The 288358-nt window shown below is 41.6% G+C and overlaps 5 protein-coding genes across 6 annotated transcripts; all 5 read right to left on the reverse strand.

Annotated features, from left to right (window-relative positions):
• Window positions 1–13514: 13514 nt before the first annotated feature.
• Window positions 13515–108360, reverse strand: LOC308087699 (arf-GAP with coiled-coil, ANK repeat and PH domain-containing protein 2-like). 2 transcript variants are annotated; one of them, XM_080431772.1, is made up of 23 exons: window positions 107969–108360; window positions 86507–86564; window positions 77375–77494; window positions 76393–76446; window positions 70576–70634; window positions 66591–66774; window positions 60020–60064; window positions 59821–59916; window positions 48072–48146; window positions 37420–37532; window positions 34870–34921; window positions 33192–33292; window positions 32075–32180; window positions 30589–30794; window positions 29601–29670; window positions 29096–29190; window positions 28240–28442; window positions 25969–26061; window positions 24996–25231; window positions 24498–24607; window positions 22398–22508; window positions 21654–21715; window positions 13515–15888 (listed from the first exon to the last, which is right to left on the reverse strand). In XM_080431772.1, exons 1-23 carry the CDS (start codon window positions 108019–108021, stop codon window positions 15785–15787), a joined length of 2406 nt encoding a protein of 801 aa, XP_080287898.1. In that variant the 5' UTR covers window positions 108022–108360; the 3' UTR covers window positions 13515–15784. The 2 variants fall into 2 exon arrangements, with proteins under 2 accessions (XP_080287898.1, XP_080287897.1); XM_080431771.1 differs by having other exon boundaries at window positions 30589–30797.
• Window positions 108361–111241: 2881 nt separating this feature from the next.
• ppp1r2 (protein phosphatase 1, regulatory (inhibitor) subunit 2) lies at window positions 111242–145861 on the reverse strand. The gene is made up of 6 exons (XM_080431912.1): window positions 145430–145861; window positions 129678–129785; window positions 128484–128567; window positions 120728–120828; window positions 117066–117272; window positions 111242–116427 (listed from the first exon to the last, which is right to left on the reverse strand). The coding sequence occupies exons 1-6, from the start codon at window positions 145585–145587 to the stop codon at window positions 116408–116410; spliced, it is 678 nt and encodes a 225-aa protein (XP_080288038.1). The 5' UTR covers window positions 145588–145861; the 3' UTR covers window positions 111242–116407.
• A 3276-nt stretch (window positions 145862–149137) lies between these two features.
• Window positions 149138–165469, reverse strand: LOC308086940 (protein ANKUB1-like; the record flags this gene model as incomplete). The annotated part of the gene is made up of 6 exons (XM_080430583.1): window positions 149138–149228; window positions 149400–150341; window positions 150503–150617; window positions 163135–163351; window positions 164881–165024; window positions 165380–165469. The coding sequence occupies 6 exons, from the start codon at window positions 165467–165469 to the stop codon at window positions 149138–149140; spliced, it is 1599 nt and encodes a 532-aa protein (XP_080286709.1).
• Window positions 153128–155581, reverse strand: LOC308086367 (dynamin-2-like; the record flags this gene model as incomplete). The annotated part of the gene is made up of 1 exon (XM_080429888.1): window positions 153128–155581. One exon carries the CDS (start codon window positions 155579–155581, stop codon window positions 153128–153130), a length of 2454 nt encoding a protein of 817 aa, XP_080286014.1.
• LOC308086368 (dynamin-2-like) lies at window positions 159239–161833 on the reverse strand (the record flags this gene model as incomplete). The annotated part of the gene is made up of 1 exon (XM_080429889.1): window positions 159239–161833. One exon carries the CDS (start codon window positions 161831–161833, stop codon window positions 159239–159241), a length of 2595 nt encoding a protein of 864 aa, XP_080286015.1.
• Window positions 165470–288358: the final 122889 nt, after the last annotated feature.

Genomic DNA, 288358 nt, shown 5'->3' on the forward strand with positions numbered 1-288358 from the left:
GCAGAACACAGGGGTGCACCATCAGTAGAGACATTGTTGCCTCCACCTGTTTGAGCGCACCAGGAAGCACGCCCAGTTCCCAGTCGGTTGCCACAAGCGTTGTGTGTTTACCCGACCCTGGCTTGCCCCCATGGCCAACGTTTGGTGTGTGTTGACAGACGCCTGGACCCTTTGAGTCCAGATAGGACAACCTGTGTCAAAACACAGTCTAAGAGTTATATAATACTCCCTGTGGTCGCTGGCACCCCCCAAGAGCAGCTGCACAGTGAAATTCTCAGTGTTAATTGAACTCTGAGTATAACAGTGGACACATTTTACCCGACAAGGGTAAATTAACACTGAGGATTTTACTCTGTGGGCTAGAGATGTGTCAAGTCTAGACACTGCCTTTATTCCCCCAAGCGGCACTTCATCGATTATCACCTTCTCCAAGTCTCTCAGCTCTGCTCTTGGTTTCCATGACTAATAGAACTATATTGAAGGCTTTTTGGCATGGAAACTAAGGGGTCCAGTATTATTGTCTGGTCTTTGTTTGTTTTTCCCTTTTGGGCAGCAGCGTGACCTAGAATCTGAGAGTATCTACTGTAAAGGAAAGGTCACGTTCAATCCCCACTGCAGCTAAATATGTGTCCACCATCGGCCACTTGTCCCTTCAAAAGGCCTTTGAGAAGGACACATGCCGAAACCTGTCATCACACATTGTAATTTACTTTTGACTTACACGGAGGGGCATGTAAAGTGCCTAGTAAGAAGTGCCTATAGCACTGTAGCCAATTCTTTATATTTTAAACGTAAGAAAAAGCACGCACACACCAGACGATTCAGTCAAGCGCAAGACCACACACGAAATTATTTCAGGGAGTTGAGATCCTACACTGATCAAACGTGACTTCAGAGCAAAACAATATTTCTTCTTATGGAAGAAATATCTTTTGTATAACAAAAACAAATGCGTTGAATTTCACTTGTGACTCACCCCAAAATTATGTCAGTTCATCACTTTGTCTACTTTCACTGTGCTGGACCGCATGCTACATCTCCTGTGCACAACTAATCTTTTAGACGTAGTTTAAAATATGTATCTACATACACTTACTTCCACTCACTTCACAGAGAGATAAGAAACGGGTCACTTTCATTTTAAAACTAGGATTGTTTAAAGGGATATTTCATTAAAAAAAAGTTTTTAAGTTGCTTGATTCAGTATTTAGATATTTGATATTGATTTTATCAGACACGCCCCCCTTCCTATACAAACCCATTGTAACTGGTTCTGGTGACTGATATATTGTCCTTCTAATACGTGAGGAGACCGTGTTTTTTCAATTTTCAACTTTTTTCATTTATAAAAAAAAAAAAAAAGAAATTGAAAAAAAAAAACTACATAAAAAAATTATATAAAATAAATGAAAAAAGTAATCAAAAAAACACGGCCCCCTCACGTATTAGGAGGGCAGGATGACTCACCAGAACCAAGGACGGGTGTTTTTGATGAATCTAACATGTTAAAAATTGAGTTTGAAGTTACAATGGGTTTGTATAGGAAAGGGGCGTGTCTGATACATTTTATATCAAATATCTAAATACTTTTTCAAGCAACTTAAAAACATTTTCAAGCAACTTGAATGATGTCAACATGAATGATGATTATATGAAAGATGGACTTCACTTGATCAGCTAACAGGGAAAACCACCAGACATGTGGCAGGCTCTACCTGCAGGTCCCTCTCTAAACCCTGTGTCCAGTGGTGGAAAAAGTACTCAAATGTTTTACTTCAGTAAAAGTATCAATACCATCATGTAGAAATACACTGTTACAAGTAAATGTCCAGTATTCAAAATTTACTTGAGTAAAAGTACAAAAGTATTGGCATCAAAATATACTTAAAGTACCAAAAGTAAAAGTACTCATTAGCAGAATGTCCCATTTTGCAAGTTTCCAAATGTATAAAATCCTTTGAAAATAGGCGATCTACAAGCTCACAGATTGTGAGCTTGTAGATCGGCTATTTTTTATAGAAAAGAAAAAAATGACCATTACTGCATCAAAAGTAATCAACAAACTAAACAAAAGCAGATCTACAAGCTCACAACGCCTCACGTTGCGAGGCGTTGTGAGCTTGTAGATCTGCTATTTTTACAAAATGTATCTGTGGAAAACGAGTCAAACTAAATGTAATGCCTCAACTCCAACATTCCAAGTGCTTGTCAGTCCCCAGTTCAAATATGATTATTTTGGGGGGTCATGGCCTGAAAAGGTTGCGAACCACTGGAATAGACAACGTTGCTCAGCTAATACCAACTAAGCCACTACAACCTACCCTTTTGGGGTAGCAGAGTGGCTACAATAACGTCTCCCCCGGCCAGGGGGGATTCCTCTTTAGGCTAGCTAGTGGGTAAGATGTTTGGCTCCCGCCTCCCTTTACACGCGGGAGACCCAGGTTCGAATCCTGGGCGTTACATTTGCATGGGGGGTAAAAATAAAGACCATGGCTTGACTGTAAATTAACTTGATCCAGTCATGCAGTCATATATCTGGCTGAAGGTAAAGGACTATCCTAGGGGTCAGAGAACAGCTGCAGTCCAGACCTGACAATGGTGGTATAGTTAGTGATGGAGCAGCAGGCACATTTTCCCCTTACCTGGGGTGACCCACTGGAAAGACTAACCACTGGCTGCTCAGCGGAGTGTGGAGCACATGCAGGCCTCTGGGGAGCCCTTAACTCAGTCTACTCTGTAAAACAAAAAGAAAGGGGTGAAAAAATGAGGAGAGGCTGCAAGTCCAGCCCATTCTGGGAACCCAGACCAGAGACATAAACTAAATGCCAGAGAGCTGGAGGAGGAGGAGGTGGTGGATTGGAGGAGGTCGTACATGGTACAACACGTTACTACACGTCGTCTACCCCCACCCGCTGCTTTTCCCCCCTTTCCTTATCCGTTAAAAGAGTGTGGTGTGGGATCTTGTGGTGTGAAAGAATGCTCATAACACTGCGCCTATTCATCCTGTCGCTCCATTCATCATCAGCATTTAGAGAATACAGGCAGGACTGTTTGGATTCCCCGCGCAGGGCCGTTCCAAAACATGAAACCCTAGCCAGGCTGCTCCAGCGGAAGCATTAGCGCTGTTAGCAAGCCGACTGTTAAATGCTCTGCTGGGCCTGTGGCCTCAATCACTCAGACTATATAATGCATACTGTATAATGAACTTTTATATCCAGGCCTACACCCGTTTCTCTTTTATGCATAATGGTGAATTTTAAGGTGTGTATTGTTGGTTCCAGAGGGGTAGGCTACTGTGTTGGCAGAAACGACACCCAAAATAATATAGCCTACATGTAAAGCCTACCTGTACTGAATGACAGAGTCAGTCGACCTGTATACACTAGAGACGAGTCCCCTTTAGTATGTGGGTTAAAGTCCCACATGTTTATGATTATGCAATACTCTTTCACAATATACCTGTGACATACTAGCATCATGGCTTGGGGATGTACTTTTACATCAAGCTGCCTCACACTGCAGAAACAGGAGAAAGGCACCTGACCTATGGGTCACCGGGGGCCTATTACACGAAAGGAGTAGTTAATATAGTTAATTAAATAAGCCTGGATTTAAGTCAAATCCAGGTTTGACAAAGTCTGGTCCGTACAGCCTGGTTTATTCCGTTCCATGAACGCCAAGCCAGGCTGAAAAGGAGCGACTTTGTCGAGCTAGACCTTGTCAAGCCAGGCTGTGTCGAGCCTGCTATTTTTTTTAAATCTTGAAAATGTATGCATATCTTTGAAATATATATACATTTTTAAAGCGAACATTTTTAACTCAAATCTTTGCTTCTGGGGGTCCCTGGCACAAAACATTTTCAGATGGGGGTCCGCGGCCAAATGTATATCAATTTAGGTCTTGAGTCCAAGACCCAAAAGAGAAATTTGATGTCTTCCCGGAATCATACGAGGAAGTAAAATGGATAATAAGCAAGAAAGGAAACACGGCTGCAATAAATGGATCCAGGGAGAAAGCGTGGCAAAGTATTGCCGACAAATTAAATGCACAAGTCGTCCAAAAATATGCAATTAATTTATATACAAATCCATAAATATATAATTCAGTTAGTGAATGTTGGAATTATAATTACACACTTCGTCATGTCTCACTTTTTACAATGTATTTGATATTACCTTTATATTATTTAATAAATTATGTATTTCATCCTCTATATATTGTCCAGCAACCTTTATGATAAAGGCGAAAAAAGATAGTAGACCCGTGGGAGCCAGATTGCTCAGATGCCAAGGTTCCTGTGCTGGGATTCGATGATCCATGATCTTGTGGTCTGAAGTCAAGAGCTCTTCCGACTGAGCTATGGATAGAGCAGCCGCACAATAAGCAGAAGTCACACTTTCCACTCCCACCCTCGCCAGGGTCAAAAACATTATATTTGAAATCCGAACGTTTATGTAGATGAATGAACGGGTCAAAAATTAAGAAAGTGCAAACACCAGGTTGACGTTCATCCATGACGGTCATGACAGATCCAGACTGCACTAGCGATTTGTTTACATTCGACCGCATGGCTCATTTGCATAATTCGTCACCATATTGATTTTATCCCACTGTTGAGGGTTAGGGTTATGTTTTATATATTTTGTTTAAGACTTACAGTAGGCTGCCTTGCCCCACTGGAATACAGTGACTGATATGAATTAATAATATACTGGACCATACGTAAAATGAAGAATATCTTGTGTTGTCAGTGACATTTTATTACAAATGAAAATAAAAATAAGAAACAGTGCAGTAACAATACGTTTTCGTATCGCAGCAATTTTGCATGTACAATATAAATATTAATATATTGTCTGTCGGGCGGAAACCTCATTATGGCCAAAACTGTTACTTTTCAGCATAAACATTCATTCAGGACTTTCAAAAAGCGTTAAGCATTGGTTCTCAAAGTGGGGTCCGGGGACCCCCAGGGGTCCTTGGGGGGGTTCCAGGGGGTCCCCAGCATTATGTTATTATTAAATATGGCTCTTTTAATGCTACTTTTAAATGGATCCTATGTAAGTAAAGCCTGATAAAAGTGTCAAACTCCCCAAATCCACCAGAATACTGGAAATTACATCTACTGTTAAAAATGTCCTTGGGGGGGGACCCCCAGCCTGGTCAAGAGCCCCCCCCCGGCGCCCCCCCCCCCCCCCCCCCCCCCCCCTGGGAAAAAATCTCCTGTTATCGGACGTTCTGAGGTTGGCAGGTATGCATGCACTGTAGAGATTACATGGAATCCATCTATTTATATATCTGCAGTGCCGTCCACGAGGGTCCCGGTGGCGGTAACGGGGGCGGCGGTATAACGGGGGTCCCAGTGGCAATAACGGGGGTACCGGCGGCGGTAACGGGGGTAAAAAAAAGGCACTTTTTTCCGGGCTTGTAGATCTTTGATTTTCGCATAAGAATTGAATAAGTGTGGGGAAACTCATTGGTTTGTGATCAGATTTACTGCTTAAAGGGCAAGACCACTTTGGTATGGGAGGGTTGGGTTGTGTAGTTACCTTGCCATCATGATGTAACTCCAAAGGTGGACAAGAAATGTCAGACATTTTTTATAATATAAAACAAAATCTGTAATATATTATCAAACATCTAACAACAATATGAACTATAGTGTTAATAGAGTGACAATGACATCACATGAGTCATTGTGAAACAATTATGATTCATGGTCACACTCTATTTCAGTAATATAATTAAATTGATTCTATCTTTTTGTATTTATTTCATTTTATTTGAATGCAGGGTCATTAAAATGAGTCCATATACAAACACATGTGTTGAATTTACTGTGGAAAAACTTCAAGAACAAGGCATTGGATTAAGTAAGCTTTAACTTCACAGCTAAATTTCCATGGTAACTAAGGTAGGATTGCGTAAATTTTCTTTCGTGAAATCGAGTCATGGATAAACTTATCCAGGGTGCTCTGGCTAAACTAATCTGGCAAGATAATTCAGCTTTCATGAAACCGATTCATCGCTAATCCTGGCTAAATTAAGCCAGGATAGGTGTTAAATCCAGGCTTAACCCCTAATTCTGCTTTCGTGAAATAGGCCCCCCGCTCTGGAACCATTGCTTACAGCAAGGCTACTTTCACAATATGATACTCCTGAAGATTCACATAGTGTGAGAAATAGTAAAACCACAAATACACACTGACTGAGGTTTTTTATTTGTCTTTCAATTACATTTTGCCTCATGTAAAGCACTTTGAACTTGCCTTTATGTATGAAATGTGTTATGTAAATAAACTTGGGGAGCGAGAAAGAGCAGTCGTACACACAGATTAAACAATAAATAAAAACATTTCGACATCATTCCTGATGACAATGCAGCCTTTTCTCTATTTAATTCCCTCGATGCTTTTCAAAAGCCAGCACCTCTCCAGTCCAGGTGTGCTTTTTCACCCAGCCTGTACAAATAAACTTTGCCTTGCCTATGAATTGAGCATGGCATTAACACTGGAAGGGTTCAGGGGTTCTATTCACTGTACTATGTAGTTCAAGATACAGAGTATAGCACTAATGCTGCCAAGGTTAGCAGTTCAATTCCTTGAGCCCCTCCACAGGGTGTGGTAAATGTGGTAAAGAGAGACTGCCTTTCCCACTTTACCTTTATAGCCTCACATGTTCCATTATATTTCTCATGATTGCATATTATTCTCTGTTTACCATTTGCATTCTTATCATGCTACTTATTTCATGCTGCAGCATATTCACCATTCCCATACAGTATGTAACTATTGCAATATATATTCAGCATGACTTTTTGTTACAGATCTCCATTACATTTTTTTACAGCCTCATGGTCAGCACCAAACACTTGTTTGCTACAATGCTAGCTACGTTGGTAATCAGGGAGTTTGTATTCACATCTTGACCCAGTTCAATACATCAACACTCATTTCATATTCATTTCATTTTACAAACAGCACAGATACAATTGGTTGGTTGAAACATAACCCCTTTATTAATCTCAACAGTTTAAAGCTCATCATCATTACTAAACTAACACACATACTTGCCATATCCTCTTCCTGGGGCCTATTTCACGAAAGCAGAATTAGGGGTTAAGCCTGGATTTAACAGCTATCCTGGCTTAATTTATCCAGGATTAGCCATAAATTGGTTTCATGAAAGCTGAATTATCTTGCCAGATTAGTTTAGCCAGTTCACCCTGGATAAGTTTATCCATGACTCGGTTTCACGAAAGAAAATTGAAGCAATCCTACCTTAGTTACCATGGCAATTTAGCTGTGAAGTTAGCCTGGACCAGATGTAACATGTGGCACATTTACTGCAAACAACACATTCCCCTGCAACATTGCTATGAGTCCAGGGGTCTATTCCACGAAAGCGGAATTAAATTATCCTGGTTTGAAAGGCAAATCCAGGTTTGACAAGCCTGCGCTGTTCAGCCTGGTTTATTCAGTTCCACGAACGCCAAGCCGGGCTGAGAAGGAGAGGTTTGTCGAGCCAGGATCGTTAAACCAGGCTGAATGTGAGTTCACATATTCCTATAAAAGACCATGAAAGTCGAGCAGAATCCTTGAACTTGACCAATCATGGAGCCCAAAACCAGAGCGGCGTTCTTTTCTGTGGCTGAACAGCAGCACTGCAGCAGCTCATGAAATCATACAAGGAAGTAAAATGTATAATAAGCAAGAGAGGAAACACAGCCGCAATAAATATAGATCCAGGGAGAAAGCGTGGCAAAGTATTGCAGACAAATTAAATGCACAAGTTGTCCAAAAATATGCAATTAATTTATATACAAATCCATAAATATATAATTCAGTTAGTGAATGTTGGAATTATAATTACACACTTAGAATAATTTTCTAATTTCTAATTTCTAAAATCGAAGATCTACAAGTGAAAAGCTTGCCTTTTCCACGTGGTCCACGGGGGTCAACGGGGGGCCGGGGGTCAATGGGGGTCCGGGAGTACCCGCCCCCCCGTGTACTCCCGGACCCCCGTTGACCCCCAACAGAGGTCCGGGGTATACGGGGGTCCGGGGGTCCACGGGGGCGGGGGTCCATGGGGGGCCGGGGACCCCCGGCCGCCATAAGACAAAAACATTTCGGGCTTGTAGATCTTCGATTTTTGCATAAGAATTGAATAAGTGTGGAAAAACTCATTGGTTTATGATTGGAGTCATTGGACTAACAGCTATTTTACAAAACTTGAAGAACAAGGCACTGGATTAATAAAGCTTGGCTGTTGGCCTGGTCCGGACCAGGCTAACTTCACAGCTAAATTGCCATGGTAACTAAGGCAGGATTGCTTCAATTTTCTTTTGTGAAACAGGATCATGGATAAACATATCCAGGTTTACTGGCTAAATTAATCTGCCGAGCTAACTCAACTTTCGTGAAACCGATTCCTGGATAATTCAAGCCAGGATAGCCGATTAAACCCGGTTTATCCCTAATCCAGGTTTCGTGGAATAGACCCCTGGATGGAGAACAAGACAACTAATGATGCTACAGTAAACTGAAGCGAGAACCTCTTAGGTCAGCAGGAGGAGTATCCTCTGCGGTCCATTGTCTAGGAAGTGTCTGCCCACACTTTTTAAATTACTTACCTTATCTGACATTTTGATTTTCTGTGCTGAGTCTGTGCTGGATGAAAAATAACAGTCCTCCCTTTAATGCAGTGGCCTATTCCACTGTTGATGTTTAGCACAGAAAAAGTTGAAACCCCCACGTTGTTAATCATCAGTGGCTTAAAGGACAACTTCACCCATTTTCAACCGATCTTCATAGAACTGCTCCTTACTAATGCTCATTATAAGATGGTAGGCTACCATTTCTGTCCACTCACTCTGGGTCTCAGAGGAGGGCTGCGGACACTTCAGTGATATCATCAGTAGACAGGTTTGGTAATTTTAAAGAAGATTTCAAACCTTTTTCTAAATTCTTATTAATGCAAGACCAATGGACTTCTATTTCAGGAAGAGAAATACTGTAGTTTCTATTAGCTTGGAATCCCCATCGATGAGGTCATTGGTAGGCACTAGGCAGGTTTTTTAACCATCCTTTGCCCACCAATGACACACAGAGTGAGTAGACGGAAATTGTGCCATCTTATAATGAGCTTTAGGACCAATTATATGAAGATATGTTTGAAAATGGGTGAAGGGCTCCTTTAAGCACCTCAGTCACAGACCAGTCCCTTTGGGGAGAAATGAAAGAGGACCTCGATTAGTAATCGCATTGACATGTAGCAGGCTTATTCCACAGCAACCCTTGGACGTTGCGCTTGGGAGACAGACATTAATGGAGCTTGGCTCTCTCACTGTTGGTGCACACAGCAGTTGTTTTATGAAGGAGAACATCTCCAGCAGCGGCCCTCCGTTTCTCTGCAGGGGGACCAGACCGCAGACTTCCCTGGAAAAGACATGGCAGCCATGCAGTGCTGACAGACCCAGCCCATTAGCCAAGCCCAGTGACTGGCAAAGGTGGTTTTGATCAATAAACAAGGTTTATGGTAGGAGCAGCCTTATTTATATATATATATATATATATATATACATATATACATATATACATATATACATACATACATACATACATACATACATACATACATACATACATACATACATACATACATACATACATACATACATACATACATACATACATACATACATACATACATACATACATACATACATACATACATACATATATACATATATACATATATACATATATACATATATACATACATACATACATACATATATACATATATACATATATACATACATACATACATACATATATACATATATACATATATACATATATACATACATACATACATATATATATATACATACATATACATATATATACATATATATAACATATGTATATGTATATGTTATATATATATATATATATATATATATATAGTTATATATATATATATATATATATATATATATATAGTTATATATATATATATATATATATATATATATATAGTTATATATATATATATATATATATATATATATATATATATATATATATATATATATATATATATATATATGTGTATATATATATACATATATATATATATACATATACATATACATATATATATACACAGTATGTATATATGTCACAGTATATATGCAGAGCTGTGAAGGGTCAGGCAGGACAGACATACTGTACTGTACAGACTTACCCTTTCTAGAAGTCGTGTCCTTCGGCCACGCCGTAAAAAGGACAAAAATTTTTGAAACCGAGTGTCCAAACTGTAAAGAAAGTCAATGTGGGGAGTTCCTATTCTTATTTAAGAAGAAAAATAATACAAACTCTCACCTTCCAAAGCTTGCTGTGATTCTGATTAACGGGATAGAACTGTCATTCATAGTCTGATAGTCATCTAACTCATGGGCCTGTTATTGTATGGATGTAATTAATGCTGGGTAACATCAGCTTGAGGGCAGACTAAACATCTCACTGTGTGTGTAGACACTGAGAGATGTCATTTTAAGTGGTGGGTCTGGTTGCCTTTATTTTTAACATCAGTCAGGAAGAACAAACAACTAAGTCATAATAATTCAATGTGGACAAATGTGTCCAGTATCCATGCATGTATATTCGGCACCCCTCTCATAATTATTTATCAAAAGTTGTAATGTTACATAAATAGAGTTGCACAACTTTTACTTACAAACATATTTATTTCAATATCCACACACTCATGCAGATGTTTCAACAGCTTTGTGTTGGACTGTTGGAACTAAAGACTCCCCTCTTGACGGACACTAATACACACATAGGTTGCATACATACGTAGATATATTGCTCCATATGGATTTTAATGTATTATACTTTTAAGTACTGTTGTAGAGTTTCATTATTGTTAGGTACTGTTTTTTATATTGACCTGGGTATCTGTTTATTGTGTATGTTGCTTTTAAACACTGCACAAATGAAGTTCCGAAAGGAAAATAAAGGAATTTGAAGTTCAAGCTTTCAGATTGCATTTCACTTCTTGCACAACATGCCAAACCATAGACAGAACATTGTGGACCACAGATCGCAACAGAACAGTTAATGCATAACCATACACAGTACAAACAAATGAGGGATGGCCTTTTAGTCTTTAAACATGTGATGAAACAAAACTGTATTTTCAAAGTCTGTGGGGGAATAACTAAACACAGCCTACAGTACCACTGATTCCTCTTTATGGAGGTCAGAGGGCAAGACCAGAGGACAAACCTGGACTGACGAAGTACTCACATTTTTTACTTAAGTTTAAGTATAAGTATCAATACCACAATGTAGAAATACTCTCTTACAAGAAAAAGTCCTGCATGCAAATTTTACTTGAGTAAAAGTATATATTGGCATCAAAATGTACTTAAAGTACCAATAGTAAAAGTACTCATTGTGTAGAATGTCCCAATTTTTCAAGATTTTAATTATAGCACCCGAAAGCTTCGCAAAGCATGGCGAGCGTGTAGATCTGCAGTTCGAATAGTTAAGTATAAAATAGGATTGATGCTGTAAGCCTACTCATTTTATTGGGGGTGGGGGGGTGGGGGGGCCTGGGGCCTGGGGCCTGGAACCCCCTCAAGGACCCTTTGAGAATCACTGATCTAGACGGAGGCCTAAAGAGCAGGTGCTTCAGGCCCCACTATCTGATTCTGTCCACTCAACTCCCAGACCTCCGGACGGTAACCATTATAACAAAATAACACACTCAGCGGAGGCAATTATCCCCTGCAGTCAACATCATGTATTATTCTTCGATAATCGTTCGTTGGCAGGAACAGCATCGATTCATTATGAAACAGTACAGTGCAGTACAGAGAAATGTCAAAACATCAGATAAACATCTTTACGTGAGGATTGTTGAGGAAGCTTTGCACCCTGTTTGAGGGACATAAATCATGTTAACGTCATTTCCCTGAATCAACCTATACAGTAAGCTTCATAATGAGCGGGAAATGACGTACAGTTGTCTTCTAAATATGAGTGAGTGACTCAGTGACAGCAGGTCCAGCCCTCTATGGTCCAGCCTTATTATGAGAGATGTAATGGCTTTAATGAGCTCATCCCAACTTAGAGCTCATATTCAATCAGAATGTACCTCCATGTTTCATTATCATAGTGAACATAATGGTGATATAGCATCATACTGTAAGTATGCTAGCCTAATAGGCCACTGGTTCTAATACTACCCCCAGGGGTCCTTGAGGGGGTCCCCCCCAGCTAAATTAAACACTTATACCTATAAACACTTGAGCCCTATACAAAATAGCAGATCTTTTAGCTCACAATGCCTTGCACGTTGAGCTTGTAGATTGCCATTTTAGAAAAGTGTTGACAAATCTTCTCTGGGGGTCCCTATGGGGGTCCGTGGCCAAATCCATTTCAATTTGGGGTTCTTGACATGAAAATGTTTGAAGACCACCGTTATAGGCTTATAGGTTGTGCAGCTTTAGGACAAACCTCAACCCATCATCAGCACACCGTATGGAAAACAGCAGTCTTACCTTTTCAGTAGACTTTCCATTCCAGTCATTTCTCTCTTACGATGTCAAACTCATCTGTTGACAAACATGACACCTGCAGAACCCGCCACTTTTGAAGAAACACATTTTGGGAGAGTTTTGCTCCATACCGTTTGATAAAAGCGATCAGTGCACCAGTACTTGTTTGGGACTGGGGTCGAATGGTGCAGTCAGGCCATGTTGACACGTAGCCAACAGTAACAGTAACAGTTTAACCACTTTCAACTACATTTATATTTATATTATACTTAGGCTATTCATAAATAGCTGATCTACAAGCTCACGAAACATTTAGAAAAATCTTGAAAATGGGGAAGATTAATTTTTAATAATTCTGCTAAATGTTTACAAAACAAATCTTCTCTTATTGAGGTCCCTGGCACAAAATCTTTTCAGATGGGGTCTGTGGTGAAATACATCGTTGGGGGTCATTGGCATGATAATGTTTGAGAACTACCGCTGTAACACTTAAGCTTGTTAGAGCCAAAACAACGTGATTTGAGGGAGCTCCACAAATCAAAACAAGGGGTTAAATTTGTTTAACTGCTATGCTACCAAAATGTGGATTGCCCTACAACTGGCCCCTGTGAAAAATTCAAGCCCATCACCAGAAATCCCCCCCCTCCCCCCTGTTTACTGTACATATTTTTCTTTCTGATTACTACTCGTTTATATGTTTTGCATAGTATTGTATATTTGTCTGTCACTAAATGTTTCTATGAATTGAATACACAGGACCCCAATGGGAACAAACCATAGTGCTTTCGTGGGTTCAATCAACAGCCCAAAACGATATTGCGCTGCAGAAATAGCCAGAGCCAAGTAGGGGTAAGCGGTCAAAGATAAAACTCATGATTCAAACAAGAACAAAAGAAAACCAACATCCACAATTGGCCTTCCAACCAAAAGAATCATCATCAGTCCATAATGTGTATTAAAGCCCTTTAGAAATGACAGATATCATATACATGCAGTATACTGGGATACAGACAGGCAAAATATAAAATGAGCTACAATTACATAAGGATAAAAATAACAGCATTTACAAAAGCTTATTTAATGATTCAAGTACCACTACATATTACTTAAGTTCTCCGGTGAATTTAAAAGCATCTGTACAAACTGTACAAGATTTGTATCCCATGCTGCAACTGTGTTTGTCGCATGATGAAAGGAGCTGAGGCTTTTAACACTTGTATAAATGAAACATAAAGCCAAGGGTCATACACATTTTTCTTTTACAGAAGTCCACACTTTTTCAAAAGTGTCCTGGCTGAATTTGAAGGTTTTGGACAGCATTCAGCACATGTTGGTAGTGAAATATGATCAGCTTAGGTCATACCGCTATGACAACATTATTCAGAATTATGTTAGATGGGTTTACAACTATTGTACATATCATGTGTGTAGTAATAAGTACATTTGGGCAGAACAGACAACAGTGTTGTATATACTGTTTTAAGATTGTGTATGATTAACAATATTTCAAAAGCCTGTTAAGTCAATCAATTGAGCTGTGTGGGGACTCAGTAAAACACAGCTGCTCATATGAATGAAGTAGACAGGACTTCAAAACCACCAGATGTGAAATACAGGTAGGTACATTGACTTGTGTTTTAACCCTTTAAGACCGGGAATGCATCTGTGGCATCTGTGTCATTTTAGATTTCTTTAGCTATTGTTTTGAACATTTTTTTTTTTGAGATGGGGATCCGCGGCCAAATACTGTACATATCATTTTGGGGGTCCTTGACATAGAAAAGTTGGAGCACCACTGATATATCAACATACTGTTAGGATTTACAAAACATTTTTAGATATGTATTTGGTCGCGGACCCCCATCTCAAAATGTTTTGTTCCATGGACCCCCAGAAGCAAAGATTTGAGTTAAAAATGTTTACTTTAAAAATATATATATATTCAAAGATTTGCAAAAATCTTCACGATTTTTTTTTTGCAGATCTACAAGCTCATAGCGCAGCACTCTGTGCCACACTATGAGCTTGTAGATCTGCTATTTTTGAAAAATAAATACATCTTAAAATGACACAGATGCGTTACCGATCTTAATGGATTAAAACCTCTCTCACCAAGAAACTGAATCCCAAATAGAGCGGGTTCATAAACTGACGTATACAATGCCATTTCATAGCCTCTCTTTTCGGGTGGAAACCTAATTTTGTCCAAAACTGTTACTTTTAAGGATTCAAATTCAAAAGTATCAAAAGTAGCAGATCTACAAGCTCAAGAGGTTTCTTCCCGACAGCAAAGATATGAAATAAACCTGACAGAGACCCACACCCTCCAGCACATAGACAATAAAACCATTCAAGGGTGCAAAAGAAAAAACAAAGAAAGAAAATCTTTCATTAACAAACTAGCCAGAAGAATTTAACATGACAAACTTCAATAACATGTGCACTTCCTTGATCGCTGTAAATTGTTTCACACGTCACAGTCTTACCATCAAAGACTGGTAAACATCAGTGGTGATTTAAGACAAAAAAGGGGTATTTGTGCAAAAAAAAAAACTACAAAAAAAACTGTATACCAAAATGGCTGCCTTCTAAAACACACCTTTGTAAAGAACGCAGCCATACTGTTGGCTTATGCCTTAAAAGGGAATCCTACTCAACACGGTAATTAAATATAATTAGTTTCTGTAGCCCTAGTTTCTCTTTAGAAACTCTCAGCACAGATCCAGCACAAACATTTTGATTCTTTGAATATAAACTGCAGTGTGATTTCAACAGTTGGGAACATGGACATAGAAGCACATCTAAACGTGTTCACTCATCATTAATAGCCACAAAGACACAGTAACTTGACTGGACTATAATTAGATTTTGCGCATGATGTATTTCCATTCCAAGGCTATTCCACTGTACCATTTAAAAAAACAAACAAATTACGTCTAGGTCTTGATGTCTCCTAACTACTTACTGAACTTCCTCTTTAGTGAAATGCATTTGCACTGCAGCCAATTAAAAAAAATGTTAAGAACAGACGAATGGGCAGCTTCAGCCATTTTGCAGTTATGGTGAAAAAGGGACCGTTCCGTACTGTTACCTAGCGAGCGCTGCAGTACGTGTGCCAAATTCCAGATGTTTGCAGGTCCGCTTCAGGTGGATTTGGATTCAGAAGAACGTCTCTGCCCCCCCCCCACACCCCCCTCCTCCAGTGTGTCAGAGTTTCTGTTGGTCGTACTGCTGGTACCGGTTCAATTTTTCTGGGTCGTTAGCGGCCATATGGGTAAAGTCCTGGAAAATGTCCTGGTACGTTTCATCTCCTGCAATGACAAATGAAGCCAGTAAAACACTGCATGGGGAAGACTAGAAACAACAGTCAGCTATTGTTACAGTAAATACATAATACAAAGAAGTCTGAGCTACATGTAGTTGATGATAAAACACAACCTTCCTGTTCTGCTGTGAACAGTTTCATTTTGGTTTGGGATTTTCTTGTAGAAACACAAGCAGGGTGAGCATAACAATGCGAATAATTTGAGAGGGAGAATGAAAGAAGGAGACATGAAAGTCAGCCATACCTGTCCAAAACACCACGGAGTCTCGATAGAAACAGAATGACGCAGAGGTAGAAGAGGACGAGGTTTCAGAATGGAAACGGAGAGGAAGTAAGAGGCAAAATGGTTGTGAAAGAAAACAGGCGAAGGAAGCCTTTTGGTAGAAGAAATGACCATTGAGTCGGAAAGAAAGACAAGCCCACAAGGTTAGTTTGTTTTTGTTAACAACTGTATTGTATTTAAAGTGCAGATGTTTTTTAGTTTTTTTTATGTACAAAAATACAGCTGTGTTGGCCTCAGCACCCCAAAGAAATAAGAGAACAGAAAAAAAGGCACAAACTCTGGGGAGGTGAGTGAGGAAAAAAGTAACGAACGTAGAGAAAGTGAAGAAATCTTTACAATGACCATAAGCCTAATTCATACTTAGTTGCATGACGCATTGCATTGTTAGCTTTAAAATCTGTTCCTGACACCATCATGCAACAAAGTATAATATGATTTATTCCTGTGTATTAACTCATTGAGTGCCATTAACGTGTTTTTACCGCTATGGCGCAACGTGCCAATGACGTGTTTGACGTGTTTTTGAAAAAATTGTTTGTTTGTTTTTTTGTTCAGAACCCAAGATATCATTATCTGAAGATTTGCAGCTCCATCCACTCCTTGTTTAACGTAGAACTGAAAAAGTCTGTATCTCGCTTCCTAAGCACTTTTTTTTTACTTTGAAAAAAACTCTGGCACTGGGACAACATAATATAGAAATAATTCAGGCAATTCTGGCACTCAATTGTACTACCTATGAGTATGTAAAAGAACAAAAACGAATAAACAAAACGTTAAAAAATAAATACATTCTGGCACTCAATGAGTTAACCTGTGTATTAACTTAATAATGCTGTTCAATACTGTCGTGTTTTCATAATTATATTTACATAGCAATGTAAGCTAGCAAAAGGGATAATTACACACAACATACAATATATGAACGTTGACTTTCTATGTACCGGTAAATGTTCTAATACAGTTCCATAGGCTAATACACTGAAGCAGGCCATTGTAAAGTCAAATGTAATCAAGAGTGAAGTAACACGGAAAGACAAGCCATTTGAAGGGAGCAGAGTGTGTTATTACAGAAAGCCTAGACTTTAATAAGACCCGTCTCTGAAACCTGTCGGCTCACCTGAACCTAATCAGGAGCAAACACACTCCAGTCAATGGGACGGTAATTTCTTGAAAGGGGGGTGGTGGATAGCAGAGGCGGTGAAAGTGACGAGCTTAATTCTATGTGGCGTTCATCTCCCTGAAACGTCTCTCACCAGCTCTTTATTCATCAGCTGATTTGGAAGGGCTGATTAAGAGGCCCTTACCGAGGCGTATGCTCCGGGAAAACTCTCAGTTGATTTGGTGAAAACTAAGCTCTTCTTCTGATGGATTAAAATGCTAAAGAAATTTGTCTAGTGTAGACCCTGGCTGATGGCATCTTCTGTTCTCTGTCCATTCAGATTCTTGAAAAATTCTTGATTCAAAGAATTCCTTGAATTCATATCTGCGCTGGCACTTTCCTCTTACTTAAATTATCATTCATAAACCACAGGAATATTGTCTGGATTACGTATAATGTTGGTGATCTAGGACAGTGGTTCTCAACCTGTGGTTCGGGGTATATTATTTTGGGGGGTCCCCAGTTCAAATAGGATTATTTTGGGGGGTCGCGGCCTGAAAAGGTTGAGAACTACGTACTGATCTAGGAAAAAATATAAGGCTATAAGTCTATGGCTGCAGCTTGCAGAGCGTCAGCTAATTGGCTCACATTTACATGTAACAGTCAAATATCACTCCCAGTTTCATTGACAGAAGTCTTACAACAAAAAATAAACACATGAAACATTCTCATCACCTTGAGTACAATTCTTATAGGTCCAAAACATCACAGACCGGCAAAAAAATAAAGACAAATGACCACGATGAAACTCCAGACGTTCCACTGCCAAAGAGAGTTAAATCACACCAGCTACTTACAATAACACTAGCCCTCAGTCTACGGTCCACACATTCATCTACAGTACAACGAACAGGGGGCATGTTTTTGAGTACAGCACGCCCTCTTGTGGCAAGTACAGATAAATGCAAGAGCCACTTCTATACCCTGTAGAAAAAGACCGTAACAAACATTGTCTGTGGTTTTGTCTGAACTCTAGTCTGGAGAAAACCAGAGCTCCAATTCAACCAATTCAACACAATCTTCAAAAAACCAACGAACAAACTCTAGTGCAACTTTTTACATGCACCCCTCATCAACACATCATTCATTCATTCAAACAGTCGTATTTGAGTCCACTGATGCTCATGTGCTCTACATCTACGATTCACAACCGTGTCCTTGCTTGGGGTCCCGCTGGTAGTGCTGCTTTTATTCTAATACAGTAAGTCCATAATTAGAGATGTACTGTACCAATATTTGTTTTTCCTTCCCGATACCATGATGAAATGAAATATCATCATGTGATAAATTACATGGTACTGGAATGGCATAGACTGGCATACTCGCCTATACCGATACCAGCATTTTAGGCAGTATCGGCAGCTTTTCCGATACTGGTATCGGTATCGGAAACAACCCTATCCATTACTGCACTCATCTGGTGTCCCAGATCTGACTATAGGCTCTGATCAGACGCCTAAAGATGACGGGAACACCAGGTCAGCACCACTAACATCCTGGTAAGATAGAAAACCAGCAGAACTAGGTTCTGCAAGAGGACCAGGATTGGGAGCCACTGCTCCCCGTGCTACGAGGCACTGCTCGGGAGACTTAACACACTGGAGATGATTGCTATTAAAAAAAGTGCTTTTGTGCCCAATGAGATGGCCCATCAGTTCTAGGGATGAGCTGTATGGGGCGGGGGTGCGGGTTACAGATCGGGGTATGTTTTATTTTGTCGTCATTCCTTATTAAAAGTACTCAACTGAGCTAGCTAGCCTAGATTCACATCCTTAGTGAATGTTTCCTTTCTTTTTTTTTCTCCTTTTCTTTTAAAGCTCCCTTATGGGAAAGATAAATAGAAGCTAGAAGTAGTAGGTGATAGAAAGCTGTACATGGTTAAATGTGGATAATTTTCTAAGCTATTGCACCCATTTCCTCTAGTGCTGTGCCATTCTCCAAACAGTTTGTCCATACTTGAATCCCCCCTTAACCACTAAGCCCGATTTATACTTCGTGTGGATAAAATAGCTGATCTACAAGCTCACAATTCGACGTGTTATGAGATTCTAGATCAGCTATTTTCAAATAAATATTTTGCCTATAAGGACATGCCCATAATAGGGACGGCAGGTTAATTTGGTTGATATCTCACTAAAGTTTAAGACAATCGATCGAAGCCATCGGAAGGCATTGTAGCTTACAATTCTTGATTTCCGACATTGACGGGCCATTAGGAAGCACACTTACTGTAACTAACACCCAACACGCAATATTCTAGGAACGGAGGTAAATACCACACAATAAATCAACTTAACTGAAAAAGAGAAGCAAGGATACCAAACAGGGCCCTCATGGCACTCACCCTTGTGCAAACTGTGTTTTGATAACACACAGGAGAATACATTACTAATGTCAGAGTCCCTACAAACTCTGCTTGCTTTGTGAAAATGCTGAATATGGATATATAAATGTATGTATGTATGTACATAGTTTACAACATTGTGTGTCTGCTTATATGGCTATTATGAATATCCTTAAAAAAAACTAAATAGAACAAAACACTGGCTAAAAATAAATATTATTTTTCCTGACCAGGCATTTGAAATTCACAAACGTAAAATGCATACTGTACTTAAAACAGGCCCAGGGTCAATTGCACTGTTGTATCAAAGAAAAAGAAAAACACAAACATGTAAAAACATGACAGAACCTTAAACATTAAGACTTAAAATGGGAACCTTACAGGCATAGGAAAACTGACAAGATAATTGCATAACCATTACAAAGGAATGTGCATAAATTATTCCCTCAGACCTGGTGCATTGTTGAGACAACCTCTTTCGCGCAAAGCTGGTCTCAGGGTCATTCAGAAGTCCTGATTATTGCCAGATATAGGAGACTACCTTGTTTTGAGGTTTCAGTGTCATTATGATATTGATGGCAGTTTCCAGGTTAGCTAGGTTCTTTTTTTGCTTAAAGACATCGTGATCGGCCAAGACATGACCGCGATCGACCGAGACTGTGATTCCACAACAGGAACACAGCAGACACATGCAAAAGGAACTGCTGCTACACAGTAAACCCATACGGGTGGATTTTTACACGGTCCCGAGTTAAATAAACACTCTGGATTTCACTGTAATAGTGGTTTAGGTCACAGCTGTTTCTCCTGCAGTCTACACAGTTGAAGAGTTCAGTTCCAAAATGATGTTTTTCTATTAGGGATAAATGAACCCCCATTACGTGAAAGCGTGTAACCTACACTCTTTAAGTCTTACGTTATGTGTTGTCATCCAAAGACTCACATTACAGACTGTCCATTAGAAAGTGGTAATAGTACTTTAACGATTTCTGAAACATTGCGTCTCTCCTGTTAGTACAGGAATGACAGGAAATGCTAGACAGAGTGAAGTCATTGGTTATAAGCCATGACTAATTTTTGTTTTAATTATGTGCTATTACTTTGTCCTACATTTCTTGCCTGGAATCATTTTGTAGTAGGACTAGGGAATCTGTATTTCTTTCCAAAAGGGATTATCTTTCTAGTCCCAGGGGGAGAGCCGGAGAGGCCAGACCGGAGTGACCAGAAAATCAGGACCAGAGCGTGCTTCACCCAGAACACACCGGCCGTTCAGATGGCTATGATGGGTCGAGCCAGAGGTCGAACCGGCTACCTTCCAATTCCCAGACAGCCTCTCTTATCCACTCGTCTACAGCTACAATAAACTCATTTCGGAATAAACTCTTCAATTGTCTCTGGAGTCGATGGCTTTAAAACCTGGTCATATTAACACAATCTAGCACCTGACCCTAGAACCACACACAAGGTGTGTAAGCTTCCCCTGCACCTGGATGGAAGCTGGCGGCTTAAAAAGGTCCATTGCACTCCGACAAGGTACAGGAGGACACAGGAACAACGTCCTGCGACGTTAGGGTCAACTCACTTTCACTCCAATCCGTTCTTGTCCAAATCAGAAAATGTGGAGGTAATGTTGCTACATGAAAGGATGGATTTTATAACCTAACTGTTTCTATTCAGGCGAAGCTGACTGAATGTGGATGTTTTTCTTTATACACATTCTCACCTAAAGAAAGACAATGAGAATGAAGCCACAGTCATTATTGTGTGAACTACCTTACATCTTTGTTTGTCCATTTTGACTGGAGTTTGCTGAAAGTGAATTGACCCTCACACTTCCTAGTTTTTCTCATAGCCTCTGTGTCTGATGGACAGTGTTCTACAGGTACTAAGTTTCGTCCAGCTGCAGGCTAATGAACTCCTGCATGCATTTCCTGTACTGCATCTCGGTGGGGCTGTTGGTGGTACCTGACTGGCTGTAGGGCCCCTCCGCCTCCCGCATCTCCTCGTTCATCTTGGCCAATCGCAACCTGTGGTGGGGGTGGAGTCAAAGAAAACAGGATGTCAGGGGTTGGCGGTGGTATGGTTTGAATATTGCATTATTGTGTATTACTAATAAACAACAATGCAATTTATTGATAATATAATAAAATATAATGTCTAATAAATCGACAACAGACAAGTTATAAAAGTGATGAAGTCCACAGTTGAATTGCTACCTGAGTGACAATGTCAGCATTTATTCCCTGTGCAGGCAACTTCTCAAGGGCTTCTATAATTGTCCATTCCATTCCATTACACAACTTCACCGTTTGGATATTGTATGATTTATCAATCACTGCGATACACTTTTACTATTTGCTGTAATTACTACATATATGTTTCCGCAGTTACCAGCGTGGCAGTGAATTTTCAGACCTTTTCCAAATGCATAACTTTTTAAATTTGATTTCTTATCTAATGTGATGTGTGTGTAATTTTCAGATATATACATGCTTACTGATACTGTATTTAACCCAGTAAGACCTGAGGCCGATTCTACAAATGGCTTCTAAGTCTTCTAAGTTCTCACACTTTCAAGATTTTTCAAAAATGCGCAGCACGAAGTGACGCGTTGTGAGCTTGTATATCTGCTATTTTTGAATAGCCAACGCAAAAATCTAAAATGCTTTCCCGGTTCTAATGGGTTAAGGGCTGAGCTATGAAACTCACAGTGTAACGATGTCAGCATTGGCCGCTTCCACCGCCATGGACAAGGGCGTCTTCTCTTCGATGTCTGCAGCATTCTGATTGGCTCCTCTTTTCAGGAATAAACACACTTGTCTGAAATAAAGCACAAGGACTTGTACTTAATTCCTGTTGGCTCAAACACGCTGACGTCACCACACAGCTCTCGTTCCTAATGACTTGACGAGCACAGAATAAATTGCTCCCATTAACATCAGTACCCTCTACTGTTCCCTTGAGCTGATGAATTTTACCTCTCGTTAGACCCAATTACCTGAAGTACACTGTAAGTGCCCAGACAGAGGTCTTAGCTTGTGTCTGGAACAACACAGACTCCTATTCGCCTGGGATCAAATCCTCACAATTGCTTTCTCTCCCTCGGAGACAGCGTTGGCGATACTGGAGTGTAGACCAGTGGTTTTTGGACCAATGTGTAATTTAAATCTCTAGGCACCCCTGTATTCATAGTGAAAATAACTTGTGTACAAGCTCACAACAACACGTCGTATCGTGACTCGTTGTGAGCTTGTCCGTGGACTTCCAACAGTAAAGAGTCGATTTCAAATCAATTCATTTGATTCACTTGACGAACAAAAAAGAGGTTATTTTCATGGCCCACAGCACTACTGGCTACCTCCGCCCCTCGCTTGGTGAATGAATGGAAGATGGTGAACAAAAACACCTCATATCACAACTCAACCACACACAAACATGCAAATAGTCTAATAAAAGGGATTAATAAAACATTAACCAACATCCTTACCTTGTATTGCTGCAATAACCTTTGATCAAGTTAAGTTGATTAAGTTAAGTCCCAAAAATAATTGATCTACTCTGCAACATGCTGTGGGTCTTGAAGCCTAATTTACATCTAAAAATATTCACTGAGGTTGTTGTTTGATATGTTTGCCAAATATTGAACACCCCACTGACTGGCAAAATCTCAACATGTTGTGTCTTAAAGGGCTAGACCACTTTGGTAGAGGTTTGGGTTGTCATGATGTTACAACAAAGGTGTGCAAGATTTAAAAAATAATTTCTCCATTGACTAGAAATTGATCATTGAAAATATGCTCCGCATTGACTTACATTGTACGGTGAAGAGGCTCAGGAGGAGCTCTTTTAAACCCGTAAACGAACGCAAACAAAGCTGATTCTGACAATATAGAACATCACAAAACCCAGTACTGTTTTTCTAATATAAAAATGACAACTTCCTATTGATTTAGCTATTTTTATTAGGAAAGAATGGATCTGTGGATCTAGATCTTCAAATAGTAAAATCAACAGGAAGTTAACATTTGTATATATATAAAAAATAACAATACTGGCCTGGGTTTGGGATGTTCTATATTGTCAGAATCAGCTTTGTTTGCGTTCGTTTAAGGGCTGAAAATGAGCCTACAGAGTGGACTTGCCATAAAATGTCAATAGGAGCATATTTTGAATTATCAATTTGTAGTCAATGGAGACATGATTTTTTAATTTCTTGCCCACCTTTGGAGTTACATCATGGCAAGGTAACTACACAACCCAAACATCTCTACCAAAGTGGTCTTGCCCTTTAAGTGGTTAGTTGATAGAAGCAAATTGCATTCCGTTCATGTTTTGAGCCAGTAGGTGTCACTGTGTCACTGCGTATCTCATATAACCCAACTGGCAAAGCCGAACAGAATAATCAATTCGCTCTGGACGGAGTCATTCATTCTTTGAGCCGTATCCACTATCCATTAGGCTACATATCGCCTCACCCAGGGACTGTTTCCGTGTCACTGAACTGAACTGCGTATCATATGATCCAACTAGCCTGACACACTTTTTTCTTTCATAGGCGTGGCTACCGATCCAACCATAGCTCTCAGTTCATTCATTCACTTCACTGACAGGTTTGATCAAACGCATCAGTCATTTGGTGGAATATAATACTTAAAAGTGTTTGACTGTAAGTATTACAAGTTTGATAGTTTGTGGGAGATTAATACTAGATAACACTTGCAAGGCACAAACGCACAAGGTCATTTTTGCGTGTAGTAATTGACATTTTCAATGTTAGGATTAGTGGTGATGAGACGGGGGAACACTCACCCTGTGTGTCCCCGGATGGTAGCGTGGTGGAGGGGACCTCGACCCTGTGCGTCCTGCTGGTTCACATTAGCTGCATTCTGAAGGAGGAACTCACAGGCAACCAGTGAACCCTGGGAAAACACGTCAACACACCGTTAGATTAGATTCACTTATTGATCCCCAAGATACAGTGAGTTGAGTGTGGGATTCAAAACCAAGCCTTCATTCAGACACCAGAATTAATTCATGATACAGATGGCAGACAGCATTTATAAACATGAAATGTACTGTATATATAAAAAATTTAAATCTGCATCAGATAGTATTTGAAAGTCATTCATAGCGTTTATTTTTAGCCTGCTGTGAGAAAACATTTTGAAAACGGACATTCAAACAGTCTGAACTTCCTGACACTCGATACACACTCCCCACCCATCCGACACTCCGAGGGGCCGCTAAGTTGTATTTCTTCTCCTTTTGGATTTGGGTGTGGGGGCCGAGCGCTGCAGCTCTACTTACGCCCTGCACGGCCATGATGAGAGGCGTCCTCTTCTCGTCCTCCCCGTTGACCCAGTTGACCTCGGCACCGTGGGCCAGAGCCTCGGCCATGTCCGGCAGGCTGCGGGCGCACGCCGCCCAGTACAGCTGCAGGCCCTGGCTGTACTCCTTAGGCTCATAAAACACCACCATCTCCTTACAGGGGGATGGAGGAGGCAGGGTGGCAGGCATGGGCATGGGTGGAGGCTCTGCAGCCTCTGAGGGAGGAGAGAGAAGAAGAGATAAAGAGAGAGAGAGAGACACAAAGAAAGAGTGTCAATACAAAATGAAATGCATCTTGTGTTAACACTCATTCTCTGCCATTGACGTGTTTGACGTGTTTTGGTGTTTTCAGTGTTCATACACTAGATGGCGCTCTTCGCTAACCTATGAGTCACCATTTGACTCCCAGTGAAGCAATGAAGCAGCAAATCACGTGATCGCAATTTCTTTTTGCTATTCTATGATTTTGCAAAGGTTAGTGAAAACGCTCTGAAATCACTGGCAAGTTCGGCTATAGACGATGTTTTATTCTGGCAGTTAATGAGTTAAATGTTTGTGTAAATAGGTCAGCATGTACAGCATGTACAGCATGTACAGTAAGTAAACTAGGTCTGTGAATCTCATGGTAATGATCTAATCAACTCCAGTCCTTCATGCAGTACTACTGGTATTCCATCCTAACAGGGCATTAATTGCCTTCACTTGGTGTCCATGTAATTGTAGCCGTCTAGACAGGGACTGGTTAGTACCTGGTAGGATGGAAGACCAGCAGTATGCGACTACCAAGGACTGGAGTAACGGCGTGTGTGCATAACAAGAAATGCATGATTCATATGGTTTAGTACGTCTGTCAGCAAAGCCAACAGTTTTCATATTGAAAAAACATGAGGCCATGTTCAGTGTGCTTGCTAGTGTGTGTGTGTGTGTGTGTGTGTGTGTGTGTGTGTTCCACCTGTGTCAGCCAGGCTGTTAGTGGAGGGGGTGTTGGCCAGCATCTCCCTGCTCCCATCAGCGCTGTTCTGGATGCCGCTGTCTGCACTCTTTACTGTAAACAACAGAACAACCTCACATTTCACCACCTGTCCTGCACCGACACACCAACAGCATGCCTTACACGGACAGGAGAGAAAATATTAGGAACACCTTCCTTCCAAACTGTCCAATGTCTGAACTGTCCAATGACCAGCCACCGCAATATTGGATAAGGGTGGTTATTTCCCATAATCATTTAAAGCTAAAGAATGTAATTGATAAGCAAAAACACATATATATATATATATATATACATATACATATATATATATATATGTTTTAGCTGGTAAAATTGGAACATAACATACATCACTATACTAATGTTTTTAAAGGTTGAAGGCTTTGCTCTTTCGTTAAAAGCAGGTGTTCTCCTACCGTTTTGTACTCCCAGTGCACTACGTACCCAACAGACAGGAAGTGAATGTACTGTACCCACAGTTCATCCACCTCACCCGAAGAAGCAACATTTAAAACCCCACTGACAGGACAATGACCACAACCATGTGAGATAGATAAAGCGCTAAAAGAGATATATGCATAGAGAGAGAGAGAGAGAGAGAGAGAGAGAGAGAGAGAGAGAGAGACACCCCCCGGGAAGAACACATGGTACGCTCCACTATGTGCTGAACAAGACGGGGCTGCCCACCATAAGCCTCAAATAGGGGAGGGAAAAGGGGCGGTGGGTGAGTGGGTGTTAGCAGGCGGCCCTGAGCGAGCGGTGCACACAAATGGATGGAGGAGAGGGGGGGGGGTGTAGGAAACATTGAGCCTTTTAGTACTTACTGCTCCTTAGCTTGGAAGAAGTGTCAAAGTAGGAGAACAGAGAGTCGAGCTCGTCGGCACAGAAGAGGGAGTCTCGGCGGGCCGTCGAGCCACCAGCGGCAGCTACGCAACGGGATTATGGGAGGTTGGAGGGGCCGAGGGCACAAAATGGGTGGAAGGGTGTGGGGGGGGGGTGGCGGTCAGGTGGGGGGTTAAGGCAGCGAGGAAAGGATTAGTCCAGAAGCACAAAGCAGCCAGGGGAGAGAAAGAAAGTGAGAGAGAGAGAGAGAGTGAAGAAGAAGAAGAGAGGGATTAAGAAAGAGAAAGTGGAGAAGAGAAGGAGGAATAAAATAAGCAGGGTGGAAGCACAGGAAGTTAAACTATGAGCTCTGGCTACACTGAAAGAGAGACAAACCACGAGAAGCAATGGGAGACGCAGAGGGCCCACGGTCATGTGTTGTTTATACACAACATATGACACCTACAAGCCTACAAGCCTTTATCCCTGGCAGCGTCAAGCCTGATTTATACTTTGTCATACAACAGTGTACATGGATTAAAGCAAAACTAAATCTCACGACTGAAAGTCTTTATTAGGCCGAGTCCTAAACTGCAATTTGTGAAACAGTGTGAACTAGCGCTCCGTTTCCTGTACGTATACGGTCATTGCTACTAGTGTTGATTATGTCTTGTTTATTATAGTCTATTATTGTATGTCTTTAAATGTCTTAATGAATTGAATACACAGGTCCACGATGGAAACAAGCCCCTAGGGCTTTTGTGTTATCCTTTTAACAATCATTGTAAATCGTACCTCTGTACTAATTGCTAAATTGTAAATAAGGTATTCAATCAATCAATCAAAACAATTATAACAATATGTACTTATTATCATTCTGAACCTATGTTCTTGCTCTTCTACATACAGCCAAACAGTGGAAGAGATTGCAGATTAACCTTTGGTTTTATGAAATATCCCAGACCATTAGGGTTGCTCATATGACCTCACAACGTGTCGCGCTGAGCTTGTAGATTGGCTATTTTCAGTGCGTGACATGCTTCCATAGAAGACTATGGAATCCAAATGACGTAAATTAGTCGTGATGACTGAGAACTTTAATCCATGCGTGTATAAATTAAGCATTAGTGTGAACTACACAGGAAATGGAACCGAACCCTGGTAGTACAGCTTCTGAAACCCTGTACCTGTTGAATCACATACTGTAGGACAGGATGACCGAAAACAATGTCCCTATTCTTCGCGAGAATAACACAAATATACATGTGCACGTGAATTGAGGCGAAAATTGGCTTCACGTCGGTTGTGAACAAACCATTACAGTACTACTCACTATGTCTGAAGCTGCTCTCTGTTAAAGCCTCCCAGTAGGTTAATATATAGCCTCAGGGTGTGTTTGTTTTAACTGACCTGACTGTCCGGAGACGTTGGAGCCCGGTCGTAGTTTGGGTGTGGGCGGTGGGGGTCGGGGGGGCAGATGCTCTGAGCTGCTGCTCAGCCTCTTCTCCTGTTTGCTCAGAGACACCACCTTGGTACGCAGCTCTTCGTCCGACGGCCGACGCACGAACCTGCGGTCTACGTACTTGGCTTTGATGTAGGCCTCAATCTCATGTCTGAAAGGACGAATAAACAGAATGTTTGATTGATTGATGATTGAAACCTTTATTTCAGGGAAATCAATTGAGACCAGGGTCTCTTTTTCAATGGCGACCTGTGTACAAAAGGACATTTACAACAATGATTTTACAGACATGACATAGACAACAAGGTACACATAAATATAATAAAATAAAAAGGTTTAAAAAAATATTAAAACCAAATATTACACCAAGCAGGTGCATATGCCTTCTTTCAATATAAGGTCAGCTACAAATCTTTTAGCAAAAGAAACAAGGACATCTAACTTTGTGAAGTGTGGAGCAGGGTTTCGTGCAGGAAGAAAGGTCTAGTGCTACTGGGGGGGTGCACACGTTGCCTGCACACGCTGGGGCAGCACAATATGGGAAAAATGTCATACCTCAATAGTGTATGCCAAATATCTCAATAGCGATACAATATACAATATGACTATGGGTTCATAGTTAAAAGTGCAGCAACAGTGAAAACTAACATATTTTAAAAAAATGCATATACAGGTCAATTAAGCTCTTATTCTAAACATTTAGTTTGACGTTTAGTCACTATAGCCACTATAGTGTTTTTCAGTTGCATGCTGGGGACCCATCACCTCTGCCAAAATGCCCTTGAGCAAAAAAGCACTGCCTACCTGGGGTCTCCAGGCTGTGGTTTCCTGGATGCCAGCTCTTCTCTGCGAGCCTCGTATATCTGGTTGATCACTCCATTCCCCAGCTCACACATCAGCTGTACATCAGACATACAGTAGCATATTGATGAGGATGCATTACCAGTTTGACATGCCCGTCTGCTGAACAAAACAGAACTAGTGCTGCATTGTTCTTTGAGCATTTGTCATGCATGTCTCTATGAGGTACCAAACAACCATGTGCGTATGCTGTTTAATCACCGAAACCCTATACTGTATATACTTGTACACATTGCGGCACATTGTGAGCTTATAGATCTGGTGTTTTTGTTGAATGTTTGCCCCCCAGATTAGGGACACTAGGGTTCGTGTGTTTAAAACCAATGGTGACAAATGGACAAGAATCATAGATGATGTTGGTGCATGTGCTGTAGCTTTGATGGATAATTGGCACGATCAGCCCAGTGCGTTGTTAAGTCTTCCTCCCTCCATTACGTCTGTTCCTCACCTTGAGTAATTCTGGTTCCCATGAGTCCAGAGTCAGAGACCGCACCTTGGAGAAATGCACCCCCAGACTCCTGGAGAAATGGATGGAGGAGGTATGTTTAAAACCTGAACGCATGAGAAAGATGGTGCACGCAGGACAAACAGCAGTATCACATAAATAAAGTTTGTACACTGGTTTTACTGCAAAAGCTCCGCTGTATATTTATTGCTGTCAACGTTTCGATCACTCAGTGATCTTCATCAGGACTTATATGAATAAGTTTAAGTCCTGATGAAGATAGATATTCAGACAGCAGAGCTTTTGCAGCATAACCAGTGTGTGGACTTGTATGTGTAAAAACCTCCCATAGTTGCATTCTATGCTTTGGCCACAAGATGGAAGTATGTAGCACTTGAACAGTGCCCTGCCTTTGTACCAACAATATGTACAGTAGCAGAAGATAATATTTTCTTCTTTTAAGTCATCAATTTCTAGTCATCTAGTCATTAAGTGTGTCTGGTTGATTTCCTCTATATCAGCGCTGATTGAAAACATTTCTTGGTCTGTGCATTCTTTAAATAACATACGGACATAATGTCACACCAATGAAGTATATCGTCTCTGTCGGGTGGAAACCTCATATGTCCAAAACTGTTACTTTTCAGGATTCAAATTCAAAAGTATCAAAAGCAGCAGATCTACAAGCTCAAAACGCGTCGCTTCGTGACGTGTTTCGGGCTTGCGGATCGGCTACTTTTGATGCTTTTGTGTGACGCTGTAGTATGATCAAGTAGGGAATTAAAAACCCATTAAAACCGGGAAAGCATCTGTGTCATTTTAGATATTTACGTTGGCTATTAAAAAATAGCAGATATACAAGCTCATTTATGAAAATTCTTCAAAGTGTCTTAATGGGTTAATTTACGAAAAAACACAAAAAGTTATAATATATTATATAAATATATTTTGCCCGACAGTGACGATGTGCATTGCATACAGTTCATTGTACCTGTGAATGCCAGAGCATTGTATACAGAGGGTGATGCCCAGGTTGATGCTGGCCCAGCGGGGGTCCGGCTGCCCGCAGTCACAGCAGGCGGTGTTTCCAGGGATGGCCAGGACCCTCTGCAGGGCACTCTCCCCCTTCAGAGGCCTCTCCTTGGGCTCACCGCCAGAGTCCAAGCTGCCCGTTGACGTGGAAGACTTCCTGTCAAGCTTCTAGCCGAAAAGGGTAGAAGAAAAACAAAATGGTGGAAATCTCATTAGTTGAATTTCATTAAAACCATTTATAGTAACTGGTTGGACACTACTATGCTGTTGATGTGCATTTCATTTTTTTGGTTTGAATTGTTAAGTAATAATTAAGATCAGTGGTGGACAAAAAAGCACATTTACTTCAGTATTGTACTTTGGAGTATTTGGCTTTTTTTTGCAAGCACATGACTTTCACGCCGCTACATTTAAAATAGAAATATTATACACTATGATTCCACTTCAATGAATTGAGTACCCCAATGGAAACAAGCCATAGTGCTTTATTAGGTTTAAAATCCTCTTAACTCACTGAGTGCCAGAATTATTTCATAATAAGTGTTAAATAGCTCTATATTCTGATAGTACTCAATGCTCTAGAGCACGGGTCCTGCTCTAGAGCCTTTTCAGGCCAGGGACCCCCAAACTGATGGGGTGATGGAGCAGGGACCCCCTACCTCGTAGGGTAGGGGGTCATATACGATATATTATATCGTATATTTATGTATAAAATTGTGTTTTATATGAAACCATGGTTGCCTGCTCCTATACAGGTTGTCCCAGTAGTAGTCATGGTTCACATGACTCTCATCTGTCACAAGCGTCATGACGCTACTTGTTCCTTTCTTTAGAAAATGTTACATTTACAACCAGTACATCTACATAAACGTTCAGATTTCAAATATAAAGTAATGACCCCCCGGCCACGGATGTTACAAGTTAAAGCGCAAGTTATCTTCCGTATTGTTCAATAAAAAGCTTTTTAATCCGATCACCGGCCATTTTCAATTTTTTACATTTTTTGTAATCATGGTGCAATACACCTCCCAACCGATTTCGGTTTAAATGGCCAGAGATCGGATTAAAAAGCTTTTTATTGAACGATACGGAGGATACGGGTACTTAGACCCGTGCGCTTTAACTTGTAACAAAATTGGAACTGGAACACTATAAAAATGAAGCTGATAATTGGGTACTCTCTCCTGATTGGCTGAAATGTTGTCACCTACCTGAAAATGTATTTTCTGTTCATCAAAGAGCTGGAGAGAAAGGGAGACCCTTTGCTATACAGTGTATAGCAATATATCAGAATATAGAGCTTTAACCTTTTAACAAAAAACTTTTGGTTTTAACCAAAAATCATCACTTACCCTACCCTAAAGCCATATTTCAAATATAGTGAAAATAGCAGATCTACAATGTCATATGTGTGACATGAATGTGTGGCGTTGGGTTGACCCTACCTCGCCATCCTCGCCCTTCTCTCTGAAGGCGGTGGCGATGCTGTTCTGGACCGCTTTGATCCACGCCTGCCTCAGCTTTTCAGAGTCAGCCTGCATCATACAGCTCCTGGTGGGGCACACACACACACACACACACAAAACTGTAAAAAAAAAAGAGCCTTAAACGTAAAAAAAATCACATCTACATGCTCACAACGCATCGCATTGTGACGTGTTGTGCACTTGTAGCTCTGCTAATTTAATGACGTTGTTCATTATTAAGTTAATGTGATGGGAGGTACATGGTCCTGATCGCCTATTTGCCAAAGACGCTTGCAGCTTAAAATGGGAAGGCAAAACCACACAGGCAAGACATCCTGGCACACTTTAACAACATCGCATGGTCTGGAGAAGTAATGTTCTTAGAGGAATTAAAAACTGAAAATGTACCAAAATCATGGCACCTACTCTTTAACTCATTCCCTGCCTAGAACGACTAAAACGACTTTTGTCCTTTAAGCCCCCTATGCCAAGAACGACTATTTTTTTTTTCTTATTTATTTATTTAATTTTTAACCTAAAGACCAAGGAGATATGATTTGTTGAAGATCTAGACTCCAATCCACTTCCTTGTTAACTTAAAACTTAAACATTTTGTATCTTGGCTCCTGAGTACTTTTTTTTTCTATGAAAAATCTCTGGCAGTTTGTCAAACGCAAAAATAAAAAATTTCTGGCAGTGAATGAGTTAAGGATCTTCATCAGGATTTTTTTAATACACAGAAACACACATTAACACAAATAGCCCAAATGTCCCTTGCAGTACAATTATAGTTTTTCTGTACAGAATCTATACATCAACACTAGCTGTCTTTGTGTGCGCGCACACGCACTGATAATTGCAATTGAGTGTTACAATGAAGTGAGGTGGGTATGCTGCTTTCAATGACAATTACTCCAGATTAGTTATGTTCATTGTTCACATCAGCAATACCCAGTGAAACAAGAGTACACACTTTACAAGTCTGTATACGTGTGTGTGTGTGTGTGTGTGCGTGTGTGTGTGTCTATACATTCTTCGTGTGCGTTTGTGTTCTCGTGCACATGCGTGCGTGCGTGTGTGGTGGACGTGTACGTACTTGGTAGGGGAGACCACCTCGAAGCAGAAGCGTCTCTCTATGTCCTCACAGTGTTTGACTGTACATAACCTCAGGTCTTCCACTACCACTGTAGGGTTGTCCTGGAGGGGGCAGCAGAGAGCCTTGTGTTTACACTTCACATACTGTACTACATCTACAAACCTTTTAGCTGAAGACCCAAAAGAGAAATCAGATGTTTGCCCGGGACCCAAACTAGTGAAAATAGCAGATCTACGAGCTCACAGCGCGTCGCTTCGCTTGCAGATCTGCTGTTTTCACTACTTTTAGTGAAATGTATTTGTTTATTCATTACATTCTTGTTGAAAAATGATTAGTGGTCAGGACACCTAGGCTCAATGTAGCCTGACAGCGCGTCGCGGGTCCCGATCCCGACGGCCTTTGCTGCGTGTCACTCCCCATCTCTCTCTCCCCATTTCTTGTAAAAAGGCCCAAAATATATATTTATTTATTTTTTAAAGTGTGAATTTTTGTGGAAATCGTTCAAAAGAATAATTAATGACAACATTTAGGAAACAAAAAATAAAGGGATATTCACTCACAACCCACGGAAATTTCTCCGCAACCTACAAATGGGTCCCGACCCACTGTTTGGGAAACAGTGACCTAGATGCTACAGTACATGTTGTGGCACTGGTTAAATGCTTTCAACGTCGCCTCTCTATTTGGGGCATGTCATTATAGGTGAAGATTTCCCCCCAAAATAGTACAAATAGTTGATCTCTAAGCAAAGCGATGCGACACGTATATAGGGCTTGCACCACCTTTGCACCAACATGCAGCCCAGTTGAACAGGCATTGAATCCCATCAGAGCCATCTCTCCTGGGCCTCTCCCATACTATACAAACAACTAGAATGGTGCATAAAAGGCCTCCTGAACGAGATCTCAGTGCACTCCAAGTTTCCAATCGCTGCAAGCTGAATATATAGTACTTTGCTTTGAATAGTCCAATTACTGTGTTCAACATTTACATATTTAAACTAGCCCGTGTGCATACAAGAGAGTAGATGGCAGATGAATAATGAATGAATTATAAATGAATAATAAATCTTTTAGAATTATGAAATGTAATAAACAAAGCCAAAATCAGCATGCAGGCTCAAAATCCCCCGGTCTGTTTTCAGCCTACTTTGCTTATTATTGTGGTAAATAAGACTGTACTTAATATCCTGCCTGATTCAAACAAATTTTGAATGCAAAACTGTGAGTAAGGGGTCACAGTAAAGGGGCCGCCATTTACTATTTTTTACATTAACCACTTGAACCCTCGCATCCCTATTCTGGGGGGAACATTTTCAGAAAATAGCAGATCTACAAGATTACAAAGTATTGAGGGTTTAAGACAAGTGGTTAAATGTCTGAAAACACACATTTAACATGAATCCAGTATGTAGTGGGGGGGTCCCTGCTTCATCTCTCTCTCAGCTAAGGGGTCCTTGGCCTGAAAAACATTGAAGACCCCTGCCATATGTATCAAATATTATTTTGAATCATATAATATTCACAGTTGTTTCTGGTGTCAGCTGTTAGCTTGGTGTGACAGTGTTGCTCTAGTTTGAACCCGGGTCACTCCATGGGAAAAGTAAGGGAAATACTTGCGTACAGAAAGTGAAACATCTATATTTAACGGCAGTCAGAACAGAAGTCACTTGACCTACCTTGAATTTCTTCTGGTAAACTAGCTGATTGTTCTGGATGGAGAACCAGCGCCTGAAAGAAAATCACATGAGTTTAAACACACACACACACAAAATCACAGTCACATGCAACGATCAAAGCGTGAAAACAATAAACACCATTCATACATTTATAACGTGACACTTTCCACATTTGGTTGTTGTGGCAAAGGAACATAGCTCTGATGTGTTTTTACTTAGAGGAGCTAGTGACCGAGTTTTTATAAATTCACGACTGTATGCAGAAACGTTGACCCTATTGAGACCACACTTCATTGGTATTTGTGTTTAACCCATTAAGACCGGGAAAGCCTATAAAACCGGGTAAGCATCTGTGTCATTTTAGACGTTGCTATGTATAAATTCTTTGAATAAAAAAAGTTTTTTTGAAAAGTTTTTTGAAAAAGGATCTAGAAGGCATTTATAAAATCGTCCTCAGGTCTAAATGGGTTAAACTCAAAGGTCATTACTTACATATTCATTACAACTATTCTCATGTTACTTTTAAAGCAATACAATAGATCAAATAAAGGCTGATTGTTTCAGTTTTACAGAACATTTATCTGTATGAAGGCCACAAGACAGACAGCATCATTGACATTCAGGAGGCGCCAGGTGAGAGAGCCCACCTCAGCACATGAAGGCCCGATCGATCACTTAAGAGTAGACATGCACACTCAGCACCACACACACACACACACACACACACACTCAGCAACACACACACACACACACACACACACACACACTAACTGGGATTTATTGAGTGGAGGCCTGCATGCCTGGGATTTTTTATATGGTGAATAAAACGATACTACTTAAAGGCTCAGGTGTTTTAATTGCCTCAATGTTTTTTATTTCAAACCATTTTATTTCTGTTTTGGGTTAAGCACTTTGTAACTTTGGATTGATTGTGCCGCAAAGATAAAATACATTATTATTATTTTGTGCATACTGTATACATGGACAAGCTGTGTCTACGTACAGACACGCAGGTACACACACACACACAAACACTTTCCTTGTCCATAATTAGCAAGCGATGCACACTAAACGGCATCATATCACCTCAACACCACCTGGCCACCAAATCAATAACTCCTCCGTTTTCCTCTGCAGCCTGATTCCCTAATTCTACAGTTCCCATGGGAGAGGTCAGTGGGTTGACCCACCAGCTGCTGCAATCACTAAAGGAATGGATTTGCATGTCAGAGCTGCGAACAGCCTCCACACCACAGTCTTGGGACAGCGGAGGTGCTGGCCACGGTGAAAACAGAACTGAACATTCAATGTGCAAATATACTGCAATGCAGTAATAGCACTTTACGTAACACACGATTCAACCAGTAATGTCTCTTAGCGCAGTGGTTCTCAGCGGCTTGTAGATCTGCTATTTTCACAATATTTATCTGTGGAACCGAGTCAAACTAAATGCCTCAACTCTTACATTCCAAGTGCTTGTCAGGGTGGGGGGTCCCAGTTCAAATATGATTATTTTGGTTTTATGACCATTTATTATGTATGTACAGCAGCAGATATTTAACAGACGCCACACTCTCCCCCTACCACTGTATGTAGCCTGCTGTGCCACAGCTAATTATGTGTAGTCTACTTAAGAAAGCAATAGAGGTAGTTAACCATCCACTGTGGGCTACTGGTCAACTCCCAGTCTGTCCAGGACGCGAACAGCCTTTTTGCATGTAGCTGGAGGAAGCCGAGGCTTCCCCTATTGGGCGGGCGCGCGGGCGGGGACTTCTTTCCTCTACATTAGAAGAGTTAGGACGTCACATTCTAATACAGCCGGAATACCCAATTTCAGCACCGGCCTCAGTGGCGCACCTCGCTAATCATTTAAATCTAAATCCACTACCACTGTGAGTCTGGGTTCGACTCCCGCTTGGGACAATACTTTTTCAAACAACCGCAGACTACTTTTTTTCGTCAATAAAGTATAGTTTTGGACCATGACGGAGGCGCGCCGACCATCGGCAGGTCGTCGCGGGCACTCGCGACCGGAGGCGCTCGGGCGCGACTCCTCGGCCTCAAGGTCTGCTAGTCGACTAAGCGCCGTCCGAGTTATGTACCGATAGGCACAGAATCGTAAATGATGTTGTGGGGACTGCGTTTGCCCCAACTGCCACTCAGTGCACTAACATAGCTCACGTCGCCAGGCTCTCTCCCCACCCGCGACCCGCCCCCCCCCGCCCTCTTGCCTTCAACTACATGCAAAAAGGCTGTTCGCGTCCAGGACCTCGACAAGCCAGTGCATTTCCCCTCTTCTTTGGAGTCTGGTTGTGAATCTTTCAAGAGTGTCAAGACAGGTTTTTATTTCCTTGCCTTGAACCTTTATATGGAAAGTACAAATTCAATTACACAATTGTTCCTTACTTAGATTTTTGCTGTTTTAAAATGTGATGCTTTGTTTGGTCCTGTTAATGTGAGCCTTTCAGTAATATTCTCACACACACACACACACACACACACACACACACACACACACACACAAACACACACACACACACACACACACACCTGTTCCATGTCTTGAAGGCGTTGCTGGCCCTTTTAAACAGGTAGCCTTCCATGGCAATGCCGTTGTCTGCATCCACATTGTACTCCAGTTTGGTGTCGTCATTCGAGAAGTCCTGAGACGGAGACAGAGAGAGAACAAATGAAGGTGAGAAAGACAAAGAGAGAGGAGAAAGAAAGGGAAAGTGACAGTAATAAAAGACAAGAGTGAAAGGCAAAGAGATAGAGGAGGGAAAAGGACATTGATAGAATGAGGTCTCGTGAACATAGGCTTGACTGCAGCCAGGTTCTTCAAAGCCACAGAGGAGAGCTATCAGTCTCTCAGGTCAGCCCACAGAGCCTCTCTCTATACAGCCTCTCACTGACTTAAAATGAGGCTCATACAGCAGATAATCAATCAATTAATCCTTTAATGTTTGATGGTGATTTATTTCAATAGTAATGGGCTGTACTTTGAGGTACAGTAATAGGTGTATGTATGCATGTTCGAGAGTGTGTGTGTGTGTGTGTGTGTGTGTGTGTGTGTGTGTGTGTGTGTGTGTGTGTGTGTGTGTGTGTGTGTGTGTGTGTGTGTTGATGCCATGGTAACTGGGTAAATGGATACACACACAGTAACACATTCACACAATATCAAGGTTAAGGTGTCAATTTGGACTCCTATCTGCTACAGTACATCCTTGGCAGGGCTGTCTGTTTTCTCCTCTCTTTTTACGGCGTGGCTCCTTTTTACAGTGTGTGTGTGTGTCTGTTTCACAAAAATGTAAATTTTACACCCGAAATCAACAGAGAGGAAAATAACTCAAATGTTTATTAGTCATCATGACACCACAGCGATAGAAGTGACAATATGGCATCAACATGGCGTCCGAGATCCACGTGGGAAACCACACCTCATTAGACCCCGTTTCGTTCCAACTCTCTCCTCACCCTCACTTCCTGTGTCACCTCTCTTATCTTTCACTGACAACCGCCTCTCCTTCCCTTTCTCCCTCCTCGGCGATGGTGACTGCAGGGAGGTGTCCTGTCCTGACACACCAGGGCTGCAACCCAAGCTGCTGTGTTGTCCTGGGATGGACCCCACACTCTCCAAACGCCACCCTCTGACTTAGGGACCAGCGTTGCCAGATTTTGCGAAAGAAATAACTGAGCAACCAGGTCTATGAAAACAAGCCCAAAAGAAGCGACTAGGCTACGGCTATTTTCCCCCAAAAATTAAAGAAGAAAATCTTGAAAAGATAATTTTGGAATATTTTAGAAACATTTAAACAGCACAAATCTTGTATGGGGGGCGGGGGGGTCCCTGGCACAACATATTTTTAGATGGGGGGAGGTCATATTAATCTGGGGGTCCTTGCCATGAAAATGTTTAAGAACCACTGGTTTAACAACATTAGGAAACAAGCCCAAATAAGCAACTACACTTTAGAAACAAGACCAAAGAAACCGTAACCCACAAATACCAATATTTACAAGCGACTTTACAGAAAAACAAGCCCAAAGTTACTTATAATAAGCAGACATGGCAACACTGCTAGGGACACTGGATACTGTAGTGTGTGTGTGTGCATGTGTTTTGTTTGTGTGTGTGTGTGTGTGTGTTTTTGTATGTGTGTGAGTGTATGGTGTCTGTATCGTCATGCACACGAGTGCCTGCGCGTTGGTTGGGGGTCACTTTACACCCCTCTTAACGCCGTCCCTACCAACCAATCAGAGCTGGGTGTCTACGTTTGTTACGGTAATGAGCTGGGTGTTATCTTCCTTCCTGTCTGGAAACATCCGCAGCGCTGCTCCCCTTCCTGACAGACCTGTTCACATGACCTGCTGTCTGTCCCTCATTACCACACCACGCTCTCTGCTAACAGAGACCAGCTGACGGTCCAAGTGCAAAAAATAGAAATTAAATAGAGCCTAATGTTCTTGGCTTGTGTTCATTTGATCTCTACAGCACGGGTCTTCAACAGGGGGTCCACGATCCCTAGGGGGTCCTCAGAGATACTGCAGGGGGGGCCGCCAAACATTTGTGTGATAGGGACTAACCCTATTTAGCATCCCTGTTCTGGGGGGAAATTTAGCCGAAAATAGCAGATCTACAAGCCTGTACCGAGCCAATGGTCACGTTTACAAAGCATTGAGGGTTTAAGTGGTTAAATGTGTGAAAATAATAACATGTTTTGCTATTGTTATTTTAGCTAACTCGTTGATAAGTGGCCATGGTATAAACAGGATAATCAACTCTTTATGGTATGGTTATCAAAAAAGAATGCCCTCTGCAGATAATTAGCATTTGCATCATGTTAATTTTCTAAACTCCCATGGCTCTCCTCAATGATTATCCCTTACTTATAATATAGTGATTCTGAAGGCATAGCTTATCATGCATAAACTGGTCATTTAAAAAGGGACATGCACTGGTCATTAATTGTGTCGCAAAATCTAAGATACACGATGGACAACACAGATAAATCCCCAAGGAGCACTTCTCTGTGCGTCGGTCCAAAAATCGAGGCAAAAAAGAAGGCCATATAGAAAACTTTGCATGCACGAGAGAGTATACATAAGTAAAAATAGAATATTCATAATGATCCATGCCAATTACATGCCGCTTCCATGCAAAAAGTAGGGGAAAAAAGGTTCTCAATATTAGCATGCACAAAAAAGTCATTCCAAAAATAGATTAGGCAGAAAAAATACGAAAAAAGTAATGTTCCTTGTATATTGTTCAACACAATTTAATCTTTGTTCGATATCTTATTTTTTTATCCCTCTCTTTGACCGTGTTCTTCAGTGTTTTGATTTCATCCATCAAATCGACCAGTGTAGCTTGTTGCTTTACCACTTTGCTCAGTTCTTCAGTCACAAAGTTGAGAGAGTTCTTAATGGAATGAGTCAGTCCTAAGAAGGCCTCTAAACATCCTACCAATATACTGTAATGTGCAATAGGATGCTACCTTGTAAATCAGACGGAGCCATAGTTTCAAAGTGAGGTGACAATGAGCAGCATTTGCTGTTTATTTCATGTTAAAAATATAATGTGTGCAAATATGTGTAGAAAACTTCCAACAAAACCTCCAAATGATGTGTGTTTCAGCAAGGCCAAAGGTCACTAAATCCCCATTCAGAACTAGCCTGGATGTTGCCACACTGACATACTGTACAGGTCAGCCAGTCGCTCACTCAGCAGATAGCTCAGGTTAGTGTGTATGTGTATGTGTGTGTGTGTGTGTGTGTGTGTGTGTGTGTGTGTGTGTGTGTGTGTGTGTGTGTGTGTGAGAGACAGAGAGAGAGACAGAGAGAGAGAGAGAGAGAGAGAGAGAGAGAGAGAGCGAGAGAGAGAGAGAGAGAGAGAGAGAGAGAAAGAGCAGTGTGATGGCTGTATGCTTCATCATCACTTCCCCGATTCTGTACTTAACATCTAGTGAATGCAGTGTGAATGTATGTGCGCGCTATGTGCACACAAATGCACATCTTCATCTCTAGGCCCAACCAGATCCGTCAGTGTAACATGAGCCAAAGGAAAACCATCCAACACTGTAGGCTCTGTGACTCACTGACACACACACTTTGACAGATGAAACAGCAAAAGTTATTCTGGGCGTCCTGGGTACTGTGTGTGTGTGTGTGTGTGTGTGTGTGTGTGTGTGTGTGTGTGTGTGTGTGTGTGTGTGTGTGTCTGTGTGTGTCTGTGTGTGTCTGTGTGTGTCTGTGTCTGTGTGTGTGTGTGTGTGTGTGTGTGTGTGTGTGAGAGAGAAAGGTCTCCGGATGACTGGATGGAAAGAGACCACATAACCTGCCCCCTTAATTACCAACTGACCAGCTGACTAGCTATATTAATCAGCTCAGTAGCAACATGCTGCCTGACGCAATGAAACAGGACTTCATTCATAGTTCACCTTAGAACAAGGAACACATGCCATACGTCTAGTCGCTAGATACTACACCTGACATACTGTATGTAGTACACGCGTGTTGTCAACACACACACACACACACACACACACACACACCACACACAGACACAGACACACACAGACACACACACACACACACACACACACACACACACACAGACACAGACACAGACACACACACACACACACACACACACACACACACACACACACACACACACACACACACACACCACACACACACACACACACACACACACACACACACACACACACACACACACGACTGACCAGAACAAGCAACACATACTTTACGGTAGAAAACCCGATCTGTGATTATCCAACCGTTCAAAAAGCGATAATCAATTGAGGGACAGAAAACCACGACTCCAAACAGACAGCTTAGTGCCGTCCGACACAGTGCACTGCAGCGCAACAACCACTGAAGCATCACACCATTAGGGATGGGACGATAATCGTTATTATCGTTTATCGTGATAAAGAAAACGCTCACAATAATCGTACCGCAGATCTGCAAGCTCACAATGTTGCAACGCGTTGTGAGCTCGTAAATTGGCAATTTTTGGCAAACGTTCCCCCTAGAATAGGGATGCTGGGGGTTCAAGCGGTTAACAAAAGTGGCATTTTAAGTTTTAAGCATATTTTGATCATGGCGATAATAATAATGGATAATAATTTTTGTAATGTAATGTAATTTTCATATCGTCCCATCCCTACTCCAAACAGACAGCTTAGTGCCGCCCGACACAGTGCACTGCAGCCAGCGCACACAGCGCAACAACCACTGAAGCATCACACCATGCTTCAACATTAACACTTCAGAATGAGAGAAAAAACACACGATGACCGGTAGAATAAAATTCACACACACAGTGAAACCCCTCAGTGTTCATTTAACACTTTGTGGACCCCTGGGGGGTCGATCTGGGTCAAATTGTACACTCTCACAGTTAAACTAACCCTGAGGATTTCACTGGGTAAACAAACAGTAGAGTCAGTTTGCGGATGCAGGGAAAAAACTAAAGGGGGGGAGCCGAACTCAAAGGACAAAATGATAACAGTTCATCTACATACAGTTGACCTCCAAGCACAAAAGCCCCGTCCGTCTGGGAAGTCAAACTCTGTCACCTCCTAAAAGGTCACACACACACACACACACACACACACACACACACACACACACAGCGAGAGAACAACACACAGTCTGAGAGGAAGGAAAGATGTACTGTACTGGATGCTATCAAGAGAACAAGGGAAACTGTTTCACGCAGAATTCATTTTGAACACAGAATAAAGATACACAGTCTACTGTATGACACACACACACACACACACACGGTGCACAGCTCCTACATACCCATGCAGAAACATAAATACAAACAGCCAACACACCCACACGTACATAAGCACACAGTCTGCTGTGCAGTTTGCACACACACAGCACAGACATTTCTTCCCTCACAACACATGCACAAGCGAACGCACACGCAGACACAAAACCTGCCCCTGGGCCACTTACCAGGTACCATACATAGTGGAAGCGACTGAAAATCCTCATCCTCATCGTGCGTGCGTACGTGCGTTAGCCGTGATCGCTAGCTACCTCCACCTGTCGCGGACTGTAGCAGCATCTCACTGACAGCCTCTATCACAGTGAGATACCCGGCTCTCCTAAGCATCCTTCACCTCCTTCTCTGTCTGTGCATGTAAGTGTGTGTGTGTGTGTGTGTGTGCTTGTCATTAACTCCCGTCACACGTGCCGCCTCAATCGGCCCCTCCTCTCTCCGATGAGGTACCAGATATAAATGAAGGTCACCAGTGTGTGTGTTCCTGTGTGTGTGTTCTTTGTATCTTGTGATGGCACTGGATCCAGTAGGACAGTGTGTGTGTGTGTGTGTGTGTGTGTGTGTGTGTGTGTGTGTGTGTGTATTGTTGTATTGTATATTTGATATATATATATATAATGCATTGGAGGGAGGACTGTGTCTGTGTGTGTGAGCGCACTTTGCAGGCTGCTGCTATGAAGTTTAAGTAACCAAGCGAGCCGAGCAGAGGAGCGTGGGCATCAAACATTTATACCAGCTCTGTTTAAGAAGCACACACTCAACCCCTCTCTCTTGAAATAGGGCACTGTTCAGCTTTAACCACACTGACACAATGTGACACATGCCGTTTCCCACTATAAACTTTATATATCATAATGACAGGATTTATGTAAAGCTGCTGAATCATTCTGGGCTTATCCTGCAGAAAAGCCCTTTTACAGTGACAAAATGTCCCTTGAGCCACTCTGACACCACGAAGACCTCTGGTTGTTACTCCGCCTGCTGAATAATTCACACATGCAGATACGAGAGGGCATACTAAACACAACCTTAGGACGCCTTTAACCTGGCGTTGAGGATGGAAGGTTTTATCAATGTAACAAAGGAGGAGGGGCATCCGGGCGGCCGATGACCGCAGAAGCCCGGGTTCGATTTCCAGGCAGCGGTGCCTCCAGCTCGGCCAGGGGAACACCAACTAATACAATTGGCTGTGTTCGCAGGGATTGTGTCCTTGTCGCTGCAATAGCAACTAAATAACGCTAATCATTGTGGTATCAAAAATGTGATCCGCACAACAGAATCTGGCATGTTTAAAGCGGCCTACAATCCATTCTTTGTTGTCCTGACTACTACAGACTTGTAGTCGACTGAAGTCGGGAGATCAGTGGGACGAAAGGTGTGATAACGTTGCTGAATGAAGCTCTCTAAACAGACACTCGAGATTTGACTGTGGAGCTTGTCAACAATATGTCACGTGTCCTGATGAAGCGTCCTTCCTGCTCACTCAGCATACAAACCCCAGAATGTAAACTATGTACTATATTTAGCATGTTTACATGTTGTACTCACATTGTGTTGTTACACTTTGGTTAAGACATATTTAATTTATTGTGCACTAACTATCAATGCTTTCTGTTTGCAAGTAAATCCAGATTAAACCGTTATCGATCCGTTTTGAACAGAGACGGTATCACTTCCTGCATCCACGGTGAGCATGCTATACCAGCAATCTAAATGTAAAACATACAGTCTCATATCCATGGAACCACAAGCTCATATGGCAGTTTGAATGGCATGAATGAACTCAGTCGCACAACATGTACTGTATGAATATCAACATGCATGACGTCTCACTAACACACATACACACACATCATCTTCAGTCTGAATGTGGTAACATGCAGGGTGTGAGACACTGGTGTGTGTATGTGTGTACTGAGTCACTGACGTACAGGAGTCCAGCCATGTCCGTCTGTCTCCCAACACATTAAACATGTACACATGACTGAGACACACACGGGACAGAAGGAGGGAATGGAAAAGAAGAAGATGTAAAGCTTACCTGCAGAGCAGCCTGGAAAGAAAAGAGGAAGAAGAGAAAGAGGAAAAGAAGGAGAGTCTTGGTTAGGACCGCTGGTATACAAACAGCAAACAGCATGAAAGAGACAGAGAGATAGGGAGAGAGAGAGGAGGGGTAAGAGCGAGAGAAAGAGAGAGAGGATATAAAAATAGCATCAATGAAGACGGAGGGGTTGGAGTGGAGGGGGGTGAAGGACAGGAGGAAGTTGGCAGTGCTATTGGCACTGTGGGGAGAGAGAAAGAGACAGAGAGAGAGAGAGAGAGCAGAGAATGAGAGGGGGAGAGAGAAGAGAAAACTGAGAGACAGAGAGGGAAAGAGAACAGACAGAGGGGGGAGGGAGAGAGGGAACACAATGAGAAAGCACAGAGAGGGAAAGATGAGCAGGGTGAGAGGGGAAAATGGAAAAAGATTGAGAGATCTCAGAAAAGCAACTGCTGGGGAACAAGCTGCTGCTGCTCCGCACGCACGCACGCACATAGTGCATCCAGAGAGGCAAATGTTGTCATATTGACAACATTCATACCTTTCCTTATAGAGACAGTAGAGGTGACAGGAGGTCAGATGACCACACAGCATCTCAACTCTTTTAATAGACACAGTGTGTCAATATAGATATGTCAGGGACACCAACACCACCCATACCAGCTCCACCCATAGCAGAGACATATAACACCATGCGACTGTGAAGTCCCCTGGATAAAAATGTACGTCAAACAGTATATGGTGGCTGCCAGCTTCAGCTGTCATAATAATAATAACAACAATAATACATTTTATTTATAGCGCACGCTACATTTTTGCAAATCTCAGAGTGCTACAGGGTTTAAAAACATGGCATAAAACAGCAAAGGCAACCAAACAATTACATGGGACCCTACTATACTAGGCTAAAGGGTCAAATAAAAAACTGGGTAAAATCAGGCCAGAGACAAAAAGGCCCAAGAATAATTAAGAAAACAACAAAAGGTAGGTTTTTTGTCCATTTTTAAAAGCATCAGTGGACTGTGGTGTTCTCAGGTGTTAGGGGAGGACATTCCACAGACATAGGGCTGTAGAGCAGAAGGCCCGGTCGCCCATGGTGCAGACAATTATGTTCTATTCTGTCCAATTCTATTCTGTTACAGTATGTCCATTCCCATTATATTTCAATCTGTTCCGCTCTGTCCTATTCTTTTTTATCCTATTGATTGATTGATTGAATACTTTATTTAGATCCTATCTTATCCCATCCTATTCTATCTTATTTGATTCTGTTATGTCCTATTCATTCCGCTATTTCCATTCTATTCTATCCTATCCTATCCATGCACTTCCTGGAAATTTGAAAGACTCTGGTCCAGCTGGCAACCAATACCGTGGTGTTTGGATTCGGGGATTCGGGAGTCAAGGGGCCCCCAGAGTTAAGGGGCCCAATGAAACTCATCCGTTTTGTGGAGTTTCCGTCAAACAGCTGAGCTTCCGTCAGCGCTCAATAATGCATGCTGCATTGTGGGTTGAGATCACACCCTTAGAGATCTCCTTACAGCTGAGAGGTGAGCACTACTGTGACTGGACCTGTCAGGATAAATTGATCAACGAAAATCAATACTCTCTTATCAATTAACTTCCCCCCAAGGGTGCTCATTACTCAAACCTGAGTTATCGTCCCGGACGAGGAAGAAATGACACTTGAAGTTTTCAAATCAGCCTCATGGTGGCGCTATAACAGGCTGATTTGTGTTTTTACCTATAACTGCACGATCTGTGTAAAACTTTGTATGCACACTCCCTGGCCAAGGAAAAACCTTTGCCCTGCATTTTTCACATCTGCTTTGTATAGCGCCACCAGGAGGCTGACTTAACTCAATCACTGCCAATGACGTCTTTTGGCGGCTGTAAAACGAAAGCCCTAACTGCCAATGACGTCTTTTGACGTCTCAAAAATAAAATAAAAATTGCACTCGGAACCAGGAGATAACGTGATCCAAAGATTTACTGCTCCATTCACTTCCTGGTTAAAGTATTTGGGAAATATTCTGTATCTCGGCTCCTGTGTTTTACTATGTATTTTTGGCGTATGACAAGCGAACGGGAGGTCGCGGTGACATTTTTTTGGGGGCTATTTAGTGAATAGCCCCATATTCTATCCTGATTGGCTAAGATTGACATCTAAAGTTTGCAGGAGTGGCCTGTTTTGAACAAAATGCCGCAAATCATGAACGCAGCGTCCGATTGTGTTGGAATGTTGAGGAACAAATGCCACCCTTTTACCATTGCCCTATTATGGTGCCACCAGGAGGCAGTTTTTTTTTCATTACTTCTACAAATTTTGTCCAAACATCACACAAATTGGTACACATTATGTCAATAGTCAAGTGATCAAGACGGATCCGTCCGATTTTTCATATTCCATCCTGATTGCCGAATTCCGAACATTGCTGGCCCACAATAACCTAAATGACCTGGCGGAGACCTGTGCTCCGATGAGCACGTTTTAAATATTTTTTTCTTGCATTGTGTGTCAAATATAAAGTGCTTTACAAATAAAATATATCATTATCATTATTAATTCACACTTTAAAACAAATCTAAAACAGATGGATCTGCCTATCAAGCTTGTGTTATTGTCTTGCACAGAGACAGTTGGATGTGGGAGAGACAGGGGTGTGCAGACTAAGTGGAGTGCTGGCTGTGGGGTAGAGGGTTAAGTCCTGCTAAATCTCTGTAGAGTGGCACAGCTCTACTTTTATTGGGAACAGGCCTGTGTGCAATATGAAGAGGCTTTGTGACCGAGGGCAAGGGATCTACCGGACACAGAGCTGTATCCTGGATTACCGTGACATCTGCAGGCCATGTTCAGCAAGTGTTTTCGTTCAGCGTGTGCGTCTATGAATAAGCAGCAGCTGCTAGCGGCCGTAGCTTAAAGGGTAGAGACTAGAGAGGCCGTCTGGTAATCAGGAGGTCACCGGTTTGCCTCCCGGCAAAAGTGTCCCTGAGCAAAACACTTCACCCCCTAACGCTCATCATAATCATCGGAGCAGCCATCAGCTGCAAGCTGAAAACTGAATTGCCAAAGCAAATAAGGTAATAAAATCAAACCAAATGAAATCAAATGTGAGTGAGAGAGAGAGAGACTGTCTGTCAGTCTGCAGAGATGAAGAGTATCTGTGTGTTCATGCGGTAGGCAGAGAAAACCTTAAACTGGAATCAAAGTCATGAGATGTTGGAGAGACAACACTGAGTGGTGTGTGTGTGTGTGTGTGTGTGTGTGTGTGTGTGTGTGTGTGTGTGTGTGTGTGTGTGTGTGTGTGTGTGTGTGTGTGTGTGTGTGTGTGTGTGTACCTTTTGCTGTATGGTGGAGTGTTTCTGTTCCATGTCTCTCTTCTCCTTGGCAGCGTCCACCACCAGCTGGTCCAACTGCAACACAAACACAAACAGCACTGTTTCAGCCAGACAACAAACAACCTGCTCTGGGATGGTTACTCTCTGCATGATCACACACACAGTGATTAGGGTTGGGATCCTTTAGGATTTTGACGATTCCGGTTCCTTAACGGATCCGATTCCTTAACGGTTCCCTTTAATGATTCCTATAGGGGGCTCCAAATGGACCCCAACAGGTCTGTAACTCTGAGAGTGTACAAATGGAACCGAATGGACCATTCGGTTCCATTTGTACACTCTCAGGGTTATGGTGGTCCTTGAAATGTAAAAGTTTGAGAACCACCGGTATTGTAATCGCATAGCAAACGTGAAGTCCACATACCAGCTCTGACAGTGTGATCAATACCGGTTACAGAAACAGCTCCAAATGTGACGGAACCGATTCCGGTCCCAAAATTTTGGATCCTGTTCCTCCGGTTCAGGATCCCAACCCTAACGGTGATGCACACTGGGTTAACAGATTTCTTGGGTGTCTTTCAACACACACACACTTCCACGTTCTGTCCTCATCCCTTATGTTTGCACTTTTAGTTAAGAGTACTCATGACATTATTACAAATGACACATCGTTACATAACTTGTCATTCACTGACGCTGAAGAAAGCCTGAGATGAAGAAAGGAGATGAGGAGAGACGAGTGTAACAGTTACAAAACCCATCTAGAGGATGCTGACCAAACCTACAGTATACCATGTGTCACAGGTATCTGAATACGACAGGATGACTATCGTTATCCCTTAGTCCTGTACTTTGTCCTATACTTTGTCCTATCATTTAATGGTTCAGGAAAATAAATAAATAATAATATAGTGCTTTCCGCTATCTGGTCATGAAGTGATATACTGACATGGAGCATGGATGTGACAGTTACAGCATGTCGGCTGCCAGGAAATAAAGACTCAATTCTCATTAACAGTGTAACTATTAGCTTAGAAAAAGGTGTGTGTCTGTGTGTGTGTTATGCACACACACAGCAACATACTTGAAAATATTGAAAGCGTTCGCGGTCCACCCATCTGACCACTTCATACGGCAGCCATGTTAAGCGGTCAGATGGGTGGGCCACGTGCATCTTCAGCGCATGTTTATTTTAACCCATTAAAACCAGGAAAGCATGTGTCATTTTCGATTTTTGCGTTGGCAATTTTTTAAATAAACTGTGATAGGAATTGTTGCAAAAATAAATGGTTTTCCCATTTTTTCTGGCCACCCTAGTGTTTCCCAATCTGGACACAGATATGTGTTTGCCAGATGAACAGGGATGAGCCTTGCACTTCCAAATAGATTGCGCTACAAAAGCCTGATCATGTGTGAAATTGGATTGGGAGATGATGGATTCTCCTCTCTGCCACCACTGAGTAACACTCCCCCGTCTGCACAAGAACACAAAGGTTCCTCTGAGCTCATCCTAAATTGATGGAGTCGAATGAAGTGAGCAGAGGTCATTAACCCATTAAGAACGGGAAAGCCTAAACGTTGTTATACCTTTCAATCCGGGAGAGCATCTGTATAGTTGTATTTGTCACTATATATCGTCACTGTCGGGCAGAAACCTTGTATCTCCAAGTTTCAAATTTGTATGTTTTTTTTTTGTAAATTAAAGCCTACTTCATCACACAGGGGTGTCGCACAAAAGTAGTGAAAATAGCAGATCTACAAGCACACAACAACGCCTTGCGATGCAGGGCGTTGTGCACTTGTAGATCAGGCTATTTTCACTATTTCAAATCGCTTTTAAGATAATAATAAAACAGGAACGATTTTGGACATACAAGGTTTCTACCCGACAACAATGATATATAGAAACATGATTAAAACATTATAATAATTTGAATTTTATTAAATACTAACCTAGTTTTTCCAAAAACCTAGGTTAGGATTTAGATGGTATTTTTTAGAATCAGCCTCAGGTCTTAATGGTTTAAGAGTGTGTGTGTGTGTGTGTGTGTGTGTGTGTGTGTGTGTGTGTGTGTGTGTGTGTGTGTGTGTGTGTGTGTGTGTGTGTGTGTGTGTGTGTGTGTGTGTGTGTGTGTGTGTGTGTGTGTGTGTGTGTGTGTGTGTGTGTGTGTTATTTGTGGGTGTTTGCCTTACTGCAGTGAAATTGTAGTCTGTGACTCTGATGTTTTTGCTGGTACAAAATGACCTAAATCAGCATTTTTCTTATAAAGGCTCCAATGCAGAGGGATCTCTATCTAGTTAAAGGTCACTGAAAGTGGGAGGTAATGAGGAGGAACACATTTACATGTAGGTACGTATGTGTGTTAAGCCCTATTACATTTTCTGTTCTATTCGAAAATATCAGATCTATCACCGCAAGCTTGTGTAGATATATTTTTGAAAAATCTTCTCTTACGGGCACAACATCTTTTCAATGAGGGTCCATGGACAAATACAATCAATTTGGGGGTTCTTGACATGACAATGTTTTAGAACCACTATTGTAGAGTACTTCCTCCCGAACCTTCACTATTTATCAGACATGGCTATGTCAGTGACTACTGGGGTGTAATGTTTTATTTATTTGCCAGGTACAGATATTACCTGGCAAATCTGGCAAAACACCTTATAATAACTATGTTTCGAAAGGTGCTTTATAATAAAGTTCACATATTTACAATGTAAAGGAATTAGACAGATATCCTGCAGGCAGCATGGATCAGCACATAATTCAGCTAACCACAAAATAAAACTTGACCTTCTAGGTTTAGCTACAGTACCATTTGATGCTAAGGCAACAAGAAAACAAACGAACATCCAGGACTAATGTACAAGGCCACACCAATACAGGCTAAATCAAAGGGATCTAAACAATGAAGGTTATATTCACAGAGAACACACTCTTTATTATTATATATTTTTTCAAAAGATTAACAAAAGTTTAAACAAAAAAATGTTGCAACTTTTCATCAATTCAAAACGTTTTTCAAAAGTAATTCATAAGTAAGAATTCCATACATAAATAAAAAAAAACGGTTAAGAAGTAGTGAAAATAGCAGATCCGCAAGTGAGCTTGTAGATCTGCTATTATAACTTGTTTGTGTGCCGGGCAAACATCTAATTTCTCTTTTGGGTCTTGAGCTAAAAAGTTTGGGAACCACTGCTCTAAGAAATACTACACACACTTACATTTTTAAAATAAAGTTAATTCACCAAACGTCCTCAGCACCCCCCAGAAACCATTTGGACAGCAGCATCAGAGCAGAAGACAAAATTCATTGGACATGGTCTACACCCTCTACACCCCCAACAAGACATAAGTAACACTAGACTAGCTTAGTGCTCCTTGACAGTTTCACACTGGGAGCCCACATTTTGCACTGAACCATCAAGTCTGAAACCAAGTGGTTGAGAAACACTGCTTTACTACAGGGCAGTGATGGAAGAAGTACTCACATTTTGTACTTAAGTAAAAGTATCAATACCCTGTGGTAGAAATAGTCTGTTACAAGTACAAGTTCGGTTTTCAAAGTTTACTTGAGGTTTACTTGAGTAAAAGTACAAAAGTATTGGCATCAAAATATACTTAATGTACCAAAAGTAAAAGTATTCATCATAATGCAGAATGTTCCATTTCACATGTTTTCAAATGTATAAAATGTATGAAAATCCTTTGAAAATAGCAGATCTACAAGCTCACAATGTGTCGCATTGTGAGCTTGTAGAACGGCTATTTTCAAATGGCCGAAGTGGTTAATGTATGTTTTGAAATATTAATCAAAATCAAGTTTTCAAATAATTGTAGTGGAGTGAAGTACAATATTTGCCTCTGACTTGTAGTGGAGTAGAAGTAAAATGATTAAATTGGAAATACTCCAGAAAAGTAAAAAAAAATCTCAAAATTGTAATTAAGTACAGTACTTGAGTAAATGTAATTCGTTACTTTCCACCACTGCTATAGGGTGTTTTCCACTGGAATACCAGTACATTTCTGGATAAAAAGTTCAACTAACATAAATTGCTGGCATCCCACATTGCCCTACTTAAGGTTTTTAAGTACAATCATGTGCCTGTTAGGTGAACATAACTGGAACAAGGTGTCTATAAGCACGTGAGTCTAGGCATTTGGAGATGATAAAATATCTTGTTTGGGAAGAACAGAAACAATAAATGTCCATCTGTAGGCTAGCAGACCGGCTAATTGCCCAAATGTAAAATAGCAATACTTTAGTTAAATGGGTTTAACTAACTCATTTAGCAAGGCTGTATTTTTTTTTAGATTGTACATTTCTTATTTACTCATGTGATCCCTAGTATCTGAAAACTGCCTTGAACTTAACGGTGACATTAGGCTCTCCTTCGACATCACAATCGCTGTTATTTCACATCAAAAGTAATAAATAGCATGGAGCCAAAACCTGTAAACTTAGAACACCCACTGTCCAAATAACTATGTTTGTGTGTGTGTGTGTGTTTGTTGTGTTTGAACGGGAAGTGGGCGGGCAGCGTAGATGACTGATAACATCTGAAGGGAAATGTTTTCTTTCCCCCCCCTGTCCCTCTTCCCCAACAACCAGCCTGATCCAGTCCTGTACCGCTCTATCTCTTACTGTCTGTAGGTAGAAGTGTGTGTGTGTGTGTGTGTGTGTGTGTGTGTGTGTAGGCCTCCTAGAATTCCAGTCAACAACAGATATTGTGATAATGATGACTCACCCTGCCTTTAACATCATTATGTTCTTATCAACACTATTCTACTGTATTCTCTGCTGATGATGTAAGCAGAGAGTGACCATTGACAGTTTAATGTATCTCTAAATCAGGCACACTGGTTGGTTATTTGGGCCCCCAAATAATTGCCAAAACACTACGATTTAAAAAAATATAACATATATATTAAAGATATTATGTAAATAAAAATCTTTTAAGTCATGTTTTTTTTTTTATCCTTGAAAATTATTTTTCATTGTAATTCCGATAAATACGAATTCAAAGTATACTGCGTTAGTTCCATTGATCCAGCCCCCACAATAGATCGATTAAAATAATAAACACGCTCTTTCGGCTGCCGTGTCAAGTGGTCAGATGACCTCAATCAGCGTTTTCTTATAAAAGGCTCCAATGCAGAGGGATCTCTATCTAGTTAAAGGTCACTGGAAGTGGGAGCTAATGAGGAGGAAACACATTTACATGTATGTACTGTATATGTACATGCATGTGCACACGTGTGTGTTGTCTGTGTATGTGTGTTGTGTGGGTGCGCACGGGAGGGTACTGTAGATGAAAACGTACTAGTTTAGGGTACGATAATAATAAGAGTTGGAGGTCGTAAGAGGTATATCTGGCTGTTGTGCAGGAGTCATTTCCTACTTTAGATCACAGGACTTACACCTTTGTACCCCATACTGTTGGCTGCTGCTAAATCTGTTGACCTCTGTTGACCTCGGAACTGAGGTGTATTCTACAGTGTCACAAAACAAAAATAAGAAAACATAAGAAAATGTGAATGCAAATTTTATTTTACTGTACACTGGAATTCCATGTTGCTAGCTGAAAGTTACATTAAGGGTTGCGGTTAAACAGGTCAGAGACGTCTGTAAACCTACAGTATTTGCATTTCCGTCATATGACGGCGATGACATATTGTATGTTTCTATTGCTTCTACTGTACGTTTATGTTTGTATTTAAGTGTTGTGCCCTGGGTGACAGTGTCATGGAACCATGCACTCACTTGAATATTTTAATCTTCTGACACAAGATATCCTTTTGGGAACAAGCAGCATGTTTGACATGAATCATAAAGTCACCATGGAAAGCATGATTAAAATAGCTGGCTCATTTTTTTCTGGACACATGGTTCACACTGGACCTCATGATTCCAGGCAGAAATTGTAGAAAAAGATTCTCTGATCCAGTAATTACTGTAGTTCTCTATCCTTTATACTACAGTACCCCCCAGTATAGCTTTCTGGTTCATAGATCTGGTTCCTTCTCAGCATATTAAATGGATAAATCTGATGCATTAATTGGTCCCTTTACAAATGAACAAAATTATAAAAAATATTCAATTTCAATAGTTTTAGTTAACCCATTAAGTGTGTGTCAATTTTCACGATTCTTCCAAAATAGCAGATAAACAAGCTCATAGTGCGTCACTTCATGCCGCGCTATGAGCTTGTAGATCTGCTATTTTTGAAAAATCTTGAAAATGTGTGCAAATCTTAAAAAAAATAATTTAAGCAAACATTTTGAACTCAAGTCTTTGCTTCTGGGGGTCCCTGGAACAAAATATTTTGAGATGGGGTGTCAAATACATATACATAATTGTGGGGGTCCTTGACATGAAAAAGGTTGAGAACCACTGATGTAGAAACATACGTTTTTCAGAAAACTGTTAGAAGACATTTGTAGAAACGGCCTCAGGTCTTATTGGATTAAAATTTAACTTATTAAACTGGTAGAAATGCGAAGACTAAAAGAACCCCCTCCAGCAATACTCCTTCTCTTATTCACAATTTAAACACATTTTAGCGAGTGACCAGAATAATATGTTTAAATCAAACTTTTTAACTTCAAGTTCAATCGCACAATTCGCTGACTACCAGGTATTTTTTACTACACAACCGTAACCTATAATACACAGAACACAGGTGTGTGGCTAATGGCTTGGTGTGTCAAGAGTGAACACGTTTACAACCACAAGCAATTTAAACATCTGTCTAATTGCTGATGTTAATTTCCCAGCATGCACCATGTTCCTGGGTCCATCTGTCTACCGGTGTTAAACAGACCTGTTGGCAGCTCCTCCACACCTCCCTGCATAGCCTCTCCACCCGCTTCAGCTTCATGACGGAGAGGAGACCAAGACCAGGAATAATCCACTTTTTTACAGCTACGTCCTTTCCTTCAGTCTTTTGTCAGCTTCAGCCACACAGTTGCCTCTCTCTCGCGTCTTAGTTCTGAAAAAAGGTCTTCTTCTCTGCCAGCAGTCTTCTTCTGTTCTTCCCTCTATCTTTCTCACAGCCCTCGACGTCTAGGCTCGTTCAAAGCAACGGCCGCACAAAACGCACTCCTCAAAATACAAATCAACTACTGTATACCAGAAGGAATTACTCTTTCTGTGAACTTCAATCACTCCTCAGCTTGAGTAGAGACCACTCTCTGACAGCCCTCAACCCCCTCTCTACTAAAAGATATGTTATCTAATGTGTCTCCTCATTCTTTCGAATACTATTTTCTGTCTTGGTAAATTCCATCTCTGAGCAACATGCTGAGAAAAAGAAAACACCGGTTATCTTGGTAAATCCCGACCTCTGAGCAGCACACAAACAAAACCCCCACAGCCCAGTTCTGCTGCGTTTTGAAGAAACATCTTTCTATTTATATTTACGAATCAACCAATCAATATTCCCCTCTTAAGATCTGGTTTGTGAAGTGGATCCACTCTTCTCTTATCACACGCCTGTCCCTCGATCTTGTGATGGTTCCAGCGTCTCTGTGAGAGAAATGTCCACGCTCAATCTTCACTGCATTTAAGTTCTTCTACGTAATTCTTCCTCAGACCTGTCTCAGTGGTGTTCTCTCTCATCTTATACTCTTCTTCCACCCCTCCTTCCTCTCTGTTAAGAGTTAGTCTCTACATGAAGTAAGTGTAATCATCTGTGTGTCTTCTCAGAGCGCTGCGGTCTCTCAGCTGACTGTACTGTACTATACTGTACTGTATACCCTGTGAGTCCCACCACCACGGCGGGAACTCCCTTTTCCAGCCCTCTGGGTTCTTCCTCATTCCAGCCTCCTGCTGCGGGTCTGTGTGATAATAATCATCCTGCAGATGCTGCTGTTTTGACCCTCGGTGAAGAAGAACCCTGTTTACCACACAGTAGTGTGCATCTAAAGACGCAGATGAAGACAACAGTGGTGGAAATTAACTAAGTACACATTTTGAGGTATTTTTTACTTCGCATTTTCAATAATTTTACTTCTACTCCACTACATCTCAAAGGCAAACATTGTACTTTTACCCCACTATAATTATTTGAAAACTTTAGTTACTTTGTAGATTTTGATTACTTGTAACAGCGTATTTCTTCATTTTAGTAATGTAGTACTTTTTCCACCACTGGAACACACACACACACACACACACACACACACACACACACACACACACACACACACACACACACACACACACACACACACACACACACACACACACGAATTGTGTGTATAAACAGTAGGCTTTGTGTACAAGTCCAAGAGGGTGGTCAGCGGTCTGAAACAATGCCTCTAACCCGAGCTGAAGCGTGATTGGCAAAGACTGCTTACAAAGAAAACACATGAGCAAATATTATAACAGTGTGCATTGTCATGTAAACACAATTATATAATTTTTATGCAATGCTCAGAATAGCTTCGTGTCCGTTTATGTTTCCAATGCAAGAACAATATCATTCAAGAGGATGCTTCTGGGTCTGTCACGCACGTTGACAAACATCAGAGCATGTAGGGATTTAATACACGTGCAAAATGGATGAGAGGGGGAGACAGAGTGAGAGCAAAAGAGAGATTGAGAAAGAGAGATTGTATAAAGAAGTATAAAGAGCAAGAGAGAGAGCTAAAGAGAAAGATAGAGAGGAAGAGAGAGTAACTCAGTAGTATTTTTTGCAAATAACCTTTTGTCTGATAATGGGGGGGAAAGTCCCACTTCTGCTCACTACTGTTTGATGTGTTGCTTGCCTTTCACACAAATTGTTTAGAAACGTACTCGCCTTCCTTCCACAAACACAACCACCATTGTCAGCCCCGCAAAAGTCTGCAATTGGGTGATTGGAGAATTGTTCATGGAAAAACTGTGAGTGTTGCTTTGAGAAATTACAAAGACCACAGAATCATGATGTGGTAAATGACGTGATGTGACTGCTACCCTACTCGTTTTAAAAGTTAACCGTTAACAAACAGCAAGAATACACACACAAACACACTGCTCTCATATTTTCTCCTGGAAGAGAACATTTGGAGACACACACCCAAAAGCTCTTCAAATTGTCGGCCCAAGAAAAAAAGAACCTGTCTAAAAATAAATAGGCTGCTTTTGTTTCACAGTATTATATTTTTTACATCATTAAATCAGTGCGCACCTTGTCATGTGACAAAAACATTGCTGCCATTTGATAACTAATCTTTTTTCTTTTCATATCAGCTGGTGTCCTTTCCTTTTGATCATTGATAGCCTACAGTAGGTCAATGGTCTTCATCATGGCAATTCAGCTTTATTGATTTTTTTTGATAACGAGAGACCTCACAGACATGATCAGTTAATAACTGATTGACATCCCTACATTATATGTCCATTCATTATAGACAGGATACATTACAGCCAAACAATTAACCGTTGTGCTTAATGCACAATACTTCAATCATATATTATGGTAACAGGATAGGTGGGCACCAAGGAAGAGTGGGCACCTCGGTGTTAAATTGTCTATTTTTTCCAAAATATAAAAAATTTGGACAATGTTTTTAAGTAAAGTTAAGTACAGTATACAGTACATGATTAGAACATTCGACAATTAAGGTCTAATATTTCTACAATTGCTACAAATGTCTACAAAATCTGTATATCCAGTCATTTTGGGGCATAAACAAGTAGTTGGAATGATTAAATTAAGTCTGATAATGATGAACCGTGCATGTTCACATCATGTATGCTTTACATTACTTAAGACCATTTTACAAATATTACATTTTTTAACATTTTGGACAAAATAGCCAATCTTTTATCGAGGTGCCCAGATGTCCCTAGTGCCCACCTATCCTGCTGCATCCATATATTATACACAGTGTTCCAGTGTGGATGATAAAGCAGCAGTTTTTAAATGAGTCCCCCGGTAAAGATGCCATGTGATTATGATCGATTCTCATTGCAAAAGAGAATATTCTTACTGCTCCTACTGCAATAGGCTAGGCTATTTTCCGCAACGCACTGTGTTAATTTAGCAGTGGTGTAACTAAGTACATGTACTCAAGTACTGTACTTAAGTACAATTTTGAGGTTTTTCAATACTTTTACTTCTACCCCACTATATCTCAGAGGAAAATATTGTACTTTTACTCCACTATTATATGAAAACTTCAGTTACTAGCTACTTTGTAGATTTTGATTATGATTACAAAACACACTAACTACTTATATTTCGGCCATTTGAAATTAGCAGATCTACAAGCTCACAATGCACATAGTGAGCTTGTAGATACCAATACTTTTGTACTTTTACTCAAGTACATTTACAGGACTTCTACTTGTAACAGAGTAGATCTACATTGCAGTATTGATACTTTTACTTAAGTAAAACACACGAGTACTTCTTCCATCACTGTAATTTAGTTTGAGACATCTACTGCCAAACTATCTCCAGCTTCCACATGTCTATCTATTCCGTCCATAACGATTCCCCATTCACCGGCTGTTCTGTCACACGCTTCGGAAAATCATAGGCGCTGCCAGATTATCCTACTTAGCTGTGACTTAACAGCTTTTATTTGTCTTTAATTGAACAGCGTTCAGGCAGAGTCGGGCACTGACGAGCGGAAGGAAAAATATCTCACAGTTTGTCTTCTCAATCGCCCTCGGAAATTGGCAGGAGTAGCAGGAGAATGCACTTACAAGCCAGCACTGTGCCAGGGACTGTCAACCCCTCCACCCCCTTTTTTCTTCCAAATTTACATTGATCTAAAAAAAAAAGATGCCGACTGTGGGTACAAAGAGACGGAAATCCCTGGATGCAACCAGGGAGTGGGAGCCAGAGTACTTGTGCAAAAGAGACAGGGAGTGTGTATGAAGACATTTAAGAAGAGGAAATCTTTCTCGAAACAAGTGACTTGTCAACTAAAACGCTGAACAGAGTGCCAGTTCATGTGTGAATGAGGGAGGCAGAAGGCGTGAGAGAGTGTTTGAGTGTAGTGAATCCCCATGTGTGCATGTACAATGACCATGGAGAACATGAGTGAGTGGATGGTTGGGTGGGTGCATGTGTGACTGTGTGTGCACACACTACATTTAAACAAGTGCATGTGTCCATAATACCAAACTACTCTTTGGGGCTACAAAGACAAGCTGGCTACCTGTCAAAACAGCAAGTACAATTTAGATGGCTAGTATTTCAAGATCTTTAGGTCTGTCTACCAATAAAATACATGTGTGACAGTGACATTGTGTACACACAGGGGTCTTCAATGTTTTTCAGGCCAAGGACCACCTAGCTGAGAGAGATGAAGCAGGGACCTCCACTACATATTGAATAAAATTGTGTTGCAGAATACTTTTTTTCATAGATAGCTTCATAGACTTGTTTGACATACATTATCTTTACTATTAATATGTTGGATTTGTGTTAATGTGTATTAAACCGTTAATACATATTAAACGTTTAATTAAACGTTTTAAACCCTCAATACTTGGTCAACTTGACCATTTGCTCTGTACTTGCTCTGCTCTTTTTCCCTCTACACCAACACTACAAAAATAGCCGATCTAAATCTACTCAGCGCGAGGCGTTGTGAGCTTGTGGATCTGCTATTTTCGGCTAATGTTCCCCATCACACAAAGATTTGGTGGACCCCCCCAGAGCAGTTACTCTGAGGACCCCCTGGGGGTCCCGGACCCCATGTTGAATACCCATGGTGTACAGTTTGTGTTGTATGGTTATGTACCTGTCCTCCTAGCTGCTTCATGAGGGGTTGCAGTTCACTGAAGAGATCATAGCCTTGATGGAAGAAGGTCAGGTGGGCATACATGAAGGACAGCATCTGTGATGATGACAGAACAAAACGTTGTTTTATTCTAAAACAAATATGGCCTTTGCCTTGACCATAACTGGTCTTTTGGACGGACAATAGAAATAATATTTACCGATTTGAGGATTTCCGATCTTCTCTTGGATTGTAGCACGTTGATCTGGACGGGAAGGAGAGAGAGCGTGAAATGTTCAAGATTGTTATCGTTACATCTTAAATACAAGTACACTAGAGTCAAATTCATTGGCTTTGGTTCCTCAACATTGCAGCAGCAATAATAAACAATAACAATGAAATAATAAAGAGTAGCAGCAATCATTGTGAGAAGAAAAAAAGGCATGATCGTAGCACACTTTGAGGTGCTTTAAGGCAGTGGTTCTCAACCTGTGGTCCCCACATGATTTGGGGGGGGGGGTCCGCAGATAACAGTTAAGTGACAATTTAAGGGCTTTTTAATACTTAAAAAAAAGAAAGAAAGAAAGAAAAAAGGCCATTATAGCATCAAAAGCAATCATCAAACTAAAGAAAATAAAAACAGGTCAAACATTGGCCAAATTGTCAATAATATAAGAAAGAGGCAAACATTTTGAAAACTAAATGTAATGCCTCAACTCCTACAATTCCAAGTGCTTGTCGGGGTGGGGGGTCCCCAGTTCAAATATTATTTTGGGGGGTCCCCAGTTCAGAATATGATTATTTTGGGGGGTTGCGGCCTGAAAAGGTTGAGAACCACTGCTTTAAGGTGCTGTGTGCATGGTTCTGACTTCTAAATGGTATCCGTTTGTGTGTATAAAGACTTGAGCTGAGGAGAGACAGGGAGAGAGAAGCTTAACATTAGCTCCTGGAAGACACATTGAAAAGTGATGCAAAAGACAAGAGAAGGTAAGCAGACAAGCGTGAAATGAGCTGTAGTAAAGTCACACCAAAACACTACCCTTGTTTAGGCAGCAGGGGGAGCTACTGGTCCCCGTTTAGAGCCAGTGAGGCTGTTGGCAGCCTCTCTTTGTACAAATACAATATATTTTTGTAAAACGCTATAATATATATTTCCACTTTAATGATAGTGTTTGTCATGTGTACTTGATCAAGTGCATGATCATGTGCTTTGTTTATGCAAATTCAACGGTTTGTGTGAGCACATGAGCATGCACGTGTGCCGTTTACAGCCAGAGGCTGGGTGGGCGTGTGTACTGGGACGTTCAGTTTAGTCTCAAAAGAAACATTATGGAGGGTTACAAATGAACACACATAGTGTGTGTGTGTACTGTGTGCGTGTCTCTCCTTCCCTCACACACGGTACACATATCATGGAGTGTGTGTCTCTCTCACACACACACCATGGACTGGGTGTGTGTATGTACTGTATATGTGCGTCTACACACACGCACGCACGCACATGAAATGTGATTTAAAATCTCATTACATTTTAAATCTTATTCAACATTTTGACTAATGTAATTTTTTTTCTATTTCTTTCCTCTCTTTCATGATGCTTTGATCTTTCATTATTTATTTTCTAGTTTCTTCTTAGCTTGATCAAGATTGTACCCAATGTGTCCATAAGGATGAAATAGAGCTCTGAATGAATGAATGGATGAATGAATGAATAGATGGATGGAGGAGTTTGGCTGCTCTTGCCAGAGCCGAAGGAAGCCAACTGTTTTGCCCACCGGCCACAATGACTCATGTACCCTAAAATTCTAAAGCCACTTTCACCAATGTTTTGCCAACCAACTAGATTTTTGTGCAGTAGAACAGGATTGCCAAATTATGTTTGATCATGTGCCAAAGTGTCTGGCAGGCAGCGCAGAAAACCTTAACCAGACAGCCACAATTGACCAGCATTTGGCTTCTGGCTGGAGGTAGTTCAACTGGTTTTGCACTGATTTAACCCATTAAGACCTGGGGGCGATTCCAAAAAAAATACAGTTTTCTGAAAAAAGTATGTTGCTACTGTATATCAGTGGTTGGTTCTCTAAAGCTTACTTCCTCTAGTTGAGAAACACTGACCTAAGGTCATAGAGGTCAAGTAAGCTTCGTTTACACAATAGAGGTAGAGAGGTGTACAACTGCAGGGGTACTATGGTAACCACTTTCACCCTCACATAACTATTTTCGGCATGTCATCAGTCATTATAGGTGAAATTATTATTATTATTTTAAAGAATTTCAAAAATAACAGATCTATAAGTTCAAAATGTGTCACAATGCGTTTTTCTGTTTCTTTTGAAACGGTGCTTATGGATGTTTTTCTAAGCTACACCACTCTTTGGTGTCTAATGGGAGATTTCCATTTTCCAGCCTTCATTCTGTGTTCTAATTTTCCTGGTCTGTATATTTCCATTCGGGGCACAACGTGGCAGCGCACGCACGCACACACACACACACACACACACACACACACACACACACACACACAAACACACACACACACACACACACACACACAGTGATGCTGTGAGCTTCCAGCCTCTGTCATATATCATCCACTCTCTCTACCATCTTTCCTGTCAACATCAACTGTGCACTATGTAATTAAGCGTACACGCCATATAAACAAGGCTGAAAACTGAACTTTTTGTCCAATTTCAGAGTCCAGTCAATTATTTACTTAGTTTGTTTGTTTATTTATTTTTTACATAATAAACCAGCTCTCAGGGGCATACTGCTGGTTCAATGAGCTGAGGTCCTACTGCAGGTTTGAATCAGGTTCAGGACCTGCTCTGTATGTCCTCTCTCCTGAATATATAATGAACACAAATTAAATTAAACACTGTAATCCATTAAGATCTGAGGCCGATTCTACAAATAAATCCTAACAGTTTTCTGAAAAAATCTGTGGTGCTCAAACTATTTCATGTCAAGGACCCCCACAAATTTTACGTATTTGGCCGCTGACCCCCATTTGAAAATGTTTTCTTCCAGTGACCCCCAAGTAGCAAAGATTTGAGTTTAAAATGTTCGCTTGAAAAAAATAAATAATAATAATCAAAGATGTGCACATATTTTCACGAGTTTCCAAAAATAGCAGATCTACAAGCTCATAGCGCAGCATGAAGTGACGCTCTATGAGCTTGTATATCTGCTATTTTTGAATAGCCAACGCTAAAATCTAAAACGCTTTCCCGGTTTTAATGGGTTAAAAAAAAATACAAGTAGCTGAAATAGCCGATCTACAAGCTCACAACGCGACACGTTTTGAGCTTGTAGATCGACTATTTGAGATACTTTTGCACAACATGGTATGACGACGTATACAATAGGGCATACGTGGTTAAGGACCTAAACGTTGGTTTAGTTACTATAAATGCCCAAATGGCTACTAGAGTAGACAAGCTTATCAGCCACAAACAGAATTCCCAAGCACTTCACTAGTAGTGGCTGGTATGAATTTCTCACCCTAAGTAAAAGTATTGCAAAAAAAAATTAATAAAATACCAAAAAGTCAGTGGGATTTTAAATGTGCTGACAACACCAGTCTGATGTGGAACTTTAAAGTAGGGCAGGGCCTCTTTAAATCACTTGTAGAGTTATAGATTTCCTATGAACAGACCAACAGCTAAGACAGAAATTCAATTTCTCAAAGCCAGGCCAGCCGCATTTTAGGGAAGGAGGATTTCTGACGAAGCAGTGCGCTATTACAACATACACCACCCCCCCCCACTCCCTGTGAGACATGCTTTCGTCAATAATGTTCCACTATTTAACCACTTAAACCCTAGTATATACTGTAAATAGCTGACAGGAGTCCCCCAGTGATCGATTCTAGCAAGCGTCCTCCTGTTTTCAGTCTACAGACACTATTATCCTAGCCAAAAATAGCCAATCTATCGAATCTATTGATCTGCTAGAGACTGTTCACGCTATAGGGTTCATGTGGTTAAATCCCAAGTAGGAGTGTAAATATATATAGTTTTGTCAATGTTTTGGTATATTTTGAAACAAGGACATTTACATTATTTTCTGTTTGGTATGAAAATAGCGTTGTTTAAAAGGGGCATGAATGGAGTAAAGTATGTGGCATGAATGGAATGTGTGTACAATACTCTTAATTCAGATCAGCATCTACGGTAATAGCAGATTAATTTCTAGTTTTGATTAGGGCTGGGCAATTAACTGAAAATATATCGAAACTGATATTCAGAACCAATAACCAACTAAATCTTACTCATGTAGGTAAATGGAATAATCGAGATGCAGGGTTTATTTATTTATTTTTCGTATACATCAACAAATCACATGAACAAATTTGAATAGATTTTTTATAATCGACTAAATGTCTTAGTGTGATTAACCACTTAAGCCTTATACTTTGCTGTAAAATGGTGGCGTGCAAAAATAGCAATCTACAGGCTCACAAAGTGTTACATCACAACGCGTTGTGACCTTGAAGATCACACTTCCTATTTTTTAATTGTTCATTAATCGTGATCGAGGCAAAAGTTTGAAATAATCATAATAGTGATTTGAAGTCACATCTCCCAGCCCTAGTTTTGATTATAAATTATTATAAAAAAGACCTGAGATATGTTTCACAAAACATGGATTTTATACAGAATATAAATAAGCCCATACATGTGCTTACAGATAAAATTAAATAAAGTACATCTGTAAAGCCTGGGGAAATGGCAATCCACTTTTGCATGATCTATGAGTTTGTTTTAGTAATGCTTGCAACAAATGATGCAACATGATGGATGGAAGTGTGCTCCTGTAAGCCTTCGGTATATCATGTGGCTGGACAGATATTACGACTCTAAAACATCAGATACCACAGCAGAATCTGGCATTCTCCTTATCACAAAGCACATTCGTTATCATCATCTACAACAGCCACAGAGAAGACGAGGGCTCTGTTGCTATATTTAATAATCCTGCTTCCTCACCTTGAAGTGCAAGCATTATACTGTAACTCACACATGTTATGCAGAGGGCTTGGCAGGATTTGATCCTGTGCCAGCAGGCATATACTGTATTATGGCTCCAGAGATGGGTATCATTCTGAACCACAACACTATCAGTGGTCACGAGCAGGGAAACTATAGCCATGCTACAGCTAACCAGTTCTTTTATCACAAAGCATGCTGCTTTCATTAGTGTGCAGGGCTACTGTAGTCAGAGATAAATGGTCTTCACTGAGAAAGGTCAGGGAAGCCATCCGAGAGAAGATAACATGTGCTCCACTGTACTGTAGTGTACGGTGTGCCTTCCACAAGAATGGACTTCACATTAATTGGACCTAGAGGTCTCTTTTGACATTTGGATCATTAAAACAGGAAAGAGAGACTATTTTGAAAATCATCTTGTGCATAAATACCTCCTCAGTCCTCTCAAACAACAATGATTGTCCTTTAAAAAAAAAAGCAAGTTTTTGGGGGTGGTAAGCGGGTCTTAAAATATAATTTTAAATCATAGTGTTAGCCTACATTTGTTTCATGACAGCATTAATTTCATAAATATATAAGGTTAGGAATAGCCCTATCCCTCGCTTCTTCCAAATGGTGGTTTGGGCCATTGGAGCTAGGCCTGTCACAATTATTACATAATCACCTAATCGTAATTATTTGAGATAATTGCAATTATTTTGCATATTATTAATTAATTATTGTATATATTCATTGTCAGAATCTTCATAATCGTTTCCAGAATTAAAAAATTTTTTGTACATTTTAAAACATTTTCGGGAAAAAATGTGGAAATAGCAGATCTACAAGCTCAACTAAATCGTTAATTGCAATTATTTGTATGACAATGAATGGTAATGTAAAATGTCATGATCGTGACAGCCCTATACTGTAGTTGGAGCTGATAGCATCTTGCTGGGTGGTGGACATGTCGGGCTGTTTCACATGGAATGAACAGCATTAAACACAGCTGTTGTTCATTTCCCACTATGCCACATCAGCATTCTTAGCCCGACTCCACCTTTCATCATCCCCATATACCCATCCATTGGGGCCTTTCCGCAGTGTGTGAACATATATACAGTATACAGCAGTGTTACCCAAACACTGGGTCTGGACCCAGCATTTTACGTTAACTCTTTGACTGCCAGATATAAAACATAATTTGCCACGCCACTGCCAGCAATTTGAGTGTTTTCACAAGCCTTTGAAAAATCATAGAATATTCATCTCCAGTATGATCGATCCCCCGATCGCTTTACAAGACGTATCCAAGTCTTGTAGAATCAGGAAAAAAAGGCTAAGCCACCGCTTGAATGTAGGCTGTTTTCCCCAAAAAGCAACAGAAACAGAGGAAAAGCCATTCTCCCAAATCGAATAACAAGGAAATTAACGGGCTGTTTTTTTTTTGCGATCACGTGACCCGCTGCTCCTCTCCTTCACTGGGAGCCAAACGGTGACCCATAGGCGAGCGAACAGCGTCATCTAGTGGAAAACCACTGAAAACACAAAATCTCGTCATTCTCCTCATTGGCAGACTGCACCTTCGCCAAATATGACGAGAAATCTCGCCATTGGTGGTCAAAGAGTTAAGAGTAAGACCTTCATACACATCTAATCCCACCCAGTACAGAACATTTTCCCTAGAGTCTCCCCTACTCCCAAGTGATGCAACTGTTTCAATACAGAAATATTAACCCATTAAGACCTGAGGCCGATTCTACAAATGCCTTCTAAATAAGAGAAGATTTTCGAAATGCTCCTAATACAAAGAAATCCTACCTGCAAGACGTAGTCCAGTACGATGTGACGGAAGCACTTGCGTGTGGCGGTGAGGATGTTGGTGGCCTCCTCCACCTCATGCTGCTTGTTGCGGGGAGCCTGGGCATTCTTGGTGAGTGCTGCCTCCTTCTCCTCGCTCACCTTGTCAAACTGCTTCTTAGCCTCTTTGAACTTGCGCAGGTCTCTGGCAAGAGAGGAGGATGGGGACAGGGAATTGTATTTGACTGATTGATTGATTTTATTTGGTGAAATCACAGAAAAAAATAAGAGCACAACAGCACTTCCCAACACACAGTCGAGCAGCACCACAGAGGATAAAAACACAATAAAGCCAGAGGGCTTATTTCCATTGTGGTCCTCTCCAATGATGCGTCTGTCATTGACAGGCAAGGATACTTCAGATGAATTACTTAGCTACTTGAACCCTGGCGTTCCTATTCTGGGGGAGAACACTGAGCAAAAATACGTGTCACAGCGCGAGGCGCGACACGTTGTGAGCTTGTAGATCGGCAATTTTTGGCGAACAGATTTGGTTTAGAGGGAAATACTAAATATACTGTAGGGTTTAAGTGCTTTAAGATAATAGTGTAGGCGTAAAAAAAGAGGCAGCCTAGTATAGACCCCTAGGGGACTATACTAGGTCGAGTCAGCTACAGTATGTCTATATAGGGTTTAAGCGGTTAACATTAGTTTCTGGAACCCCTGTATACTACACATCTTAACTGGTCTAGGATCAAATCCTACCTGTGTGTGCCTCCCAGATTTCCTAATTTTTGTCTCATTTAAGAAAAATATACAAGCTGGATGAGGAATGCCCCCTCTCCAAATAAAAACAATGTTTTGCACTGTATGTGCTGCTGCTGAGTTCAGGGTCACGCTTATCACCAGATGGTGTCACACATATACAAACAGCACAGGACCACGCTTACAGTTCAGTGAGACACGTGTGGGGGTTTTGAGAAATCCCCTATCTAAGGTCAAAGAAGACATTTCCATTATTTGTTCTCAACAATCCTGTGGGCTGGAAAGTTGCATGTAAACGGACGCAAGGTTATCTCTGGCTAAGCACAATGGTGAATGAAGGGTGGTTCGGTCAAATTATTGAAACAAAAAAGTAAACACACAATAAAATGTGGTCTACCCAGTTAGTCTACTGCCAGGGGACACATCCAGCATTTTCAAGTTCTTAAATATTGCAGAGCTAGAGCAACAGCTTGAGGCAAGCAGATGTCCCAATAATCTAATTTCTCAAATGTCATTAGCAGAAATGAGTGTGTATCTGGTTTGAGGGATGTGTGTCAGCAGTCTTGTCGTTGTACTTGAATCTGATGGTCAGGGCCCAGTCGTGTGACAGTGGTAGAGTCTCTTGCCTCGAGAAACACATGATCCATTACTTTACCTCTGGATCAAATTTCTCCTGTGTCTCCCTGAACTGTCTGTCTCCCTCTCAGGTTTCCTGTCATCTATGGCAATAAAGAACTATCACAAAAGGAGTACACTGCTCACGTGGCCATTGGAGAAGAAATACAAAAAACAGTCCAAGCTTCACATTATTTGCACTAACAAAGGCTTATATGATAGCATTTGCATTTACAAAATGTTTTCTTTTTAAACATATACAGTCAAAGGTTACATGTCCTCTTCCTCTAGCCTCATAATGATCATGGTAATGATTCGTACAAACCTAGCTTTTTATTATAATGTTAGATATGTTACCAAACTTTCCATGTACTACTGTATAACTATGCACTCTGAAGGAATTGTGGTTGATAACCATATTTCTGGACCTTTGTGTACCCCTGGTGGCCTAGAATCAAATACCACAAGAATGTAATATGAATGTGCAATGACAATGTGAGTTGAAGCTATTACCTGCTTTTACCTCTCTCCTACTGGAGAGGTAATTGCAACGATGTCAAAACTACAATAAAGATGGTGGCGTAGCTATAGCCTGGAAACCAGACGAATCTACCAGTGAAAAAAAAGGCCCTCTGCGGATTAGGTCTGGCCCGCTCGGTTGTGATTGGATTTCGCTGTCCCCGAAGTTGTGGGGCACCAATCAGGGGCCAGTATGCAAATATGGGGCAGGTTTCAGACTAATGTCTACGCAGTGATATTAGGCTGGCCATGCCAGGCTGGCGTAGCCAGTGTCCAAGGCGGTGCGCCAACCGCTTCAAATAACTTTACTGCCAATGTCAACGAGACTGTCTTACCGACACCAGGGCCAAGATTTGTCAATGGAAGATAAGAGAGACCACTTCCAAATACTGTAGATGCACTAGTTATATGGTATTAACACATTGGGTGCCAGCATTTTTTCATAACAACTTACGTTGGGTGCCAGCATTCTCCCCATTGACTGCGTTTTGCTGTTTAAGGCTCTAGACTCCACGAGGAGCAAATCCATGTAAAAAAAAACATCCATTCATGTTGCGCGATGACCCTGGCTACAGCCTGGAACGATAACATTTCACTCGCGAGTTACAATGGGGGGGGATCGCGCATCGCGCATGACCGGTTTTCCCCACCGGAAACAGATTCGGAGATATAGGTGTTTTAAAGAAGGAAATAGACAGGAAGTGGATGGGAGCCATGTTTTTGTTTCCGGTGATCTATCTGGCCTATCCTTCTCAAGATCACAATGGGTACTCCCAGAGCTGCTCTAGCCCCGCCCGTGTGGAGAAAAACGAAAAAAACAAAAAGACATATTTCACGGTCTGGACCGTGTTCGGCACCGGACCGCTACTCTGCGCAAACACGGTTCAGACCGTGTTTGGCACCCGATGTGTTAACATACTCTACCAGACAGATTTGTTTAAATTACATTTAATTCATTCAAGTCCCAGATTGAACCTTTAAACCACCATCCCTGTTGAATCGTTGAAGCCACCCACCCCACGGAAATCTAATGCCATTACTAAATATCTGAGGCTTGCACTTACTCGTCTGTATTTAATTTGTTCGCCTACATGAAACAGGGTCTTATTATTCCACTGCTCCGACTGTGAGGGAGTACGCCATTTGTGAGGGAACTGGCTTCCAGGCAGCGTTGGTAAGATGGCTGGGGTGCTGGTGTGTGTGTTTAACTGAGTGTGCAGCCTGGCATCTAATCCTTAAATAAAGCAACATCCTCCTCACTAATACAAACTGTGTGGAATTCAACTCTGTATCAGGAGTTTGTAAGCGAGGGGTATCTGTCAGCTCCTATTTGCATGAACTTATGAAGGGGAAGATACTCTTGACAATACTAATTGCGTTTTCACACACTTCCTCAAATGTCTCTTGGTTTCATATCGGCATCATTCTTGCCGGGCAACTTTCTAGTCCGTCTTTCTTCTGTGGAATATTCCTCCGCCACGATACACGATATGCTGATGTGGCTTTTTGTTCTAGTTCTGCCTTGCTTTATTTTTCTGACACAGGCTTTGAGTGGAAAAGTTAAGACTGTGGGCCTTCTGTTTCCAGTGGGCCTCATGGTGAGTCGCTGTGAATAAGAGCTTCAGCCAAAACCACCTTCTCCACCCCTGACCTCTGGAATCACACCCAGTCTCCCATATCTTGTCTCTTTCTCTTCTACCTCTGTCCACATATCCTTGTTTGTTTCAATTCCTCTTTCTTCTCTGCCATACAGTACATGTACATGGTCAATCTAGGGCCATAATAATAACGTCCAGCCTCCACTTCCAGTTGTTTATCTTGAAGAAATATACACAGAGGGTAGTGGATTGCTAACTCTCCTATCACAATTATTGATGATCTAGGATATTACGATCATTCTAATATTGCAGACACCAAGCCGCAGCACATGAATGGAGCAGCACATGAATGGCTATTGGCTACAATATATCTTCATTGATATTGATACATATCTTCATTGATGCTTCTTACTATGAGATAAAGGTGAAGAAGTAACATTCTCTCTGGAAAGCTGAAAACGCTCACAGATACAAGCAGCTTAATCAACGGAGACTTCATCAATACTTACTCTTTGACAAATGTCTGAAGCTGCGTCTTGATTGATCTCTGGGCCTGGTCAAACAATATCTGCAGAGATAGAAGGAACAGTTACTTATTTTATCTGCGGGACAATAGAGCTTCAGTCCACAAGTTTTCACCACACAAACATTTCACTTCCCTCAGTTAGGGAGAACAGCTGGTGGTGAAAGATAAACATTTGCATCATACTGAGCTTCACTCAAGTTCCACTTCAAACTTCAAATTTTGCATCGACCCTAAAGACAGGATGAAGTACTGTAAGCACTGTATGAACACAATATTTCTCTATCAGCGTTGTTGTCATCTTGAACATCTTGGGACATCTCTTTTCTGGGGAGGGGGGTCAACGAACACACTGTGCTATACTTTATACAGATGTTTTAACATATTTAAAAAGTATATAACATATCAATTTAGATAGATCGATCTATAGATATACATAATAAATGCACACACACAAACCAGCAAGAACAGCTGAAGGATAAAAGTTAACATTTCCAGGCTAACGGGTTTTTTGTTCAGTATTCAGCACATTCCACATGTGTCTCAACTTCACTGTGTTCAATTTTGCAGAAGTAAAACGCAACTAAATTTACATGGAAAGGGCTGACTTAGAAAATTCCCCCTCGTAAACTATAACGAACATATGCACAGCTACAACGCGTTGTGCTTATTCTCGTTAGAGAGTCATACCCTCATTAACCTGTGTATCTTTAAAACAAACCAAATGACCCCATCAGCAACCAAAGTCCCCTATAAACAGCGGCATCCCTAAACAGCGTTTTCAGTCTGATTTCAGAGCAGATGTTAGTGACTACTAGACAGGACAATACGGGCTGTGTCCGTGGACTGGCCCTGTCGCTGGGAACAAACAGCAGTATGCGTCTTGAGTGGATCATGTGCTTTGAGATCGCTGACTGGTAAAAAATAAATATTAAACAGCAGTCAGCTGATGAGACCACAGTCTCTGTGGCTGAGTCACAGTTTCAGCTCCGGCCTGTGTGTGTGTGGTGGGGGTGAGACTAGTTTAGTTCCCTAAATCCCAAAGGAGCCACCACAAGATTGATCCGAGTCTGTGACTCAACACTGGAGGCTTAAGTTTCCTCCCTAAGTCCACCTGTCATTAGCCTTATAGACTAGTGTACCCCCCCCCCCCCCCACACACACACACACACACACACACACACACACACACACACACACAGTTTAACTCAATACTTGATTTTTGTAGTTTAGTACCCAATTAGAACTATTATTAGTAATGCATGGCTCAGTGCTTTAAAGGGCATTAACATATCTTTCTAACATTTAGTTAGAAAGTGCGTACCAAACAGGCTCTGATGCCTCTGATGACAGAGTCCCTGGTTTGATTACCGGGTCCGGCGGACATTTGCGCCATGTCACTCCCCGACTCTCTCTCCCCGTTTCCTGTCTATCTACACTGTGACTAGCAATAAAGGCAGGATAAGCCTTAAAGAAAATAAAAAAATAATGTAAAAAAACTTAAATATAAATACATAAATAAATATTGGGGAACGGTCAAGGTAAATAGGTAATGATCCTAGAAAGAGCTTCTGTGAGAGAAATGCAGCATCATACCACTGTGTTTATACCCCCAAAACCTGTATTCTAAGACCAATGAACTTCAATATGGCGTTCTAGGTGCAAATGTTGATGTTTTTACCATTTGGTGGCTCCTACTTTGCCTCACTTTAAGACCAAAATATACATAAGGGCAGAATTTAGAAGGTGGTGAGAGCTTCCGGAGTGTGTGGGGTTGCATTGTTTCTATTGGACACAATGAGCTGTGCAGTTGTTTTCAAAACATTGTGACCATTAAAAGCTAGTAACTCTGCCTGGCACTTTAAAAGCAACCGAGTACCCTTCTCAGCCTGTTGGACCAGTAACCGAAAACCCAAAGGAGCCACAACAGGGTGGATCCCCGATGTGACTCAACAGTCCATACATTTTCTTATTAGCCTCCTAGACTGGGAAAGTATAGTGCGGTATGATATAGTTAGATATCCAGTAAATTCTCTTCTGTTGAGCCATAGCCTAAGCCCCAGGCCTGTGGTTCTCTGAGGGTCCAGGAGTCTAACAGGGAAATTTATGGCGGAAACTTTAAGTCTTCGGTGTTGAGTCACTGGACCTACCCTGTTTGTTTCCTTTGGGATTTAGGGGACTAGAGTAGAAGACAAGATTACTCAGTAACTTCTAAAGTGTTATGCCACAGATATAGCATGCATGCGTGGCAGGGTATATTGCAATTAGTCCTGTCTGTGTGTAACTGTCAACAAAACAAGTGGAGAACTGATGCGCGTATTTTCATGGGAGTGGTCAGTAGGCTGCCCTGAAGAAATGATACTTTTCTTGTTTGAAAAGGTCTAAGGTCAAGGTCACAATCAATAACACGGTCAAGGTCGAAATAAAAGTAGATTAGTGCATTTTCAAGACACTTGGAAAAAACATGAGAATGAACAGTAGGCTGGCCTGAAGAGATTAAGGCTGAATCCAAAGGTCAACTTTCCAGAGTAGCGGATTCTGCCCTTGCAGACTTCAGTCTTAACCGGGAAAGCATCTGTGTCATTTTAGATTTTTAGCATATACTGTATACAAGCTCACAGCGCTTTTTTACATCTGGTATTTTTGAAAGATATAATATTTTTAAAAATCTTGAAAGTGTGAGAACTACTGATTTAGAATTTGTATTTGGCATTTGCAGAATCGGCTTCAAGTCTTAATGAGTGAAGTACTGTGACGTTAAGTGGAGTGCTTTGCATCATTATATAAAGTCTGCAAGGGCACATGGCTGCATGACTAATGAGACAGGATTTCAGACTACACTCGTTGCTGTGGATACGACCAACGACAAGCTCTGCTACCGGAAGAAACACGCTGCACTGGTTTATATTATTGTGCATTTTATTTGATAATAACAGCACACACAAGGGGCCAAGAAGTAAGAAACTGATCAGTTCTTGTGTCACTGCGATTGCTAGGCATTTTTAATAACCTAAAACAATTTTGCAGTAATTTTTTTTTTTTACCAGTCATCGATCTCAGAGCACATGATCCACTCAAGACACACAATGCTGTTTGTTCCTAGCGACAGGGTCAGTCCACGGACACAGCCCGTATTGTCCTGTCTAGTGACTAACATCTGCTCTGAAATCAGACTGAAAACGCTGTTTAGGGATGCCGCTGTTTATAGGGGACTTCGTCTGCTGACGGGGTGTTTGCATCAAAGTCTGAATGAGCCCCGTTGCAGACTTTGATGAATTGTAGAATTGGGCCACCCTAACCACTCAGTACTTTGCAGGAAGGCACTCGTTAAGTCTGGCAGTCTGCAAGTTCGGGGAAGTCTGCATATTTAGACTGAGCCTAACGTTTGGGTCAAAAAGTTCAAAGGTCAAGATTGCCATCAAAGTCAAGGTCAAAATTAAACAACTAGTCATAATCTCAGGAAAAGAGATGTAGAACAAGAGATATTGGTTTGGGCAAGGTTTACACCCCAGGTGTGTTTTTTAATTATTGCTGGAAAACAAAGTTCCTATCTGGGATGATGACCTTCAGAGTCTAGGAGACTAATAATAAGGCTTTGGATTCAGTGAACAAGTGTAGGAGAATATACTACATTATTACACAGCTTGGTTGAATGCTTGATTCTGATTGGTCCATCGCTGAATTCAGTGGTGTGTTATTTCTGGATAATGACCGATGAGCTCAATAACAGACCGCTGTCTAATCAAAGGCTCAGAGCACCGGCTCATATCAACCTGCGCTGCTTGATTTTAAGGTGTATCCAACATGATAGCCATGTAAACAAACACACCATGTGATTTACAACTAAACATTGCTCTCAAGAATGTTTTTGAAAACGTTTGAAGCGAGAAATAGACAATGCAGTAACCAAAAATGTATTCTATTTGATCAATACTTCCTTGTTTTCCGAGGCGACCATGTCCGCCCAGCGCAACACTTATGGAATACTTTCGTTTTGTTGTTACTTTTGGGTCAACGTATTAATTTATTTATTAAGTAGCCGTGTAATAAGCGGGATAGTTGTCAGCACGCTGGTCGTTGTTTAAAAATAACCCCCTTCAGGATGATTAAACACCTTGGCTCCGCCTCTGTGTTTAATCATCCTGTCGGGGGTTATTTTTCAACAACGACCAGCGTGCTGACAATCATCCCTAGCTTAATCTCATGTATGTACACAAACCTTTAAATACATACATTGGTTACTGTGGTATAAAACCCATAATACCCATAGGGCTTACAGCAGTGTTGATTTTCACAGTAGTGTTGGTCATAGCCTTTTGAATATATATATATATATTTTTTCATATTTTAGTCATCAGAAATGTTTTAGTCTAGTTTTAGTTGACTAAATGTTATAAGATTTTAGTCACTTAAATCTGCAGTTGATGATTTAGTCGACTAAAATGTGATGGCATCGTAATGCTCGATTTATACTTAGCTGTGTGCCGAAAATAACCTATCTACGTTGTGAGCTTGTAGATCAGCTATTTTCAGAAGCACAAAATGACTTGTCTTAGTTCTACCGGATCTCTTCTCCACTAGCCCCTCCCTAACATTTTAGTCAAGTTTTTATTTGTTGACAAAATTGTCAGCATATTTACTCATAGTTTTCGTCATCAAAACATTATTTTTAATTCGTTTTTGGCATTGAAAAAGGCAGTCGACCAATATTTTTCGTCATAGTTTTAGACGAGAAAATTAACACTGTGATTATGGGTACTCTGGTGATGCCAATGGCGTTCAACTGCTCCCAGAACCAGTGGTGTAAAGTGACTAAGTACATTTAGTTAAATTACAATACAATTTTGAGGCATTTAAACTTTACTTGAGTATTTCAATACTTTTACTTCTACTCCACTACATCTCAGAGGCAAATATTATACTTTTACTAGTAATAATTGTAGTGGTACAATTATTTGAAAACTTTAGTTACTAGTTATTTTGTAGATTTTGATTATTACAAAAGATACATTACCCACTTTAGCCTTATATACATTTCGGTAAATGGCTATTTTAGGAAAATAGACGATCTACAAGCTCGCGATGCGACACATTGTGAGCTTGTGGATCTGCTATTTATACAATTTACACATTTGACAACTTGTGAAATGGGACATTCTGCATAATGAGTACTTTTACTTTTGTACTTGACGCACATTTTGATACCAATACTTTTGTACTTTTACTCAAGTTAATTTTGAATTCCAGACTTTACTTGTAACAGATTATTTCTACATTGCAGTATTGATACTTTTACTTCAGTAAAAAAAAAAAAAAAATTCCACCACTTGCCAGAACCAACTGCATTCAACATCACACAACACAGACACAGTAAAAAACACTTCATCAAGACGTAAACTGGTCTACACTATAATGTTTTGTTTAGTTGTGTTTGGATAAAGGTTGAGCTGAGGTTGAAAGCCCCATAACACTGGGGATGTCTTTTACAAGACAGGACACTTGTAACTGTAACTTTATAGACCACAGGCACCGGATAGACTATTTAATTTTACAATTCTGTTTAGGGTCTTTCAAATCACAAGAAAACCTCAACGCAATGTGGAGAGTACACTCCCATAAAACAAAAGAAAACAAACGCATGCCATGCATGCACCAAGCGAGCAATGGGAGGTCTTTAATTTTGAACTCCAGCCCCTTGACAGTGAAGTATTTCTTCCGGTGGTTCTGTGGGCTCATCTCTGTTTTTTGTTATCCTATAACTGTTGACAGGAAACTAGCAAGGACATCCGTTGTGACGTCTTACCGTGTGGTAGTTGATCATCTCCTGCAGGCTCTCTGCAAACTTTGACAGGCTGGACTGTGGACAGAGAAGAAAGTTCATTAACCAATTAACACTGATTTATACTTTGTTTGAAAATGACTGGTCTGTGTATTCATTTGTGGATTCAAATTAATATTAGCTTCTAATATTTTTTTACATTTTACTATGACTACTCATAATACTTATTGTAATAATATAATTATCATCAGCAGCACAATATCCAAGGTCAATGGGACAAGAATTTTGCCTGAATTAAAATAAAGTTATATTACAAAATGGACTGAACGCATTCCTGCATAAACGGCATGCTGCAGCGATGCATGATACTGGCACTAAACAAACGTACAACTGAAGCAGCACCTGACTAAATGCAAACAGCAAATTGTGAGTTAAGTTAAGCCTCCTGTCATTGAGGTATGTCTGGGAGGAAAAGCTTTCAAGAGCACAGCACTGCTTCAACAATGAAGTGTGTGTGTGTGTGTGTGTGTGTGTGTGTGTGTGTGTGTGTGTGTGTGTGTGTGTGTGTGTGTGTGTGTGTGTATGGGGGGGGGGGGGGGTGAGACAGAGAGCGAGAGCAATGTATTCTATGTAAATAATGCACTGTGGCTGAATGTGCGGCCCAGGGGAGTGGTGGTGGGAGGGGAAATATACAAAAAGACAGAGACAGGAAGTGCAAGCCTCTCCATGCAAAATGTGTGGGAGAGAGACAACAAACCATGTGACCTAACACAGAAAAAATATTTTATTTGGAATGAATTTTATACATAACTTAGTGAGATGAAGAAAAGAAAAAAAAACCTATTCATCAAGACAGACTGGGGCTGAGAATGAATGTGCTATGGATACTAACTAAGATGTAAACAAGTAACAGACTGTACACTGTACATTAACAAAACAAAACAAAAAAGTGAAAACACTATAGCCAACAATACTGTTATTGATGAAGAAGACTGTAATTGTTTACCTCGATGACCTCATCTTTGGTGGACGACTGGGCCAGCTCCCGGATGCCGCAGACAAACTGTTTGTTGGCTGTGTTGTAGGCTTTGCCTGCGTCAATCATCCCAATGCACAACTTCACCAGCTAGAGAACCACAGAGAGACAGTGAAAGAGAGAGAGAGAATTGGAGGGAATGAGGAAGAGAGGAGGGGAGAATGAAGGAGAGTGAGTTAATAGTGAAACAGTTCTTGTTAAAGCTTAAGGGCAGAGTTTCATATAACACTGGAAACGTGCTCCTGACAATTTCTCCACCTTTATTTCTCCTGGCCTGGGAGAGTTGTCTGAGTATGTAGGTTCTTTTTTAGCAGTTCATGAGCTACTTCAAACACATGGCAGCTGTGCCCATAGCAAAACAGTAGCTTTCTAGTCCACTCTTGACCACTGAACGGGTCAGCTGTAGCAAAATGGGGTTAAGTAATTTGCGCTTAAGGATATACTAACAGGAGTTGTGGCAGGACAGAGGGCATTTCTCATTCACAGAGATGATTTAGAACACGGAGGCAGGACAGAAAAAGATCAAAGCGACAGAGTCTGCACATTGCAATGTAGCTCCCAAAAGCACAGTTCTGTATACGGTACATCTCGGGCGTCCATGCCTTCTTCAGAATACATTTATTCTGAAAAAGATATGGACCCTGAAGGACTGTCCTTTAGGGAATACATTTCAAGAGGCAGACTTTTTTTTTCCCATTCAGGCCCATCACCGCAACAGACTTACATATCTCATATATCCAACACAGACCGGGGTGCTTTATGTAAAGCCTATCTCTGTAGGAATACAACCTTTTATATCACATATCTTCTTGGCAATTAACAAGGAGACTTTCTCCCCTCTGACTCATCAGGGGTGAGGATAATACCAGGTTACGTAAACACACAAACAAACCTTGGCATATCTCCCAATTTCCTCTCACACTGGAGGCAGTGCAGAGGCTCAACACTCCACTGTGGCCTAAATAATGACGCTCATTTGCTGCCTAAAATACTACAGAACTCGACTTCACTACCAAAGCTTGTTATTGTGCGTGTTTGGGCTGCGTGCATGGTTACAGCTCCAATGATAAACACTGAATATTTAACAGCATACTGCATATATTTATCAATCATAATTATAAGTCATGCAAAGTTTGGGAACACAATTTCGTTGCATGTTTAGCATTTCATATCAACATGTTAACTATTTGCAACTCCAGCGGGAGTGTATTTGTTTTCACCACAGTATAAGCTAGGTTTTGTCTTTTAAATCCCAACACCATGCCCCCTTAGCTACGTCGACATTCCACTCAGAACGCAAACACTTAAATTTTGTATTTGTCACCTCCTCCACAAACAGAACTTGCCTCCTGGTCTACCCACTAGACCCGTGGTCCTCAACCTGTGGGTCCTCAACCTGTGGATCCCTACATGACAGTTAAGTGACAATTTAAGGACCTTTAAGTCCTTTTTAATACCAAAAAGAAAGAAAGAAAAAAAAGAGAAAACCATTACTGCATAAAAAACAAACTATACTATAAAAACTGGTCAAACATTAGCCAAATTGTCAAATAATATAAGAAAGAGTCAAATATTTTGAAAAAAGCTGACCAGCTAGTTTCACAATATTTATCTGTGGAACCGAGTCAAATTAAATGTTAATACCTCAACTCCTACAATTCCAAGTGCCTGTCAGGGTGGGGGGTCCCCTGTTCAAATATGATTATTTTGGGGGGTCATGGCCTGAAAAGGTTGAGAACCACTGCACTAGACCAGGAGGCCACGACTCCTTCCAGAAGATTCCCTTATTTTCACTTGAGGACAAGCCAAGCTAAGGGAAACTAAGGCCCATATGGTACACATTCCATCCACTGGTTCATTCATCCTCATGGGTTTAGCAATTTAGGATTAGGGTACAGAAGGCTAAATCCTGTATGGGGCTTTATGCTGCCAGTAAAGGCTACTCTGCGGCTTGTTAGTTCATAAAGTGATGCAGAGAGGAAGAGTGTTAGAGTACTACAGGTAGTAAGACTGTGGAGAGCTACAGTACGTAGGGTAGGTAAAGGGATATTTCAGTTTAAAACATGTTTGGAGTCATTTTAACATCTACTCAAGCTTTTGTGAGCACCCCGGACAGTTTTTAAGTTGCTTGATTCAGTATTTAGATCCGATATTCATTTTATCGGACACGCCCCCTTCCTACACAAACCCATTATAACTTCAAACTCCATTTTTAACATCTTAGATTAATCAAAAACACCCGTCCTTGGTTCTGGTGTAATGATTTAAAAATGTTGCTGAGAGGTTTTAATGCCCCGATATAGATGAATATAAAGACAAACTTCTGTGTACTAGATAATGTAATGATCCAAATCAAACAAACAAACATCATATGCAAAGAGTAGGCCCGTCACAATTACATATTCGTCTAATCACACTTATTTGAGATAGTCGCAATTATTTTATCATATTAGTCATAAAAAAATTCATACATAAAAAAGCAGAAATAGCTGATCTACAAGCTTACAACGCGTCACTTTGTGACACGCTGTAAGTTTGTAGATCACCTATTTTTACCTTTTTTTGTATAAAATTAATAAATGTCAGTAATTTCTTTGTATATTTCAGTTATTTGATATTTTGTATTATGTTCCAATGTTCAATGCCAAAAACACAATTAAATCATTAATCGCAATTATTCGTGTGACAATTAATTGTCAACTTAAATTAGTAGTCGTGACAGCCCTAGCAAAGAGCTGAAGTGGAGCAGATAGTCAAGGACGACAACACAGGGGAGGCGTGGCGCGGAATAAAGACAATGGTGTTGACCTTAACTCACAGAGGACCAACTTTGCTCACACAGTAGTTTGCCAATGACTTGGCTTTTTTTTTGGCATGTTATGAGACCCACAGACCATTCCATTTCAAGCCCGACGGGTACTGGAGAGAGGGTGATACAAAATACACTTAATATTGGAGGAAGCACAGTGTACCCTCTCCCAGATAAATACTAGGAAATCCATCGGTCCTGATGGAATAATAATGTTATGTTCAGCATGGTTTGATGTGTTGCCATTGCCAAACACACCACTGGCACAATGAAACCACTGTATTTACTGGAATATGCTACAGAAGTGTTGTTAGTAGTTAAAGGGATATTTCACTTTAAAACAAAATGTGGGTCATTTTATCGTCTACTCAGGCTTTTGTGAGCCCCCCAGACAGTTTTTAAGTTGCTTAATTCAGTATTTAGATATTTGATATTCATTTTATCAGACACGCCAATTGCCAATAAAAAAAGTGGAAATGTGAGTAATTTGTCCTCCATTTAATTGAAATTTTTGGATGTGCTACCTTTTTGGAATTTTTTTAATTCCTTTTTTTGATTTCCATTTTTAACATGTTAAATTAATCGAAAACACCCGTCCTTGGTTCTGGTGACTCATCCTGCCCTCCTAATACATGAGGGGCCGTGTTTGTTCCATTACTTTTTTCATTTATGTTATTACATTTTTTTATTGTATTGAATTTTTTACATTTTTTCAAAATAAATGAAAAAGTAATTGAAAAAACACAGTCTCCTCACGTATTAGAAGGACAATATCAGTCACCAGAACCAAGGACAGGTGTTTCCGATGAATCTAACATGGTTAAAATGGAGTTTGAAGTTACAATGAGTTTGTATAGGAAGGGGGCGTGTCTGATAAAATGAATATCAAATATCTAAATACTGAATCAAGTAACTTAAAAACTGAGTGCTCCCAAAAGCCTTAGTAGACGACAAAATGTGCCTTTTGTTTTTAAAGTGATGCTCTTTCAAGCATCACTGGACTCACTAAAAAGTCCGATTCGAGGTTATGGAAAATGTCTCAAATAATCCCTCTACCTAAAAAGCCAGATCCTTCAGAATGACATGAGTTGTGGGTAGATGGGGGTGTATGTATGTATTTCATGGACATAACAGAGGAACTATCCAGTCATCACCCATCTGTCTTTGAACGCTTTGAAAAGTTCAGGATGTTTGAACTCTTTGAACACTTCAGGATGTTGTGTCTGACAAGTGTTCAGCGAGGTTTGATCTGTTGCCTCTCTTTACCAAACACACCGCAGTCACAACGAAAGAAACGGCTGTATTTACTGGCATTTACTGGAAAGTATGGGAACACAGAAATCAAAAGTGTTGTGAGCAGTTAAGCCCTGCATTCACTAGACTCTTCAAGCATCACTGGACTTAAAAACAATTACGGAAAATGTCTAAAATACTCCCTAAAAAGACAAATCTCTCTGAATGTTTTTTTATACAGGCAGAAAGCTACCTTTCTGTCTGACCGGTAGCTTTAACTTCAGTAGTTATGAAATGCTTTGAGCAAACTGTTTTACAGTACATCTCACTTAAAGTGAAAACTGAAATCAGTGGTTCCATGGACACTTAACAAAACAAGAACAAACTGAACAGGGATATTTCTACGTATTCCAGTACACTTCTACGTATTCCAGTCATCCATTATGCATCTGGCTTGGTCGGGTGTTCCAACAAACACAATTAGCCATATTTGCGAGTGGGAAGGCAGACGGGAAGGATTATCTTTATCTTTGTCACTGCACTAGCGACTTCTACAGGTTGGTCGGGGTAAGCAGCGGTGTTAAACTATATTCCTACGTAGTCCACACACACTACTGTACATCCTTCTGGTGAAGCTCTTCACTGGCAGGTGAGAAGAAGTGGCAGGCGGAGCATGTGGTTTCAATACCATTCCTAAATGTAGCTCTCCACCAAACAGACTACAGATTATTACTGACTGGCAGTCGAATGAAATCGGGAGATCAGTCGGTTGGTGTGAAAAAAGGTTGCTCAATGCACCCGAGAGCCGACACCGACACACGGCTACTATGGTGCTAAAAATAGCCTATGGCTTGATGTCTTTTTCAATAACAAGCCCGCTGCTATCTGACGCTTCCCTACAACTTGCGACCCGACGGGACAATGTACCCACCTCCCATTCAACAGCAGATTAGATGCTTTCCAACACCTACCGCCACTGACGTCGGTGCGGTGGAGAGCTACCTTAAGACCAACCAGTCCAAAGACTAATTAGTAGGAATCAGCAGTGACAAGACTATGTGTTCATATGGGGAAATTAGGAATTAGCATAATGACTATATCGGGTGAAAAGGGGAATAGTTGAAAAAACAATTGGACTTCTAGCCATTGTGTGACTGTCATCAACTCACTGTATCTTGCTGCCGCTATTCTCTGAGTGCAACCACATCACAGAGGCAGTAGTAGTCTAAAGGTTACAGCGGCAGCCTTGTGCCCAGAAGGTCACACGTTTAACCCATTACGACTGGGAACGCATCTTTGTCATTTTTTTGATTTGAGCTAAAAAGCATTATTTTACACTTTGGCTATCCAAAAATAGCAGATATACAAGCTCATAGTGCGGCACCGAGCTACGGCCTTGTAGATCTGCTATTTTTTTTTATTGTGAAAATGTGTGCAAATCTTTGAATATATATATTTGTTTAAAGCGAACATTTTTAACTCAAATCTTTGCTTCTGGGGGTCCCTGGTAGGGCTTTCACCAACTAGTCTGACTAGTATAACCACTAGTCGACCTTGTTGGTACTAGTCGAATAGTTGAAAAAATATATATATATATGTTTTTGTTTTAATGCCATAGTAATGGCCCATCTTACTATTATTATTATCCTCCTGACTTTATTTTTTATCAAAAGGGGGTCAAAAGTATGCCCAATAAAAGCCTATTATTGGGCAATGGGGATCCTTGGAGACGCTGCTGTGGTGCTGTGCTGCTGTGCCAGAAGCGCTTCCCTTAAAACGCCATAAAAATAAGGGAAGGAGGATAATAATAATAGTAATATAGTAGTAGGATGGCATTAAAACAATGCCCCCCCTTAAAAAAAGGGGGGGGCATTGTTTGACCCAGTCAACTACCACTGGGTCAAATTAGTCGACCTGTAAAAATCTCTAGTCGTGAAAGCCCTAGTCCCTGGAACAAAATATTTCGAGATGGGGCCAAATACATATCATTTTGGGGGTCCTTGACATGAAAAAGTTGGAGCACCACTGATAACGCAACATTACGTTTTTCAGAAAACTGTTAGGATTCAGAAGACATTTTGTAGAATCGGCCTCAGGTCTTAATGGGTTAAATCTGCAGATTGATTGTGAAAATACGGGCGGGGAAAATGTATGAGTAATGCTGACCCCTCCCTTGAGCAAGACGGCTAAGTGCTGCTTCAGCAGAGGTAACGCTGTACTGTATGCAACTGTATTAATTTATGTAACTGTAGGAATGCGCTGCAGGGCATAGCTGGATAAAACCAGGCGAACTCAACAAGCCCTGCCAGGAAGGGGAGGAGGGGAGCAGGGTGGCACACTGATTAAGAAACAGTTGGACCAATGAAAGTTTGACCCCTGAGTCAGCTGAAGCGTGTCCTACAACACTATGTTCGTGTTAACCCTTTAAGACCTGAGGCCGATTCTACAAATGATTTCTAAATCAGTAGTTCTCAAACTTGATTTTCTTTTTTTTCAAAAATAGCGGATTTACAAGCTCGCAGTGCGGCACGAAGTGACCTTGTAGATCTGCATTTTTTTTAATAGCCAAGGCTAAAATCTAAAATGACACAGATGCTTTCTATATTCCCTGTTTTAATGGTTTAACACATTCCCTGCCAGAGGTTTTTTTTTTTTTTACTTCCCCCACTGCCAGCATTGTTTGCAATGTTAAAAAAACATTTTTTAAGTAGTCACAAAATATTTTCCGTGATCACCGTCCTCACGGTGATCCACTCATTACACACACACAGGAGTCTCGTAGAATCGTGGAAAAAAATAATCCGATTGCGGTAATCCGTTCCATAATTGCAGCCAGTTGAAAATAGCATGTTTTTCCCAAAATAACATGGTAAAAAAAAAAGTACACAGGAGCCGAGATACAGGATTTTAAAGTAATAAGTTAACCAAGGAGTGAATGGAGCTAGAAATCTTTGGATCGTGATTATTATTTTTTAATTTTTTTTTTGAACAACGGTTATACTCGTTGTTGGCAGTAAACGGGTGTATTTTTCAACAACGGTTATACTCGTGTTTGGCAGGTAATGTGTTTTAAGGTTCATCTGAATCTCGTTAAGTTTCCCCTAGCTGGTTGAATGAATATCAATTATACAGAAATAACCACAAATACACAGCATGACACTTGCTGTAAGTGTGGACTTGCAATAAAGAAACCTTATAACTTGAATTAATTTTGTCAAGTGGTCATTTAGGACCATGATAGATTATATATAACCTAATTTATATTCACTATGTATATACCCCTTTCAACATTATGTTCAGCAGTAATCGACTGTGATTGGCCCAGAGCAGACTGCAGTGTGTTATTCTCTGAGAAACAAATCCCTTAGAAAAGAAGATTTAATATTGGTTTAATTAAGAGTGTGTTGTCTTAAGATTAAACATGGCTCAGTGCAAACGCGTGTGTGTGTGTGTGTGTGTGTGTGTGTGTGTGTGTGTGTGTGTGTGTGTGTGTGTGTGTGTGTGTGTGTGTGTGTGGTGTGTGTGGTGTGTGTGTGTGGGGGTGTGTGTGTGTGTGCGTGCATGCTGGTTTCTAAGAACTCTACCCTTTGTCACCCATTTCCTGTCTTTTTTTCTCTCTCTCTCACACACACACACACACACACACAGTCGCGCACACACACACACACACACACAGTCGCGCACACACACACACACAGTCCCACACACACAGGCACACGCACACAGGCACACGCACACAGGCACACGCACACGCACACGCTTGCCTCCAGGCCTCCAAAACGCTCCAGTAGATTCTTCCTCTTCATGCAAGGAGAGGAAATGACATTGAGGGCTGAGTCACATGGGGTAAGAGAGGAGAAGGGTGGAACTCTGCGAGTGCAACAACAATGAACATTGACCCCAAGAGGACCAGGATCCAGTAGTGATGTGACCTGCCTGTCGGCTGATCTCAGGTCTGTAGGGTGCCGTTACAAGGAACGGAGGGTGGGGTTTGGCATGCGACCTGAACATTGACTGTATATCCATTGTGTGTGTAATCGAGTGAGTGAACCTGCAACAGTACAGTTATGACCTCAACTCATGGATTAAAGCAAAATGAAATCTCACGACTGAAACGTTTTGTTAGGCCAAGTCCTAATCTACGATTTGTGAAACAGCGTGAAAAAGTGAGTGCCCCCCCCAAGTGAGTGCCCCCCCCCTGCACTCACTTGTGCTGTGTTTCATAAACAATAAAAATATGTATAATAATTATAATGTTTTGGTAGCCATATAACCAGCCAGTTGAAGAAATTGCAGATCGAGGCTTTGACCTTTGCTTTTATGAAATATCCAAGATCATAGGGTTTTCTGGAAGATTGAACATGTGTTTTATCGCTAGTTTGACCACTTCCAATACTCTTTCATCTTAAAATAACTAATAACCGAAAATAGGCTATCTACAAGCTTACACGCTTTAGCTATTTTCACTGAGTGACAGGCTTCCATAGAAGTCATGCTGACTACTATGACATTACTGTGTCATGCTGACTACTATGACATTACTGTGTCATGCTGACTTCTATGGAATCCAAATGACAGAAATCGGGCGACTGAGAACTTTAATCCATGCCTCAACTGCTTTTGTTTGAGTAGATTTGCGGTCAGTTGGTCCGGCTGGCCGGGAATCGAACCGGGGACTGGCTGTCATGCATTAGAGCCCATGTGGTTATTATTATGAGAAGGATTTAAAAATGCTGACTAAAAGCTACAGGCCCAGCTGTCCACTCATCTGTCAGAGACAGTGGCGTAACTTCAGTTTTGGTTATAAGCCTGTTATAAGCTTGTTACATGCACTTTGCTTTGAACCACTTGAACCTTAGCATCCCTATTCTGGGATGAACATTCGCCGATCTACAAGCTCAGTGCTTGTAGATCTGCTATTTACAACGATGAGATTTGGTGTACAGGGATGGTATAGAACCTGTGATTTTGTGGGTTCCTCCACATTGAGCAATAACACAGTGAAGCAACATGTATTGGTCAGTACGATGGTGTGTTACGAGAAGGTGGTCAGTACTCACTTTGTCCAGTTTGCACTCCAGCTCACCCACATCCCCTTCCACTTCCTCTATGGTGGCCCTGTGAGGACAGAAAGAAAGACTTTGAGTTCCCCAAAGATGATAACATAACATAACATCACCTCGAAAGGAGAATTTTATTCAGTATTTACTATTGACAATGTGTTATTATGAAGTACTTTTCCATACATGAATACACAACACTGAGGTCACTGTAAAATTAAGTACATTTTAGTAGTATAAAATAGAATATTCAACCACCAAAGTGGTAATCATGATGATGAATCATGAAAAGACGATCATAAAAGAAAAAGCCACGCTATCAAGCTGGATGTTATCTATGTTTTCAGGAGGACTTTGTAAAGGACTTATTGCATGGATACTACCACCAGTCAAATAACACAAACATGTTTATCGAGTCTTTTGTCAAGTACATCAACAGCCCTCAAGTGCAAGCTGCTGGGACATTATTCAGTGCCATCTATTGAGAATCAATTCAATAATAACAGCACAGGTAAAGTATTTAACTGATAACATAGTGACAGAAAGAAGCGAGAGCTTTCACACATGCTGTTCCTCATCTGTGATAGGAATCAATGAGGGGTTGAAGCATGTGGTTGTCAAAGGCTGAAGGGGAAGATAGTGTCATTGGCTGTTTGCTTTCGACACAACCTTACACTTGTGATGGAGGGATTAGATATAATCTAGAAATAAAAGAGAGGGAAGGAGTGTGTGAGAGTGAGAGAATGAATCTGTATTTGATTACATTATGTGTAACTAAAGTATATGAGTTCATCCGTGTGTGTGTGAGTGTGTGTGTGTGTGTGTGTGTGTGTGTGTGTGTGTGTGTGTGTGTGTGTGTGTGTGTGTGTGTATGTGTGTGTGTGTGTGTGTGTGTGTGTGTGTGTGTGTGTGTATGTATGTGTGTGTGTGGCTTGAATACGAGAAACAGTCGGGGATGAGAGACACCCAGTGTAACAGCAGGTGGGCACTAGTCTCTGAGCCGCCTCCAGCTGTTTCTCTCACCCGTCTCGTCTCACGCTGACAGCCTGCAACATCTGCTCTCTCTGTGTCTGGGAAAAACAACACCCAGCCATCCAGCTAGGGTGGATGTCCTCACTACAATGTGAATGCAGTTAAGGTTGCATAAAATACTGCATGGTGCCTACAATAAAACTGTAGAACTTTGAAAACAGTATACAGTAACACATCTAACATTACGGTTCGGTATGTGATACAGCAATCAAAACCAAAATGCATTGATTGAGTGCATTGGTTTTCACTTAAAACATCTAACTTCATAAAGTATGATTGATTGATTGATTAATTGAATACTGTATTAGTCAGAAATGTAAACAGCACAAGGTACAGACAGACATTAAGGCTAAAAGGATAACACAAAAAAGTCCTGGGGACTTGTTTCCATTGTGGAAACATTGTGATTGCTCTGAACACATACAGTTGTACAGCTACAAGCCTACAACAAGCTGACCCATCTTCTGCAGTGGGCTCAAACAAAGCTCTAGGCATTTATACTGTACTCTATACAGTACATTGGCTAACTGACAGCATCCTGTGTCCAGCAGTGTGAGCCTGTAGAAATGTCAGGAGCTGTGAGCCAAGAGGCTCACATACAGTTGTACAGCTACAAGCCTACAACAAGCTGACCCATCTTCTGCAGTGGGCTCAAACAAAGCTCTAGGCATTTATACTGTACTCTATACAGTACATTGGCTAACTGACAGCATCCTGTGTCCAGCAGTGTGAGCCTGTAGAAATGTCAGGAGCTGTGAGCCAAGAGGCTCACACACACAGCCTGTGAGACATTCCAAATGAGCCAGAAATCTGGCTCACATGGGGTTGTCTTGCACAGTATAAGTTGGGTTCAGAAGCAGTGCCATATGATTCAACGTTAAACTAAATATAATATAGCCGTTTGCCGCAGCAAATACGTAACATTGCTGGATGAAAAATATAATTCACACATTTTCTCCTCAATGGCTCTGTTCCATAGGTCATTGCTTCTGAACCATTTTCATGTCAAGGACCCCCAAATACATCATGTGCATTTGGCCACGTCCCCAGACGCCACTTTGAGAACCAGTCAGTGCCATAGATACTGTAAAGGACTGTTCCCACATTGAGATGAATGTAACGGGTAGTACGTAACGCTTGTGTGAGAAGTGTCTAAACTAAAGCATGTGAGACTAGGCATTTGGGGATGTATTTGGGCCAAACATCTGTATGTGCTCTCATCCATCTGTACTAGGCTGGCAGACCATCTCATTTAACACTGCTCTGGTCGCCTCTTTCTCTCTTTCTCTCTCTGCACACAGGCTTGAGGCTTCATTTTTTGATTAGTTATTTCATGCATGAACTTCATGGATTTCATGCATGGACTAACTTACAGGACTTCTTGATGCAACATTACATTACATGAACATAATAAAATAACTAATCAAATAATGAAGGTCTCCCCATTCATTAGAAGGAGTGTTTTCAATGAAATGAATATCAAATATTGAATTAAGCAACTTAAAAACTGCCTGGGGTGCACGTGTACACAAAAGCCTGAGTAGACAAGAAAACAAGAACATGACCCCAGAAGTGTTTTAAAGTGAAATTCCCATTTAAGTGGTTGAACCACGGCTAATAATCCGGCATCCGAGACCAGCACCTATTAACACAGGACACCGACATGTAAATACATTACCTGGTGTAATTAATGGCTTTACATGCCAGTGGGAAAGGGGCTTATGACAGACAGACACAGTTGTAGAAGTTGGACAAACTGTAGCTCTCTAGTGTGCCTCACTGGAGTAGTGAATGGTACAAGTGGTGAGTATGTTTGTTTTCCTTTGGAAGAGGGAGGGGCTGCACATGTCTTGTTTCACTGTGTGGGCTGCCTTGCTGAGCAGCACTGAGAATATTACAAATATTTTACACAATTTAAGCTGTATTTTTCTCCACGCTACAGTATATAGAATTTTGTCTATAATGATCAGAGACCCACCCTCAATACAACATGTACTGTATCATTATTATACTTGTAATATATATTACGATACAATAACAGTGCTTGTCCTGCACTGCGCTGAGGCCCTGGTTTATACAGTACCATGCCGGTCTGTGTGCACTGTGACAGTCTAAGTTATAATTATGTTCGCAAATGTCATTAAGTCAGAATCTTGTTAGAGACGCTGGTCTTGCACGATTAAAGTGAGACAGTGAGACATGATCCCTCTCTCTCCACTGCACAGTGCTTAGCGTTTGTGCCTCATCAGCAAACGATTGATGCTGACTTTGCAAGCGACTGAAGATTTCAAGCTCATTCCTGGATAACAACGTGACCTCACCAGGGCTGGGCTATATGGACATATGGACATACAGTATCATCAGATATCTTTGAAATCAGATATATATACCTCTCGATAATGATATTGTGGATATTTACACAATGAGATGTTTTAAATAAATAATCATCAGTAATGCCTGAGGCAAATAATAGAATGGCTAGAACAGTGAGGTCACTCAGTTCATTTTCATCACTTTAGTACTGTAAAGCTCTGATCATGATTTGGGGCCGAGTATGTGTGTGTGTGTGTGTGTGTGTGTGTGTGTGTGTGTGTGTGTGTGTGTGTGTGTGTGTGTGTGTGTGTGTGTGTGTGTGTGTGTGTGTGTGTGTGTGTGTGTGTGTGTGTGTGTGTGTGTGTGTGTGTGTGGGGGGGGGGGGGGGCACCTGCCCTCTCAAAATTCTGTGCACAGCCCTAACATGTATGGATCTTTTATAGACCAGCTGTCATGAGATGAGCACCGAGCTCTGCGTTTCTCCTCCCTCGCCTGTCAGCTCTAACAACGGAACCTAGCAAGTTCACACTTTGGGGCGTGATGTGCATGCGATAGAGGTGATCCATGTTCATATACTGCAACCCTAGCATCCTTATTCTGGGCATGTCATAGTAGGTAGGTGAACATTTGGCAAAAATATCAGATGTAGATCTGCTATTTTTGCTATTTTATATACAAGAAAGTAGTATAGACACGGTTTAAGTGATAAACCTTCTCACTACAACAGACAATTTTTAAGTGAGCTTCTGGGAACTCAGATTACCTCAAATAAGACTTCACACCTCTCTCACACCCACCCACATTATGTCTCAGTCAGAAACATTGTGAATTTGCTGCTGTGCGCCAGGAGTGGAAAACAAAATGAGCCTAACCTTTGTGCTGAATGAGAGCAGGACAGAAAGCAACTGTGGTTCGGCAAGAAGAGAGATATCAAATCTGAGGAATTATGTAGGCATAAATGTGTGCACATGCCTGGCGATATCTTTAAAATATCGATATGTAATACACAGGTCTAACGTAAGCCATGTAACACTAACCATTGTGAAGAAGCTAATGGTGATCTTTGTGAACAAATTAGCAGTCTGTCCAAAAAATTGTCACTGCAAAAACAGTGCTATTCTTAGACGCAGCTTAGGGTGCTTCTCAAGTGACAATGACCTGAATGGCTTGGCCTTTGAAAGGACAAGGATAGCTGGGGTTGTTCAAGAGCACATGCTAAACTAAACCAGTGTTCCTCAACACCAGTCCAAGCCTTAGGAACCCGTAGCACTGTTGGTCCTAAACAGGGACTGGTTTGGTTAACTGCATAGCATGGTTGAGTGCAATTACTTAGTCCAACGCCATTCACTACCTGATGGAATAGAAAGCTAGCAATAGACTGAGAGCTGGGAACCACTGAACTCAACAGTGGAAGGAATAACAATAACAAATAGTGCAGTTGACACAGTTGACAGCAGGATAGTAGATGAACACCAAAGAGAATGACACAAACAAGTGACAGTTGCAGCCTAGCAGAAGAAAATGAAAAAGTAGCTGCTGGGGATTCCAAATAACAAAAAGCTAATGCAGGAGACTTAGAACCCAGCCTCTGTGAATAGACAAAAGTCTAGTTTCCCTCCCTGGCTGATGGCTGTGAGATAGACGTACGTGCTGCTCATCAGGGGATGGCTGAGCTCGGAGGAGCGCAGATGGAGCTGTCACCGCTCACGTCACGTTTACTGAACAGAATACAACCCCAGGGATCAGCCCACTCTAGGGGTGCAACAGTTAATCAAACTGTTCGATTTAATCAATTAAGAAATAGTGAATAATCGACAATTTTGGGCATGTCATGTATTTTGGGCATGTCATTATAGGTGAACATTTTCAAATAAAAGAATAGTTACATAGCCGATCTACAAGCTTGGAGTCGCAACGCATTGTGAGCTTGAGATAGATAGGACATAAGGGGTTAATCAATTTGTTGAGAGTGAAATAAAATAGAACATGAAATAAAATAGAACACTGGTAGACACAGAAAGAGTAAAAACTGGGCCAATGGTTCCCTGTTCTCTTTAATTTAGACCAAGCTGCAGTGCACACTAAGTCAATGTATTTTATGAATCACCCAGACTCCTAACAGTATACAGGATAATCTACACATTATCTGGGAGGACTTCCATAATTTTCACTTTCTATATTATTAGACGTCACCTTTGATTTAGGGTCAGTTATCAATGAGATGACGATCTGAGTTCAAAAGTAGTACAAGCTTCAATTGCTGGATCACCAATATTATAAGTAAGTAACCCACAGTAAGGCCATGCAATGTCAGAGGCTTAATAACAGCACAGTCTGTTGGAACAGTGGTAGGTCTTGGATCAGCCTTCCTGAACAGACTTAGGCCTAAGCTAACAGACGCACACAAATGTCAGGAGGATTATAATAGAGCAAGACCTAATAGTATACCAACAAATAAAGCAAGCTGGTCAACAATTAAACTAGAGCTATCAAATAAATACAAATACTATAGGCTTTAGGGAGAAATTCACAATTGAGTTTAAAATACATGTTCGATTAGTAGGTATGGCTACTGCTCATTGTTTTAGAATGTCAACTCAACCAAAGGGAGTGCACGCTGGCGGTCTTCAACACCGGACAGAAGAATCCAGGGATTGCTTAAGGACGCCACAAGTCTGAAACACTTCCGCATGATGTGACATTACTGACGCACCATTTGTATCTTTATTTTAGCCTTTTGTCAACCAGCCTGGAGGAGCGTCCATGCTCGAGCACGCTGTATTTGTTATGTTGTACTGCTGAAATAATAGTGGGATTAATATACCTGTCTGGTAGGCTGCATGAGTCAATAATTCAAGTTTGTCATTACATTCAAGTAGAACTACCTGTGTAAGAGGTGAAATATTGGGCCACTCTGCAATAGTTTATAGCTGACAACCTGTCCAAAGTCAGTTAAACTCTTAGACAACCTTGCGATAAATAAATGTTCCGACAATCGGCGGCGAGTGCCCTGTTGTGGATAGAACTGGAATACTGACCAGTTCTTACATTACATGCATTATATGCACCATTTTCTAATAAAATATTATAACGGTAGAATATAATTGAAAATCTGCCAATTTGAAAGAAAGTGGAATGTAATTTCTGAGGTCAGTTGAAAGCCCTAAATACGAAAAAAAAATATATTAAATTACTCTTTCACTGAGTGTCGCATCGTAGGGATAAACATTGTATTGTATACTGACTGTAACTGAATAGGGATGTTCTACACATCCAACATGGGAACTAAGATGTGTGGACTCACTGCTATAGGCAAATAGAGGCAACCTCCACATACTGTAGCAATTAGCCCTGGCAATGTCAGCTTAACGGTTAACCCAATTCTCAAAGGACCAGTCCATTCTCAAGTCTTTCTGTCCGTCTAGCCATGAGAACATGACTGGTTGCCGTTAATCTCTGAGGCCTGCTGAGTTTTGGACTTGTGAAAGTGCTGACAAGGGGATAAGAGAAGAAGAAGAAGAGAGAGAGAGGGAGGGAGAGAGCGAGAGATCTGACAGTGTGGAAATCTGGGCCGGTTGCCGCGTAGAGATGACCTTGGAGCATGTCCAGTGAGTCTGAATAATGAGCAGGAAGAGGGAAAGAGAGAGCCTGTACTGTACATAATGAAAAGAGAGAGAGAAGTGGAAAAAAGTGATGTTTACAGTTTCCATCTGAAAACAACACATCCCTATAATAAATCATGACAAAAGATAGCCAGTTAACTAACACACACACACACACACACACACACACACACACACACACACACACACACACACACACACACACACACACACACACACACACACACACACACACACACACACACACACACACACACACACACACACACACACACACACACACACACACACAGAGAAAAGAACACACTAATGAGCAAAAGAGCTTCAGGGAACCAGTGGCAGACTTCAGCCCAGGAACTCTCTGATACCAACTGGCTGCTGCATCACGCCGGTTAACCCTTTAAGCTCCGACTAGTTTTACTGGAGAAGCAGGAAGCCAACTGCCTTGCTCAATGGCACTTGTTGCCCTTAAGGGATGGAAGAGGTGTTACTTCCAAAGTTTCCCCCTCCAGATACGGATTCCTATTCAGCCACTGTGAAGTGTGAATGCTGCCTTTGCTATCTTAAAGGGTTAAGATAGCATTCTACATTTTACAAGAAACTTTTTTTTAGCTTTCTAATAATAAATAACCCAGTTGCAATTCCTGCATTAGACCTTATCTCAACTAATCATGTTTCTGTTGCTCAATAAGAAACCATAATGTTTAACACTTTATTTATCAACACATTCATTGATGCATTTCTCAAATCCACCACCAACAGAACTTATCACCTAAAAGTCAGGCAAGGGCAGCCTTACTTCTCCATACACACCAAGGTCCTTCATTCAAGCACTGGAGTTATCCACACACCTTGGTATGTAACCAACTCTAACTCTCTTATCGTGCAGTATGAAAGCTGATATTCACAGAGAGAAAGCAGCTTTGTTTTCAGCTTTGATTCTCTCTGCTGTTTAGACCCAAACATAAGATACTGCAGTCGTTTTCCACAATGTCAGCTGCACAATTAGAGAGGCATGAAGGAAGTGTGCTTTCATCTCTCTGTTGATTCAATACAAATATCCAAAGCATAGCTCACTTTTTCTCTGACCTGGATCTAGGGGCAACAGTTTTGGAGATTGCTGTGGAAGGCTGGAAGCTGTTGGAGAGGATGGGGGGGTGAGAACTTTTGGAAAGGGAAGAGAGGGAGAAAGCCGCACTGAGCGACGGTGCTGCAAACAGCAAATCATGTCATGCTCCTTTGCCAGTCAGAACAGCTTTTCCTATTTACCTCTCAGGACTTTTGAGAGGCCAGAAACATTCATGCACAGGACGCTTTGCCACAGGAAATGTTCAAATGCTAGGAAAAGTTGATTCCTTAAGCTTTTGTTGCACACTGCTAAATGCCAAATGCTAGAAGACCAGGAATTGTTAACCAGCAAATGTAAATTCTGTATCTTAATTATCTACTCATCATGCCAATTGAAACAGGTGAAGTGTCATTGCCCACATAACACATAGGGAGATTGCCAGAACATCTTCTCCAAAACAAAAGGTGACAGTTCTAAAAGGGCAAAAACATTACAGTGCAAACCCTTCCAACAGAAGACTTGGATTATGCAGCATGAGCTGTATTACTTTTATGGTAATGTCGCGCCTATTTGGGAGCTCTAAGAAATGGTCACTCATCATTGTCTTTGGTCGTTTTGGAAACTTCACCTCCATTTCAAATACCATAAGAGAGACAGGGAGACCCCTGGTACTGAATAAACACTCAAGAGCAATGAATACTATGGGAATATAGAGCTATGTAACACTTATCTTAAAAAAAATATATAACTTAAACCACCTTTAATGTCTTCCTGGCAGGCTCCCAAACACTTCTCACCACTGTGATGCAGTACAGTGTTATCTCCACGTGTCATTACAGAGTCATAGACGATTGAGCCCATATGTTCTGATAAACGTGGTGATGGCTGATAAGAAGGTGCCTGCCTGGGGGTGAGGAGATGCAGGTTAGGTATTCTGTTGTCTCCATGAAGGGATCCTGACCAAACACCCTATCTTACTCCTCATCTAAAAATAAGGAGCGCTTGTCGCCAGAGTGCCAGACGGGCCGGGGGGAGGTATGTGGAGAGGAGGCGATCTTCCGCTGAGCTCCAGCCGTCACACAACTCATTCCAACAGGCAGTAGGAAGATACAGTCATATGCCATGGTGTCATGCAAATTGTCTTTTATGGTACATTTTAGTAAGGGCAATCTCAACAACTAATGACCTCCTCAGTCTGGTACTGGCAGTTTTGTCGTTGCTATGCCTTATCGATTAATTTACACAGGGAATAGAACCCATAACCCAAGCCCACTGTTAGTACTATGCTCTCTTGGTCGTCCTTAGACGAGACCTCAAGAGTGTTTCCAGTCATTTTGATCCTCCATGTGTCAGGCAGCAGGCTAGATCGCCAGTACTTTTCGCCCCTTCATCTTTCTTTAGTACGTCCAGGTCTGTTGCTGTGGGCTGCCCCAATGATCGATGCCTGAGTGTGTGTTCACTCCCACAGCACAAGTTTGCTGGCTGGCGCTCCTCTTCCAACTCATCCTTGTTTAGGGTGCTCTGATCAGGATTTTTGGGTCAGTATACCAATCTTACCAAACCTACACACTACACGGGGAAAACACAAAACCATAAGCATGGCAGTGTTAGTGCTATGCTCTACTGTTTAACCTACCTAGGATAACCCATAACCATTGCAGTGCAGTCTATGCCTTACCGTTACTGATAACCAACAGTGGTAATAGAACCTATAGCCCAAGCAGTGATCGTGCTATGCCTTACCAACTACTCCCTGAGCTGAACAGGACCAACACACTGACCTCTGCATTACAGGCCAGCCAAGGTCTAGCTGTAATCTATGCATCAAAGCTTTCCCTCTTGAAACAAAGCCTGTGTAGGAGGACTGAGGAGAAAAGCAGAGAGGAAACGGCTGAGCGAGATTACTAGCTTTGTCTCGGAATGAAAAAAAAAGAACGCAAATTGAGGAGCCCAAACATCCCGGGTTCAGAGCCGTTTTGGGTGTGAGTGAGAGCGAATGTAGGGGCTATATAAAGACGCATGTGTGGTATGAAGAGACTAGAGCTGCCCATGGAGAAAAAACACTCAGCGAGTGACTGGTGAACCACATCAGTGGGAGCGAGAGGCCAAGTCAGCAGCGCCAAGGGAATGTTTGGGTCCTGGTTCTCTTTCCGTTGACCAGGATCACGCAAGGGCAGGCTCATTCTTAAGGTTAATTTGTACTTGGTTGCACGACTCTTTCAAAGTGCCGCTTGACAAAACAATTTCAACTGAAATAAACTGTTGCGATTAAATATAAATTAGCCATTAGATGACCTACAACAAACCATTGTCTTGTGAAAAACAGTTTTTTTCCAGTGCTGCACTATTGCAATGATGGGACTACATTGTATGATTGTGCCAATCATTATATGCACTGATCATGCGATGAGCTACTATAAAGATAAAAGCGATGACAAATGATATTTCAATGACGTATCCGTATGCCGCCTTGCTTGCATACCCGTATGCACTGCTTACCTCCCAGCTGTTAAATGAAGCACTAGAGAGAACAGACACATCAATGATACACGTGGAGACAATTCATTCTTTTGCAGTGATTCACACAGCAGCATTATCTAAAGACCGTGCACTGTTTGGCAACTACTCACATAGTAGTGAGGCAGCTCTACAGGTTAGTCATCCTCCACACTTCCAACATAATGGAATCCTCTGTGGTGCCCCAGTATCAGTACTTCAAAGACATGATTCAAAAGGCCTACAGCATGTGATCTGAAAGGCGGACAATTCAGGTTGTGTCTTACATGTACCAGGGCCTGTCACAATTATTACATAATCGCAATTATGTGAGATTATTCGCAATTATTATTGCATAATCGTCATCGTCATTTCCATGTTGAAAATTGTTCATATATTTTCAAACATTTAAAAAAATAGTGGAAAACGGCAGATCTACAAGCTCAGAATGCGCCGCGATGCGCCGGCTATTTCCACTATTAATGTTATTTTTTATTCTGTGTATATAGGTGTCATATCTGCCCTGTGCAACTTCAAAGCCTAAAAGGCAAACAGAAATGTAATTTCTATTCATATGTTCCAGTGTTCAACGACAAAAACACAATGAAATCGTTAATAGCAATTATTTGTGTGACAATTAATCGTCAAGTAAAATATCATAATCGTGACAGCCCTACTTAAGTCTTACATGTGATATAATTAGGTTTATATTTCTTCCATCACAGATGATGCAGCAGTTAAAGGTCCATACCGGCGGTCTGGCATGTTTAACCCAACTCACGGTATATTTGAAATGACTGTAAACCATTTTTCAAAGCATACTGTACCATGGCATAGTTTGTTTACTTTTAAGAAAGCTATCGGATACCATTAATTCAGTACAGTATAAAAATCAACTTGCAGAAGATGGTTAAATTTGATTGAAATGGGTCATCCAATACACTTAATATCATTGCATGGCCATTTTTGGTAAAGTTACATTGTCGCATTTTAACGCTTTTAAAGCACGGATATCGGTATATGACAATGGATATAATCAGTTATCAGACATCGGCCAAAAACATTATATTGTGTGCATCCCTACTTTGAAGAGACTATAAACAAATGTAAATTCAAAAACTAAAGCCATAAAAGAAAAGATGGTCTAATGCATGATATGGCCCACGCTGTGCATAGATTAGACAATATTGATGATGGTATGGTATGGTCCTTAAAGATCTCCATCTCCAGACCGAGACGTACATCAGGGCATGCGTCTTCCTCCTACACCTACTACACCAATTGAATTCCCTCTCGTACATTTCTATCTAAATACAGCACATTAGGTGTTGCTCTTCATGGCATCATTTCAGGATGTTTATAAATATCTGGTTTGATGCTTCATCCAGAAAAAGATGCTGAGGGGGAATATTTTAAGAGCAGTTTAATCATATTTTTTGGGCCACATAATCCCCATTACATACAGTGTACACTGCACACACACACACACGTCCTCATTTCACCACAGGGCTCAGAACACAGTGGTAGCCTATCACGCAACTAGGGATGCAGGGTGCTGCTCAAGGGTACGATCCATCGATATGGATTGAACAGCCTCACTTTGGCTGTTGGAGGGGATCGCATCATCTAACAAACAGGTGACACTTGTATTAATAAAGAGCTTAGTGCCTTTGACAACATTGGCTACTATCTTGATTCCTTTTTCAGTAATGATTCCGAAGTCCAGCAAGCGACATGCCATTCTTTTAGATGGGACCACACAGCTAGTATAAGTCACTGTTGTCAGCCGGTTGTTTCAATTGCAAACGGAAAGGATTACATGCTTTTTAAATGTATTCTTCTGTCTGCCGTTAACGGGACACCCCCCACCCCTCTCTGAACAGAGCTGGTGGATGGACTAAACCAGTGGTGTCCAAACTTTTTTCAAAGGGGGCCAAATTAGAAAATATGAAAACACCCAAGGGCCAGCTTGCTCGCGCGCAGAGCGCGCACGCGCGAACATTTTCGATTATAGGCGGATTTTGGGCAAAATATGTGCGGTTTTCAGGCGGATTTGGGGCGTTTTTGGGCGTTTTATTGTTACTTTATTTCGGTTTTAGGGTTAAGCAAGAGCTAGAGAAGGTGCAGCCATCCTGAGGCGAAGGAGGAAAATGCAACTTTCACTTTTATAAATCTTTTTATTTTTTTGAAGGTGCAGGCGGGCCGTTCATAATACAATTTAGGAATGAAGCCAAGGGCCGTATAAAATTTGTCCTCGGGCCGCAAATGGCCCGCGGGCCGGACTTTGGACACCACTGGACTAAACTGTTGTGTATTTTAACTCTCAGCCTATGCATGGAAAATGGAGGGCAGGGCAAGTCTCCAAGCTCTGACGTCTATCCTGTAATTGTTAGAGTGGGGGCAGTGTTGATATGGGGGGAGGAGGGAGGGGGGGGGTTCCTGCGGCGGTGAAAAACCCACCATTAGATGAACACACTCCTCAGAACAACATCAGCTGAGATGAGATCATTATTTAGAGATCAACAACACTTGATGATAACAAAGGAGCTTGGTAAATCTTGCCTCAGTGTGGCTGAGTAGTTGTGGATATACAGTATGTGTTGGGAGCTGGTGCTGTGATTCAGCTACGGTAACTAGGAAGAATCATGTTTGGTAATACAAACAAAGTGCTTCTACAATGGACCATGTCCTATGGCCACACCCAATAAACTCTGATGATCCTCCATGCCACTGCTCACTGTTACAAAGACAGTACAAGACACGCCCTCCATCAGGGCAGGAAACTATATTTCTCTCCAACCAGCTGGTTAATTTCAAAATTCCAGAGAAAACTTTTTCTCTTCCAAATGTACTGCTGTATTTTTGGGACAGGAAACTTTTTTTCCACACCTTGCCACAGTGGCTTGTTTACCCCAAATTCCCAAACTATTTCCACCGTTCTAACAGCCAGCTAGATTTAAAATATATATATATATATATCAGGTCCTCTGAGTGACGGTTGGTTACCTGCCAAAGTAAAGAAGTAAAGCTTACCACCCACGGCCTAAATTTACCAGCATTTGGCTGATTCCTGGTGGTAATTACCCACCCTGCCCTCAATCCTAAACCCATCAACCTCCAGACACAACTACGCAACAATTTGATGAAATACACAACTAGGATAGTGCTGGGCCTGGCAGCAGTAGTGACACTTTAACCCTTTAAAACCGGGAAATCTGTCATTTTAGCTACAGTGTGTGTGTGTGTAGTGTATATATATATATATATATATATATATATATATATATATATATATATATATATATATATATATATATTAGAGATGGTCCGATCAATCGGCCATGGATCGGATAGGCCCGATATCAATGAAAATAATTTGATCGGTCATTCAAATAAATAGGTCAATTAACCGATCCGATCATGACTTTATCAAGAGTTTGATATCACTCCGGATCCGAAGGTGGCGGTGAAACGCTGGCTGAATAACAGCCGCCTTAAAAGAAGGAAGAAGTGTTTGTTATGATCTCGCTGCACTGCTCTGCTGCACGCACGCAGGTTTGAAAATGTCCGGTGTGGAACTTCTTTAGTTTGTGAGACCGATGCGACACACGCTATGAAAAAGACAACAACGCTGAAATCTGTCGCGCACAGAAAAAAACATTCACTCAGTCTGCGTCAGTGCAGCCTGCAGCCTGTGTGTGTGTGTGTGTGTGTGTGTGTGTGTTCGTTGTGCCTCGTAAAAAAAAAGCAAACAGCAAACAGCTCCTCTTTCAATTTCCCTGGAATGCCAATTTCCCTGTAACATATATATATATAGCACATTGGTTCTTTAAGTGGAGTCTGGGGAACCTCAGGGGTCCTTGGGGGGTACCAGGGGGTCCCCAGCAAAAGTAGTTAATATAGCATCACAATAATGTTAACCACTTTAACCATTATTTTACACTTTGGCGAAAAATCGTGAAAATGTGAGCAAATCTTTGAATATATATTTTTTCTTTTAAAGCGAACATTTTTAGCTCAAGTCTTTGCTTCTGGGAGCCCCTGGAACAAAATGTTTTGAGATGGGGGTCCGCATCCGAATACATATCATTCTGGGGCTCCTTGACATGAAAATGTTTGAGCACCACTGACATTTTTAGAATTGGCCTCAGGTCTTAATGGGTTAAGGTCCTTACACACCGGGAGCATTTATTACATGTGATTAATTTGCATTAATTAAAAATGCTGTTTGTGTCCATGAGTAGGCTACATCTACACTCAATTCTGGGTCCATTATTGTTCTCCCTGTATATACTACCGCTGGGAGAACTCATCGCCGATCACGGAGTGAACTTCCATTTCTATGCTGACGATACCCAGCTGTATCTTTCAGTAGCTCCAGACGACCCCTGTGCTCTAGACCCATTGTTGACCTGTCTGTCCAGTATAAAATGCTGGATGAGTGAGAACTTTCCTAAGCTAAATGAGGATAAAACAGAAGTTCTCATAATTGGCTCCAGTGAGCAGAGAGAATCAATAACAAGTAGACTTGGTAACCTGGCTGTAGAAAGTAACACCACAGTAAAGAACCTGGGGGTTATTATCGATTCTGAATTGAATTTTAATACACACATTAATCATGTCACCAAGATTGCTTTCTTTCATCTTAGAAATATTGCGCGAATTAGAGACTATCTGTCGTTAGACGATGCAAAAACGTTGATCCACGCTTTTGTTTTCTCTCGGCTTGATTACTGCAACGCACTCTACTCTGGCCTGCCAAAGAAAACAACTGACAGATTACAACTTGTTCAAAATGCGGCAGCCAGAATTTTAACTAAAACTAGGATGAGAGAACATATCACTCCAGTTCTAGCTTCACTACACTGGCTCCCGGTTGTTTTTAGGATTGATTTTAAATTTATTTTAATAGTTTATAAAGCTCTAAATGGTCTGGCACCTTCCTACCTCTCTGACTGCCTAGAGAGATATGTTCCAAACCGGGCCCTCAGGTCTTCAAGTGCTGACCTGCTCGAGGTGCCTACAATGACATATAAAAAATACGGTGAAGCAGCATTCTGCTTTTACGGACCGACAGTGTGGAATAAACTCCCATTACACTTAAGACAGGCAGCCTCTGTCGATAGCTTTAAAGCACAGCTCAAGACCTATTACTTCACTCTTGCTTTTAGCTGATTCTTTGGTTGATTTTTAATTCCTCACTGTATTGCCTATTTTAATGTTGTTTTATGCCTTTGCTTTTATTGTCTCCGCCGAAGGTGGAGAATATGTTTTCGCTTTGTTGTCTCCGCCGAAGGTGGAGAATATGTTTTCGCTTTGTGTGAGCAAACATTGTTAGCCAAGCTAACATTGGGCAAGCTCCACGTGACACGTGTCAATTTGTTGACACCAATGCCTCTGATTGGCTAGAGGGACGCGTGACGAAATAAAATTCTATAAATAGGTGTGTCACTTCAAAAAGCCCTTACTTTTTGAAGTGAGGTAAAACAGGATCAATCAGACTTGATTGGAACAGTACCTTCAGTAAGTCCAAGTCACCCGTCTGTGCGTGTGTGTTTCCCTCTGAGAACACCTAACATTGGTCAAGCAAAGGCGCAGAAGGCCAAAGCTAAGAAAGCATACTCATCTACAATTGTAACGTAGAAGAGGACTAGAGTTGAAATGATCCCACAACAAAGCCGAACTCTTAATACGTGTCAATATGTTGACATTAATGTCTCTGATTGGCTAGAGGGACGCATGACGAAATACAATCCTATAATAAAAAGGTGTGTCACTTCAAAAAGCCGTTTACGTTTTTGAAGCGAGGTAAGACAGGATCAATCAGTCTTGATTGGAACAGTATCTTCTAGTCCAAATCACCCGTCCGTGCGTGTGTGTGTCCCTTTGAGAACACCTGACATTGGTCAAGCAAAGGCGCAGAAGGCCAAAGCTAAGAAAGCATACTCATCTACAACAGTAACACAGAAGAGGACTAGAGTTGAATTGATCCCACAACAAGACCGAAATCTTAATACGTATTAATATGTTGACACCAATGCCTTTGATTGGCTAGAGGAATGCATGACGAAATACAATTCTATAAATAGGTGTGTCACTTCAAAAAAACGTTTACGTTTTTGAAGCGAGGTAAGACAGGATCAATCAGTCTTGATTGGAACAGTATCTTCTAGTCCAAATCACCCGTCCGTGCGTGTGTGTGTCCCTCTGAGAACACCTAACATTGGTCAAACAAAGGCGCAGAAGGCCAAAGCTGATCAAACACACCAATCAACTGCTGAAACTGTTCAAGACAATGAAGATGAAGAAGACAGACAAGTATTTGAACAAACCAGTCAATTATGACGACTCCCATATGATAGATTGCTTCAATGTAAACAGAGCATTGCTTCAATTAAACAGAGCTAAGAATCATAAAGAAAGAATGAAATTAATCAGAGACAAAAAATCGCTAAATGACAAAAGACGAAGACTAGCCATGAATGCTTACAATATGACACAGCAAAGATTGCTACAATCTCTGGAAGAAAAAGTAGAAGAGTCTGAAGAGAACATCGAAAGGAAAAAAAGGAACTGGTCAGAGTATTTAAATAATGAAAGACAACATCAACAAGCACATAACACGAGTAAGAAGAAACGATACAGATCACAAGAATTAGAAGTTAATGAAGCTGCTCTCGCATTCTTAAAGAAGATGTCCGAAAGTGGACCCAATTATGTCTGTGGTTCCTGTGAACGAATGCTCTACAGAGAATCAGTGGCAGAGTTTAAACCTGGAAATTATACAGGAACGATAATTAAAAAAAATTTAAACATATTTTTAAACATTAGAAGACAAAATATGATTTTTAAATCATTTTTTTTTTAATAAATATTTCTTTAACATACACCTTTTTATTTAACTACAGTATATATCTTTTACTCTACTGTATCTCATTAGTTATTGCTATGATAATATAATTGCTATAGTCTGCTGGCGGAGACTTGTGCTCCGAGGAGCACATTTTCTAGATTTATTTTATTTTATTTTTGTTTGCTTTATTGTTAAATTGGTTCTAACTGTAATTGTATTCTTGCTCTGTAAAGCACTTTGAGCTGCATTTCATGTCATGAAAGGTGCTATACAAATAAAGTTTATTATTATTATTATTACACAGAATGCGAATATTATGCTGCGATAAAGCGAGTAAGCTAAAGCGACGTAATTTATTTTGAAACCAGGTCAAATTTTCAGCACAATGTTTTAAATATCAACGAAACATTTTCAAGGAACATGTTATGTTTACAATTGGGCCAATGGAGGGCCAAAGTAGACCCCTACATGTGACACACACACACACACACACACACACACACACACACACACACACACACACACACACACACACACACACACACACACACACACACACAATATCCCAACTAAATTCTAAATGTCACAATATCTCTTAACCATTTGCTTACCTGCTAATTGCCATTATTAATGACCAAACAGACAGTGTTTGCAATTAATTAACCTTAAGCTAGCCAGGCATGCCAACAAGCCTCCCATGGGAAAGTATGACCTACGTGTATGTCTTTCAGAGTGCTTCTGCTCATCAGGCACTGTGCTCTGTATCACAGCCAGCTCCAGGGGATGTCAGTGACTCAGGGTAACTAGCCGCTGATACCATTTTGTCCTATGACTTCATATCGTGGCAGTCTGCCAAGATCGGTCACAGCAAAACCAATTAGGGCTAACGACGACGATGTCAATGTTGTTAAAGAGAACAGTGAAGACAAGGGGAAAATCTTACAGCTAATTGTGAAACTTAGGTCAGTCAGTACAGTGCGTGTCTATTATATCACAATATATCGTGTTATAGGCTTATAAAGCCATTTATTGGCAACTTCTTGCCCTCTAACCCTTCAAAGTTATGCCTGTCCAAATGAGGAGACTAAACCAATAAATTCCACCCATCTATCTATCCATTACTATAGTAAGTAACCACAAACTCCACATGAGAAAAGAACTAAACAGGATAGCAGAAACGTGCCATTCTCTGATCACCTATTTTACCTGCTTGGAAACTTCTGTTATAGGCTTATTCAATCAAGAAAACAGACGCCAGATAAGCCATAGACTCTGGGAAGAGAAGCCATGATCCAAATCCTCTGAAGGGAATTTCAAAGTGCATACTTGAAGAGGGGCCAGTAAAACTCCATTATTATACTGTACCAATCCATGGTCTCTTTGAGAGTGGAAAAATAACTAAAAAAGGTACCACGGTTCAAATTAAGCCAGATCACTTTTTGCACAAGCATCTTGCTGCGAGCATGCTCTACAGCCATATATGACTTCCCATCTAAAACAGGGATGAGAGGGGTTAAAAAATGTGGGGTGTACCAAATTACCACTTGAAATAAACCCTCTCCACATTTGGGGGCTCCATATTCTCTGGCACACAGTTGAAAGTAAAAACACCAAAATGGAAACAGATGTGGAGCATTATATGCATGTGCAGTTAGTCCACTCCACACTCATATTTTTTTATCTATTTTCTCTTTCTCTGTCGTTCTCTCGTCACGTTGGAATATTATGTGAATCCTACTATTTCCATAGACTGTACTTTGTCAGCAGTCCTGACATAATGGTTCAATGCTGGGTCGCTGTCACTGCGGTCCATATGAACATCAATAAATAAAGTGTTTCTTAGTGGGATTCTTTTTTTCCTTTTCTCTCTCTCTCTTTCCTCTGCCAAAGCATATACTGTACAAGGAGAGGATACAAGCGATGGTGGTCAAAGTGGAAAACTCTTGTGTTTTCCTAAGAATCTTTGGTCAGTCCTGACCCGCTGTGAACTTGAGCGGACACTGAGGTTGCACCACTCTGACTGATGACTTTCGCGAAAAGGTCAAATGTCGCTAGAAAACTGGAAAATAGCCTGCGCTGTAAGCCTGACTGTGTCAGCTGGCTGCTGAGCCATCTGGGAACCAACTTCCTGACTAGCAACAGACACACTCCATCACAACAAGATGGAGAGCAGACACAATGTTATGACTGGAAAAAGATGGCCGACTTTCCAAGGGGGCATCAGAAATACAGACACGTCCCAAATATTCAGGCTTCTCTTGTTTGTTTGTCACACGGTTGGTTGTTTGGGTCTCATAATGCTTAACACAGGACAAGATGTAAGGTATACAGTGCATATATCCCCATGACTTATAGCAATAAGATATACACATCAGTCAGACAATGCCTGTTTATATGCTATTGCATACAACGCTGCAATTTTGGGGACCCTGATAACCAACAACCCTGATATAACAAACTTGGCCAGTTCGAAAATCTTATCTATCTAAAAGTATCTAAAAATGTTAATGTTATGCATTCAGGATATTACTTTTATGGGGAATCATCTGAACTACCAAAAAATGTGTGTCTACTGTATTTGTTCTGTCTGATGTGGCCACTTGAGGATTGCCACCCCGGCCATATCCCACCTGACCTGGTTCATCCTGTTACCTCACTAAAAAGGAAGAGCGCGTGCCTTCTTGAGAATGCAAAGGGGTGGAGTGACATCATTCCTGGAAGCGTCAAAGAGGAAGTTTCCGCCAACCAACGTTTCAGCTGATTGGGGGACGCGCGTCTTTGTTCATCATCGCCATCGTTCAAAGCTGACTCTGGAGGAAATGGCCTCATTGAGGGGAAAAATACCCCTCTTTCCATTTTCCTGCAAACAACTTTCTAACATCTGCTCCTGGTTTTGAGTGAGAGAGGGTGATGCTGGGAGGGAGAGAGGAGTGTGGACACTCTCTCAAAGCTTGGAAAACCCTTCTACAACAGAGGGGTGCAGTCATCATAATCCTTATAAAACGTTAAGCCTCTATGTCAGGGGTCTTCAACAGGGGGTCCGGGACCCTAGGGGGTCCTCAAAGTTACTACAGGGGGTCCGCCAAATCTTTGTGTGATGGGGAACATTAGCCACATTAGCCGCAAATAGCTGATCTACAAGCTCACAATGCCTCGCAGTCTTGCAGAGCAAGGCGTTGTGTTGTAGATCGGCTATTTTCTGAGATTTGGTGTAGAGGGAAAAAAGAGCAGACCAAGTACAGAGCCAATGGTCAAGTTGACTAAATATTGACGGTTTAAAGGGTTAACTATCTGAATATACACTTTAGCATGAATCCAACTATCTATGAAAGCTATGAAAAGGTTTAATCTGCAACACGATTTTATACAATATGTAGTGGGGGTCCCTGCTTCATCTGTCTCTCAGCTAGGGGGTCCTTGCGCTGGAAAAGGTTGAAGACCCCTGCTCTATGTGACACATTAGAGTACACATTAACTGTAAACTGTTTATTACAATGTGTTTGGGTAAACAATTTGGTGCAATGTCATTCTAACCAAAATGTTAAAACCTGGGGTCTTAGAAATAAGCTAGGAATAGGCTTGACATAGCCCCTTTCGGAACCCTGTATACCATTTTTGTATCCCAAATACACAAACAGGTATACAGGGTTCCGAAAGGGGCTAAAGCTTGACACTGAAATGACAGTCACTGCAAAACAAAGCTGACAGCTCCAAACAAGCCTTGATTTTTTTTTTTTTTACAATGATCAGAGAATGGCAGTCTGTGCTCCCCTGCATTCATATTTAATATAATTTCCAATCTGTACATAATTTATATAGAGTCTACCAACAGGCACTGAACCAGCTGATTATTACTGGTCAAACCAAAGGGTCAACTTGTATTATTTGCCAACTTAACCCATTATTACCAGCCTTCTTGACAGTCCCACAGCTCTTCTTTAGACAAAAATAGAAAACTGGCAAGCGGGCAACCACCTGATTAGCTTGCCAAGTAGCTAGCTGGGACACCTTTGCCCCCCAACATATGTATAAATAAATAAATAAGCAAACAGGAACAAAGCACCAATGCCACTCACCTGAACCTCGGAGAGTCCTTCAGACATTCCTCAAAATCCACAGTTATCTTCATGTTGTCTTGGTTGTTGAGTTAAACCACAGACTGGAGCACTTTGATGAAGGTCTGTAGTAATCCAGGCTGAGTAGCTGAGTAGTTAGCCTGCCCTGCTAACACATACACACACACACGCGCGCGCACACACACTGGGCTCCTGGCTCCAACACCCGGGTCCAGCGCCTGACTGACTGTCACACACACAGCTAGCCAGCTAGCCTGTGTGGCTAGCCTGCTAAAATAACAGTCACAATAGGCACCACACACACACAACTGAAGGGTAAACGCGTGGAAGCTAAAGCCCAGACTGTGTTCTCTGAAGCGGCTGCAGTGAGAGCATAACTACTCGGTCATATGTGGGTGGAGAGGAGAGGCTCTGGCTTTTCTTTCACACAAATGCAACCTCCACTACGGGCTGGGCTCTACGTCCCATAGCCCGACGGGACGGGACGGTCCGCCGCACTGTGATTGGTTACTTGTTTGGGACGAGGGGTTTACTTTGGTGCGAGTTTGTGGAGGAGCCGGACCGGGACCCCTACAGTATGTATGTAGTACATATGTAGTAGAAGAAAAAAGTCTGCGGTCAAGTAGCCTACATACTATCTATCACTATGTACTTGACCACAGACTTTTTTCTTCTATTTTCTTTTTCGAAGACAGAAGGAGATAAGATAAGGGGAACCCCCTATGACACCTGGGATTCCCCAGACGGATACAAGAAGAGTGGGCCAGTGTAAAATTTGCTATCTGTGCAAAATGTAAAAAAATATATATAACTTTGATTTTATTTTAGTAATGTAAAGTAAACATGATTTGAACATGCATGCACAGTACATCATCATCAGACTTAAATGTACCCTTCTTGTTTATGTCCAAAATTATTGGATTTACACGTTTTGTAGATTTTTTTTTACAATTATATAAATATTAGACCTTAAATGTCAAATGTTCAAGCATGTTCTAATCATGTAGGCTATACTTTACATGACTGTTTTCCAAATATTTTATGTTTTAACATTTTGGACTAAATAGCCAATTTTACATCGAGGTGCCCTATAGCCCATCCCTGTTACCCCCCACTGGGGGTAACACACTTTAAGAAGTTGAACCTCATGTAGGCCCGTATATTAACCTCATGTAGGTCGTATATTATAAGTTATAATATACGATATAGAGAGTTATAATATATAACTCTTGAAAAATGGTGGGCAATACACTCAAGCCCAGTACTTTAGTCAATAGTCCTGGTCAAATATTACTTTACAAGTTAAGTTTCTTAGTCACCTATTCAAAAGTAGGCCTATATATTAAAGTGCATTTTCTTTTTAATATCAATGCATTGCTGCATAAAAATGTATATATTTTCCATTCGTGAAAATGCCAGATCTACAAGCTCTGAAAGCCTCATGATCACTATTTGAAATAGGCACGTAGGTTACCTAGGTGGGTTGACCCCACATAAATAGCCTACTTTTCCCCTTATGTGGAGTAAAAAGTACAATATTTGTCTTTGAAATGGCGTCGAGTGAAAGTACAAATCCAGAAATACAAATACACAAGTAAAGTAGGCATACAGACAGATAATCACAGATGTAGGCTACTTAAGCTGGCCTGCAGTACTTAACTAAATGTACTTATTTACTGTCCACCACATAGAGTAACAAATACGGTCCACCACCACTGACGATATTTTGATAAAAGTCATAGTACTGGTAATCGTTAGCGGTTGCCTGGCGACCTAGTAGCCAATCACAGCACGACCTTCCCTCCTTATGATGGGATTTTACACTGCACGCACCGTTCCTGATCCATTTGGAAATGCCAGCCAGGCAGTAGACAGAAAGTTAATCATTGATTTTTACTCTATCTCCGTCCATTCATGTTTTAAGGTGTCACTACACACAATTAGTCGAACGTTTCAAATTTGTGAGAAAACATTATGGAATGTCAGAAAAAAGGTCATGCATCCACATTCCTGGGATCATGAATCCCATCAGTAGTGAGTGACACACACGGCAAGTCAATGAGATAGTAATGTGTTCAACCAGAGCTAATCGAAACAGACAGTGACAGTGCACAATTAGCACTCATTAATTAGTGACGTTAGCCTACACGCAGTGGTGTAAAGCAACTAGGTACATTTAATTTACTGAAGAACAATGAGGTATTTTTACTATAGTTTTTTCTATAGTCTACTTTTACTTCCACTACATTTCAGAGGCAAATATTATACTTTTACTCCACTACTTCAGCCCTATATATACACATTTCCGCCATTTGAAAATAGCCGATCTGCAAGCTCACAATGTGTCATCACAATGTGATGCAATGTGAGCATGTACATGTAGATCTGCTATTTCCAAAATATTTTAATACATTTTATACATTTGAAAATGTATTAAATGGGACCTTGAACTGCATAATGAGAGTACTTTCTACTTTAAGTACATTTTGATACCAATGCTTGTATTTTTAAGTACATTTAGAATTCCAGTATTTCGGCTGTATTTATACTTTTACTTAAGAAAAAATGCGAGTACTTTTTCTACCACTGCTCAATAAGCACCTACAGGTGGCTGAAATTTGTAACTATAACTCTTTTGTATAAATCTGTGCCACCGTGCCTTTTTTTGCAAACTGTTAAAGTATTCAATCAACCAAAACATGTTATCGTCAATGTGAAATGCAGAACAGGATTAGATTTGTTGTAAACTGCTGCCATCTGGTGGCCAAAAGGAGCCACTGTCTTCTCAAATAGTCAGCTCACACTTTATATTATCTCCCATGAGTGGGGAATTTGGAGAACATGAATTGGATTGGACCTTTCTTTTTAAATATATATTTTTGCTTTTTCCATATATATATATACACACAGTAGACTGACAGGAAACAGAGAGAGATGGGAGTGACATGCAGCAAAGGTCGTTGGGATCGGGATTCTAACCCGCAACTAGGTGCCCGGACCGCTACGCCAGCCGTCCGGGACTGGATTGAACCTTTGATGCCATGGTGCTACAAACATGTTTGTTTTATTAAAAATGTATTAGCCTATCTGACTATTTTATTACACAGTAGACAGAGAACATGTGGGTGCAGAAATAGGGAATGTCTGGCATCATATAATGTGCCTATATGATGCTGTGGAGTCCATACAGTATTAATTGGTTAAACCACCAGGACTTCCAAACCTAAAATATTTTAATCAATGTCACAAGTAAAACCCACAAAACCATGTGTCCACAGATGAAAATAACAGATGTTCATTGTTTTAATGGGAGACAGAAATGTTACACACATCCTTATGATAAAGAACATGCAAATTTAAAATACAAAAAACACACATGAATCAAATCCCATTATTTGGAGACCAAAATAAGTGGCAGGGTTGCGGGGTCAAATGATCATTACTTCCATCATCCTTAAAAAAAACTAAACAAACTCACTGGTAGAAATATCAAAATATCTCAAACCAAAAGCGAGGCGGTGAAACCGTGAGGCTGCACATGGGCGAAAAGGAACATAGCCTACACAACAAAATCCTGAGTGTTAATTCAACTCTTAAAGTCAGTCTATCGTTACACTTTCAGAGATTAACTTAGACTTTGAGACTTTCAGGACTTTGCTGTGTATTCATTTTACGTACACGTACATAAATACAGAGGAGGCACATTGTCCAGGTAATAACTCTGGAGTCAGTGTCAGTCAATTTGCAATGTCATTTTTTTTGGTCATAAAAAAACAGAAGACAAAGCAACTAGGACTCATATTTGACTATGCAAGTGTTTTGCAGTAGTTGTCCCTTACTGTTGTTCACACACTAGAAAATACACAACCAAGACCAGGCTGGAACTGAAGGGAGAGCAATAAGTACAGAATTTTCAATTACTGTACATCCAAGGGGGGGGGGGGGGGGGGGGGGCGGAGGTTAAATCCAATGAGCTGTTGGTTGTGATTGGACAGCCAGTGATGGCCATGGCCAGTGTGCTGACCTGTGCACAGTAACACATCTGCATTCTGTCTCAGCAAACCATGTCACTTCCCAGAAAACATAAGAGCGTATTTTACAACTTAAGATGCATTTAAACCATGTAGCTAACACATTTGTATATCATTTCACTGATTTATTGATGGATGTGTGTGCAAAGAAATCTCCAAAATAATATTATGTGTGAGAGAAATAAAAAATTGTAACCTATACACTGGACTCGCTACACCACCAATATCTGAGATGGGACATTTCAATCCAACATGGACGTTTGTCAGGCAACGGCGGTGGACAAAGTACTCAAGCCCAGTACTTGAGTCCAAGTATAAATATTACTCAACTACAAGGGAAAGTTGCGCAGTCAGATTTGTACTTGAGTTAAAGTACTGGAGTACTTTAAAATAGTAGTAGTAATAGTAGAGATACTCAACAAATGCACTCAAGTAAATGTACTTGGTTACTGTCCACCATAGAATCCATCATGGATGTTTGTCAGGTCCTCAGAGAACAAAAGGATGAATCATAAGTCCAAATGCATGTGTATGTTGTACTGTATGTATATTTCATTGTTAAAGGTAGGGTAAGTGATATTTTTGGGTTAAAACAAAAAGTATTTTGTTAAAAGGTTAAAGCACTATATTCTGATAGTAATCATTACTATAGAGTGTTTGTTCAGTAACAGGAGTCTCCCCGTCTCTCCAGCTCTTTGATAAACAGAAAATCCATTTTCTGGTAGGTGTCAAAATCTCAGCCAATCAGGAGAAAGTACCCATTTTTAAGCTTAATTTTTATAGAGTTCCAGTTCCAATTTTTCTGCTCATTTCTTAGTGTCATCACTTCCAATTTCACTTGTTTAATCTATATCCTGATTGAGTTCTCTATCCTGATTGGATAAAATTGGAAATGAAACTGAAACTGAAACGAAAATGCATTTTCTGTTTTATAAAGAGCTGGAGAGACAAGGAGACTCCTTTTACCGAACAAACACTCTATAGCAATGAGTACTATCAGAATATAGAGCTATTTAACACTTATTTTAACCAAAGAAAATCACTTACCCTACCTTTAAATATACAGAAAACTATTTGGCAATGTGTTGACCACATAGTAAAGACAAATAAATTGTTAAGACCTCACTCTTTTAATAAAAAAAATTAAACAATAAAACAGAAAAAAAGTGCAGATTTCCTGTGATACAGGACTCAAACCCCAGCAGCAAATCACAACAAAAGACAGTAAGTAATAAGTCAAATATTTCCAGGGTTCCTACTAGGGGTGTGACAATAGTGTATATTGTGCCACGAAATATTGCAATATTAAAACGTGAGAATTAATACTCATAATTATTTTCATTAATAATTCATATTTGTTTTTCAATTTACATTTTTGCTGGTCAAAGTTATGAGTGCATACAGTACGAAATGCAAGCTTGCCATAAATGCAGTAATGATTGTTTAGCTATCATTGGCTGTCTTTAAACCCTATGCCAGGGCTTGTGGTGAGAAATAAAACTGACTAGTCACAGCTGACTAACGTGGACGCAGAAGGAAATAATACTTTGCATTTCTGCACAATCAAATAGGCTTACAACCTATGTGTAACTTGAGATCGTATCAAAGGATTTACAAGCGACGAGCATCATAGATTTTTCGAGTTGTGTTATGGAAATAATTACACTTATGGTTGGAAAATCTGAGATGACAACAGCATGACACATGACTGAGATTAGTGGGATACTGGGATTTATACAGTATGTGAAATGCAGTACTGACAGTGGTTGAAATGCAGTACTGACAGTGGTGTAAAGTAACTAAGTACATTTACTCAAGTACTGTACATTTAAGTATATTTTGATGCCAATACTTTGTAACTTTGTTTTGTAAAAGTGCTTCACAAATTGCTTTTATTAAATGTATTATTAACTGAAGATGGCCAATGTTAATAACTGTGGGGGGGGGGGGGGGGGGCGGGTGGCAATTTCGTTACAGTGAGCCCAATATCGTGTATCTTAACATTTGTGTATTGTCACACCCCTAGTTCCTACACAACCTTTCCAGGCCTTCATTTCTTGAAGGATAAGAATTCAGTCTTGTCAATTTGACGTATGGTGCTGATATACTGGTAGGCTGGAAAATATTTACTTCCAACTACGATTATTACCAATATTAGAAAGAAGATTATTATTCAAAGCAATATCACAATATATGTGAAGTATTAACAGTGCGTTTGCGTATATGTGGTCATGTGTGCATTGAGGACTTGACCAATAACCATAAGCTGATGTTTTATAATTTCACACTTCCCTTGCAGACAGACTTGCATACTGTAGGAACCCTGTACATAAGATAAATGCTTGCAACACCATTATTGGCCATAGTGGTAAATTCCATCAGTCAAGATCTCACTTTTCATGCAGCCCTGTCACTTATAATCTCCACATAAGCCCACAGCGGAGACTGGATTCAGTAGCATTGACAATGGCTTTTTCTGACAACAATTCCCACCTCCTTCGTCCCAGAGACACCAGAGCAGACCGGACAAGACCGAACCAATACGATCAGTTCAGTAAATGAACACCAGACACATTTTGGCTGTGATTGGTAAGGCTTTCTACTCTACCAGTTACTTCGGCAGGTAACCGGTCATGTTTGGAGGTTCTTGTAACAGTTACAAGAACGTCCAAACATGACAGGTTAACTAGTGATGTTAGTACGTACTTGGAAGTGTGTGTGTGAGAGAGAGGGGGTTCAAGTCCAACAGTTAAGTCTCCTGCACACTCTTCACAAACAAAGTTTTGCATCAGAAAAAATTGTCATAAAAAACTGTTCTTATAACTATCTGATGGACCACACGCTCAATCAATAAGTTCACTGTCTATGCAAAGTGCAGAGTGAACAAATCTGTTTATTACAGATCTACACAGCAGTGCCGGCCGAGTGAGAGAAGTTGTTTGAAGATGGGTGCCATCTAGGCTAGTTATCACTAGTTATCAGTAGCACACACCATCCCTTCAGTTGGTTACTTTACAGTACTGTTCCTGTCATGTTGGTGAGCATAAATGTGGTCAGTGCCAGTAATAGAACGACAGGGTTATAGTTATTTTAGCCAAGCAAACAACAAGAGCTCCATAGGTCTCATGTCTCAGTGTGTGCTAGTCTAGATGCAGAGATCCACACAGAGCCATTACAATATTACACTTCTGTACTGCTTCTTCTCTTGATCTTAGCCAAAAAGCAATGCTGTTAATAGTTACTTAAAAAAGTATTACGGTGCAGTAGAACGGCAAATATTAAATATATCAGTAAATATTGTATTGGTTGTCAAGTGCACATCAAATGCTTATATTTTTGTAATAATTTTAAATCAAATTCAAGATCGTTGAGGCTAGCATGGGAAGAAATAATAATTGAACGGCAAATACATTACTGCAGGTCAAACAATACATTGTATTCTTGTGGCATATCATTACCAGGTAATCTGTGTGGCCACAGTAGAGTAATCAGAACAAGAAAAAAAAAAGTCTCTCATCAAGCTTTGCAATCCATGTACTTATGAAGCAAATGACAATGATGAGTGTGTGTGTGTGTGTGTGTGTGTGTGTGTGTGTGTGTGTGTGTGTGTGTGTGTGTGTGTGTGTGTGTGTGTGTGTGTGTGAGAGGATGACAGGCAGGTCTCTAAGCGGAACACAAAACCTCAGAACGTCACCCACTACAAACCACCCATCACCACCATTCATGGTCATGTTCATGGATGCCTATCTTCCACCAGAGGTTCTGTGTCCTCCATACAGACTGAGGATCAGGGATCGAGGTAATGACAAAAGAAGAAGAAGAAAAGAAGACAACAACGGCAAAGAAGAAAAAGAAAGAAAAGGGGGAAGAGGAGGAAGGCCTGGCTAATCGGTCTGTTATCCAACAGTCTTGTAAAAAGTTCTCGGCCCCCTTTAAGGGTTAGAGGCAGGCAGACATTCCTTGAAGTGATGACGTCCAAATAAGGAAGAGGAGCAGGGGGATGAGGGGAGGAGGGGTTTCTTGGCAACAGAGGAGGAAATCAGCAGGGTTTATGTAAATCCTTGCTTCACTTTTGTGATGTACTGTTTCCGGAGTAAAAATGTGGCTAAAAAGCAAAGTTCTTTGTTGTTTTTTTGCGTTTGTTTTGTTGACTAGCAGACACAGAGAGACAGGTGACGAGGCAAGGGTATCGTGTGTGTGTGTGTGTGTGTGTGTGTGTGTGTGTGTGTGTGTGTGTGTGTGTGTGTGTGTGTGTGTGTGTGTGTGTGTGTGTGTGTGTGTGTGTGTGTGGTACAGAGGTGGGGAAGCTGTGACGGCTGCAAGACCCAACACTGGAACACAGAGCACAGCAGCAACACAACAGTAGTTGTCCGTTAGGATGGTGCATCACCAGAAAGATTACACCCATCTAGGAGTCCAGAGAGTCAGCTAGAGGGAGAGAGACAGACAGACAGACAGACAGGCTATTACAAAAATATATCACTTTATGATGATATAATTTTTAATAAATTATTAATAAAATAAATCTTGGACATTTCTGGCATTTCTACTTTTTTGCTGTATTGAAAACATACAGTAGTACAGTTGTATCAAACCGAACAGTGAATTTTGTGACCAATTACACCCCCAAAAGCTTGATTTATACTGAGACACTGGCGTGCAAATCAGGCGTAATAGAGCACCGAAGTCTGACGTAATTTACGCATCATACCTGGGTCACGTTTCATCCCCCCATTCTAAATTCCCATAGACATGTTTAATATCGCAGCATATAAGAACTGTGTTCCAAAAATAAACAAATGAGCCCGGCGGTTTGACTCGGCAGAAACAGACTATCAAATACGCGTATCAAATATGCTGACTGACTATTGGAAACGATACGGAGCCACCTCCCCGTCCCTCGCCGGGACAGTTTGTTTATTTTTGGACCACAATTCTTATATGAGACAATTCTAAGATGACTAATGTTATTCTCCATAGAGAAATGACTTCCGTGACCCAGGGGATGAGGGAGTGACGTCAGGACTTCGGCACTCTATTGGAACCCAGTGTGTCTCCCTTCTTACCGTCCTGCGGGGGGTCCACGCTGATGTCCTCCGTCTCCTCTCCCTCCTCCCTCGTCTCCTCCCTTGTGTCCTCGGTGTCGTCCCTCATCTCCTCATCTTCATCCTCCTCTTCCTCCAGTTCGCTGGCGATGAGCTGCCGGGCCAGTTTGATGTTCATGCCCTCGTTGTAGTGCATCCTCCTCATCATCTGGAACTGCTGCTTCTTGGCTGGACATAAAATGTGATGTATGAGTTTATCTTACATTGGGCACAATAAATTCCTCAGTGCGGAAAAAAAGGCCCATCTTTTAGTCCTTTAGTGTCAAACCCATCAACAGCCTCAAACTAGAGGCTTTAAGGCCCTATGGTCTAAATCCTTTTTTTATTAGTCAGTTTCTAACACATCAGAAAAACTTTTTAAACTGGGTTTGATTGAAAAAAAAATACACGCAAAATGACAGCCACATTTTGGCGTAGGTGTGCAAGAGGTCATAAAGACGAATATTATTTACGAACAAAACGGACTCTGTGTGCATTGTGCAGGGGGCTTCCGAATCAAATGAACACTGATCAATTTACTGTACAGTACAAACACATACACACGCTGCATATATACAAATACATAATTAAAAGAATGATTAACAGTGCCTGTGTGACCCCACCCAGACTGAGCAATAAATACATTGAGGCTGCAGTGGGGGATGTGGTGATAAAAAGCTCGAGTCAGAAATCAAGTTGAGGAGGGATTCTCAACAGCTCCATTATTAAACACTGCTCAGTTGGTTAGATCTAATCTCCACAAGGAGATTTATGCCCCTGACTCTGTCTGTCTGTCTGTCTGTCTGCCTGCCTGCCTGCCCACAGCTGATCTTGTATCTTGATCTCTCCAAGGACCTCGATTCCAGAATATATTTTCAAATCAGTCAATGACATCTGTCATATTTTGTGAATTACTTAAAATCAGGGCAATCTTCCCTCCAGGCTCTGGCATACACGTCCTGCAGCGAGGCTATGGAACAGTATAGTAGCCAATTGGACACCTGTCCGTCCGGCGTACGGCAAGTATACTACTAACTAATTACAACACTCCTGTCTCTCCAACTTAAGGGATGTACAGTACCAGTTCTAGTCAATTGCAGACATGCAAACACGCCGGCACAATTCCACATAAGATACACACCAAAATATACATTCATCAACAAGCCACCATACCCCAAAACCCACAAATCACGAGTTTTAATAATGGACGTGCACATTTAACTCAGCAGCTCAGTGGCCTTGTGGTTAGAGTGCCCGCTCTGAGATTGGGAGGTGGTTCGATCCCCAGCCGGGCCAGATCCCCGGCGTAGCCATACCAAAGACTAAAAATGTGACCCAATGCCTCCCTGCTTGGCACTCAGCATCAAGGGTTGGATTGGGGGTAAGTCCCTGCCACATACTAGCGTCATGTTCAGGGGATGTACTTGTACATCAAGCTGCCTCACACTACAGTAACAGGAGACAGACTCCTGCCCTATGGCCCGGGACACATGGCTCTGCAAGGCTTACTTACATTTAACTCAGTCCAATCTGTATTTGGCTAAGTCTTTAGCCGCTGTGACACAGGTTAGAGTGCAGACATTCGCCAACGCATGCACCAACATTAACACAGCTTAATACAGTGCTGCCTTGTCATAGAAATAGGGTGGAAGACATCAGGGAGGGACACTGTGCAACTGGTAAGCACACGCTGCACTACCGTTTCATGGCCCTATGGGGAGTCATTTTACTGCATCACTACATCACTATTATTATCAGGGCATGCCTCTTGGCAGACATTTGCACTCCCTTTCGAGTTTAAACATTTTATTTATCCGGAGAAGGTTTGCTGAGCTACCCAATAATACGACCACTATCTGCTGTTCGTACAAAAAAAAACGAAACCCAAGGTGATGTAAGACCGATGCAAGACAGAGGGGTATCTGCCAGCAATCTGTTAAACCTAACAGTGATCTGCAACACCAAACTGCAATCTGGTATACCAAACCGTGATCCGTTATACCAAACAGTGATCTGCCATACCGAACAGTGATCTGCCATACCGAACAATGATCTGCTATACCGAACAGTGATCTGCTATACCGAACAACAGTGATCCGTTATACCAAACAGTGATCTACTATACCGACCAACAGTGATCTGTTATACCAAACAGTCATCTGTTATACCGAACAGAGATCTGTCATTCCAAACTGCAAACTATTTTCTGTTTTATTTTGTTATTTCAGGATGTGTTTCCATGTACAGATTTCACTACTCAACAGTCTGTATGTTAGAGTATGTATGTGGATGTTATCCGTAATTATATAAGCCTATATGATCCATGCGTTTCTTTACTTTAACTCATTCAATCCGGAAAAGCATCCGTGTCATTTTAACCACTTTAACCATTATTTTATACTTTGGCTATTAACTCTTTCACTGCCAGACTTATTTCAGACTGTGTCGTCCCAGTGCCAGGAAAAAGGTGCATTTTTCCTCTGTTTGTTTTTCAACATTGAAGTGAATGGAGCAGAATTTTTTTGGATAGCGTTATCTCCTAGTTCCTTTGAGATAAACCCCAAAAAAAATATTTTCGTCATTCCGTCATTGGCCATGATAGCCATAGAGCCATCGGACGGGAATTCCCGTCCGGGGCAGTCAAAGAGTTAAAAAATAGCAGATATACAAGTCACTTCGTTCCGCTTTATGAGCTTGTAGGTCTGCTATTATAGAAAAACCGTGAAAATGTGTGCAAATCTTTGAATATATATTTTATATATTTTTAACTCAAATCTTTGCTTCTGGGGGTCCCTAGAACAACCTTTTTTAGTTGGGGGTCCGCAGCCAAATACATATAATTTTGGGGGTCCTTGACATGAAAACATTTGAGCACCACTAATAGAGCAACATAAATTTTTCAGAAAACTGTTAGGATCTAGAAGACATTTTTAGAATCGGACTCGGGTCTTAATGGGTTAAAGACCTGTGTAAGATTCCAACCTGGGAAAATTATTATTATAAGTGACGCACCTCTCTGCAAAAAAAGTTCACACAAGTCTCCCACACAGCTTATCTGATAAAAACCCATATATCTTGTAATGCAAATTATAGTTTCAACAAAGACAAACCTGTAGGCCAACTAATGGACACAAATGCACAAACCTACTTTAACAGACTGCCCAATCTACAAAGAGATATCAGCCTTTTAGTATTCAGATTGGTCCATTTGAAACTGGTCCATTAACGACCTTGACAAAACTATTATGATGGGCTGATAATCATATACAGATATCAGCCAGTTGAAAAATAAGAAATCACAATACGGTATGTATTCCAGACTGACGTACTCAGAATTGGATCCGATTTAGAGATATAAATACAGGACAGGGTGGGAACACGCAGGGTATAGAGCCAAAATAGAGCTCATTGAACTGGAACGCTCCCTAGCTCGCTCTCTCTGTGTATGTGGCGTTCTTAGGTCAAGGAAAGGGTGCAATGAGAGATTGCTGAGGGAGAGAGGAAGAGAGAAGAAAGACATATCTCTGTACCAACACAGTGACATGTGGTTCCTGCTCTATAACTTTGCTGTGGTTGCTTTTTGCAAGTGTGGAGATTTAAGCGTTTATCTGTGTGTGCGTACGTGTGTGTGCGTGTATGTATACCTTGCTCTTCAGGGGATACTTCATCCTCTTCTTCACTGCTCTCCTCCTCCTCTTCCTTGTCCCCCATGAAGCGATGCTCCGCCCCCTCGGCTGCTGCCAGCCTATAGGAAGGAGCCGGGAGAGAGGGAGAGAATCAAACACAGGAAACACACCTGCACTGTGTTTTTACCCATTCAATACGGGAACACATCTGAACACATTTTGGCTATTCAAAAATAACAGATATACAAGCTCATAGCGCGGCACTATGAGCTTGTAGATCTGCTATTTTTGAATAGCCAAAAGAAATATTTCTTTTTGAAAAATTGTGAAAATTTGTGCAAATCTTAGAATATGTATTTTTTAAAGCGAACATTTGTAAAATATTTTGCTCCAGGTTCCCCCAGAAGCAAAGTTACAAATGTTTAAAAATAGCAGATCTATACGCTCATAGTATATCTGCTATTTTTGAATAGCCAAAGAAATCTAAAATGACAGATGCGTTCCCGGACTGAATGGGTTAACCTTCCTGCCTTGCACAACACTGCACAGCACAATGACGTTAATACATTATTAGTACCGGTAATCAAATCGTTATTACAGTATCAGTCATGACATTATTGGACACGTTATTACATTATTAATGTTTTAATTTTAAGAGTTATTGAAAAGTTATTGTATTATTGGGTGCCACAAGAACCAAGCACATGTGGTAAATGGTGCATTTTTATAGTAAAGCAGTGTCAATAGTTTATATAAAGAATGATAAAGAGATAACCAGGGCTGAGAGCGATCCAGAAAGGATGAGAGAGGAAACATAATTGAGTGAATTATGGACGACGAAAAAAGAGATAGAAATGAGGACAGTAGCACAGTGGGTAGAGAGGCCTTATGGGAATTGCCAGTTCGCCCCTCAGGCCGCCCGTTCACGTGTCCAAGTGTCCCTGAGAAAGACATCCACTGTGGTTCTGCTGGGTGTGTGAGTGCGGGTGGGCACAAAGGAGGAGGGAGTTGAGCGAGACAGACTCTACATCCCTCTCTCTCTCCCTCTCTCTCACACACACACACACACACACACACACACACAAGTGTACATGCATATGCACACACAAGCAAATCCATACTTACACAAAGCCATGTGTACACAACACATGCACAGACATAGCATTGCCCTCAACTTCCACTTCATCTCATGTAAACATAGTAAACCATTGCCAGTGGTTAGCAGACAGCTAGCAGACAGCTTTCTTGTTAATACGTATGAGAAAAACACTGCTACAGTAGGTCTAAAGGCTTTGGGTGAGCTGGCTTTAAGACATTTTCTTGGTGGACACCAGGCTGTTATACAGTAACAGCCACTTTGGTAAGTAAATATGTATTGAAAGATTATCCCGGCGTGGCTGTGCAGGAGTCTAGCCGTCTATAAGAGGGTCTGTCTGTGTGCGTGATTGTCTGGAGGAAAACTCGCAAACCGCTGGGTCGAATGCCAAATGCATGCTTTTCCATGGTCATATTTTTTTATTTCCCTGTTTGCAGTGGCCAGCAGCCAGCAGTGTTCTCTGGATTTCTGTTCAAGTCTTACCTGAAGGCCACCACACTGAAAGGTTGTACTGCATGTCCAAATAAATCATTTTCAGCCAAGAATGTGAGGTTTTACACCGTGCCCGAAGGTCGTCTAGAACAGGATCTGTGTCTGTCGGTCTGTCTGTCTGTACGAATTGTACACAGCATATATCTATGCGATCATATATGTCTGTCAGAAACAGAGATCTCTATATTGGATAGATTTATAAAGATCAATATTTACATTTGGACAATTTGAGACGTAGACCATCACTACATTAGGACCAGTATTAAGGTTTGTATCGTGCGGCTTTGTGACTCGACACTGCATTCTGATTTGTGCAAATTTGTTCACAAAATGCCCGGGTAAGCTTATATTGTTTATCATAAGCTTTGCAGACCACCTGATGCCATTTTCCTTAATACACAGGTGTGCCAAGGACTTGGTTTTTCAAGACAAAGTACTCCATTCTACATTGTTCTATAGAACAGAACACCCTCTCCCTCCGTATGACAGTGTGAGGTTGAGTCAGCAGTTGGTCAGTAGGCTCCAGGGGCCATACGGTACATACTGTATGAAGGTTTGTGCAGCATCCACACTAAATGGATGCATACACATTGTGCCTGCCTTTCTACATATGGATGTTTTTCCATCAGGTGAAAAAATAATAATAATAATAATCACCCACTAATTTTTACAACAGAATCCCTCAATTAACCCGTTAATACCCAATACATTTCCAAGATTAAGTTCACGTTAATGTTTGTAAAATGCAAATGCAGATTGTGAAATTGAACCTACCAACCTACCAAACGGAATACAATAGTATGGCAGGCAGCCTGGTAGTGGCAAATCAAACAAAAATAAAAAAGGAACGGGAGAAATATGTGCTGTAAATCTATATATCCTAATAAGAATGCGTGTATGAATTATGAGCTGTCTGGCATTCCATCCAGACTCTCTCTACTGGACCAGTGCATAGCTGGTATCCTGCAGTGGCATTGTCAACATCGTCCAGGGAGACAGTCATGCCCAGAATTAATATTTCTTGTTCTATCGATCTATTCTGCACATTCATAAAGATTTGCATCGGTGGGGGAAAAGGTGAATGCGAGATTTTTTTATTTCACATAAATAATTAAGTAGCAAAACTGATCTTGAACAGAATATACCAATCTAAAACAAAAACAATGTTGCTGTGAAATGTTATTGGACTCAGAATTTTTCTCATCAAATGTATGCATACATACACACCCTTGATACATATGGCCCAGAGCTGTTCCCAGACAGTAACATGTACTGTGTTCCCTGTGGAAGTGTAGGGCTGATGGGTTGCATCACAGCCCTGTTTATCGATCTGTCAGCTGGGCAGGCGGGAGTGTAATTTGTGCCAATATATACTGTACGCTCTGCTGCATAACCTTTACAAGGAGATTAGGGCAAGAATGTTTGTGAGGATAAATTGTGTGTGCGCGTGAGAGATAAATCGGTTAGTTGATTCAGTCTGTATTTGTGCATGCATGCATAGCCTATGGAATGTATAGAGTGGTGTGCACTACAGCACGGAATATACAATTACAATGGAACAAACCATGGTGTTGGGTATTTTATTTTTTTAAGATAACTAAAGCCCTTGTAAACCACTTACATCTTTACTCAATTCAGTGAAAATGGAACAAAGACAAACTTCAGTCTAAAGATCCTTTTTGGAGGAAACCTGGCTTGGAGCACCTATTCAAACACAGCACAGCAGATTGGGTTGCTGCTCCCTCCATGGGCCTTACAGTGCAACGTTCTGCCTGGGCTGCTTTGGAGGATGGAAGACCAGTTCAGCAACATCTACAAATGTCTTCTAAATCCTAACAGGTTTCTGAAAAACGTATGTTGCTATAATATCAGTGGTGCTCAAATTTTTTCATGTCAAGGACCCCCAAAATTATATGTATTTGGTCGCAGACCCTAATCTCAAAATATTTTGTTCCAGGGATCCCCCCAGAAGCAAAAATGTAAGTTAAACATTTTCGCTTAAAAATATATATATTCATAGATTTGCAAAAACTTGTATATCTGCTATTTTTTAATAGCCAAAGTACAAAATAATGGTTATAGCTAAAATCTAAACTGACACAGATGCGTTCCCAGATTGAATGGGGTAACTGTCTGACGCTATATCAGGTTATGGTTGAATGCTACAGTAGCTAGCTACTGTAGCTGTAGATAAGTGAGATTTCCCAAATGGGAATTTGAGTTCCATCTTAAAACAATTAATACATGTTCCGGAATCCGGGTGGTACAGGAGTTCAGTTCCTGCCCAGTGCCCACCACCGTGGAGACTGGGGTTCGAAATCTAATTCTCCACGGTGCACACCCTCCCCAAGAAATCCGCAGAGAAATGTATATTTTGTTAGAGCACATTACAGAGAACAGTACAGACTAGCTGCTGTAAAGGACGAAGAAGAATAAAGAAAGAATACTGCTGTAGAACTGAACAACTACATTCAGGTTTTACTGGGGATGTGACAATTGGTTGACTTTTGACTCATGCTCCATTATTAATACCATAAAACATTTAATTTACTTTTACTTTTTGATGGCCTATTCAAAAACCTTACCGCTTTCCAAAACAGACAATTAAAAATGTTCAAAACAAAAAACGAAACAAAAGACAACTATACCAGCTACTGTTTTCCAAATGGGAGAGGGAAAGGTGTATGAGAGTACACGTATTGTTGTGGGTGCGTTGCACGAGTTATTTCCTCGAGTTACGCGCTGCCACCTTCACATGTGTGAAGTGTAACGTGTGGGACAATCAATAAACTAGATGTAAAAAACAGTGCTGTGCAAAATATGCAGCGTTACGACTTTGTCCACCACACGTCTACGTCCATGATGTTAAATCACACGATGACTGGTGTTGTGAGCAACACAGTCCTATATGAATCAGGCTTTACGGATTTAGTGTTACTTAAGACAATGACAAAAAGTGGTGGATAAAACCACCTGCTGACTGTGTGCAAGCACTGTGCAACATGTACTGTGTAACACGTAGGGTCAATACTTCCAATATGATGATGATGACCCATTTATGAAGACATCACCCTGTGTGTCGACTGACAGGAAAGAGCATGTCCTTGTCCCTGCAGCATTTAAACAGCATCTACATGCAGATTCAGAGTTCAGACAGGACAACCTGCCTAACTCAGGGGTTTTCAACTGTGAACGAGGGACCACCACCCTGACTAAGAATGAACCTGGGGACCACTGTTGTGTTGGATTAAGGTTAGTCCTTTGGGAACACTTGCTATGCATCCCATGTCCACCAGTCAGGCTACTGCTTGGCCTCACTCCTACAACTCATTTAACCCCTGCTCATTATGCTTGGGTGGGATAGTTCAGGGTAGAGGACAGAGTACAACAACTTGCAATGGGCCTGGTTTTCAAGATACACTACACCTCAAAGACACCCATGTACCTGTCAAACTACTTCAATCAAAAACGTTTTAAAGACGTTCACAATCACAACACCAGAGGGAGCTCCACAAATCACATTCAACACAGATTCAGCTCACACAAGGGGTGAAATTTGTTTTACTGCTATGCCACCAAAATGTGGAATGCCCTACCAACGGTCATAAAAACAGTCATATTTACTCTCCTTCAAAACCTATCTATAAGAGCACTTACAGGTGGCTGCAATTCGCAACTGGCCCCTGTAAAAAGTCTAAGCATATCTCCAGAAATGGACGTTTATATATGTATATATATATTTTTTTCTTTTTTTTTTACGTCGGAATCAGGAGATAACGTGATCCAAAGATTTACTGCTCTATTCACTTCTTCGTTAAGTATTTGGGAAATATTCGGTATCTCGGCTCCTGTGTTGCTGAGATGAGACATTTTCAACGGCGTACAGTATGTATAACAAGCGAACAGGAGTTCGCTTTTTCTTTTCTTCGTGGAAGCACAGTGAAACCCTCCGTGATTAGCAACCATCAGGGGATCGATCATACTGGAGATAAATATTCTGTGACTACTTGAAAAGGTAAGAAAATCGTAAAAAATGCTGGCAGAGGCTGCAGCCACATGCAGAGTGAGCAGACACATGCGATTACGTATGGGCACATTTCCTAATATTGATGACTCAATCAGGCAATCCAGTACACTTCCCCTTGAGATTATAACTCCCTTTTCTGTTGAATTTCTTGACCTCCGACTTCCCAATAACAGATAACAATGACACGTTATCATAGGTCACCAGGTCATTTAGTGCACTGTTCCGTGGAAGAAAATGAAAAATAAAATCTTTCCTACATTATACTAAATGCATGGTCAGGGACCACATGCAATACCTCCACGGACCACCTGTTGAAAACCTCTGGCCTAACTAAAGCATTGGGGTGTTATAACAAAACATACTGTATGCAGCCCTGTGAAGTCCTGGAGGATGCAGGATTTTTGCATATAGGATTAAAGTGCACCTGTCCACTCTTACTGACATTCATCTACACAGTAAATAATACATTGATAACTTTATGCACAGACATGACTAGAAATTGTCAAAGCCTTAATTTTATTTTTTCAACATTAGGACTTTTAAACATTAGGGCTTTGCAAATTCTGAACATGATGGCGGTAGTAGTTATTGCAAAAGTCGATCGACTTGTCTGTACAGAACAGATCGACCAGCAAAAATACTGAGTCAGGCACATCCCTAGGTTTTACTAAGTGGAAGGAATGAGGCCCGAGGGATATTTATTTGAGCCTTAATAGGCTCTAAGCATCACTGTAGTCCCATGTGGCATACCCGTATCTGTACAGTGGTGAAACAGGTCCTTTTGCACACTACTTCAAGGGACAGGTGCGTAGGAGCAGGCAGTCAATGCATGAGCCAGGAAAAAAGGGAGATCTCAAATACAGTCTTCACTTAATGAAAATGCAATGTTTTCTTTATCAGTTATCATCAGGGATACCTGATGAAGGTCAGTGTGACCGAAACGTTGTATTTGCTTTAAAAAAAAATTGCTGTAAGTGAAGACTCTCCCTTTTTCATGTACAGTGGTGCCAAAATCTGCTACCGAGCCAATAAAACAAAGCGATGGGAAACGGGTATGCCACCAACTGGATACCCCACAAATACAGTTTTGATACAGTTATGCACAGAGCCTATAGTGCTGAGGAATAATGGAGCGAAAACAGCAGCTGACCTTCAACACTTCGGACCATTGAAACATTACCCTCTCTATTCAAGAAAACCTTGTGAAAATCTCTTAAAGGCTATAGGGAAATAAACTCTTATTTGTTACAATGTAAACACATTTGCGTTTGGGGTGTGGTTCCCTTATAACACCATTTAGCTGATAAAACATCACTGAAAGTTTTAAAGTTCTACTACCCAAGCTTTTAGATGGAATCAGATTAGTCTCAATAATTACAAACTTACAAAACAAGATTAACAAACCAGTGTGTACACAAATAGTATTTTTTATGTGCTTAAATTAAGACCTGAGACCATTCTTAAAAATGTTTTCTAAATCCTAACAGTTTTTGGAAAAAAAATCTAAAAATATTTTTCTCAAGATTTTCACCTCATCTGTATTGTCAGTCTATTGGCAGCTATAAACACATTTGCACAAAACGTGGGACAAGATTTGGACTTGTGCCAAGAAATAATAAACTTTTCCTGCCGATTGGCCAGAAGAAGGCGTGAAAGTGGGCATGGTCTGTCATAGAGATGCACATAATCAAGAGAAAGTTGCAGCAGAAGCACCTTGGCGGAGGTCTGTGAGAATGAGCACATTTTCTAGTTATCTTTCAAGCACTTCCTGTAGACTATTTACATAAGATGCTTCTGTAGTTCTGTTGTTTTGATAGATACGGTTTCCTTGTTGACAGGTGCCAAGTATGTTAGATATGCTTGATGTGTTTCTACTTGTAATTCTAGTTACTTCATAGTGGCTACTTGTTTTAGCACTCCTATTACTCAAACACTTACCAAGTTGTTGGCTGACTAAGGTTCCTGGTGCCTAGTCTGACCTTGCCTCTGATAAATGGTTAATTGTAAGGTTTTTGTGCATCAACAAGACGCAGAAGGACCTTCCTTGAGCAGCAGCAGCTATGGTATGAAATCAAACAGGAGGCAAATGCAGACCACTTATTTTTTTACTGAACTAATAAGTCTCAAGTTCCTTCTCTCTCCTTCAGTAAAGTTCTTACTTTAATGCCAGGTCATCTGCTGTGGGACAAGTGTGGCCATCTGAGTCACTGAGTTCTCCTTCATCCTCTTCATCGCCCACCATTCTGAGAGAGAGAAGATAAGAGGGGATAAGATGGGGGGTTAAGATGTGAGGAGAGAGGAAGGGTGGAGAAGATGGATGCAGACAAGCGAGTGATAGATATTGAGAGAAGGACAAGGAAGTGTACATGAACAGAAAGACATGAGGGGAAGGAGAGGAGAGAGACAGACAGGAGGTAGGTTTGTTAACAGGGTGACCTTCTCTGCAGCAGCACCCTGGAATATTGGATTACAGCCCAGCTAAAATGCCCCTCTCCACACACACACACACACACACACACACACACACACACACACACACACACACACAGTGTGATAATTTGCTGACATAAATTATTCCATAAAACGACACCTCCATTTTGAACGAAAATCTATTACGTGTCTGACAAATCACCAAAGAAAACAGTCAAATTTACTTTACAATAAGCAGTACCTATAAACTAGACATGAATGAAATGTATGGAGGTTAAGTTCCAAAATTCCAAATGTGGTCAAACCAGCAGCACCACAAGATATGGATCAGTTTTGTGCAAAATACAAATGTGAGTTTCATTGTGTTGATGAGTCTTGTGGCTGTGGTGGTTCTGCCTGCGTTTGTGGTCTGGGAATGCTGGAGTGAAACGGACCATATTATCATTCAACCCATTAAAACCGGGAACGCATCTGTGTAACTACTTGAACAATTATTTTATACTTTGACTATTCAAAAATAGCAGATATACGAGCTCATAGTGCGGCACCGAGTGCCACACTATGAGCTTGTAGATCTGCCATTTTTGAAAAATCTTGAAAATGTGCGCAAATCTTTGAATATATATATTTTTTTAAAGCGAACATTTGTAACTCAAATCTTAGCTTCTGAGAGTCCCTGGAACAAAATATTTTGAGATGGGGTCAGCAGCAAAATAAATATAATTTTGGGTGGTCCTTGACATGAAAAAGTTTGAGAACCACTGATATAGAAACATTAGGATGATAGGATTTAGAAGACATTTGTAGAATCGGCCTCAGGTGTTAATGGGTTCAAATGTGTTACGAAAGTTGCGAGGAGTCATATTCTGAACTGCGTTAATACAGCAAGTGAATTCACTGTACACCTGGCCCTCCAATCTCACCTATTGTAAGGAGTACTGGGCTCATCGATCTTCATCAGACCATAGTCTTTGTCTGCCGGATGGTACGTAGCCAGGATGTTCATCTCGTCCCATTTCTGCGACTTCTTCCTGAAAAAATTATAGGAGGAAAAGGAGAATAAGAAGGGAGAGATAAGTGTGGATCTGGAGCAGTGGTTTTAAATCGTTTGTGCCCAAGGCACATCAATGGGCTAGTCAAAATCTCAAGGCATACCTGTTTTCATAGCTAAAAGCTATGAAAAAGCGGGAAAAAATTGCGAAAATAATATAAATTTTCTTAGGGTATAGAATTTGCCTCTGCATTGGTGAGTGTGCACAAAGTACTGAACTCTCTAGCCAGCCAGCCTGTTCTTTTAGAATACATTAGGTCCTGCAAATGATGGTCGGGTTGCCTGGCAAAGTGATTAGGAGACCAATTTACCGGCATTTGGCTGGTGTTGATTTCACTCTTCATGGTCTCATGCTCAGGTGAAGTTAAAGGTTCTATGACATTCATTTTCACTTTTTTTTTTTTTTGGGCGGTGAAACCACCCCTATATGTGAGGTTTGGACATCGACATCGATTGCACCCCCCCAACCCTGCGCTGTGATTGGCCACCAGTGTACCCCCCTAACCCTGCACCGTGATTGGCCAATCACAGTCTATTCAGGACTGGGATTGGCTAGTGAAACATGACACATGTGCATAGCCCTATAAATAGGACTATGCACTTTAAAAAAACACATTTATGTTTTTTTTAAAGTTAGGGGTGTACAATGGTTGGTCCACAATATTACTTCTCTTTAAGTGAACTTCCATCACTGTGATGACCACTGTGACCACACCGCCCACTTCACACTGGGTGTGATTTTTTAAATGTTTTTTTGGGGGTTTTATGACCTCAATTACACCCAAAAAATCTGAACTTTGAACATTCAGTGGGTTTTCTGTGTTCTGGGGTTTTCTGAATAATTAGGCTGAAAAGTAATCTGAGCTTGGCCCTTCGGCAGTGAGGTCACAGCCGATTAATCCCGCCCACTCTCCTCCTCGCCCCTCCCCTCCCCTATCCTTTCCTTTGGGGGGGAGGGCGGAGCAGAGGCGATGATTGACAGGCAAAATCCCTCACCAGCGACACCCGCAGGCAAAGATTTATTTTTTCATTGCAGTTGAAAAGGCTTTAGAAATGTGAGAGAAAAACACCTGCCATGGATCAATGGAGTGGAATTTTTTGTTAAAACTTTCTATACACGTTTGAAGGACCATGACAAAGACTTTTAATGTGTGGTAAAACTGAACGTCATGAAACCTTTAACATCCTCCATTAAAAAAGGCTGGAGCTGTGGATGCTAGGTTGAATCAACTGTGCTGGTCATACCAACATTGCAGGACTTTTTTACTGCCAAGCAGACAGGTGCACAAAACTCCTACTGTACTGTACCATGCGTTGTGGCTTGTAGGTCTGCTATTTTCTGCGCACAACACGAACATGCAACAGAGCATAAATTAGGCTTAAGAAGTGTGTGCGAGGGAGGGATACATTACATTTTGTTGCCAATAACGACCTATTATCCCCAAAATAGGGATGCCAGGTTGAAAGTAGTAAAATAATACTTATACTTATAAAATGTGCCTCTGCATTGGTAAATAAGTGTGCACAAAGTACTGATATAGTAAATTAAAAAGATAAGTCATAACTGTTTTGTAGCTGTTTATTAGGACTGGGCAATATACTGCATAGATACGATATCGTCATACGAGTAGATATGAGTAGATATCACTATTTTAAGCCCTATTTTATACTCAAAAGTGTTTGAACTCAGCTCATGTTGCACTAGTGGCGCGTCCAGGCATATTCCTCGTTCATCCATGATACTGTTTAATAACAATAACTGTTGAAAATACAATGTTTTGGAAGTAAGGGAAGACACAGACTGGCTACAAGACACTTGGATTGTACTCCAAATTCTGTGTATGAGTTTATTAACAGATCTTTGATATTGTTTTACGGTTGTTAATCCTAAACCCGTTACTTGAATCATTCACTGTGAAGGATTCATTCTCCATTAAGTAAAGGTGAGTAACTGATAGAACAAAGTCATGTTGGGGGGAGGTATTAATCTAAGACTAGCAAACCAGGATACAGGCATCAGGTTATTGCCTGACATTTTTTTATGTAAGTAAGCCTTGCCGAGCCATGTGGCTCATAGGTCAGAAGCCCATCTCCTGTTTCTGTAGCGTGATGGACAAGTACACCCCCTGGACATGATGCCAGTATGTCGCAAGGACTTACCCCCAATACAACCCTTGATGCTGAGTGCCAAGCAGGGAGGCATTGGGTCCCATTATTATAGTCTTCTGTATGACCCGGAGAGGGAAGTCAGAAGATCAGAAACCTAAAGTGATGTTATGTTATTTCCATCTCGTTTCCCGAGAGAGGTTTTTACAAACCTATTTGTGTGCTCATCAATCTCACATGCAGTTTACTCTTCTACTCTTCCATCTATAGTTATACGTTTTTGCCATTTTGTTTTAAAACTTTTCCCAAATAACAAACAAAGGCCAACCCTGAACCCTACAAGTCCAGGCCTTCTGGGAGCTTCTCTAGTCGTGGATGTGTTTTATCAGGGCTGTCTGGCATGCAGGCAGGACCAGGGGAGAGCTTGCCAAGCACAGCCGTGAAATAGTCTCAGTCTCTCTCCTCCTCGCCATAAAACAGTCCCGGACGTGTTTATGGAGCAGGAGGCTGGGTATCATGGGAGAGAAACGGACAACTAGGAGGAACCATAAATGAGGCGCAGTTTATGGAGCTAGTTCAGGCCAGGCAACTCAAGGGATTGGGCTAACCGATCAGGTGACTAAGTCACATGCACCTTTCTCCTGGTCGGTGAGTTATAAGTAATGCTCTGCCTACCTGTTCAGTCTGGTTGCGCTCTTCTGCTGCTCTGACGTGCGACGCTGCTGCTGCTGCTCTGCTGCCGAGATCCTGCCGGATCTGCTGCCCTTGCTTGCTACGTATGCTGCTGACCATGAATAGTCTCATATTGTTCCTTGGTTGATGGTTATTTGCGTGTGCCATTGTCCATGCTGCGCTAATCATAGCTACTCAGGTGTGTGCTACTGGTTCTAAACGTGGTATTACTTTCTTTACTTAAGTTAAAAATCGCTTCTAAACGCTCAGCTCAAAAGCAGTAGCGTTCGTCATTGATCGATCTCAGTATGGTCAACTAGAGAGTGTAGAAATAGAGTAACGACACGCTTGATCCCGCCGCAAACGGGCTCCTTGGGTATAGTTCCAAACATTGGGACTGCCTGCCTCATTGAGATAGACGGAGCACTTCCGCATTCCATTCTTACAATGGGAGTCGACGCTAGTGTCAGAACTCTCTTTATGGCACTGGGTTAACGGTAGTTCACCAACAGTGTTGCTTAAGTTTCTGTTTCCTTATCGTAGCAACGATGGGCTTGGGGTTCTGTTATGGTCCCCAGTTTAGCGTGTATTTGTTCAAAGTAGTTCACTTTATCTCAAGATTGGGTTTCTAGACCTAGTTGTTGCTTCTCTCTCAAAAGATGACATCACCGATCTATCGTTCACAGAGGAACGGATGCGCGCGATATGGCTGGTAAGTGCTACTGCCATGCTAGAGAGAGAGGGCATGGCGTCACTTTGTGAGTCGCTTTGCTTGTTCTGGCTCTAATGTTCAGATTAATATCTGTATGTAGGCTACTGGTTAAAACACGGATATGCTCAGTTGGCTGCATCTTGCTTAATTTATAGTTATTGTATTCATGGATAGTTCAGTGGCTTTAGACGGTACTCTTATTCTGAAGAGCTCGTCCACCGGATGTTGTTTGAGGCTTATAGTTGATGACCGAACACTTCTCTACCCTTGCGAAGGAGAGAGGGGAAGCTAACTTGTGAGTAGTGTTCAAGAAGTAGTTGCACTGCAGTTTAAATGTTAATGCTGCTAGAATTCATTGAAATTAGTTATCTCTCGTGTAGCTGTCTGGCATCTATTTGCAGAGTAGGAAAACTCACTGTTCATGTTGATGCTAAAGTTGCAGCACTAAATTGCTGCCATCATCTCAATGTTCATGTTAGTGCTGAAGTTGCTGTACTAAATTGTACTAGATTGCTGCCATCAACACGATGGTCTCCATTATGCTAAAGCTCCTCACTGCATGCTTCTACTGTTCAGATTATGCTAGTCGTTCTTCAACTGCTACTAACTGACTGCTGATCATGATTAGGCTAAAACTGCTGACATTGTTTCTGCAGTCAATGCATGCTACTCATACTAGTGCCATCATGATGATCATGCTAATTATGTTGACTGCATTCCTAGGCTACTGCATTAATGCTACTCATTCTGCAATTGCTGGCAAAATGTCTGCTAATCATGATTATGCTAATGATGCTGCTAGTACTAAAATTGCTGCAAACGTGCCGATCATGAACATGCTAAGTTACTACTAGTGCTATGGCCACTACCTCATTAATACTGCATCCATCTACCTCACATTTAGCAATTGAAAGCAATATCACGCAAAGTCATTTATCAGCATTCATGAATATTCTGCTTTGTGCTTCTTTTTCCATGTCCGGCTTAATGCATGGTGATGGGATGCCTAATGCCGATGGGGATGAGTGCTGTTCACCTTGGATACTGGGGAAGTCAGGTTTGCAGGCCTCGTGTCTCAACAGTGACAGTGTCAGTGTCAAATCATGTAGCAGTTCAATTGCTCTAATATGTGGTGGAGGTAAAGTAGGCCGTTTCATATTACGATGAAATAATCAAATGAACTTGCAGTGCAGATTAGACGTTATTGGTTGCATTCTACCGTTGCGTATGCTCTTGTATTGCTAAATTACACTTGTTAAGGATCAGGATGAGCTAAAGGGATTCTCATTTTGCTGCATACACTTGGATAAGAGATGGTAGAGACGTTGTAGCACAGGCTAACACAGTACGTTTGCTTCTTGTAGCACAGCATGTTTGCTTATGTGGAAGCTTTAGATTGTTGTAGCACAGGCTAGCTCAGCATGTTTGCTTCTATGTGGAAGATTAGATTGTTGTAGCACAGGCTAGCACAGCATGTTTTGCCTATGTGGAGGCGAATTGTTTAGCACAAGCTATCACAGCATGTGTTGCTTATGTGGATAGCTTTGGATTGTTTGTAGCATAGGCTAGCACAGCATGTTTGCTTCCCACGTGGGAGCTCGGATTGTTCGTAGCACAAGCTAATTCAGTTGTTTTGCTTCTGTGGAAGCTTGGATGGTCGGTAGCACAAGCTAAACACAGCATGTTTTACTTCCCATGCGTAAAGCTATCAAATTGATTGTAGCACAAGCTAACTCAGCATGGCTTGCTTATGGGGATAGCTCTGGATTGCGGTAGCACAAGCTATCATGGCATGCTTGCTTCCATGTGGAAGGTATATGGTACAGTATATAGAAAGTTGGTTGCCAAGTGATGTTGTCATGTTATGAGCAACAAGCTTACAGAGTAAAGTTATTGCAACAGGATAGATGGTGGGGCTTTAGTAGAGTCTCAGTCATTTGTCAATGTTGGCTGGTGCGCACCAATCCGCAAAATATCTCGCAGGACGGATAAAGAGGGACTCCGATCCTGGCTGCGCTGTTATCAATAGTTACACTATGTTGATGGGCTCTTTGCTTTTCTCATGCTTATCAAAAGCTGGGTGACTGGAAGTCTTTGTCCCCGTATAAAAGGCGCGCTTTATCCGCCAGATTGGGATGCTCACGGCATATTTGGCACCACATCACGGTGTGTTCATCACTGGTGACGAGTGTTGCAGCGCAACCAGCAGCTTGCGGTGTGCAACTGACTGTGTCAGGATTTGAGGCCACACTCGCGCATTGGCGTGCAGCATGCGTCCCCACACATCCACAGTGAAGCACGCACTTTTCACTGCGGATGTGTGAGTGGCTTCAGGAAGTAAATTCCTGTCCCAGCGGTCTATAACGGCGTCATCTCGTCCAGGGTGGCTTACCATGGTAATTGCAAGAATAATTCTGGTTCTAGATTCCAGGTTGAACTACCTATGCTCTTGGCGGCTCTGTGAGCTCTCAAGGCAGCGTGAGAGAGCTGCTCGAGATGTGGGCTTCTCAGTGTTCTCAGCACTATGCTGCATCATCTACTGTGCGGGCCAGCACAAGGCTCTCAAGGCAGCGTTGAGAGAGCTGCTTGAGATGTGGGCTTCTCAATGTCTTCTCGGCACCTATGCTGCATCATCTACTGAGCTGCCTAGCCTCGCTGCTAAACTCTGCTAAATCAATTCTGCCAACCTCTAGCGTCTGGCTCTGTTGGGCCGATTCAGACTTGCAACAGATGGCATTTCGTGCTAAATCTATTAGGCTATGGATGGAGAGGGATATCGGCGTTAGTTAATATTATTCACATGTCTAATAATCTGCGTCAAGCTCTGCAAGCTATAATTTAAGCTTGTATACCATATTCTTTCTGCATCAACTGCTATGATGCTAATTGCTAACTAATGCTGCCACATGGCGCTTAACCCATTTAGACCAAGGCCGATTTAAAAAATCGCCTTCTAAATCTGACTAAGTTCTGGAAACTTCAAATAGTTAAAAATATATATAAAATGCATGTTGCTATACGGTAAATGGCAACATGAACCCAAAATGGGTTAAATTGGTCATTGGGCTAATCCAGAATTGCAATAACATTGTGTTTGTCTCTCCATCTGTAGGCCTAAACTTGAACTGGTTCACTGCAAAGCTGCGAGAGATCTGCTCAAGCTGCGGGCTTTCTCCATCCTCCGTATTGGTGTAGCTACACCTGCAGCGCTGCTTGTCTTCTGCTTCTCTAAATCTATGGGGCGATGGTCCTCAGGAGCTTACGTAGATATTGGTTAATAAGGATGACATTCTGCAGGCAAAAAGCTCATGTGTATGAGTGCTCTCGCTGTTCTATCGCTAATTCAATAAATGCTGCTTGAGCATTATTGACGCTTTAATTACAACTCGGGTGGATTGCTGGGGATTTAGTTTAGTGGTGATGTCATGGTGCTAAAAAATGTTGGTTTATTTATAGCGCTAAAAAATGTTGGGCTTTCCTTGGTAGCGCTAAAAAATGTTGGTCTTTCTATGGCAGCGTTAAAAAATGTTGGGTTTCTATGGCAGCGTTAAAAAAATGTTGGGTTTCTATGGCAGCGTTAAAAAATGTTGGGTTTCTATGGCAGCGTTAAAAAAAAAGATTTGGGTTTTCTATGGCAGCGTTAAAAAATGTTGGGTTTTCTATGGCAGCGTTAAAAAATGTTGGGTTTTCTATGGCAGCGTTAAAAAATGTTGGGTTTTTCTATGGCTATGCAGTCAGGCTAATCATATCAAGCTCAGTCTATTAGTAATTGCTGCTTCAGGGATCGTTGGGTACTGATTCAGATTTAAGTAAAGATAGCACGTCTTTACACACATAGTCAGTACACTTTATTTATTATGGATGATAAACAATAGTTATCATTCATCATAGGATGACTCATTATATATATATGTGTATATATATAGCAGATTTCTTTGAAAAAGAAATAAATATAGAATGTCCTCTTCGAATCCGAGTTGGTGAGGCACAGCGTGGACGCCATATTAGGATACCGTCTAGGACTCCTGAATTCAGGGATCAGCAGGTACCTGGATTCATCAGGCTTGTTGAACACATGGTGCATGCTGCATTTGCAAGTTAAACTTAAAAAATTAAATGTGAGGAACACTATCATGTTAGTAAAAAACAAGTCATGGAGCTCCACCATTCTCACAGATGGTTGGTCCGGCGTCAGGCCCTGTGCTCTCAAGCCGTTTTGGGGGTTCTTGCTGTTTTGGGGGTTTAATTCATTCCCTGTAAATGCTAATTGGCATGTAACATTCATTAAAATGTTATCCTTACAGGGAATGAATGGATTCAGAGGCCTGACGCCAAACTATGCTTCCTCTTGTTCTATACCATGCTCAAGCTTGCTAAATATATATTGCTAATAAATATATATTCTAATCCAATCTAAGAGTTGTCTGACTGAAATGAGGCGCAGTTTATGGAGCTAGTTCAGGCCAGGCAACTCAAGGGATTGGGCTAACCGATCAGGTGACTAAGTCACATGCACCTTTCTCCTGGTCGGTGAGTTATAAGTAATGCTCTGCCTACCTGTTCAGTCTGGTTGCGCTCTTCTGCTGCTCTGACGTGCGACGCTGCTGCTGCTGCTCTGCTGCCGAGATCCTGCCGGATCTGCTGCCCTTGCTTGCTACGTATGCTGCTGACCATGAATAGTCTCATCCCACCGCCTCCCCGGCATCCACCTGTAGGCTCTGTTTCTAGATCCCCTTGGGGGTTTAATTCATTCCCTGTAAATGCTAATTGGCATGTAACATTCATTAAAATGTTATCCTTACAGGGAATGAATGGATTCAGAGGCCTGACGCCAAACTATGCTTCCTCTTGTTCTATACCATGCTCAAGCTTGCTAAATATATATTGCTAATAAATATATATTCTAATCCAATCTAAGAGTTGTTTGACTGAAATATGTGCCCTGAGTGCTGCAGTGAGCATCGTGTGCACTGCACACATGTGCATACGGAAAGCCGATCATATGCACACACTAGGGCTCCAAAGCAATCAAGGGTTGTGATTTTATTGTGTTTATTATTGTATTATATATGTAAAACTATCATACTATTGTGAAACTTGACAATTAATTCAACCATCTTATTTGGTCAGATGTTGTACCTTGCTTTCCTTTCATCATCATTACACAAGGGTTGATAAACAGAACAATACACAATTCATGTCTCTTCATCCAGGATCCCAGAGGCACAATACAATCAGAAGTCATTACATACTATTTAAGATATGGCACTGTCCCAACAAGCATAGCGAGCCAAAAAGCATTAAGGAAATGACTTAACAAAAACACATGCTGTATTGTCACCACAAAATCATACTAAATAATTGTGATTGGTATCAGTACTAAGCAAAATAATCAGAAATATAATTTTAGCCATAATCATGCAACCCTAACACACACACATTATACTATACAAAAACTAAACCTGGGTCATCCACCAGTGTGTCTCAGAACTCTCTAGCCAGCCAGCCTGTGCTTTCAGAATACATTAGGTGCTGCAAATAATGGTCGGGTTGCCTGGCAAAGTGGTTAGAAGACCAATTGACCAGCACTTGGCTGGTGTTGATTTCACTCCTCACGCGGTCTACTCAGGTGAAGTTCACATCCTCCATTAAAAAGCCTGGAGCTGTGGACGGATCAACTGTGCTCTGCTGGTCATACGAACATTGCAGGCCTTTTACTGCCAAGCACACAGGTGCACAAAACTCCTACTGTACTGTACCAATCCTCCAAATAAACAGGAGTTAATGCTGTTACCGCCCTAGGTTGTAAATAACTTCCTTATCACATAGTTAAGTTTATATGTACTTTGTGGTCAGTGACCACATTCATGTCATATAAAAAGTATGCCATATGAATATGGATAATGTGTTATCTTCCTGTCTACAAGACAAACTGCTGTTGCTGTATACAGTGTGTAGTATACTCAATGAATGGAGTGATTCTGATTGACTGGGCTTTCCCTTAAGAAAAAGTCACTTGGATGGAAGCCTCATCTGCTAATGCATTTGCTTCAATGGAAAACATAGGATGTCCCGAGTCCAGACCAGAGTGGCTGGCTTTCTGCCATGAACCTGAAGTATTCATAACATAAATTAAACTTATTGATTAGGAAACATCATCATCATTGCAACGTGTAGTGTGGCTCTCTCTGAAAGCCTCTTCTGAAGACTCCTCGTCAAATGGAATTACGATCACTTAATGACAGTTGTGTGGGAGCTAGAGAACATATTTTTCAGAGCTCCTGCGGAATCCTTGCTAATATCATATATCAATGTCAGTGATTTTATAACATGATGTGGACGGTGTCAAATCTCTGAAAACACAAGTGCAATACAAGTTCATCATTGTCAAGGAATTATGGATCAAACAGGATGACAAGGCAAACGGAGTCGGAGACACTTTGCATTTCTAAACCCCAATTCTTACTTAGTCGCATGAGAGTCTCGTACATCGACGACGACCTGGAAGCTCACAGCGAGTTGCATCCATTCCACGATGCGTTGTGAGCTTGTAGGTCTGCTATTTTGTATTTTCTGACCGGGAAAGCATTCATACCATCTTAGATTTTATTTAGCTCTATCTATATATCGAACCACTGATATAGCATATATTTTTCAGAAAACCGTTGGGATTCCCAAGACATTTTTAGAATCGGCCTCAGGTCTTAATGGGTTAAGACAGTATTACAACACATGCAGCACAGAAGATCTAGTAGAATGTGACAGCAAACCTATTCAGCACATACGTAGTAAATTTGTAGGCATGAATTTGAATATTTCATTAAACATTAAAGGCAGCCGGGAAGCTGAAATTAAAACGTACATATCACTGGACATCTGGGGAAGAAATATGCACTGCAGCAAATCAAGTACTGTAACCTATTTGAATACATGGAGGGAATTCAAATGTACACCAGAAATAGTGGCTAAGATGAGCCCAACACATTCAGATGTTGGAGAGGCTGTGGTGCACATATTGGAGATCACAACCACATATTATGGACATGGCCAAGTTGAGAACATTTTGGGAGGAGGTATTTGGCTTTTAAATGTATCACAAGTTACTGGTAATTTCATTGGACTGAAAAAGTATGGGAAATCTTCTTAATCTAGCCTACCAGGTGGAACAAATGACACTCACAATCTTGCATACTAAGACTTCAATATATTTGCCCTGTTATGGTCGTAATACAGTATGGCTTCTCACATCCTTCTAAATTTTCTAAATTCTTTGTCAAATCACACACACACACACACACACACACACACACACACACACGGCTGCCTGTCACGATTACGAATTTTACTTGACAATTAATTGTCACACAAATAATTGCGATTAACGATATAATTGTGTTTTTGGCATTTTGGAACATAATATGTAAAAAAAATATTTCTATTTGCCTTTTAGGCTTCGTAATAAAAACTGCACAGGGCAGATATGACAAATGAATTACTTATATATACAAAGAAATTACTGACATATTTAATAATTTTATACAAAAAATAACAAAATAACAGCGGAAATAGCTTTGTTTCCGCATTGTAAGCTTGTAGATCTGCTATTTCTGCTCTATTTTACATTTATATTTTCATATACTATATTTTATTTTTATATTTTATCTGAAAATATAAAATATTTATATATATAATAATATTTTAGTATGAAAATGTATGCAAATGTTTCAACATGGAAACGATTATGACGATTATGCACAATAATTAATCTCGAATAATTGTGATTAGACGATTATGTAATAATAGTGACAGGCCTATTTGCCACTTGCCAGACGACACAGTCAGCCCATTCTTCTCTCAAACCACTCAAGTCAGTCAGAGAGTCAAATACACACAAAACAATGCATTGATGACATAATGTACCACACACACAAATAAAAATGGCTCTCACAGCAGAGAGCAGCAGACTACTACGACACACTAAATATAGACCTGCATCTCGTGCGCTTGATAACACAATAACACAACCTTTTTCTCCTGAGGGTCCAACAGCTGGAAACACTGCGCTTAGGGCAAACTCATTAAATAGAGTGAGTCGTTACTCGTTATCATGAGAGGTTACTGTTCTAAGCTATCGGGTAGCAGAGATAACAAGCAGCATGGGCAGGTTTCCGGTGCTTTCTAGAATCTAGAGCTAAGTTTCCATTTGAAAAGTGTGTCAATTTTAAGTGCATTTCCAAAAAGTTGGCAAATGAAAAGATGGTTTGTTGTGTTTAGCCACACTGAGCCCAGTGGCAGAAGGGAAACATGGGTTAATTCCTGATAATCATTTACTCTGCCGGCATATAGGGGAGAAATTAAAGTAAAGGTGGCTCACTTTTTCCTCCACAGTTTTAAAGTCTCAGAGGTTCACTGAGGTTCACCTGCTGTGCCATCAAGATAAGGTTTAGGTTTTGGGAGACAGTGAAGGGGAGATAGAGTTTCATGGGAACAACCCTGTTGCAACCCTGCTTCAGGTCATTGGCTGTGATGAATTATGTACCATAGGGCGTGAGGCTTTAACAATAAAGTTGACTGATAATAGAGTGTGAGTGAAGGGATGACTAGATGGGCCTCAGAATAGGAGGGAGCTCAGATGGCTAAAGCTATACAGTAGACATGTTGATGTGGCACTAAACAGGAGGGGGTATGCACTATGCAGGGCACACATCTCCTAAGGGACAATAGAGTAAATCTTGGATATTTTGCTCCATGACAAAAAATTAAAAATTATTCCAAGAATAAAATAACCTTGCAATAACCTTGCAATGCATTGCTAAACGGTATCAAGACTGACTGGCTGCGTTAACAGCGAGTGTTAAGGCGGTTACACACCGGCGAATATGCGAATTTACGCAAAATTCGGACTCGTTCCGAATAATTAAAAGACGCTTTTTTCGCTCCGCGAAACTGGTGTGGAAGCTTGCATTGACTTTATAAGGTTTTTAAAAAAAACATATTATTCGCATGAAAAAATTCGCCCCGGTGTGTAAGGACCTTTAGCTTCAGCTGACCTGTGAGTTTATAGTGAGTTCTATGTGACTCTGTGACAGTCAGCAGCCGTACAATGTGGAACGCACAGACTCTATGGCACAGAATCATATTCTCTCTAGACCTCTCTCTCTATAGAAGGAAGCTGGATTGTTTCGTGTCAGTGCAGGTGTCACGGTGAATGAACGTTGGGTGCTGGATGTCTGGACAGCTGGCTGACAATCAGGATATCCTGAACTGGGAAGGAGGCATGGGGCAACGTTGCTCTCTCACGGTCGATTCAGATAAGAACAAAATGGGTATTTTGGAGGTTGGACTTGTCTTGGAACACAATGCTAGTGTTGTTACTTCAAACAATGGTCCAGAAAGTAATCATGGGAACCTGTGGCATATTACCTATCAGGAACATTGGACACATTCCAAAGTATTCCCAATGACTAATCAAAGTCACATATAAGGGACTTATTGTTTCTGCAACAAATCTTTGGCCTACTTGACAGCTGCTGTCCTCGAGATGCTATAAGTTAGATGAGTCGAAACTCAACTCTGATAAGGGGCTTAATGATAAATGACAAAAGTAAAACGGCATAGTCAGGAGACTCAGCCGAACAAATTAAAAAAAGGATTTCCTGGCAAATCAGTCATCAGTCAAGGTCAACCACTGACACTCAAGAACTGCAATAGAACAGGCTAGTTTTAGTGCTCAACTCCACGATAAGAAGCAGCCTAGACTGATGCTGCCTGCCAGACATTAAATTTTTTAGACTCTTTATCCACTAATCAACCAAAATAATATTGAACTGACTGAGGCATGAGCAAACCCAATCAAAAGGTTGTGTACAAATGAAAACAAATGAACAAAACTTTTAATTAGTGCTTACGCTCAGTTTTTATGCATCACATATCTGGAACAAACTCCCAAAATATTAGCAGGTCTGGTATAACTCTCAGTTCTTTTAAATTGAAGCCGAATACTTTTCTGTGTGCTGCTGCCTTTTATTGAGTTTTTTTAATAATTTCTTGCCGACTCACTCCCCATTTTCCACTGCAGTATGAAAACTCACCTCTTCAGACTATCTCACCCCCTAGCACTCCTCATTCCTTGCCAATTGTTACATCATAAAGATGTATGTTGGATACTTGTTCGTATGTTATGTTATTTAGATAGACATACACTGTTTGCTTGTCCACAAATGCCAAGAAAGTTATTTACAGTACATACATAGCAGCATGTGTTTTAGACAGGTTCGATGTTTACCTGGTATCCTAGTTACTTTATAGCACATTTTCTCTCTCCTTTTTGCACTCTATTTACTTGACCATTTACCCTGTTTGTTGACTATGGTTCATGCCATTTACTCTGATCCTGCACTTTGCATGTCGCTCTGGATAAGAGCATCTGTCTGTGCTAAATTGTAAATTGCATGCTGTCAAGTGTGTTTGCTTGAAGCATGGCCTCTTCCCTATTGATTTGTTGCTTGGATGCCCACTGTGAGTCCTTCCGAAAGCCTTGTTTTCCTTCCTCTACACTACAGCAGTGATTCTCAGCCTTCTTAATTTCAAGGACCCCCTGTTTGATATGCATCAGGCCACAACCCCCCATTTGATAATATTTGATAATATTTGTTTTTATCTGGTACCAGAATCTACAGTACACTTAATGGTTTCATAACCATCAATCATTTAGCTGGGGACCCCTGGAACCTCCTCAAGGACCCCTGGGGGTCCCCAGACCCTACATTGAGAATGGGTGGTCTACACTGTACAGACACTATTTTGGTATCAACACAGGAAAGCTTGGCTCACTGCTAGGATTGGAATTCGCTAATAACTGCCATCCTCCAATGGCCCATTTTCTCATTGGGCGGTTCAGCTATGATCTGTCATAATGAAGCCCTAAAGCTTTAAGCAGGGAAAAAATGTCTTGCTAATAGATCACGGTAGCTGACCTCACTATTTTTGTATGCAGCTACATTTGAGAAAGCCGTTTTCACCTCTGAATTGCAATATCTAAATAAAAAAGATAACATTGATGTTTTGTCTCATATCACAAAGAATCCACCTATAGCTGCATAATTGGGATTCCTGAACACACACAAAAAATGACTGATTCTCTCTTTAGTTTGTGAGTCACTCTAGGTTCACCCAGCAGTTACTCCAGGGCAAGGCTGCAAGGAGAAAGTGGAGCAATAGCTCTGGTCCAGAGCACCAAAGTGACTTCTGTAGAGGAAGTGTCAGTGTCAATGAGATCAATAGCCTGGTAAACACCCCCTCCCTCCGGAAATCTCATGCATTGAAACAAAATGTGTGTCGCAAGCTTCTTTCATTTGACGGAGTGAGGTTATGAGATCAATGCCTCAGAGGTGCCTTTCCTAAGGCACAAGAATAAGATAAGATCCACAGCCAGCTGCAACACTTCTGACAAGTCTAAAAGGCCTACTATGGACATATATGGTGTTATGAAAAGTGTGTGTGGGGGTTGGAGTAGTATTGGATCAAGACTATCATACAGTAGATATATTTTATCGAGTCTGACTTTTACTTTCTTACTTTTATGATCATAGATATGCAAATGTAAAAATCTATAAAATACATCTATGATAGTCTTGATCTAAGGCTAGGGTTGGAAACCTCTGCAGACAGTGTTGTGAATCTTTTTCTTCTTTTTTTAATCTCTTTGCACCTTTCAGTGAAATGTTGTAACAGAGCAGTGGTTCTCAAAGTGGATTACTCCATGGGTTCCTTTATGGGGTTCTGAGTTTAACCCTTACAAGTCTGTAAATAGAAAACATAAACTGAACTCAAAATGTGATGCAAGTTTGCATCAGTCAAGGCACCTTTCCTGAGTGTAGCTTACTGCGTTGTTTGCAAACAGACTGTATCCCTGCATTATTTCCACCGATCAAGTATGCCAGTGATAATAAAAAGCCCACTTGACAGCCACCAAAGTTCACCAAAGCAGCACAGTGTCCGGCTAACTGCTAACTACCATTAGCCTGACAGGGAGGGAGTGGAGGCTAACAAGTGTGTAGCTAGCTTTTCTAACTCTATGGTAGCTAGCTAGCCGGTGGCTAGCAGCAGCAGCAGCAGCAGCAGCATTAACTTACTGTTGTTCATCCGGATCTTCAGACAGTCCCACCGAAGGTTCCTCTCCGTCTGGGTTCTCCTCCACCTGCACCGGTACGTCCTCGTGAAGCAGAGATTTGACATTAGTGCCGCTGCTCTTGTTCTTCAGGATGCCTTTAATGGGTCTCGGAGCTGCCATTCTATCCACACGCTGCTGTATGTGACCAGCTACAGGACCCACCGGTGGTGATGATAGGATCGAAGAAGTAGGCGATGTTTTATCTCGTCTGTTTCTAAAAAAAAAGCAAAGCGCGTCCCCCCTGTCAACTGATCAGTCAATTAGCAGAAGTAGATTAAGTCGAAACGGTTCATAACTATAACTCCTCGATGATAAACTCAAGAGGAATGTGTCATTGTGCAGCATGACATGACAGCTCGACATTTCATATTGCCTGCTGGCTGCTGTCTGGCGCTGCCTGGGAGACAGCAGTAGCAGGGGCAGTTTATTACCAGTGTTGCCAGATTTTGCGAGAGAAGTAAGCAACAGAGGTCTATGAAAACATGCCCAAAAGAAGCGGCCACGTACATGAGCACTTTAAACTCTATATATATATAGGAAAACATTTGGAATAGTTTTGAAACATTATTTTTTAACAACACAAATCTGGTACGGGCCTGGGGCCTCCCTGGCACAAAATGTTTTCAGAATTGTGTGGGTCCTTGACATGACAGTAGGCTACTGACGAGGTCCCAGGACCGAAACGTTTTCTTTTTTAATTCATTATGAGCACAGAGCACTTGATGAGCATTTAAAATAAATACATTATATTATATTATATATAAGTCTTTCTAAGGAGTTCTCCTTATTTTTTTTGCAGTGAGCGAGTCTTGTTCTGCCAGTTTTCCTCTATATTTTTTAGACCACCGCACCTGCAGTCAACCGTTACAAAGGACAAAGAAGGATGCAACAGACTAGTTTTCCCTGTTCTTTGGTCCTTGACATGAAAAATGTTTGAGAACCACTGGTTTAAACAACATTTCACAGCAAAGCCCAAAATAAGCACCTGTACTTCACAAACAAGCCCAAAAACCGCAACTACCAATATTTAGAAGCAACTCTACAGAAAAACAAGCCCAACGTCGCTTATAATAAGCAGACATGGCAACCCCAACGCTTGGTTCAGACTATCGCGAGATGTCACATGCGTTGTTTTGAAGCCCAATTTATACTTCGTCGCATGACGGTGTCGCGCCTAGAAAATAGCAGACCTACAAGCATGCATACAAGCCTATCTGCTATTTTAGACAGTGGTATATGTAGCTAAAGTACATATACTCAAGTACTGTACTTATAAGTACACTTTTGAAGATGTTTTACTTTCCTGGAGTGTTTCCAATTTTCAATACTTTTACTTTACCACTACATCTCAGAGGCAAATTGTACTTTTTACTCTACAATTATTTGAAAATATTAGTTTCTAGTTACTTTGTAAATTTTGATTATTATTACAAAACATGCATTAACCACTTCAGCCCTATGCATACTTAGGCTATTTGAAAATAGCCGATCTGTGAGCTTGTAGATCTGCTATTTATAGTTATACATCAGGACACTTGTGAAATGGGACATTCTGCAAAATGAGTACTTTACTTTCAGTACTTTAAAGGTAGGGTAAGTGATATTTTTTGGTATTTTTTTGTTAAAAAGGTTAAAGTACTATATTCAGAGCGTTTGTTCGGTCACATGGGTCTCTCTAGCTCTTTAATAAACAGAATATAGTACATTTTCAGGTAGGTGACACATTTTAAGCCAATCAGGACAGAGCACTGAAAATGCATTTTCTGTTTAATAAAGAGCTGGAGAGACATTGGAGACTCCTTATATGGACAGGACACTCTATAGTAATGAGCACTATCAGAACATAGACCCATGTTGCCCTTATTTGAGTAATTGCAAATCACTTACCCTACCTTTAAAGGGATACTTCACTTTCGGGCCGGGGACACATTTAAAAAAAATATTAAAAATAAATGAAAAAAGTTATGGAAAATTCATGGCCCCCTCACACATTAGTAGGACACTCTAATGCGTGAGGGGGCCATGAATTTTCCATAACTTTTTTCATTTATTTTTAATATTTTTTTTAAATGTGTCCCCGGCCCGAGAGTGAAGTATCCCTTTAAGTAATACTAACAGAGTATTTCTACATTGTGGTATTGGTACTTTTGCTTAAGTAAAAAATGTGAGTAGGCTACTTTTCCACCATTGATTTTAGATTTTAGACTATTAATGAAAATAAATAATTAAGTTAAAGCCTCACTATGTAGTTGTTTTTTTAATTAATACAATGTAATTTTGTCCACTCTGTATGGTAGAGCATGTTAATACAGTATATATTATACAATTGGGGTGGTTGTATTTGGTCTCCCTGCTCTTCTATTGAGACATTTAGATCGTGTCAAAGGTTATGTCTCACCTAGACACAGGATCTGACACAAATTTTGACCTGATGGTCAAGATTGCATTTATCCCCTGAGCAAGCAGTTCAGCTCTAGTAGCTCAATGGTAAAAGAAAATGTCAACATTTGCGTAGGAAACAAATCCGGGGTAGAAGAGGAAAGTTACATAGTGCTGTTTTAAAGAGTCAGAAATCGAGAAATCTTCACTGTATAGCCTTACATTTATGAGACTATATCCACACAGACCCTCTCTCTACCTTGAAGGGATTTAAATATATTTGTCAATTGTAATACTGTAGCCTACATTTTTGGTTGGTTGTTTTTCTTCACCTCTCGTCACCAGGCATTCTGCGATATCTGGTTCCTATTTACTGCTCAGTGCTGAGATCCGGTCTAGAGCCCACCAACTGTATCCGGTCATTTTCCCACACACATGCATGCATGCACCGTTTCCTTCTCTGCTCTAGACCCCAGATAGGATCAGCAACCTGCAAAGCAAATTGACGCTTGTGTAGGTCGTGTCTACGTCCCGAGACTGGGATCAAATCAAGGGATCAGTTGGCTTTGCAGGTTGCTGTGCAGCTATAGCCGATACGGAAATGAAAAATGCATTCCAACAGTGTTCTATGTCCAGGTGTTTCCTTCATTAACTTGTATACAGAAATTCAAATAGTTAAAAAACGATAAAAAAAAATCATAGACAATAAAATGAAATAACTGTACAGCATAGGCATTTTTATTTCCACTATGTAATAATAATTAACATAATTAAACAACCACAGGACAGTTCCATAAGTGGGACTTTGCCAGGCACAGTATATACTGTATCTGTCAAAAGAAAAAGAAATCTAAGTTGAAAAATCAACTGTTGTCTTTAAACGGTTACACACTTAAATCAGTGTAGGCCACGTTAATAATGTCAATAAATGGTTGACATTGGTTGATGCTAGACAGACAGACAGACAGACAGACAGACAGACAGACAGACAGACAGACAGACAGACAGACAGACAGACAGACAGACAGACAGACAGAGGATAAAGAATATAGAAGGAGAGTAGTACTGAGATAAACAACTCAGCTGAAGGATTCTTCTTTGTCAACAGTTTACCAGGCAGTGAATGTAAGTCACATTGCTGTCAAACTGATATGATAAATGGTAGACACTGCTGGTATGATAAATGGTAACTAGTAGAAGCGAGAAGCCTATATGACAATTGGTAACCCTTATGATAAATGGCAGTGTGAGGTGGGGGGACTTCACTTGCTATTCCAGGCCCCAAAGCCTCTCAAGATCCATAGGTCATGTTCTGGAAACTCTTCCTGGCCAGCATCCGAGCCACATCCAGCTGTTGTAGCCATGGTCTCTCTGTGAATACACTTCATCATAGAAAAAATACAGAAATGGTTCAGTTAATTTATATCAGACATTAGATTGTAAAAAGTGCAAGTGTAAAAGGAAAGTAATACAATAAGTGCATTCAAATGAATGTAAATTATTACAATGAATAAAATAACTGCCATAACTTATTTTTCATAACAAAACCTGACCTAGCCATAGCCAAGCAGTACATGGCATTCTCTCTTGGGGTTCGACCCAAGTGGTGAGTGAAGGATTCTTCTAAAGACTCCGTTAGCATGTGGGAGGAGCTTGGGGATGAAAACATAAACAAATGCCTGGGATTGGTGTTCCGGGAGATGGGAGGGAGCGGGACTCTGCTCCTCCATTGGCTGCTCTTGTTCTCATCATTGGTTACAGTTGACAGGCCTTTCTCTCTAGTGTTACTTCCAACATGCCTCAGTGTCTTCAGTTTCTTTACATCATCCGCAACACACAGACGGGGCAGTTGCTGCGGTCCCCCCTGTGTGGCCTGTTTGCAAGGCAGATGGTTCAGCCTAGGGGCGTGGCCAATGGTGGGCAAAGGTCGCAGTGGTTTTGTTCGGACCCCTCTGCCTGCTTTACCTTTGCCCCTCCTGGGTTTTGAGGACATCTTAGGCTGGGTGTAGCCATCAACCAGCACCGTATCTCCCACCCTGGCTTTGAGGGGAGCTCCGGTTCCTCGGCATTGCTTCGCGGCTGCCTTCTTCTGCCCCAGCTTCACCCAGCGTTTTACCTGGACGTAGATACGCACAGGCATGGACATATGTGGCAAAGACACTACCGAGCACAGTTTGGTGCCCAAGTAGCGCACGCACTCCCTGTGACTGTGTCTGATGGCAATCCGCAAAGGGTCGCAACCTTCTGGGTTCCGACAGGCCAGGGTCAAAAGGTTGTTGCTGACGAAGAGCTTGAGGACGAGGAGCTGACCTTGCTCAGCGGCAGCATGGATGGGACACTTAGCGCTGTCTGGGTGGGCTGTTTCATGGCACCACTGGCGGTATGGGTGAACCCCCACAGGCTGCTGTGCATACAACCCTCGCTGCAGTAGCCAGCTGGCCAGATCCAGATGTCCTTGAAAGGCAGCGATGTATAGTGCCACCTGCTGCTGAAACCTGGAACATTGGAAAATCATTGTCAAAACAGTATTGAGTTAGAAAGGCTATAATATAAATGGATTCCCTCTAGATAGAATTAACTCAATTAAGACCTGAAGACTGATAAAATAATCACTGTATTGCCAGATGGGGGGGGGGGGGGTTGGGGGGGGTCTGACCTCATAACTGGCTTCTCTTCAGATAGGTGACTCTGGACTGTCTGTCTGTGTCCCAGAAAGCATCCTTGAAGAAACTCAACCCACCCATCCCATGTGTCCAGACGAATAGTGGTCCCTAGGTTCAAAGTAGTAAATGATAAATGAGTGTTTTTCCATGTGTCATTGATTGATTGATTGATTGATTGATTGATTGATTGAATACTTTATTACCGTTGTCAGAAATGTAAACAGCACAGTATACAGTCAGACATTTAGGCTAAAAGGATAACACAAAAAAGTCCTGGGGACTTTGTGGTCCTATATATACTGTAGGACCATATATCAAGCTGCTGCTCTTCGGTTATCAGGTCGCAGGCGAATTTCGACAGAAAAGTATCAAGGCACCTCATTCATCTCTATCTGATAAAAAAATAAACATCTGTGTAATGTAGAAAATACTGTATAGAAAAGAATAATACTAGGCCATCTACGACAGTACAAAACTTTGACAGGTATGTAAAATGTAACAATGTAGAATCACAGAGCAATCCTTCCAAAAGGCTATGGACTGGAATTAGCCAATCGGGCGCAAGCTGTTCATCCCGCGTATGGGACCTACACTACTAGCCAATTACAAAGCACTTATCCCTCCAGCTGCAGACATGCAACAATACACCAGCACAGCTTCAGACTGAAATGCCAACGCGTTAAAGTTGCATTAAACTGTTGTTGTTTCATATCTTCAAAGCAAACCTACTGATCATTCCCAAGCTTTGTGAAAATCCACCCACTCCTATATCCAACACCAGCTTGTAACATTGCTTAAACAAGACAGGGTCCAGTAATGTCAGGGCTGAGCACTCATCATGACCAAGTGAGCAGCCATCAGCTGGGTGAAGCTGAAACCCTGCAGGATTAACAAAGGTCTCCCCTCCTCCCATGTGTATCTCTAACATCATATTGATGATGACGTAGTCTTTCCCAATATGGAGAAACGGCAGGACATTAATGCATTCTGTTCTGTGCTTTTCATGATTGAATTTGTAGTGAGAAGGCAAGACTAGCTCAGACCCATGCCGTAATAAGGTTTATATATTATTTCTGGTGTATTGATGATGTCATATTAAATTAAAATATATTTCAAAACAAATGTGTTGAGGTACTAAATTGGCCCACTGACAGTAACCTAAACTAATCTCAGTTTAGATGAGGTTATGTGCATAAAAGGGACATGGACTGACAGATACAGAGATCTCCATATATGGGCATTCACTGATGACCTCAGTGATCTCCATATATGGGCATAAAATGGACAAGGACTGACAGATACAGAGATCTCCATACAGTATATAGGCATACAAGGGACAAGGACTGACAGATACAGAGATCTCCACATATGGGCATATCACCATGCCCATATATTGATGACATCAGGGATCTCCATATATGGGCATAAAAATACAGAGATTTCCATATATGGGCATGTCAGTCGGAACGGTGACGTAGTTGTTTGGGCCGCACCTCTAGTACTGTAAGCCCCCCAATCACTATAATAGTCACAAATGTAATAATAAAGGGATATTAACAAGTATTATTTGTTGTAAAAATTCAGTGTTTTATTACATTTCAAATGCACTTAGTAATACTTATATTAACTTTAGGAACTTAAATACAAATGCATTGAAAACAAACAAAATACAATACAATTTAATACAATGTACTGTGGCAATTTAAACTTGCATGTTTGGAATTGTAACAGCTGAAATCAATAATATATCATCATATTATTGACCCATGGATCGCATTAAATGAAGGTGGGAGCCACCAGTTGCCCATGTAATTCATAGATCATAAATGACAGATGTCACACAGTAGCTAGACTGGCCAGGGGCCACAGTGTACAAGTGATTAGAGTTTCCTTTCTTTTGCATGTGGACTGATGCCACCTGGTGGAGACTAAAAACTTAAATATATACAAAAATTTACAATTTAGGCATTTAGTAGACACTCTTAATCCAGAGCAAGGTAAACACAAGGTTGATTGATTGAATACTGTATCAGACAGAAATGTAAACAGTACAAGGTACAGTCAGACATTTGAGCTAAAAGGATAACACAAAAAAGTCCTGAGGACTTGTTTCCATTGTGGTCCTACAGTATGTGTGATACATACTGTAGATAATACATCAAATGCAAAGAAATAGTAATCTAGGATCATAGGTAACCTAGAACCTATCATCAGTCTAAACAGTATAACATCAAAAAATAAATAATTTGTACATTGAAAGTATACATATTAGCAGCCTATTAACATCACTTGAGTAGGTTGGATGCCGCAGATCATGGCTAAAACATAATAGGCCCCCCAACCCTATTGTGCATGCACACAGACGCGCACCCGCACACACGAATGTTTACACAATCTTTCTCTCTCACAAATGCGCACACGTACAGACAAGCGAGCACAAGCACACGTACGTACGTGCGCGCACACACACACACACACACACACACACACACACACACACACACACACACACACACACACACACACACACACACACACACACACACACACACACACACACACACACACACAAGGGTATAGTCCTGGCCATAGGTCTAGTCTAGTAGGCTCTACAAGGATCATAACGGTTGCGGAGGAACAGGTGGTCTTCGGCTGGGTAAGCTAGGGGGAACGTGGGCTGACCGGGAGGGAATCGGTGGTGGGGCACTGAAGGGGTCCTGGCCGTTGTTAAGGGCTTTTGTTGGTGAACCTTCAGCTTCTTCTGTTACAACAAACCTGTGCTCAGGGGTTGGGCTGGCCTTTTTGAGCCAGATGTCGCTGACTGGCAGTGGCATGGGGGTGGAGTTGGTGGTGGTGCTTATGTCACTGATGATGTAGAGTGCCTCTTTGAGGGCGTGGTACATGCGTATCATCTCCACTCTGCGCTGAGCCTGGTCACTCGACACCTCCATCAGTCTGTTCAGGTCCCCAGATGAATAGAGGTAGGATGGTAACTCTGTATGGATGAAGTCCTTTGTGCTGGTGATCATGAGGTGCATGATGATCTTGGGCATGAGGTCTTTGATGGACTTCTTGACGATGCTGATGTACGATTCCACCAGATTGCGGATGGTCTCCACCTGCCTCTCCAGCTGAGGGTCCTTAGAGGAATTGCGGTCATTATACACTGTGTCTGCACTCTCATCATTTTCATCCTGGTCCGTCTGATCAACCCCTGCCCTGAGGAAAGAGGCCTTCCAACTGTCCACATCCTCCTCCGAATCACAGGCCAGCTCAATCTGACTCAGATCTTTATACACATTCTTCTGCTCAGTGTTAAAAATGGCAAAGTTGTGCTTTGTGGACATGAAGCCTTTCTCCACGTCTCGTAGCTTCAAGTTATCCAGGGGCAACATGTATATCATCTCTTTCTCCTCCTCATTTTTGTACCAGGAGAGGGACTCAGCAGTCAAGATAAACCAGTACATCTTGGAGCCTCCTTTCATGAATTTGATGTTGATGGTGAGCCAGCCTTTACGGATCACTTGATTGGGAATGGCCCTCTTCTTGTTCGCAGATGTGCTCCTCTGCTGGGCATTAGAGAAGCCAATGAAGTCCTCGTGGTTTGTGTTGATGTAGGACTGCTCAATGTCAATCAGGAGGAGAACCTGATCCTTGGTCTTGCCTTCCCTCTCTCTAACATAAGTTGTGATACTTATCTCTGCTTCCTCCTGCAGTCTGGGGTAGAAGCCAAGCTTTTTGGTGCACTGTTTGACTGTGTTGATGAGCTCCTCTATGACCATGTCGATACATTTGAGACAGGGCGTTTTCAGCTCAGCAATCTGCTTTTTCACAATGGTCTCAAACGCCAGGTCGGGAATGAACAGGCCACCTCTGACACCACGGACGTTCCTAATGGCATTCTTGATCTCCCTCCTCAGCTCCTTCTCATTAGAAATGGTATTAAGCAGCTCATGGCTTAAGCGCTCGTGGAAGATGCGGTTGATCTTGGCACCGCCTGATAGCTCGTTAGTGTCCACCACCTGGTATCCAGAGCCCTCGATGCACGTCTTAAAGTCTACGCTAAACTGCTGCACCATCTGCAATAAGGCCTTGGTCTTGTGTGTGGGGTCATCAGGGAGGAGGTTCTTGTACTCCTCCACCTCCTTCTCCAGAGAGAGGAGTTGGCTCTGAAGCTTATTGCGCAGGCCGGGCAAAGTGTCGTGGATGTGATTAATAAGTTGCTGGTTGAGGGTCTTCTGTAGGTGCGGTGTGCCCATGCGCTCAGCCATGTGTCTATAGACTGTGTGGGATAGGAAGAACTTCCTCTCTGCAGTCAGTGCAGCATGAATGTCCTTCCTCTCATCTATGTTCTTCTGACTTCGGTTTACCACGCCAATGTATCCTCTACGCAGTGGAAAAGCCTTATTCTCTAGGATGTCCTTTGCGTCCGTCCCTTCGTCCATCAGGTCTAGTTTTGTAATAACACCAATGGTGCGCAGACCATGTGGGTCCACCTCCTTGGCGATCTTGAGTGCGTCAGAGTTAGCCAGGTCGCTGTTGGCGGGAGTAACGGCCAGGATCAGACAGCTGTCCTTAGTGATGAACTGCAGCAGCATGTCCCAAATCTGGCACTCGATGTCCACGGGCTGGTCCCCGACTGGCACCTTGATCATCCCTGGAAGGTCAACCAAGGTCAGGTTCAGCACGTTTGGGGAGTACACCCTCAGGTTAATGGGGATGGGAGAGATACCCTTGTTGGAGCCTGTGATCCGGTCCGTCTCCGCCTCAATCTCTGATAGGACCTCATTGAAATCCACAAACTTCTTCCCTTTGCAGTGCAGGAACTCTGCATATTCTGTTTTATTGTTGACCAGCTGCAGGATGAGAGGTCGGCGGGTAACAATGCCTGATCCACGTGGAAGGAAGTCCCTACCAACAAAACTTTCCAAGACTGAGCTTTTTCCAGCACTCTGTCCGCCGATAACAGCAATTTGCGGAAGGTCAAAATTACAACTCTGGCCAATGGTGGTGAAAGCGTCTTGAAGCTTGTTTATCAGGGGGATCAAGTCTTTCATCCCCGGGTTCCCCATTTGGCTTTGTTTCCTGGGTTAGACCTGCTGCTAAACAATCTATGTTTATCTATCCAGATCAAACTGGAGGTAACTCCAAAGGCATCTCCTTAAAAAGGCTGACCCTCAAAATGTGATGTCACAGTTGCACACTGATTGGACAGAGTATTTTGATGATGTCAGGGTTGCTATGGTAGCAGAGATCAATCGTACTCAGTTATCAACAGTGTTTGTGTGTATGCCCAAATATGGAGTTCCAGCCGGCTACTTTAGACATTATGTCTACGAATTTTATGTATGTATGTATGCATGTATGCATGTATGCATGCATGCATGCATGCATGTATGCATGTATGCATGTATGTGTGGGTGGGAAAACGTTAACTCTATTTCATTGTGCTATTTGAAGTTTTGATCTGCATGTTTTGACATGAATGTGTGTTTGCCTTTGCACAATATGACTTATTCGGTCTATTGATGGTTATTTATGATAACTAACTTGTATTGTATTGTATGTGTATGTATTTCTCACTCTATTTTCCTGCAGTTTCCACGTTGAGTTTATGTCAGTAACGATTGTAAACCATCAGTACATTTTCAGCACCACTATAATGTTACTTGTGTATCTAAACAATCTAATCTAATTATGTTAAATATGTCTTGGAAAATAATTACTCACTCTGCAGATGATGGTAGCCCCACAATTTAACTAGACAGATACAAGTCGGGAAGGATGCAAAGTGGGAAAGCATTAGCCTGGCATTGGCCAGACTGATAACGTGGATTCACTCTCACGTTCCTCCCCGGTATCAGTCTGGACTTCGGCCCATAGGGAGCGAGTATGAGAAATCAGAAAAAGATTTTGATGCTTTTCACTGTAGTATGGACAGCAGTTGAAACACAGTCACTGATTGGCCCGATCATTTTCTGATTTCTCATACTCGCTCCCTATGGGCCGAAGTCCAGACTGATTCTGGGGAGGAACGTGAGAGTGAATCCACGTTATCAGTCTGGCCAATGCCAGGCTAAGAAAGAATGCCCTAACCCCTGTACCCGTTGTTGGTTGTACCCATCTCTCTGTGTCCCTTTTGTGCCCATATTCCCACTAGAGGTTCTGCATCTATGTCGCACCACCGAACCGACCAATATGTCTCAGTCATAGTGTCGGGGGCTTTGTCAGATACCCGTTGTAACTGTCTGTCTGTGTCCCTTTTGTGCCCATATATGGAGATGTCTGTTTCTGTCTGTCTACCTGTGTCCCTTTTATGCCCATATATGGAGATCTCTGTATCTGTCAGTCCTTGTCTTTGTTATGCCCATATATGGAGATCCCGATGTCATCAGTATATGCCCATATATTGGAATGCCCATATATGGGGAATATTGGTTAGATCGGCGGTTCTGGACAACTCAACTACTCTACAGCGGGCATCGCACTCCCTCGAGTCCTTTCCGCTGCGCGCGCCGAGTTTGAAGTCAGTTGGTTCCATAGATGCACATGACCATATATGGCATAGCAGTAGGATCTGTAGCTCTAGAAAACCGGATATCTGTATCTGTCAGTCCTTGTCCCTTTCATGCCCATGAAGATTGCTGAAGTCATCATGCCCATATATGGGCATACCCCCTTTTGGGCCCATATATGGAGCTGACTGATTTGTGTACGCAAAAAAAAATCTACGTAACCACGCCCCCTTTTGGCCCCAAGAGAAGACAAAAGTGTTACTCCTCCCGCACGGTTGACACAGTCCCGGCAATATATATCAAAACATGCGGCTTGGCCGGGACAAGTTGGCGATTACTTTTCTTGCCGTTACGCATTACCATGGCGACATAATACGCGGAAAACAGCGTAACCCTCTCTCTCCTCTCCTCTCCTCTCCTCTCCTCTCCTCTCTCGTCCCAGTGGTTATCAAAGTTCCGGGGGTCCCCGGACCCATCATTGGTTTTCAAAGTGCAGTTCGAGGACCCCCAGGGGTCTTTAAGGATTTGCCAACTCCACTATATCTGCACACACACACACACACACACACACACACAGACACACACACACACACACACACACACACACGCGCGAAAATTGCCGATCTACAAGCTCACAACGAGTTGCTCTGTGAAACCGAGCTTTCCCATCTCTCCTCTCATTGGCCAGATGTCCCACTGGACATCTGATGGACTTCGACTTTATTGCTGAAGCCCCGCCCCCTCTGTCTTCCTATTGGCTGGGCTTTAAACAGACATCGGGGATCTCCATATATGGGCATAACAAAGACAAGGACTGACAGATACAGAGATCTCCATTTGTTCCCCATTGAAACCCATGTTTTTAAAAAAGTGCCAAAACGCTCCGAAACTTCGCCTACGTGGGGGTCTGCGAACAAATACATCTGACTCAGTTTTTGCCTCAGACCGCCTGAAGTGGGTGAAACAAGCACTTACCCTTTGAGTAATTGTTAAAAAAAAAATTCTTTCTTTTTTTCTTAGATGCTTTTTTATTTTATTGACCACCAAAATTGACCACCCAAAAAACAGTTAGAAGCACGTTTCAAGCCATTTGCAGTCGATTGGTGGTACTTTGTAGTGACACTATTTTGGGTCCATAACATTTCACTGAGCTATGAGCTAGGTCTCGACTGTACCGTACGATCTTGGGTAAGTGGTTAAAACAATACATTCATTTCACCCTACCTCTTGAACACAAGGTTGCATAGAAATTTCGAATAACTTTTGTTTCTAGTTTATGATTATGTTGTCATAGTGATGTGGCCGTGGTTTGTTCATGGTTATGTCAGAGTGACGTGGCAATGGTGGTTATGTTATGAAGATCTCTGTATCTGTCTGTCTGAGTTTATGCCCATATAAGGAGATTTCTGTATTTGTCTGTCCTTGTCCCTTGTATACCCATATATGGAGTACCCTGATGTCAGCAGTATAAGCCCATGGCATGTCCACTCCATATATGGGCATAAGGTTGGTTAAATTGTGGGGCTAGCATTATCTACACTATCGAGTGAGCGATTATTTTCCATCTTTCAAAATTGCTCTTCATCGATTAAGGCCTGAACAGCATTATGGAAAGTGTGTTCAAACTTAACAGAAATTTAGAAGAATTTCTTTGATTTACCAAATACAATGTACAATGAGTCAGTATTTTACAGAAATATTATGGATACACAAAGTGAGAAATGTGAACATGTTCCCTAATTTTGCAGATATTCAGAATGTGATACTATAAGCAAGGAGGTGCGGCACAGTATAATATCCAATATTGGGTGGGCCACGAGAGATATTAGAATTAAATGTATTCATTACAAAATCATACACGGATGCTACTACACCCCTGTGAAGTTATTTAGGATGGGATTAATGCAAGGTAAAAGTTGTTCGAAATGTAAGGAGGAAACCATGTCCTGGGGTATTACCTTTCTGGAGAAAGATATTGGGTACATTACGAGAATGTCCAGGACAAACTTTATTCTGTGTTACCAGATTCCCCACAGTTTTAGTCTTTCTCTTCCTGGAAATAGAAGCCAGTCTTGCATCAATAAAAAAAGACGTTTGAAATGACCAAATTACCACCGATGATGTCATTGGTAGGCAGGTTTCTGAACTGTCCCACCTCTGAGACACAGAGTGAGTGGTTGAAATGGGTGAAGTGCTCCTTGATTAACAGAAAACTTAGAAGAACTTCTTCCACCACAACTGGATGTTGGCTGGCCGGGAGGGACTCTGTGGCGGGGTAGTCCTACTGAAGGGCTTCTGGTCACTGCTGAAAGGATTAATTATTGGTGGACTACCTGGAAGAGAAGAGATAGGGGGTGGGCCAAAGATAGGAGGAGGGCTGAGGGCAGTCACAAATACTGGGCTGTGGTTGAGGGGCCGTTCTGGTGGCAGGCCGTGCACCACAGGCGGGCAGCTCGGTGGCGCGGCTGCTTCTGCAACCACTGGCCCGCAGTGAGGGGTTGAGCTGGCCTTTTCAAATGTCCAGTGGTCGCTAACAAGTGGTGGCATGGGGGTGGAGATGGTGGTGGTGCTGATGTCACTGATGATGTGTAGTGCCTCCTTGAGGGTGTAGTACATGTGCAGGATCTCCTCTCTGCGCTTCACCTGGTCAGCCGACTCCTCCATCAAGCTGTTCTGGTCCCCATATGAATAGAGGTGGGATGGTAGTTCTGTGTGGATGAAGTCCTTTGTGCTGTTGATCATGAGGTGCATGATTATTTTGGGCATGAGGTCTTTGATGGACTTGTTGATGATGCCGATATATGAGTCCGTCAGGTTGCGGAGGGTCTGCACTTGCCTCTCCAGCTGAGGGTCCTGAGAGGAATTGCAGTCATTAGACACTGTGTTTGCAGCGGCATTCTCATCGTGTTCATCCTGGTCCTGAAGATAAACTCCTGCCCTGATGAAGGAGTTCTTCCAACTGTCCACATCCTCCCCAGAATTACAGGCCAGCTCAACCTGATGCATATCTTTATACACATTTCTCTGCTCAGTGTTGAAAATGGCGAACATGTGTTTTTTGTCCACAAAACACATCTTTGGGATTTTCAGCCATGTCTCGAAGCCTTTCCCCACCATGTCTCGTAGCTTCAAGTCATCCAGGTGCAACATGTACATCATCTCTTTCTCTTCCTCATCTTTGTACCAGGAGAGGGACTCAGCAGTCAGGACAAACCAGTACATCTTGGGGCCTCCTTTCATGATGCTCATGTTGATGGTGAGCCAGCCTTTACGGATCGCCTGATTGGGAAGGGCCCTCTTCTTCTTGGCAGCTAGGTTACTCTGCTGGGCATTAACAAAGCCGATGAAGTCCTCATGGTTTGTATTGATGTAAGACCGCTCAATGTCAATCAGGAGCAGAACCTGGTCCTTGGTCTTGCCTTCCCTCTTTCTGACATAAGTCGTGACAATTCTCTCTGTTTCCTCTCTCAGTCTGGGATAGGAGCTAAGCTTGTTGGTGCACTGCCTGACTGCGTTTATGAGTTCCTCTATGACCATGTCAATACATTTGAGACAGGGCGTTTTCAGCTCAGCAAGCTGCTTTTTCACAATGGTCTCAAACGCCAGGTCGGGAGTGAACAAGCCACTTCTGACACCATGGACGTTCTTGATGGCGTTCCTTATCTCCCTCCTCAGCTCCTTCTCATTAAAACCTATCTTAACCAACTCGTAGGCTAAGCGCTTGTGGAAGATGTGGTTGATCTTGGCACCGCACGATAGCTCGTTAGTGTCCACCTGGTACCTGGAGCCCTCGATACACGTCTTAAAGTCGACGCCAAACGACTGCACCATCTGCAATAAGGCCTTGGTCTTGCGCGCGGGGTCATCGGGACGGAAATTCCTATACTCCTCCACCTGCTTCTCCAGAGAGAGGAGTTGGCTCTGAAGCTTACTGCGCAAGTCGGACAAGGTGTCACGGATATGATTAATAAGTTGCTGGTTGAGGGTCTTCTGTAGGTGTGATGTGCCCATGCGCTCAGCCATGTGTCTATAGACTGGGTGGGACAGGAAGAACTTCCTCTCTGCAGCCAGTGCAGCATGAATGTCCTTCCTCTCATCTATGTCCTTCTGACTACGGTTAACTACACCAATGTATCCTCTACGCAGTGGAAAAGCCTTATTCTGTAGGATGTCCTTTGCGTCAGTCCCTTCGTCCATCAGGTCTAGTTTTGTAATAACACCAATGGTGCGCAGACCATGTGGGTCCACCTGCTTGGCAATCTTGAGTGCGTCAGAGTTAGCCAGGTCGTTGTTGGCGGGGTTGACGGCCAGGATCAGACAGCTCTCCTTGGTGATGAACTGCAGCAGCATGTCTAAGATCTGGTGCTCGATGTCCACTGGCTGGTCCCCGACCGGCACTTTGGTTATCCCTGGCAGGTCAATCAGGGTCAGGTTCAGCACATTTGGGGAGTACACCCTCAGGGTAATGGGGATGGGAGAGATACCCTTGTTGGAGCCTGTGATCCGGTCCGTCTCCGCCTCAATCTCTGATCGGACATCATTGAAGTCCACAAACTTCTTCCCTTTGCAGTGCAGGAACTCTGCATATTCTGTTTTATTGTTGACCAGCTGCAGGATGAGAGGTCGGCGGGTAACAATGCCTGATCCACGTGGAAGGAAGTCCCTACCAACAAAACTTTCCAAGACCGAGCTTTTTCCAGCACTCTGTCCGCCGACAACAGCAATTTGTGGAAGGTCAAAATTACAACTCTGACCAATGGTGGTGAAAGCGTCTTGAAGCTTGTTGATCAGGGGGATCAAATCTTCCATACCCGGGTTGATCAGATCTGCTGCTCAACCCAACCCAGGGGCTAAGCTGATGCTGGTTCGGAAACGTTTGCTCAGCAACAAACCGATCGGGTAACTCTGAAAGTGATGAGTTCTAAATGCTTCAAACAGGTCCTGCATTTGCGGTCTTGTTGCCATTAGTATCAAAAAATTATCTTCACACCTTAAATAGGTTGAGAAGAGCTCTTATCTCAAACGTTGGTGTGCACTGATTGGAGAATTTTGACGATGTCAGGGTTGCTATGGCAGCAGTGATAAAACTGGTTTGTATGAGGTTATGTTGTTGTTACTCCTGTGTGTCTGTCTGTCTGTGTGCCCGGGGCCAATCTGGCAAACTAATCGATCCGTGTCAAATTTCTTGGGCATGCTGCCAGTAGACCAAAGGATTATCTCCATTTATCTTTCATGTAGTGTAAACTTTTTGATATATTTAACGGATGGAAGTGAATAGTGGCCGGATCAGGTACCTTGCTCAAATAAGGAGTCATACGTTTTAAATATGTCAGATGACAGACATCATAGACTGACCAACCTTCCAGGCGGATATAGAGTATGCACTCCACCCAGAGCATGAACCTCTGTATCATCACAAATTCCCCTTTACTCAGACCATGTGAGTGCAGTGGCGTAGCCAGAACGCTAGCCGAGGCTGGGCCTAGGGAGTCGCGCGAAGCATAATAATATACACTGTTATCAAAATGGCTGAATATGACATAAAAAATTTTTATAAAATAAAGTTATAATTAAAAAATATAATTGGGTGGGCAGAAAAACCAAATGGGTGCATGGGCCCAGGCCTACCTATGCCCACCCGTGGTTACACCCCCATGGGTGAGTGTTGCATGCATGAAATTGGGTACGCCAACTCAAAACAGCCTTAAAGACATGATGCCAGCACTATTTAAACCCACTGATTTCAAAAACAGAACTTAAAGAAGGGGAGCTTTATTCTGCAATATAAACGTACGTGACTGGAAATGCCCCCCCCCCCCCCCCCCCCCCCCCCCACACACACACACACACTTCTCAGACCAGGTGAGTGTTTCATGCATGAAGTCGCTACGCCAACTCCAAACAGCCCCAAAGACGTGAGGCAACATCACCCTGTGACGTATTTCTGACTCTGCCTCTTCCAAGGGGGTTGTGACTGTGAGGGACTTCCTTTTTCAAAAAGCTCTTAAAATGGAAACCTTTAGTGTATTGGAAATATTACGGAACATTTCATAATGTGGCTGAACGCAAAATGAACCATAGAGAAACCAAAGAAAGAGAATGGCTCGTACCCACTTCAATTGCGTAGTCATGCAAATGGTTGCAGTCGTAGAGTTGCACTCCACTGGCCATGCTCAGTCTGAAGGCACTGACAGGGAGGCCGCACTGAAGGGAGACCATGGTTTTGAGTCTGGCTACAGATGTGCTCAGGAGAAACTCAGTTCCTATGAAGGGCACGGTCTCTCTTGTCACAGCATTGAACACATGCATCACAGGCTTTTGTTCATTCTGGAAAAACGACAACAATAATAAAATCCTCATTTATTATAATACATTTTTCCAAACAATACTATACATAAATAGAAGGCATGAAACAGATTTCATAGCAATTGTAGCTTTGGAAGTGGGCCATTAAAAGAAACTTAGAGAGGACGGATAGGCTACTGTAATTCTAGATAATATGTTCTTTATTCCAGAATGTGTTACATTACTATATTCAGTAGTTTGGTATCTACAGTAATTGTCCATATGATTGGAATAATTGAATATTTTTCCTTTTGTTCCCTTTCTGCCTTAGGAAGAGCAATATTGTCGTGCTTAGTTATGGCTTTCCGGGCACTAATAAAAGCGAGAAGCTTCCAATCTCTTGTATTTTTTATGTGCTGCTGCCACCTTGTGGACAAACTAAAGTAATGTATTGCACACACTCAATCTACACTTGAAGACAGTGGAATATCCCTTCCTCACACTCTCACACACACACACACACACACACACACACACACACACACACACACACACACACACACACACACACACACACACACACACACACACACACACACACACACACACACACACACACACACACACACACACACACACACACACACACACACACACACACAGTGAGCAAGGTTGCCTGGAGATGGGCCTGGTATGTGGCCCAATAGTAAAACCACACTCTTGTGTTTGATTGTCAGTTACAACATGTGTTGTCAATGTAGAAACTAAAGAAGGGTCATAAAGCCATTCCCCATTAAACTGGCTTTCCCTTGGGGCCTCTTTTTGCCCTCATTAGAATCTAAATGAGAGTATTTCATTTCATGAAATTGGTATCACAACCAGAACATTTATTTTCAGAGCTGGAGAGATGGAGAGGCTGGCTTTCGCATATCTCGTGCAACGCTCATCTTATACACTTCACATTTGGCAGATGTATTGCTGAGGACCCAAGGACAGTAAGAGGAACATAAACTGATCTTGGCAGAAAAAGCAATGAGAAGTATGAGATTTCAGTTTGTCCTTTGGCAGGCAGAAAGGGGTCATCACAGATGACATGTATATAGTGAGTTTCATGGTTCTATTGTTACATTTGCCCTCTGTCTCCGCCTAATAAGCCCTTTGATTCCAATGAGCACATGTTTGGCAGTTTGAAAACCTAATTTAAAACAGTAGATTGGCTATTTTCAGCAGATAGCTACACAAGTATTGACTAACTGTTGGAACCTATATACCATAAATAAAATTAATAACACACAGCGATGATGTCTTCTCTCAAATTGTATTATTTTAAGTAGATTAAATTTGTGAAAAATCCCTATCTCCAAATCTCTGAGACAGCGTCTATTCTGCCCTTATAGATGGATCTGTACAGTACTAGACAGATAGCGAACGAGAAATCCACATCTCCAAAAAAGAGGACAAGGCATAACTTTTCTTGTACTTTACTTGAAGAATGTCAGATTTATATCCGTAAAAGAAATAATGTAGAAATAATGTCATACAATGAATTGAATTGCATCTGCGATCAGTACCTTGATCAGGCATCTGATGGCACTGCCAGCAGTGATGCCCACGTCAGACAGAGTCCAGCTGTCCTGCATGGCTCCACCAGCATAGCTCAGCTCCAGGAAATGTCGGACCTGCTTGTCATCTGACAGTTGCACATGAAAGAAATCCTAAAGAAAATTGTGGACGTTTATAAAGCCTAAATTTAAATGCAGCTCAAAGTACAAAGACATAAGGTACATTATGTAAATTGCATTTGAAAATAATTTCAATATATTTGCGATCTACTCGCACAGAATAAACACACAAACACCACAATTTCCACTCATGCATTTTCATGAACCCAAAACATTTTTTAAAATATATCAATCTAACAATCCCATTTGTCTCTCAAGCAACCATGTCAAATTGCCATGTAAAAAAGAATATCGGTCAAATTAAGGACGCTTTTTTTTTGTCAAAACAACTCAATCCAGAACAGTGATGTGAGCGGTCCCTGAAAGCCCTCATTTGAGTTTTTATTACCTTGACCATCTGCTTTATGGCCCCCACAGTCTGATCAGGAGACACGTCAAAGGGCTCCCAGGTGCCCTCAAAGGAGATGAAGACCCTCATGATGGAGACATTTCCGTCCGGCCCCTCTGCCCCACGACAGCACTCTGAGCAGGCTGGGCAGTGGGCAGTGAATGAGGGCTGTGTGTTGGAGGCAGGGCCATGGCAAGCATGGGAGGGTCTCAGGAGAAACAATCTGGGAACCCATTCGGTAAAGAAAAGAAAAGAAAAAAAGACAGGAACTTGGTTTGGCTCCTCCCCTTTCTTAGTCCACTTCCTCCCGGGTGCTTCTGTGTTTATTCCTACTAACAACATTACATGTTTAGGGCAGTGGTGCTTATCTGTCTTGAGCGATTACTAGAGAGATGACACTCCCATGCAAGAGGAAGTTTTTATGGTAAATGTTAATGGTCTGCATTTCTATAGGCTACCTCCTTTATCTAAAGCGCTTTACAATATTTGTTACATTCACACATTCACACACTGACGGCAGAGGCAACCATGCAAGGCACCAACCAGCTCTTGGGATTATTTAAGGGTTCAGTCAGTGTCTTGCTCAAAGATACCTCAACACAAGGTCAGGAAGATACATCAAACCAGGAACATTCCAGGTCACAGACAGGCGCTATACCTTCTGAGCCACTGCCACAAAGGTAAAGCTTAATTCATACTTCTGTACATCACATGAGGGCGTTGCTTACCAAAAAGAACAGATCTAGCTAACAACGCGAGTACAGTAGGCTTTAGTTGGTGCAGGGTGTCAAGAGGTGCAACGGCTATAGTTTTGGATTTTATTTAGACAGGATGCTAGCAAGATAGGAAATGGAATGGAGGACAGAGAGGTAGAGGGACATAATGTTTTTGGGGGTTGTTGTCATATCAAAGATGATGGAGCCTCCTCTGGAGACTGAGAGTATTTACAGGAAAACGTAATCCCTTTAAAAACCACCACAGTAAGGGGCACGGTGGCGCAGTCGGTAGCGCTGTCGCCTCACAGCTAGAAGGTCCTGGGTTCGATTCCCGCCGGGGACGCTGTGGGCACTGGGGGCGTGTCTTCTCCTCCGCGTCATCAGCGCCCATACCCTAGGTGGGGTTGGCGAAAGGGCCTACTCTGTGTGGAGTTTGCATGTTCTCCCCGTGTCTCCTAGGGTAGTTAATACCCTCACAAAAACATGTAGTAATCCTGGTCACTATACCGCCTCCCCCATGACAGCCGGGGCGCCTGATGGAGGGGAAGGGAACTGGTTGGAATAACGTGTTCCTTCCACGCGCTACGTCCAACCAGGGAAACTCCCCCCTGTCAGGTGACAAGAAGGTCAGTTGGCTCTCATGCCTGAAGGAAGCATGAGCTCGGCCCTGGCCTCCCTACTGTGGGGTGACAGGTGTAATACTGGTGTAGGGCTGGTGTAGTGCCCAGGATCACTTAGGAAATTGGCACTGGGTGAAAAAAAATGGGTTACAAAAATCGCGGGATAAAAATTTAAGTAAAAAAAAAAAACCCACCACAGTAAGGTCACAAGGTGATTATGTACGACACCATCAACTAACAATAATACATGTTTTCCCTCTTACGTGAGGCTTTTCCAAATGGGGAAGTGGATAGCATGATTCACACAGGGGTCTGAATTTAATGACGGAAGGACATGCATGGAGGTGGTTATTGTGTGCCAAGGTAACGTTAAGGTGGTGGTCAGAGGTAGGAAGACGCATGCACTGTGACCTTGGTGCCAGAAAGGTGTCTAACTACCAGTAAATGTGGATAAACAAGCACATACCAAAATCCCCTAATCACCAAAAGTGTATTGTGACAAACAGGAAATGCTTCATTGATGGATTGGAAGATAAATGATCATGAGTGTGTATACAATTAGCCCTAGAATGGATATGATATTACATACATTTCATGTATTCCAGATACGGGGCCCGAAAACAAATTCATAGTCCAGCAGTAATTTCGGGCCCTGTCGCTGGCAGAGCATGTTGTCCGTTTGAAACTCGTGGAAAATGTTTTCTGCCAGAACTTTCAGAAGGATATGAAACTAGAGGACAATATCTGACTCCAAGTCACAGCAATTAATTATTGAGTACACACGCAGCGCCACAACTTTAAATGATTCAGCTACCCGGGCGGGCATATAAGTGATCTATAGCTGTGTATCTGGAATACATGAAATGTATGTCATATCACAGCCATTCTAGGGCTAGTATAAAACATGATGTTGGGGTGTATGAGGGAGAGATTCGGACCACTGCTTGCTCGCAACATTGATATCACCACCCCTAGGTGGCAGTTTGACACGCTCAATGCCTCAACGAGGAAATTGCAACGTTGGGCCTGGTGGAAATGTAATGCTACAGGGTTTTAGAAATCTTTGTTTCTGATGTCACTCCTGTGTTCAGAGATTCTGTTTTTTAAGGGTCTCAATCTCAAAGTTTATCAATGTACAGTATGCAAGGCAAGCCCAGTACTCCCTATGGTTCACCCCTGCATGCAACAGGATATATGAATTGCATTGGTTCTTGTTGTGACAGTGATACTGTCACAGTTGTGAGTATTTGATATCACAATGTGCCTGTGCTATCAGTCATGAAGTGCGGGTGGTATTACAGTAGTTGTAAAGTTAGTGTAAAGCATCATAATACGTGAAAGTTATTAACCTTGTGCTGGCACAATAAAAACGTTTTTTTTTTTTTTTAATGAGTGAAAAAGCATGTTCATGATGATGTCTTGTTCTCACATATGCACACACACTGTACATGCAAGCATATACCACAACAAAAATACGATAGTCATAATAAATAACACAAATTTCCAGTTTATAACATTCAGTTGGAGATCTTCTCAAAATAACAGTTATTACCATGATGTGCATTAGGCCAGTTGAATGGGTTGGATATGGTTGATGTCATATAGTCACAGAGGCACAGAGTCACGAAGAGAGACAGAAAAAGGTCATTCTAAAGATTCACAGACAGGTAAATACAGGGAGAGCGAACAGGGCAGAACTGCTTAATTAAAGAATATACCATTTGGGGGATGCAGTGTCTCATGATTAATAGATTCACTGAATTTTGTGCTAGAATAACATAGGCTATCAGAAACTTAACCAGGACACATACAGTATGAAGGGGAAAGTACTGTACGTATATAGGGAGGTGAACAAATATGTACTAGAACATGGGCCTGCATTGTTGAAGGAATGTCGCTGACTGTAGTTTAACATGCCATTTGATAGACTTTTACAGTTCTGCTATAAAGTTTTACAATGGGCTGCTAATTTGCATTTGACCTTTTAAAGTTTATATCTGTTCAAGGTTTTGTGTGAGTATTGGCTGGGAAGTCTTGTGAAGTTGGCTTCACAAGATCTTCTTGGCTGTAGATTTCCTCTACCTGTCGTCACATTATTATCTCCACCAGGCGGAAGGCCTGGGACTGAGATTATTTTGCAACTGTCTGTGTATGTGTGACTATAGTATGTGTGAGTGTGTGTGTGTGTGTGTGTGTGTGTGTGTGTGTGTGTGTGTGTGTGTGTGTGTGTGTGTGTGTGTGTGTGTGTGTGTGTGTGTGTGTGTGTGTGTGTGTGTCCTGGGCATGACGTTAAACTGCCCCATTGTAACTACAGTACCATCGTCAATGTAGTACTGTAGGTGCAGTGGATGGATTTGCAACTTCTGTGGACTATAGCTTGCATACAAGAAGGCACTACTCACCGGTGGAATATACCAACAGCCGACGGCCCCTCCCTCCCGTGAACAGCTACCGGGAAGAGAGGCAATAGACCCAGCGGCCCTCCAGTGGTATGTCCGTCCGCTGTCGGAATAGCAATAGGTGGACTTCCAGGCCCATGAGAACTAGCCTGGGACCAGACGAATCTGCCAGTGCAAAAAAAAAATGCACTCTGCAATTTGGGTCTGGCACCGCTCCATAGAGAATCCATTTCCTGCTCCAGAAGACGGGGGTAACCAATCAGGGCCCAGTATTCGAATATGGGAGACTGTAATTGGTAGTTGGTTTGTAGGTCTAACCAATTGCGTCGAGAGTCATTGTTTTGATCCCGCCCCCTTGGAAAAAAGACTTCCTCATAGATGCCCCAGACTCATGTCCACGCAGTGATATAGTCTGTCTACGCCAGGCTACATGAGAACAACTACAGAGAGCGCTTTAACACCAAGCAGCAGTGCAAGACCAAGAACTTTGTTTCCTCTGGTAATCCAGCCTAGGACATACCCACGGACTGATTGTTGGAGGGTTTCGACAACTTGGGATGCCCAAAGACGAGGCAGAAAGGCTGGCAAAGTATTGTGCTGTCTCTGCTGCCATATATGGCAAAGCCGCCACTACTTGTGCCTATGGAGTGCTGAATGACATGCATGTTGTACCATGTGGACATATCCATGAGTATGTGAATTCAACCTTTACTGCACCTAAAATATTTGTGCCCCTGTATGCTTTCCCTGTGTGTGGACATAAATAAATAGCTAAACTGTGTGTGTGTGTGTGTGTGTGTGTGTGTGTGTGTGTGTGTGTGTGTGTGTGTGTGTGTGTGTGTGTGTGAGAGAGTATGTGCGTCAGAGAGAGAGAGAGGGGAGCTAATCTATCAAACCGCTTGACCAATCAGCATCACACTTTTTGTGCATGCTGCCATCTGCAGAAGGAGCAGGAAGACACTGCTTCCCAAATCGTTCACATCGACATCATGGTGCCACTACCAGCCCTCTTTACATTTTGGCCTATAAAAAAGATTTTACAGACAGACAGACAGACAGACAGACAGACAGACAGACAGACAGACAGACAGACAGACAGACAGACAGACAGACAGACAGACAGACAGACAGACAGACAGACACCCAGGCAGTGGTGGACAGGCAAAAAGGCTGACTGACGGAGAGACTGATGGAGAGGCAGACAGACAAAAGTAGCAGACAGGCAGGCAGACACACAGTCAAACACATGGGTTCTAGAGGACATAGCTCCATAGTCAGAGCTGCTTCCCTGTGCTCTGTATTGGAGGTGTTGCTGAAACAGTATACAAGGCACAATTGACCATGTTCATGAGTGGGAAGTCGGAGAAAGTTCTCTGTCAATGCACTTGCGACTGGTTGGGCGCCTGTTCAACAGGAAGTTGAACTGGGAGTCTGCATGTGTCAGGCCTTCCTGGTGAAACTCACAAACTTTTTCATATCAAGGACCCCCAAATTAATATTAATGTGTATTTGGCCGCGACCCCCATAGGGAAATATTTTGTGCCAGGGACCACTATACAAGATTTATATTTACTTTTGTTTCAAAAAATTAAAAGAAAATACTCAAACGTTTTCAAGATTATTTGAAAATAGCTGATCTACGAGCTTGTAGATCTGCTATTTTCAAATAGCCGATGTATATAGGATTAAAGTGGTTAAACTGATTTTGATGCAATATTAACTCAAGGGCCCCTGGGGGTCCCTGAACCCCACATTGAGAATCACTGTGTTATACCATTGTGACTCAGGTCTCTCTAAGTGCGTGCCAGTAATGTCAACACTTTGCATTTGGAAGGTTACCTATCTGCTCTATAAACATGTTGACCTGCTGCATGTGTGATAGATGCGTGCTTCACTGAGCGGCATGGTTTTAACACCTCTGTGAAACACTGCGAAGGGACCAAAAGTGAGTAAGTACCGATGACATTGTGGTCAGCTTAGGTTCAGCTTAGGTTCCCAGAAGCTTGCTCGCATTACTTAGAAAAGCGGAGGGATTTCTTTTTTACACACTAGTGTGGTTAACACATGGTCAAACAAGGACGGAGTGTTTAACTGCACCTTAATTCTTGGTATTATCTTCACAAACCCTGCACATCACTATGTAGACATAACTGTTGCATGCAACACAATAAGGCCTCTCATTTCAATTGTCACAAGTGTCATTGGTCATTTCCCATCACAACAACAGTACCCTCTTTTTAGTGTTAAGGACAGTTTGCACATTTGCATGTCAGTTTGCTTTGACACAAAATGAAAAGTGTGTCACAATATAAAGTGTAGATCAGCTAACACAGGGAAGCTGTCAGAACCTTCGCTAAAACATCCGGGACAACGCTTCACACGTCCCAGACTCTTCTCCCTTCTGGCTCCCAAACTATGGAATGAACTCCCCATTGCAATTAGAACTGCAGACTCACTCCCAATGAAGACTCACCTCTTCAGACTCCACCTCAGCCCGCAGCACTTGCCCTAGCCTTGACGACCTTGCAGGATTATGCAAAGGCTAAAATGTAACTTAGATACTGTAGCATGTTATGTAGACAGATGCCAGGTCATTGTTGACCTGGCATCCTATAGTGTGTATAGTTTCAATGTAGACTGATGATTTTGGTTTATGTATGAAATAGTTATTATTAGATTAATGGTTTACTTATGTACAGTATTACTTTATTTTAGATTAATATTTCTATGCATTTGATGTATTATTGATGTATTATGATGCATTATCTTGTGTCCTTGCTTACTGTAAATCGCTCTGGATTAAGAGCGTCTGCTAAATGCCTAAACTGTAAACTGTAAAGTGGGGTGATAGATGCCATAATTCAATTGAAATGGCAAATTCGAAAATTAAATTGAAATAAGATAAATGCTTTTTAATCTTCAGGAAATTAAAGCATTATTTGAGACAAAAATCAATGTAAAATGCAATAGCGTTTACATTTAATCTACAGGTGTGCTCATTCTATGACGGAATTAAAACGATAAATAAAAGATCATTTGATTTTCAATTTCCAAAAAATGCCCCGCTTAATAGTGGACAATATTAAAATGAAAAGGCTATTTTGAAAATGTAAATTAAATAAGGATAAAGCTTTTTAACCTTAATAACCATTAAATGCATTTTTTTAGACACAAATGTATGTATAATTCAATTCAATACAATCACCTGAAGATGAAATGTAAATGCTATTGAATTATACATTCAGTTGTGTCTCAAAAAATGCATTTATTAGCTTAAAAAGCATTAGCCTTATTTAATTCACAATTTCAAAATAGCATTTTTATTTGAGAATTGTCCATTATTTAGTGGGGCACTTTTTGAAAATGTTAAATCAAATGACCTTTTATGTATTGAATAATTTAAATTCTGTCATAGAATGAGTACACCTGGAGATGAAATGTCCAGGTACAAATGGAAAGGCAAAAAAAATAGGGCAGAGCCGGGAATATGCAGTGCATGGAAAGACGACATTATTCACTCCATTGTCTTTTAGGGTGTAATCTCACAGTATATGCGTTTTACGATTGTTATCAATGTGAGTGAAGCTGCTCCTTCTGGTGACATGGGGTTACACGTCACCATTTTGGTATCGGCTCAACCACGCTTGGCCCCGCTGGAACTTCGAGAGGACGGGCAGAAAAAGAATACCTCAAAGTGTCGGGCACCTGGTACCAGGTACAAATGAAAAGGCAAAATATGAGGGCAGAGCCGGGAATATGCAATGCATGGAAAGACGACATTATTCACTCCATTGTCTTTCAGGGTGTAATCTCATAGTATATGCGGCCTGAGTTGAACTCAAAACAGAAAAGTCATATTTTTGTTGAGGTCCCCCCGACCTCCCCCATTGTCCAATCAGATGAGTTAAAAATGGGCCTCCTGTGGAACTAGCAGAACAATAATGTTGTTTACCTAGCTTAATTTCTGTTCAGTGTTGTAAAATGTCTCTATATTTCTATGTACAGAGGACCACAATGGAAATAAGCCTTTGGGCTTTATTGTGTTTTTATCCTCTGTGTTGACTGCATGTCGTGAAATGCTAATGATCTCTTTTCTGTACAATCACCAAATAAAATCAATCAATCAATCAAATATGATTGACAGGTGAATTTCTACTTTGTACATTGTAGTGTTTTATATTTGTTGATGATATTGTAATGTGGTGTTATTTTTATGCTATGTTGATGAATTGAATACATAGGACCACAATGGAAACAAATCCCCAGGACTTTTTTGTTATCCTTTTAGCTCAAATGTCTGACTGTGTCTAAAAAAGTATTCAATCAATCAATCAAAGTTTTTTTTTTTTTTATATCCGGTCCAGTTCCACCTGGAATGGACTGGCCGTTCAGCAGTCGGCCCGACCGTCCCAGTGCCAGAGAAGCAGATGCAGCAGCTGCTGTGTGTGGTGGTGGCGTGTGCGCACACTGAGGGTTTGCACAGGAAGCCAGAAAGGAAGTAGCTGCTTTGACCGCACTACTCCACTTACTACAAGCCTAAAGTCTGAAGCGATGTTTCTCAACATGGGGTCCGCGGACCACCAGGGGTCCAAATGGAAGTGAGCTGGTAGCATGTAGGCCAAAAGGTAGGCAGAGGAGTAGCTAACATAAGGGTGTACAATGATCTGGTGATGGGAGAGAAGATGAGTGTTTGAATACTATGAGGTTGATGAGTTGATGGCAAGCAGGTGCGAAAGGTGGGAAATGAGGAGACTAGGAGAAGATAAAAACATCCGCACACTGTCTGTGAAATGAGGAGACTAAAAACCAGAGCAAGGAGCCAAGCCTAGGCCCACAGGAGCGCACACACATGCACACATGCATGCACGCGCACACACAAGAAGGCAGGAAACACACAGGTACATAGACAGACAAGGGACACAAAAAAGATAAACTCAAATAAACACTGCTAAATAAGGACACGCAAAGGGACTGTGATGGAAACGAGGGATAGATAGATAGATAGATAGATAGATAGATAGATAGATAGATAGATAGATAGATAGATAGATAGATAGATAGATAGATAGATAGATAGATAGATAGATAGATAGATAGATAGATAGATAGATACTTTATTAATCCCGATGGAAATTTGCTTTGCTCAACGGCTCCAGACCTCCAGTGCAATACATTCATACAGATGTCAATAAAAAGAAGCATGGTAAACATTTAAAAAACAATACACCAATGGGAATGAATTCAATAATAAAAAAAATCAGTTATAAGCAGTTAAAAAACCTAGGTAAAAGCAGTTAAAAAGAGCACAGCTAAAACAAATAAATATAGATCAGCTGGTCAACCCCCTCCCCCCCCCTCCTCTCTCCCTTAGTGCATCATTATGCAGCCTAATGGCCCTTGGGATAAAAGAGTTCCTGAATCTGTCCGTGCTACACTGCAGTGATCGGAGCCTATTGCTAAAATTGCTCTTCTGTGCATAAAGTGCTATGTGCAGTGGGGGGCTGGCATCATCCATAATGGACAATGCCTTGGCCAGGGTCCTCCTCTCTGCCATAGCCACCACTGACTCAAGCTCAGTCCCAGTCCCTATGACCTTGCCGGCCCGCCTAATCAGTCTGTCCAGTCTGACTGTATCTCTCTGTCTGGCATTACCTCCCCAACACACCACAGCATAGAAGACGACGCTGGAAACCACTGACTGGTAGAACATCTGCAGGAGGTTCCTGCAGATGTACTACAACACAGACGCAAGCATGCATTTACTGAGGTTACGTTTAGGAATACCAGGTGAATACCGCCGGATTTGCCCCGGGGCGAGCGTATTGCCACGAATACCAACGCAGCGCCTGGGTATTTAAACCAATGATAGCTTAGTAAGCCTACTAACTCCAAACTCCACATCTCCAGAACTGAAGAGAAAACGCACGCTAAAGTTAATGCGTTACGGTTAACGGCACAACACATGGTGGTCTGTCTGATCAAACAGAATAGCCAAAACAAGAGCAAACAGTCCCCTAACGTAACGTCACGTCAGAAACACAGAACACCGCAGCAGCAGTGCCGGTTTCACACAGGTGGCTACCCCAAGCATCTCCCGATATATATGGTACAGTATGGAACATCTTGTTCTAAATCTGATCAATCTGATCATTTTCTTGCATATATAATAGCAAATAGATAGGTGTCAATGCTTACTAGGAATATTGGATAGGTGGGCACAATAGGGACATCTGGGCACCTCGATGTAAAATTGTCTATTTCGAAAATATTAAACCCTAGTGTGCAGAGTTTCGCTGTGATCAAGCCAACGGTGCCAGCGATTAGCTGTTCACAGACAGACACACACACACGCACACGCACACGCACACACACGGACGGACACGGACGGACACACACACACACACACACACGCGCGGACGGACGGACGGACAGACGGACGGACGGACAGGGTGCAAAACAAACTCTCTCGCCATGCCTTTCGGCCTGGCGGAGACAATAATAGAAGGCCAATTTCTGAAAGCAAACAGGCAGGTGATTGAGCACTGGCTGGCTCCTATGTGTGTGCACCTGATGGAGGCACTGCATGCTACACAGGTTACAGGTTAAACTGCATGCAACACAGGTTACAGGTTAAACAGACGGCATGCTATACAGGGACTAGAGAGTCACTTGTAACGTTGCCAAAGAAATTAGTGCTGAATTGTCAAATGTCATGAAAGCTGTGAAGGTATTATATATTATATATATATATATATATATATATATATATATATATATATATATATATATATATATATATATATATATATATATATATATATATATATATATACTTTTGAATACTTAAGTATATTTAAAAGCAATTACTTTTGTACCGTTAGTCGAGTAACATTTTGACTGAGCTACTTTTACTTGGAGTAAATTTGACCATTAGTATCTGTACATTTACTCAAGTACTGGGGTTGAGTACTTCATCCACCACTGTTGCATGCAACTCTCATTTCAATTGTCACAACCAAGTGTCATTGGACATTTCCCATCACAACAACATACCCTCTTTTTAGTGTCCAGGACAGTTTCCACATTTGCATTACATTTGCTTTGACACACAATAAAGTGGGGTGATAGATGCCATAATTCTAATTAAATGGCAAATTTGAAAATTTAATTGAAATAAAAGCTTTTTAAAATTAACGCATTATTTGAGACAAAAATCTAAGTAAAATGCAATAGCGTTTACATCTAATCTACAGGTGTGCTCATTCTATGACGGAATTAAAACGATAAATAGTGGACACTATTAGAATGAAAAGGCTATTTTTAAAATGTAAATTAAATAAGGCTAATGGTTTTTCATCTTAAGCCAATAAATGCATTTTTTGAGACACAAATGTATGTATAATTCAATTCAATACAATCACCTGGAGATGAAATGTAAATGCTATTGAATTATATATTCATTTGTGTCTAAAAAAATGCATTTATTAGCTTAAAAAGCATTAGACTTACTTAATTTACATTTTCAAAATAGCCTTTTCATTTGAGAATTATTATTATCCATTATTTAGTGGGGCATTTTTTTTAAATGTTAAATCAAATGACCGTTTATGTATAATTTAGATTCTGTCATAGAATGAGTACACCTGGAGATGAAATGTGGTACAAATGCAAAGGCAAAAAATGAGGGTAGAGCCGGGAATATGCAGTTTATGGAAAGACGACATTATTCACGCCATTGTCTTTTAGGGTGTAATCTCACAGTATATGCGTTTTATGATCGTTATCAATGTGAGAGAAGCTGCTCCTTTTGCGCTCTGGAGGCCCAGAGTTGAACTCAAAACAGAAAAGTAATATTTTTGTTTAGCTTGTTTCGCTTCCATAGAATTTACAACTACACAATAAATCGACGCAGATCTAATACTAGAGTCTGATGGTAACGTGTTTAACAGAGGTGTCAAATCATGGTTATGATCAAATCAACAGTGCTCACATGAATAGATTCTGACTGGTTCTGACAATGATTACTGTATGTTGCTTTTGTTTCAGTTAATGTATTGAGTCAGATTTTTGATTATATTTTTTTATTCCCTGTATTTGAGTAGTGTTTATGAAACACAAGATAAGATGTAGATTTCCTTTGTGCAGGCACATACATGAGAGTGTTGAAAGTGATGAATGGTGGATGTAATGGAACTGGGGTTAGGTTGTAGTTTGGGACGCATCATCAGTAGTGTTCCCTTGGTTCTTGGGGTGTTTCGGCCTTGACACTATACACCCTCGCCAAAGGTGGCCAGCAACAGGGTGATCAGCCCTGAGCTTGCGTCATTCCCAATTAGTAGAGTCGCCTTCCTATTGAATGGCAGGCTTCTCATGGGACTATGGATGGCAGGGGCGTCCTTTTCCCCGAGTCAAGCCTAAGCTGACCGCATACCTCCTGGCTTGCTACTTTGGGGCCCAGCAGGGGTCTTTCTTCTTCATAAAAAGCCACTGGCTGCTTCTTTCGGCTGCCTCCGATGCAGCTTTGATGGCTGAGCGCTGGCTTTGGCCTCTGACTCCCAGGTCTGCAAACAGTCTGGTGGTGGATCTTGCCGCAAAACATCTGCATGGCGTTGGAACAACAGATGTTCACACACCAATCTACACCAATCTACCTGGCGCTATTTATACCCTGTCAGAACTACCCAGAAACCCCTTATTCGCTTTCGTACATCCGTACTCAAGCTCATAACGTCATCGGCCGTCCGCGTTGTGCCATGCTGACTACGCCATCGGCCGTCCGTGTGTGCCGTGCTGACTACGCTAACGACCTCCTCCCCAAAGACTCCAGGGTCGGCGACCCTCCCCGGAACCCTCTTCCCCTCCCTCTATTACATTCTATTCATTCAATAAAACTTTAAACTTTCCATAAAGGTGTGTTTCTTCGTGTAGTGAAACCCCACCTCCACTGGGCGGTTCTCAGCATTCCATCCGCGAAGTTGTGCTTCAGCAGCAAGCTCGGAATAGCGTAGGTGTTTTCGCTCATAAGCCTCATCCACTGAGTCCTCCCAGGGTACTGTGAGTTCGATGATGAACACCTTTTTTAGAGAATTTGTTAGATCTTTGTTAGATTACTGTTATTCTATGTAGAAAAGCATCCAGTGGACAGGTGTTGAAAATTAGCACTCATGCATGTCAAATAAAATAAACATATTCATCAACTGGTGAAATAAATGAGCAATGTCTGAATGCACAATAACTCTGTTTGTCTCTTTGGTGTAAGGTTGTTAAACCTGGAAACAGTGTGCAGTACAAACACATTGAGCAAACTTTCACTTTATGCACTCTTTCACTTTCACTTCATGCACAGCTGGCTCAGTGTGGTTAACACATGGTCAAACAAGGACAGAATGTTTAACTGCACCATAATTCTTGGTATTATCTTCCCAAACCCTGCCCATCACTATGTAGACATAAATGTCGCATGCAGGCCTCTCATTTCAATCGTCACAACCAAATGTCATTGGTCATTTTCCATCACAACAACAGTACCCTCTTTTTTGTGTTAAGGAAAGTTTGCATGTCAGTTTGCGCGTTTACAAAACAGTTTGCACGGCTTTCCAACGCATGTTGACATGGTGGGGCTAAGATATGGCCTTGTCATTCCGCGGCCTTTGTTGACCCTGGGTGACCTTGCCCAGCAACACGCTCTGCTCAAGAAGAGGAACAAGCGCGGGGGGCGACAACGAAGGCGTTGGGCGGCCAATCAGGTCACGGCTGCTGTTGACACCAGCTCTGCTCCTTGATGCTACCAGTCACAACACAGCCACAACTTCCTCTTTTGCAATGACCTGCTACGAACTGTACTTTTTGCTCACATGACCAACTTGCCCTGGCAACAGCTGAAATGTTTTAACTGGTAGAAGGAAAAACCATATTAGGTTTGGCTATTGAAATAATCTAACCAGCACCATATAAGGTTTAGCTACTGAAATGATCTCACCCGGAGGGAGGCGATCCCATATTTGGTGTGTGGGATGGAGCCAAAATTGTATAAATACTGCTGTATATCTCTGTTCTGGGGGGGTTTGGTAGAGAAGCTTGTGCGAGGTGTCACTTGTTTGTTGCTTTTACCTGGCGACGGACATAGCCTTGTGCGGAGCATCTCCTATTTTAGCTCTCTCTGATTAGTTCCTTTTGGTGGCCACACTGCAACGAGGTTGCGGGGAGCGATAGTGGATTCTGCTGTATTCGACTGGGACCTTGGCATTGCCCATAATCTGGTTGAATAAACAGAGAATTTTGTCAGCTCCTAGCATTACCGATTGCTGGGTCGCCTAATCTTAGGTAGCCTTATTGCATGGGAAATGATAGATTATTTCCAGATCTGGTCTGGGGATGTGTTTGTCATTGACCGTGTAATTCGCAGGAATTGAGGAATATTATCCAGATTTGACATTCAAACAAGAATTCATGGCATTGCCCGTATCTTGGTTGAATTAAGTTGGATTGTGGGGATATTTTTCTGTCTGTGCCAGGCACCTTAGATTTAGGAAATGAGGAGATAGAGCTTAGGGGTCTGTTGTCTGTCTTATCAGAAAATCTGCCTTTTCATACATATATTTGTATTATTGCTAAAAGCCTGTATTAGCTTGAGTGTTAAATAAAAACCCTTTTCTACGAGAGAAGTCTTAAGAGGATTTCTTCATACGAGCTGCTCGATCTTATCAGCGGACGCATTGGTGAGTGAGAGAACATGCAACAGAGGTTACTATAAATAGAAATAGGCATTTTAGAGTGTATTTCCTAGTGCAGAGAGGTTAATAGTTTCACAGCTACATTTGGTCTGAAAACTTCTCGGCGCGGGGCATGCGCTATCTGGGGTGCAACGGCACAGTTACACTTATTAGGGTTTAAATTCATAGGGTTTATAGGTTTTACTGAAACTATCGAGAGTAGTAGAAATTAGGAGTATTTTAGTTTCTTCTATTTTCGTCAGGCCATTACAATGTACAGTCTGGTGACATGGGGTTACACGTCACCATTTTGGTATCGGCTCAACCACGCTTGGCCCCGCTGGAACTTCGAGAGGACGGGCAAAAAAAAACAACCTCCAAGTGTCGGGCACCTGGTACCAGGTACAAGTGGAAACGCAAAAAATTTAGGGCAGAGCCGGGAACATGCAGTGCATGGAAAGACGACATTATTCACCCCATTGTCTTTTAGGGTGTAATCTCACAGTATACAGTATGCGTTTTATGATTGTTATCAATGTGAGTAAAGCTGCTCCTCAACCAATCAATCAATCAATCAATCAATCAATCAATCAATCAATCAATCAATCAATTTAATGTGATTGACAGGTGAATTTCTACTTTCTATTTGTTGATGATATTGTATTTTGGTGTTATTTTTATGCTTTGTTGATTAATTGAATACATAGGACCACAATGGAAACAAATCCCCAGGACTTTTTTTTGTGTTATCCTTTTAGCTCAAATGTCTGACTGTACCTCGTGCTGTTTTCATTTCTGTCTAATAAAGTATTCAATCAATCAATCAATCAAAGTCTGTGGTAATTTGTTTTTTTAAATGTCCACCTGGAATGAACTGGCCGTTCAGCAGTCGGCCCGACCGTCCCAGTGCCAGAGAAGCAGATGCAGCAGCTGCTGTGTGTGGTGGTGACGTGTGCACACACTGAGGGTCTGCACAGGAAGCCAGAAAGGAAGCAGCTGCTTTGACCGCACTGCTCCACGTACTACAAGCCTAAAGTCTGAAGCGATGTTTCTCAACATGGGGTCCGTGGACCACCAGGGGTCCAAATAGCAGCGAGCTGGTAGTCCATAGGGGAATCAGTGGAGAAACATGTTCCTTGGCGTCACTTGAACAACAAGCTGACCTGGCTGACCCTCTAGTCTACAGCATACATGGGCAACTGGCGGCCCGCCACATGTGGCCCCCACCTTCACTTAATGCGGTCCGCAGGTTAATATTGGAATACTGATATATTATTGATTTCAGCTGTTACAATTTTATGCAAACATGACCCACTTTAATTACTTCAGTCTATATTAGTAGCTTAATGACTAGTATTAAAATTCTATTGTCTTTTTTATGTCCAATGTCTTTGTATTTAAGTTCATAAAGTTAACTGAAAGCATTTGAAATTAAATACAAATTTTACTTTTCAGGATTCCAACACAAAAATAGCAAAAATAGCAGATCTACAAGCTCAAAACGCGTTGCACTGCAACACGGTTTGAGCTTGTAGATCGGCTATTTTTGCTACTTTCGTGTGACATTGAAAAAAGTTAGAATACGGAGATAAGAGGTGTCTGCCCGACATATGCGATGTGGCCCTCAGGAGTGAGTGTGGAAATATAGTGGCCCTCTCCATCATCAAAGTTGTCCATCCCTGCTCTACAGCATGCTGTTCTTAGTGAGGAGGCTGACTGTCCTTCAGCACCACGGAGGTGGAGATCTCTCCCTCCCCCTCTCTCCCTCCGTGTGGATTCTGACACAGCTGGACTGAGCAGTGTGTGTTTGATGCACTGTTTACTGTACTTTATTGTTATTAAGTGTGGACACTAATTTAATTATCGTTATAGTTGTAGTTATAGTTATCGTGCTCAGTGTGAATGGCACCTAAAGATTGACCTGTTCTTCCTTGTCAAAGTGTTTGTAAACCCACACAGTGTGTGTGTGTGTGTGTGTGTGTGTGTGTGTGTGTGTGTGTGTGTGTGTGTGTTCCAGCAGAAATAGGCCTGATGCATTGAACTCTGGCTGGGGTGACTCTAGCAGAGCCTGCAGTGTGCTACCGTGCACAAAACACCACAGTGTATAACGCACTAGCACTGATCCTAAAAAAGTGGATATTTCAATAAACATGCTCATCAAGGCTTACGTTTTGCATCTGTTTCTTGCATTCCACCAAGCAGACTAAAACACATATTTGTATGATACAATAACTCCTTACATACATAATCATACTGCAGCTGACATAAAAAACAGAACATTCTCTCAGTTCAGTGATGGCACAGATGGTGGTTGCAGAGAGGCAGGTGTTCTTTGCAAGCCATACTGTAGGTGTCGTCTGGCCTGTCTGTCCATGGACTGTCTGCCTGCCTGTCTATCACTTTGTTTCTTGGTTCTGTGCTCTGTTCATCTGTCTGTGATTCCCCATGACTGCCTCTTAGCTTTCTAACACGGTCAGTCAGTGTCTGTCTGTCTGTCTGTCTGTCTGTCTGTCTGTCTGTCTGATCTAAGAAATCCAGGGGAAAATAAATCTTCTTTGAACGACCAAACATTCAAGAGTTATAGGCCAAAATGTAAAGAGGGCTGGTATAGTGGCACCATGAGGTCGATGTGAACAATTTGGGAAGCAGTGTCTTCCTGCTCCTTCTGCAGCTGGCAGCATGCACAAAAAGTTTGATGCTGACTGGTCAAGTGGTTCGGTAGATTAGCTCCCCTCTCTCTCTGACACGCGTACGTACGCACGGACACACACACACACACACACACACACACACACACACACACACACACACACACACACACACACACACACACACACACACACACACACACACACACACACACACACACACACACACACACACACACACACAGCTCTCAGCACCTATCACCATCCATAGGGGAATCAATGGAGAAACACGTTCCTTGGCTTTACTTGAACAACAAGCTGACCTGGCTGACCCTTTACAGTATGCTGTTCTTAGTGAGGAGGCTGAATGTCCTTCAGCACCACGGAGGTGGAGATCTCTCTCTCTCCCTCCGTGTGGGTTCTGACACGGCTGGACTGAGCAGTGTGTGTTTGATGCACTGTTTACTCTACTTTATTGTTCTTCAGTGTGGACACTAACTTAATTATCCTTATAGTTGTAGTTATAGTTATCGTGCTCGGTGTTAATGGTGCCTAAAGATGGACTGTTCTTCCTTGTCAAAGGGGTTGTAAACCCACACAGTGTGTGTGTGTTCCAGCACCAATAGGCCTGATGCATTGAACTCTGGCTGGGGTGACTCTAGCAGAGCCTGCAGTGTGCTACCGTGCAGTAAGCACCACAGTGTATAACGCACTAGCACTGATCATTACGTTTTGCATCTGTTTCTTGCATTCCACCAAGCAGACTAAAACACAGTGTGTGTTTGATGTACTTTTTCGTTATTCAGTGTGGACACTAACTTAATTACTTAATTGTGTGATTAAAATGAAAAAGATGTTTTGAAAATGTAAAATAAGGCTAATGCTTTTTAATCTTAAGCCAATAATTGCATTTTTTGAGACACAAATGTATGTATAACAAATGTATCTATAATTCAATTCAATACAATCACCCGGAGATGAAATGTAAATGCTATTGAATTATAGATTCATTTGTGTCTCAAAAAAAAATGCCCAGGTACAAATGGAAAAGGCAAAAAAATAGGGCAGCGCCAGGAATGGGTGTGTGGTTGTCATGGTAACATGGTGTCATGGTTACTTAGGTACCTGGAGATCCAGGTGCCCGTGATTATTGTACCGTCATTTCCTCCAGTAAATGTTTGCACTGCAAAACCTCTCGTGTCTGTGACTCTCCTTGAATGTATCCCTTTACCTAAACTGGCGTGGTGGCAGTGGTGGGATCTCCACGCTGTACATCACCTGTAAGGACACTGTGAAAGTTGCAGGGTACTTTAGTGCTAAATTACGCAAAAATCAGTCCACCTGGCTGCCCTGTGAGGTTGAGGCCTTGTCCATAGCAGCAGCAGTGAAGCACTTTGCCCCCTATATTATTCAGTCGTCTCAGAGGACATGTGTTCTGACAGACAGCAAGCCATGTGTCCAGGCCTTTGAGAAACTGTGTAAGGGGGAGTTCTCTGCAAGCCCTCGTGTTACTTCATTCCTGTCAACAGCTAGCCGGTACCAGGTGCTTGTCCGGCATGTGGCGGGGGCATCTATCTTACCGTCTGATTTTGCTAGCTGCAATGCACTAGAGTGTGACAATCCAACTTGCCAGATATGTACATTCGTTCAGGTGGCGGCTGAGTCTGTTGTGCGCCAGGTGAGCACCGGGGACATTATGAGGGGAGCTCAGAAAATGCTGTTCACTTCTAGGTCAGCTTGGTTGGCTATACAGTCGGAGTGCTCGGACCTCCGACGTACAGGTGCTCATCTCCGTCAGGGTACACGACCATCGAAGAAACTGACAAATGTGCGTGATGTGAAGCGTTACTTGAATGCAGCCACGTTGTCCAGGGATGGTCTCTTGGTTGTCCGTCGCCACACTCCTCTTGCGGCATCAACTGAGTGCATTGTAGTGCCCAGGGCTGCTCTGGATGGCCTACTCACTTCCCTCCATATTAAGCTGGACCATCCAACCACCCACCAGTTGAAGACAGTTGTGCAGCGTTACTTCTATGCTTTGGACGCGTCTGTGCAACGCGTCGCTGACGGGTGTCATCAATGTGCGTCCCTGAAAAAAGCCCCTGTATTCATGCTTGACCAGTCTACGAGTGACCCACCCGAGGTCGTTGGGGCCGCCTTTGCAGCCGATGTGTTTAGGCGTGAACGCCAGTTCATTCTTGTTGTTCGAGAGTGTGTGACATCATTCACGTTGACGTCCATCATTGAGAACGAACGCGCAGAGACACTCAGAGACGCTTTACTTCGCCTATGTGTAGGCATATGTCCACTTGATGGGCCCTTTGCAGTAATTAGAACTGACCCAGCTCTTGGATTTGCTTCGTTGGAAGGAGATGAGGTTCTCGCTAGACACAGGATTGTCGTGGAAGTGGGCAAGGTCAAGAACGTCAACAAGAATCCGGTGGCTGAGAAAGCTATTCAAGAACTGCAAGGTGAGATCTTGCGTATGGAGCCAAATTGCAAAGTTGTTACCCCTCTGCTGCTCTCTGTCTCCACAGCCCGCTTGAACAGCCGTGTTAGGTCACGTGGGCTGGCTGCCCGTGAGATGTTGTTTCAGCGGGATCAATTCTCCCATAAGCAGTTACCTGTCGATGACCAGGCTCTCATCAGAGAACAGCAGTCGCAGCGTGTTGCCAACCATCCATACAGCATGAGGTCGAAAACACCATCCGGCCGTGCAGCTGTGCCAGTGTCTCTCCAGCCGGGAGATCTTGTGTACCTATACGGGGATCGGAACAAGTCAAGAGCCCGTGACAGATACCTGGTCGTCAGCGTTGATGGAGCATGGTGCAACATTCAGAAGTTTACGGGTAATCAGCTGCGCCGTACCTCCTACAGAGTCAGATTGAGTGATTGCTACAAGGTGATAGGCCCTTCTGCAGTCACGGGTCCAGTGGACACTGGTCTGTCGTCCGATGAGGATCCAGATGAGTCTTCTCTATGTGGCCACCACCAGCTATAGCAGAGCCTCCTATGTCACCCCGTTGTCCCCATGGTGGCATGTCAGCAGACATGTCTGAGCCCCTGTCGACACCGGTTCCGCTTGGCGGGGACATGGACCAGTCAGACGAGACTGTGTCGCCTCCCGAGGCACCCAGGTTGGATTCTGAGAAAGTGGTCAGTCCTCCTGGACCGACCCGTGACCCGTGTATAGTGCCTCGCCGATCGGGGCGCGAGCGGCGGGCACCAGATAGGCTGCAGTTGTGAAATGTGATAAATGTGATAAAATCATGATATTATGTGATTGGACTATGTTCAAAAGGACATTTTTTGGGGGGGGGATTGTGGGATGCACAATGTGTTGTAAGATTAATGGGTTGTCTTAGAAAAAGGGTGGGATATCTTGAAGAAAAAAGGGTGGCGCCAGGAATGGGTGTGTGGTTGTCATGGTAACATGGTGTCATGGTTACTTAGGTACCTGGAGATCAAGGTGCCCGTGATTATTGTACCGTCATTTCCTCCAGTAAATGTTTGCACTGCAAAACCTCTCGTGTCTGTGACTCTCCTTGAATGTATCCCTTTACCTAAACTGGCGCAGAGCCAGGAATATGCAGTGCATGGAAAGACGACATTATTCACTCCATTGTCTTTTATGGTGTAATCTCACAGTATATGCGTTTTATGATTGTTATCAATGTGAGTGAAGCTGCTCCTTTTGCGCTCTGGAGGCCCTGAGTTGAACTCAAAACAGAAAAGTAATATTTTTTTCCCGCTTGTTTCGCTTCCATAGAATTCCAGAGTCTGATGGTAACGTGTCTAACAGAGGACTCAAATCATGGTTATGATCAAATCAACAGTGCTCACATGAATAGATTCTGACTGGTTCTTGGAATGATTACTGTATGTTGCTTTTGTTTCACAGTTAATGTATTGGGTCAGATTTTTTATTATAATTTTTTATTCCCTGTATTTGATTAGTGTTAGATTACTGTTATTCTATGAAGAAAAGCATCCAGTGGACAGGTGTTGAAAACTAGCACTCATGCATGTCAAATAAAATAAACATATTCATCAACTGGTGAAATAAATGAGTAAAGTCTGAATACGCAATTACTCTGTTTGTTTCTTTGGTGTAAGGTTGTTAAACCTGGAAACAGTGTGCAGTACAAACACATTGAGCAAACTTTCACTTTAGCATTCATGCACAGCTGGCTCAGTGTGGTTAACAAATGGTCAAACAAGGACAGAATCTTTAACTGCACCATAATTTGTGCTATTATCTTCGTGCACATAACTATGTAGACATAACTGTTGCATGCAACACAATAAGGCCTCTCATTTCAATTGTCACACAACCAAGTGTCATTGGGCATTTCCCATCACAACTGCTGTGTGTGGTGCCTGTGCCTTATCATTTTTAATTCCCTGTATTTGATTAGTGCTATGTAGAAAAGCCTCCAGACAGGTGCTGAAAATTAGCACTCATGCATGTCAAATAAAATAAACATATTCATCAACTGCATGGTGAAATAAATGAATTAAGTCTGACTACACAAGTACTCTGTTTGTCTCTTTGGTGTAAGGTTGTTACTGCATGTGACTGCATGTCGGGAAGTGCTAATGAGCTCTTTTCTGTACAATCACCAAATAAAATCAATCAATCAATCAATCAAATGTGATTGCCAGGTGAATCTTTTTTCTACTTTGTACATATAGTTTTTCTACTTTGTACAATATAGTGTTTTATATTTGTTGATGATATTGTATTTTGGTGTTGTTTTTATGCTATGTTGATGAATTGAATACATAGGACCACAATGGAAACAAGTCCCCAGGACTTTTTTGTGTTATCCTTTTAGCTCAAATGTCTGACTGTACCTCGTGCTGTTTTCATTTCTGTCTAATAAAGTATTCAATCAATCAATCAAAGTCTCTGGTAAAAAAAAAAGAACAATGTCCGGCCCAGTTTGACCTGGAATGGACCGGCCGCTCAGGTGTCGGCCCGACCGTCCCAGAAGCCAGAAAAGCAAATGTAGTGCTGCTGCAGAGCTCTCAGCACCTATCACCATCCATAGGGGAGTCAGTGGAGAAACACGTTCCTTGGCGTCACTTGAACAACAAGCTGACCTGGCTGACCCTCTACAGTATGCTGTTCTTAGTGAGGAGACTGACTGTCCTTCAGCACCACGGAGGTGGAGATCTCTCTCTCCTCCTCTCTCCCTCCGTGTGGGTTCTGACACAGCTGGACTGAGCAGTGTGTGTTTGATGCACTGTTTTTTCTACTTTATCGTTCTTCAGTGTGGACGCTAACTTAATTATCGTTACTAGGCCATACCCGGTGAAGTGCGCAGGCAAAAGTAGTTGCAAACGTGGGGTTATTGCACGTCCTGTCGCGCGTCCTCCCAGCGCGTCCCGTCGCGGCGCGTACATTTTGACACGTGCCTCCCCAACGTGCATGCGCACGTGCGTGTCCGCGCATACACGGCCGCGGAGCCGAGTGTTCTGTGTGTGCAACAGTGTAACGCAGTGGGGCTGTAGATGCGACGCATGCGCAGTTTGAGCAGCCAGCATAAGCATGGCGACATTCTTTGACATAAAAATGCAAATAAACAGCTGTGATATCGAAAAACGGGCTTCGCAGTCACATGCATGGTAATGGTCAATGGCTGTGCGCAATTTGAGATCAATAGCTCCAGGCACTGAGGAGAACCGGGCAGAACAATTATCGAAAAACAGGCTTCGCAGTCACATGCACACGGTAATGGTCAATGGCTGTGCGCAATTTGAGATCAATAGCTCCAGGCACTGAGGAGAACCGGGCATAACAACATTTTTGACATAGAAATGCGAATAAACAGCTGAGATTTAGTGATATCGAAAAACGGGCTTCGCAGTCCGACGCGCATCGTAATGGTGAATGGCTGTGCGCAATTTGAGATCAATAGCTCCAGGCACTGAGGAGAACCGGGCAGGAAAATGTTTGGGCTCAGAGGTTTGGCTTCACAGGTTTGGCTTCACAGGTTTGGTCTCAGAGGTTACTAGAATTATAGGAGGATAGTTGTAGTTATAGTTATCATGCTCAGTGTGAATGGCACCTAAAGATTGACTGTTCTTCCTTGTCAAAGGGTTTGTAAACCCACACAGTATGTGTGTGTGTGTGTGTGTGTGTGTGTATATGTGTGTGTGTGTGTGTGTGTGTGTGTGTGTGTGTGTGTGTGTGTGTGTGTGTGTGTGTGTGTGTGTGTGTGTGTGTGTGTGTGTGTGTGTGTGTGTGTGTGTGTGTGTTCCAGCACCAATAGGCCTGATGCATTGAAAAACTTGATATTTCAATAAACATGCTCATCAAGGCTTACGTTTTGCATCTGTTTCTTGCATTCCACCAAGCAGACTAAAACACATATTTGTATTATACAATAACTCCTTACATACATAATCATACTGCAGCTGACATAGAAAACAGAACATTATCTCTGTTCAGTGATGGCACAGATGGTGGTTGCAGAGAGGCAGGTGTTCTTTGCAAGGCATAGGGGTTATGGTTAGGTGGAAAGTGGCACCTCTGCTAGAAATTATCTACAGGCTACTCTCTGACCACTTCCTCTGCTCTCGTGCTGTCCTAAACATCACTGGTTCTCAACGTCTAGTCTGGGGACCCTTGCCGGTCTGTATCTCTGAGAGTTAAATAAGCACTGAGGATTTTACAGTGCAGATTGGGGTTCGGCGCGGGGAGGGCATTCTCTGTCGCTTGTCACTTGTCATCATCTCCTGCAGTATCAGTGCAGCCCCCTCTTCCCCACCACAACACCAGTAGGAAGAGTGTCATACTCAGTCATAACTGTCTGTCAGTCAGTCAGTCAGTGAGCAGTAACACAGGATGGAGCTAACATCACTCTACCTTCTAGTCTGTGAGTACAAACATACAGTAGGCTACAATAGGATCTGTGCATAACTGTAGTCCCGGTTTTCAGAAGGGGCACACCTCCAGCTCCAGTTCAGTGAATGCAGTCTCATTATAATACAAGCATGCATACACAGTTAAATGGATATTTATTTTTGGGGGATAAAACGTTTGAAACATCATTATTCACACACACCAAAGAAAAGTAGATCATACATCTCTAATTACTTATTTGCTGCTGGATCACGCTACTTGGCTTTATTCTTTACAACATGCTTATCAGTAATGGACAGTCGCTAACGTGAACATTATTTTTGATGGCATTTATGTTATTGTTGTCTCCGCCAGGCCGAAAGGCATGGCGAGAGAGTATGTTTTACCCTCCGTCCGTCCGTCCGTGTGTCCGTGTGTCCGTCCGTCCGTCTGTCACCAGCTAATCTCCGCCACCGTTGGCTTGATCGCAGCGAAACTGTGCACACACACTCCCTGGATGCCAATTCCGAACTTCTGCCCCAAAATTTTCACATGGGCCTTTTATAGCGCCACCAGGAGGCCGATTTGTGCAAAACATATTTTTTGACAGTACTCCTACAGATTTTGTCCAAAAATCTCGCAAATCGGTACACAGTATCTCTATAGTCATTAAACAAAAATGTTCTTTCAGATTTTTCATATTCCATCCTGATTGGCTAAAAATGGCTTCCAAAGTTTGCAGGAGTGCTCCATTTTCAACAAAATGCCTCAAATCATGAACACAGCATGCAATTTTGGTGAAATTTTGCACGCATATTTCCACTATGCCGAGGAAGAAATGCCACTTGAACATTTTCAAATCAGCCTCATGGTGGCGCTATAACAGGCCGATTCATGTTTTTACCTATAACTGCACCTATCTGTGTAAAACTTTGTATGCGCACTCCCTAGAGGTCAAGGAAAAACCTTTGCCCTGCATTTTTCCCATCTGCCTTTTATAGCGCCACCAGGAGGCCGACTTATGTAAAACACATTTCTTTATATTACTCCTTCCGATTTTATCAAAATTTCACGCAAATCGGTACACATGATCTCCATAGTCATGTGATCAAGACGGATGTGTTTGCCCTTGAATAAGACATGATAATGTTTACTGTGATTATGGTAAGCTTACATTTCATATCACAAACACCATAGACTAAAAACTCCAGTAACTTAAACCAGCCAAAAAAAAGAAAGGAAAAAATTATCTATTTTTGGAAATTGGGAATCGATTTTCTTACATGAATCGATTTTCCCAACACCCCTATTTGAAACCCCCTTAAGGAAGCCCGAGGGTCCCTGGACCCCACTTTTAGAATAAATAAATTGCAGAACCTTGTTGGGTTGGGTTAGTTGAACTATTTGAAAATGTTTTTAAAAATAGTAAAAAATTGCAAAGAAGTTTAGGGACAATGGGTAAGGCACCGGCGAAAATATGGCCCTTATTGTATTGTGTATTTCTTCTCAAAATGCAGAAATGTGTGCATGATAATGTCAAACACTTTTCTATTCTAATTTATAAGGATTATGATTATTATTATTATGCTTTTAAATGCCTTTTATGTCTATATTTCTTATATGTCATATGTGAAACACTTTTAATTGCTTTTTGTGTAAACGTGCTATACAAATTAACATGCTGTATCTTTACAGCATGTTAATTTACCTGTACCTTCTCTCTCTCTCTAGTGGTTAATTCCATGGTGACTGTCTCAGCAGAAGTTCAGAACAGAGGTATGTTCTACTGGCATGTTCAAATCACACACAATCAATGGAATCAGGGAACAATAACAAGAAATATATTTTTGTTCACAATCCATCTATCACATTTCTTCTCCATCTCTGCCCTCCAGCCTCTCTCAGATTCAGTCCTGACAGATCTCAGTTCTTTAGCTATGAGAATGTCTTTATGAGCTGTGAGGACAGACAGTCTAACTCTACTGTCTGGAGGACCAACACCAAAAACATCATCACGGAGTGTGGTGGTGTTGGTGTTATTTGGGGGAAGAGGAACTCCACAGGTTGTTATGTCGCGACCATGGAACCTTTTGACACGGGAATTTACTGGTGTGAGTCTTCAAACGGAAAGAGTAACACTGTGAATATGACTGTGACTGGTACGTTCAGCAAATCAACTACTTTGTTCAGAATTTTTTTTTTTTTTCTGTTTTTTTTTTTGTCTTGTCAGATATTGCTATCAACAATTACTAAAAGATTCACGGGTTGTTAATGATGCTCCTTAAGATAACATTGATAATGTTTAAAAAACGTAGCATGCAAGTTTTTTTTTAAACCCTTGTTTTTTAAACCCTTGCCATGTTTATAAAGGCTTGCCATGCATGCTTTTCAAGTTTTACAGTGAAAGCCATCTGTTGTTATGGCTTTCACATTATAACAACAGACACAGACAGAGTAATAAAGCTCAGAAGATGTTTTTATCTGAATGATTTAAATTAAATATTGACAGTTGCTAGAATAGACGCACACAGTTCAAAGATTTAAACAATAAGTCTATGTGGTGTCCAAACCGAACGCAAAAGTCTGTGACTCATGCACGCAAGCACGTTACCGTCCGTACCGTCCTTGCGTATCCCTGACACTCACAAACAGAAAGAAAAAGGTGAATCCAAACGGAAAGTCCACTGTTTCTCCAACGGAAAAACAAATGATACTCCTCGCTGGATACAAAAATAAACAATAGTCTCACCGGAGTAGATGACAGTCCCGACCGGGCACACTCCTTTCAACGGCGAGCTTTACATAGAGATTTAATCAAATATTCCCAGTCACACACGGACTCCCTGGCCGTTTGTCTCTCTCTGTCTCTCCCTCTGTGTGCCGACAACTTCCATGTCCTTTATCCACAGACGTGGACGTCCGTGGACGTGGATTGACGCCCCGTCAATCAATCAATCATTCCATTGACATTGACTTTAACCCCCCAAAACAGAAACAAAAACAAAACAGAAACATCTCATAGAGAATCAGTGTTGCATTGGTCATTGCACGCGGGAGCACGCGCACGCACATGCATCGATTAAAAACAACCCTTAAGTTCTCACCTCAACAAAGTTTACAAAGGCTGCCGACTGCCGGGTGTCACACCAGGTGAATTAACATAGGAATGAGCTTAGATGCATATCAATTGTCAATTGTGTGAGCTGTAGTGTTGGTGTTAAGCGACGTGCGTGTGACGTCTTTAAAATAGCATCCCACCAGAGATAGATTCACCAATGCAACACTGTAGAGAATAGGACCTTACACATAAGGATAAAAATTGGTTTAAAGGACTACTTTGAGTCATACACTTTTAAATGACATTTTAAAATCCATATTCAATATTATGTGGCAGTGCTGCAAGTTAAAGCGTCTTTCATGTACCTAACCTCATCATGTTAGAATAGTATTGTTCAGAGTGATGTAACCTCAGTCTAATGTTCTTCTATTCTGATCAGATTCAGATGAAGCTGTGATCCTGGAGAGCCCTGTACTTCCTGTGACGGAAGGAAGTGATGTTACTCTGCGCTGCTGGTACAAGAGCACTGGTGAATCGTCCTCTGAGCTCCCAGCTGGTTTCTATAAAGATGGATCCCTCATCAGGACTGGGTCTACAGGACAGATGACCATCCACCGTGTTTCCAAGTCTGATGAAGGATTCTACAAGTGTGACATCTCTAACTATCTATCTCTTGGACAGTCACCAAACAGCTGGATGGATGTGAGAGGTGAGATAGTTGTACATACATACCGTGACTTTATATGAAGAGTTATAAAAGGATTGAGAGGTTGTGCTGATTGATCAGCTGCTGTATAACCCCTAGGGCTGATATGGCAGTTGACCAATCAATGCAAGCTAGGGGTGCAAGCTCCCCTAGGGGTTACAGGGCAATTGACCAATCAGAACAGCTAAAGTGTCAAGGTGAGGTCAACTGACACTGTGAGTGATCTCTGTGCATGACTCCCTGAGGTAACTCATCATCAAACAAGGATGAAACTCAGCTGCCAAACATGGTTACTATCGATGATTTGGTTGAATTCATGGTTGAAGAGAATTTGGGCAAATCCCAATAACCTTCCTTAGCCCTACCCCTAGGCTCTACCGCTCCGTTTTGTGCGTTCACGCATAGGGTAGGGTTTCCCGCTCCTTTAGCGCATTGAGGGGTAGGGACCCTACCCCATCGATGCACCCTACCGTAGGGTGCATCGATCCTTCGAAGGAGCACAGATGCAGACTTCAGACAAAAGGGGACATGAATGTTTTGAAAACTGAGCTTTTTGTAAACTTATAACATGGGTATTGCTGCAGGGAAAGAAAGAAGCCCATATTATTGCAAATAATAATGCTAAACTTTTCAAATCTGTTTGATGTAGATGCTAATGAATATGTAATCGAATCATTTTAACAAGCATTTCAGAAAATCGCGATCGCATTGCCAATAGTACTCTATGTAAACAATGACTGACAGATCGTTATTTCCATGTTCTGTGTGTGTGAACTTTGAAAAAAAAAATCCAGCAGCAGAGTTTACATTCTCTCAGATATCAAATGAACAGGGCAGAAATATATGCTTGTTTAATGTTAATTTAATGTTAATGCTTATTTATTGTATACAGTCCCCCATCTTACCTCCACACCCACACGCACCTCTGCCTGTCTGAGGGCCCCCCAGCCCCACTACACTCCAGCACCAGCCCCTTTTACGTCAAGAAATTGAAATAAACTAATAAAGCTACTTTTTTATTTACATGCACCCAGAATTGTCTAGCGATTTTGATGCAATGGATTCAGAATCATGAGGACAAAAGAATAGTTTGGCCTCTCACAGGCTACTTTTAGAATTAAACAGTTTAGATTTTTCCTGCATAAGGTACCCCAACTTTCAGCAGCTGTCATGGGTTCCCCCTTCCTTGGTAAGGAATTTAGTACAGGTTTGGCCATTTTTCTGATAATTCCTTGACCATGTCCACTACTGACGCTGTATTAAAGTTATACAATGCAGGTCCACAAATAACGATTTTTAGCAGCCTCTGCTGGTCATTACCGTCACTGCAGGCCGTTCGTTTATTCCTCTGTTACCCAGAATTCCATTTGTTTTCACCGGAAGACGGAAGCGTTTCAAAAAGCGTTCTTTTAATTGTTTTATACGATCTGTGGATCGTTTCTCTTAGCCAGTGGAGCTTTAGTTACCGTGAGCTGTGTTTTCTTTTTCTGTTGTTTTTCGATCTTCAAATCATACAATCTCTTAAAATCAGCGTGAGTTTCCTTTTTGTTATTAGCGCGGTAGTTCCTGGCCAAACAGGAAAACGGTGCGGTAGTTCCTGGCCAAACAGGAAACCGGTGCATTTCCGCTTCCGTTTTCCGGCCAGATGACGTCATTTTCGCGGGAGAGTCTCCCCCGACACCGTTCAATAGAAAATATATAAATAAAAGGCTTTCGGGGGTGAAATTCATGGAGTGGGTGTTGTGAAACATTTGCCACTCACAAAAGATATACAATTTAACTTTAGTTTTATTGAAAAAGTTACCTAGTATTACTTTTAATTTAGCAATTTTACTAATTTTGGCACATTTACATATAGTGCTGATATGTTGATTAATGTGCACTGCCCCAATTCAATTATAAATAAATGAAATGGGGGGAAAAAACGTTCCTAACTTCCTGAAGAACATCCACTTGAGAGCTGATGATGTTTTTATGTTCTCTGTAGACTTTAGGCATTGTTGACTTAATTCTCTAAACTTTTTGTGTGTGATTAGTCATGCAGTCATGCCTCTTATGGGGATAATATGGGATTAATCAGTTAACAACATCATTGTTGAATGTTATGATGAATCTGATAGACTTTTCTGAAAGATATTGGTGAATGAGGCAAATTAGTTTTTTTTTTTTTTTCTCAGTATTTTAGTCATGGTGTAGTGGTGTGTAGGGGGGGTGCTTCTCGATTGGGGTCGGGTTGAAAACTTAAAATGGAAAGAAATTGTGCTAACAATACATTTTCCCCTTGTTTATGAAATTATAATCAGTGTGCATCTTTTAACAGTTAAACTACTATTCTACTACAGCAGTCTAATTGAGCCAATCCTTTTATAATAACCTCTCTTTGCTGTCAGTGTCTGGATCAGTTGATCCCACCTCTCCACCTCCCAGCTCTCCACCTGTAGTGGGTCTGAGTTTTCTACATGTAGTGGGTCTGATTGTGGGACTGATTGTTGTGATTCTGACCATCCTTCTGGTGACGGTCCTGCTTTGTCGATACAGAACATCTAAAAGTGAGTACTACTATGAAGGATTACACCTACATTACAATCACTGAGGAAACTCACATGTAATAGTAGTATTATTGCATAGAAATTATGAAGGATTGAAGAATGACCTGCTACTTACTGTATGTGGCCTTTTTTCTTTTATTTACAGATCCATGTTGCGTCAGGAAAGTACAGTAGTTATCTCTGTCTATTCATCTACATGACAGCAGTCAATTCCATCTGGTCTTGTACTTATCTGGTCATTTCTTTTAAGTATAGTCTATTTATTTTTATTACAGATCCATTCAGTCTCAGAGAATCAATCAGGTCTCAGCTGCAGACCAGAGGACCAATCAAAGTGGGGTTCCTGTTCTTGTCTCCTCCATACAGCAGCAAGGTCAGTTGAACCAATCATGTTGGTTAAGAACAATTGAAACTAATTTACCTTTAAAATAAAAAATAAAGACTTTTTCCACTTTAATGTTTATTTGTTTACCTACAGACACCACAGGCATCTATGAAGTAATGACTCGATCTGATCACTTTGCAAATGGTAAAGTACTCTGTTTAAATGTTTTCATGTACAGTTATTTTTGAGGACAAGCCGGTTGCTGAGTAAATTGCCAGTAAACAGATATCTATGTGAATTGTTAAGATGGAATGGGAATTGAATGAACTCAGTGAACAACAAAACTGAGAGATGAATATACCAACATAAACTGTTAAAATATTTCCCACATTTGCAAAGCTGCTAATTGTCTTTCAACTCACACACAGAATCATCAAGACCTACACGTGCAGTTGATCCAGTTTATTCAACAGTCAGGAAACAGGAATGAGTCTACGTAAGATGAAACTCTTAAAGGACAACTTAGTTTTTTACAACAAGGGTTATTTTATTAGTTTGTAATGATAATAATTAAAAGATGAGTCTTAAAAAAAATCATGTATTCCTTTCTATCGTTATAGTGATTTTTAACTGGGGGGCGGGGGCATTCGGTCCATTGGTAAAAAAAATATTTTTTTACACAATTAGCAGGTTATTTGCATATCCGCAAGGCCAAAGGCACGGAGGTCAAGGTTAGAACCTCTGGCCTAAAAAGCGTCACCAGGAGGCAGATTTTTGCAAAACTATTTTTGGATATCACTCCTACAAATGTTGTCCTACCGTCACACAAATCGGTACACAGTATCTCTATAGTCATGCGATCAAGACGAATTTGCTGTATTTTTCATATTCCATCCTGATTGGCTAAGATTGGCTTCCAAAGTTTGCAGGAGTGGCCGGTTTTGTACAAAATGCCTCACATCATGAACGCAGCTTCCGATTTACGTGGAACCTTGTACGCACATCCCCACTAGGCCAAGAAAGAAATGCCACCCTACATTTTTCAAATCAGCCTCATGGTGGCGCTGTAACAGGCAGATTCACGTTTTGGCCTATAACTCTTGAACTGTACTGTAGGTCATACAATCAACATATTTTTTTCCGCTGGATTCTGTGGCATTCTTCCATGGCCTAGTGGGGACATGTGTGCAGCAAAATTTCACGGAAATCAGAAGCTGCGTTCATGATTTGAGGCATTTTGTACAAAACGGGCCACTCCTGCAAACTTTGGAAGCCAATCTTAGCCAATCAGGATGGAATATGAAAAATCCGACAAATCTGTCTTGATCACATAACTATAGAGGTACTGATACGATTTGTGTGATGGTAGGACAACATTTGTATAGGAGTAATATCCCAAAATGTGTTTAGCAAAAATCGGCCTCCTGGTGGCGCTATAACAGACCAATGTGAAAGATTTGGGCCAGAGGTTCTGCCCTGACCTCTGTGCCTTTGGCCTTGCGGATATACAAATAACCTGCTAATTGTGTTTTTTTTCCAATGTCCCCGCCCCCCCCCAGTTAAAAATCACTATAACGATAGAAAGCAAAACATGTTTTTTTTTAACACTCATCTTTTAATTATTATCCTTAAAAAACTAATATAATAATAATAAAAAAACAAAGTTGTCCTTTAAATAATGAATGTGGAATTAATTCAGGGCCCTATTCTGCACCCAAGTCGCTATACCCACTATTTGTGGGTATAGCATGGGTACCAGGCAGCCTTATCCCTAAAACACCTGCGCTACCCGTTACATGCATAGGTGTGGTTTGGGCGTTACATTAATAAAACCAATCACCGTGCCAGATGCCATTGCCTTTAAGACCAGGCTGTGCAAGCCGTTATCCCCAGTGCAATCTGGTGAAATACGCTCTCCTCCCTCTCTGCCCATGGAAGAGCGAAGAGGCAGTCCGACGTCGCCTTGGAATAAAATTATATTTGATACACAGAATTATCACTCACAAATGGCTGGTTATAGAGAACTTTAAATTATAGCAATTGCTTGTGTTCTGCATTAATTAAACTGAATGGTCTGTGTGGTTATAGAAAACGCAGATCAAACAACATTTTATTTGTCTTTGATAAGCTTAACTGGCAACTGCTGATAAAAACACAACTTATTCCCACAAGGTATTAACAGTCACACTTTTGTGGATTACAGTACAACTGTTGACAATCACATGTTACGCAATAACTCTGCTGCCGCACCGAGCCACTTGGACACTATACACCAACGTTTGCATCATACACTCTAGCCTTTCATTGAATTTCAATAAAACCATATTTGATAGACATAATTATCACACACATGTTACTGATTATAGAGAATGTATAATATTATTGTAATCCGTTCTTTATTTCCTGCGCAATGGATTAATAAAACTGAAGTGTGTATTTTGGAGCGAATGGCACCGCGAAGCACAAATCATTGTATAGCACAGGCCAGAAAATAGGGCCCTGTGTATCATCTCATCTGCATATGTCCCCCCCCCCCTATTTTTAACATATTCTACTGTTAATAATAAGCATGACTGCAGTAAATCATGCCAGACTATTCTGAGTGAGTGGGTCCTATCTCTGACCTGCGCTATCCCTTAACCCGCTACCCGTTAATTATGCACAAGGCACCTAATTCTCAACTAATCTCTGTGATTCTAATTTTCCTATAATCAGCAGAAGTGAGAGTGTCAATTCCTTGTGTCAATTGTGTTTACATAAGATGATAGTCTATTCAAAGAAGACAATGATTTGTGCTGCACGATGCCATTCGCTCCAAAATACACACTTCAGTTTTATTAATCCATTGCGCAGGAAATAAATAAAGGATTCAAATAATATAACATTCTCTATAATCAGCAACATGTGGGTGATAATTATGTTTGATCAAATATGGTTTTATTGAAAGGCAATCAAAGGCTAGAGTGTATGATGCAAACTATGATGCAAAAAAGTGATTGTGAATGTGATTGTCATTACAATTTTACTGTAATCCACAAAAGTGTGACTGTTAATTCCTTGTGTCAATAAGTTGTTTCCAGTTAAGCTTATCAAAGACAAATAAAATGTTGTTTGATCTCCGTTTGCTATAACCACACAGACCATTCAGTTTAATTAATCCAAAACACAAGCGATTGCTGTAATTTAAAGTTCTCTATAACCAGCAATGTGTGAGTGATAATTCTGTGTATCAAATATAAATTGAATCCATTCCAATTAAAGGCAAACAGCATGAAATATCAAAACCCTGTTTGAAGGTCAGAGTCAAACGATTCACGAGAGCATTTAGCGATAAAATCATGTTTGTGCAACAAACGGTGACATTTGTAGCATTTGTGGTGCTATGGGTGTCAGTGAAATAGTTTTGGCATATTTTTGATATATGTGTTATATACATATTTTTGATAAAAGAGTCATTTTGATACATTCATGAGGGGATATAAAAAACATAATGGCCATTTGATATACTGTACGTATGAAGAGTATATTTTTGTGTATGTGGAGGGTGTATGTATGTATATATACATATATATGTGTGTATATATATATATATATACACATATATATGTATACGCACACACACACACACACACACACACACACACACACACACACACACACACACACACACACACACACACACACACACACACACACGGCATAGCAGCCAGCAGGTAATTATGTATTTGTGGAAAAGGAGTGGGAGTTATTCTTCATCTCACTCCTTCTTTAATATGTTTACGTTTTTATTTTTTTTGGCTTTGGTTTGGTATTCAATTGACTTTTCTTTTCTGTGATTTTGAGTTTTTATTTGCATATTGAAACAAACAAAAGATTTTTACTTGTAAACAAGCACCCTGATAGATTTGTTTATATTAGCGTCCTGTCAAGTTCTCCATAAAGAGCTAGATGAATAGCAGTTGGACTAACCGTTTATTATTTGAGATGTAGCAGCTTCCATATACCTATGTTGGTTTTTAGTTCTTTATGTTTAGTCGTCTTGTATGTTGGAAATTGTATGAATGGTATGGAACCAAACTAGCAAAGGTGACTGTAGTGTCTGAGTATCATGTAATGAATGGGAAAAGATACTTAAGAAAATGTTTGCACCTGGGCAGAGGTAATAATCTAATATTATTAATAACTGACAATATAAGAACCTGCACTATATCTATAAGTGATTCACTCAAACAAGTGTTTGTAATAATTGTGTTTTCATAATTAAATAACATTCTGCATTCATAAAGAATTCTCTGACTTCGGCTTTACAGAAATAAAACATTGCTGCAGGTGAACATGTTGCGCCGACTGATTCAGTCACTCATTGCAGTGATGACGCAACACAGCGTTCAGGGTATGGGAAGGCATTGCGGGCTCCCCATTGGCTTAAAGAATAGCCAATGAGGAGAAAGTAACGAGAAAGTGATGAAAAAGTCAGTACTAGTGCATCGACTGAATATAGACCAGCTTGCACTTCACACAAGCTGGTAAAAACAAGAAATAAATATCCAGGATTTATTGACAGATTTGTTGGCAGATTCAGAGGTGGAATACAGTAACCATGGGAATAACTGAACAGAACATCATATGTATGCTATCTGTCAAGGAGGGTTGGCCTTGCCACATTAAGCTGTTAGCCAAGCAAATAGTTGCTAGTTTTGCCAACCAGTAAACCAGACATAGTGGATACTAGTACAAAACATTAAATAATTGACAAATCGATTAGAGTCGATCGGTCGATTCCATCAAATAACACAGACAGACACATAGAGGCAGCCAACATGTCAATTTACTACGGTACAAAATCATATCAAAACAAAAAACATTACCATATCATGTACAGTATAGTCTTGATTGAATACAGGTTGCAAACAGTGCAGCAAGCACAATTACGCAAGCAATGCGTGAAAGGGTAACAAAGATGCATTCAATTCAAGATATGCAACATACAAGACATACAATACAATTCATCATCAATATACAAGGTATACAGTATATACAGGAAACGGTACGGGGTGGTGTGTCCACCATTTTTTGACTGGGGTGACCCAAGTGAAGGGTGGAATGAAGTATGACGCATTAGAATTATTAACATTTTGTCTCCTCTACCCATGTACTGTAGCTATAGGCCTATCTACTTTAATTGCTAACATTAAAGTGTCTTTTAAAGTTTTAATAGAAAAAATTAATAAACCTGGCAATGGCAACAGACCTACAAATGTCATATTTGGGTGAATTTTTTAATATGCTAGAATCTGCTCCGATATCAGAGCATTTTGATATCAGTGAATTTACGAACGTCATTTTCCATTTTAGTCTTTTGCAATGCATTAAAATGTACGTTAATTCATCCCGCGTGTAACCTTGCTTTGTTAAGACAATGCTTGTTGAATGCTCTAGTCCGGGGTAGGCTTCCAAAGGCACATCCATCATATTTTGCAATGACTTCATCCCACCGTCATTGTTGTCACCCGGAATACCAGGCTTTTCAGTCGGAGTAGTCAGTGTGCGGTCTCATTGATTGATTGAATACTTGATTAGTCAGAAAAGTAAACGGCACGTTGTACAGTAAGACATTAAAGCTAAAAGGATAACACTAAAAAGTCCTGGGGACTGACTTGTTTCCATTGTGGTCATATGTATTCAATTAATCAAAATACACAATAACACGTCAACAAATACAAACATGATGTACAAAATAAATTACATTTACCTCCCCTTTTGGTCTCCTGATAGAGGTTTTTTCAGGCCAATTTGGAAAGAAACCAGTGTTACACATCCTTTAATGCAGCGATGTCAAGTCAAATCTGGCCCGTGAGGTGATTTGAGAAAACGCCATTTAATACTACCTCTAATGGGAAAAAAAACGAGAGAGAAAAAAAAAGGCAGAAAAAAACGGCAGCGCCCAGCAGCTTCTTAGGCTGCCTGGGTCTGACTACTGGACAAACTTGTTCTGTGAGAACAATGGCCAAGCCGTGAAGCCACAGCCAAGGTCATTAGCATACAGAGGACCATCACCATCATTCAACTCTACCTGTAGTGGAGAGAGCGCTTTTTCAACAGCATCACAAATCCGGTAAAACACTGTTGTATGGAGAAGTATATATCCGTTGCGTCTCTCGTCTGAGGAGTAGAGAGTGGCTGCATTTCTCCCCTCACCCCGCCCCCCTCACACAGCAGCGTCTGATTGATTGATTGATTGATTGATGTAGTTTATTTAGTAAGACATGAGAATAGTACATGACAGTACATAACAGTACATGGAAGTACAAATTCACAATACAAGGTCTACTAAACTGGAACTCTCATTAAGCGCACAGCTTAGGTACAGTACTTGAGTAAATGTAATTCGTTACTTTACACCACTGTTGTTCTATAAATCTAATTATTTAACCACCCACACACATTACCAGGTATTGTTTAACTTCAAATTGAATTATTCTACTTAAAATGGTTTATTATTATTATTATTATTATTATTATTATTATTATTATTATTATTATTATTATTATTATTATTACAAATTGCATTGTTTGTTTTTAATGTCAATAATTAAAGTAGCTAATCTTCATAAAACATTTTTAAAGTGATGTACTGTTATGTCACAGCAGTGACTGAGATGTAGTGGAGTAGAATTAAAAGTACTGGAAATTGGAAATACTCTAGTAAATTAAAAATACGTCAAATCTTTACTTGGGTACAGTACTTGAGTAAATGTAATTAGTTACTTTACACCACTGTTGTTCTATAAATCTAATTATTTAACCACCCACACATTAACAGGTACTGTTTAACTTCAAATTGAATTATTCTACTTAAAATTGTTTATTATTATTATTATTATTATCATTACCATTATTATTATTATTATTATTATTATTATTATTATTATTATTATTATTATTATTATTACAAATTGCATTGTTTGTTTTTAATGTCAATAATTAAAGTAGCTATTCTTCTTAATACATAAAAAAAAAAAAGATATGCATAGTTAGTAGCAGTGTCTGAGTGCGTGTGAGCGTGCATGTCACCATTTGACCAATCTGGCCCCAACCCCAAAATGAGTTTGACACCCCTGCTTTAATGGATGGTGTCAGGGCATTACATATTTTTGTGGCAGAGCAGTAGAATGAGAACTTTCCCATGTTTATTTAAAATGTGGGTGGTGTTACGACTCGGTCTAGGCAGGGCCGGACTTACCATTGGGTTAGGGTGGGCTGCAGCCCAGGGGCCCCCAACTGGGGGGGCCTCAAAAAAAATTAAATGATGAAATTGTAAAGTAACCCTACCGAATTAGTAACAAAAACCCGAAATAAATGGGGAAAAAAATTACTCTAGCCCAGGGGCCTCAACTCCTATACATCCGGCCCTGGGTCTAGGGGCAGGTGTGACACAAAAATGGACTCCCTCCTACCCAGTCCCCAAACATAGCCAGCCAACACCAGTTTAAATCCAAAAATACAGTGATATATTAATGAAGTTGCAAAACATGGGTAAATTACCTCAGGATGGGCCCTTAGACATAAACCCCTAAACAAAAGAAAACACTATTCTTACAGACCAAACAGAAGATAAAAATATCTATCTAACCTAATGTAACCTAAAGAAAAACAAGAACCAACTGAAAACTAAAGAAAGGCCACCCAACCCTACAGTACCATGACTATACACTAAGCCATAAAATGCTGACAAACACTGAGACACCGAACTGGTGTGATTGGAGGTGGCCAGGAGGAAGACAACTATCAAACAGAGGGTAAGCAGCTTTATACTCCAGTCCATGAAGACAGGAGCCAATCACTTGCGAGGTTCAACCTCGCAGGTGATTGGCTCCTGTCTTCATGGACTGGAGAATACCAATTTACACTGTCTCTTAAATACCAATCCCAGTGATATTTGCTTAACCCTGTCCTCTACCCTGAGCCGTCCCAAACTAGCAAAGTGTCTTGGAATTAGGTGGGTCATGGGCATAAGGCCGAGAAGTAGTGGTATCAGTTTGTTTTGGGAGGTCTGAAACTTAGTTTTTAGTGGCCTCATTCACCAACCTGGTCATAAATAACGTGTATATTGGGATAAGTCAATTCTGACGTGCGATTCGTGAAAGGGGGTGCAGAGCCATGATTTATGAGGATCAGAGATGTCTCATTTTTGTTTGAAAGTCAGAGGCGTGCTCAGTGGCGGAGCGTCCGGGTAGGCCAGGTAGGCGGCCGCCTACGGGCCCGGGACTCCGGGGGCCCGGGCCGTCAGATCACATGAATTTTATTTTATTAGAATTTGACGCACTTTGCGTGCTCCGCCTCTCCGCGTCCGCCTCTCAGCAACTTTCCCAGAGATTAACCAGCTTACATGGAACTGCAAATATATTCGAGGCACCCCAATACACTGTTGGAAGCTCACCCTAACCCTATAACCGAAATAAAGTAACACAAAAACGAACACAATCCGCCCAAAACCCGCAAATTCGCGTGCGTGCGCAGGGGGGGGGGCCTGACCAGTGTGCCGTGCCTACCGGCCCGGCTTTCAGTTGTTCCGCCACTGGGCGTGCTCCCGTAGAGATCATTTGCATTGTTCCACGCCACATTTAAGACCACTAGAGGTACCCGCTACGTGGCCCTCACACCTACGTCGCACCGCCAATCCGACTGAATTGCCCATATATGGAGATCTCTATCTGTCAGTCCATGTACCTTTTATGCCCATATATGGAGATCTCTGTATCTGCCAGTCCATGTCCCTTTTATGCCCATATATGGAGATGTCTGTATCTGCCAGTCCTTGTCCCCTTTATGCCCATATATGGAGATCTCTGTATCAGTCAGTCTTTGTCCCTTTTATGCCCATATATGGAGATCCCTGATGTCATCAGTATCGCCCACTTGACAACTTTTAGATCAGCATATTTTGGCAAGCGAGTCCCTCACTGGATGTATCCGCTGAACGTTAATAAAGTAGGCTATTATAATAGCCTACTATTATAATAGCTATTATAATAGCCTACTCTCATGTGTAATGAGAATATGAAGTTTACAAAGGCTAATAAATCGTGGAAAGGATATTATATATTTTCTTATCAGAGCTTTATTGATTACTCAGGGGAAATCCATCCGACAAACATATCCTCCACTGTCCTACATCGGATTTGGAAATGGAGTAATGGACACAGCTAGATTTCATCCATACTGTATCCTCATCAGATGGTAAGACATAAGCTTTCATGGGATATGATGTGGTCAATACATAAATTAATAGCACGACAAATGGAATTGGCATGAAAGTCCAATATGCAAAACTGTGGCCACACTTGCAGAAACGGCAAACAAACACGCCGAGAGACCTAATAATTCAGCTCTAAATGCGTCAACTGAAAGTAAATAAAAATCGGTTGAATTTGCATCATGTCTATAGGTCTAAAAATGCGTTGACAAATGTTGGGCACATACATACTTTATTTGAGGTTTGGCACTATTGTAATCGATTTTGCATGAAGAATATGGCATCTTCCTATAATTCCACAAACCTCTGAGACCAAACCTGTGAAGCCCAAAATGTTTCTGCCCGGTTCTCCTCAGTGCCTGGAGCTATTGATCTCAAATTGCGCACAGCCATTGACCATTACCATGTGCATGGAACTGCGACGCCCGTTTTTCGATTACATAAAATCTCAGCTTATTATTACCGTTTATGTGTCAAACAATGGGAGATCACGCTGCGCAGGGTTGCCAGGTTTCGCGCGACAAACAAGCAGCAAGGTCTATGAAAACAAGGCCAAACGAAGCGAGCCCTACAAGCAACAAGGTCTATGAAAAGAAGGCCAAACGAAGCGCCGTCACACATATACATTGCCTCTTGGAAAACAGACAATCTACAAGCTCACAACGCATCCCCACACCCACCTGCACTTTCACAACCAATGCCAAAAACACACTTCCACCAATATTGCCCCTAAACCGCTTACAATAGGCGAACATGGCAACGCCAGGGAGTCACATTCCATTCTGCGTTGTGTGTGTGTGTGTGTGTGTGTGTGTGTGTGTGTGCTCGCGGCAACAACACAACCTTCAACCACACATTGCCTCATGGAAAAGAGCACATCTACAAGCTCACAACGCCTCACTCTAAGCCCACTACCACGCCACGCAACACCCAAAAGAAAACATTCTCATACAGCCCCACAGCATTACACTGTTGCACTCACAGAACGTGCTTCCCCCAAGTTGCGCGCGTGTGTGTGTGTGTGTGTGTGTGTGTGTGTGTGTGCGCTCGCAACGGGTCGCGCGCGCGTGTGTGTGTTGGGGACGGCTCCCGCTGTTACTGTAGATCTGTATATGCGCGGGTGTTTCTGTGTGTTCTGTGCCTCCACGACGCGGCGACAACACAACCTTCAACCTAGCTCCATAAAGAACCTCTCACTCCGCTATACAGCTCCGAGATGAGGTTCTATGTCGTTCTCATCCAGAATCGGTGGAACGTCCACCAAGGCTCCGCTGTTTACCCTTTTGTATACATCGTATCCCAAAACTAATGGTAGATTCCAAACCGCACGGATGTTTAAGGTTTGGTCCGGAGCATAATATTTTAGGTCCGGAGCGAAACTACCCGTTTAAATCGCTTATTTAGTCAGCCTGTGGCCATGTTTCCCATTGTAGCCAAACCGGGAGCAGTACTTGCAGCGGACGTAGGGGGGTTTTCCGGGTTGAATGGGAAACATGGCCACAGGCTGACTAAATAAGCGATTTAAACGGGTAGTTTCGCTCCGGACCTAAAATATTATGCTCATCTCGGAGCTGTATAGCGGAGTGAGAGGTTCTTTATGGAGCTACCTTCAACCACATACATTGACTCATGGAAAAGAGCACATCTACAAGCTCACAACGCCTCACGCTAAGCCTACTACTACGCCACGCAACACCCAAAAGAAAAAATTCTCATTCACGTTCACCTAGACGTGCCCTCTTACTACAGCTCGATGCCAGGTTTAGCGAGACACACACGCAACCAGGTCTACGAAAACAAGGCCACACAACGCAACGCAGGCCACACAACGCGAGCCCTTCGCCCTTCAACCACATACATTGCCTGATGGAAAACAGCCCATCTACAAGCTCACAACGCCTCACGCTAAACAACTGCACTTGCACAACAAACAAGGCCAAAAACCCCCAACCACCAAGATTGCAGAAAAAACGCTTATAATAGGCGGACATGGCAACATCAGCATCTCCAAGGGGAACACGCTCCAGCTACGGCACTACACTCAGCTCAGTACACCACAAGAACTAAAGGGACAGGACGACATCCATCTACTACTCCAACAACAACAACACATTCCTCTACAATGACGACCTTACACGCAGCCTCAGCAGACAAAGGTAATAATTTCGCTACATTTACCTGTGTTACTTATTCTGTGACAAAATGGTCATTAATGCCAGTACATACACGTCTTTGACGCCGCTTTCTGCTACGATTTCCTCCTCCACCGTCGTGGGCTAAACTATTATCCCGCACTGTTCCAACAACTTCTGCCACCACATAGGTCACAATCCGGCTTCTGCTCATCACACAGCACCAAAACCGCTCTCATAAAAGTCACCGCTGACATTCACCCATTCTGCAGAGTCTGTCATGACAAACTGCGCAACCTGCCGGCCTTGCACCTTTCTTTCCTGGAAAACTGCTTCTTCCCCATTGAGGCAAGGTTCATGCATTGTTACATTCATTTCTCATAAATCTATATAACTAATAGTGATGATGCTTACCACTTCACACAAATATCACTGGCTTTCGTTTCACATCATCCCTGTTGAACATGTCACATTGTGTGGTTGATTCCTGCCTGCTCTTTCACTCCCATTCTGCAGGCTCTGCGATGACAATCTGTGGAACCTGACGACGTGGCAACTTCCTTACATCATGGACATGTGCTGCTTCCCCATTGAGGTAAGGCTGTTGCTTTGTTACATGTGTCATTTCTGATTAATCTACATAACTGATGATGATAATGACGCTGCTGCTTACCTCTTCACAGAAATAGCACTGGCTTACGTTTCACCTGATCCCTGATGGACATGGCACATTGTGTGGTTGATTCCTGCCTTCTCCTTTTCTCCCATTCACAGCACCAAAACCGCTCTCATAAAAGTCACCGCTGACATTCACCCATTCTGCAGAGTCTGTCATGACAAACTGCGCAGCCTGGCGGCCTTGCACCTTTCTTTCCTGGACAACTGCTTCTTCCCCATTGAGGCAAGGTTCATGCATTGTTACATTTGGCAGGAGGTAGTTAGCTGTACTGAACTGTTTTGTATAAAATGACTTGTATTGGAAGCAGACAGGACTCTGTGTTTTTCGGCTACACACAGATGTCGCGTCCAACAGGATAAAATGGATCTATGGACTATGCACTGTACGTCGAATTGACTTGTATGTATGGGATGCTGAGAACTCTGACAATAAAATGGAATTGTTAAGAAAGGAAAGCTCCGGTCTCTGAACGATGATTCTTTATTTCCCGCCTCCGGAAATGGACCCGTATTTCTGCCGGTTCCCTTATGACTCAGATACCACACATTCATTTCTCATAAATCTACATAACTAATAGTGATGATGCTTACCACTTCACACAAATATCACTGGCTTTCGTTTCACATCATCCCTGTTGGACATGGTTGGTTGATTCCTGCCTGCTCTTTCACTCCCATTCTGCAGGCCCTGCTTTGCCAATCTGTGGAATTACATGTGCCATTTCTCATTCATCTACATAACTGATGATGACAATGACGCTGCTGCTTACCTCTTCACATAAATAGCACTGGCTACGTTTCACCTGATCCCTGATGAACATGGCACATTGTGGCTTGACTCCTGCCTTCTCCTTTTCTCCCATTCCGCAGGCCCTGCCATGACAATCTGTGGACCTGACGACGTTGCCACTGTCTTTCACACCATTGAATTCTTACCTTCCTTTTATACAAATAAACTGCTAACTTCATCTCCTGCGATTTGGTCTATCTTTTCACATTGTACACCACTGCACACTGCTCACGCGACGGGACGTGCAATAACCCCACGTTTGCAACTACTTTAACAGGGTTGCATTAATAGAATTAAAACACTATTATTTATGGTTAAATTAAAAACATTACATAATCTAAACTATAATTTAGGTTAATCTACGTATTTTAAACATTATTGAATTTTACAGACTATATTGCTTCATTTTATTTTAACCATGTAGTCAAAATGAGTTATAGTTGTTTGGTGGCAGTGGTGGGATGGTATGCCTTTATGAATTTGACAACTGTGAAGTAGACCATGATGCCAGGTGGTCGTGGAAGAGGCTGAGCTACCAGGCTGAACCCAGTTGAACTGGGGAGTCAAGAAAGTGTTTGGCGTGGGGGGAGCATGGAGTTGGGGCCTCCAGTTAAAGGGGTTGACATCTCTGTTCCCGATCCATCTGACTGTTCTCTGGTAGCCGCCAAACCAAGTGATTAAGGACCAGTGGTGCGACCAAAAGAGGCTACAGTGAGTACTCCAATGGCACCACCTGTTGATACTAGCTTCATGGAAGAGATGAGGAACTTTATGTGTCGTTCTAAACGGACTGAATAGATCTTGTTCTGGCCGTAACCAAGTCCAAACAGCTTCTGGTGCAATGGACACAGCGACATCACGACAGCCCATGCCACTGGATCAGAGACCTGATAATCCACATAACCGAACTCCAGCCTCTCATGTTTCAGAACCGAGAATCCCAGACATCAGAGAAGGTGAGGATGCTGAGAGCTTCTCTGTGCGGTTTGAGTGCATGGGGGTGGAGGCAGGGAAAATGGGTTGCCCCGGTTGTCACTTTATTGACCAGACGGGCCCTTGAAGCATATGCTGGCATGGATGAACAACAACAGTCAGAGTCATACGAAGCTATCAAAACAGCAGTACCAAACAAACACAATGCTAGTAGCTACTGAAGAGACTTATCGACAGAGGTTCTGCAGCACCATTGTTCCAGCAGAGGAGACTGTCAGAAAGATCTGACTGAAGGGGCTGTACAAGTGATGGATGCGTCCAGGCAGTCGTACCAAGGACGAGATTGGAGAGGTCATCATTCTACTACTACTACTATAAGGATAAGGATAATCTACTACTTGCTGGGGAGGGAGTTCCTAGCCCTAAGGTGGATGCACAAGCTCGATGCAACATCAGAATGCCTGCATCCTCCAGTGGTGTCTATAGCCCTCCAACCATACCAGTTCACTATTAAGCATTTTTGTGGTAAGAAAAACGTTATTATTTTTCAAGGTTATGTGTGAGCCAAAGGGAGAAGGGGTGAAAAACATCATGGAGGCTCATTTCTCCAGTCCCAAAATTCCAAACATGTAATCACATTCATATTCAGGTATGAGGTCATTGATTGTGTAATGTTTGCAAGGGGAAGGTTCAGATTCCTGTTTTCACTATTCACTTTCACTATTCTTTGTCTACAGACTTAAATTCCTGGACATAAAGTTGACATGTGATTTCCTGGTTATATTGATTTTCTGGTTGTATTATTAATTTCACAGAAGGAAATACTTTGTTAATTTATTAACATTAACACAGTATGTGTTATTGTCTGCATTGTACACATGACAGGTTAGGTCTAATTGAGGTGTGATCAATGCCACCTGTGTCTAAGTGGAACTACTTAGTAGAGTCTTCCCTGATTGGTCAAGTTAGCTGGTTATCAGGTATAAAAGGTGTTTGAAAACTAGTAATCAGATGGGGTTGATGTTGATGAGACGTGTCTTGTGTGAGCTCCTGTTTGCAAAATAAAATCCTGATTTTCTGGAACAGCTCTGCTGCCTCCTGGTCCATTTTCCATTTCCACACTACCTACCAACCATCCTCATGTGACACATATTAAATGTTATTCAAATGATATTTCATTTTATGTTATTAAAAGTTATTAAAAGACTAATTATGTGGTCTTGAGCATTTATTTGTCACATTGAAAATAATCTATAATCAGAAGTAATGTAGCTATTCAACCCTGTTACTGTAATTTCAACCCTGTTTCATTATCATTTTAATCAAATATTAACATAAATGTCTTTCTCAACGCATAAGGGTTTGACCTATTGTCCTTTAAAGAGTTTAAGTAATTATATGCATAATGGGATAGAGCAAATATTTGAAAATTAATACTTAAATTAGTAAAGTGAAACATGCCACAATTGAAAAGTTGTGCAAGATAGATTTCAAAAGATGCTTAAACTAATTGAAATAAATTCATATCTGAAATCAAATGTTTATTCAGAGAGAATGTTACTTCTTTAACCTAACGGTAAAGGAATTATATTAAAAAAATACATTAATGCACTTTTTTCAGGTTCCTGAGTGTTGGTAACAGGGTTGCGCCAGGTATAGCAAACAACAAATAAAACATGTAATAAAAAAAATATCTTTGATGCCTGAGCTGAGCCAATCAAGCTTTTGATAGTTTATTACCTATTATTGATGAATATATAACAGAAAATTGTCAAATAGAAGGTTAATTTTTCCAAAATTTGAAAGCCCAAATGTCCTCCAATTCTGGAATGACCCACGTAACTATTAATTTGGCCACGCGACCCGGAAATGACAGTAATAATCCTAAAACGGGAGCGAAAATATTTTTCCTAAAAAAAAAAATAAAAAAAAAAAGTTTTTTTTTTTTTTTTTTACAATCTGAAGAGCGTTCCCACACGTGTTCACAGCGTTCCCCCGCAACGGTTGCTATGGGAACGCCGTTCCCATGCGTGCAACGCCATTTCCACCACTGGACATGAGACATGAGAAACAGTACATGGAAGTACAATTCACAATACAAGGTTTCAGTCATTCAGTCGGACTTCACTGTATAGGCTACTATAGTTGCCTTTTCATAAATGATATATTTTTGTACTTAAGCTGTCGTGAAAGTTTATAATATTTAGAGAAATTTAAAGTTTCAAATACAAAAGTATTAGTAGTTGTGAAGGTTAGCAAACTGGACATTTAGACTGAATGTTTCCTGTATCCTCATCTTGCGCTAATGCACACAAGTGTTTCACCAGGTTTTATTTGTGTTGTTTCTCATAAGCGTACATCCATTGTCCGTCAACAACACAGCATTCTGTGCATTGACGCGCTGAGCGCTCAGTGCGTTGACTCACTCCCCAGCCGCAACCCTATATTTATGCGAGCCCAGCACAAACATTGTCGCATAGTTGATGACGTCTGTGTCCACAGAAGAAACACTATGTGCATGCCGCCACCTATAGGATCGGGGGTATACATGCAAGTGTTCTCTGGTGCGATTGGATCTTGGGCAGTGTGAATGCTGGCCAGCCAAGCGTACTCGGGACCGGTTTGATTCAAACGAACCCAGTCTGAAACCGCCCTAAGTCTGCTCCCGAGCAGGCATGAGTTTGAGTATATGTCCCCCCAAATTCACGGACAAAAAAAGATTGATGAATCGTGGAAAAGCGTGTAAATGCAGATAAGTGCAAAATATGTGTGTATAAACTAGCTTAGTGAATGAGGCCCATTGAGATGTTGGAGAACCAAGAGGTGCAAGCATAATCAAAATGGCATTGAATGAGGGCTCCAGATAGAGTCTTGAGAGCACTTTTGTTGACCAAAGAGGAAATCCTGCCCCAAAATCTTGTTCTTTGATTGACTTTCTTGATTGTTTCACCCATCAGTTTGTTGTCAAGAAAACAGCCTAAATAGGTAACCTCTTCTTTGCTTGAGATTACTATATCATCAACTCTGACCTTGAAATCATTTGCTTTGCTAAAGGTGTGTTTGGAACCAAAAGGAATGGATTCTGTTGGTTGTAATGAAAGTTTGTTATCGGAAAGCCAAGTGCAGATTTAGCTGAGTTCAGAGTACATTTCCGACTCAGTCAGATTCCATGGTGGCTTTGTATTAAATGTTCCAGGGTTCTGGGAAAAGATTCCTAGGCTTTGTTGAAGAAAGGTTTGAAGCGTCCAGACAGTCAGATAACTTGCTGTCAATTTATTTGGTAAAAACAAATTACAACAGCGTTCCATGGAGACTCCTGCCGGGTCAGGCTCACGGCCTCCGAAGAAGTACACAGTAAGTTTACATTTCAGTCAGCCTAAATACTGTAGCTTACATTAACACATTGACCGCCGGGCCCGTAGTTCTACGGGCCGATAAATCCAACCGTAAAGCGCCGATCCCGTAGGCTACGGGCTATGGTCTTTTTAATGGTCCAGGTTAGATTACCCCCTCAGGCACATTGTCAGTTAATCTCATCCATGAAAATTACATAGAAGTTGAAAAAAAAGTGATTTTTTTTAAAATTATTATTATTATTGTTATTATTATTATTACAAAACACTAAAGCCAAGATATAACGTCAATCAGGGGGTCCGCCATCAAACCGTAAATTTAATCCGAGCAGCAAGCGGCTGCATGTGATCAGTGAGGAAGCACCCGGGGAAAACATGCAGCAGCCGACCGTGCTTGCGCACATGCTTGCGCTTGTAATGTGCACGCGCGGCTGCCTGTGTTCAGTGGGAGGGGGAGCATGCATGCTGCACCGGGGGGAAGCATCCATGTTCACGTCACATGCTTGCGCTAGTAATGCTCGTGCACTAGGGCATTAACAGAATAGTCGAATATTCGAATATTCGACTATCAAACCACTATTCGATTATTCTATTAAAAAAAAAATATATATATATATATTTTTTTAGTGGCTTTTCTACAGCAGACACGCAGCTGTGAGCTCTGGTGTGACGTCAACTCGCATTCCTTGAGTCGAGTCATCAATGCCATTAAAAACATAAATATATATATATATATATAATCAAATCGATTAATCGAATATTAGGAGGAGGAGGAGGAGGAGGAGGAGAAGAAGAAGAAGAAGAAGAAGAAGAGAGGGCTAGCTTGTAGATCTGCTATTTTCACAATATTTATCTGTGGAACCAGTCAAACAAAATGGTGGTCCCCAGTTCAAATATGATTATTTTGGGGGGTCACGCCCTGGCATCCCTTATTTTTATTTATTTATTTTCACAAATTGTCATAAATGGCATAAAAGGAAAAAAAACCTGATCTACAAGCTCAGTAAAAGCTTGTAGATCTGCTATTTGTTGCTATGAATACAGGTGTGGCTTGAGATTTTGACTTGTGTGGGCAAAAAGTTTGTAAAAGGAAGCTCTCGATGAATGTATTGATGTTGCACTTTGAACTTTGAATTATTATTTATTATTATTTGGAAAGAAAATATTTAGAAAAAAAATAAATACAGTGAAAAATGTTGTTTGAAATTAGCTGAAATAAGCTTGCACTTTGGAAACAGTGATAAATGTACAATCAAAGGCATTTTTTTTTTTTTTTTTACATGACTGATGTCAATGAAGGTGCAAAATAAATGTCAAACACTTTTGAAATCATTTTTATGCCTCTAAAGTGTGTGTCTTACTAAAACGCTCATAACTGATTCTAAACAAAAAGGTCTGTTTTTGGTGAAAACCAAGCTGTATTCAACTACCTCTAGCTAAAAAACTGAACATGCTATCAACTCACTTTTTTCAGATGAAAGAAGAGATTCTAAGCTTTGTTTTGAGATATATATTAGCAATGGGGAAGCCTTTTCTTTTTCAACAATGTTTATTTATTTTTTCTTTCTTTACACAAAATATATCAACATTATAATACAAAGAAAACAGAAAACAAAAATGGACAATTACATTAAATCATACAAGACAATCATTGAAATGACAAAAAGCAAAAACAAAAACAAAAGAAAAACATACATAGGAATCAACACTACTCCTCTCCAGATTCTTCCATTAAATGTGGCAGATTATTTTTTTCCATATATTGTATGAAGCAACCCCACACCTCCTGAAACATCTCTTGTTTGTCCTTAAGTATGTATGTGATTTTTTCTAGAGGTAGGCATAAAGACAATTCCCTGAACCACTGTGCAATGCTTGGTCTATCCGGCCTCTTCCAGGTCAATGCAATTACTCTTTTAGCTTGTAAAAGACAAATATCTATGAATATTCTCTCACTGCGCTTTATTCTTTGTCCAACTGGATAGAGGCCTAGCAGAAAGAACTTAGGTTCTGGTACAATGTTAATTGAAAGTATCCTTTGTATTTCCTGCCCAATCTCCCTCCAAAAGTCCATCAATCTTGGGCATGACCATAAACAGTGGAACAATGTGCCTCTATCTTCACCGCATCTGGTGCATAGGTCCGGAATATTGTTATTAAACTTATTAAGCTTCACAGGTGTGATGTACACTCTCATGAGCCAATTATATTGAAGGAGTTTTAGGCGTGTATTCCCAGTCTGGGATTGAGCCAGTTTACAAGCTGTACTCCATTGCTCCACTGTTAGGTCCTCCTGTAAGTCTGCTCTCCAGGCATTAAGCCTATGCTCAGAGGATTCCGGAGAAAATTAGCAGGTCATAAAATTCTGATATTATTCCCCTTCTGAATGGATTTTAACCAAAACTCTCTCCAACACAGATAAGGGAGGGGCCAGCATGGAGTGATCCTGGTTAGCTCTAATAAAGTCCCTCAATTGCAGATATTTGAAAAAATGAATGCGAGGAATATTATTTTTCGTGACGAGTTCTTCAAAAGTCAGCATACTCCTATTAGCACCAAAAACATCCCTCATTTGCCCCACTCCCCTATCAGCCCACAATTTAAAACCCCCATCCGCTCTCCCTGGCACAAATTGTTTATTGCCCCAAATTGGTCTAAAACAGGAGAGGCGAGATGGTTCGCCCAGGTATTTGTTTACCTCATGCCAGACAGAAATCATATTTTTAGTTATGGGATTGTGTGTATTCTTCTTTAGGTTCTTAAGAGTATCTGAATAGATATACGTAGGGAAAGGTAACTTCAAGGAACTTGACTCCATATCCCTCCATGCTGGCGCATTCTCCACTGTAAAATAGAACATTAGAGTTCTCAATTGGGCCGCCCAGAAATACCACAACAAGTTAGGACACTGTAACCCTCCCCTGTCATAGGGTAAGTGGAGTAAGGACAAACGAAGTCTAGCACGTCTATTATTCCAAATAAAGTTAGTAAACATTTTCTTGGTTCTAGAAAAAAAGTTTGAAGGAGGTGGTAAGGGTATATTTTGAAATAAATACAATAGCTTGGGAAGAACATTCATTTTGAGTATATTGATCCTGCCAACCAAAGAGATTGAAAGATTTGACCATCTATTAATCGAGTTTTCGATTGTAGCTAGAATTGGGTTATAATTGGAGTTCACAACATCTTCCAACCTTGGAACAATTTGGATTCCAAGATAAGTAAAGACATTTAAAAAAGATTACCTTGAATGATCAAATATCGCCCCAGTTTGTCAGCTATTACCGTGGTAACGTTAAACGGTATAGATTTGTGTATAAGAGTCATGACCCCTCTAGACTGAGAGGTGAAAGGAGCCGAAAACACCGCCCCCCGCCATCTCTTTCTAATTCTAATATCCTCATTTGGTGCCAGGTGGGTTTCTTGGAGAAATATTATTTTAGACTGAACATCTTTTAATCTTTTAATCACCTGTTTGACCTTTTTAATTTTCTGTAAACCCCTACAATTCCAAGAAGTAAATTTGACCTCCAATTCTTTAGCCATAATCACCAATCTCAAATGACTTTTTCACGCCTGAATTGAAAGTAGTGCCTTCAAACAAAAACAACAAAAACACATATAAGACAAAAAAGCAGGCTGCTTCAGAGAGCCTGAAAAAACCCAAAATATCCCTTGAGCCCATGCAATGGACTTCCTCCCCCCTCCCTGCTTCCCACCTCAAAATGGCTAAGGACCATTCCACACTCAGTGAGGAGTAGTCAAACATTACCATGCGACCTGTGGTGATCTCTTTTTTTTTTTTTAATTAATTTAAAAAAAAAATAATTTTAATTTTGTTAATTTTTTTATTTTTAATTTTTTTATTTTTAATTTTTTTATAATTAGTATAATTTTTACTTGTATACACACATAAATGCGCACATACATACACACACAAGCGTGTATGCATGCATGTACACACCCATACACATATGCGCACATCCACCAGTCACAATTATAATCTAGAAATAGATCATTTCCTTCCCTATATTAGTATTATCCCACTCAGTAATTTATTTTCAGTTCTAAAATAATTATTGAATGTAGAATGAAATATAGAGAGACGCACCCTAAAGTGCTCCCCTCTACAGTCCATCTAATCCCTTCTAACAAATGTACATAATAACCGTGTAAATCCGGGTGTAGTACCGGAGGGCGCCAGCATTAGCGCACACCTCACATTCTAATACCCCACCCGCCTATACATGAACCGGAAGTAGAATGTGAAACCGGATGCCAAATGCATCATGGGAAATTGAGTTCCGTGTCTAGCGCGACGCTACATGTCATCCAATCATCCCGGAAAAAAAAGAAAGATAAAAACGGCTACAACAAGTACAAACTCGGTCAAATGTGAACAGGATGATTATAAACGAACATATCCCAACCAATAAAAAGTATCATTATGAATCACACTAACAAAAACAGCGCACAGAAGTGCTAACCACGGGGTTAGCTTAACCTTCGGCCATTATTAGCTCCTAGCCCCCATGCTAGCCCCACAGTCAAAACACACCAGAACGAGGTATTAAAACCAACATATTCAATCTCGAGTGTAATAAAAACAATATAGCGTGCCTAGCACGACAATGACCTAATCTAGAAAAAATATATATCAATCACAGGTTGCTTTATATAAAAATAAAAAAATAAAGGATCTGTGCCCCGTGAAATAAAAGTGGTTTTTAGGTGCCTCGAATTAGCTAGCTTTAAAAAACATACAAACACCCAAATAGGGCTAGCTAGGCCTGGCCTCCAGCCAACAGTGACTCCTCAAACCAGCCCCCATTTATAAACAAAAAAGGTAGTAACAGTAGTAGATTCTTTCAGATATAATATAAAGCTATATCGCGTGCCTAGCACGATAGTGACCTAAGCAAGTTTAAGACGGATTATTGTGTACAAAGTCCCGTGCCCCGTGTATTAGCTGCTTCGGAATAGCCAGCTAGCATACCTCTCCTCCTCACACCACCTCCGGCTCCTGCTCCGTCGCGGGTGCCGGTGCGGCAGTGTGCAGTAGGCCTCTCCCCGCTGGTGACGATGTAGTAGCCCTTGTAGGTGATGGTCCTGGCGGCGGCGTCGCAGCCTTCTCCGGTGCGGCAGTGTGCAGTAGGCCTCTCCCCGCTGGTGACGATGTAGTAGCCCTTGTAGGTGATGGTCCTGGTGATGGCGTCGCAGCCTTCTCCTTTCCCTTGATACGTCGGATAAAGTCTTTCACATCCTCTGGTTTGTCAAAGGCTTGGGTTTTGTCCTTGTATGTTATCAACAGTTTTGCTGGGTATAACATACCTTGACGAATCCCAGGGATCTCACGGAGTTGTTGACGTACCGAGTCGAATTCTTTCTGCTTCTTCCGCACCTCAAGTGCCAGGTCCGGGTAGAATCTGACCGTCTTGCCTTCGTACAGGACTTGGGCTTTGGCTCTGGCTGCCGCGATCACCTTCTCCTTGTCTCTGTAGTCCAAAAACTTCATAATCAAAGTTCTCGGGGGAGCGTTGTCGTCCTTTCTTTGGCCAATTCTGTGAGCTCTTTCCACAGGTAGCTTTGATGCTATCCCCAATGTTTGAGGTAACCACGCTTCGAGAAAGGCACATGCATCGGTGCCCTCTGCCTTTTCTGGCAGATTTACCAATCTTAAATTGGATGTTCTGGCCCTATTTTCAAAATCGATTAATTTAATCTCCATTTCCGTGTATTTCCTTTCGAGGTTCAGGATCTTGGACTGTAATTCAGCAACAATGTCCTCGGTGCTAGAGATGCGAGTCTCCGCACATTTGACACGTTCTGTACATTCCCGACCTCCTTCTTTATTCCTTCAATCGCCGACATTACAGAGTCAAACTTGTTGGAGAACTCGGACTTCATATTCTTGATAGCCTCGATTACTGGTGCATTACTGCGGCCCAGCTCGTCTCCCGAATTCTCCGCCGTTCCAGAAGCCATGTTGCTAGCGTTAGCTTCCTTGGTGTTGGGTGAAGTGGAGCTGAAGTTTAATTTAGGCTGGTTCTTCCCACGAAGTCTTCTTGATGTTCTGTTCATCTGGAAACTTATAATAGTATAGTTGCTCACTTTTCCATTGTATTCTGTTTCATTTGTTACATAATTTTAACAAGCCTACGGAGCGGAGAGATACACGTCCGCCTAGCTCGCCGCCATCTTGAAAGTCCGGGGAAGCCTTTTCTAGAAAACCCTATGGCAGTCAATGTGTTAAGGTAGGCAGTCCATGTGTGTGTAGGAGTCAGCCCCAGAACCTTCGTTGTTCCCTGTGTCTCCCAGGTTAAACAATAGGGATGGTAATTACAAACCCCCACCCAGGCTAGGGCCAGCAGCCACATCTTCTTTAGACAATGGGTCAGGATTAACATAGTGAAATGCTCACAGGTTCTCACCTGATTAGCTTAGAAATAGAGACAGCTAGACTAAGTTAAAACATTATAGGTACATATATCAGTTTACAATGTCCAACGATTTGTATGTAATGTTCATAAAATATACAACAGCCTGTGCCAAACCCATAGCCTGGTAAACCACCCCTCCGGATATCGCATTGCATTTTATTTCTGAATAAAAATGAAGTTGAATTCTGCGACAGGGTGGTTTACCAGGCTACCAAATCCAGGCCACCCCCTGGACACGCCACTATTCACATTACACTATACAGTACATCATTATTATGCACTACATTCACAAGCAGTGATATATCTCATAGGCCTACTGGTATTGCTAACAAAACAAAACGTTGTTGACCTGTCTTTCAATGGATGGGGGGTGTTCAGTCCAGAGTGACGTGTTTGATACTGTACAGTATTTAGTTAAGCTGCAGGTATCAGTACAACTTGTGTGATGTGAGAACTGTTTTTGTCATTGAGTAGTCTGAAAAGGACAGTGTCATCTCACAAACACACAGAGGGTGTGTGTGAGGTACTGGAGCGGAAGTAGGGTGCGTGGCCAGGAATTCGGTCGATAAGCGACTTTGGGCTTGTTTTCCTGTAAAGTAGCTTGTAAATATTCATAGTTGCGGGTTGCTTTTGTTTGGGCTTGCCGACGACAACACGGCGCTACCTACAACAGGTTGTCGGCAGGTTGTCGGCAGGAGACGCTCTCCAGCGCCTTCCGCGGCCGAGTCGGGACGATTTTGGTGTGGTGGAGAGCAGCCTTCAGAGACACTATTCCCAGGACTGGACAAATGACAGGAAAAAAGCAGACAGAGGAGAAAGCATTGAGAAATTGTACTGAACTGCAGAAAAATTCAATGGATGAAACATGCATTCTCTAGTTTGAAAATTAGACTACTAAACTGTACTTTTGATCAGAGTCGTGTATACAGTGTGTGGTATTTATTTATTTAGTTTATTATTTTGGTGTCAGCTTGTTCGCACTGGAAATAATGAGTTCTTTAAATTGTGTCTGAATAATCCCGTAAGGGATGGGCTGTGAAAGGCAGCCAGACACGAAAATAAAATGATACTGCACCTTTGCGCATCGCCATCGTCAGGTCTCTGGAATCTGCAGTGAACAAGCTTCAGAATGCTTTGCCTCTTGTAAACCAGGCCACTGATGACAACGATGACAATGATGAGGGCGATGCTGAGCAAACGCCAGCTGGAAAAATTTCGAACTGGAGAAACTGAGAGATATAGTAGAATGAAAGATGACAAGGAGGGAAGGGAGAAGTTTGGTTGGGTTTCACCAACATGGATTCAATTAACCCATGTTGGTTTATAATTAATCTAGGGTTACTAAATCTAGGTTTAAACAGGTTTATAATTATCCTGAGATGTTACACTACTTAATTTTAACCCTGTATTAGTTAAGCCATGTGTGTCTGCCATGATGGATTCCTTGTAAACTAGATACTTTTTAAACAAATGTCTTGTGAACTTGCTACTTTTTAAAGCGGCCACTGTTACTACTGCTGTTAACACTGCTGTAGTACCTTGGGGCAGTAATTGAGCTAACTAACCTGACTCCGCCAGATGGGGGCGGTATTGAGTTTCACATGTTCACAATCCAGCCTCCATCTGGGCTCGCCCAGAGAGTAGGGCTACTCCGCACCGGGCACGTGCGAACCAATCGGCTGCTAGGGGCGGGATCTTGGCGAGACCGGATGTCGCCGTCGAGAAGCGCTTATTGCATTGTAGTTCTTTCACGATTCATCATGTTAGAATAGTGTGCAAAATAACTACTGCTGGCGCACCTATACGTCATGTAGACACGTCAATATGATTGGTTGATAGACGGTGATAGACAGACCGTCCCATCCAATCACCTGCCAAGTAGCTTGAAAAAAGGGATCGCCGTCTTGCAGCGATTCTGCTACCGGGGTCCCAGATGGAAGTTAGGCTGTGAAACTAAATGTGTGTCGCAAGCTTCTTCCATCTGGCGGAGTCAGGTTATAATTGAGCACCCTGTAGTAGAAAACCACAAAGCTACTATAGAAGCTGAGGAAGTTTTTTAGGGATTCTGCCTAAAGTGATGCTTTTTTTAAAAAGCGGTGGCTGATGTGCATGCACATGCATGGTGCCTGTGAGTGCGTGTCCGTGAGGTAGGCTACGTGATGCCCTTGGCTTACAGGATCAACCAAACGGGTGAAGTCTATTGATATCACGTTGTGAGATTGTAGATCGCCTTTTTTCGGCGAAGAGATTTGGTGTAGAGGGAAAAGAGCAGACTAAGCACAGAGCCAAATCAAGTCAAATTTACTACTGAGTGTTTAAATGTCTGAAAATACACATTAACATGTATCCAGCATATTATTCGAAAATAATGTAAACACATTCATTTACACAACGCTGTCAAACAATTCTATGAATGTAATCTATGAAAATGTTTAATCTACAACACAATTTTATATAATATATCGTTGCTGTCCGGCAGAAACCAGCTAACTCCATTTTGACACTTTTGCATTTTTTCCCCATAAATCAGTGTTATTGAACACCCTTTACGTCTGTGTGTTGGTAAAAAAAATATTGTACCAATGAAAAGTATTAAAAAGCGCTTCTGACAAAACCAGCTTACTCCATTGGATCCTCAAACTTTCTGCTAAACGAGCTAACCCAAAGGGGGGTGGAGTTAGCTGGTTTTGCTGACTCCAGTCTCCACCCCTTTTGACCTCCAACCTCATTGTGAGCTTGGAGGTCCATTCAGCTGTTCTTATCAATGATGAACAAAACCTCCTAACTTTGGAGTTAACTGGTTTCTGCCAGACAGCAGAGATGTTGTTGGGGGGAGGGTCCCTGCTTCATCTCTCTCTCAGCTAAGGGGTCCTTGGTCTGCAAAAACGTTGAAGACCCTTCCTTTAGAACAGTGGTTCTCAACCTTTTCAAGCGACCTCCTAAAATAATCATATTTGAACTGGGGCCCCCCACACCCTGACAAGCACTTGGAATTGCGGGAGTTGAGGCATTACATTTTGTTTGACTCTGTTCCACAGATAAATATTGTGAAAATAGCAGATCTCCTAGCTAACAACACCTCACAATGAGAGGCGTTGTGAGCTTGTAGATAGATCGGCTATATTCAAAATGTTTGCCTCTTTCATATATTATTTGACAATTTGGCCAATGTTTGACCAGTGTTGATTACTTTTGATGCAGTGATGGTCTTTTTTCTTCTCTTTCTTTTTTAGGTATTAAAAAGGTTTTAAGTCTTTAAATTGTCACTTCTTTGTAATCTGGGGACCCCCCGAAAATCCTGTGGGGACCACCCTGGGGGTCCCGATCCACAGGTTGAGAACCACTGCTCTAGCATGAAGACATTGTACAATAGTAATCTTTGCACTCACCCATTTCTTCAGTGTCAGTGCCATTAGACAGCGTATTCTGGACACCGGGGAGCGCTGGAACATCCATATTACAATCTATGTCAAATAAATGAAAAAAGAAAATGTATTATTATTATTTTACATTATGTAATAATGAATTAGGGATGACCATTTTGAATCTTTCAAACCACTGTACTGATTAGCGCCAACTTTTGTGCACACTGCCAGTAGGCCAAAAGGATCTTATATCTAATATATTCAACGTTTTCTTTTTTAACTTAAAATTCATATCTGGCTGAAACCGTGCCCAAATCTGGAGACCACAGACGTAATAGTGCTGACTTCATAGATGATGTCATAGATGACAAACACGTTCTTAATCATAATTTCTCGAAACAGAAATGTATTCCCCTACCAACAATGAGTAGAACAGTGCATTTCTTCTGGCCTTCAATTACACATTGGTAGATTCCTGCATCAGATTCCTTCACACTGGAGATTTTGAGGGACACGTTGCCTTTTGTCAATTCTTTGCTGAAGAGGGACGTTCTTTTAATGTAGGAACGATTAATATCCTTCGATTCATTCCCGTTCTGGTAAAACACATATTTATTTTTTTGGCCTTGTCTGGTCCATTGTACAGCCATGTCAGTGGTTACAATGGTGCGAACCTCACATGGTAGAACAGCATTCTCTCCAACAGATGCTAAGTGACAGTTCCCTACAAGATAAGATAAGATACCGGTAAGATAAGATAAACATTTATTGATCCCAGAGGGACATTCAGAGATCATAGCAGCAACAGCAGTGAGAATGAAACACAGGAGAGGTAAATGCCAAGAACCAAAAAATAAAATGGAATGACAGATACAGAGATCTCCATATGGGCATATAGATCGGCGGTGTGACATAGGTAAAAAAAAAATATTCCCCTACCAACAATGAGTAGAACAGTACATTTCTTCTGGCCTTGAATTACACATTCGTAGGTTCCTGCATCAGATGCATTCACACTGGAGATTTTGAGGGACACGTTGCCTTTTATCAATTCTTCGCTGAAGAGGGACGTTCTTTTACGGTAGGAAGGATTAATATTCTCCTTTTCATTCCCGTTCTTCTGGTAATACACAAGACTTTGTAGGTCTTGTCTGGTCCATTTTACAGCCATGTCAGTGGTGGTTACATTGGTGTGAACCTCACATGGTAGAACAGCATTCTCTCCAACAGATGCATACACTAACAGACAGGTCCCTACAAGACAAGATAAGATACCGGTAAGAGATCCCAGAGGGACATTCAGAGATCATAGCAGCAACAGCCGTGAGAATGAAACACAGGGGAGGTAATGCCAAGAACCACCACTGGTGTAATTTAATGAAGGCAACAAATGAAGGGTTTGTATTGATATGCTTTTAATGACCAAAATAAACTATTACTACTATTAGTACTACTGTGTCTAAAAACAATATTGACAGAAAAGAAGCAAAGGAGAAACTGTGAAATCAGCTGGCACACTGGGGCAGTGTGGACACGTCATCAAGGCCACTGTGGCCTTTGGGTATATAATTCCTTGAAGGGCAAAAGGCCAAAACGAGGCGCAGCGGCCTTCATGGCCTCCGTGAAATTCCTGCCCTGTCCCAGAGGGACATTCAGGTGTCATAGCAACAACAGTAAGAACTAGAAAATGTGCTCCTCGGAGCACAAGTCTCCGCCAGCAGACCCGTGCTATTTTAATCAAATGAAATCACTTACCCTATGGGAGTAATGGGAGTGGGAGTTAGTTGCATTGGGAGTTAGTTGCATTGTGTGATCTCAGCCTCTCCTGTCTAAGCTATTTATATATTTATATTACATATTGTGATGTCACGTGAAACTGACCAATGTTAGGTGTTCTCAGAGGGACACACACACACGCATGGACTGTGTACTGGAAGGTACTGTTCCAATCAAGACTGATTGATCCTGTCTTACCTCACTTCAAAAAAGATAAATGGCTTTTTGACGTGACACACCTATTTATAGGATTTTATTTCGTCATGCGTCCCTCTAGCCAATCAAAGGCATTGGTGTCAACATATTGACACGTGTCACGTGGAGCTTGACCAATGTTAGCTTGGCTAGGAGGGAGGTGAACACACAGCGGGACGAAGCGAAAACATACTCTCCGCCTCCGGCGGAGACAATGAAACACAAGAGAGGTACAAGTACCAAAACAAAACAAAACAACATAGTTGGCATTGGGCAATGACAACTATGTAATTTCCAGCAATATCTAATGAAGTTCATGTGGCAGAGTAGACGTTACACCTTTTGAACACACAGGGGCGACATTAGACTAATATTTGTAATGTTACCCACTTGAGGGACATGCAGCAGATCTTGTCAAAGGTTTTGACCAACTTGTAGGAATATTTCCGTATATATCCAGTATATTTGACTGGTTAAGCCAAAACATACAGGTTCACTATCTTCTTACAATAAATGCATGGAATCTCTGTACGTACATACGTCTAGTAATCCACGTATCTCGAGAACCATTCAACCAACCGACTTCAAATTCGGCACGCAGATCACAGACGACCCGAGGGAGTTGTGTGCGTCGAGTCGGTCGGATGGGCGATTGTCCAGAACCACCAGAAAAGGCTCTGGCTGTGGCCCAAATTAGCCAATTTATTGCCATGGCAATCCCAGCCTAAACTTGATTTGGCAAATTCCCCACACCTGTCCGAATTCTTCAGATATTCTCCACACATTCGCCACAGACCAACGTTTAGCACTGCAAAAGGACTTTCCAGAACTGCTGAGCCCCCCCATATGCCCATATATGGGCATGCCCATATGCCCAATCTCCATGGGCATGAAAGGGACAAGGACATACAGATACAGATCCCTAGAAGGCCGATGCCCAACGGGCACCTGACTAGTTACCTTCTAAAGGCATGATCAATCAAACTGGTTAATACGAAAATGGTTAATTCATTATTATGGAGTCTGGAGACAGCTAACTAGCACGCTTAATTTTTCACACCCATTGAACAAGAGATGATCATAATCACATGAATGAATTATTTCACAAATTTCAGAACCATAGACATAGCCCTTATTGGATGATTAAAGGAGCACCTCACCCATTTTCAACCTATCCTCAGATAATTGGTCCTTACTAATTTATAAGATTATTATTATAAGATGGCACCATTTCTGTCTATTCATTCTGTGTCGCAGAGGAGGGCTGTGGACATTTCGGAATCCTGCCTATGCCTACCAGTGACATCATCGGTAGGCAGGTTTGGTAATTTCAAACAAAGAAAATTCAAACGCAAAAACAATGGCTTCTATTTCAGTGTGCTAACTCTCCAAAAAGACAAAAGCTGTTGTTTCTATTGGCTTGGAGTCTCCATTGATGATGTCATTGGGAGGCAGGTTTCTGTCCATAGCCCACCTCTGAGACACAAATTGTGGCATCTTATAATGAGCATTGGTGGGGACCAATGAAGATAAGGTTGAACATGGGTGAAGTGCTCCTTTAAGGTATGTGTGCCAATTCATCAACTGGAAGTGGTTATACCTGTTTGGTTTGGGCATTGTAAGCTGAGTGACTGTTCGCTCAGAACTTACTCTCCTTGGTTGAGGAGAATAAGTTCTGAGTCTGGTAATAATCTAAGACTGTTATTTTGTTCTCAAAAGTTCAAGAGTTCAAGAGAGTTTTATTGTCACATGTCTGTACAAGTACTGTGAAAAACGTTAGTGCTCCATAATACACAAATAAAACAGCACAAATAAACAATAAGAATAACCCAAAAATTACGTTAGATTGAGATATTTAAGATTAAATGTTGTTCTTTGCAGTGAGTCTCAGGCTCTGTCTAGTGAAGGGCGCTAGGACCGCTCAGTTGACAGGGCAGGCAGTGCTTGCGCGCGCGCATGTATGTGTGTGTATGACATTTTCTCCGGTGGGCGCAGCATCATTGTTTGTGTGGCATGTTAGTCTGTTCAGTCGTGTGGGAAAATTAGCGCTGCCGGTGGAGGTAGGGTTCTATGCATTTCAGGAGTTTGGGGGGCTGGCTCTCCCAAAAGAATTAAATAACATAACCCTAACCCAACCCTAAAACCGAAATATATTTTTTTTTAAAGGGGGAAAAAGTAATAAAATCCGCCCAAAAAATGAAAAATTTCTCTAGTGTACTGATTATCTTCTGTGTTTTCTTGTAGGAAATATAGACAGAGAGTATTAAAGACTAGGAGACTAAAGCCATATCCAGGGAGAAGTTATGTTAAGCCTTGTTTACTTTAGACTTCTACTTCCTGCTTTTGTTAAATCTAATTAATCGTTTTTTTCCGGACTGTGATGTTGGGAAACTTTTGTTTGGTGTCAAGTGAACTCTTGACAATATTGCACACAATGGAGGTTTAAAGCTTTGCAGAGCTGTTCTCCCAAGAGTATGAAGAGAGATAAGATGATGAAGTGTTGTAGAGATGGAATATTGTATGTCTTTACTAGTCTATGAGAGCAATGTTTTATTTTATTTCTGTGTTGTTGGTGTGATATTTAGTATCTTTTAAAGAAAAGGTCTTCTATAAGATAAGATATTGGCATAATTGTCGATGCTTTAAGTAGAAGTACTATTTCTTAGCCCAAACACTACGTTTTCAACCTGCTACCCGGCCTTCAAATCTATTCCTATACTGTGCTGATCAGAGCAATGGTCACTGAGCTATGGCCATTTGAAGTGTTAAACACTGCTGTAACACTGCTGTAGTGCCCCATGTGCAAGCAATACAGGCTTTTTTGGTGTGACTATTCTCAAGCCAAACCCCTGAACAGCGTTTGTGCCAAGTTTGGTACGGATTGGAGAAACGGAGCCTCTGCGGCCCTTTGGGGTGTCATTAAAAAGCAGACGAGTAGGAATGCAGGTCAAGTCCAATTATAAGACAAAGGCTTACATGAAGGATAGAACAGCAAGCAAGAACATCAAGATGAGGAACACAATTTAGCACATGTTTAGGATCTAGCAGTGAGTGTGCAGAGTGAGTCCATTTATATAGGCAAGATAAAGCACTGCAAAGCAGAATGCCAGCAGAAGTCCAGATTAAACAAAAGTCTCAAGATGTACGGCTCAACCTAAGAGGTGTGAAACACTGAGGACGATCTGTTAGGTTGCTTTGCTTGGTCCGTGGAGAGGTAAATATATGTGAAAAGGCATTTAATGTCTGCTGGCTGTTTTCGACGAATATATTTGACGAATATAATATAATACTGCATTAATATAAATTCCACAAACCTCATATTTTTGTCATCTGGACTTTCCAACCAAGTGCAGCCTAGTTATTTCCAACATCTCAAAACAAATATCTATAATACCAGATACAGTATAACACCGTGTAAGAAAATAAATACAAAATCTTCACTTTCCTACATTACTAAATGCATGGTCAAGGACCACATGCAATACCTTAACGGACCACCAGTGGTCCACGGACCACCTGTTGAAAAGCCCTGAACAAAAAAAATAAAAAGAATCATAGTAATTCTACTTTAAATTAAGTTTTCATTGTAATACCATAGTTAAAGTATACTATGTTAGTTCCATTGATCTAACTAATGCAATGTGTTAATGTAAGGGCTATCAATTCTCAACTTCATAGACTGTAGGTTAATTGCAGTTTAATTTACCTTCAGCGTAGCAGAGCAGATACAGAACTGAAATTAGAAGAATACTTGTGGAATGTCTCTGATTGTAGATCACATGTAGGTACGCCATCTTCATATCTGAAAGAAAGAAAGACAGATGTTCCTGTGCATCAATATCAGTTACACCATGATTGTTACAACCTTATATGGTCTAGACTCTAGAGTAAAATCAGAGTAACAAAAAAAGTGTACATTTATTATTAGGATCAAACTTAAATTTACAGCAGATAAATAAACAGTTTAGGGAAAGCACTAAACCTCAGGGTGGCAAAGCCAGAATACCCCACCCTACCTGAAAAGGAACCAAACTAAACTACACCAAAACAATCATTACAAACCAGACTCCCTAGCTAAACAAAACAGGGTCAAAAGGGGGAACAAAATAAATGGTGGCACACCCCTACCAAGCTTCTCTTCCCTACACTCAAGAATTGGTTTGGAATACAGTTAAGTTTCCTAAACTAAGAATAGCTGAGATTAGAATGGTCTATACTTTAAACACTCAGTAATAAAGTTACCCTGAGCACTAAGCATAGGTATTACACATGGGTGGCGCAGTGAAAAAGTAGCTGCCCACCACCACGGAGTCTGGGGGTTCGAATCCACCGTGTTGCATCCGGCTTTGTCTCGTGTTTATATGAGCACAATTGGCCCGTGTTCGGGAAGTCGCGCGGGGAGGTTGATAAATTGTTACTGCATGTAATCCTACGGGCTGGGGCAGTAGGATACAACAGCAGTGACAACACCCAGGAATGTGTGTGGGGGGGAAATAATTGGCATGACGACTGGGAATTAGAAAAAAAAGAAAGTATGTACTGTATTTGTCTCATCAGCAACAACTGATGAGACAAATACATCAGAAGAGAAATAGACTTTCACCACAACACCTTTCTAACTGAGAGTGAACTAAGAAAAGCAAAGGGGTCTTTTTTGGTTCTTCTTCTGAAATTCAGGATCAGGCTCTGGAACAGAGCTTGAATTTTCAAGAAGGCCTGACCTTTGGCCACCTGGGCCTGGGCCTGACAGGCCCGTTCAGGGATCCAGCTCTGACAACAGGGGCTTAATTCTGCATAACACCATCTAATTGGTAACGTCTCTAGACCAATGGTTCCCCCCAAAATAATCATATTTGAACTGGGGCCCCCCCACCCTGACAAGCACTTGGAATTTTAGCCGAACTACAAGCTTACAACGCCTTGCACTGCGAGGCGCTGTGAGCTTGTAGATCTGCTATTTTCACAATGTTTGCCTCTTTCTTACGTAATTGAAAATGTGGCCAATTTGGTATGAAAAAGGTCTTAAACGTCATTAAATTAATTAACTTTAGAAATGTGCAGATACCCTGTATACACTTATACTGACTGTATGTTAGTTTGTTTACTGTGTTGAGTGAGGAAACAATGTTGCACATTAAGCTTATCATCTGGGGACCCCCCAAAATAATTTGGGGACCCCACCGGTGGTCTAGACCAATGGTTCCCGAACATTGGGCCAGGGCCTAATCAAAATTAAAATAATTCCCAATTTTTTTCCAAAACCTTATATTGTCAGAGTGAGTAACGAGCAGGACCCAAAAGCAGACGAGCAAGGCAGGAATGTTCAACTCAAAAGGTTTATTTAACAACTAAAGTTTCCAAAGGTAGGTAGAGAACAGGTGGAAAGTAAATGGTGCATTTGTATAGCGCTTTTATCCAAAGCGCTTTACATAGATTGTGCATTACATTCACCCATTCATACACCGATGGCAGAGGAAACCATGCAAGGCACCAACGTGGGATCGAACTGCTGCAAGGTTCCCAGTTCACTCTACCCCTGAGCCACTGCCGCCCCATAAGTAGGAAAGTAGGCAACAAGCACTAACACAAATTCACATGACAAAGGTCTATGGACTGTCAAGAATACATGGAAACAGAGGGGTATAAATAGACAGGGAACTAACTACACACAGGTGAATTCAAAGTATGAGCAACACAGGACAGGCTGGGACAAACAGGACACAGGTGACTAGGGTAAGGGTTACAATAATTGAGGGAGGTGAGACGAGACAGGTAAGGGTAGGTACACACTGTAGGATGTTTGGTCCGATTGCTGTCGGGGACCTTTTTTGTAACCTGACTCTGCCAGATGGGGGCGGTATTGACTTCACAATACAGCCTGTGAAACAAATGTGACGCAAGCTTCTTCCATCTGGCGGAGACAGGTTACCTTTTTTGGGGCTCGCCAACAAACCCCCCGATCTGACGCAGATCGGGCTGTGACCGCAGAGATTTTGGTCAATGTGTGAAAGGCACTGCGAGAGGATCCGGCCACAATAATAGCGCTCGGCGATGGCTTCCCGACCGTTTCAGATATCTAGCAGGTTTGATATTTGTCTCTGTCGCCGACTGGACATCATACAGTATCATACAATATGAACGGGGTTGCAATCACTCTGCGAGGATATCCAGCCAATGAGAGTGCATTACAGCCAGCCACCTTGGCTAGGGGACTCGGGGAGGGTCGCTGGACCTGACCGCAACAAACACTCCCCCGCAGTACCGCAATATTACCGTATAGTCCTGTATTAAGTTAAACATTATAAAACAGGATGAGAGAGGGAGCGAGCGTGCTCGAGGGGGGGCTGTTTATTCGAGAGGAATTGCACACACAGAGAGAGAGAGAGAGAGATAGAGAGAGAGAGAGAGAGAGAGAGAGAGAGAGAGCGCACAAGCTCTGTGTGAGTCTGTGTGTGTGTGTGTGTGTGTGTGTGTGTCTGCAGCGTGTGTCTGAACAGTGTTGCCAAATAGTCATCATGGCTACCTGTATCTTTTAGAATTGATTTTAAAGCACTTTTATTTGTTTACAAAGCACGAAATAACTTAGCACCTTTATACATCAAGGAGGAGTCTATACACATTTATGTTCCAACCAGAACACTCAGGTCCTCCTCCGCTCTCCTACTAGAGGTTACCGATGCTTCTCATAAAAACACTGGTGAGGCTGCTTTCTGGGTCTATGGCCCTAAGTTGTGGAATACATTACCACTAGAGCTTAAAAAGGCAAGCTCTCGCAGTGTTTTTAAGAGTAAACTAAAAACCTATCTCTTTAATATGGCATTTATTTAAATTCATCTTGTGTTCACGTTTTGTTTTTATTATTTTTATTACTTTTATTTTGTATTGATATTTCTATTTTTGATTGTGTATAAATCTGCCCTATGTTTACTTGATTTTTAGTTTAACTACACAGGTATAGGCCTACCCACCTAAAGCCCACATGGGCATCCCAGTTAAACACTATTCCCAGTTAAACACTATTTTATATGTTGTTTCGAGAATAGATCTGCTATTTAAAAAAATAATTCTGATACCTTCTTATTTTATTCTTATCTTATTATCTTATTCTTAACTTATTTTGTACCGGGGGATCCCCGGCACAAAATATTTTCTGCTACTGTTCTATTTCCAGGCATCTCTGCCACTGAATTATAATTTTGTTTGATTATTTTGCATGGGGATAGCCGTGGGAAAATTAGTAGCAGACCAGCCCCAACAGTTTGTGGGCACCAGAGCATGTGAGCGGAGCGGAGCGACGCGATTTTGACGTGAGCGCGGAGCTGGTTTATAAAAAGGTTGGAGCGCTGCTCAGAGCGAGGACCGCCTGCCGCTCCAAGCCGGCCCGGCGGGGGCCGCGCACCGAATGTTTGAGCATGCCCGGTCGCACGGACTCAGAGACACACAGACATCCACATCCAGCAGTGCACAGCGCACCGAGATTTCATTAGAATTTCTACTTTATTTTTCTTTTCTTTTTTTTTTTTTTACTATTGAGCGACCCGGTTTGAGCGGAGCATGGAGCGAGAGGTGCGCAAATCAACGTGAGCGACGACGGAGCGACGGGGAGCAGAGCGCGGGGGGAGTCAACGTTAGCCCCCTGGAGCGCCGAGCGGCATTTCCACCCGCTCCGCTCCGCTCCGCTCACGTGCTCTGGTGGGCACAGCAACAGGCAAGAGAGACTGATCTTTGAAAGATTAATTTATACCCAGAGGGAATGTCAGGTGAGCCTGGTATAATAATAATTTACACCAGGCTCACCAGATCGCTGTTTATGCTCCCTATACTTTTGTGACTGTGGGAGTTGTTTGATTATTTTGCATCGGGATAGCCGTGGGAAAATTAGTTGCAGACTAGTCCCAACAGTTTGTGGGCACAGCAACAGGCAAGGAGAGAGAATTCATACAAAAAGTATGTATTAGCCTCAACATAAGTAAAATAGTTATATTTTTTATATTCCATATCCAAACACACACACGGCAAGTGCGTGTGCACACACACGCACACACACACACACACACACACACGTGCACACGCACACACACACACACACACACACACACACACACACACACACACACACACACACACACACACACACACACTCTCACACACACAAACACACACTCTCACACACACACACACACACACACACACACACACACACACACACACACACACACACACACACACACACACACACACACACACACACACACACACACACACACAGATCATGAAATGCTCTCATTTGTTATTCATTTGATATTTTATATTCAAACAACCCACTGAGCATTTTTCGGGCTATTAGACGTCTAAAATACGTCTAAGGGCTAGGCTAAAATAGGGTTATAACTTATAATTGGTATAACAGTGAAAGTTTATATTATAGCCGTTGAAATGACGTCTATAATATAGACGTCTATATATAGACGCTTAAAAAACAGCTAATCAACGTCTAGGCTAAGCCTAGACGTCTAAAAAGCTTTCACTGTTAGACCAGTTATAACCCTGTTTTAGACGGAGGTCTAATAGCCGACTATGGCTCACTGGGAATGTAAATCATGAATCAGAGAGCCGTCAAGTCTGATTGCATATAATTTTTTTTCCTAAAAGTCATGTCTAATGTCATCTCACTATTTACAAATAATATTCAAATTAACTTGAATAAGTCTTGATATTTTAAGTTCACCCTTCTGCTTAATTAATGAGCACTCTTTGTTTACACGTTTGTTGTGAGAAGAATATGTTTGAAACAAAAGCAGGGTTCAATCACTATTGCTTGATGAGAGCCGTCTGCATATCAGATTACAGTAGTACACATCAGCAAGATTCTAACAAAAACATCCAGTCTCAAGCTATCATGCAATCATTGTATCATTTTGAATTCCAGAAGCCAGATTAAGCTTGATTTATACTCTGCTGCAGTGCTGGAAAAAGTATGTTTTACTTAAGTAAAGGATCAAAACCACAATGTAGAAGACTAAGTACTCTGTTACAAGTAAAAGGCAATCAAAATATACTTAAAGTACCAAAGGTGAAAGTACTAACATGTTTGAAAATAGCAGATCTACAAGCTCAGCTTGTAGATCGGCAAATAGCCTACATATAAAATAGGGCTAAAGTGGTTAATGTGTGTGATTTACAATATGATAATGTATATCTGCAAAGTAACTAGTAGTGATACTTTCTGCTTTCTGCAGCCAAGCTACGATTGCTAATCCTGTGAAAAGGGGGGTCAAAAGAGGAGGGAGAGTTTAAGCAAATTACTCAAACCAAGTGACTTTTAGGTGGTTTATTTACTAATCACACATACAAACATAAATCTCTAGTCTAGTACTTCTCTAATACCACTACAAGGAATACATAAGTTTACATGGTCAGTTACAGACAGACCCGGTTAGTTAGGTTATTAAACCTGAAAGAGAACAAACACATAACACAACAATATTAAATGACATGAATCCTCACCCCATTATGAACACATCAGAAATAAAATCGTTACAGCGTTAATTCTCACTTACTATAGCCCATCTCCTCTCTCGCCATGATGTCAGTAAGCGGCTCCAGATCCCATACTCTGGTATAGCTACTTCGAATCTAAAAGCTCTTAATAGAGTTTATAAAGAGTTTATAAAGGGTCGTAAATCCTGTTATGTTAATTAAAACTATTTGTAGTTTAACAGCTGAAAACCCAGTGTAAAAAGGATGAGACGAAATCAAAGACAGACACAGGCCGGTTCTCAAATTAAAAGGTTGACATTGTATTAAGAGAAAGAATCAATCCACGAGGCACCGTACAGCAAAAATATCTCTCTGCCATTACAAAGACAGGCAATAGTATTTATACACAAGTTGGAGTCCGGACATCAGTTATGAGGTGGATCCTAACGATTGGTTAAGACCCTCAGACGTCAGATCATATCTGATGAGCTGTCAGGCATCAGGGTGTCATCATAATAAGTTGTTGTTCATCTTATAGTATCCTTGTGTACATCTTATGGTTTCATAAACAAGTTATCCCTTCGATATCATAGGACATGTGGCAGGTTTATCTGTGACAGGGTGACAGCTGACAGAGTACATTAGTGACGATGTCAGGTCATACAGAGATATAGGTCATGTACAGAGATACAGGTCATTAGGACATTAGATCACAAAGCGTTGACCAAGACATACTGATTGGAAACATATGGAGCCGGCACCAGATAGCAAATATGGAGGTGTTGTTGCTTTGTCATAGATGGTCAAGTTAACTCCAATGAGCTGTTATTGTATTCCTCCAGAGATAATCAGTGACCTTGGAGGGCCTGCGCTCTGTACAGCTCAAAACACATGCAGTCTCTAGAGGAAAGGAGAGACCTGATACTAGGATTAGTTTTGTCCAACCTCGAACTTAATAAAATCATAAGATTGGTAGGCAAACTTGAGTTATGCCAAGATGGCACACTAAAATAGGATATGAGGGCATATATATCAATATTGTCGACAAAAGACATAGTTTTAACTCTAACAAGTCCCCAGTTCTTGTGGACAAGATTGGTAGATGACGTCAAAATAATATGTAATTAATTAATTAATATAAGAAAACAGATACATGTAGACTTAAATACCTTTTTAAATTGTATTAAAGGACTATAAGGGCAAAAACAAATGTTTCTTTGTTCAGATAACATACACATTTTTTCTTCTTCAAAAGGACTGAATTGTTTATTAATTTGGAAGCAAAATGGTTATATTTCATGAGTAAATAATCAGCGTTAGTAGGATGAAATCTTACATAGACTAAAGAATAATTAAAATGGTAAGTGGGTTCTATATGCTGTTAAATGAGAAAAATGACATCACCTCATAAGTTCCCAGAATAAGGTATTATAATTATGAACAGATCAAACCTTTCTTTATTTTATTTTATTTTGAAGGCCATCCCTTGGCAGGATCTGAATTTTTTTAACTTTTAACTTTTCCTGAAAATCCCACAATGTATGTACCACCAGGAACTTTAGCCAACATAGTCTTGTTTCCAAGAAGTTGTTGTTTCAGGTCCCGCCCCCAAGTGTGTATAGGCTCAGTCGAATTTTAGCCCTACTTCTCCTTGAAGCAATACTGTGGGTAGATATTTTAACCCTAAGCAAAATAATTTATGGCGGGAAAAACTCACGTGATGCCTCTTTACTCACACAGACGTATAGGACCTACTTTTCCTCTTTGAGCAGTCGAGAGGAGAGGCTTCTGTCACTCAATTTAACCAGGAAGATTATTTAATCTGTAAATGAATTAACCACAGAATTACTGTGTGTAGAAAGTGTACATGAAATGTATTTGACAAGACATAAGTAGTTTAAAACAGTTAAGAACTCTTGAAAAATATAATACAAAGGTTGTCCATCGGAGTTTTAGACCCTCAGTCTCCCCTGGGGAGGTTTTGTATGGGGAGGTTTTGTAAACTTCAATGACTCCTGGGGCAAGATCTGAAATGGATGAATGTGACTAAGACTGTAAGTTAGTATTTATCGTTAAATGACTATGATAAAGGACAAAAAACAACAAAAATAAGCAAAAATGAAACAGGGATTTTTTTTCTTATAAAATTTAAATATTTAAAATAAAACAAAATGACGTTATAATCTTTGTAATATTATGTGTTAATGTTTTCTAAATAATATTATAACATATTGAATCTTATAAGGGTTAATTTAACTGAGATGGGTTAAATTGAATTCAATGGAGGAATTCAATGTCATTAGGATGATATTGCCATAGTTATGTGTTAGTTACCAGGGAAGCTAACACTGCCTGTAAGGAATTATGGGTAATGGAGTAGATAAGAGGTCATTTTGGAATGAGTTGCCATAGCAACGTGGCTGTTACAGACCCTAACGGAAACGGAAATCTCCACAAGGGATTGTGGATATTGGAGTTTGCTTAACAGTTAAAGTTACTAAATTAGATGAACAAACTCATTCACATATGCTGATGGTGCTGACATTATGGCAAAAATAAAGGAAATAATATTAATAATGGGCTGACAGTAATAGAACTGATATTATATATATATAGATAGATAGATATTGCTATAAGGGAGTTACTGTAATTGGAAGGAATGGGTTAAAGTTATATTGAGCCCAATGGCCCTCACAAGGTCAGAATGTTCTCATAACAATTCAGTCACAGACTTTTCTGAGACAGCAAAACTGGTGAAAAATAAAATAAAATGAAATCCTTTGCATTCTACATTCTGTCTGATCACTTTCTTTACTTTCACTACTCGACATAACTGACTTTCTTTACCTTCACTACGACATAACTGACTTTCTTTACCTTCACTTTACCTTCACTACGACATAACTCACTTTCTTTACTTTCTTTCACACTTCTCTTTACTTTCTTTCACTTTCTTTACTCTTTTTCTACCCTCGAGCCACAAATGGCTACGCTCGTTCTACCCTTCTCTTACCTCCTTTCCAAATGAAAAAATATATATAGATGGTAATATTTGTGAAAAAAAAAGTTTTTTACAACAAATACTATAGGGTGGAATTTTAACATGAAGTCAAAAATGATGGGTAGATCAAATAAACAAAAGGGTGGGATTCCGTTTATGCCAGAAAAGATTTCCCCGTCGTCATAAACAGGACCCCCTTAGCTACCAAAACAAAATAAAAGCTTGAACTACCCGCTAACGAGAAAAGAAAAAAAACATTAGATATATAACTTAAAACCAACCCATCAGAAACTGGACTAATTAATGTAAAATACTCAAATGGAATTAATACGCTGGTGTGCCCTGGGTGTCGTGGAGAATAGCCAAGTCCTAATCACACATTAGGCAGCAGAGAAGGAGAGGGCAGCGTCATAGGGGTCATAGGTGGGTGTCTAGCCAATACCAGGGCCCCAAAACCAGCAGGGAGGATAGACACTAAACACAAACAAAGCAACATTAGTGAACAACAGTGGTATGGGGTGTGTGAGCACATACTGTAACATCAAGGACTAATTCTGTATATATTTGAGTACATTTTCTGTTAACAATTGAAAGTGGGACCCATATAAATGGGAACAAGACAACAATGTGAGAGATTAATACTAAATGGGTTAACAGTCTGAATTGTCTTTGGTAAATATAAATGTAACAGGTATCAGATTATTTCAAGATGGGTATTCATAAATACTATATTGACACATATCATATTAGAACCTCTAATTTGAATTTCATGAAGTGAGTGGGCTAGGGTAGATGATTTTATATATATATGAAATATATATATATATTAAACTCATATACAGATATAATTTTTTTCATAGTAATGGGAGATAGGAAATAATCACCTTTTGTCTGTAAATGGTGAAACTTTTCGAAAATATCAGATCTACAAGGACTGATTCCTTTTGTGTTTTAAAAGTGTTTTAAAAGTTAGGACACATCAAATTCATCTATCTCTGTATCAATTTCATCTATTTGCGGCCAGGGTGTCTTTGTCCGTTTAAAGGGAAGTTCATCTATGTCTAATTATCTACAACAACCCGGTTGTCAAAACCCCAGTTTGGCCGTCGGTGCCAAAGTGGAGGTTTGAAAGGGAGCGCTGTGTTCGGCTGGGGACATAGGGTCAAAGTATGGTCCGCCGTGGTCCCACATGACCAACAAATATAAGTTCGCGGGGGCCGGCCTGCAGTGTGTGAGCCCTGTGTAGAGAGACCAGGGGTGTTCTGGGTGTGGTGTGTATTACCTTGATTCCATGGTCCTGGTTGGTTCTGCTGTCGGTTTGCCCCGGATCCCCCGTTGTGGTTTTGGTTATTCTGTGGTGCCTGTAGGCTGATGTGTCCCTCCCCAGTAATCACGGCCTGTAGTTTAGCCCTAGGCTTTGGTTCGGCTATGCAATTGTTGTAATACTGAGCTAGAGTAGTGAGTTCCTCTGTGGTTTTCATTTTCCATAAGGGATCATTCATAGTGATGGCCTGTTTTAAGTGAGGGCGTAGAGCCTCCATTAAGAGGAGGTTAAACAATTTCTGGTAGCCCACCTGGCCACTGGTTAGGCCTGAGTGGCGGTTAAACTGGGTTTTAAATTTCTGAATGAATTCCGAGACATCCTCTCCATCTTTCTGCTTGATGTCGGTGAGGACAGATAAATTAGTGTCAGCACGCAGGAGACCTAGTGCGTTCCCTATCATTTTGTTTACAGCTTCCTCGTGGTCTACCTGTCTTATCATATGGGGTCTCTGTTCGTCCAGAGCTGGTGGCTCGGTACGGAAACATTGGATCGCACGGCCATGTAGGTCGAGGAGGTGGGCCCCCTCTGAAATCTGATGTGACATGGCTTTGGGGCTACTTTTTGCAATAAGGTCCCTGACTTCCGTAGTGTTAAGCTGGTGTTCTATTATCTCTGCTTTGAGCGCGGTCTCCCACCCCTCTGGATTGTCCTGAATATTAGGTAAAGTTTCTGCAATGTTCTTAATATCTTCAGGAGACCATTTCCTGTACCTATAAGCCAAATTGCCATCCCCCTGTGTATAGGCCATTAAGGGAGCAATCAGTGTTTCTATCTGATCTACTGTATGCTGTGCAGTAAGTGATTGTGTAGGGTGTGTTTTAGTGTTAACCCGACGTTCATGTGAAGATTTTGATCTCTTACTAGTGCTTGTGTCAGATGGAGGAACGTGGGGTAGGGGTGAAAGTCCTGAAGGCTCACCGACAGCAGGTCCAAGCACAGGTCCAAGCAGGTCCACATCCTGAGAACGTGGAGAAAGAGTAATTTTTGTTAAAACCTCGTCATCATCCTCACTTTCAAACATTGACTTATCAAATGAAGGTAGAATGTCAGTGTGAGTGGTGCACTGTGCTTTGTTACCACTGGTGGGTCCCTGTGACGGGGAAAGGATATTTCCCATAATGTAAAAATTTAATTATTCAGACGTGACTAAAACGTAAAAGACGGTGTTCAAAATCTATTTAGTATCTATCAAGAAGTGGGTGGGCAGGTAGACAATTTACTGATATAAAATTTTAATGAAACAATTCTGAGCAGATGCACGGCTTGTGGGAGAGAGAGAGAGAAACAGTGACAGTGACTACAGATTGTTGACACGTTCAAGGGACCGAGAGAGTGAGTGAGTGAGATAAAGAGGCCGTCAGCCCTACCCAAGGTTAAATACTTCTGTCTGTGGCCAAGTGGAAGGTTTTAAATGACTAGTTTCTTTAAAATACTCAAATCAGCAGGCTGTGTCTTATCCTAGAAAATAAGTAAATATCATACAAACGGTTCAGTGCTGATGTAATGCTGTTTAGGGTCTGATTGGATGAGATGCCTGTAGCTGGTTTTAGTGATACAGAGGTTGCCTGGAGCAAAGGTGGCTGGTTTCTAGGTAAATGGGAATGAAATCAAATATTAAAACATATATATTTTTTAAAATTGACCAAAGGTAGGAATAGAACAAAATCTAAATAATAGGACAGTATGGTCTTATTAGTTTAATATCTAACCTCTGTCCTTTTTGATTCATGATCTGCAGCTCATGAGTCAGAAACGGAGTTTGGCTAGTATTAGTGACTTTGGATGGGCTAGCTGGGTTCAGTATTGGTGTATCTGGACTATATTATATATTATTATATTATATTATATTATATTGCTATAATAAGTCCCCTCTGATTGGCACACACAGAAGGTATCTGTGTGTGTCAAGGTTTAAATGATTTACAAAATCAAAGTAAAAATATAATCATTCAACAGGTTGGCTAAAAAGCGGCACACCTGTGGATTATTATAATCGAACAACAGGTTTGCTAGAAAATCAGCACCTGTGGATTATTAAACAGTACAAAATATAATCTAACAACAGGTTGGCTATAAGGCAGCGCCTGTGGATTATTAAACAGTTCACACAATATAATCTAACAACAGGTTGGCTAGAAGGCAGCGCCTGTGGATTATTAAGTGGTACAGTTCACACAATATAATCTAACAACAGGTTGGCACCTGTGGATTATTAAGTGGTAAAAAACAGATATGAATATATGTAGGCCTATCTATGTACAACTGTAGTTAAAAAAAACCAAGGAACAAATGTACGAGGCAATAAATATCTATGCACACACTGGTAGACACATATTGTGTGTCTGATATGCGCATATATATATATTGACAGTATCTGTCCAAAACATGTAACAACAATACTGATAACAATTTTACAAAAAAATATATATATGTACAAGTACGGCCAATGAGCCTCGTGTGAAAGTTAATGCAATGTCAAAATTATAAGTCAAGGAACTGAACCAAAAGGGAACCTGTGTCTTGTAGTCAGCTGGACGGAGAATCCCCACGCGTTTGAGGAATGTCTGTGAGCCGCTTGTCTCCAAAAACAATATTTGGAAAAGAGGCTATTTGTAAGATAGCTGACCGGAAAGAGTCCTCGCGAAGAGGAGTCGTCCGGAGCCCCTCAGAGTCGACGTGAAAAAAAAAATCTAAATTTTTAAGGCTGATTCTAAACGCACCGTCCGAGAAAAATATTAATAATAATTATGATAATAATGTCGGACAGGCCTTTAACCGTTTGAAGGACCAATTAATAGAGTTTATAAAGGGTCGTAAATCCTGCTCTATGTTAATTAAAACTATTTGTAGTTAAACAGCTGAAAACCCAGTGTAAAAAGGATGAGACGAAATCAAAGACAGACACAGGCCGGTTCTCAAATTAAAAGGTTGACATTGTATTAAGAGAAAGAATCAATCCACGAGGCACCGTACAGCAAAAATATCTCTCTGCCATTACAAAGACAGGCAATAGTATTTATACACAAGTTGGAGTCCGGACATCAGTTATGAGGTGGATCCTAACGATTGGTTAAGACCCTCAGACGTCAGATCATATCTGATGAGCTGTCAGGCATCAGGGTGTCATCATAATAAGTTGTTGTTCATCTTATAGTATCCTTGTGTACATCTTATGGTTTCATAAACAAGTTATCCCTTCGATATCATAGGACATGTGGCAGGTTTATCTGTGACAGGGTGACAGCTGACAGAGTACATTAGTGACGATGTCAGGTCATACAGAGATATAGGTCATGTACAGAGATACAGGTCATTAGGACATTAGATCACAAAGCGTTGACCAAGACATACTGATTGGAAACATATGGAGCCGGCACCAGATAGCAAATATGGAGGTGTTGTTGCTTTGTCATAGATGGTCAAGTTAACTCCAATGAGCTGTTATTGTATTCCTCCAGAGATAATCAGTGACCTTGGAGGGCCTGCGCTCTGTACAGCTCAAACACATGCAGTCTCTAGAGGAAAGGAGAGACCTGATACTTGGATTAGTTTTGTCCAACCTCGAACTTAATAAATTCATAAGATTGGTAGGCAAACTTGAGTTATGCCAAGATGGCACACTAAAATAGGATATGAGGGCATATATATCAATATTGTCGACAAAAGACATAGTTTTAACTCTAACAGCTCTGTTCCAAGACAGGCTCATTTATTAACTTCTCGCACAAGGCCCAACCTTCGGGCAGATTTAAGCAACCGGAAGTCCTGGGGCCTGTTCCTCAAAAGGTGAATTAGAGCTAAAGCTTGGCTTTACCACCTATCCTGGCTTAATTTAGCCAGGATTAGAGCTGAGTCGGTTCCTCAAAAGGTGAATTATCTTGAAGATTAGTTTAGCCAGTTCACCCTGGCTAAGTTTAGCCTTATCCGATTCCTCAAAAGAGAATTGAAGCAAGCCTAGCTTAGTTACCATGGCAATTTAGCTGTGAAGTTAGCCTGGTCAGGAGCAGGCTAACAGCCAAGTTTACGTAATCCAGTGCTTTGTTCTTCAAGTTTTTCCACAGTTAATTCAAAACATGTGTTTGTATATGGACTCATTTTAATGACCCTGCATTCAAATAAAATGAAATCAATACAATAAGATATAATCAATGTAATTATATTACTGAAATAGTGTGTGACCATGAATCATAATTGTTTCACAATGACTCATGTGATATGTCATTGTCACTCTGTTAACACTATTTCATATTGTTGTTAGATGTTTGATAATATATTACCAATTTTTTAAAATATTATAAAAAATGTCTAACACATACATATGTATATATATATATATATATATATATATATATATATATATATAATATATAATATATATATAATATATATATATTTAAATATATAAATTATTAGTTACGGGTTTAAAGGAGCCTCTGTGTAAGTCAATAGGAGCATATTTTAAATTATCAATTTCTAGTCAATGGAGAAATTGTTTTTTATTTCTTGTCCACCTTTGGAGTTACATCATGATGGCAAGGTAACTACACAAACACAACCCAAACCTCTACCAAAGTGGTCTTGCAAATGTGGGGTTATTGCGTGTCTCGTCCCGTCCCCCGCTCATCCCGTGGCGGTCAACCCCACCGACCCCCCCCGACCCCCCCCGTCCCGTCCCGTCCCGTCCCGTCCCGTCCCGTCCGTCCCGTTGCGGCCCCCGTCGCAGTACACCCCCCCCCCCCCCTTGCGTTTAGTACTGTTTCTTGTTACACCAGAGCAGGCTAGCTCTATCTGCTTAGTCAACCATTGACCTTGTTCTTACACAAAGTCTATTGGCCCGGATTCATAACGAGGGTCGTAAATATGGGGTAAATAAAGTTCGTAAAGGAGGTCATATTTTTGGTACTCAAACTGACGTGCAATTCTCAAAGGGGTTCGTATATCCCTGAGACGTGCGTATGACCAGTGCGTATGACCAGGTGTGATGATTACTCTGGAAGGCTGCATCCAACAGCATCCAACTTCAACGTCACCGTGCTGAACCGTGCTAAACAGCGTTGCCATGTCCGCTTATTATAAGCGAATTTGGGCTTATTTTTCTGTAAAGTTGCTTGTAAATATTGGTAGCTGTGGGGTGCGTTTTTTGGGCTTGTTTCTAAAGTGTAGTTGGTTATTTGGGCTTGCTTCAAAATTGTTCAATTGTTTTAACCGGTGGTTCTCAAATATGTTTATGTTATGGACCCCCAAGTTAATATGTATGCTAATTTATCCCTATAAGCCCCATCTGAAAATGTTTTGTGCCAGCTGGAGGCAGATTTGTGTTGTTAGAATGTTTAAAACATCTTCCAAATATTCCACATTTTATTGCAAGATTTGTTTTTTAAATAGCAGATCTACAAGCTCACAACGGTTTAATTAAAGTGCTTATAATGGCCTAAGTGCCAGTTGCTTCTTTTGGGCTTGTTTTCCTAGACCTGGTTGCTTATTTCTCTCACAACATCTGGCAACGCTGAGCAAGTTTGAAGTTCAACTCCGCCTCGTCTAAAGATAACAGATGCGGCGTCGCATCGCCTTGACAACTTACTGTTCTGTCTGGAAGCGGATCACGTAATAAATGCTCTCATGTGTAATGAGAATAAAGAAGTTTACAAGGTTTAACCCCATTACCAAATAAAAGGCTAATAACACGTGGAAAGGGTATTATATAAGCCTTTTCTAATGAACATTGCGCACCTTTACCGAGGTAAAAAGATGATGTTGAAAATAAATCCAGGGCATACAAGTGGAACGCTGCTATCCGATTATGGACCAGAGCTTATTGATTACTTATTGATTAAATTAGTTAATTTTGGATATCACTGTCCTACGTCGGAATGGGGAATGGATCTTCTGGACACAGCTTAGATCCACTATAGTTTCCTCATCAGATGGTAAGATTTATTAGGCTGTTGTGTGTGGCGTTCATGTGATCAATATACAGTAGTACAGTAGGCTTTACAAATTAATACCGCGGCATGGACACTGATGCAAGTCAGTCTCTCCGCCCTCCGCAGTTTCATTAAGGCATCATAGCCATATTTTCATTATTACGTGACACTTTGGCTGAGATGGCCCGCTGGCAAACACATTGAGGGACCTAATAATTCAGCTCTAAATGCGACTCATAGCCTAGAAAATAAATAAAAAGCGGTGGAATCTACATCAGGTCTATATTATGCATAGGCTACAAGCAATACATCGTTTGACATTTTTTTTTTTTTTTTATATATATGTGTTGACAAATGTTGGTCACATATATTTTTTATTTGAGGTTTGCCACTGTTGTAATTGATTTTGACATGAAGAATAAAGCATTCTAAAGACATACGCACATTTCAGCCCTGGTAAGACAGCCTCAGGGCTGACCTGAGAACGTGCGCACCTGACGCACAAAACACAGACCAAAAAACTTTTATGAATCCGACTGCAGGTGTAGGATTTGTCCTAAATGCCGGTACGTACAAAATATGGTCGTAAATCTCTTTATGAATCCGGGCCATTGTCCCTTATCTCACCTACCCCCGCTTTAGTATGCAGGACTCACTTTGAAGCTCGGTAGCACAGCAGGGCGTCCGCCCTGGTCTGCTGAGGTTACCACTAACAGCACAGTTTGAACAAATGCAGGAAATAAAAGTACATTACTATAGCACTAATAATAATCCACATTTCTCTTGCTTAAAGCTTGTGTAACCAGATGGAGTCACCAAGTACTCCTTTATACACAGTGTGACTACGCCACTCCCAATTACAGGGTGGGAGACCCGAGGTACATGTTATTATATCCAGTTAACTTCCCCAAAGGTAAGCGTTCAGTTTAAGTGAACAAATAATGGTCGGTTTGGAATGCAAAAATATATTTATTCACATAAGAGGATGTACAATGTATTGGTCAAATATTTAATGATTAAAAACTAGTTCCACATGTCCACCAGTAAAGTGCATAGGGCTACTAAAGAGACAAGCTTGGCCAAATAGCTGCACTGAGATGTAGGCCTACTTATTGAAGTCTGCACACACAAGTTAAACACTGCAAATCAGCAAGATATAAACACTAAGAGCCATGTGTAATTTGGCATTAAAGATCACTGCAAATGTACACTCAAAAAGGCCAAAAGCCATGAACACCACAAAGGAGACAGCAATCAATTAAGAGCCAATCTGCAGAATAACTATTAGCCAAGTATCTGTCTCAGGCCGTAGCCGAATTAAACCTGTGGTTGGTTGGACAGTTTGTTTATACTTTAAAGCCGCTCACTAACAGTGCTCAAATAATAATAAAAAGGTAGCAACATAAAGCATAAAAACAAAAAGGTTAAAAGAACAGCGGTCAACAGTACACAGGCACAATCTGTAATAAAAACAAAACATTGAATTAGTCTCACGCTCTACTCTGGTGCTATGGACTTGGATTATTCTCCACCTCCCACCTGAGTATCCGATCAAAGTTCCAGGACACTCATAGTCCTCCCTCTTACATTCTTGGCGAGCCCTCTGACTCTTAGATTATGCTTGGGAAAACAATGACTGTTTAGTTTGGTGAATAAATTCAATTTCATGTCTCTGTAAACTGCTCTGATCCCACACTCATACAGGTTACATTTTCAACACAAATTTCACACATTGTCTGTATTTGGCTCCAAACCCATATTTGAGAACTTACAGTCCAACTTAACTTTCTCAGTTTGTAATTTTTTTAACTTTTCTAAGAATCCAAATTGTTTTGAAATACTTTTCTTTTTGGAAATTGTGGCTAATATTGGATCCCAAATTAACTTTACAGCAAAAATCATAACCAATTTAATTTAGCAACAATTCTTTTCCCCACTAGTTCATCTTTGAGATTTTCCTTAACCCCAGGATAAATTAACTTGAATTGTAGTTTTTATCTACATTCAAACACGAACCATCTGGCTCATTTGTTTGTTTCTTTTCTCCTCCCTTTTCCCCCCTTTTAATGTCCTATTTAGGGCATGTTGCCATGGTAACTCCCATTTGCTTCCCTTTGACTGACATTGTAATTTGGGCAAAGGGTTAAAAAGATTATAAAAATAGCCGATCTACAATCTCACCTTAAGAAACCTTGAATTTAAACCTCAAGCACACATCCCAAAATGCTTCTTATACAATCAACAAATAATAATTCAAAAAGGTCTGATTACTCAGATCATGAGTCAAACATCAGTAAAGAATAATTTTGTTGTATGGAAGAACCTTCCAAGTTATTGTTGCATTTGAACTTAGTGGCATAGTTTCGGCAGTAAATTAATACATTTCATTATGCAAGTTATTTCTTCTGTGGTAATATTGCAAACCCTAGAAATGATACATTCATTTACACAATATATCTCGAAATTCCTATGTAAACAGTCAACAAATAAGACACTTCGATTTTTTGCGCTAAAGTAAAGTGCATGGACACGTGCATGGCATCTTTTTCGCTTGTTTCGTCCGCACTGCGTACCACTGTCACAGCTAATAACTGGATAGGCCTGAGAGTCGAGCCCATATCACAGGCTTGAACCTCAGTCTAGTGCAGTCTTTTCACGCAGTCTTTTCGCTTTTCACATGGACTTGGCTTCTTGTCCGCGCTGCTCCCTCGCTGAGGGTCGCGGCGAGAATGTCAGTTCGTTTGCCAGTGTCACTTTGCTGGCAATCCCAGCCGCCAGTGGGACTGCTTTTTTAGCAATTCCCTGCTGGGGGCTCCCCTCAGCCGCTGCCGAGAGATTCTATGCTTAAAGCAGTCTGTAGTTGTGCAGACTGGCATTATATCATGTTATTTATTTATGGGCAGATAATAGTGGTAGGGATGATTTATCTCCATGTGCTGATGGTGGCTATAGTTATTTACCTCTTGTATAGCTATGTCTGGTATCTAATTGCAGAGTAGGCAAAATGGCATCAGAGGTTTGTCAAATTATTGTAGCAGTTTAATTGCTCTAATATGTGGTGGAGGTAAAGTATGCCGTTTTATATTATGATGAAATAAACAAATGAACTTGCAGTGCCGATTAGATGTTATTGGTTGCATTCTACTGTTGCTTATGCTCTTGTAATGCTAAATTACACTTGCTAAGGATCAGGATGAGCTAAAGGTGATTCTCATTCTGCTGCATACACTTGGATAAGAGATGGTAGAGTTGTTGTAGCACAGGCTAACACAGTACGTTTGCTTCTTTGTGGAAGCTTTAGATTGTCGTAGCACAGGCTAGCACATCATATTGCTTCTTGTACGGAAGCTTTAGATTGTTGTAGCACAGGCTAGTCAGCATGTTTGCTTCTTATGTGGAAGCTTTAGATTGTTTATAGCACAGGCTAGCACAGCATGTTTTGCCTACGTGGAGGCTACGTGGAGGCTTAGCACAAGCACAAGCTATCACAGCATGTTTTGCTTCTTACGTGGAAGCTTGAATTGTTTTAGCACAAGCTATCGCAGCAGGTTTTGCTTCTTATGTGGAAGCTCGGATTGTCTTAGCACAAGCTATCTCAGCATGCCTTGCTACGTGGATAGCTCTGGATTGTTTGTAGCACAGGCTAGCATAGCATGTTTTGCTTCCCACGTGGAAGCTTGGATTGTTCGTAGCACAAGCTAATTCAGCATGCTTTGCTTCTCATGTGGAAGCTTGGATTGTTGGTAGCACAAGCTAAACACAGCATGTGTTGCTTCCCATGTGTAAAGCTATCAAATTGGTTGTAGCACAAGCTAACTCAGCATGCCTTGCTTATGTGGATAGTCTGGATTGTCGTAGCACAAGCTAACACGGCATGCTTGCTTCCATGTGGAAGGTACATGGTATATAGAAAAGTTGGTTGCCAAGTGATGTTGTCATGTTATGAGCATCAAGATTACAGAAGTAAAGTTATTGCAACAGGATAGATAGTGGGGCTTCAGTAGAGTCAAGATATCAGTCATTTGTCCATGTTGGCTGGTGCGCACCAATTAAATAAATAAAAAATATTTTGCCGCGACATATCTCGCAGGACGGATAAAAGAGGGACTCCGATCCTGGCTGCTCCTGTTATCGATAGTTACACTATGTTGATGGGCTCTTTGCTTGTCTCATGCTTATCAAAAGCTGGGTGACTGGAAGTCTTTGTCCCCATATAAAAGGGGCTGCTGTATCCGCCAGATTGGGATGCTCACGGCATATTTAGTACCACATCACGGTGTGTTCATCACTGGTGACGAGTGTTGCAGCGCAACCAGCAGCTTGCGGTGTGCGACTGACTGTGTCAGGATTTGAGGCCACACTTGCGCATTGACGTGCAGCATGCGTCCCCACACATCCACAGTGAAGCACGCACGCTTCACCGTGGATGTGTGAGTGGCTTCAGGAAGTAAATTCCTGTCCCAGCGGTCTATAACGGCGTCATCTCGTCCAGGGTGGATAACCATGGTAATTGCAAGAATAATTCTGCTTCTGGTTCTAGATTCCAGGTTGAGCTACCTACGCTCTTGGCGGCACTGTGAGCTCTCAAGGCAGCGTGAGAGAGCTGCTTGAGATGTGGGCTTCTCAATGTTCTCAGCACTATGCTGCATCATCTACTGTGCGGGCTAGCACAAGGCTCTCAAGGCAGCGTGAGAGAGCTGCTTGAGATGTGGGCTTCTCAATGTCTTCTCGGCACCTATGCTGCATCATCTACTGAGCTGCCTAGCCTCGCTGCTAAACTCTGCTAAATCAATTCTGCCAACCCTCTGGCGTCTGGCTCTGTTGGGCCGATCCAGACTTGCAACAGATGGCATTTCGTGCTAAATCTATTAGGCTATGGTTGGAGAGGGATATCGGCGTTAGTTAATATTATTCACATGTCTAATAATCTGAGAGCTATAATTTAAGCTTGTATACCGTATTCTTTCTGCATCAACTGCTATGATGCTAATTGCTAATATGCTGCCACATGGTGCTTAACCCATTTAGACTGAGGCCGATTCTTAAATCGTCTTCTAAATCCCGACTAAGTTATGGAAAACTTCAAATAGTTATTTAAAATATATATGCATGTTGCTATACGGTAAATAGCAACAGGAACCCAAAATGGGTTAATTGGTTATAGGATGGCCGGGCTAATCCAGAATTGCAATAACATTGTGTTCGTCTCTCCATCTGTAGGCCTTAAACTTGAACCTGCTTCACTGCAAGCTGCGAGAGATCTGCTCAAGCTGCGGGCTTTCTCCATCCTCCATATTGGTGTAGCTACATCTGCAGCGCTGCTTGTCCTTCTGCTTCTCTTAAATCTATGGGGCGATGGTCCTCAGGAGCTTACGTAGATGTTGGTTAATAAGGATGACATTCTGCAGGCTAAAAGCTCATGCTGTTCTATCGCTAATTGAATAAATGCTGCTTGCGCAATTTTGACGCTTTAATTGCATCTCGGGTGGATTGCTGGGGATTTAGTTTAGTGGTGATGTCATGGTGCTAAAAAAAATTGGTTTATTCCTATAGCGCTAAAAAATGTTGTTTTTTTCTATGGTATTGCAGTCAGGCTAATCATATCAAGCTCAGTCTATCAGTTATTGCTGCTCCAGGTATCGTTGGGTACTGATTCAGATTTTAAGTAAAGATAGCACGTCTTTACACACATAGTCAGTACACTTTATTTATTATGGATGATAAACAATAGTTATCAGGCCTGTTGAACACATGGATGCATGCTTGCATTTGTTTAGTTTAGCTTAACAATCAAATGCTGAGGAACTCGGACATTTCATCATGCTTAAGTTGAACACAAAGTTCATGGAGCTCCACCATTCTCACAGATGGTTGGTCTGGCGTCAGGCTCTGTGTTCCCAAGCGGTTTTGGGGGTTCTTGCGGTTTTGGGGGTCTTTATTCATTCCCTGTAAATGCTATTTGGCATGTAACATTTATTAAAAATGTTATTCTTACAGGGAGTGAATGGATTCAGAGGCCTGACGCCAAACGCTTCTTTATGCTTTCTATATCTATGCTCAAGCTTTCTCAATAAATATATATTCTAATCCAATCCAAGAGTTGTCTGACTGAAATGCGGCGCAGTTTACGGAGCTAGTTCAGGCCAGGCAACTCAAGGGATTGTGCTAACCGATCAGGTGACTAGTCATGCACTCTTCTCCTGGTCGGTGGGTATAAGTACTGCTCTGCCTACCTGTTGATTCTGGTTGGGCTCTTCTGCTGCGCTGACGTGCCGACGCTGCTGCTGCTCTGCTGCTGAGATCCTGCTGGATCTGCTGCCTTTGCTTGCCTACGTATGCTGCTGACCATGAATAGTCTCATCCCACCGCCTCCCCGGCATCCACCTGTAGGCTCTGTTTCTAGATCCCCGTGGGGGTCTTTATTCATTCCCTGTAAATGCTATTTGGCATGTAACATTTATTAAAAATGTTATTCTTACAGGGAGTGAATGGATTCAGAGGCCTGACGCCAAACTATGCTTCTTTATGCTTTCTATATCTATGCTCAAGCTTGCTCAATAAATATATATTCTAATCCAATCCAAGAGTTGTCTGACTGAAATATCTGTTCAAGGTTTTGTGTGAGTATTGGCTGGGAAGGCTTGTGAAGTTGGCTTCACAAGATCTTCTTGGCTGTAGATTTCCTCTACCTGTCGTCACATTATTATCTCCACCAGGCGGAAGGCCTGGGACTGAGATTATTTTGCAACTGTCTGTGTATGTGTGACTACAGTATGTGTGTGTGTGTGTGTGTGTGTGTGTGTGTGTGTGTGTGTGTGTGTGTGTGTGTGTGTGTGTGTGTGTGTGTGTGTGTGTGTGTGTGTGTGTCAGAGAGAGAGGGTAGCTAATCTACCAAACCGCTTGACCAATCAGCATCAAACCTTTTGTGCATGCTGCCAGCTGCAGAAGGAGCAGGAAGACACTGCTTTCCAAATGTCTTAGATCAGACAGACAGACAAACAGACAGACAGACAGACAGACAGACAGACAGACAGACAGACAGACAGACAGACAGACAGACAGACAGACACTGAATTGTGTTAGAAAGCTAAGAGGCAGTCATGGGGAATCACAGACAGATGAACAGAGCACAGAACCAAGAAACAAAGTGATAGACAGGCAGCCAGACAGTCCATGGACAGACAGGCCAGACGACACCCAGGCAGTGGTGGACAGGCAAAAAGGCAGACTGACGGAGAGACTGATGGAGAGGCAGACAGATAAAAGTAGCAGACAGGCAGAAGCAGACAGAAGACATAGCTCCATAGTCAGAGCTGCTTCCCTGTGCTCTATGTTGGAGGTGTTGCTGCAACAGTATACAAGGCACAATTGACCATGTTCATGGGTGGGAAGTCGGAGAAAGTTCTCTGTCAATGCACTAGCGACTCCTCCATGTTGGTCAGGCGCCTGTTCAACGGGGAGTTGAACTGGGAGTCCGAACGTGTCAGGCCCTCCTGGTGAAACTCACAAACCTTTTCATATCAAGGACCCCCAAATTAATATTAATATGTATTTGGCCGTGGCCCCCCATAGGAAAATATTTTGTGCCAGAGACCCCTATACAAGATCTATATTTACTTTTGTTTCAAAAAAGTAATTAGAATTATTCAAACGTTTTCAAGATTATTTGAAAATAGCAGATCTACGAACTTGTAGATCTGCTATTTTCAAATAGCCGATGTACTGTATATAGGGTTAAAGTGGTTAACTGATTTTGATGCTATATTAACTGAAGGGCCCCTGGGGGTCCCTGAACCCCACATCACTGTGTTATACCATTGTGACTCAGGTCTCTCTAAGTGCGTGCCAGTAATGTCAACACTTTGCATTTGGAAGGTTACCTATCTACTCTATAAACATGTTGACATGCTGCATGTGTGAAAGATGCGTGCTTCACTGAGCACCGTGGTTTTAACACCTCTGTGAAACACTGTGAAGGGACCAAAAGTGAGTAAGTACCGTGACATTGTGGTCAGCTTAGGTTCCCAGAAGCTTGCTCGCATTACTTAGAAAAGCGGAGGGATTTTTTTTAACACACTAGTGTGGTTAACACATGGTCAAACAAGGACAGAGTGTTTAACTAACTTCACAAACCCTGCACATCACTATGTAGACAAAAATGTTGCATGCAACACAATAAGGTCTCTCATTTCAATTGTCACACAACCAAGTGTCATTGGGCATTTCCAAGCACAACTGCTGTGTGTGGTGCCTGTGCTATTGAAATTATACGTTCATTTGTGTCTAATTATGTATAATTTAAATTCCGTAATAGAATGAGTACACCTGGAGATGAAATGTCCAGGTAAAAAAAAATAGGGCAGAGTTGGGAATATGCACTGCATGGAAAGACGACATTATTCACTCCATTGTCTTTTAGGATGTAATCTCACAGAATATGCGTTTTATGATTGTTATCAATGTGAGTGAAGCTGCTCCTTTTGCGCTCTGGAGGCCCTGAGTTGAACTCAAAACAGAAAAGTTTTTTTTTATTTTTTTTAAGAAAAGCGTAATAAAGTATTCAATCAATCAATGAAAGTCTGTGGTAAAATTATTATTTTTTAAATGTCCGGCCCAGTTCGACCTGGAATGGACTGGCCGTTCAGCATGAGGAGACTAATAGAAGATAAAAACATCTGCACACTGTCTGTGAAATGAGGAGACTAGAAAGCAGAGCTGGGAGCCAAGCCTATGCCCACACGAGCGCACGCACAAGAAGACACAGTTACATAGAAGGGACACAAAAAAGATAAACACAAATAAACACTGCTAAACAAGGACACGCAAAGGGACTGTGATGGAAACGAGGGATGTACCACCACAACACAGACGCAAGCATGCACGCACGCACGCATGCAGACACACACACACACACACACACACACACACAGACAGACAGACAGACAGACAGACAGACAGACAGACAGACAGACAGACAGACAGACAGACAGACAGACAGACAGACAGACAGACAGACAGACAGACAGACAGACAGACAGACAGACAGACAGACACACACACACACACACACACACACACACACACACACACACACACACACACACACACACACACACACAGACACAGAGCTCTCAGCACCTATCACCATCCATAGGGGAGTCAGTGGAGAAACACGTTCCTTGGCTTTACTTGAACAACAAGCTGACCTGGCTGACCCTTTACAGTATTGTAATAAATGCGGTTTTCTATCGTTTCTACACAATGGTAGATAATGTCAGACCTTGGAATAAGCGAGACAACAAGGATGTACAAATATACAGAGCGATCTTTATTAATTCATACTCTAAAGTTATATACAATACAGTGCTTGAAACCCCTAATAATAAAACCATTTGCTACAATACTTAAAATACAGTGCTTCTATCTGTGCACCAATGTTATGCAACAATACTACTCGATTGCTTGCATGGGTACTTAACTCGCCAGGCGGCGGGACCCTCCCCCGGGGTCTGAGCTTGTGCCACCGTCCAACTCCCCGGGGAGATACTGGCTGGACGACGGGAACGTGCGGACAAGAGTCAAGTCAGTGTGTCCTTGTGCTGGACACTCGCACGGTTGCAGATCGGTGGAGCAGTGTGCCGTACACTCACTAAGTTCCCCCACTAACTAACTACAGGAGACCGTGGTTATAGTCTCCCCTCCTGCTACCAACAATATAGCTAGCTCCCCCTCGCTAGCTATCTTCGCGTCGGCAAGACTGTCACTTGCGAACGCCCCTCCCGTCCCTTGAGTGCCGGTTCACAAGACGTGTCGCTCCGATCCGTTTCCAAGTCCGACTGACTCTTTTATAGTGTCTGTGTTCACACCGCACCTGAAAGTAATGCAGTCAATCACTGCGTCTGTTCATCAATGTCACTCTATAAGTCTGTGCTCTGCCACACCCATCACACTTCTCCCCGACTTGAAGGAGACTCGTCCTCGAGTCTATAGTGACACATCGTAATCACGTAACCACACGGCTGGTCTCCGCTGGCGTGCTGGACGTCCTCCCCTGAACGTTGGCACCCCTGGAGCGTCTTGTGCCCACCGCCCAGGATTGGACACAGACAGATCCAAAGGCTGGGCTGATCCAGCGGCTGCGGAACCTGCTGGCATGTTGACTTCTCGCAACCCAGCTGGTGAGCTCCGCAGGAGTGCTGAACTTCCCTCCGCAACCTCCGACGCTGCTGAAGCTTGGGGCCCCGGCTGTGCAACGGCTACAGACGCATCCAAGGGAGTGGCTAATTCAGAGGCTGCAGACTCGACTGGCAGGACCCGCTGCGTTACCGGTGATGGGGTCCTCTGTTGCCCTCCCACATCCTCGGTCGTCCCTGCCGGCGTTGTCGTCACCTCCGCAGGGACATCCCGGCTGGGCGGACGAAGGTGGACCCAACTGGCACCAAACGGGACCCCCGACTGCTGCCATTGCTCTGGTTGAATAGTGCAGTCCCTCTGTTCACCTCCCATGGATGTTTCACTCTCCACCGACTCTGATGGCACTGGCAAGGAAGAAGTACAAGGTTTGAGTCGGTTGAAATGCACAACACTCTCTGAGCCTCCCTCGACTGGCACTAGCCTGTAGAGGACCTCTGTCACCCTGTCCACTACTCTAAAGGGGCCTTTATACCGTCTCTGTAGTTTGGGACACAGTCCACGCTTTTTAGCCTTATTCCTCATCCAAACTAGTTCCCCCTCTGAATAATATTGGAATTTTGCCCTGAAATCATAGGCCACTTTCTGGTGTCCTGAGGCCCTGGCTTGATGTTTTTTTACCGCCTCAACAACAGTAGACAACGTGTCCCTCAACTTATACACATACTCAGCCACTGAGATGAAGGACTCCTGGTTGCCTACGTTTAACATAACATCAACCGGCAAAACCATTTCCTGTCCAAACAATACTCGGTAAGGGGTGAAAAGGGTGCTAGCATGTACACTACTACGATATGCCATCATAACATAAGGTAAAAGCGTGTCCCAATTAGACTGATTCTCTTCTACAAAGAGGGATACCATATCTAACAGAGTACGATTGAACCGCTCAATCAATCCATCCGACTCGGGGTGATAAGGTGTGGTGCGAGTTTTGTGCATATGCAGCAGCCTACACAGTTCTCTGAACAGATTTGATTCAAAGTTGCGTCCTTGGTCTGAGTGCAGACTACGTGGGGCCCCATAATGACACACCCATTCCTCAGTCAAAACTTTAGCGACAGTACAGGCTTCTTGATTAGGTAGAGGAAAAGCCTCTGTCCACTTTGAGAAGTAATCACCTACAACCAATATGTACTTATTCTCTCTCGAGGTCACTGGGAGGGGACCAAGGATGTCAAGTGCGACCCGCTCGAACGGCCTAGATGTCACAGATGGCTGTAAAGGGGCACGTGGCAGTTTCCCCTGAGTCTTACGGGATCCACAATCTACACATTGTTTGACCCACATCTTAACATCTCCAAACCATCCCGGCCAGTAAAAACGGTCTTTAACTTTTCCCTGCAGTTTTTGCACCCCCAAATGTCCCCCTGTAGGAACATTGTGCAACTGTTTTAAAACTTCAGGAACCAGCGACCGTGGTAACACTACCTGTACCCGGGATGCAGCATCAGAATAGGCAGGAGGAATCCTCACTAATCTACCTCCTTGTACTTGCAACTGTGTCCAAACTGGGACATATTTCTGTAGGTCAGAGTCTTCTGGGATTACTCCATCAGCAGCCAAATTCTCTGACAGTCTCATTATGTAACCTCCTACGTGAAGAGAAGCTAGCCCTGTTCCAGTCATCGCTATCACAAGGGTCTAAACATCTCCCCATGGCGGTCTTTAGCGAGGCATAGTTAGCTTTAGCAGTTGCAGACAACCCACTATACACCTCCCGAGCGCGACCAGACAAAAGCAGGCTCATAAATTTTTATCTGAGGGATTCATCCCAATTATTAACATCAGCTGCCATTTCAAACTGTTCAGCCCAATCAACCCATTCCCGCCCGGTGCCCGTGAAGGTTTCTGGCATAAAAACTGGCCGTGGAGTTGCAAACAAATTAGGCTGATTAACATTGTTGCCAACTTCTGCGTTATTTTCAGGGTCTGACATTTTGATAAATCCCACCGCTGCCACCAATGTAATAAATGCGGTTTTCTATCGTTTCTACACAATGGTAGATAATGTCAGACCTTGGAATAAGCGAGACAACAAGGATGTACAAATATACAGAGCGATCTTTATTAATTCATACTCTAAAGTTATATACAATACAGTGCTTGAAACCCCTAATAATAAAACCATTTGCTACAATACTTAAAATACAGTGCTTCTATCTGTGCACCAATGTTATGCAACAATACTACTCGATTGCTTGCATGGGTACTTAACTCGCCAGGCGGCGGGACCCTCCCCCGGGGTCTGAGCTTGTGCCACCGTCCAACTCCCCGGGGAGATACTGGCTGGACGACGGGAACGTGCGGACAAGAGTCAAGTCAGTGTGTCCTTGTGCTGGACACTCGCACGGTTGCAGATCGGCGGAGCAGTGTGCCGTACACTCACTAAGTTCCCCCACTAACTAACTACAGGAGACCGTGGTTATAGTCTCCCCTCCTGCTACCAACAATATAGCTAGCTCCCCCTCGCTAGCTATCTTCGCGTCGGCAAGACTGTCACTTGCGAACGCCCCTCCCGTCCCTTGAGTGCCGGTTCACAAGACGTGTCGCTCCGATCCGTTTCCAAGTCCGACTGACTCTTTTATAGTGTCTGTGTTCACACCGCACCTGAAAGTAATGCAGTCAATCACTGCGTCTGTTCATCAATGTCACTCTATAAGTCTGTGCTCTGCCACACCCATCACAGTATGCTGTTCTTAGTGAGGAGGCTGACTGTCCTTCAGCACCACGGAGGTGGATATCTCTCTCTCTCCCTCCGTGTGGGTTCTGACACGGCTGGACTGAGCAGTGTGTGTTTGATGCACTGTTTACTCTACTTTATTGTTCTTCAGTGTGGACACTAACTTAATTATCGTTATAGTTGTAGTTATAGTTATCGTGCTCGGTGTGAATGGTGCCTAAAGATTGACTGTTCTTCCTTGTCAAAGGGTTTGTAAACCCACACAGTGTGTGTGTGTTCCAGCACCAATAGGCCTGATGCATTGAACTCTGGCTGGGGTGACTCTAGCAGAGCCTGCAGTGTGCTACTTCCGTGCAGTAAGCACCACAGTGTATAATGCACTAGCACTGATCCTTACGTTTTGCATCTGTTTCTTGCATTCCACCAAGCAGACTAAAACACAGTGTGTGTTTGATGCACTGTTTACTCTACTTAATCGTTCTTCAGTGTGGACACTAACTTAATTTCTTAATTGTGTGATTAAAATGGATATTTTGAAAATGTAAATTAAATAAGGCTAATGCTTTTTAATCTTAAGCCAATAAATGCATTTTTTTAGACACAAATGTATGTATAATTAAATTCAATACAATCACCCGGAGATGAAATGTAAATGCTATTGAATTATACATTCATTTGTGTCTCAAAAAATGCATTTATTAGCTTAAAAAGCATTAGCCTTATTTAATTAACATTTTCAAAATAGCCTTTTTTTTTTTCATTTGAGAATTGTCCATTATTTAGTGGGGCATTTTTTTAAAATGTTAAATCAAATGACCGTTTATGTATAATTAAAATTCCGTCATAGAATGAGTACACCTGAGATGAAATGTCCAGGTACAAATGGAAAGGCAAAAAAAATGAGGGCAGAGCCGGGAATATGCAGTGCATGGAAAGACGACATTATTCACTCCATTGTCTTTTAGGGTGTAATCTCACAGTATATGCGTTTTATGATTGTTATCAATGTGATTGAAGCTGCTCCTTTTGCGCTCTGGAGGCCCTGAGTTGAACTCAAAACAGAAAAGTAATATTTTTGTTTCGCTTGTTTCGCTTCCATAGAATTTACAACTAAATAAATCGACACAGATCTAGAAACTAGAGTCTGATGATAAAGAGGACTCAAATCATGGTTATGATCAAATCAACAGTGCTCACATGAATCGATTCTGACTGGTTCTTACAATGATTACTGTATGTTGCTTTTGTTTCACAGTTAATGTATTGGGTCAGATTTTTGATAATCATTTTTTATTCCCTGTATTTGAGTAGTGTTTATGAAACACAGGATAAGATGTAGATTTCCTTTGTGCAGGCACATACATGAGAAAGTTGAGAGTGATGAATGGTGGATGGAACTGGGGTTAGGTTGTAATTTGGGACGCATCATCAGTAGTGTTCCCTTGGGGTGTTTCGGCCTTGACACTATACACCCTCGCCAAAGGTGGCCAGCAACAGAGTGATCAGCCCTGAGCTTGCGTCATTCCCAATTAGCCATGAGAGTCGCCTTCCTATTGAATGGCAGGCTTCTCATGGGACTATGGATTGCAGGGGCGTCCTTTAGCTGAGTCAAGCCTAAGCTGACCGCTTACCTCCTGGCGTGCTACTTCGGGGCCCAGCAGGGGTCTTTCCTCCTCATAAAAAGCCACTGGCTGCTTCTTTCGGCTGCCTCCGATGCAGCTTTGATGGCTGAGCACTGGCTTTGGCCTCTGACTCCCAGGTCTGCAAACAGTCTGGTGGTGGATCTTGCCACAAAACCTCTGCACCCCACCTCCATTGGGCGGACCTCAGCGTTCCATCCGCGATGTTGTGCTTCAGCAGCAAGCTCGGAATAGCGTAGGTGTTTTCGCTCATAAGCCTCATCCACTGAGTCCTCCCAGGGTACTGTGAGTTCGATGATGAACACCTTTTTTAGAGAATTTGTTAGATCTTTGTTAGATTACTGTTATTCTATGTAGAAAAGCCTCCAGTGGACAGGTGTTGAAAATTAGCACTCATGCATGTCAAATAAAATAAACATATTATAATAAATTATTATTATAATAAATAAACATATTAAATAATCATATATCTATTGATTACTCACCCCATGGAGCCTTGAATTCATGGATATTTATTTGTTTTTGTCGCATTCCTTCCTTTATTATTTGATTATAATAAATTTAGCCCCATTGATTCCGGTAGGAGACACAAATGCATTTGTGTCTCCTACCGGAATCAATGGGGACACATTTATTATAATCAAATTATTGGCTTAGGAATGTGACAAAAACAAAAAAATATCTATGAATTCAAGGCTCCAGATGGTCAGTAATCAATAGAAAAAAAGTTATTTTGGGGGTGAACTACCCCTTTAAAGGACAACTTTGGTTTTTTTACAACCAAGGTTTATGTTTTAGATAGTAATTAAAGTAAATAAAAGATGAGTGTTAAAATATAAAAATGTACTGCTTTCTATAGTTTTAGCAATTTTCGCGATCTTTTTTACAGTGGGTGGGGGCATTCTGTCCGGTGGCTAAATATGTCTTTTTTTACACAATAACCCGGCGATTTCTTTATTATTATTTACAGTAGCTTTGCTAGCCCCCAATAACTCACATCTGGCCTTCAAAGACCACCGTAACTTTTTTATTGTGTAAAAAATACATATTTAGCCACCGGACAGAATGCCCCCGCCCACTGTAAAAAAGATTGCCATAATTGCTCAAACTATAGACAGCAGTAAATGAAAAAAAAAAAACATTCATCTTTTATTTACATTAATTACAAGCTAAAATATAAACCTTGGTTGTAAAAAAACAAAGTTGTCCTTTAAGGACAGTTTTCATGTCAGTTTGCAAAACAGTTTGCACGGCTTTCCACCGCATGTACAGTCTGGTGACATGGGGTTACACGTCACCATTTTGGTATCGGCTCAATCACGCTTGGCCCCGCTGGAACTTCGAGAGGACGGGCAAAAAAAAAATACCTCCAAGTGTCGGGCACCTGGTACTAGTTAAGTGGAAACGCAAAAAAATTTGGGCAGAGCCGGGAATATGCAGTGCATGGAAAGACGACATTATTCACCCCATTGTCTTTTAGGGTGTAATCTCACAGTATACAGTATGCGTTTTATGATTATCAATGTGAGTGAAGCTGCTCCTCAACCAATCAATCAATCAATCAATCAATCAATCAATCAATCAATCAATCAATCAATCAATTTAATGTGATTGACAGGTGAATTTCTACTTGTACAATGTAGTGTTTTATATTTGTTGATGATATTGTATTTTGGTGTTATTTTTAGGCTATGTTGATTATTTGAATACATAGGACCACAATGGAAACAAATCCCCAGGACTTTTTGTGTTATCCTTTTAGCTCAAATGTCTGACTGTACCTCGTGCTGTTTTCATTTCTGTCTAATAAAGTATTCAATCAATCAATCAATCAAAGTCTGTGGTAATTCTTTTTTTTAAATGTCCGGCCCAGTTCGACCTGGAATGGACTGGCCGTTCAGCAGTCGGCCCGACCGTCCCAGTGCCAGAGAAGCAGATGCAGCAGCTGCTGTGTGTGGTGGTGACGTGTGCACACACTGAGGGTCTGCACAGGAAGCCAGATAGGAAGCAGCTGCTTTGACCACACTGCTCCACGTACTACAAGCCTAAAGTCTGAAGCGATGTTTCTCAACATGGGGTCCGTGGACCACCAGGGGTCCAAATAGCAGCGAGCTGGTAGTCCATAGGGGAATCAGTGGAGAAACATGTTCCTTTGCGTCACTTGAACAACAAGCTGACCTGGCTGACCCTCTAGTCTACAGCATACATGGGCAACTGGCGGCCCGCCACCTTCACTTAATGCGGTCCGCAGGTTAATCGGAATACTGATATATTATTGATTTCAACTGTTACAATTTTAAACATGCAAACATGACCCACTTTAATTACTTGTATTGTATATTACTTTGTATTTAAGTTCATAAAGTTAACATAAGTATAACTGAAAGCATTTGAAATTAAATACAAATTTTACTTTTCAGGATTAAAAAAAGTATTTAAAAAAAAAGTAAAGCTTTCTAACACGGTCAATGTCTGTCTGTCTGTCTGTCTGTCTGTCGGTCTGTCTGTCTGATCTAAGAAATCCAGGGGAAAATAAATCTTCTTTGTACGACCAAACATTCAAGAGTTATAGGCCAAAATGTAAAGAGGGCTGGTATAGTGGCACCATGAGGTCGATGTGAACAATTTGGGAAGCAGTGTCTTCCTGCTCCTTCTGCAGCTGGCAGCATGCACAAAACGTTTGAGGCTGACTGGTCAAGTGGTTCGGTAGATTAGCTCCCCTCTCTCTCTGACACGCGTACGCACGGAGACACACACACACACGCACACGCACACACACGCACACGCACACACACACACACACACACACACACACACACACACACACACACACACACACACAGAGCTCTCAGCACCTATCACCATCCATAGGGGAATCAATGGAGAAACACGTTCCTTGGCTTTACTTGAACAACAAGCTGACCTGGCTGACCCTTTACAGTATGCTGTTCTTAGTGAGGAGGCTGACTGTCCTTCAGCACCACGGAGGTGGATATCTCTCTCTCTCCCTCCGTGTGGGTTCTGACACGGCTGGACTGAGCAGTGTGTGTTTGATGCACTGTTTACTCTACTTTATTGTTCTTCAGTGTGGACACTAACTTAATTATCGTTATAGTTGTAGTTATCGTGCTCGGTGTGAATGGTGCCTAAAGATTGACTGTTCTTCCTTGTCAAAGGGTTTGTAAACCCACACAGTGTGTGTGTGTTCCAGCACCAATAGGCCTGATGCATTGAACTCTGGCTGGGGTGACTCTAGCAGAGCCTGCAGTGTGCTACTTCCGTGCAGTAAGCACCACAGTGTATAACGCACTAGCACTGATCATTACGTTTTGCATCTGTTTCTTGCATTCCACCAAGCAGACTAAAACACAGTGTGTGTTTGATGTACTTTTTCGTTATTCAGTGTGGACACTAACTTAATTACTTAATTGTGTGATTAAAATGAAAAGGATATTTTGAAAATGTAAATTAAATAAGGCTAATGCTTTTTAATCTTAAGCCAATAATTGCATTTTTTTAGACACAAATGTATGTATAACAAATGTATCTATAATTCAATTCAATACGATCACCCGGAGATGAAATGTAAATGCTATTGAATTATAGATTCATTTGTGTCTCAAAAAAATGCCCAGGTACACATGGAAAAGGCCAAAAAAATAGGGCAGAGCCGGGAATATGCAGTGCATGGAAAGACGACATTAGGTAGGTAGGTAGGTACTTTATTCATCCCCGAGGGGAAATTAAGGTGTTACAGCAACTCTCATAGAGACATCAATAAAAACACATTATAGTAATAGAAAACATCTAAAATAGGCATCTAAGCATAGTCAACCTACAATATTAAAAAAAATGACAATTGACAGACCAAACACTACTAAAGAGTCCGATGGCTTGCATCCCACATCCCTCATCCTAAACATTATTCACTCCATTGTCTTTTAGGGTGTAATCTCACAGTGTATGCGTTTTATGATTGTTATCAATGTGAGTGAAGCTGCTCCTTTTGCGCTCTGGAGGCCCTGAGTTGAACTCAAAACAGAAAAGTAATATTTTTTTCCCGCTTGTTTCGCTTCCATAGAATTCCATAGAGTCTAATGGTAACGTGTTTAACAGAGGACTCAAATCATGGTTATGATCAAATCAACAGTGCTCACATGAATAGATTCTGACTGGTTCTTGGAATGATTACTGTATGTTGCTTTTGTTTCACAGTTAATGTATTGGGTCAGATTTGTGATTTTAATGTTTTATTCCCTGTATTTGATTAGTGTCAGATTAATGTTATTCTATGAAGAAAAGCCTCCAGTGGACAGGTGTTGAAAACTAGCACTCATGCATGTCAAATATTCAATTCAATTCAATTCAATTTTATTAAAGTGTCAAATCACAACAAGTTGTCTCAAGACACTTTACATGTAGAGAAGAGACCCGACATCCCACCCTGAGCAAGCAATTTTGCGACAGTGGCAACGAAAAACTCCCTCTTAACTGGAAGAAACGTCAGGCAGACCCTAGGCTCTAGGGTGGCGGCCTTCTGCCTCGACCGTGTCGGGGGAAAGAAGAGAGAGAGAGGGAGAGACAGACAGAGGAGAGACAGAAAGAGATACAGTGCAAGTAGTAACAATAACAATAGTAGCAAATATAATAGTGTAAGATAGTATATGATAATATAATATAGTACAGCAATAGTGTGTATGCAGTATATAATGGTATAATAAAAGAATGTTAAGATAATATACAGTATAGTGTAGTGGTATAGTGTAATGTAGTAGAAATCCACGGTCGTGCTCCATGGAGAGGCCCGGTCCGCAGTCACAGTATTGAGCCGCAGCTGGGGGTCCATGGACCTGCGACGTGGGAAATAAAAGAAACTCCGGGGAGCAGGTCCCCGTTTGTAGAATTAGTGGCAGGCCTTACTAGAGCGTGAATCCGTACAGGGTTAATTACGATTGTACCAATGGGACACAAACCCACACAACCAAAGGGAGGACGAGAAAAGAGAGGACGAGAGGAGAGAGGAAAAGGGGGATGACTATAGGGTGACTGAGTCTATACACTTCGGCTATAAGCTTTATCATAGAGAAAGGTTTTTAGTCTAGCCTTAAATTTACAGAGTGTGTCTGCTTCACGGACTGAGACTGGGAGAAGGTTCCACAGCTGAGGTGCCTGAAACTTAAATGCTCTGCCTCCTGTTCTAATTTTTTTGGGGTTTCTTGGAGCTGTAAGCATTTTTTCATACTGTGGACGCAATGGTGTTCTGGCTGGTTTAGGGCTCGATGAGTTCTTTGAGATATACTGGTGCCTGTCCATTGAGAGCCTTGTATGTGAGGAGGAGAACTTTAAACTCTATTCTGTATTTAACCGGGAGCCAGTGCAAAGAGGCCAATGAAGGAGTAATATGATCTCTTCTTCTGGTTCCTGTCAGTATGCGCGCAGCGGCATTTTGGACTAGCTGCAGGCTATTTAGGGACTTACTTGGGCAGCCTGATAATAAAGCGTTGCAATAGTCCAGCCTAGAGGTAACAAATGCGTGGACAAGTTTTTCTGCATCATTTTGGGACAGAATGTGCCTAACTTTTGCAATATTACGCAGGTGAAAAAAGGCATTTCTTGAAATTTGTTTTATGTGGGACTGAAAGGACATATCTTGGTCAAACGTGACTCCCAGATTCTTTACAGTGGCCCTGGAGGTCAAGGTAATACCATCTAGGTTAAAATTCTTATCGGCTAGTTTATCTCTGAGGTGCTTAGGGCCAAGTACAATAACTTCAGTTTTGTCCGAGTTGAGGAGTAGGTAATTACGGGTCATCCAACTCTTGATGTCTATAAGACATGCTTGAAGTTTAGCCAATAAAATAAACATATTCATCAACTGGTGAAATAAATGAACAAAGTCTGAATACACAATAACTCGTTTGTCTCTTTGGTGTAAGTTTGTTAACCCTGGAAACAGTGTGCAGTACAAACACATTGAGCAAACTTTCACTTTAGCATTCGTGCACAGCTGGCTCAGTGTGGTTAACACATGGTCAAACAAGGACAGAATGTTTAACTGCACCATAATTCTTGGTATTATCTTCACTAGCCCTGCACATAACTATGTAGACATAACTGTTGCATGCAACACAATAAGGCCTCTCATTTCAATTGTCACACAACCAAATATCATTGGTCATTTCCCATCACAACAACAATACCCTCTTTTTATTGTTAAGGACAGTTTGCATGTCAGTTTGCACGTTTGCAAAACAGTTTGCACGGCTTTCCACCTCATGGACAGTCTGGTGACATGGGGTTACCCGTCACCATTTTGGTATCGGCTCAACCACGCTTGGCTCCGCTGGAAGTTCGAGAGGACGGGCAAAAAAATATACCTCCAAGTGTCGGGCACCTGGTACCAGGTACAAATGGAAAGGCAAAAAATTAGGGCAGAGCCGGGAATATGCAGTGCATGGAAAGACAACATTATTCACACCATTGTCTTTTAGGGTGTAAAAAAATAGGGCAGAGCCGGGAATATGCAGTGCATGGAAAGACGACATTAGGTAGGTAGGTAGGTACTTTATTCATCCCCGAGGGGAAATTAAGGTGTTACAGCAACTCTCATAGAGACATCAATAAAAACACATTATAGTAATAGAAAACATCTAAAATAGGCATCTAAGCATAGTCAACCTACAATATTAAAAAAATGACAATTGACAGACCAAACACTACTAAAGAGTCCGATGGCTTGCATCCCACATCCCTCATCCTAAACATTATTCACTCCATTGTCTTTTAGGGTGTAATCTCACAGTGTATGCGTTTTATGATTGTTATCAATGTGAGTGAAGCTGCTCCTTTTGCGCTCTGGAGGCCCCGAGTTGAGCTCAAAACAGAAAAGTAATATTTTTTTCCCGCTTGTTTCGCTTCCATAGAATTCCATAGAGTCTGATGGTAACGTGTTTAACAGAGGACTCAAATCATGGTTATGATCAAATCAACAGTGCTCACATGAATAGATTCTGACTGGTTCTTGGAATGATTACTGTATGTTGCTTTTGTTTCACAGTTAATGTATTGGGTCAGATTTGTGATTTTAATGTTTTATTCCCTGTATTTGATTAGTGTTAGATTAATGTTATTCTATGAAGAAAAGCCTCCAGTGAACAGGTGTTGAAAACTAGCACTCATGCATGTCAAATAAAATAAACATATTCATCAACTGGTGAAATAAATGAACAAAGTCTGAATACACAATAACTCGTTTGTCTCTTTGGTGTAAGTTTGTTAACAGTGTGCAGTACAAACACATTGAGCAAACTTTCACTTTAGCATTCGTGCACAGATGGCTCAGTGTGGTTAACACATGGTCAAACAAGGACAGAATGTTTAACTGCACCATAATTCTTGGTATTATCTTCACTAGCCCTGCACATAACTATGTAGACATAACTGTTGCATGCAACACAATAAGGCCTCTCATTTCAATTGTCACACAACCAAATATCATTGGTCATTTCCCATCACAACAACAATACCCTCTTTTTATTGTTAAGGACAGTTTGCATGTCAGTTTGCACGTTTGCAAAACAGTTTGCACGGCTTTCCACCTCATGGACAGTCTGGTGACATGGGGTTACACGTCACCATTTTGGTATCGGCTCAACCACGCTTGGCTCCGCTGGAAGTTCGAGAGGACGGGCAAAAAAATATACCTCCAAGTGTCGGGCACCTGGTACCAGGTACAAATGGAAAGGCAAAAAATTAGGGCAGAGCCGGGAATATGCAGTGCATGGAAAGACAACATTATTCACACCATTGTCTTTTAGGGTGTAATCTCACAGTATATGAGTTTTATGATTGTTATCAATGTGGTTATCAAATGGTTTTGTCCATCATAAAGAGTGTTTCAATAAATGTATTTATCTTTTGTACATGATTGATCGACTCCATTCAGTATTGTGATTAGCTAGCAAGACACATGCTGTGATTGGCTAGTGATACATATGACGAAACTAATCTAAAACCACTGTGATGTAACACTAGTATATTACTTAGATACTGTCCATTTCGTGAGAACAGTAAAGTAGTAGAAGTAGAAGTCAAAGATCACTATGGCTGAAATGAGAAAACCGATATTGAGAAGAAAATAGAAAGTCTTCCTAGAAGTGGCTCTTTAAGAAATAAATAATTTAGTATGTATATATGTAAATATATAACAATTTTTTTTTTTTTTTTTTTAACCATTGTACATCGGAATATGACTTTCATAAAGAGTGTTTCAATAAATATATTTATAGTTATTTAGTTATATAGTTATTTATTTTTTGTACATCATTGGTTGACTCCATTCAGTATTGTGGTTAGCTAGGAAGACACCGCCCACTTCACACAGGGTGTGATTTTTATTTTTTATTACATTTTTATCCCACGATTTTGTAACCCTATTTTTTTACACCCAGTGCCAATTGTCTATGTAATCCTGGGCACTACCTTCCCTCTGCCAACCTAGGGAGGCCAGGGCCGAGCTCATGCCTCCTTCAATGCATGAGAGCCAACTGACCTTCTTGTCACCTGACAGGGGAGAGTTTCCCTGGTAGGACGTAGCGCGTGGAAGGAACACGTTATTCCAACCAGTTCCTTTCCCCTCCATCAGGCGCCCCGGCTGGCCAGGGGGAGGCAGTATAGTGACCAGGATTACTGCATGTTTTTGTGAGGGTACCTACCCGCAGAGCTAGGGAACACGGGGAGAACATGCAAACTCCACACAGAAAGGCCCTTTCGCCAACCCCACCTTGGGTATGGGCACTGATAGAGAACACGCCCCCAGCGCCCACAGCGTCCCCTGCGGGAATCGAACCCAGGACCTTCTAGCTGTGAGGCGGCAGCACTACCGACTGCGCCACCGTGCCCCATTTTTATGCTATGTTGATGAATTGAATACATAGGACCACAATGGAAACAAATCCCCCAGACTTTTTTGTGTTATCCTTTTAGCTCAAATGTCTGACTGTACCTTGTGCTGTTTTCATTTCTGTCTAATAAAGTATTCAATCAATCATCAAAGTCTGTGGTAAAAAGAAATGTTTTAAATGACCGGCCCAGTTCCACCTGGAATAGACTGGCCGTTCAGCAGTCGGCCCGACCGTCCCAGTGCCAGAGAAGCAGATGCAGCAGCTGCTGTGTGGTGGTGGCGTGTGCGCACACTGAGGGTCTGCACAGGAAGCCAGAAAGGAAGCAGCTGCTTTGACCGCACTACTCCACTTACTACAAGCCTAAAGCCTGAAGCGATGTTTCTCAACATGGGGTCTGTGGACCACCAGGGGTCCAAATGGCAGCGAGCTGGTAGCATGTAGGCCAAAAAGTAGGCAGAGGAGTAGCTAACAGAAGGGTGTACAATGATCTGGTGATGGGTGGAGAGAAGATGAGGGTTTAAATACTATGAGGTTGATGAGTTGATGGCAGGCAGGTGCGAAAGGTGGGAAATGAGGAGACTAGGAGAAGAAGCCTAGGCTAGGAGCCAAGCCTAGGCGCGCACGCACGCACGCACGCACGCACCCACGCACGCACGCACGCACGCACGCACGCACGCACGCAAGCAAGAAGGCAGGGAACACACAGCGGCAGGACACAAAAAAGATAAACACAAATAAACACTGCTAAACAAGGACACGCAAAGGGACTATGATGGAAACGAGGGATGTACCACAACACAGACGCAAGCATGCACGCACGCAAACCCACACAGTGTGTGTGTGTTCCAGCACCAACAGGCCTGATGCATTGAACTCTGGCTGGGGTGAATCTAGCAGAGCCTGCAGTGTGCTACCGTGCAGTAAGCACCACAGTGTATAACACACTAACACTGATCCTAAAAAAGTTAATATTTCAATAAACATGCTCATCAAGGCTTACGTTTTGCATCTGTTTCTTGCATTCCACCAAGCAGACTAAAACACATATTTGTATGATACAATAACTCCTTACATACATAATCATACTGCAGCTGACATAGAAAACAGAACATTCTCTCTGTTCAGTGATGGCGCAGATGGTGGTTGCAGAGAGGCAGGTGTTCTTTGCAAGCCATAGGGGTTATGGTTAGGTGGAAAGTGGCACCTCTACATGATCTACAGGCTACTCTCTGACCACATCCTCTGCTCTCGTGCTGTCCTACACACCACTGGTTCTCAACGTCTAGTCTGGGGACCCTTGCCGGTCTGTATCTCTGAGAGTTAAATAAGCACTGAGGATTTTACAGTGCAGATTGGGGTTCGTCGCGGGGAGGGCATTCTCTGTCGCTTGTCACTTGTCATCATCTCCTTCAGTATCAGTGCAGCCCCCTCTTCCCCCACCACAACACCAGTAGTCATACTCAGTCATAACTGTCAGTCAGTCAGTCAGTGAGCAAGGATGGAGCTAACATCACTCTACCTTCTAGTCTGTGAGTACAAACATACAGTACAATAGGAGTTTTCAGAAGGGGGCACACCTGTTTCCTTTTCCAGTTCAGTGGATGCAGTCTCATTATTATACAAACATGCATACGACAGTTAAATGGATATTTATTTTTGGGGATAAAACGTTTGAAACATCATTCTTCACACACACCAAGAAAAGTAGATCATACATCTCTAATTACTTATTTGCTGCTGGATCACGCTACTTGGCTTTATTCTTCACAACATGCTTATCTGTAATGGACAGTCGCTAACGGGAACATTATTGTTGATGTTATTTATGTTATTTGCTGCTGACTTGCCTTGATATTGCATGCCATGGCACAGTTTTAAAAGCATTGATTCTGATTTAAAAAAAATCCCAATCAGTTTTACCTAAATTATTTCAGTCATATGGTTTTCATCTGGACTTTAACAACCAAGTGTAGCCTAGTTATTTCTAACAGCTCAAACAAAACAAGATATAATACCAGAGAGGGTCGTGTAAAGATTCTTGGCTTTGATGGAATCTTAGATTAGGTGTATTCTGTTTGATGCAGAAACACAGCATAATTGCTTTGATGCAAGTAACATTAACGAGTGTCAACGAGCGTCAGCTGGACAGTGACACACACACCTCAGCTGTGCTCAACTGAAAGTGACTGGTTAGTTTTAAAAAAAGCCCTTGAATATGACTGAAGACATGATAATGTTTACTGTGATTATGGTAAGCTTACATTTCATATATCACAAACACCATAGAGTAAAAACTCCTTAAACCAAACAAAAAAAAGAAAAGAAAAAAAAAAAGTTTTTGAAATTGTGAATCAATTTTAAATAGTTTCTAATAAGAATCGCGAATCTTACATTAATCGATTTTTCCAACACCCCTATTTGGAACCCCCTCAAGAAAGCCAGAGAGGCCAGGGCTGGGCTCGGGCAGGAGTTTTGGTTTCATGCAGAGCTCTAATAGCGTGGCAAAAAAAGCCTTTGGGCCCTATTTTCGTCGGTTCCTTACCCATTATCCCTAAACTTCTTTGCCATTTTCAAAACCTTTTCAAATAGTTCAAATAGCTAATCTACAAGCCCACAACGTGTCGATGTAGATCGGCTAGTTGAACTATTTGAAAATGTTTTTTAAAATAGTAAAAAACAGCAAAGAAGTTTAGGGATAACGGGTAAAAGGCACCGGCGAAAATATGGCCCTTATTGTATTCTGTGCATTTATTCTCAAAATGCAGAAATGTGTGCATGATAATGTCAAACACTTTTATTTTTTAAATTAATTTTTATTTTATTTTACAGACAATACAAAAAACACGAAAAATGAAAATAAATAAAAATATTACAATAACCAAAAAAAGACAAACAAAACACATTGCTAGGTTTGCAGATGCAGCTGTCTTTCCAAACACCCTCCAGGGTCTAGTTCTTACATCAGCCCATCTGAGAATATGAATGGAGTCCATATTTTATCATAGATGTCCAACTTTCCTTTAATTTTGTAGTGTAAGTAATCTAGAGGTATATAACTTGATATTTCTGTCTTCCATTGGGCCAGTGTTGGGGGGGAAGGGGCTTTCCAATTTACAGCAATACATTTTTTGGCAGCGATGAATGCAAGGTTGCTCAATTTTCTTTGGTGTCACCATGTTTGAAATTGCCGATCAAGCAGAGGCGAGGGGAGGGCATCAGCCTAAGGTCAAGACAAGATGACATAAAGGAACATATATCTTCCCAAAACGGGACAAGTCTATGGCAGGACCATAACATGTGTAAAAAATAACCTTTTTTTTCTTACATCTCCAACATAGAAAGGACATTTCTGGGTGCATAGCGTTCAATTTCACTGGAGTATAATATGTTCGATGTACGATCTTAAATTGCAAAAGTCTCCAATTATATGATTCGGAATGTATGCTTGACCATATCTGTACCCACTCTTCCTCACTGATGCCCTCTCTCACATCTGTCTCCCATTTAGTTTTTTTAAACAAAGTATTAGCTGGAAAAGCCTCTATCAGCCCATGGTATAATTTAGACAATAATTGTACTGGTTTTTCTGTTTGTCTCAGGATCCTCTCCATTGTAGAGGGTTCTGGTTCGTCAAGTGTATGCTGTGTGGACTGAATAAAACTTCTTAGTTGTAAAAAAAACAAAAAAATAGTTAATTAGGTATACCAAAATGTTCTTGGATTTCTCTAAAAGAAAGAAAAAATTTCAGTTTTTGTATAAATTTATAAAAGTTGATATACCTTTGTCCACCAGTTGCTTAAATATACTACTATTGAAGATAAAAGGTAATGTGGGGTTTTTCCAAATGGGAGCATAGGGTGATAGAGGTCTTTTCCAGTTCAAAAACTTATGGACAGAATCCCATATATTTACAGAGTGGAGTATACACGGGTTATTTGTTATTTTCTTTAGATTTTTCATTCCACAATACAAAGCATAATTTAAATCCAGCGGTGACATATCATGATTTTCTATTCTGACCCATGCACATGGTTCACTAAACCATTGTTTTAATGACTTTAGTTGTGCTGCCCAATAATACAATTTCATATTTGGAACCCCGAGCCCACCCAACTCCAAAGGGAGGTACAATACATTTAAACGAACTCTAGAAACTTTACCACTCCAAATAAAAGACGAAAATAAAGATTGGATTTTCTGAAACACATATTCTGGGACCATTATAGGAAGCATTTGAAATAAATATAATAGTCTAGGTAAGACGTTCATTTTTAGAACATTTACACGGCCTAAAATAGATATTGGAAGCGTCTGCCATCGTTTCCGGTCTGCCTCTATGGATTCAAGTATTGGGACATAATTTATCTTGAACAATTCTTCCAAATTATCTATAATCTTTACCCCCAAATACTTTATATGGTTCTGAGTCCATTTCCACTGAAACCGGTTCTGTAGGGAACTACTATCAAAATTGGAAATGGGCATTATTTCCGTCTTTTACTCATTGCACCACAAATACTACAAATGTCACCGTTTGTTGCACAAACATGATTTTATCGCCAAATGCTCTCGTGAATCGTGTGACTTTGACCTTCAAACAGGATTAATTAAACTGAATGGTCTGTGTGGTTAAGCAAACGCAGATCAAACAATATTTTATTTGTCTTTGATAAGCTTAACTGAAAACTGCTGATAAAAACAACTTATTCACACAAGGAATTAACAGTCACACTTTTGTGGATTACAGTAAAATTGTAATGACAATCACATTCACAATAACTTAATTCAGACGTGTGCTGAAAACTCATTGCAATGGGGCGCTTGGACACTATACACAGCGTTTGCATCATACTCTCTAGCCTTTGATTGCCTTTCAATAAAACCATATTTGATAAAACATAATTATTATCACCCACATATTGCTGATTATAGAGAATGCTATATGATTGTAATCCGTTATTTATTTCCTGCGCAATGGATTAATAATACTGAAGTGTGTATTTTGGAGCGAATGGCATCGTGCAGCACAAATCATTGTCTTCTTTGAATAGACTTTCATCTTATGTAAACACAATTGACACAAGGAATTGACACTCACTGATTATAGGAAAATTAGAATCACAGAGCCTAGTGGAGAATTAGGTGCCTTGTGCGTAATTAGCGGGTTGTGCCAAGGGATAGCGCTGGTCGGGAGATAGGGCCCACTCACACAGAATAGTCTAGCATTATCTACTGCGGTAATGCAGTAGAATATTAACAGTAGAATATACATGTTAAAAATGGGGGGGAAATATAGAACTTTCTGCTTCTATTGCAGTGTTTGGAGTTGTTCCACAAGAAAGAGATGATTAGTCATGGAAATGGGCATTATTTCCATGATTTTATTTATCAATTGCTTTTGTAATCTCTGCCATTATTTTCAGACCTGTAGAGTTCTTGATAGAAAGATCTAAATGTTCCATTTATGATCAAAGGATCTCTTGTAATGCTTCCATCGGGGCAGGTTATACTATAAATAGCTCTTTCCTCCTCTGTTCTTTAATTTGCCATGCAAGTAATTTGCCTGCACTTTCCCCATGTTCAACATGGTTCTGTTTGGCTTTTAAAATAGATATTTCAGCTGCCGTAGTGTCTAAAGTACAACATTTTAATTTTGCTTGATTTAATTGTTGTAAGGTGGCTTCATTTTTATCATTACTATGTCTTATTTCCAATTCTTTAATTTCTTTTTCTAAGACAAGAGTCTCTTTTTTTATTTTCTTTAAGGAGGAGTAAGAAATGATACAAGAAATGATACAGCCCCGGTACAAGCCTTAAAAGTTTCCCAGATTAATATGGGACAAGTGTCCTGTATCTGGTTAGCTTCCATAAAAATATCCATTTGGTTATTCATGAATTCTATAAAATTTGTATCCGTTAGTTATGTAATATTGAAACACCATGTTCTAGTTGGTTTTATTGTAGTATTGAGTTGAATATTAATCAGCAAGGGAGATTGGTCATAATTCTAGGTAGATACTTACATTCTGAAGTGCAATTTATAAGAGTGTTACTCATCATAAAAAAATCGATTCTTGAGTATGAATCATGTACTTGGGAATAATACCAACATTCTTTCCTGGTAGGGTATAATGTTCTCCATATTTCGCATAAACCTATATCTTTTAAATTCTCACTTAGCACTTTGGACACGTTGGAGACAGGATGTCTCCGACAGGATGTTGTATCAAACTGATGAAAAATACAATTAAAGTCCCCACCCCAAATAATAGGTTCTCGATAAGAAGACAATTTCAAGGTCAAATCATTTATAAATTTGGGGTCGTCATAATTAGGACAGTAACAATTTAAGAGAACAATTTCTACATAATCGAGAAAGCCTTTAACCAAAACATAACGACCACATGGGTCAATCACACTTTCTACTAATTGAAAGTTTACCCCTTTTTTCATTAAGATTGTTACCCCTCTGGATCTAGAATTGAAAGTAGAGGAAAAAAACATCCCTTCCCATTTGCGCTTGAATTTGTTGCTCTCGATTATTGAAAGATGTCTCCAGCAAAAACAAAAGATCTATTTTATGTTCTTTTGCATGTGATAAAACACGATTTCTTTTCACTTGCTGATTAATCCCTCGAACATTCCATGTTGCAAATGTAATATTCGCCATTAAATCGTTTTCATCCTGCCAGGATCGAATGGTGAACATGATGGCGCTTTACAAGAAATGGCCGAAAAAAGGGAATTCATAAGAAATGGCCGAAAAAAGGGAATTCATAAATGTAACAAAGTCTCTCCTAGAAGCCACATATTTTAAGAGAGACAGGACTCTGGATGTGGTTAGTTTTAGCAAACTGCAGTTGGGCCTATGTAGCACCCGTATCGCCGGGGTTGACCACTGAACTAGTTCTAGGTTCTTGTGAGTGGGGAACAATAAAATATTAGACCAGAGACCACTTACTTTAGATGCAAAAGCCGGCAAAGTTTTACTTGTGGTTAGACATAGACATACAACACATACATAACAATCACCTTTAAACCCAATAAATCAAATAATAATATCCTGCAGGTACCCAAAAGGTAAGTATTGCTCACTTTCCCTCTTTGTTTCCTTTATTCTAATTTAGAGATAATCTAGTTTTTCTATTTTAGATCAATAGTTTAGGTAGGTCAAACTAATTTTAGTAAAAATAGTTTATCTATTTGTTCTCTATTTTGTTTCAACTATTTATCTTGAGTTAACTCTTTCCCTTTTCTCCACAAGTAAAATAATAACCAGTGTTCCAGTAAATTCCACAGGTAGAGAGGTAAGTATCAACAGTATCAAAATCGAATCAAAATATGAACACTTCCATTCACAACACTTGGAATGTAATTCAAATAAAATAAAACAAAATGCTATATTTCAATTAAAATGTTCAAACCGTTTCTGTATCAAAATAAAAGTGTGACACTATAACTCAGTCCTTTTCCAGTTCAGTTTGTGTCTTAAATCCAAAAATGGCACTTTATCTTGTCCTTTTTCAGTTGTGCGTGAACTCAGTTCAGTCCAAAAATGTAAAATAATAAATTGGAAAAAATCCTAAATAAATCCCAACACTCCTACCGCTCTGGCAGTGAGTTTTACTGTGGTCTGACCATGCAAAGTGGACCCTTGCACTGGGGTGTAGATCGGTTCCTTGAATCCTGGGCTTCCTAGCTCGCCATCTTGTATCTCCAAGAAATATCCACTCTGTTTCCCAACAGGGACAAAAAAAACCTGACCTGTACAACAGGTCATAAAGAAAATAAATCACTATCAATGAGCAATGACTCAGATCAAACAACAAAAGGGCTTCAGCTACTGTGGGCCCATTAACACTAGCTGCAGTGGACAACTAGACCCAAATTGATGACTGATTGCTGTCAGCTGGCCGCCCAGCTAAGCTGCTTTGACCAAACAATTCGTTTTTTTACATGAATAAACATCTTTACATTTTACCATCAAATGTACACAATACACAGTTACTCTTACAAAATACCCAAAACGTTTCAATTTAAAAAGGTGCAAGTACAAACATTCAGCAGTGACAAATGAATTTGTTTTTAACTCACCAAAACACTTGGTCTGTACAAACACCAGCACAAACCAGGCAGGTGCTGCTCCTAAGTCTGATCAAACTGTTAAGACACTCTTTATGGCTGTATCAAACGTTTTTATCAGTTTAATCTTTCTCAAATCAGTTTAAGTCACTTTCAGACGTTCTGTGGCTGCTTCTCTCTCCTTCCATTCTCAGCTCCAGTATGATACACAGTGTGCCCTTAAAGGGGAAGTAACCTGTCTGCCTTAAAGGGATGTGTTCTTTTTTGTACAGGCACAGTTTTACTGTTGACTCTAAACTTTATCAAACCATTTTCATTTCAATCCTTATTTATCATTTATACATTTAATGAATTGCTCATGTATTTTAATGACTTATTTATTCATTGTAATGAACTGGTTCATATTTATTTATTTTATGTCATAATGTGTACACCCTAATTTGACATGGGGGTTACACCTAGCAAAACACATAACACTTAACACATAACATGTACCCACCCACCCCCATCCCTTTAACCCTTTTAATATTTCCCGCATGAAAAAGAAAACACCTGCACCTCTGTACAGGTGGGAGCTATCTACTGTGCCCGTGGCCTTTCATAATTAAGTCCTTTTTTTACTTTTACCTTAAACTTGTAATCCTCAGGTAATAATAAGAATGATGATACAAATACAATAATAGCTAACATAATAATGACAACAAAAAAAATTCTGATTTTATCATAATGTTTATTTGACCTACAGTAATTTGATGTCACCAAACTAAATAGGTCTATTATGCCTTATATCAAAACTAAATAATGATAATAATAATTTAAATAATAATAAAAAAAACGTTAGTCATCTGTACATATATGCATACACATGCAAAAACAAATCATTGCTTCATTTAGCAAAACAAAAGGAGAACCAAAATATAAATCACATATTTCCTTATCTGTTCCTCCTCCTCCGATTTTATCTATTTAAATTTAAATCAGTTTGTTAGGCTTCTGTGAAAAACGAAACGAAAAGTCACGCCTTCTTACTATGCAAAATAAATTACAGAGTGGTTGAGGGAGGGAGAGAGGGAGATCTATAGGGTTGAGGGAGGGAAAAATAAAAAAAACAGAATGCTTTTCTTTTGAATGAGTACCTCTTATAGACCTATGTGTAAATATTCTCAATTTAAATAAGTTTGTTAGGCTTCTGTAAAAAAACGAAACGAAAAAAGGAACACTTTTCTATTCTAATTTATAAGGATTATCATTATTATTATGCTTTTAAATGCCTTTTACGTCTATACAGTATGTCTCTTATATGTGAAGCACCTTTAATTGCTTTTGTGTATTAAACGTGCTATACAAATAAACATGCTGTAATTTTATGTTTGTGAAAATGTGTAAATCATTTATAAATGTTTCCATATTGTCATTATTCAGTGTAATGCATTAACCTTACTGAGACAAATTCTTCACATGTGCAAAAATTTCTGAAAACTACACCCCCCCCTTCTCTCTCTAGTGGTTATTTCCATGGGAATTGTCTCAGCAGAAGTTCAGAACAGTGGTGATGTTATGAGAGGTAAGTCTGTTTGTCTGGAACTCTAACAATAAATATATTTTTGTTCACAATCCATCTACCGAGAAATACAATTTCTTCTCCATCTCTGCCCTCCAGCCTCCCTCAGATTCAGTCCTGACAGAGCTCAGTTCGTTAGATATGAGGATGTCTTCATGAGCTGTGAGGACAGACAGTCTAACTCTACTGTCTGGAGTGTGAAGAGAACCAACATCAAAAACATCACCACAGAGTGTGGTGGTGATGGTGGTAAATGGGGGAAGAGGAACTCCACAGGTTGTCATGTCACGTTCATGCAACCTTTTGACAGGGGAATTTACTGGTGTGAGTCTTCAACGGGAAAGAGTAACACTGTGAATATGACTGTGACTGCTGGTACGTTCAGCAAATCAACTACTTTGTTCAGCTGTTTATTTTTATTTTTGTCGTTGTCTTGTCAGATATTGCTATCAACAATTACAAAAAATATCACGGGTCGTTAATGATGCTCCTCAAGATAAAATTGATAATGTTTAAAAAACTTAGTATGCATGTTTTTTTTTTTACCATTGTTTTTCAAACCCTTGCCATGTTTATAAAGGCTTGCCATGCAAGTTTTTCAAGTTTTACAGTGAAAGCCATCTGTTGTTATGGCTTTCACATTATAACAACAGACACAAACACAGTAATAAAGCTCAGAAGATGTTTTTATCTGAATGATTTAAATTAAATATTGACAGTTGCTAGAATACAGTTCATGAAAGGTTTAAACAATAAGTCTATGTGGTGTCCAAACCGAACGCAAAAGTCTGTGACTCATGCACGCACGCACGTTACTGTCCGTACCGTCCTCGTGTATCGCTGACACTCACAAACAGAAAGAAAAAGGTTAATCCAAACGGAAAGTCCACTGTCTCTCCAACGGAAAAACAAACGATACTCCTCGCTGGATACAAAAATAAACAATAGTCTCACCGGAGTAGATGACAGTCCCGGCCGGACGCACTCCTTTCAACGGCGAGCTTTATATAGAGATTTAATCAAACATTCCCAGGTCACACTCGGACTCCCTGGCCGTTTGTCTCTCTCTGTCTCTCCCCCCGTGGGCCGGCAACTTCCATGTCCTTTATCCACAGACGTCGCCCCGTCAATCAATCAATCAATCAATTGACATTGACATTGAGTTTTAAACCCCCCCAAAACATAAACAAAAACAAAATAGATACATCTCATAGAGAATCAGTGTTGCATTGGTCATTGCATGCGGTAACACGCCGTCCCACCAGTCTTTTGAGCAGGAGCACGCGCACGCACATGCATCGATTAAAAACAACCCTTACGTTCTCACTTAAACAAAGTTTACAAAGGCTGCAGACTGCCGGGTGTCACACCAGGTGAATTAACATAGGAATGAGCTTAGATGCATATCAATCGTCCATTGTCTGAGCTGTAGTGTAGGTGTTAAGCGACGTGCACGTGACGTCTTCAAAACAGCATCCCACCAGAGATAGATTCACAAATGCGACTACTTTGAGTCATACACTTTTAAATGACATTTTAAAATAATCCTTATTCAATATTATGTGGCAGTGCTACAAGTTAAAGCGTTTTTCATGTTATAACCTCATCATGTTAGAATAGTATTGTTCAGAGTGATGTAACCTCTAATGTTCTTCTATTCTGATTATTCAGATGCAGCTGTGATCCTGGAGAGCCCTGTACTTCCTGTGATGGAAGGAAGTGATGTTACTCTGCACTGCAGGTACAAGAACACTGCTGAACCATCCCCTGAGCTCCCAGCTCGTTTCTATAAAGATGGATCCCTCATCAGGACTGGGTCTACAGGACAGATGACCATCCAACGTGTTTCCAAGTCTGATGAAGGATTCTACAAGTGTGACATCTCTAACCTTGGACAGTCACCAAAGAGCTGGATGGTTGTGAGAGGTGAGATAGTTGTACATACCGTGACTTTATATGAAGAGTTATAAAAGGACTTGTGCTGTTTGATCAGCTGCTGTATAACCCCTAGGGCTGATACAACAGTTGACCAATCAATGTAAGCTATAGGGGTGCAAGAGACTTTAGTAGCTCAGAACAGCTAAAGTGTCAAGGTGAGGTCAACTGACACTGTGAGTGATCTCTCTGCATGACTCCCTGAGGTAACTCATCATCAAACAAGGATGAAACTCGCTGCCAAACATGGTTACTATAATCTCTCAAGAACAGATTCTGCTCTGCGTTTGAATCTGTCGGGGGGGCTCGTCATAACGTGTACGCACTGACCTACAAGTGGTCGTGCCTTCAGATCAGGAAGCAGGCCGCGCTTTACCCAATCAAATGTAGTGGGCGGGATTTACTGTCTGCGCTCTGCTTCCCACTAAAAACAAAACCGAAACTCATTTAACAATAGCATCCTCGGAGCAGACAACCATGGAAAGATATTCACATTTTAACTTGCTCTTTCATCATAGAAACAAGTGGGCTTATAACCAAAACGATCCATGTTCTCTGGGAGAAGTGGTGTTAGTGTTCCGTGTAGAAATATTGTTAGTGGGAATGAAAACGTCGCACCACCGGAAGTGAAAGGCTGAAGGCAGACCAAAACCCCGGTTTCCTTGCGAGTGCTACGTCGACCTCCTCCCAGAGCCAAGTGAGATAGTAAAAAACAGCAGAGGGTGCTGTTTTTCCTTTTCATTTGGCGATGGGTTCCCAGATTGTGGTTACTATGATTTCATTTTTTTTTATCCCACGATTTTGTAACCTTATTTTTACACCCAGTGCCAATTGTCTATGTAATCCTGGGCACTACCTTCCCTCTGCCAACCTAGGGAGGCCAGGGCCGAGCTCATGCCTCCTTCAATGCATGAGAGCCAACTGACCTTCTTGTCACCTGACAGGGGTGAGTTTCCCTGGTTGGACGTAGCGAGTGTAAGGAACACGTTATTCCAACCAGTTCCTTTCCCCTCCATCAAGCGCCCTGGCTGGTCAGGGGGAGGCAGTATAGTGACCAGGATTACTGCATGTTTTTGTGAGGGTACCTACCCTAGGAGACACGGGGAGAACATGCGGGAATCGAACCCAGGACCTTCTAGCTGTGAGGCGACAGCACTACCGACTGTGCCACCGTGCCCCCTCTATGGATGATTTGGTTGAATTCATGGTTGAAGAGAGTTTGGGCAAATCCCAATAACCTTCCTTAGCCCTACCCCTAGGCCCTACCACTCTGTTTTGTGCGTTCACACATCGGGTAGGGTTTCCCGCTCCTTTAGTGCATCGAGGGGTAGGGTGCATCTAGCCTTTCAACGACTCCTTCGAAGGAGCACAGATGCAGACTTCAGACATGAATGTTTTGCAAACTGAGCTTTTCGTAAACTTATAACATGGGTACCGCTGCGGGGAAAGAAGCCCATATTTTTGCAAATAATAATGCAAAACTTTTCAAATCTGTTGGATATTTAATGTAGATAGATGCAAATGAATATGTAATTGAATCATTTTAAAAAGCATTTCAGAAAATCGCGATCGCATTGCCAATAGAACTCTGTAAATAATGACTGACAGATCGTTATTTACATGTTCTGTGTGTGAACTTTGAAAAAAGGTCCAGCAGCAGAGTTTACATTCTCTCAGATATCAAATGAACAAGGCAGAAATGCTTGTTTAATGTTAATTTAATGTTAATGCTTATTTATTGTATACAGTCCCCCATCTTACCTCCACACCCACACGCACCTCTGCCTGTCTGAAGGCCCCCCAGCCCCGCTACACTCCAGCACCAGTCCCTTTACTTCAAGATTTGAAATAAACTAATAAAGCTACTTTTTTATTTACATGCACCCAGAATTATCTAGTGATTTTGATTCAATGGATTCAGAATCATGAGAAAAAAAACTCGTTTGGCCCCTCACAGGCTACTTACAGTTTAGATGTTTCCTGCATAAGGTACCCCAACTTTCAGCAGCAGTCATGGGTTCCCCTATGGGAGTTGAATTTATTTAAAAGAATTATGTGTTACTAGAAACCTTTACAAACTAATGTGAATACATTTCTTGGTAAGGAAGTTAGTACAGGTTTGGCCATTTTTCTGATAATTCTTGTCCTTGTCCAGTACTGACGCTGTATTACATTTAGCAATTTTAGCACATTTACATTGATATGTAGTGCTGATATGTTGATTAATGTGCACTGCCCCAATTCAATTATAAATAAATTAAACTTCCTGAAGAACATCCACTTGAGAGCTGCTTATTGATGATTGATTGATGTTTTTAATGTTCTCTGTAGACTTTAGGCATTGTTGATTGTATCTCAACTTTTTGTGTGTGATTAGTCATGCAGTCATGACTTTTATGGGGATAATATGGGATTAATCATTTAACAACATCATTGTTGAAGGTCATGAATCTGATAAGACTTTTCTGAAAGATATTGGTGAATGAGGCAAATTAGTTTTTATTTTATTTTTTCTCAGTGTTGTGGTCATGGTGTAGTGGGGTGTAGGGGAGGGGGGTGCTTCTGGATTGGGGTTGGGTTGAAGTGCAGTGTAATTGAGCCAATCCTTTTATAATAACCTCTCTTTGCTGGCAGTGTCTGGATCTGTTGATCCCAGCTCTCCACCTCCCAGCTCTCCACCTGTAGTGGGTCTGAGTTCTCTACATGTGGGTCTGATTGTGGGACTTGTTGTGATTCTACTGACCATCCTTATGGTCCTTATGGTCCTGCTTTATCGATACAGAACATCTAAAAGTGAGTACTACTATGAAGGATTACACCTACATTACAATCACATATAATAGTAGTATTATTGCATAGGAATTATGAAGGATTGAAGAATGACCTGCTACTTACTGAATGTGGCCTTTTTTCTTTTATTTACAGATCCATGTTGTGTCAGGTAAGTAAAGTAGCTAACTCTGTCTATTCATCTACATGACAGCAGTCAATTCCATCTGGTTTTGTACTTCATTTCTTATAAGTATAGCCTATATCTTTTGATTACAGATCCATTCAGTCTCAGAGAATCAATCAGGACTCAGCTGCAGACCAGAGGACCAATCAAAGTGGGGCTCCTGTTGTTGCACAGCAGCAAGGTCAGTTGAACCAATCATTGTTCAATCGTTGGTTAAGAACAATTGAAACTAATTTATCTTTAACATTTTTTCCCTCCACTTTAATGTTTGTTTACAGACTCCACCTATGAAGTAATGAGATCACTTTACAAATGGTACAGTACACTGTTTAAATGTTCTCATGTCATATGTTGTCCAGAGTTATTTTTGCTGAGTAAATTGCCAGTAAACAGAAATATAAGTGAATTGTTAAGATGGAATGGGAATTGAACTCAGTGAACAACAAAACTGAGAGATGAATATACCAACATATGCATTAAACTGAAAAATATTTCCCACATTCTGCAAAGCTGCTAATTGTCTTTCAACTCATGTTTCACACACAGAATCATCAAGACCTACACGTGCAGTTGATCCAGTTTATTCAAAAGTCAGGAAACAGGAATGAGTCTACGTAAGATGAAACTCTTAAATAATGGATGTGGAATTAATTCAGAGCCCTATTCTGCACCCAAGCCGCTATACCCACTAGTGACACCAGATGCCATTGCCTTTAAGACCAGGCTGCGCAAGCCGCTATCCCCAGTGCAATCTTACGCTCTCCTCCCTCTCTGCCCATGGAAGAGCGAAGAGGCAGTCCGACGTTGCCTTGGAATAAATTTATATTTGATACACAGAATTATCACTCACAAATGGCTGATTTAAGAGAACTTTAAATTACAGCAATTGCTTGTGTTCTGCATTAATTAAACTGAATGGTCTGTGTGGTTATAGCAAGCACAGATCAAACAACATTTTATTTGTCTTTGATAAGCTTAACTGGCAACTGCTGAAAAAAACGTATTGACTCAAGGAATTAACAGTCACACTTTTGTGGATTACAGTACAATTGTTGACAATCACATTCACAATCTCTTAATTCAAGTGCCACCACGCAGTGTTATATTTCTATATATCGCTTCGAATTTCGCCTATGGGAGAGCGCCCTCTGGCGTGAACATAGAAGCATTACTTGATACACTCCGGGCAATACTCTGATTGGCTGGACTTGGATGTCTTTCCTGTCTGGAGGTCCCACCCTCCCTGGTATAAATACCCAGGAGACATCTACTTCCTCCTTTTCGTTTTCTTCTCGGTTAGAACTAAGACGCATTTCCCTCAGTTACTGCACGGATTACTTAGCTAACGAGCCTCACAAGGCCAGGATAGTCTTCTGTGACCGCGAGGCGCTAATAATCCAGGTGATTCGACTCTATCCTCAGTTAACTGACGCACAGATCACACACAGATCTTTACAACCAGTTAGCCTGAACTCACAGCCTGACTTCGAGCCTCGCTACTGCTAACTAGCCTAGCCCAGCACACGTTAGCCTCACAGCTAACGGTGTCTCGGCCTATGCTAACTACCAGCTAACCGCACAGCACACTGTTAGCGAGCTAACGGGTGACTCCGCGTGGCTGCCTGCTACGCTACCAAAGCTAGCCAACAGAGAAACAACCACGAAGATAGGCTCCTACATCGCGGCCTTCTCCCTGCTAGGCTAACAAAGCCTAGGTGGTCGGGCAACACGTGGGGGATAGGCTTCTCGCCACCATAGTGCTAAGCTACCAAAGCTAAGCACTCGGACAAGCACGAGCGGACCTCATGTTTTTTCCTGCGTGGGTCGAGACCACCTCCCAACCCTTCACCAAGAAGAGCATGGCGTCGGGAACCAGGCGCAGCACCAGATCCACAGTTGTCAGCACCCAGCAGAAGATGTGTGAGAGATGCAGTCGCCTGATGTCCGGCCTGGACAAGCACACCCAGTGTGTGGCCTGCCTAGGCCGGGACCACGCCACACGTGGCCTTCGAGAGGGGACGTATTTCTGCACGGTCTGTGGGGATACAGACCTGCAGTACCTCCGCAAGAGGGCCAAGAAATTCCCCCAAGAAGGCTCAACACCACCTCCTGACTCCAGGTTGGACGATCAGGAGGGGGGTCAGAGCCAGCCACCAGATGAACCCCAGCCGCTACGGGCGCTTAGGGCTCCATCCCCGGTGGGCAGTTGGAGTGGGCACATGGATGTGGCCAACCCTCTCCTCGACGACGACTTGGCGGACCGAGTCTTTGACCCGATCGTCTGCGCAGAGGACCGCGAGGACTTAAAAGTCCTCTCTTCATCCGCCTCATCGCTGGAGGGGTCCGACCGAGGAAAGCTTCCCTCACTCCCCTCGCTCGAAGACGCCCCACTCCCTGCCGTGCAGGTTCCCCTCCCCGCCTCGCAGCGTTCAGCTGCGAAGCCGGGCCTGGAGCTCGACCAGTCGAGCATGCACGACATCCTCCACCTGGCGGCCCAGCACCTAAAAATTGCCTGGCCCGCACAGGAGGAGGCCCCTGCACCGATGGCTTCTCTGGTCCCTGACCGAAGAAGACGGTCAGGGACCAGATACCGCTTACCCTCAACACTCTGACCTTCGTCCATGAGTCGTGGGAAAAGCCGTTCTCCGCCTCCATCTCGGCCTTCAAGCACTCGGACTGCGTGAAGTCCAAGGAGGAGGGCCTGGAATCCATTCCACCGATGGAGAGTGGCTTCGCAGACCACCTTCAATCGGCTGGATCGTCGGGCACCTCCCGCGGGTCAGGGTTCCTGTCGAGGAACGACAGGGACTTCTCCGCCCTGAATCGGAGGGCCTACGCAGTAATGGGCGCCGGGGTACGCACCCTGAATTCCTCGCTCATGATGAGCGGGTCCATGACCTACGTCTTCAAACAGACGAAGGACGCCCCCACCCCGGAGCACATGGAAGAGCTGAGGCGACTCTCCGATGAGTGCCTACACCTCACCAAGGCTGGCTAGACCTATCCCGTATCTCCGACCAGGACCGTAAACAGATCCTGGACGAGCCTATCCGACAAGACGGACTGTTCGGGGATGCGATGTCGGGAATCATCGCCAGGTGGAAACTACGGCGTGAAGAGAGCGAGGCCATGAAGGCCTGTCTCCCCGCTAGGGCACCCCGGGCCACCGCTGCTGCTCCTCGCCGAGCCCCGCCACCACCAGCCCATTCTAACTCACGGCCAATGGCGTCTCCACCACCCCCTGCCAACAGACGATCCAGTGGGTCTGGCCAGGGCGGCCAGCAACCCCGTTTCCGGGGGCCAGGCGGGCGAGATACTACAAGCAGAGGTTCTCTCCCTATTAGAAAAAAGAGCCATAATAGGGGTGCCAAAACATCAGGTCAACAGCGGGTTCTACTCATAGACCGTAAGAAATATGGACAAAGGGAACGGTGACGTCACCCATTGGTTTCTACAGACCGCAAATGAAGCCGATTGTTCAGGAAAGTGAAATCCGCCATCTTTAATATATACCATTGGGCACGTCGGAACTCAACCGCTATTGCTTGAGACCAGACATGTGACCAGGGAACCGGAAAACAATCCCCAAAGAATGCTGTTGGTTGGGTAGCTTGTCAATCAAGAGCGGGGGCGGGGAATGAATGCTATTGGTTGTGTAGGTTGTCAATCAAATCATCCCGCCCCTCCTGGAGCATAGCCTACTTTATCGTCAATTTTAGAATAAATGGGACCATAATTTAGCAAAACGCATATCATGATGATTGAAAGGAGACTTTAAACTAGCGACTGGAAGCATATAGTATTTATGACAATTTTTATTAAGGTAAGAAAATCTAGTCTAAAGTTCATCAAAAACCCAACCTTACAATGAGAGAATATTCCTTCTGACACTTGCAGGGGTAAAACAGCGCCATACAGGCCATTCATATGAACTGTCTCTCTTCCGTATCGGCCTCATTGTAAATATGTCAGGCTGGCCCCTTGGTTCTACTCCCGCTATTTCCTGGTCAAAAAGAAGGGGGGGCGGGCTACAGCTTCGGATTCAGGGTAAAGGTGTACGAGTATACGGTACTGCCCTTCGGCATGTCACTCAGCCCGAGTGTGTTCGTCAAATGTACGATCGCCCCCCCCACCTCCAGAGAGAGGGCATTCGCCTATCTATGTACATAGACGACTGGTTACTGCAAGCAGACCCGGAGGCGCAGCAGTACACGCGGAGAGTAGTGGATCATCTACTGAAACTAGGTTTCAAGATCAACCACGAAAAGAGCGTGTTAATACCAGCGCAGACCACATCCTTTATAAGCATAGCTCTAGACTCGGTGTGGTTTACAGCTCGCCTATCGCCAGAAAGGGTTTGGTCCTTTCAGTCATGCCTTCTGCAGTTCCAGGTGGGCCACAGGGTCACCTTCAGAACATGCATGAGAATGACGGGTCTAATGGCCTCGGCCATCGTGCTAATACGCATGGCGAGGCTGTACACCGTGTGTGTGTGTTAGTCACACAGTGTTAGTCACACAAGAGAGTGTGACGGCCCTCGATCAGTGGAGGGAGTCAGGGTTTCACCTCCAGGGCAGGGAAGTGATCACCACGGATGCCAGCCTAACAGGGTGGGGTGCCACCTACAACGTCAGGATAGCCAGGGGTTTATGGGACCACCGACGTTAGACCCAATACATAAACTACCTAGAGCTCCTGGCCGTGTTTCTGGCCATACGCCATTTTCTCCCATTCCTGCGTGTGCGTCACGTGTTGGTCAAGACAGACAACAAGTCGACGCTGTGTTATATCAACAGGCAAGGAGGCACGAGGTCTTGCGTGCTGCACGAGTTGGCACACAGACTGCTAATCTCGAGCGAACCACGACTGCTCTCTCTCAGAGCGTCACAGGTGGCAGGGCTCCAGAACAGAGGGGCAGACCTGCTATCCGGTGGGAAGTGTCATTACGCGGAATGGTCACTTCACCCCGTCATAGCAGAGCAGATCTGGTCTCGTTTTGGGCGACCTCAGATAGATCTGTTTGCCTCACAAGATGACACAAAATGTCGCTTGTTCTTTTCAGTGAGGGGGACGGCGCCTCTGGGCCTGGACGGGCTAGCGCACGCATGGCCCAGGACACTTCTGTACGCTTATCCCCCGCTATCCCTCATTGCTCCCACACTCGAGAGAGTGAGGATAGAGGGATTGAGGATGATACTGATGGCCCCAGCATGGGGCCACTGGCTCTCAGAAATCACTACTCTACTACAGGATCGTCCTTGGCCGCTACCGTTACGCAGGGACATGCTAGCGCAGGCTGGAGGCGATTTTTTGTGCCCACACCCAGAGGACCTGAGTCTCTGGGCCTGGCGGATGAACCTGGGCCCCGAGGCACTCTTTTGAGTTATGATGTGGGAAGACTCACACCATTCTTTATTTGGCCCCAGTGCCTGTCATTTTGTCCTTTCTACAGGACCTAATGGACAGGGGAAGGGCCTTCTCCACGGTGAAGGTCTACCTGGCAGCCATCTCGGCTTGTCACTTAGGCCTGCGTGACGACACGGTGGGTCAGAACTATCTGGTGAGACGTTCATGAAAGGGGCGAGGCGCCTCCTGCCAGTGGCCAAGTCCCGGGTACCATCCTGGGATTTGGGCCTGGTGCTGGACGCCCTGTCTAGGGCGCCCTTCGAGCCTCTGGGCCAGATTGACCTGCAACACTGAACGCTCAAAACTGCGCTACTGATGGCCTTGGTCTCGGCCAAGAGGATCGGTGACCTCCATGCACTATCAGTGCACGAGGAGTGCATGCAGTTCAGTGA

The sequence above is a fragment of the Gymnoscopelus braueri genome (genome assembly GCF_963280865.1).
Source record: "Gymnoscopelus braueri genome assembly, chromosome: 6".
NCBI classification, from domain to species: domain Eukaryota; kingdom Metazoa; phylum Chordata; class Actinopteri; order Myctophiformes; family Myctophidae; genus Gymnoscopelus; species Gymnoscopelus braueri.

Excerpts from the sequence above, each read along its gene's own strand:
- LOC308087699 (XM_080431771.1), bottom strand. The coding sequence starts at position 108,021 with ATGAAGATAACTGTGGATTTTGAGGAATGTCTGAAGGACTCTCCGAGG. Across the intron at positions 66,775-70,575 it reads CTTCAGACATTTGTCAAAGA|AGACCTGCGCAAGTTCAAAG; the intron begins GTAAGTATTGAT and ends CTCTCTTGCCAG. Across the intron at positions 59,917-60,019 it reads GATCGGAAATCCTCAAATCG|ATGCTGTCCTTCATGTATGC; the intron begins GTAAATATTATT and ends TCATCATCACAG.
- ppp1r2 (XM_080431912.1), bottom strand. The coding sequence starts at position 145,587 with ATGGCAGCTCCGAGACCCATTAAAGGCATCCTGAAGAACAAGAGCAGC. Across the intron at positions 117,273-120,727 it reads AGTATCCCCTGAAGAGCAAG|CCAAGAAGCAGCAGTTCCAG; the intron begins GTATACATACAC and ends TTTTATGTCCAG. Across the intron at positions 116,428-117,065 it reads CGTGGACCCCCCGCAGGACG|CTGACTCTCTGGACTCCTAG; the intron begins GTAAGAAGGGAG and ends CTCTCCCTCTAG.